This window comes from Schistocerca cancellata, chromosome 3, assembly GCF_023864275.1.
Source record: "Schistocerca cancellata isolate TAMUIC-IGC-003103 chromosome 3, iqSchCanc2.1, whole genome shotgun sequence".
Classification (NCBI taxonomy): Eukaryota; Metazoa; Arthropoda; class Insecta; order Orthoptera; family Acrididae; genus Schistocerca; species Schistocerca cancellata.
In genome coordinates, this window is record NC_064628.1 from 242,799,599 (window position 1) to 243,043,391 (window position 243,793).

At 42.3% G+C, this 243,793-nt stretch overlaps 1 protein-coding gene across 1 annotated transcript; it reads left to right on the plus strand.

The window, feature by feature from the left end:
• The first annotated feature begins 84,636 nt into the window (after positions 1-84,636).
• On the plus strand, positions 84,637-243,533 carry LOC126176244 (ATP-dependent translocase ABCB1-like). The gene is made up of 21 exons (XM_049923389.1): positions 84,637-84,722; positions 84,820-84,880; positions 101,392-101,694; positions 106,494-106,594; positions 109,447-109,743; positions 113,232-113,427; positions 115,441-115,665; positions 117,318-117,443; positions 122,294-122,497; positions 153,696-153,866; positions 172,726-172,918; positions 191,256-191,530; positions 203,954-204,058; positions 209,624-209,785; positions 221,646-221,849; positions 229,450-229,691; positions 231,122-231,281; positions 236,601-236,795; positions 239,919-240,125; positions 240,255-240,401; positions 242,796-243,533. The coding sequence occupies exons 1-21, from the start codon at positions 84,679-84,681 to the stop codon at positions 242,988-242,990; spliced, it is 3,813 nt and encodes a 1,270-aa protein (XP_049779346.1). The 5' UTR covers positions 84,637-84,678; the 3' UTR covers positions 242,991-243,533.
• Positions 243,534-243,793: the final 260 nt, after the last annotated feature.

Consider the following 243,793-nt stretch of genomic DNA (forward strand, 5'->3'; position numbering starts at 1 on the left):
CTATAGCTCCATCTTTCCCATTTCAATAATTGGGGTGATTTAGGGACGCGTGAGGTGGAGAAGTGGCGTCCAGTTTATTGAAAGACTTGCACTGTGACGTTGTGCTATCTTGTCGAACTTTCAAGTAATTTCATCGGGAGAAATAATTAATTCAGGGTTGTGCGGTAAGCGAAACGCATGTTGACACAATCCTGTCGTCACTTTTTGATATAAACGAGTTAGTCAGTTTCGAGATGTGTCATTCCACAAGAACTACGATCAGCCACGTAATACTACAATTGGCTAAATGAGAGGTTTAGTGGAACCAGAGAAATTCAGTTGTAGAAATGAGTGAAAACAGAGCAATGAATAAAATCTTCGTGTTCCAGAATCCAGGGTAAGACAAGCACGTCCTATGGTTGCTCAGGTAATAAAATGTATCTTTTGGAAACAGCAGTTCGACAACTGTATCCACAAATATACTTAATTGTTTTTTTTATTTCCTATTTACTTATAATTAACTTTTTCCAACTAGTTTTGGGGACACAGCTCCATTCTGAAACCTCCATTCTTGTTGAAAGCCGCTCAAATACCATTCAGCGACAGTGACTGGAAATATCTTGTTTCACAGTACCGTTTCTCGACGGCTGGAGAGCGGTTTGTCCTCGCACTAGGCTTGATGGCTGGCTTGGGTGCGGCCGCCGTGAAACGTATAGACAAACTGCTATTTGGGGACTTCACTAAGACAATGGTGGACTACGGTGGAGCCCTGGCGAATGCAACGGCGTCCGGAACAACAGTCTCCGACAAGGAGACGGCAGCTTTCCTAGATGGCGCCAAGAACTACGCCATGTTCAGACCGTTTCCAGCTTAACGCATTCGTCAGCGTGAAAGGCAGGTGGAAGGGATGAAACGGTACATGGTCAGCAGTGTTCGTGGCTTGGTTGTAGGGGTAATAATTGAATTGTGCAGTCCTGGTGCCAATGGAAGCCTGAAACTTGCCATGGACAGACAAGAAGCGACTATCATTTGCTTCTTAGATTTCAGCAAAGCATTTGATACTGTCGACTTCGACATCTCACTAGCCAAACTTAGCGGTCTAAATCTCTCACCAAGTGCTCTGCAATGGTTTCGCTCATACATGACGTCTCGTCAGCAACGGGTCCTGTCTGGAAATATAAAATCACAATGGCGGCAGGTAGTGTCAGGCGTTCCCCAAGGTTCAGTATTAGGTCCTATACTCTTCTCTCTGTATGTCAATGATGTGTCATCGGTTCTGACCTATTGCACATATCATATGTATGCTGATGACCTTCAGTTGTATCTAAGTGCGAAACCAAGCAATCTCAAGAAAGCTATTGAAAATTTCGATACTGACCTCGATGCACTGTCAAAATTGGCACAGGACATAGGTCTAAAACTAAACCCATCTAAAACCCAAGCGGTACTTGTTGGTCACTCTAAGCTCATTAGCCCAAAACATCGGGAATCCGTACCACCTCTTATCCTAAATGGAACAAATATTAACTTCTCTTCCTCAGCAAAGAGTTTGGGAGTAATACTAGATGAAAATCTAAATTGGACAGAGCACGTAACTGCAGTGTGCAAAAAAGCATCAGCATCCCTTCATGTCCTACAAAAATATAAAAAACTCTTCCCTTTCGATCTGAAAAAGAAATTAGTACAAACGCTTATACTCCCAATCATTGACTACAGCGATATTATCCTACAAGGCCTCTCTCAGGAAAATTCCCGACGTCTAGAACTGGTCATGAATGCTTGCGTCCGATATATCTGTAACGTTCGACTTTTTGATCACATTTCACCAGAATATGCAAAATTGTCCTGGCTGCGTGCAGACAGACGCAGAGATTTCCATACACTCTGTCTCATCTATTGCCTTATAAATGTACACTGTCCCTCATATCTCTCCTCGTCCCTAACGCTCATGTCGGAACAACATTGCAGAAATACACGTTCCCATTATAATAAAATCCTCTCCGTTCCACTGCATCGCTCAACACCTTCTCCAAGTCCTTTACAGTAGCGGGAACCCGACTCTGGAATAACCTCCCTCGTTATGTTAGAGAACTTAAAAACATGTCCGGCTTCAAAAGCAGTTAATGACGTATTTACTTAAGCAACAGTAACGCCTTCTTCTGTACATGAATGCACTTCACCTCATTACTTCCCTCTTTCCCCCTCCTTAAATCTCCCTTCCCCAAAAATCGCTATACTAGTAAACATCTACTTTACACACCAAGATATTAATGTACATCTACACAAACCTTCATTACTATTGCCAATCTTTCTCGTGTTTGTCATTATTATTTGATGTTTTTTACTGTTATTATTGTCGCTTTTATCATAATCTGTATGCATAGCACCTGTTGTAAAAATACTGCCAGCATTTACTTCATTAGGTCTTAGTCATTACTCTTTATTCATATTGTCACTAGAGTAAGCTAATTTTCTCATTTAAACTATGATCATGATGTAACTCTGATGTGTGAAATGCTGCATGTGTGTAACACTGGTCCGATGTAAGAGAGGGCCTGATGGCCCTAATCTGATCAAGTTAAATAAATGGGACAGTGCTCGCTCGCGGCGCTCTCGTGAATTTGCAGCTTGTTTGCTTCGGCTCTTCTTATGACGTTGCGGTTTGAATCACAACATTTAACTTATAACGGATACTCAGATGCAAATGAGACAGATGGTAAACAAAGTAAATAAACTGTTTATTATTTCAAAATTTTATTACGTTTGCCCCAGTGCGCCACAAGACGGTCAATGCGTTCACGGAAAAATACAGTATTTGCGGTTGACTACGGAGACGTTATTGTACCTAGGCGTGCACATCTTCGTCCGAATCAAATCGACGGCCACGAATGTACACTCCTGGAAATGAAAAAAAGAACACATTGACACCGGTGTGTCAGACCCACCATACTTGCTCCGGACACTGCGAGAGGGCTGTACAAGCAATGATCACACGCACGGCACAGCGGACACACCAGGAACCGCGGTGTTGGCCGTCGAATGGCGCTAGTTGCGCAGCATTTGTGCACCGCCGCCGTCAGTGTCAGCCAGTTTGCCGTGGCATACGGAGCTCCATCGCAGTCTTTAACACTGGTAGCATGCCGCGACAGCGTGGACGTGAACCGTATGTGCAGTTGACGGACTTTGAGCGAGGGCGTATAGTGGGCATGCGGGAGGCCGGGTGGACGTACCGCCGAATTGCTCAACACGTGGGGCGTGAGGTCTCCACAGTACATCGATGTCGTCGCCAGTGGTCGGCGGAAGGTGCACGTGCCCGTCGACCTGGGACCGGACCGCAGCGACGCACGGATGCACGCCAAGACCGTAGGATCCTACGCAGTGCCGTAGGGGACCGTACCGCCACTTCCCAGCAAATTAGGGACACTGTTGCTCCTGGGGTATCGGCGAGGACCATTCGCAACCGTCTCCATGAAGCTGGGCTACGGTCCCGCACACCGTTAGGCCGTCTTCCGCTCACGCCCCAACATCGTGCAGCACGCCTCCAGTGGTGTCGCGACAGGCGTGAATGGAGGGACGAATGGAGACGTGTCGTCTTCAGCGATGAGAGTCGCTTCTGCCTTGGTGCCAATGATGGTCGTATGCGTGTTTGGCGCCGTGCAGGTGAGCGCCACAATCAGGACTGCATACGACCGAGGCACACAGGGCCAACACCCGGCATCATGGTGTGGGGAGCGATCTCCTACACTGGCCGTACACCACTGGTGATCGTCGAGGGGACACTGAATAGTGCACGGTACATCCAAACCGTCATCGAACCCATCGTTCTACCATTCCTAGACCGGCAAGGGAACTTGCTGTTCCAACAGGACAATGCACGTCCGCATGTATCCCGTGCCACCCAACGTGCTCTAGAAGGTGTAAGTCAACTACCCTGGCCAGCAAGATCTCCGGATCTGTCCCCCATTGAGCATATTTGGGACTGGATGAAGCGTCGTCCCACGCGGTCTGCACGTCCAGCACGAACGCTGGTCCAGCTGAGGCGCCAGGTGGAAATGGCATGGCAAGCCGTTCCACAGGACTACAACCAGCATCTCTACGATCGTCTCCATGGGAGAATAGCAGCCTGCATTGCTGCGAAAGGTGGATATACACTGTACTAGTGCCGACATTGTGCATGCTCTGTTGCCTGTGTCTATGTGCCTGTGGTTCTGTCAGTGTGATCATGTGATGTATCTGACCCCAGGAATGTGTCAATAAAGTTTCCCCTTCCTGGGACAATGAATTCACGGTGTTCTTATTTCAATTTCCAGGAGTGTATTTCTTCAGGGCTCCAAAAATATGAAAAGCATATGGTGAGTGATCGGAACTGTATGGAGGATGTGTAAGGGATTCCCAGGGAGACTTGTGCAGCATAGTCGAAGCAACCTTGGCGACAACAGGCCAGCCGGCCGAAATGGCCGAGAGGTTCTAGGCGCTACAGTCTGGAACCGCACGACCGCTACGGTCGCAGGTTCGAATCCTGCCTCGGGCATGGATGTGTGTGATGTCCTTAGGTTAGTTAGGTGTAAGTAGTTCTAAGTTCTAGGGGACTGATGACCTCAGAAGTTCAGTCCCATAGTGCTCAGAGCCATTTCAACCATTTTGACAAGAGGCCGAAGGGTCCACATGGTGTCAATGTTGCTCGTGTACGCTGCAGACGTTCCACATCCTCCATAAAGTCTCGATTGCTCACCGTGTGCTTGTCATACTTTTGGAGCCATAAAAGAAAACATTTGTGACTGTCGATTTGCTTCTGATGAAGATTTGCACACCTGTGTACACCCATTGTTCCGTTGGCAATAGCAAACATGTTTCCTTGACGCCACTGACCGTATTGTATCACAGTAACAGCCATTACTTTTGAAATAATAAATAATTTACTTGTTTTCTTTCCGCCTATATAGTTTCCGTTTCATTGACCCATACAAAAACTGCTCAGATAACTTTTTGCACGGCCGCGCGGGATTAGCCGAGCGGTCAGGGTGCAGCAGTCACGGACTGTGCGGCTGGTCCCGGCGGAGGTTCGAGTCCTCCCGCGGGCATGGGTGTGTGTGTTCGTCCGTAGGATAATTTATTTCACACACATTTGAACATTTTTGAACTTTTTGCACTACCTTTATCACTTGCAGCACCTCTTTAAGACAGTATATCGCTACGTGTCTCCATCGTGAATGGCACAATGCGGCTTGCGCACGCTGTACGGTCTGTCGACATGTCTCGGTGTCATTTGAGGCTTGGATGACGTGCTCCACATAAGGTAAGAAAGACCGTCAGTTCGGGAAACTGTTCGCCGAAATGGAATACGGTGGCGGGCTGAAAAGTAATGCCTCCGAGTAATCTACTCCGTTGTCAGTATCGGTTGAGGTACCTATCATGTATCATGTGTATTAATCGGTCTAATTTCCCGCTTTGCTGACCCGAGTTGCAACTTTTTGCCGCGAGAGGGCTCCAAATCGTAGCAAGTGATACAAGACGGTGTGTAACGGAAGTATGTCCATACTTGACAGACACTCAGAAAATAGAAAGCACGAATTCGAAGAATTCTTTCACACATGTGGCACTCTCTCCTTCAGAATGACAGTGCCGGACCACACACGAACGCTGCAACATCAACAACAATCCACCGTCCATCGATCTTCCTCCATCAGTGCCGACTTGGCCATATCCGATTTCCATCAGTTTCCGAAACTTACAGAATACCTTCGAGGACTTCACTTTGATAGTGACGAAGCAGTGCAAGGAGACATTAAATGGTTGCTCCGTCCAAAAAGTCAAACGATCTACAGTGACGAATCAACAAACTGGTCTCTCCTTGGGAGAAACGTGTTTGTCAGCCGGGTGATTATGTTGAGAAATAAATATGTAGACATGAAGAATAAAGACATAGAATGTTTTTAAAAAATTTAAGAGTTTTCATGTAAAAAATTCTGAGGATTTACTTTTCAGCACGCCTTGCACGACAGTTCAGTTGCTATTGTAAAACGCAGATGATTGAAGATCTGCCTCGTAATGATCTCTTGCGGTCAACATACAGCTGAGGACCGCTCTGACCGTTGCCTATGAATTATGGCTCGTTTTCACACCTAGTAGAATGGAATGCAACCACTCGTCGCCTTCTTACAGATAAATCGGAAGGCAATATTCACACAGACAGCATGCATCCGTGTCCTCACCATCCCTTTGGCCTCTGGCTTCCATAGCAGAGAACAGAAAACTCTTATTTAACCGAGTGTAACGCCTTTTTCTCTCTGAAATCTAAGTTGATTCACGTTCCACAAACGCTTCACCTTCTGCAGTAAGGAATCTTCAGTGAACTTTCGGTTCAGTAACAACCGTTTTAGTCTTCAAAGCTCTACCTCCCGCTGTATTTGTTATCCTACTTCGTTGCCCGCTACATAGTGTCCAAATCCTTTCTTGTTATTAAATATTCGAGTGTCGTCGTTTGAAGCTAAAAGAATATCACTAAGGAAGAGTAACAAGGCGAGTTTTTTTCCGAAGTGTAACTGAGAGTTTATTAAAAATGCCTCAGTATGTTAACTGTCCTGATCTGCAATAATAATCAGACACAAATTTCACTCTTAAAAGAAAAGTAGAACAAACTAAATTAATTACAAAAAATTTGTAGTCTGGGCAACCAAAGCTACGATAAATCAAGTTGAGAAATACGCCTAAGAATAAAAGGATTTTACAGCTGAAGCTGTTTTATTTCTCAGCGTAAATTAACTGTAGTTAAATTAGTAATGGCTTATTAAAATTCAACTAAAGCAATGTATTAACTTTGTAGTTTTCGTTTTATATTGTTTGTCAAATTCTTCTTGTGTGTTGGCTTCCTTCGCATTTCAATTTTTCAATTCCGCTGAAGGTTAATTGTGACTTCAGCATCAATGAGGCTTCTAAATTAGTCGAGAGAGTAAATATGTATGCGATGAACTTGCAAATTCCGTACGTTTTGTGCATGCAAGCAAACGTTATTATGAGATCACATACATCTTGCTATAACTAAAGAAGCTTTCACTACTTAATCATTTCCAGTAATGAAAGACCGTTCCTCATTCCAATTTATAAATAAACGCAATGGGAATAATACCGCAAATTTTTCTTACGAGAACCATAAATATTTCTACCGTAACTCTATGTTCACTTAGTGTTTGTCTTGCACCAAGTGAACTCGTAGTTACGACAGTTCTCGTAACAAAACTTTTCAGTTAGTGTCAGATGAATCGTGCTGTTAACTGATCTGTGGCTATGGAAAAGCAGGTTTCGACCGGGAACAAGAATAACTATTAAATCCCCTGAGGATGTCGAATATAAAGGGCGTAACGCGTCTGTAACATGAATAAACTTGTGATTCTTGATATTTTCCAACCGTTAAGAGTATTTCATTAACTTTCTGGATTGCAGCCGGATGACATCGACCTCTTCTCACGATATTTCGACTAACACCATTCAGCAGTCTTCAGGTAAATGTTTTGCACCGGAGGTTGCTAGTTCTCATTGCTAACGTCATGCCAAAAATTGGCGCCAAGACGTGTGAGCAAAGGCAGCCGCCACATGACCGACCTCTGTCGAGTTTCGCGCCCTCTTAGAATACTGTTCCATGTATGGTGCGCAGACACACGCGTAGCTATGATACTACATGCGCGCTCTCTGTCGGAATGCGGGCTCGCAGAGCTAAAATTTAGATATCAAATGAATAAAAGTAACTTGCTACACGTCTCATGGACATAAAAGGCTTTTTTTCTGAAGATAATAAAAAAATTACGGTTTTCACGCCTTATCTAAATGAAATCAGCTATCACGATTAATTATAACTCTCTCCAAACGTATTTCTATCGATTCATTACTACACAAAACAAAAAAAAGTTTTGCATCACCCCGGTTCCCAGAACTGCTGCAGATAGACGTTGACTGTTCAGAGATGTCAATAAACCCGCCCAAAGATGTAAACAACCATGCATGAGCAGTGCCTATTAGGCGGAGGGGGTCCGACAGCAGATCAGTTCCAGTCATTCCACCAGGAAGGAGGTACACGGCTCGTGTTGTCTGTAGTTCAACTATGCCTAGACGGTCAGTACCGCTGTTCGATCGCATCCGCGTTGTTACTTTGTGCCAGGAAGGGCTCTCAACAAGGGAAGTGTCCAGGCGTCTCGGGGTGAAACACAGCGATGTTGTTCGGACATTGAGGAGATACAGGTCTGTCAATGGCAATGCCTCGCTCAGGCCACCCATGGGCTACTACTGCAGTGGATGACCGCTACCTACCATCTGTGGCTCGGAGGAACCCTGAAGCAATGCCACCATGTTGAATAACGTTTTTCGTGCAGCCACAGGACGTCGTGTTACGATTCAAACTGTGCGCAATAGGTTGCTTGATAGGCGACTTTACTCCCGACGTCCACGGCGACGTCCATCTTTGCTACCACGACACCATGCAGCGAGGTACAGATGGGCCCAACAACATGCCGAATGGACCGCACAGGATTGGCATCGCGTTCTCTTCACCGATGAGGGTCGCGTATGCCTTCAACCAGACAATCGTCGGAGACGTGTTTGGAGGCAACCCGGTCAGACTGAACGCCTTAGACTCACTATCCAGCGAGTGCATTAGGTGGAGGTTCCCTGCTGTTTTGGAGTGGCACTATGTGGGGCCGACGTACTCCGCTGGTGGTTACGGAAGGCGCCGTAACGTCTGTGCGATACGTGAATGCCAGTCTCCGACCGATAGTTCAACTATATCGGCAGCATATTGGCAACAATTCGCGACCCCATCGTGCACACCTTGTGAATGACTTCCTTCAGGATAACGACATCGCTCGATTAGAGTGGCCAGCATGTTCTCCAGACATGAACCCTATCGGGCAGACCTAGGATAGATTGAAAAGGGCTGTTTATGGACACCGTGACTCACCAAGCACCCCGAGGGATCTACGCCGAATCGCCGTTGAGGAGTGGGAAAATCTGGACCAACAGTGCCTTGACGAACTTGTGGATAGTATACCACGACGGGTAGAGGCATGCATCAATGCAAGAGGACGTGCTACTGGGTATTAGAGTACCATTGTGTACAGCAACCTAGACCACCACTTCTGAAGGTCTCGCCGTATGGTGGTACAACATGCACTGTGTGGTTTTCATTAGCAATAAAAAGGGCGGAAATGATGTTTCTGTTGATCTCTATTCTAATTTTCTGTACAGATATCGGAACGCTCGTAACCGAGGTGATGAAAAACATTTTTTGATGTGTGTAATTGAATCTCAGAAGGATCTCGTAGATGCCAAGATTTCTATGGCATAATATTCCATGGAACGTCGTGTGGAGAATAAGTGCTCGGCTATGGCTGAGAAAGGCGAGTGTGGTGATCTTGTTCAATGCTGCTCTCACGCACTGTGGCCCTTGTCTGACCAACACAGGCTTTGGCACTCTGGTAAGGTGTTCTGTAAATTCCAGCGCTCCGCTATCCTAGATCGTCCTTTGCTGGCAGAAAAGAACACAAGAAGAGGGCGTGCAACTCGACAGATGTCGCTCATGTAGCGGCTGCCTTTGCGCATGCGTCTCCTCGCGAACTTTTTGTTTCAAGTTAGCGATGTGAAATAGCAATTTCCAGTATAAAACACTAACCTGAAGGTGGTTGTCAGCCAAAATATCGCGGCAAGAGGTCAGTCTCATCCGGCTACAACTCCGAAACTTTGCGGAATAGAAATCTGACAGACATACTTCCCCGTGACGACGATGATGGAGGCAGTCATAGAAACTTTGGTATTTTATCCAAATCTGACGTGAGAAGTAAACCGACAACTTTATTTACAAGAACGAATCGCGAAAGACTCTGTAGCTGTGAATAAAACTGGATTATGGGTAGAAAAACGCGTTTCGGTGGATAAAACATATAATTATATGTAACATATGATCAAAAGTGTTCTCACACCCCTACGTAACGCGGAATTGACGACTATATGTCATGGAAGGAGGACCAGCTGTTATAAAAAGAGACAGGCAGTACCGTGTTACCGGTAGAGAAGCATAAACAGCGGAATGGGTCCTTCGGGAGAACGCAGTGACTTCCAACTTGAACTAGTCACTGGATGTCATGTGACTAACAAATCAGGGACATTTCAAATCTGCCGCGCGGAGTAGCCGTGCGGTCTGGGGCGCCCTGTCACGGTTCGCGTGGCTCTCACTGTCGGAGGTTCGAGTCCTCCCTCGGGCAATGGTGTTTGTCTTGTGCTTAGCGTAAGTTAGTTTAAGTTAGGTTAAGTAGTGTGTAAGTTTAGAGACCGATGACCTCAGCAGTTTGGTTCCATAGGACTTCACATACATTTGAACATTTTTGAACATATGAACATTACAAATCTTATAAAGCTACCCACATCGAATTGTTGCTGACGTGACTGATGGAAACTGATACACAATCGCAGATTATAAATGCTGCAAAACATTTTTCTGAGGAGTTATTTTATTATATAGATAACTAACTCTTTCAACTCGTCGTCATGCATGGCACAGTCCACAGAAACGAGTGCGTTCTTTTGTGGATTGTTACATTAACAATTTTTTTTTGGTAGTGGAGCAAAACAACAGTTCCACCCAGGTGGAGCGTAACAACAGTTCTACACCATGACCATTATCTTTTACTATGCCATACCAATGTCAAAATCTCATTGCCAAATTTTATCGAAAAAATCTGGAGTAGTTTACGAACATCTGATCAAGCCTCGCGTGTTCAATAGTACCACCGCAATTACCGGTCGTCTGGAACTTAGTTTATAATACCAGACTGACATAGCTCTTACTGAAAAACATGCTCCTCCCGGTCACGTTCCTAAGGTACATGCAAGCACACATTGGATGAGGATTCTCCCTTCATAAAAAAAATAATTCTTGACGCGTGGAAACGTTTTTGTTGTGTATAGTATCTTGTTTCCCCTTCGGACGCTCCGATTGCATAAGACAGATATCAGGCAGACAGCTTAAAGGTGGCGACAAAAGGAAGTGCTGCCACAGCTTCGCTGCACTGTTGCCAGTGGCGTGTGGCTGGCCCCTCCTATCAGCTGCAGGGTGGCACAAAGGGGCGCCCACAACAAGTTTATCCATTGTAGTCTTACCAGCTTTACTGGTTTATCGCTCTGACTTGGATTTATGAATGTATTGTGTTTCCGAATCTGCTTTGTTTCTTGTTGCTGAACATAGTGTTAAAAGATTAGAGGCATCTCTCTCCATGCTCGGAATGCTGATGACCCGGCGCTACGGTTCCGTCATTATTTGAATTGCATTGTTAACCTCGTATTTTAGTCTACGTCGGGAGTTCCTGTGCAGATTCTACTTCTGACTCAACCCGACTTCACGTTGGAAAACAATGGCATATCTGACAGGAAAAATATTAAATTATCAGAAAGATACTGACAAGCGTCACGAATATTGAAAGACGCGTGTTGTGAAACAAAAGCAAAGACAAATCCCATAAGTAGTGATAATCAGTGCCTGAAACTTTCCAGTTACGTAAAATATGTAATTCGCATGAGAAAGTAAAACAGATTCAGAACACTATCTGACCCCTAAACTTTAATTGAAACAGTTAAGCAAACACTACTTCCGTAAGCTATGAACAACAAAACTAAATTCACCTGCATAGCTAATACTTGTATATTGCACGTGAGAACTGTGTTATAAAGTCAGTAAACCAAGCTTAACACGTGTTGGCTTTCTGATTGTAGCATCCAACTGTGCAATGCGGATGTCTCCCAAATTTTACAATCATAGACTTGACACGAAAAATTAAATTGCCTGAATGATTATCTAAATCCCGATTATCATTTTCATGCATCATTCTAATTGTGGGCGAGATTACGTCGCTGAGTGCTGGACCTAATATCATACGAAAAAGTCGCTTATTATCAGTATCTCGTGGGATTATAATTCCGTGACTGATCTCCAAATCATCCTGGTTGGTTTTGGATCGTAAAACAGTGCCGCAAGGTTTAACAAAAAAGCGCCACGCTTTATTGAGCTAATAGAAATAACAATAAGGTATACGTTGAAATAACGTGAAAAGAAATGGATTGATAAGCAATTAATTGTAACTAAATGCAATAAAACGGTTTTACAGACTTGCATGGGAAGTCAAGCCTACAAGTTTCAGATTCATGACAAGCAATAGAAAAACCATATTCTCATCCCGCGTTTCTTGAATAAGTAAAAACTGTTTATACTTCAGACTGGGGTAATATCACTGAAACTCCAACACAACAAATTGAAAATATAATGTATCCAGCTACACTCAGCTAACTAAAAATAAGCAACATATGAGCTTCCGTTTTACTTCATGCTAGCACCTGACCCGGTTGCTACGGGTGGACAGATCGCAACCACGCTGTGGCGAACTAGCCTTGTCACAATAACAAAGCTTCACCACGGCAAGTGTATTCAAATCAGCTCACCCGGTTCTTCACAGAATCTGCACAACTGCGTGCATCTACATCATACAAAGGCAGTATTCTCTCCTACACAGTTCCATGGGCTAACATTCAACATAACCCAGAACAGTACATACACTCGAGTGTAAAGTAAGGAAGAAGAAGAATGGCAAACACTAGTTTAAAGAGAAAGGACCTCATGACCTACGAACGTTTTCCATTGGTTGGAAACGTACTGACTCCACAAGGACATAAAATTGCGACCAAACACAGGGCTGTTTGAACTGATTCAAACTATATTGGAAACATAGATATCCAAATCTGTTTTCAACCAAATATGGTTCAAATTGCTCTGAGCACTATGGAACTTAACATCTGAGGTCATCGGCCCCCTAGAACTTAGAATTAGTTAAACCTAACCTAAGGACATCAGACACATCCATGCCTGAGGCAGCATTCGTACCTGCGACCGTAGCGGTCGCGCGGTTCCTGACTGAAGCGCCTAGAACCGCTCGGCCACAGCGGCTGGTCTGCTTTCAACCCTCCTCTTTTTTTTAGCAAGACTGGTCACGGGACCTATTGTCGACAGATCGTCTGAACTCGGCGAGGTTGTTTGCGGAGATATCCACGTCCGTCTGTCTCGCTGTAGGTACCTAAATTATACTGACCTGCGTCTTGCAGATCGTGATGTCGCCTGTGCACAGTAGAAGCGCTTGTCGTGGATTCTCCGCACTCAGGATCTGGATGAATGACTGTAGCTGTGCACAAAGATGTGAAAAGTCTTTCAGGAGTTAATGGTCAAATAATAGCGGGCACGTTTTCTGAAGGGATGACATTTCTAATTCTTCTAATTTCCTTTCCATAACTTACAGAAACACCTTTACACAATCACTTATCATCCTGTAACCTCCCCTTCACTCATCGACTTTAATGACAGTGAAAAATTAAACCGCATGCACCTAATGGAAATTTGGGAAAAGCAATCGTCACCAAAGTTAATTTGTCGGTAAAGAGGGAGGAAAGGGTTACATCTAAATGAAAGGAAAAATGCAAATGAAATTGGTGGAAATTAATTTTGAGAAAAGTGTAAAATTAATAAAGAAAGTAAATGTGCGGTCGTTACGTTAACAATTAATTAGCGTTAATTAGATATTTGAGATTTGGGGAAAATTACGGTCGCCAGTCCTATGGACAACTACTATAATAACTGAAAATGCAAGATTAATGCACATATAATTAGCACTAAAAGCGTGGCAACTGAAGGTTGACACGTGTTGTGTGAAAACTGAATGTTTGTCAGAAGTAATAAGTTTCGCTACACTCTGACTTAATTTAGCAAAAGAATTAATAAATCCGGAAAATTTAAAGTTAAATTAGTGACTGAAATTAATAGTGAACTTGTTCCTGAACCACTACGAAATTCAATAAAATAAGGTTAGTCTTGGGCTACCTCAACAATCATTTCAAAAGCTACTTGAATCTATGCAATTTAGAAATAAGAGATTTAACTTTGAACTTGAATTAATTGATTCTGAACAACTAACAATAGTAAAATTTAGTACGTACCAAGCTGAGCTGCAGTCACATGTAAGCTAAAATAAGGTAACAAAACCCGCACTCTTAATTTGTGCTTGTGTAATCTAAATATTGTAGCCAGCTATGAATACTTTAACTGAACTTTGAAATTAAAGCAGTGAAATGGAATGATATTACTTTAATGCTGGCGTTTGAATTTCAATGACACTGGGGTTCATTCCAGAAAAGGAAGGGACCCTGCTTGGTAATGCAATTGGGACAATGAGCAACAAAGTTTCATGCTACGTTGCTGTAATTTTGTGAGAAAATTGAACAGTTTGAAAAGCTGAAGTCTGCCATACAGTTCTAAAACTTGTGCTTCCAGTCTTCCTTGTTGGTTGATTGAAGGTTTGAAGTCGTCGACCGAGGAGGTGGCGACAGTCACTCATTGTCGCGCCGTCGCTGTTGCAGAAGCTGGATGTTGGTGCGCCTTCTTCTCGACACGATCACCAGGCGAAACGGGCTCTTGATGTGCGCCAGCTAATGCTCCCCGTCCGCGACACCGTGTCAAAAACTATCATAGCACGTCGAGCCCAATTACAAGCTGCCAAACCCCAAAAGCGCGGCAACTCACGGGACAATCACACAACACACCTGCTCCACCGCCCTACTCCAGCCAGACTCTCGCTCTGCCCGCGCTCCATGAGGCAGAGTTAACACCCCCAAAGATCCCAAACACTTTGGTTCTCCACACGACCTATCGATGCAATCGTTCGATAGCATAGTTTTCACCAGGGCAGACCCAGCGTAAAAATACAAATAATATTTACAAAACAAACAAATTATACATCGACCTATATATATATATATATAGTAAAACAATTGCAATATATAAAGACACGGAAATGTCATATCTTCAGGTAACAAAATAAGGAAAATAATTTATAGTGCAATAGACAGAAATAGGAGGATATGCATTTCCGGCGTTACAATCCCTCTGCGCCATATGAAGATTACAACGGTCTTAACACTTGTGTAACGCGCAAAAACAATGATAGTTACATTTAACAAACTCTATCCGGTGCCACAATTTGATTCATAAGGCATATGCTACCGTAACCAGCGGGATCTATGCAACCACTCACCTCCGGCGGCCTTTCCCGATTGCCACTTTATTACGTTGACACAAGGTAGGAAAGTGTTTCCTTGTGTTTTGGCCCAATCAGAGCCCCCCCCCCCCCCCCCCCCGTTTTGTTACCTATATATGTATGTTGCCTGCTGGATTCGATCTTCTTGGGCGGCTTCTTACGTGGCTGATTGTAATGCCACTACACCACGGACGCTACACAGGACGCTCCCTTTCCGCCAGTTTATTTACCCTCCCTCTCTCATAATCCAGTGGCATCACACTGCCCAACACTGGGTAATCTTAGGCATCACTCATTGAGTACCCCCACCCTGTTAACACCATAATTATACACTACAAGCAAAATACAATATGCACATGTGAAAGTGTTGTGTGAACAGGAAACTCCCATCACCCCATCCAAGGTAAATTGGACAGATTTGGAAAGTGCCCTAGAGGAGATCACCAGAGGACATTACAAATTGTTAGATAACATTCTAATGAAAATGCGTAAAGATTTTTTTTAAATTCGAAATAAACTGAGTGATAGAGAAAGAATATTGTCGTGATGTACATTCCAATACAATAAATTGTGTGAAGTTTTGTACTGTAGTAAATTGAATTATATGAAAATAATATTGACATGACATACATCCTAATACGTAGAAATGTGTGGGTTGTACGAACACATTATGTAGGTCTTCGTATTTCTTCTTTGTTAGTTAATGTCTCGACTTTTTGGAATCTTCTCAGGGATATTTCCAGTGTCCCTGGTTAGTTAAACATACAGAATTGCTGAACTGTTGGTCCCTCGGAATGGTCTTCCCTACACAACATTCTGTTTAGCCTGTCACATGACAACGTACATCACTTTCCCGAGAGTCAGTGGGGAGTTCAGAGGCTTTCTCTACAGCTTTTACCTTCTACAGCTGCCTCAAGTATCATGGAACTTAACGTCTTGATATCATTGTCATCCGGCAACAGCAAATGGATATCTCAGAAACGGCGAAGCTGGTAGGCTGTTAGCGTGCTATTGTCATTAACGTCTATGGAAGTGTGTTGAAGGGCAGTGAAACCACGAGCAGCTGACAAGGTGCTGGTCGTCCACTAGGAGCCTACTTATCAGAGAGCGTGGAGGTCAGAGGTTTGCCCGCTCTGTAAAGCAGTATTGGCAGCTATCTGTGGCAGATCTGACGAAAAAGTACAATCACTGTGTAGACACGAGTATTTCGGAGCATATCATTCAGCGCGTATTGGTCGTTGGTTGACTGATTTGCGCAGGGGGCCAAGCAGCGAGGTCACCGGTACCATCGGATTAGGGAAGGAAGTCGGCCGTGCCCTTTCAAAGGAACCATTCTCAGCGTACATTGCTGAACACAGCAGGCCACCCACACGTGATTCCATGTTGACGCAATGACACCGTCGTTGTGTCCAGATACGCCGACAGCCAGCAAGCGGTTGCCAGAAATATGCATCCACCAAGGACGCAGACCGTTAGATGCATTGTTATCCAGTGAGGGGCATTCACGTAAGCGTCCATGGGATCTTTGGCAGCAATGGAGGGGATCATGATGTGACATTCAGCTTCCCTTCATGGCTGATGTCTTTCTCGATAACGATGGCGACTTCAAGCAGTATAAATGTCTGTGTCACAAGACCAGAATCGTGCAAGAGTGGTTTGAGGAGCATAATACTGAACTCCCATTGATGTCTTTGTCCCAAATTTCGGCTGATCTGAGGCTTGCTCCGTCCGAAGTTCGAGTCCTCCCTCGGGCATGGGTGTATGTGTCGTCCATAGAGTAAGTTAGTTTAAGTTAGATTACGTAGTGTGTAAGCTTATGGACCAGTGACCTAAGCAGTTTGGTCCCAGAAAATCTTACCATCACCCCACTCGGCTGATCTGAAACCGATAGGAAACATCTGAGAGGCTATCAGGTATCAGATTTAAGCCCAAAATCCGTTAAGATGTAGCGAACGGGAATTACGTGACATGTTCGTAGAGATATGGTCCACACATGTACTACGAACTTACTAAATCCATGCCACGCTGAATCGCTGCTGTATTGAGTTCCAGGGGTAGATCGCAACACTTTTAAGCAGGTTGTCGCAACGTTTAGGCTCATCATTGTAGTTGTATTCTTTTCCTGGTTTGACCGAAACTTACTGCGTGTTTTAACTGTACTGTTTTCTAGTATAGTTTGACGAAATAATGCACAATAAATAAAAAAAATTATATTGTGTTGTCCATGAAAATGAATTATTTTGGCTGTTCTCAGGTCCACCGCATTCGTGAACTGTACTTGAGGTCTGTGCTGCAGCAAGACATGGCGTGGTACGACATGCATCAGACGGGAGACTTCGCCACCCACATGTCATGGTGGGTGCACCATCACTGTTTCCACCCTAATAATCTACCCACTTCCTATACACCAAAGGCCTACAGCCGTTGTTGAATGAAACACAGGGTGTTAGTAAAAGTACAGACACTTCTATTGATGACTGAGCACAGTGTTATGAACAACTTTACATCAGTATTTACTTCTTTTGCAGACTAATAACTACAGCAGCTTCGAGTAGCACGTTGTTCGTTTGGTCAGTAGTCACAAAAGCAAGCTATTAGCGTTTTATTTTTCTCTGGGTGGTTGGTCAGGCACAGAAGTGTGGATGCGTGGACGCAAAATGGATTGTTTATGACAGGCGCAGTCCACTTTGTGCCGCAGTTAAGACTATGTAGAAAACAACAGCTAATAAATTATGTGATGTATTTGTGGAAAGACCGTTAGACACAGAAAAAACAACGAACGTGCTAAAGTGGGTACACATTAAGGTACCACCTATTCGTATGCTCATAGACACAGATCAATCGTGTGAAGAAACGACCTATTTCAAATAAAGCTGGATAATGGTTTCCATGTTTTTCACACTATGACTCACACATGTGGTAGTAGACAAAAGGATTTGGACCATACGTATCTTCTGTCCTCTCAAGGGGACGCTGCCTTAACGAAGCATTGACCCTGCAGATGGGGACGTTTGCATACCACAATGAGGCGGGGATTACATCAGTGGTAGCTTGGCCGCTGGCAGGGTCACACTTAGCGAAGGGTTCTGGTTGAGGAGCTAGAGTGTGTCTTGCAAAGATTTGTCATTCCATTTGCTATCCTTATCCGTAAGAGGTGATTGGTGTACTGTCTAACTCTTGTTCTCCTTATTTATTTATTTACCTTGTTCTTCATTGGAAAGCAGGAAGAACTATAAGGCCTAGTGAATACAATCTTCCTAGGGGAAAAAGCTTTGATCACAAATACTGGTCCTCCAGGTTGAGGTTTGTGGAACAGGGTAGCTCTCCATCCACAGATAAAGACAGCCAGCTGAAATTCCCAGTAACATGCCTCTACTTTTGGATGGTTTTAATGGAATTCCACAATGTAAACGAAAATGGATTTTGCATTTTGGTATCTCGGAATAATGAACACGAAGTTTCAATGGACATAAGACAGCAAAACAGTGATCTAAATGTGCTTTTTGAAACAAAACAGAAAGGTACTGCTTGTTAATACCTACTGGCATTTGCCATTGTTTTTAGTGTGGACAAATGTAGTAGAGAGAGAGCATTGGTATCCATGATTCTAAATAAACGGTGGTCAAAGGTGTAATCTCTTGAGAATCAGTTAATGAAAGGTCAATAAAGGTCCATCTGAATGTAATCATAGTGGGAGAGAATGCCCCTAAAGAAGATGCACCCTTGAACGTAAGTGAAGAGTTTGATCAGGTGCCCAAAAGAGGCTATGTAAGCTGTTACAGGCAGGAGATTTTAATAGCAGAGAAGGAAGAGAGAGAAATAGGTAAACGACTGGGATGAAAGGGGAAGATGTTAAGAACGCGAATGGTATAATATTGATGGATTTATTGGAGCAATATGAATTACAAGTGGAAAACATATTCTTCGCTCAGGAAGATATACATTAACTTCCTTGGCACAACCATACAAGAAGGCCGGAAACAATTATCTTTCAGGCAAAAGACCAATGCAAAAATACAGGACGTTACAGTTAAAAGAGGGTGAGATTTTGGAAGTGACCATCATCTGGCGAAACGTAAATTTATATGTCTGCTACATTTTCAGAAGTAGAGGATCCAACGTGCTGATCAGTTAGACATCGTAAGGAGTAACATGGAAAATCTGGAAGATAATAGTAAGTACTTGACTGCCAAAAAATTGGAGAGAGTATAGAGAACTTTTTTCCGCACTTGAATCTTCATTTTATTTCCGTCATTGCTTCGTCGGGGTATAAATTGAACGGCATGGGCGACAGGAACTACATCCCTCTCTTACATTACATTTAATCCGAGCACTTCGTTCCCGGCCTTCCATTCATATCGTTCGCTCCTGGTTTTTATTCTGTTACATAGAACCAGTCTTTTCCTAAAGGTTGCCCTTAATTTTCTCAGAATTTCAAACATCTTGCACCATTTTCTATTGTCGAAAAATTTGTCTAGGTTGACAAATGCTATGAATGTGTGTTAATTTTTGTTCAGTCTTGCTTCCTAAGGCCAAACTGATTGTCATCTAACATATCCTCAATTATCTTTCCTGTTCTTCTGCATGTTATTCTTGTCAGCAACGTGGGAGTATGACCTGTTACGTTGATTGCGCGATAATTCTCGTACTTATTGGCTCTTGCTATCTTCGTAAATGTGTGGATAATGTTTCTCCGAAAGTCTGACGGTATATCGTCAGTCTCATACATACCATACATGAACATGAACAGCCATTTTCTTGCCATTTCCCCCAACGATTTTAGAATTTCCGATGGAATGTTACCCATCCCTTCCGCCTTATTTGATATTGTGTCCTCAAAAACTCTTTTAAATTCTGATTCTAATAATGGATCCCCTAGCTCATCCCTATCGATTTCTGTCTCTCCTTCTATCACGTCGTCACAGAAGTCCTACCCTTACCCCCCCCCCACCCCATAAAGGCATTCAGTGTACTCTTTTGAGCTACCCGCTCTATCCTGTGCATTTGACAGTGAAATTCCCATTGCACCCTTAGTGTTACCATCCTTGCTTTTATTTCCATCGAAAGTTGTTTTCATTTTTCTATACTACGAGTCAGTCCTTCCGACAATCAACTCCTTTTCAATTTCTTTTTCCTGTTGCTATTTCACCTTCGCTTCCCTTTTTTTTTTTACTTCCTTCTTTGGTCGATTGCGAGAAGTACTTCTTGTGTTACCCATGGTTTCCTCTCATTTACCTTCCATGTACCTATGTTTTTTTTTACTATAGATACAGTGATTGCCCTTTTTAGACAAGTCCATTCCTCTTCAACTGATCTGCCCACTGAGCTACTCATTATCTTAGTATCTATAACCTCAGAGAGCTTCAAGCGTATCTCATCATTCCTTAGCATTTACGTATCACACTTCTTTGTACTCCGTTTCTTCCTGACTAGTCTCTTAAACTTCAGCCTGCTCTGCATCACTATTAAATTGTGCTCTGAGTCTCTATCTGCTACTCGGTACGATTTATAATTCAATATCTGATTTCGGAACCTCTGTCTGACCGTGACGGAATCTAACTGAAATCTTCCCGTATTTCCAGGCATTTTCCAAGTATACCTCCTCCTCTTGTGGTTCTTCAATAGAGTATTCGGTATTACTCGTACTAAAGGCCGGCCCATGTGGTCGAGCGTATCTAGGCGCTTCAGTCTGGAACCGCGCGACAGCTACGGTCGCAGGTTCGAATCCTGCCTCGGGCATGGATGTGTGTGATGTCCTTAGGTTAGTTAGGTTTAAATAGTTCTAAGTTCTAGGGGATGATGACCTCAGATGTTAAGTCCCATAGTGCTCAGAGCCATTTGAACTAAAAGCAATTTATTGCAGAACTTAATTAAGTGTCCTCCTTTCTCATTCCTAGCATCAAGCTTATATTCTCCCCTAACCCTTTCTCCTACTCCTTCCCTAAAACCGCATTCCAGTCTTCCATGACTATTACATTTTTATCTCCCTTTACATACTGAATTGCCGCGCGGGATTAGCCGAGCGGTCTATGGCGTTGCAGTCATGGACTGTGCGGCTGGTCCCGGTGGAAGTTCGAGTCCTCCCTCGGGCAGGGGGGGGGGGTTTGTTCTCAGGATAATTTTGGATAAGTAGCGTGTCAGTTTAGGGACTAATGGGCTTAGCAGTTAAGTCCCATAAGATGTCACACACCTTTGAACCTTTTTCTTACATACTGAATTGCCTGTTCAGTATCCTCATATACTTTATCTCTTCCCCTTCTGCTTGCGACATCGGCATGTATAACTGAACCCTTGTGGTCGGCGTTGGTTTGTTTTCGGGTTCTGATGAGAACAACGCCATCACTGCCCTCTTTACACTAACACACCCTCAGCACCACCTTCCTATTCATAACGAATCCTACTCCCGTAATAACATTTTCTGCCATTGTAGGTATTACGGAATTCTCATCTGATCAGAAATCCTTGTCTTTTTAATATTTCACTTCATTAACCCCCACTATATCTAGATTGAACCTTTGCATTTCCCTTTTCAGATTACCTAGCTTCTCTACCACGTTCAGATTTCTGATATTCCACGCCGCGACTTGTAGAACGTCATTATTTTGTTGGTTAGTCGATCTTTTTTTTTTTCATGTTCATCTCCCCCTTGGCAGTCCACTTCCAGAGACCTGAATCGGGAACTATTCCGGAATCTTTTGCCAATAGGGAGATCATGTAGATACGATCTCAAATACAGGGAATAATAGAGCAGGAATAGGAGGGTAAAAAGAAGTCCTTGGAGATTACGAAAAGAAGAAGAAACCTGCTTGGTTGGATGTAGAAATAGCAGAGACGATGGAAAGGTAAAAAGCTTATTTGAAGGTGAATGACAATCGAAGTAGAGATAGATATAGGAGCACAAAAAGAGAAGTGAAAAGAGAAGTGTAAAAAGGAAAAAATCAAAGAGTGGGAAGTAAGATGTGAATATGTGGAGAGGATAGAGAATAGGATAGTGAATGCGACTACCAGCTAGTGACAGGTTACGTCTTAATAATATCAGTCATTGTCAATGGACTAAGTATTTAAGGATTTACTCCTGGAAGTCGGTCTGAATTTTCACACAGACGTGAAGCGAGATTGCAATAGAAGCAGTTATGGACTTTAGACAAAAATTTCTTCAGCAGGCTGTGAGGAGCTTAAGCTGGAGAAGACACTAGGATATGGGTCAATACATCCAGAGTGGGTGAAGTTTGATTCACAGAAACTCTTGGAGATGCTAAGGATGCTACTTGAAAGACTACTAAGTGGAGAAAATGTTCAGTGGGAATGGATAACATCTTCCATAATACTGGTGCATAAGAAAGTGTTACATAACGACTTAAACAATTATAGGTGATGGGTAGTGATCCCTTTTGTTGGAAGACCGTACTCTAATGTACTTATAGATGAGATGGAAAAAGAAACAACCCACAAGCAGCTAGAGGAGCAACCAGGATTAAAAAGCAGGAAGATCGGTAATGAACATAATTTTCGCAATGAAACTAGTATGTGAACAACGCACAGAGACTGGATTGGAGACGCATGATACATTGACTGACCAACGTAGAAAAGGTATTTGGTAATGTACCCACCAACAAACTGTGGGATAGCTTGACAGTGATAGAGATGACCAAAGATTGCTAAAAGCTGTTGTGAAATTAAGTAAAAACAACACAGCGAACGTAAGAATTGGTCAGAAGAATTCGAGGTGAAGATATGGACTGTCAACGATCCTCTTTAAGCTGTATCTAGTAGCAATCCTGCAGACTTGACATAGAAGATGGGAGTGACATTAGAGGACAGCAAGATATTTATCCCGTATTTCGCAAATGATCAGATTGTGCTAGAAGAAGATGGGGATAGTCTGAGCTATATGATAATAAATCTTAAACAGATATACTATAAGGCTGACCTGAAGATGAGCAAGAAGAAATGAGAGTAGTTGGGCATTTGAACGGGAAAAGTAATTAATCTGGAGGTGCATGGAGAAGCAAATGTAGGTGAAGGTAAAATACCTTGTGGAATTATTTAATTAACAGGGCACAAATAATGATGAAGTCATTGGTAGGATTAATAAAGGGCGATGTGTAACAAGGCAATGAAATCTCTTCTGTGGCATAAAAAATAAGAGCAACAATGTAGAAGAAAATGATTAAGACTATAGTCCATATTATAGGTTTGTACGAAGCAGAAACCCAGAACGGTAGTAAAAAAAACGTTTTGCCACAGAAATAGATTGCTTAAGACGAGGCTCAAGCTGTACTATGATAGGAAAAAAAATTACCTAATCCGAAAAATGAATTAAGTTGGTAGGGATGTCTGTGGCGATATCCATAAAAACAACTGGGTCAGGTGTTAGCGAGAATCAGATGTACTGAATTCGAGCTTGAAGGCGAAGAGTAGATTTTTCATTGCTGTTCACAAGTACTGCGAGTGAATGGAGTAATGGATCAATATAGGGGGGGGGGGGGGGGGGTCGGGAGGGGGGGGTTTCGGAGGGGAGGGGGAATAAATCAAATTAAACGTAATTTCTCTGTATCGATCCATCTGAGATTATGAATCCCTCGCATGAAAATACTGAGAAAGTATTCCTGTACAACCTCGAAATTCTGTGGTAGTGTTTGAGTTCACCGCGTTCAGTAATGCATCTAACGTGAAGTCCAAAATGTGAATAAGATGTTTGGTTATAAGTTTAACTTTATAGCTGTATGTAATTATGTGTAGAATGTACTGAAAAAATGTCTCAGTTTCATACACTTACTTAACTCGCAACATGTTGCTCCTTTTTTGGAGGTGTAAAGTTGATGAAGTGCTTATTTTTTAATTATCTTCGCTGAAGACTGTTAAGCATTATCGTAATGATCGGTCGGCTTTATTAACGTACGCGACACAGTGAATTTATAAGACTTTTTTATATATTGAAAACAGTTAAAATTTATACATCACGTTGACACAGATTTCTCGTCAGAAAAATACACTCAAGACCGACATGACGTAGCGCCAACCATGCGCATTAAAAAGATTCACAATAACGTGTAATTTAGAAAATTACAATCAAAATTTTACTAATTTGACGATTTTAGAAATACAAAGTAGACTTCTGCTCTTGATAATAACGCCACAAATTCAGTGGTACTAGGATACGTAAATATACAATATACATTAAAATACGAATTACTGCAAGATTTAGGCAAGTTATAAGATCCCTACATGTTTTTCTCAACATTGTATGAAGTAATTTTCACTGTACTAAAAATTATTGTTTTGGGAATTCGTGAAATCTAAATGCTGGAAGTCTTTTTGGGATTGACATTGGTGACATGTTCTCAGATTGAATGATTACATAAATTTATTAATATTCCAATCGAAATCAGCTGAGTACCAGTTATTAAAAATGTAGATGTTAATACAGTAATAAATGCTTGATGCATAAGGCTAACAGTTGTCTGCACTGAACGGATACAGTACGTGATATGGTATCAAAAGTCTGATTGACCCCAAGTGATTGCGTTGCCGCTACACTCCGTGTGTGTAGTCCAGTGGTTCTCAGCCTCTTTTTGTTCACGGGACAGTTCAAATGGTTCAAATGGCTCTGAGCACTATGGGACTCAACTGCTGTGGTCATAAGTCCCCTAGAACTTAGAACTACTTAAATCTAACTAACCTAAGGACATCACACACATCCATGCCCGAGGCAGGATTCGAACCTGCGACCGTAGCGGTCGTGCGGTTCCAGACTGTAGTGCCTTTAACCGCTCGGCCACTCCGGCCAGCTCACGGAACAGTACTCAATATAGTAAGTTATTGTGGTACACTGACATATGGAGTTGGCAACAGCTCGAAGGGCCCCTTCACCAGTTAGTGATGTCCAGTTACTATGTTAATTTTCGGTATGGATAAGTTTCTGATCAAAAAGGAAAAAGTTCAAGATGACTCACTGACAGAAACAGTTATGAGTAGCATAAGTGAGAACGAACCAATTCCAAATCCGAGAAATCAAACAGCCTGCTGTAACATTTCGTAAGTACCGAGAGAGAATTAGTTAAACTTCGGATTTGCGTTCAGTGAACTCGAAAACTGCCCATTACCAGAATGCGTCGTGTGCAGATAAAAACTTAGCAATGGATCAATGGTCCATAGTAATTTGAAAAGTCATTTGAACAGCAGACGGTCACATATATGGGAAAGATGAGAACTACTTTACCCGATTGATATCGTCAGTATAAAAGCAAGCCAAAACCATGGTGCGGAGTGTACCTTATTTCTGAAAAAGTACAAGGGCCAGTAACAAAGTTTCCGCAATAGCAGCAAAAAATGGAGGAACCTCATAGTACTGCAGTAGCCGTAATTTTTCTTGCAAGTAAAGATGTAGGGACATCATTGTTAGGTGATGGCGCCGAAAAGAAAGTCTCTTTCGTTCCACTGTGAAACTATACTATTTCCCAGCGACCTGATGACGTGTCTTCAGATATCCATTGAAATTTCTATGGAAAGTTAAGCGGCTGTCGTGTATTTTCACTAAAGCTTGACGATTCAACAGATATAAATAGGAAATGTCGATTACTAAGCTATATATGATACGTTCATTGGGATTCGATTACTGAAGAATTTCTTTTGTGTACACGACAACTGCTTCAGAAGTGTATAATTATACATACAGACCTTGGAGCAACAAACGTTGTTGGTTGGTTGATTCGGCGGGAGGGGACCAAACAGCGAGGTCATCGGTCTCATCGGATTAGGGAAGGATGAGGAAGGGATGTGCCCATGCTCTTTTCAAAGGGACTATCCCGGCATTTGCCCGAAGTGATTTAGGGAAATCACGGAAAATCTAAATCAGGATGGCCGGATGCGGATTTGAAACGTCGTCCTCCCGTATGAGAGTCTAGTTTGCTGACCACTGCGCCACCTCGCTCGGTAAAACAAGTTGTCCTGCAAATTTTGTCGTCCTGTTTGCACAGACGGTGCACCAGAAATGAGTGGAAGACTCAGCGGAATCGTTGCAAGACTGAAACAAGATTTCCCGTCCGTAGGTACGGCACATCGCTTCATACATCGTGAAGCTCTGGTGGTGAATGCCAGGCCAACAGAAATTTAGAAAGTTTTAGATTAATTCATTCACATGATAAATTTTGTTAATTCTAGAGTTCTTATAACAAGCCTCCTTAAACAATTGTGCCAGGAAGCGTATCTCGACATGGCACTTTGGTTCTGATTACTGAGATCCGTTGGTTGTCAGAAGGTAGAGTTCTGGAAAGATTTTCTTTGGATTCAGGAAAGAGCTACTAAAAATGTTTAGCGTCGAAGAGCCAGACTTCGCAGTGCAGTTAAATAACGAGGAGTGGGGTGCCAAGGTGGCCTATTTGGTTAACATTAGCTGATCGAAAGAAGAAAATGTGCTAACTTATAGTGATAAACTCACCGGGTTGTTAAGAAAATAGAATTTGAAAATCGCACGTGGAAAAGAAAAATCTTGACTTTTCCTCTCATTTGCGAGGGAGACCCACAGGGTGACATAACCTACAAAACTCATTTTTAATCACTCATGGTTCTTGAGAATAACAAGGCAGAATATTATCCTTCCATCACTGTCGGAAGGTTTGACTGGATGCGAAATCCTTATGTTTGTCTCCAAAATTCTCCACCTACCTTTGTCTGAAGGAAAATGAGCCATAGGCAGAACTTCTGACACAATGAATACTTCAACTGAAATATTGTGAACTACAACGTATCAAGTTGTGGACGTTAACGAAGAAAGAGCAACCAGTAATAGCAGTGAAAGCAGTTAATGCCCTGTTGCGTTTTTCCACCACTTATTTACCCCGACTGGATTTTCGGCAGTTACCAGCATAAAAGGTAAGAAATGGGATGGACTTCTTCCAGTTGAACAGGAAACGCGTGTATGTTTGTCCACAATTCTACAGGCTCAAGCTTCTCATTGATAACTCAAACTTGTAAGGCGTAAACCAATGAATAACCTGTAAATAAGTCCAGATTCTAGAATAATATATACTCTGTTGTTCTTTTTAAAAATAAATATTCAGTGGTGTTATTTAGTTACCTTTATCAGAAATATAAACCCTCAGAAGTATAGTGGCACACCTAGCTAATGTCGTGGCACGGTGTTGTGTCGCGGCCTACCTGCTGAGAACAATAAGGAAAGATGGTGATGGTTCAAATGGCTCTGAGCACTATGGGACTCAACTTCTGAGGTCATTAATCCCCTAGAACTTAGAACTAGTTAAAACTAACTAACCTAAGGACATCACACACATCCATGCCCAAGGCAAAAGGATGGTGACATTCATCTCCGACACAGTGGTAACGTTGGCTGTGTGGAGATGGTGCTGTTGTTGTTTGGACTTAATACATCTGTTAGATAACTACAAGCACATTATAAAAGTTGACGATGTCCACAGGGACCTGTCGAAGCTGGAAGACGGGATCGGGGAGAAGGTGGTGATGTTCATCAGGGGCATAGTGGGCTACGTCGCCTGCGTGGTGATGGCCCTGGCGCGTGGCTGGGAGCTGGCCCTGGTCTGCCTGCTATCCCTGCCTCTGTGCGTGGTCTCGCTCATAGCCACCGACGTGTATTCCTCCCGGCTCGCGGACAAGGAAGCGGACGAAGAAGGCAAGGCGGGCGCCGTGGCTCGCGAGGTGTTCGCCGCCATCCGCACCGTAGTCGCCTTCGACGGACGGGACAAGGAAGTCGAGAGGTAAGCAGTGTGCAGAGGGCAGCGCAGTACTCGTGTTAGGGCAACAACGCACTGCCCTCCTACCGCCACAGTGCGCGCGGCACGTGGCTCTGCAATTTCTACGGGCTAAGGCTCACTGGCCCGCCGAAAGCCACAGCGTGTGAGCTAGGTCTGTCCGTCTGTTCTGCGGACCCCGTTGTAGTTCTTGCTCTCTCAGTCCTTTCGATCGGAATACGGCGGACGGACGGAATTGTTATCTTTTTTTTTTTCGTTAGAGTGCTTTAAAATAAAACCAAACGCGCCCAATGTAAATAAAACTTTTATTACAGTCGCGGAAGACTGTAATGTACTGTCGTATGTAATATTTCTCAATATTACATACGACACCTATGTGGTACTTAAATTAAATGAGATATTGTTATACAGTAAATATTATATGAAATTTAGGTATCTTGTCCACATTTCATTCTCAACATCGTGGCAACTAAAATCGACCATACGGAGAGTATAAGCTATGGGCTTTAACCTCTGCAAACTCTTCAAAATTTCGTGCTATGGTTTACTACATTTAATGCTGCACAATAACTGGGTTGAACATCGAAACAAAATTAAGTAATTTATGGGGGGAAGGTATCAGTCAAGAAGATGTGTAAAAATCTAATTTTTGGGCCAAATAGTTTTTGTGAAATCGAATGATAAGAGTGTCAAAGCAGCGGGAACACGATATGACTGCACAGGCGAGCAGTGCAGTGACGACAAAATCGCGCACAGCGCGGAATACGGGGAGCACGTGTCTGCGGCAGCGAAAGGGTTAATGAAGAGACAAAGCACTAGAAATTTCAAAAAAGTTGCATTCAAACGAATAAAATTCGTGAAGTAAGACACTTCGATATTGATTTTAAGGAAAGAAAGTATTACACACCGCAGAAGGTTTGAACACTTCACCTTCCGCTTACTAATCAAACGCCTTACCCGTCACGCTAAAGCAGCTCACTCTACAACGTTCCTCCATGAAGATTCTAACAGGTCACGCAAAATACTGGCAAACACTGTTGGTATGACTATGAATTACTCACACTTCGTCGAAGTGCAACAGGAAATAAACCGCTGTTCTTTATTGCGAAAAAGCGGTTCGTGAGATTGATACAAACACCTTTCCTTGCTATCGCCTGAATTAGGAGCCTTATTGCTTGTTTGGTTTAATTAACTAATAGAATATGAAGCAATTGGTATAAAGAATGCTTTTTCCAAACTTTCTATAAAAGAAAGTCTGCTATCAAGACATTGCTTTTGTTCTATTACTTTATTTATGACTGAACGTTTCTAAAACTGAAGACACTCTTCCGTGCTCTGCTCTGCAGTCGAGATCTGGCAACTTCGTTCTCTGTTCATTGGCTGAGTGTGTTTTGCGACGTCAGATGCGCACAACGAACCTAAACTCGGCCGCCAACATAAATGACGCGCACTTTAGTTGCATTACAGCAGCGTGTATTACTATCACAATAACAAACAACACAACTATAACAAGTATAAAACACCATATTACTGTTACTACCATTTCATTATTCTACAGCGTGTGCTATTACGGGTACTTGTTGTTGTTGTTGTTGTGGTCTTCAGTCCTGAAACTGGTTTGATGCAGCTCCCCATGCTACTCTATCCTGTGCAAGCCTCTTTATCTCCAAGTACCTACTGCGGCCTACATCCTTCTGAATCTGCTTAGTGTATTCATCTCTTGGTCTCCCTCTACGATTTTTACCCTCCACGTTGCCCTCCAGTACTAAATTGGTGATTCCTTGATGCCTCAGAACATGTCCTACCAACCGATCCCTTCTTCTAGTCAAGTTGTGCCACAAACTCCTCTTCTCCCCAATTCTATTCAATACCTCCTCATTAGTTATGTGATCTACCCATGTAATCTTCAGCATTCTTCTGTAGCACCACATTTCGAAAGCTTCTACTCTCTTCTTGTCTAAACTATTGATCGTCCATGTTTCACTTCCATACATATCTACACTCCATACAAATACTTTCAGAAACGACTTCCTGACACTTAATCAATATTCGATGTTAACAAATTTCTCTTCTTCAGAAACGCTTTCCTTGCCATTGCCAGTCTACATTTGATATCCTCTCTACTTCGACCATCATCAGTTATTTTGCTCCCCAAATAGCAAAACTCCTTTACTACCTTAAGTGTCTCATTTCCTAATCTAATTCCCGCAGCATCACCCGACTTAATTCGACTATCTTCCATTATCCTCGTTTTTCTTTTGTTGATGTTCATCTTATACCCTCCTTTCAAGACACTGTCCATTCCGTTCAACTGCTCTTCCAAGTCCTTTGCTGTCTCTGACAGAATTACAATGTCATCGGTGAACCTCAAAGTTTTTAATTCTTCTCCATGGATTTTAATACCTACTCCGAACTTTTCTTTAGTTTCCTTTACTGCTTGCTCAATATACAGATTGAGAAGCATTGGGGAAGAGCTACAACCCTGTCTCACTCCCTTCCCAACCACTCCTTCCCTTTCATGTCCCTCGACTCTTATAAGTATTCCAGTCAACATTGTCAAAAGCTTTCTCTCAGACTACCAATGCTATATACGTAGGTTTGCCTTTCCTTAATCTTTCTTCTAAAGTAAGTCGTAGGGTTAGTATTGCCTCACGTGTTCCAACATTTCTACGGAATCCAAACTGATCTTCCCCGATGTCGGCTTCTACCTGTTTTTCCATTCGTCTGAAAAGAATTCGCGTTGGTATTTTGCAGCTGTGACTTATTAAACTGATAGTTCGGTAATTTTCACATCTGTCAACACCTGCTTTCTTTGGGATTATTATATCCTACTTGAAGTCTGAGGCTATTTCGCCTGTCTCATACATCTTGCTCACCAGATGGTAGAGTTTTGTCAGGACTGGCTCTCCCAAGGCTGTCAGTAGTTCTAATGGAATGTTATCTACTCCCGGGGCCTTGTTTCGACTTAGGTCTTTCAGTGCTCTGTCAAACTTTTCACGCGGTATCATATCTCTCATTTCGTCTTCATCTACATCCTCTTCCATTTCCATAATATTGACCTCAAGTACATCGCCCTTGTACAGACCCTCCATATACTCCTTCCACCTTTCTGCTTTCCCTTCTATGCTTACAACTGGCTTTCCATCTGAGCTCTTGACATTCATACAAGTGGTTGTCTTTTCTTCAAAGGTCTCTTTAATTTTCCTGTAGGCAGTTTGTATCTTATCCCCCATGAGATAAGCCTTTACATTTTTACATTTGTCCTCTAGCCATCCCTGCTTAGCCATTTTGCACTTCCTGTCGATCTCATTATTGAGACGTTTGTATTCCTTTTTGCCTGCTTCACATGCTGCATTTTTGTATTTTCTCCTTTCATCAATTAAATTCAGTATCTCTTCTGTTATCCAAGGATTTCTACTAGCCCTCGTCTTTTTACCTACTTGATCCTCTGCTGCCTTCACTATTTCATTCCTGAAAGCTACCCACTCTTCTTCTACTATATTTCTTTCCCCCATTCCTATCAATTGTTCCCCTATGCTCTCCCTGAAACTCTGTACAACCTCTGGTTCTTTCAGTTTATCCAGGTCCCATCTCCTTAAATACCCACCTTTTTGTAGTTTCTTCAGTTTTAATCTACAGTTCATAAACAATGGATTGTGGTCAGAGTCCACGTCTGCCCCTGGAAATGTCTTACAATTTAAAATCTGGTTCCTAAATCTCTGTCTTACCATTATATAATCTATCTGAAACCTTTTAGTATCTCCAGGCTTCTTCCACGTATACAACCTTCTTTCATGATTCTTGAACCATGTGTTAGCTATGATTAAGTTATGCTCTGTGCAAAATTCTACCAGGCGGCTTCCTCTTTCATTTCTTAGCCCCCATTCATATTCACCTACTACGTTTCCTTCTCTTCCTTTTCCTATTGTCGAATTCCAGTCACCCATGACTATTAAATTTTCATCTCCCTTCACTACCTCAAAAATTTCTTTTATCTCATCATACATTTCATCAACTTCTTCACCATCTGCAGAGCTAGTTTTCATATAAACTTGTACTACTGTAGTAGGCGTGGGCTTCGTGTCTATCTTGGCCACAATAATGCGTTCACTATGCTGTTTGTAGTAGCTTATCCACACTCCTTTTATTCATTATTAAACCTACTCCTGCATTACCCCTATTTGATTTTGTATTTATAACCCTGTATTCACCTGATCAAAAGTCTTGTTCCTCCCACCACTGAACTTCACTATTTCCCTCTATATCTAACTTTAACCTTTCCATTTCCCTTTTTAAATTTTCTAACTTACCTACCCGATTATGGGATCTGACATTCCACGCTACGATCCGTAGAATACCAGTTTTCTTTCTCCTGATAACGACGTCCTCTGCAGTAGTCCCCACCAGGAGATCCGAATGGGGGACTATTTTAACTCCGGAATATTTTACCCAAGAGGACGCCATCATCATTTAATCACACTGTAAAGCTGCATGCCCTCGGGAAAAATTGCGGCTGTAGTTTCCCCTTGCTTTCAGCCTTTAGCAGTACCAAAACAGCAAGGCCGCTTTGGTTAGTGTTACAGGGACAGATCAGTCAGTCATCCAAACTGTTGCCCCTGCAACTACTGAAAAGGCTGCTGCCCCTCTTCAGGAACCACACGTTTGTCTGGCATCTCAACAGATACCCCTCCGTTGTTTTTGCACCTACGGTACGGCTGTCTGTATCGTTGAGACACGCAAGCCTCCCCACCAACGGCAAGGTCCATGGTTAAAGGGGGGGGGGGGGAGGGTACTTAAGCAACGACATTAATACTAATAGTTCTACTACGATTACTTATGTTAACTTCGGGTTTGCTGACCCTCAGAGAACAGTTAAGTAGTATATTGTCTTCTGTGGATTCTCTGTTTCTCTGCCCCGTAGTCCGTCAAGGACAGATACACGCTTTCCTATTATCCTATTGTGTCTAGTTTCCCTATACATTTAGTTCTCGTCAGTGGTTTTAATTACGATGTTGACAGTACTGACACAGTTAAGTTCCGGATGGACAGTATCAGCATGTATTCCACGTGCAGTTCAGCTCTTGTTGGACATATAGTTTATGATTGTTGCAGTTTTGGTTTACCAGTAGTGTAATTCAAAGTATTTTTTCCATCGTTGTTTGTGAAAATCAAGTAAATGAAGTTCAATGAAGCATAATGCTGTACTGAATTCGTGACCTCGAAATTCCTAATTTGATATCCTCATCTATTGTGCGAGTCCATAGAATTCAGTTTTAGTATTTTTCTACGCAATACTGCCAAGTAATATTTCAAGGCTGGAAAGTGATACGTTGACAGTCCGCCATGCATCCGTAGCCGCCTTGAGAACCATTGGTGTTTGAGGGATTTCTGGTCATTACCTGCGGTAAACTACCATTTTATTTGGCACCATGGTTTAGTTAAGGTTACGACACTCCACCTCCCCACGGCGTTAGCAACCAAGGAATAACCAGGAGCTAGGCTTGTAAACTCACAAAAATACGTCATAACACTGCAGCTTCAAGATGTGTTAAAGCGCAGTTGCTGTCAATCTTTGCAACAGTGGTCGGCAGGCAGTATTGTGTCATAGCATAATATACAAAGCTGTCATGGTCTCTGCCCTCTACCCTATCTGGTACAAATTCTTCATCTCTGTTTAGCTACTGCAACCCACATCCATTTCAACCACTTACTTTATTCACCTCTTGGTCTACCTCTACAATTTTTAGCGCCCACTTCAATAGCTTGATTAGCTTCTAATTGCTCATTCAACTTTGTTTGATTAGCTAGTAATTGCTCCTGGACTTTCACTTGTTTGGCTGCTAATTGTTCCATTTTTTACTTGATTGGCTGCCAATTGTTCATTCATTTCCCTTTTAGTCTCTATATGCGCTTTAGTTAAGTCTGTTACATTTTTGGCTAACAGTGTTAACTGCTGCATGATTACAGTCAATGAGTTTATTTCGTCCTGCTCAGATGACATCGTAACACTTAAGCTCTGTTGTGGGCCCTGATTAATGTTGCCGCTAGGCACTACTTCAGTTAAGCTAGCGTCTAATGTTTCACTAACCTCAGAAACAGCTGAGGGCTGTTGTGATTCGCTCTGCTGTCGCATTGCCATTTTATAAGCCGCCCTAGTAAGAACCATTAATACACAGAACTACAAATATATAAAGTCACTCGCATCTGAGTTAATAATGTCACTGACCTAAACTTTGCATAATACTCACTTATAATAAACACTTCCTATCTAAAGTTTAACCCAACAGTCACTCAATCAATCTGATTCAAGCCGATAGGCATTTAAATAGTTATTCTAAATTTCTATCTACAAAAATTTAATTGTATATTGTCTGACCTGAACGACGTTCTCGTAGGTTGTGGCGAAATTGTGACTTCTGGAACAGGCCTCGTCTTCTTTTCTTTCGTGCACATGCAACATAAAATTCACACAATGTTTAAGTAATGCTCAAAAATGTGTCCTGTCACAGTGAAGTCAAATTTAATATTTTTTTTTTGTGGGATCTAAACCTCTCTCACACCGGCCTGATTTAGCTTCACTGATCAGGTTAGTAAAAACATGCGTATGTTAAGGGAATTTTCATTCACAAAGCAGGCATATCACATTCACACAGTTCAATACTCTTCTATCCTGATTAAATTGAGCTTAACTTAAATTACATAAGGCAGTGAAGCAATTTCGAAGTCTCAGTCGATCTCCTGAAAACATTTGTAATAATTATTAACTTTCGGTGATCGCATGGGGAAGACCGGAGATCTGCTGGTAAGACCGTGTTAGCCTATTTATTTGAAGTAACTGGATATCTTGAGCATACAAAACGGCAGGTTCGTCCAGTGTAAATCAGACGTTCCCCACTGATCCCGTGCAACACAATGTCTGCTAGTAAGCAGACACTGTAAATAATAATCAGTTAAATAATACGCGAACACACTTACTTTAGTTTAGTTCATGTATTAAATTCCTCCTCATACAGAATCTCATCAAGATGGCGACTAGCCCAACAATACATACATATACATCCTCCTTCTTACACGGCTAATCGGCAAGATCTGAATCATTCTTTTCATAAGAGAAAACATAGATAGCAGAGAAGCTATTCCATGGAGTAAATGGACGCTCCAAGGAATAATAGGGCTTGGAAATACTTTGCATTGAGAATTATCGTATATTAAAGTTTAGTAATCGGTAAGATAACAAGAGATATTTCGAGATATGTACTGAGTTATACAATTTATAAAATTTCTGAAAATATCACGGAGAGACTGCTGCAAGAGACGTTACAACTGCTTGTATAACGTGTGGACGCTAAAGCCATCCTTCGCCGGTCGTACACTACCTTGCACGCTGAAACACAAGATGTTTTCCCATGGAATATGAGACATTTGCAAATTACTTGTGTTTCGTTTACGTCTTAATAGTTTTACTAGTCTTCAAAGAGAAAATTTGCGTTAGTTTTGAATAGTTTTAACTTCAAAATGTATTTAGCTTGTAAGGAGTTTTTGATAATACTGGACTGTACAGTAGCCATATCGAAGTCAAGCACATGCAATATCGGTAGCAACCACTCCGAAGGAACGTCTTTGTTCGGTTCCTGCGTAACAGGCGGTCTTGCTTCTGAAAGGGAGTAGCGATGTGGCTATGTGATGGCGTGCATGGCGTACGTTAAGATAGTTGACTTGCTGGAGGCACAGTGGGACGTTCGGGGATCGCTACTACTGCAGACGTTTATAGCTCCCCAGCGGCCTGATCACTGGGGCACAAGTGACAGCCTGGCTTGAGGACTGTTGGCAGTGCGACACCTATCTGAATTCGAACCACTAGACAGTCAACCATCTGAAGGACGGGAATTTCACATGGAATTTCTTCAACCCGTAAACTGTTGTAATCTTTAAAGTGAGTATCTACATCCGTCGCTGGGTGGTGTTTTCAACTTGTTCAAAAGCCGTCCTGAGCCCCCGTCATCCTCGTTGCGTCGTACCTTGCGAGTGTGTTTTCTGTGACTTGCGTACAACACGATGAGAGTGCGCTCGTGGTCAAAAAGAGACCGTGGGAGAGGGGAGGGGAGGGGGGAGGGGTCCGGAGGATTCTAAGCCACGCTGTTACCTAAATGAAAGTACGCACCACCTATTTACCATATAGTGCAACCGGAAAATATTTTGATTTTCATTCTTACAGCGCGAAAGTGGCCACGCACTGTTGATTGTCAACAAAGTCATTGGTAGATTAAAACTATCGATAGGCCGATAGCACTGTCGACTACCACCCATCCATACTTCAACCGAGACAAACTACTGTACATTGTTAGTCTTACTTGTGCTCAGTTGTTTTGTTAATCAGTTCAGTTCTCAGTAAGTGCAGCCGTTTATTGTTTTGTGCTGTGCGCTGTTGTGACAATTTCTAATTACGGATTAGTCTGTAACAAGAAAGAAGAGGAAAACCGATTTTGATTCGTCCACCAGTTACGCACTACTGTAATGGCCTAATCCCCTTTCTATAGCAGGTTAATGAAAACACTGGAGTCGTTATTTGGAGACGAGCAGAAACTTTAGGGTTGCAATACTTCAGTATTTCACAATGCAGACGAACGGTAAAAACCGTTAGAAATAATATCAAATTAAAACCAGAGCATAAAAAATACACTTGGATTTGCCTTTGTCACCCAAAAATCACAGTCATCAACAGAAATAGCACCCAAACAGCGATGGTTGCATTTTTATAAAAAATGGCTCAGAATTCTGTATGGCATAATACTGCCCAATCTAGTCACCCGGGTGGTACTGAATTCAGGAAACCAGATCCGAAACGGAACGGTCGGAAGGATTTCTGGAGAGCAGAAGGAGTATTTGGTGACAGCACATTATTTACTTCGTCCATTTATAAAAGACTTCTCCAGTGAGCTGCTTGAATTTGTCCGCGCCGACTGCGCCCCCCCCCCCCCCTCCCCCGCCCCGTTTCATGCAATATCTGTTTCCGCTAATATTATACTATAATTACTGAATCCAGGAATTCCATTCACAAATTATTAAATGTTAAACTATGCACGCATCCATGCACTATCAAATGACCAAACATAATTAACACAATTAAAAGAAAAACATTTAATATTAGAATTCAATATTTCGTTGTGATGCATTTTATTTTATATTAGAAAGAAGGTACAACGACCAGTGTTTCCAAATTCTCTACCGACTGTGGTAGCCCTGTGCGTTGAGGCGCTGAGCTAGCAATCCCTGGATTTAGAAGGCGAAGAGGTTTGAATCCACCCCCCGCCGATCTTGAAAATGTTTTCCTGTGGTTTCCCATTTCCAGTTTAGCCAAAAGCCAGGGTTTCTCCCTTACTGAAGGTCACATCCAACCCATGCCGAATTCCTGTCTCTCTTGACACATTGCGGTTTCCTTCAAGACACAGCTTATCTGCTTCGATAACAAGAGCTGCTTCGGAGGCGAGCCGAACTTCTCTTCGGAGACTCCCGATACTAAAAGCCATATTTACGTTGGAAGGTGACTACCGATCGTCAATTTGTCCTACGCTTCCGTTCATAAAAATTGCTCAATTTTGGAACGGCAATATACCATGTCTTCAAGTTTTACTACAGGAACGATATTCAACTGTGAAATATCTTATTTGTAATGTCCTCCGAACAGTGAGTCCAACTGTCCAACTCTAACATATTTTCAAGTAAACATCATATAAATGTCAATGTATAGTGTACATCGTAGAGGAGTTTATATCATCAAAGACTGTGTAACCATGTTGTCATAGATAAATACAAACACATTTACGAGGTCGCAAATATTAGAAGTCTATCTGAAATCGATGTGTGAATCAATATTAAGATACCAGAGTTGCAGTTCATAGTATATGTGCATTTCGTTGTGTTTAGTAAATAAATTTGGTTGCGAAGTTTCAAGTTGACCGATGAAATGATAATGTTTAAAAAGTTCTTTATCACTTACGAAAATTGAAGAATTTTTATGAAATGGAAGACACTTTAATAAAATTTTAGATTTAATTGAGGAACTTGGGATGCTTTGATGTGCTGGAGGATTTCTGGCTTGGTTTCAGATGAGTCATAAATTTAAATACAAGAGTGTAATAGGAGGAAGACCGTCATTGACAAAAGTGATATGAACCCGTTTAACTTTGAAAGTTTCTTGAGCCAACGTTAAGTTTCTCCTGATCTGAGATAGTAAACCTTGTATTAGAAGACTGAGCTGCGTCTTGTTAACAAAGGGGCAATACATCACACGAATTTTAATTCGTTTGGCGAGAGAGTCAGGTTATCATATTTCCAAATAAAGAAATATTTAACCCATCGAAGACCAAGCATTAAAATAATATTCATTTTTTTAAATAATGTTTATTTATCTAATTGTTTTATAATATAGACATAAATACATAAAAAGAAATATACAGATCCTAATTAAAGTTTGTCAAAGTGTTGCGTTTACGCAACTTTGGGACTACAAGGAGTCTTATTTCATTCTCTTATGAAATGTTTGAAAACAGTTTGAATGGAAAAGCACATTACATTTTTTTTTTTTGCATTAGTAAGTTGTTGTACTTTTACATGACCTACATCTTCTTCTTGCTCTGTTTTCCTCTTCTATGATTATGTGGCCCACATCATCATAGCGTATCTACATCTACATCTACATCCATACTCCGCAAGCCACCTGACGGTGTGTGGCGGAGGGTACAAGAGAGAGCATTTAGAGGGACGTCCGTAAGTGCATTTTCGGTTTCTCTCTTTCTTTCATTCTCGGCTGCAGTATCTTCTGATTTCATTAGGGTCATGCATAAGTATGATCGAAATTCATGTTGTGACATATTTTCTTCATTGGCAAGATTGTATATTTTCCATGAATTCACAATTACACTGTCTATCTAGTCGGTGCAGAGAGGCGACCACCATATCCTGCCTCTTATTCGAATTCTGTAATTGGCAGTAGCATTATCGTGTAAATCAACATCACCCATATGCTAACTGTACTGAGCTGTAACCCTGGGTTGGTGCAGAGAAATACTTTTTTTTCTTTTTGCATTCGCTAAAGGCTATATGATTCCGTTGTTGGTAACTAATGTCACAGTGGAATTGTCATTGCACTTTACCATCATGACTTCAGCTTTATGGTCAAAGAGAAAGTCAAACACACCCTTGCCTTTTTTATTCGTGGTTGAAGGGGATTCCAAAGGGCACTTTGCAGTGAGATTCTCCCGAAAAGTGCAAGTGGAAAAAATCTCTTTTGTTTCAAAATACAAAATAAAGTATAAGATGAAAAGAAATTATCAAAATATATACAATGACGAGACGGTTCTTCAACAATCAAAAGCAAATTCATTAGTACTTGTTCACCCCAAGAAAATTCAGATGTTTCACATCCTGCCGTCTTCCCATCACAAGGAATGAATTTGTACAAGTAGCCATTTGAACTGCATAAACACGACAATTTGAAACCAAATCTGACAGATTTTTCCTTTGATGAACATCTTGCAGGAATGACTCCCAAAATAAGCGACCATTTCCTCGTCAATAGACAAATTATATGAATATATTCCAAAGTGAAGATATTTTTCATTGATTACATCAAAGATTGGTCTCACTTTAGCAAAATTGTCATTTTTTTCCATTCTGTCATTATCAGACAGATGGATGTTTTGTTTGATTGACAATAATTTATTACGACTCATGCTACTATGCAACTTCTTACAATTGGTAATCCTTTGTCTTCATCTTTTGACCAGTACAGTTTTGTTGCAGGTAATCTGTGTGTACAGTTTCGTTCCAGGTAATGTGTCATGTCCTGAAACAATCATTATTCCTATAAATTGTTTCAGCAATGGAACAGTTATTTGAAATGAATGGCGATTGTTATCTTGTGCATATTTATTTGTGTATTCAGTAATTTTTGAAAATACTTCCGAGTCAAAGTAAAGTGAAGAAATTTCATGAGGTGAATGACCCTCTACTCTATTCTTCATGTCTTCTGTCTTGGTTAGCACCTCTGTTATTGGTGAAGAAGTGTAAGTTGGTTGAACATTCTTCCATTTCGGAACATCTTCATTTCTTTTCGTAACATTCACACCAATTCGTTTTCTTTTCTTAGCAGGTGCACTGGGTTCTGACCCCACAGTTGAATTCACTATGTTTAGCTCACTATATGCATGTATTTCAAATGTACCAGCGATATCAGTTGCTTCCTCTTCCTCAACAAGAAGATCTTCATCAATGTCTTCTTAATATGTAGTCTGATCAACATCTGTGTGGAACGTACGATCAATCGATGATGTCTGCAACCTCAGGTTCTTCATCTTTATTCAATATAGCCATAAGTTACACAGTAGATAGGGGTTTCGTGTAGCAATCAGACATTTCTAAACAAGCGGAAATCCCTGTCTGCATTCATTTACGGCAGTGTTGCTGTAAATTACGATTCAATTTGTATTACACAAAAGTAAATAAAATGCAAAACTTCAATAAAACTGACTTACCGGTAGCGAATATTTGATCAGAGTTATTGTAAACACACTGAAACTGCAACCAAACTGAATGAATATCTTCCGAACAAAAGCTGACACTAATAAACTGGAATACCGATATATTATTATGATAGAATGTAGCAGCCGTCTTTCACAAATATACTCGGCGGTCCCAAAGTTGCGTAAACGCAACATTATTGTAAATAGTAAAAACCAAAATAAATTGTTCGAATTCTAACTGACGTCTCTAAACAGTGATGTAGTGTGGTAACAGAAGTTCGAGAAAAGTTCACTGCATAAAACTGGTCTAAAATTCGTCACGTGCTAATTTGGGAAGAAAATGAAAACTTTCGAAATAAAATACACAAATTTATTTGGAAGTTTGAGAATTCACGGTGGTCAACATTACGGTCAGTAATCTAATTAAAATGCCTAAACAAGGTTTTTTCAGATGTTCTCTTAATGCAGTTATAAAAAAATTCGAAATTTGTACAGTTCATTTTATATAAAAAATTTGCGAATTAAATGTTGCGTTACTGCAACTTTGGGCCTTAATGGGTTAATTTTGAATTTGGGTACTTCTTATATATATACTGTTGAGAATATATGTTATACTTTTTAAGAAAAGCTTTTCACGCTTAATTTTATAAACCAGTACTATTTGTATGAAGGTCTCCCGAAAGCAAATTATGAAGATAAAATTGAAAACTAAATATATGTGTTTTCTGAATAAAATGAAAAACAGGAACCATTTTAAGGATCTCTTTAACAAAACAGAACCCCCCTTTGAAGAAATTCTGGCTACGTCCTTGGTCAATTGATTGTATCAGACTGTTTGTGGCGGTTTTGAGCACATATCAGACTGTTTATGACCGTTTTGAGCATTAATCGGAAATTGATGCACCAGAGGTGTTAGGTGGCCATCATACTTGAAAGTGCCTTGTTCGTTGGTGCTCAAGCAAGCTTCGTGTTTTATGTTGAAAAAGTCTTTTAGTGAGCTGCATTCTTAAGAGATCTGTTTTAAAACTGCTTTGCTGGTGTGTATTTTATGTTCTTGCATACCCTGTCAAGTGATTTATGCTTGTGTGCCTGTGTTAGTAGGAACTTTGGATCTGCAAAATGTGTTTTCACTAACTCGTGATGAAACTGGCATACGTGGAGTTTGGTTAAGTGCAGTATACACATAACTTTCGGATATTTGGGAATAACATCAAATGGAAAACACTGTTTGTTAAAATCAATGTTCATATTTTTTATATATTTTTGTCCTGATTCCTCAAAATTTTTTGAAGTTCCAGGTCCCTCACTAGGAGTAGGCTAATAATTTTTTATATCATAACTGGATCAGCAGCGATATTTTATTTTAATACAACAACAACAACAATCAGTTTATATATAAAATGATGTTTAATTTTCTGATAATTTGTTTCAGTCACACAAGACCATCTTCAGACCAATATGTAACACTGAAATTAACGAATTACATGGGGAATAATAAACTGCTGCTTACTTAATGCCATACATGGGGACAGCCGTATTGTTCCTAGGCTACTTTGTTAATTTCAGAGTTACATGCTGGACTGAAGAGGGTCTTATTACGACTGAAACCGGTTACCACAATAATAAACACAATTTGGGATCTAGACTGATTGTTTTCGTTACATTACGATAAAAGGTCGCTGTTTTTGAACCATAACATAGAAAATACAGCTGAGTATTTCTGAACTGAAGCAGGAAGTGCCGCTGGACCCCTGCAGCTGCCTTATCGGTCACGTGACTTCCGGTGATAACTTGATTTTCGAGAAACACGGGCTAAGTAATAATATATAGCGCTGTAGCAGCGACTCAGCCGCTAAGTCCACATCAAGTCAATACAGTGCGTATATGACACCCACCCACCTCCCCATGGGTCAGAACCCCTGCAACCCACTTAGAACATGTATTATTCACTGTGTCATATGTCACTCATTGAGCTTCCCAGAGTGACCCAGAGAGCATCCCAGAGTGACCCAGAGAGCATCCCAGGGTGCCCCAGAGAGCTACAACACTAAGAAGAAATCGCTTCTCGGCTTTTGGCAAGATCAATGTGTAGTCTTCTTCTTTAAGAACATCTTTAATTTGAATATATTTAACACATTGAGAAAGAAATAAAATATCACTAATTTAAATAGATAAAATTAACATTAATGAGAAGAAGCTATAATAATGAAAACTATTTTTAAATTCAAGGTTACTCGCTAACCGTAAGGTGGCTCGTGGAGTATAGATGTAGAACTGCATTTTGGAAATTGATGAATTGAGGTGTCTCACAACACCTTCTTCCCTCCAATTATAAACAATGGTTTTCTCTTCACCGCCACCATTTTGTTTCGGGAAGTACGTGGGTTCACTGTATAAAACTGCATTGTACTTAATGTCAGGATACCACAGATCGTTAATGATTTTGAGAATCTCCCTTTCCAGATAGACAGATATGCATTTAGGAAATGCATTGGGTCTTGGTAGCCTGAAGTAGAGTTATCAGTGCACGTACATGAGATATTGTCCTCATATACACCTCCAGCAAATGATTAATTTAAACCATTCCTCTTGCTAACCTGGTGCTGGCCTACTCTAGCATAACAGGCGAGATAACTGACTTATTTTGCCACAGCTAGACTGCCTGCAGATGGTTCCAACTGTCTTGTGGGAAAAAGAAGCAACGAGGTAAATAAGGACGTGTGTGATGGTTCCAAAACAAGAATTACATGCACATTTCTTAATTTGTTCTGGTACTTATAGAGGTGATACTCCATGTTGGTATAAGTCAGTCAGGGGTTCATCTCTCCATAATTAGGCAGCTGAATGTTTAATATATTATTAAACTTAGCATGGTAATCTATGTCCGCCATCTCTATGTCGGCAGCAAGCACTCCTACAAACAAGAAAAAATCTTGTAAGCATTGTATGCAAGTGTAAATTATTGTGGAAATCTGAACTGTCACTTACGTTTTCATTTCCTTATAAACGGAACCTAGTCGTTTCAGCTTATAGATGAGAATGGCGTCATAACATGCAGTGGTAAGCACTCATCGGCTTCGTGAGAACTGGGTACTTTATTATCAAAGACATGGCTCTCCCTGATATAACACTCCATGACAATTATGTCGACCATGTGTGAGGGTTATATTAAGGACTGGCTTCATATTTCTATGACTCACAACAAATGATAGCCAATATGTGTCATACATAAACAGTACTTACGTACGTCCTTAGCCACTGGACCGGTTTTGTCCGGGATTGGCATATTCAGATTCAGAGATGATCATCCATCCTCAAATAGGTGATATCATTCAAGAATCCTATGAGCAAACAACCTAATTCCAGACAATCAAAGCACAAAAATATTTCACCCACATGTATAAGATGTAAAGATGTGTACATACAATTGCAATCCTCGTTGGTCAGCGATGCTGGTTCAGTCATTCCAAACCAGCCACTCCCTCAGGGGCGCTTATTGTCTCCATTAGGTCTAGTGTGTCGCCACCCATCAGTAGTAATGGAATGCTGACATCTGCAACGCACGAAAAGAATCATTATATCGTCTCTGTACATGAACAAGTACACACACACACACACACACACACACACACACACACACACACACAACACGTAAGCCGGCCGCTGTGGTCGAGCGGTTCTAGGCGCTTCAGTCCGGACCTGCGCTACTGCTACGGTCGCCGGTTCGAATCCTGCCTCGGGCATGGATGTGTGTGATGTCCTTAGGTTAGTTAGGTTTAAGTAATTCTAAGTCTAGGGGACTGATGACCTCAGATGTCAAGTCCTATAGTGCTTAGAGCCATCTGACCCATTTGAACATACACATAAACACACAAACACATAAGGTATTTCAGGTACATACCTGCATTCCAATCCCCATAACTATTAGATTTTCATCTCCCTTTATGTACTGAACTACCCGTTATATATCCTCATCTTCTGCTTGCGACATCGGTTTGTATACATGAAGTATTATTGTCGGTTCTGGTTTAGTGTGCAATCTGATGAGAACAGCTCTGTCACTGAACTGCCCTACCTCCCTATTCATAATGACTCCTACTTCTGTTATACAATTTTCTAATCGTGTTTATGTTCCCCTATACTCAGATGAGCAGAAATAGTTATCTTCTTTCCATTTTTATTTCACTCAACCCCACAGTATTGAGGTTGTGCCTTTGTATTTCATCTTTCAGATTTCTTACTTCTCTAACACGTTAAAACTTCTGACGTTCCACGCCCTAGGTCGAAGAATGATATCGTATTGGTTATTCGATTTTTTTTCATGACCTACTCCCCCCCCCCCACGCCACCCCGACAATCACCTCCTGGTGATCTAAATCGGGGACTAGTCAGGAATCTTTTGCCAGTGCAGAGCTTCTTATGACACTGTTTCAGTTACAGGTCACATGCTCTGTGGATTTAGATTATGTGCATTAATGCAGTGGTTTGCTTTGCCTTATGCATCCTAATGCCGTTGATCAATGCTTATTCTTCCACTTTGTTGGGGCAGTTTCCCAGCCCAAGTTCAAGAGAGTGCCATGAACATCTGCTCACATCTCCACCCTCTTTGACAAGTCCGTTGGCAGAAAGAGGGTGATTTCTTACATAACAGGTCTTCGGTCGCCATTGCTGGTGATTTTTATTCAAAATGTAACCAGTGTCAGCGGTGGAACCTGTGATCAAAGTCGTTTTGATTAATAATCAAAGAAGTGCGGTACGGGGATACTAAGAACTGAAAAGGTTTCTTGAAGTTCTCTGAGGCTGTAGATACTGTGATAATAAATAGTGCATAAAGCAGTTAATCTGAAGAGAAATGGACGTCTCTAAAAAGAGCAGTCACAATGGTTGGAAGAAAAACATACGTACAAGGAAGGTAATTTCGAGGAAACTATGGCTAACAGAAGAAATACTTCAGCTAATCTACATAAGAAGGAGATGCAAGAAACGTTCAGGGAAATTCGGGAATACAGAAACACAAGTCACTTAGGAGTGAAATAAACAGAAAGTGCATGGAAACTAAGGCGAAATGGCTTCATGTACAATGTGCAGAAATCGAAAAGGAAATAATTGTCAGAATGCCTGCCTCAAAATATAGATAAGTGAAAATAACCTTCGGTGAAATTAAAAGCAAGAGAGAATTCCACTGTTAAATGAAGAGGAATAAGCGGATAAGTAAAAAGAGTAGATTGAAGACCTCTGTACGGGGAGACATGTCTAATGACACGATAGAAGAAGAGGAAATTGTAGTCTATAGCGAAGAGAGACTGGCGATATACCATTAGACTTTCAGGAAAACATCATACACACAATTCTGAAGATTTCAAGGGCCGACATGCGCGAGAATTATCGCAAATCAGGTTATTAACCATTCATCGAAGTTGCTGATAATAATAATAATAATATGCAGAAGACTGGAAAGGAAATTTGAGGAACTATCAGGAGACGGTCAGTTTGGCCTTAGGGAAGGTAAAGGCATTAGAAGGGCTGCTCTGATGTTGCTGTTGATAATGGAAGCAAGAGTGAAGCAAAATCAAAACACGTTCACAGGATTTGTCGACCTGTACAAAGCATTCGACAGTGTAAAATGGTGCAAGGTGTTCGAAATTCTGAGATAAATAGGGGTGAGCTATACAGGAAGATGAGTATTATACAATACGTACGAGCACAAGAACCAGAGGGGAGCAATGAAACTGGAATATCAAGAACGAAATGCTCAGGGGTGTAAGAGAGAGTTTTAGTATTTTGTCCCGGATGTTCGATCTATACATTGAAGAAGCAATGACTGAAATAAAATAAAGGTTTAAGAGTGAAATTAAAATTCGAGGTGAAAGGATATGAATGATAAGATTCGCTGATGATATTGCTGTCCTCAGTGAAAGCGGAGAAGAATTACAGAATTTGTTGAATGAAATTAGCAGTCTAATGAGTACAGAATATGGACTGTGAGTAAATCTAAGAAATCCGAAGGTACTGAGAAGTAGCAGAATAGAGAACAGCGAGAAACTTTTCAGCAGAATCGGTGATCACGAAATATATGAACTTAAGGAGCTCTACTATCTAGGCGGTAAAATAACCCATGATGAACGGAGCAAGGAGGACATAAAAAACGGACTAGTACTGGCAGCAAAGGCATTCATGGCCTAGTGAAGTCTGCTGGCATTAAACATAGGCTTTAATTTGCGGAAAAAATTTCTGAGAATGTACGTTCGTAGTACAGCATTTTTCAGAGAATGTGCGTTCGGAGTACAGCATTGTATGGTAGTGAAACTCAGGCTGTGGGAAAATCAGAACGGAAGAGAATCTCAGCATCTGAGATGTGGTACTACAGCAGAATGTTCAAAATTAGATGGACTGATAAGGTAAGAAATGAGGAGGTTCTCCGCAGAATTGGCGAGGAAACGAGTATATGGAAAATATTGAGAAGAAGAAGGGGCAGGTTGGTAAGACGTCTGGGAGTAACTTCCCTAGTACTAGGGGGAATTGTAGAGGATAATAACTGTAGAAGAAGACAGAGGTTGGAATAAATTCAGCAATTAATGGGAGACATGGATTTCAATTGCATCTAAGTTGCAATTATCACAGGCGAGGATCTCGTGCACATTATCAAACCAGTCAGAAGACTGATGACCGAAAAATAAAAATATACCTGCAATGTCACCACTTTTGAGACATTGACTCTTGCTCTTGTCATCACGGGATTTATGAATGCGTCATAGCTGCTGCGCTGATGTTGATGGGCACACTAATACTGAAGTGACTTCAGGAAATGGAGCATGCTCTACTAACACAATTTAATTTTGGGTGGTGGAGGGGAATGGGAAAAGATGCAGAGCAACGAGGCAGTTGGATAATTTCCCGTAATCTTTTCACCAACAGTAATAGAGAAAGACGCTAATGCAGCTTTCTTTTGAGATACTGATTTCGTGAAGGGGATAGGAAGCGTATACAACCAGCCAATTGGATGAGGGAGGCAGCTGATGTAACCATCATTAGATATACTGAATTGATCCACTGCGTGGATCCAATATTTAATCATGTACAGCAAACTTGTGTTTAAGGGTGCACTATAGTTCTGAATGTGCCATGCAGGGAGGTATATAATTTATACTGACCTCTCTGTCAGGGCATTCTGTGCATATAGAATGATGTCATTAGCTGGCACACACATGTCCTGCAGGAAGTTATAAATTAACTACTATGTTTCTGTCAGGGTGTTTTATGCATATGGAGCAAATCTAATGCCTGATGAATAAATTCCCCTAGCAGGATCCGTAAATTAGCTACAATGTGCTTGTGTGTATAGAGTGCCAGCATTATATATATCCCTTATTTTTACAGACGCACGTCACTTGTGGCACAGTGAACTGGCTGTAGGTGCTGCTGTGTTAGGAATAGACGTGCATGTATTATTTAAGAGCTTCATGAATGCTATAAAGCGGAGACACTTGAGTACACCACTTCAGAGAAAATGCATTCATTGTGGGTCAGTCACCTGTCTCCCTCATAACCGTAAAATACAGCAGTAGCAGTTAGAGATAAAAGAACCAGCCTGCTGTACAAAGGGATGCCTGTTTGCAGTTTGATGCCCTCTCTAATGTTGCAGGCCAGTATGTGTTGATAGAGGAGCATTCTCGTATAAACACAGGAGTAGCTGACTAATGCATGAGACAATTAGCCAGCCGTGTTGCTATGACTTGGGTTCGTCTGCATCCCTCATACGCATCCATAGTGAGCACATCAGTAGGTCTGGTGGCTATAGTCTTGCACGAGAAGTATTGCACACCCAGGAGGCGTCTCATGATGTGTTTCAAAGTTCATGTTCTATGAATTACTAGGTCTAATAAATGCAAGTCCATAGCTCTCCAATTCCAGTCATCAGTAAGCACAGTGCAGTGTATTTTAAAATACTGATATTGTGATAACAAGAGCCTTATATTTTGTAAAAAAGTCATAATACACTAATAGCACTGTGAAGGTGTGTTTTCTGGTAGAAGCATGCTATATCACTTGGACTGCTTAGATGAGTGGGGCGAGGGGGGAAACCTTAGACAGCCATATTGGACTATGAAGTTAAATTGGGTCAAAAACTATACTTAAGAAATGCTAAATTTATAATTGACCCACTGGTGGGTACATTAGGTAATAAATTATATAATTTGAGATAAAGCAGGCCATCGGTTAGATCTAAATAAATACTGGACAAGAGGACAAGAAGCTCATTTGCTTACATAAGGGCCACAAATTATAGGCATTAAGATAACTTGGTCATAAATTAGATCCTAAATATACGTGGGACATCTGGCAACCATGTTGACAGCATCAACTTCCCTGACCAATAGCATAATACTCCTTCAAAGTCTTCTACCTCATCCAGTTGGCCAAGAACGTTGAGGGAGGGAGGAGGGTAGGAGGGAGAGAGGGAGGTGGAAGGGAAAGGAGAAGGTGTTGACCTTGAATGTGACATGTGGTGTTTACATGAGGAGATCTGACAACGATGCAGAGTACACTAAAATACAGGCCGCCCCAATACTTACTGGTTTCCACACATTGATAACAACCTACACTAACTGAAAGGAGCAAAGCATTTCTCAACTGTGTAGGAACTCCTGTCAAATTGAAGTTGACTGACACAGAAAAGACTGCCTCCATAACAACTTATGTCCTACATGAATTTAAAATTACACCATTAGGTCTATGTAATGCTCCAGTCACCTTCAAATGTGTGATAGACAACAAGCATTGACACATTCAATGGACTATGTGTCTATATTATATTTATGTATGTTGATAATGTCGTTTATTGAAGATATTTGGTGAACATTTAAGTTGTCTAACAATTGTGTTGAAGTGTGTTTAGACTCCAGATCTCCACCTAAAACCAAAAACTTACCTGCTTGGCGACGAAGAAATTGAAATCTTGGGGCAGTTAGTTAATGGCGATGGTGTCTGCCTCGATCCTGAGATATTAAATAAATAAGGGAAATGATTCGGCATTGTGACAGACCACTATTCTTTGTGCTGGCTGATTAACCTAAAGAATTCATCAGGACAGCTGACGAGATGTGTACTTGAGGCTTTAAGAATATGACGCCAGAGCGGTACACGAAAACAGACGCAAACACATGGACAATGACTGCCTTTCAGAGAATACTTTTGGAGAACAGAGCAGCGTGGATGAAATCTCAGCCATCGTTGTATTAAATGACGTTTCTGGTAAACAAAAGGAAAAACCAACATTTCTGAAAACCATAGAAGCTAGAAGAATGAGGAACAGACCAAAGGAGAATTCCGATTAATAAACGGAACATTGTTTAAGAGCAATCATGTTCTGATGGAGTGAAAAGTAGCCTCCATCTACTGCCAGTTATCCTGAAGTTCTACGATTCTCCATCATCTGGTCATCTGAGACTCGTGACTATCCTAGACAGAATCAGGTGCTTGTATCACTGGTCAGGTCTCTACAGATCAGACGACTGTACTTCCGTGCCTATGTCTTTAGGTAAGTAACCTGTATCAGTATGTAGACGGCCAATGAAGGCGGCAAACTGTCATCTGTTATGTAAGGATTTCTAATGAATGCTAAATAATGGCCCTACAGACTTCAAAATGGTGGTGGAATAGTGGCACTGTAATTTTTTTGTGGGCAGGTGAGATACATATGTAATGAAAGTCAAAGTTACCGTAAATTCTGCTGTATATTATAGATCCTCACACAAAACGAGTGCAATAGTTAAGCTGAAGTATAACACGAACATGTTTAATAACATCATGTTCACTGACAAATTATCACAAGAATATGAAACAATTACAACTAACTTAGGTTGGCGGACGTGCAAGACAAGAAACTGATTGGTAAGTTACTTCACTAGTAGCACATTGAACCTTTACCGCGATCTGACGACCGTGACTACCAAAATTTGATTACGTAAAATTATGCGTGTGAGAAGAGCATCTTCTTCCTCACTCACTGACACTCTAAAGTTTACTGTGTACGTTACAACTTATACGCACCGAAGCTAATTGCAGATCTTAGCATTTTTGACAGCGTCTTTGTGTCGTCAGCCAGTGCTGCTGTTGTTGCCCACAGTGTTGGATACGATGCCTGTGAATATCCAAAAGCTACCTAACGCAAACTTTACATCATGCTCCTGTTTGTGCTGCAAACTGAAATGACTGCTTCTCATACCAAATTATGCGAGCAGCATTCGAAGTGTTTCTCTCACTCGCAACGGATGAAGTGTCTCCTTAGTTCCTCCTGTCTCCCCTCGTAAAATTCGCACCTTCTTTGAAAGTCAGACCTAGCCACTCACAAGCAATCATCCTATGACACGTGTCAGTTCTCGTGAAACGTCCTCCCACTTCTCAATAATTTTCCAAAACCATTACGTCAGACCGGACTTACCAATGAAATTCCCGCATTTTCGCATCCAGAGGCCTACAGCTAAAGAAACGAATTTGGTTTGGTTCTTCCCCTCTGTGCCTGGATGAGAAAGTTGCAGTCTCACACTTACAGAATCCTGCCGTGTTCTGCCGAGAGCATAGAGCCATAAAAACCTGCAGCTTTCACAGTGCCTGCATAGTGTTCACCGGTATATTGCTCTCCTGTCGGCAGGTCAGCGCCGTCTTCCCTGCGTTCTCCGCCCGAGGCTCATTGCTGTCCGCCTTCTGGGACCCTTACTGTACTTTTCAGGGCGCTCACAGCAGAAAAACGGCCTAGGAACTCGGGAGTTGTAGTCATCTGGTGCAGAATTCCAATGACTCCGTTGCGGCCGTCTGGAAGGTTGCGACGTTAAATGATGTCTGCATTGTGTCAGCTAGCGACGAGCGTTCCCTCACCCTGTCCTTCAGCGAACGCTGTCCTACTTAGCGTCGGCTTCACCTTTTACAACCTGCATTAAGATAATGGTGGCCTTGCGCCTACTTTGATCTTCTGTCTGCCTATGAAATTGCCAGCCCAGCAAAATGTAATTCAAATGGTTCAAATGGCACTGAGCACTATGTGACTTAACATCTGAGATCATCAGTCCCCTAGAACTTAGAACTACTTAAACCTAACTAACCTAAGGACATCACACACATCCATGCCAGAGGCAGGATTCGAACCTGCGACCCTAGCGGTCGCGCGCTTCCAGACTGAAGCGCCTAGAACCACTCGGCCACTGCGGCCGGCCAAATATAATTCTCAACAAATAAAACGCCTTCAAGTACTTCATGTGTAGTCAATCACTATCGGTTAACCTTTACTAAAAATAAAAGAATACACTAATTTCAGATCAAATTAATTCGGTTTACATGTCCTTCTGCGTAATTTGCATATCAAATATGTATAACGTGAAAGTCGACGAAACCGGCTGTTTCGCCGTCTTTTACTATGAGCCATTGTAAAGAATACCTTCAGCAGAAGCAAATTTCGCATTTACTTCCAGGACATCTGTGACCAGTTCAGCCTGCGGCAGCACAATTCTACAGAATTGCAATCGACCTTTCGAGGAGTTCCCAAAATCGACAAACTGGTAGTCGATGGATAATAGTCTACCTGAGAACCTCACCCGGCTATGCTGTCACCAAATTTGTACCAACTGCCAAAGCTCCAGAAAGTTCCTATCAGAACACATGAGACTAAAGCATGAATACCCTGTGTGATGATCTTTGATCCAATCGAGACTAGTATCAAAGACAATTACACACTGCCACATCACCCACATAAATCGCAGTACGCTTTAATAAGACGTTCGCACATACGTTTCCGATATATGTTGATGTCGAAAAGAGAGCTTGTGTACACTACTGCTCGTCATGAGATTCACATGTAACGTAGCGAAGTAAAGAGAGAAAAGGCTTCGCTCCATGCTTTCTGCTCCACAGTCACGAGGCCGAAACTACAATGGATACAATGTTCTTGTTTGATTCAGACGAGCAACTCATCAGCAGGACTGAGGAACAAAACAGTTAGCTCGGGTAAGGACACTGGACGCTTAGGAGACTGACAGAGAGTGCTGTAACCTCTTGCATCAACCAGTGAAATACAGTCCGGGAGATCCGTCGTGGATTTTTATACCTGTGTGGAAAATAAGACTGTCAGAGAGCTTCAAAAGTGCTATTTTGAGCTGTATTGTGTCCTTCTTCACTCGTCGGACGTTACATACGAAGTCGAGGAGTTTGATCATTCATTATGAAGAGGAAAACGCAGGAACGTCGTCCGTGTCGCTCGTGTCTTGTCCTACTACGTTTCTGAGGCACAGGTTCATGGTGGATGTTCCTCGTTTAAGGAAATTGAAGACCCTCTCGACGATGGAAAAGTTTAGACGGGAGGCCTATCTTTCTTGCTCATCTTAGTGAAGAGGCTGTGACAATATGACCAGAGCTTGAGGATCCGCAAGTACTGACATACAGAGAATATGGATCCAGGAGGGCGTAGCCGGCTGCAATGAGAACTTCCAAAGCAGCAGGACGGTGTTTCTCCAGGAGAGAACCATGTCGTGTGCCGTGTAGAGTAGCAGTCAACGTCGCTCTCTGGTGAGCTGCTGGTCGCCAGTTCAAACCTATCCAGGAATTCAGTTCTGTTCTGGATGTGCGATGGTGTTTGCAATAAATGTGCTCTTAATCCTAAGCATTGTACTTCATTGATGACCCTGCTTTCGGAGTTGAATTTCATTCTGGTTATAACGTGGCAATATGAAGAATGCTCTGGTTTACTTATACAATCACAGTACCTCGTGTTCAAGTCCCAAGCTTACTTCCATTCACAAATACAGTTGGGAGCTTGTCGTGATGTACTTGTTTATGACAGCTTGTACAAACATGATAACAAACATAAATTACACAAAACAGCCAGTGCAGTTATTTGTGCCTAGTTCCAGCTCATGAGCATCTTCTGGTTCTCAGAACACAGTGTGAAGTTTCGAGCGATGTGCCCACTATGCAATGAATTGTAAAACAGCAGGTTTGGTTGAGCGATATCTGGCCTAGTAGGTGAGAGGGCGTTGAGGAGCGTTCCCCGTCATTGCAGTGGGCCGTGAAAGGAGGATGGGTAGCTGTCTGGTGGGCGGCACTGTGCTAGGTACTTGGAAATCCCTTGGTAGTTGGGATAAACTGTGCTTACAGACGATAAGCAGATGTGGCTAGGTTCCGAACGTGCTAAAACTGAAACTTTGAATATTCATTAAAAACAGTTAAACCACTTCCAGATATGTTACGGAAAATTCAATGACATAACTGTAGTCACAATGTAAGAGCGAACTCACCACATTTTTGCCACTTGTATAAAATAAGTAGAAACGAATTTATTGAAATTTATATATATAAATATTTAAAAAATTACTAACGAAAGCTATAGAGGCGACACTTATGCGTACAACAAACAGTTGTGTAGATCTTGAAGGCAGCTATAAAGACACCACGTTTATAATATTGTTAAATCAAAAAAACAAACTGTTATATATATAAGTTAGTGAATTTTTCATAAAGCAGTATCAAAACAAAGAGTTCTCCATACATATAATAAACATTAGAGTTAGCCTGAATGATTTGTCCTTATTCTAATTCGTCTATGTCTTTAATAACAATTTAGGATGTTAACATTTTCAAGAGCCCGCATCTCGCGGTCGTGCGGTAGCGTTCTCGCTTCCCACGCCCGGGTTCCCGGGTTCGATTCCCGGCGGGGTCAGGGATTTTCTCTGCCTCGTGATGGCTGGGTGTTGTGTGCTGTCCTTAGGTTAGTTAGGTTTAAGTAGTTCTAAGTTCTAGGGGACTTATGACCACAGCAGTTGAGTCCCATAGTGCTCAGAGCCATTTGAACCATTTTCAAGATTCTTATTTAACCAACGTAGCACTGCAACGATAAAATGGGTAAAGAGATCAACTTTTTGCCGATACGTTTGTGATCGATATAGTTGAAATGAAAGCTTATGCTCAGCGATGTTAGGCATTTAAAAATCTTATATCAGACTGCAAATATTTGAAAGTATACGTAACTACTGACTCGCCCCTGTTTCGTACTTTTAGTACTTACTATATACGCCCTGACGACTTGTCAGCTGTAGCAGTAATTTCGTTTAAGGGGCAATGCGTGGAGTTACGATTCAAAAATCGTAACTGACAGGGCTGATTTAAGGACCAAGCGACAGAAACCGCTGCTTGGGGCACCAAGCTGAGAGGAGCGCTAGAGGCGCCATAGCTGTAACATTTCTTTACAGGACGAGCCACAGCTATTAGCGGTCGGTCGGGGTGTCAGTCGGAGAGTAGCGTCCAAGTGCAAGATTCGTATACGGTGCGTATCATTACAATTAGTAGTGAAAACTGAAACGGGTGAAACTATACCACGGGAGAAGAGGGAATAGGACGCCAAAACAAAAGTCGCTTATGGGGAAAAATGTTCTCGAATCGGTCCTGGTAGCTGACAATCCATGCTTTCTTATAAATTAAATACACCACTTGCTGGCGTAACGCAGCGCCTAGGGGCGTGGCTGGGAACTGACTGTCAGTGCGGGCCTTGCATTGATGGCTCCGCGGCCGCTCCTTTATCGATGTGGCGATCGTACCAGTGCTCCACGTATATCAAAATCTGTACGTTATTTCCCGAGAACAACCTTCGCATATAGACAGAAAAACGCGATGGGGGACTGTAATTCATCACAGTTCTGCAAATTTGTACCTAATACTTATAAATTATGTATACTAACCTTCCTCGTGAATCGATGTAAAGCTTGGTTGTAACTAAACTTTCACTACTTAGGGGAGCCCCCATCACTAACGAGTGATGGTATTACAGTGAAACTCTGGGGAAACATTTGTAACGACATGTGAAAGAGTAATAACAATTAACCATTGAAAGAAATACGTTTTAATTTCCACATTGGAGGGTCTTCATCTACATCTACATTTATACTCCGCAAGCCACCCAACGGTGTGTGGCGGAGGGCACTTTACGTGCCACTGTCATTACCTCCCTTTCCTGTTCCAGTCGCGTATGGTTCGCGGGAAGAACGACTGTCTGAAAGCCTCTGTGCGCGCTCTAATCTCTCTAATTTTACATTCGTGATCTCCTCGGGAGGTATAAGTAGGGGGAAGCAATATATTCGATACCTCATCCAGAAACACACCCTCTCGAAAACTGGCGAGCAAGCTACACCGCGATGCAGAGCGCCTCTCTTGCAGAGTCCGCCACTTGAGTTTGTTAAACATCTCCGTAACACTATCACGGTTACCAAATAACCCTGTGACGAAACGCGCCGCTCTTCTTTGAATCTTCTCTATCTCCTCCGTCAACCCGATCTGGTACGGATCCCACACTGATGAGCAATACTCAAGTATAGGTCGAACGAGTGTTTTGTAAGCCACCTCCTTTGTTGATGGACTACATTTTCTAAGGACTCTCCCAATGAATCTCAACCTGGTACCCGCCTTACCAACAATTAATTTTATATGATCATTCCACTTCAAATCGTTCCGCACGCATACTCCCAGATACACTCCTGGAAATGGAAAAAAGAACACATTGACACCGGTGTGTCAGACCCACCATACTTGCTCCGGACACTGCGAGAGGGCTGTACAAGCAATGATCACACGCACGGCACAGCGGACACACCAGGAACTGCGGTGTTGGCCGTCGAATGGCGCTAGCTGCGCAGCATTTGTGCACCGCCGCCGTCAGTGTCAGCCAGTTTGCCGTGGCATACGGAGCTCCATCGCAGTCTTTAACACTGGTAGCATGCCGCGACAGCGTGGACGTGAACCGTATGTGCAGTTGACAGACTTTGAGCGAGGGCGTATAGTGGGCATGCGGGAGGCCGGGTGGACGTACCGCCGAATTGCTCAACACGTTGGGCGTGAGGTCTCCACAGTACATCGATGTTGTCGCCAGTGGTCGGCGGAAGGTGCACGTGCCCGTCGACCTGGGACCGGACCGCAGCGACGCACGGATGCACGCCAAGACCGTAGGATCCTACGCAGTGCCGTAGGGGACCGCACCGCCACTTCCCAGCAAATTAGGGACACTGTTGCTCCTGGGGTATCGGCGAGGACCATTCGCAACCGTCTCCATGAAGCTGGGCTACGGTCCCGCACACCGTTAGGCCGTCTTCCGCTCACGCCCCAACATCGTGCAGCCCGCCTCCAGTGGTGTCGCGACAGGCGTGAATGGAGGGACGAATGGAGACGTGTCGTCTTCAGCGATGAGAGTCGCTTCTACCTTGGTGCCAATGATGGTCGTATGCGTGTTTGGCGCCGTGCAGGTGAGCGCCACAATCAGGACTGCATACGACCGAGGCACACAGGGCCAACACCCGGCATCATGGTGTGGGGAGCGATCTCCTACACTGGCCGTACACCACTGGTGATCGTCGAGGGGACACTGAATAGTGCACGGTACATCCAAACCGTCATCGAACCCATCGTTCTACCATTCCTAGACCGGCAAGGGAACTTGCTGTTCCAACAGGACAATGCACGTCCGCATGTATCCCGTGCCACCCAACGTGCTCTAGAAGGTGTAAGTCAACTACCCTGGCCAGCAAGATCTCCGGATCTGCCCCCATTGAGCATGTTTGGGACTGGATGAAGCGTCGTCTCACGCGGTCTGCACGTCCAGCACGAACGCTGGTCCAACTGAGGCGCCAGGTGGAAATGGCATGGCAAGCCGTTCCACAGGACTACATCCAGCATCTCTACGATCGTCTCCATGGGAGAATAGCAGCCTGCATTGCTGCGAAAGGTGGATATACACTGTACTAGTGCCGACATTGTGCATGCTGTGTTGCCTGTGTCTATGTGCCTGTGGTTCTGTCAGTGTGATCATGTGATGTACCTGACCCCAGGAATGTGTCAATAAAGTTTCCCCTTCCTGGGACAATGAATTCACGGTGTTCTTATTTCAATTTCCAGGAGTGTATTTTACAGAAGTAACTGCTACCAGTGTTTGTTCCGCTATCATATAATCATACAATAAAGGATCCTTCTTTCTATGTATTCGCAATACATTACATTTGTCTATATTAAGGGTCAGTTGCCACTCCCTGCACCAAGTGCCTATCCGCTGCAGATCTTCCTGCACTTCGCTACAATTTTCTAATGCTGCAACTTCTCTGTATACTACAGCATCATCCGCGAAAAGCCGCATGGAACTTCCGACACTATCTACTTGGTCATTTATATATATTGTGAAAAGCAATGGTCCCATAACACTCCCCTGTGGCACGCCAGAGGTTACTTTAACCTCTGTAGACGTCTCTCCGTTGATAACAACATGCTGTGTTCTGTTTGCTAAAAACTCTTCAGCCACACAGCTGGTCTGATATTCCGTAGGCTCTTACTTTGTTTATCAGGCGACAGTGCGGAACTGTATCGAACGCCTTCCGGAAGTCAAGAAAAATAGCATCTACCTGGGAGCCTGTATCTAATATTTTCTGGGTCTCATGAACAAATAAAGCGAGTTGGGTCTCACACGATCGCTGTTTCCGGAATCCATGTTGATTCCTACATAGTAGATTATGAGTTTCCAAAAACGACATGATATTCGAGCAAAAAACATGTTCTAAAATTCTACAACAGATCGACGTCAGAGATATAGGTCTATAGTTTTGCGCATCTGCTCGACGACCCTTCTTGAAGACTGGGACTACCTGTGCTCTTTTCCAATCATTTGGAACCTTCCGTTCCTCTAGAGACTTGCGGTACACGGCTGTTAGAAGGGGGGCAAGTTCTTTCGCGTACTCTGTGTAGAATCGAATTGGTATCCCGTCAGGTCCAGTGGACTTTCCTCTGTTGAGTGATTCCAGTTGCTTTTCTATTCCTTGGACACTTATTTCGATGTCAGCCATTTTTTCGTTTGTGCGAGGATTTAGAGAAGGAACTGCAGTGCGGTCTTCCTCTGTGAAACAGCTTTGGAAAAAGGTGTTTAGTATTTCAGCTTTACGCTTGTCATCCTCTGTTTCAATGCCATCATCATCCCGGAGTGTCTGGATATGCTGTTTCGAGCCACTTGCTGATTTAACGTAAGACCAGAACTTCCTAGGATTTTCTGTCAAGTCGGTACATAGAATTTTACTTTCGAATTCACTGAACGCTTCACGCATAGCCCTCCTTACGCTAACTTTGACATCGTTTAGCTTCTGTTTGAGAGGTTTTGGCTGCGTTTAAACTTGCAGTGAAGCTCTCTTTGCTTTCGCAGTAGTTTCCTAACTTTGTTGTTGTACCACGGTGGGTTTTTCCCGTCCCTCACAGTTTTACTCGGCACGTACCTGTCTAAAACGCATTTTACGATTGCCTTGAACTTTTTCCATAAACACTCAACATTGTCAGTGTCGGAACAGAAATTTTCGTTTTGATCTGTTAGGTAGTCTGAAATCTGCCTTCTATTACTCTTGCTAAACCGATAAACCTTCCGCCCTTTTTTTATATTCCTATTAACTTCCAAATTCAGGGATGCTGCAACGGCCTTATGATCACTGATTCCCTGTTCTGCACTTACAGAGTCGAAAAGTTCGGGTCTGTTTGTTACCAGTAGGTCCAAGATGTTATCTCCACGAGTCGGTTCTCTGTTTAATTGCTCGAGGTAATTTTCGGATAATTCACTCAGTATAATGTCACTCGATGCTCTGTCCCTACCACCCGTCCTAAACATCTGAGTGTCCCAGTCTATATCTGGTAAATTGAAATCTCCACCTAAGACTATAACATGCTGAGAAAATTTATGTGAAATGTATTCCAAATTTTCTCTCAGTTGTTCTGCCACTAATGCTGCTGAGTCGGGGGGTCGGTAAAAGGAGCCAATTATTAACCTAGCTCGGTTGTTGAGTGTAACCTCCACCCATAATAATTCACAGGAACTATCCACTTCTACTTCACTACAGGATAAACTACTACTAACAGCGACGAACACTCCACCACCGGTTGCATGCAATCTATCCTTTCTAAACACCGTCTGTACCTTTGTAAAAATTTCGGCAGAATTTATCTCTGGCTTCAGCCAGCTTTCTGTACCTATAACGATTTCAGCTTCAGTGCTTTCTATCAGCGCTTGAAGTTCCGGTACTTTACCAACGCAGCTTCGACAGTTTACAATTACAATACCGATTGCTGCTTGGTCCCCGCATGTTCTGACTTTGCCCCGCACCCGTTGAGGCTGTTGCCCTTTCTGTACTTGCCCGAGGCCATCTAACCTAAAAAACCGCCCAGCCCACGCCACACAACCCCTGCTACCCGTGTAGCCGCTTGTTGCGTGTAGTGGACTCCTGACCTATCCAGCGGAACCCGAAACCCCACCACCCTATGGCGCAAGTCGAGGAATCTGCAGCCCACAAGGTCGCAGAACCGTCTCAGCCTCTGATTCAGACCCTCCACTCGGCTCTGTACCAAAGGTCCGCAGTCAGTCCTGTCGACGATGCTGCAGATGGTGAGCTCTGCTTTCATCCCGCTAGCGATACTGGCAGTCTTCACCAAATCAGATAGCCGCCGGAAGCCAGAGAGGATTTCCTCCGATCCATAGCGACACACATCATTGGTGCCGACATGAGCGACCACCTGCAGATGGGTGCACCCTGTACCCTTCATGGCATCCGGAAGGACCCTTTCCACATCTGGAATGACTCCCCCCGGTATGCACACGGAGTGCACATTGGTTTTCTTCCCCTCTCTTGCTGCCATATCCCTAAGGGGCCCCATTACGCGCCTGACGTTGGAGCTCCCAACTACCAGTAAGCCCACCCTCTGCGACCGCCCGGATCTTGCAGACTGAGGGGCAACCTCTGGAACAGGACAGGCAGCCATGTCAGGCCGAAGATCAGTATCAGCCTGAGACAGAGCCTGAAACCGGTTCGTCAGACAAACTGGAGAGGCCTTCCGTTCAGCCCTCCGGAATGTCTTTCGCCCCCTGCCACACCTTGAGACGACCTCCCACTCTACCACAGGTGAGGGATCAGCCTCAATGCGGGCAGTATCCCGGGCAACCACAGTTGTAGCCCGATCGGGGGATGCGTGGGACGAGCTGGCCGTCCCCGACAAACCCCCATCCGGACCCTCACAGTGATGCCCATTGGCAACAGCCTCAAGCTGTGTGACCGAAGCCAACACTGCCTGAAGCTGGGAGCGAAGGGATGCCAACTCAGCCTGCATCCGAACACAGCAGTTGCAGTCCCTATCCATGCTAAAAACTGTTGTGCAAAGAACGTCTGAACTAATCTACAGAGAGCGCAAACAAATCAACACAAAATTTAAACGGTTATTAAAATACGAGATTGCCTAGTAAATGCAGTAATGCTGCCACTTGTGCACTGCTGACACACTGCTCGGCGGCGGAAGGAAACTACGCGAATTTACACTATTCAGGTACTAAAACGCGATGCTACAACTCTCAAATACTATAATACGCCCGAAATTTATGAATTAAACAATGCAAGTAACAAAAACACGCAAAGAAATTAAGAATTAAACTATGTAACAAATGAGTGAGCTAGGAGTATACGACTTGCTGCTGCAGCTGCTTATCCAACGGCGGCAGGGAGCACACTGACTGTGACCAACCGACACTGGCCGTTCAAAACAAAAACAGAAGACAGACGACTACGCGAATTTACACTATTCAGGTACTAAAACGCGATGCTACAACTCTCAAATACTATAATATGCCCGAAATTTATGAATTAAACAATGCAAGTAACAGAAACACGCAAAGAAATTAAGAATTAAACTATGTAACAAATGAGTGAGCTAGGAGTATACGACTTGCTGCTGCAGCTGCTTATCCAACGGCGGCAGGGAGCATTAACAGTTGTTAATTACATACCAATGTTTACCTTTCGGGTTACAAAAGTGGCTCAGTGTGACGAACATCTGCATCCGTGATAGACAGAAACCGCACTAGAGATTGCTCTACTGCTGCCCAAAACAACGGTCGACCGTGGAATGTTTAGCTACCATGATACAGCTCGTGCGCTGCTTGAAGATCGCACACTGCGTCCAGAATTCTCAGCCATGGCAACAGCAGGTACATCAACAATTTGTAGTCCAGTTGGCCGACGGCCTCTCCCAGAAGCGATTCCCAAGTCACCATTTAATTCTAACTCACCAATCATGTTCTTTAACGCCGGGTTGGAAAGAGTAGCTCTTCGTACTCCTTTAAGTTACAGCCACGGTAGATGTCGAGGATTAGTGCTAGGTACAGCAGAACTGTGAAAGTAAATAGTCCTTCATTTGTTTTATTATTTAGAAACACTGATCGACAAGGGCTGAAGATACATCAGTCGTTCATTGATAAATTTACGCAGCACTGGTAGTAAATTAATCATCGAGTATCGCAGTAATTTGACTATCAGCTATTTGTTAGTTTTGCTAGGGGTTTCGAGAGAACTGTTATATTGAAGATTATTGTTGAAGCGTTTCCTTTCTCGTTGACGCACTTACTTAACTTGTAGCAGCATAAATGGAGAAGAAGTCAGTCAATTTTTTTGCTTCAGTAACCTCCTCTATCATTAACAGCGCAGTCCGCCCCTGGTAGCTGAGTGGTCAGCAGGACGGAATGTCATACCCACCGGCCCGGGTTCGATTCCCGCCTGACTCGGAGATTTTCTCCGCTTAATGACTGGCTGTTGTGTTGTCCTTATCATCATCATTTCGTTCCCATCGACATGCAAGTTGCCGAAGTGGCGTCAACTCGGAAGACTTGCACCAGGCGAACGGTCTACCCAATGGGAGGCCCTAGCCACACGGCATTTCCATTTTATTAACAGCGTAAGCCTCAACAACGACCCCTCGCAATGCTTCCGAATATTTTACGGGGGCAGTTATTTGCTGGGATGTTCTGTATGATCAGTATCCCATGTACCCAGCACCACCTAAACTGCAGCCAATCTGAAGATGTCTGTATCAGGCGAAACGCGTCATTGGTAAATAAACAAAAACCATATCGCTACTACGAAGATTGTTTCTTCATGGAAAAGAACATTACAGGAATGTCACACAGCTCCTGATTTCTAATAAATTTCAGAAACTTCATGACGTTCTCTTCAGTAAATGACTGAAAAGTTGTAAAATACTTAATGATAAAGTGGCACGCAAATCTCTTTTGCTAATTGGTCTGCAATTTGGCCGACACAATGACTGAGTGTTTTCTAGCTAGAAAACTGTAAACAACAGTAAGAGTGTCACTGACAGGAAATACTAACTTTCAGAAGACGCACAGCAACGACCTCTGGCATAAGTGTACTTAAACTATAGATACAAAAAGAGGAACCGAGAGAGCTCCCCCAGTGCTGACAGAATTGACTCGCATTCGGGAGGACTATGATTTATATCTCCACCCGGCCATACACATTTAGACTTTCAGTGTTTCTCTTAAACACTTTCTGGCGAAAGCTGCAACGACTATTTAGAGAATGAATGGTCTATTTCCTTCTCTTCATTTCTACAGTCATAACTTTTTGCTTCATCTCTAATGATCAAGTTCCTTTCTTTCCTGATAATATGTGATACTTTTTAACAGTGAATTTGATGGCAGTTCGGCACGCTTATAAAACAAAAGCTACTTATGGCTCTCCCAACACCGATTGCAACACATGTCTACACTACATCTCCATTCAGTCGAAAAGCGGCACGAAGCGTGTAACGTTGCACAACGCTGGTCACAGCTGTTCCCGTATAGCCGTGAAATAACTGGACCGACGTCACGCTATGAGTCACTGGCTTGGAGATTGCACATGAGCAAGAAACAGGCTGCCGGCGAGAGAGGGGACGTCAGAGGGCGGGGAAGCGGGGGGAGGGGGGGATTCCATTGATCTGCTTACCGGCAAGTGGCAACAAAAGCTGTTGGACTTACGTTCCGTCGTGACAGATAGCAGTTTAGTGGCCACACGAGCATAGGTCGGTAGTCTGTTATTACGTCTTACAAGGTACGTGGTTCGCTACGCATTCTTCTCGTGCTCATGTTGTCTCTGCCTTGTGTGCTTTGTACAGTGTCGCAATATTTCAACTAGTTGTATTAGTCGACCACAATATTATTTTCATTGGGAGATAGGGTGCTTCGGTCTGCTTATCACGAATTTTTATTGTGATATTTCACAAGGACATGGCTCCACAAGGACGTGCTGAGCCACTTGATAATACACGTACAACTGTCTTGAAGTCATCCACAACGCGACGCGTTTAATCAGCACTGAACTTGTCTACTGTAATGTCACCTCGTGTTGCCGATAACGGCCACGGGATGCCAAGTGTAATGATATCGTGGTCGGGTGATCTTGCCGCTCCTTCTAATCTTCTGAACCGATAATACACTACTGGAAATTGAAATAAGAACACCGTGAATTCATTGTCCCAGGAAGGGGAAACTTTATTGACACATTCCTGGGGTCAGATACATCACATGATCAGACTGCAGAACCACAGGACATAGACACAGGCAACAGAGCATGCACAATGTCGGCACTAGTACAGTGTATGTCCACCTTTCGCAGCAATGCAGGCTGCTATTCTCCCATGGAGACGATCGTAGAGATGCTGGATGTAGTCCTGTGGAACGGCTTGCCATGCCATTTCCACCTGGCGCCTCAGTTGGACCAGCGTTCGTGCTGGACGTGCAAACCGCGTGAGGCGACGCTTCATCCAGTCCCAAACATGCTCAATGGGGGACAGATCCGGAGATCTTGCTGGCCAGGGTAGTTGACTTACACCTTCTAGAGCACGTTGGGTGGCACGGGATACATGCGGACGTGCATTGTCCTTTTGTAACAGCAAGTTCCCTTGCCGGTCTAGTAATGGTAGAACGATGGGTTCGATGACGGTTTGGATGTACCGTGCACTATTCAGTGTCTCCTCGACGATCACCAGTGGTGTACGGCCAGTGTAGGAGATCGCTCCCCACACCATGATGCCGGGTGTTGGCCCTGTGTGCCTCGGTCGTATGCAGTCCTGATTGTGGCGCTCACCTGCACGGCGCCAAACACGCATACGACCATCATTGGCACCAAGGCAGAAGCGACTCTCATCGCTGAAGACGACACGTCTCCATTCGTCCCTCCATTCACGCCTGTCGCGACACCACTGGAGGCGGGCTGCACGATGTTGGGGCGTGAGCGGAAGACGGCCTAACGGTGTGCGGGACCGTAGCCCAGCTTCATGGAGACGGTTGCGAATGGTCCTCGTCGATACCCCAGGAGCAACAGTGTCCTAATTTGCTGGGAAGTGGCGGTGCGGTCCCCTACGGCACTGCGTAGGATCCTACGGTCTTGGCGTGCATCCGTGCGTCGCTGCGGTCCGGTCCCAGGTCTACGGGCACGTGCACCTTTCGCCGACCACTGGCGACAACATCGATGTACTGTGGAGACCTCACACCCCACGTGTTGAGCAATTCGGCGGTACGTCCACCCGGCCTCCCGCATGCCCACTATACGCCCTCGCTCAAAGTCCGTCAACTGCACATACGGTTCACGTCCACGCTCTCGCGGCATGCTACCAGTGTTAAAGACTGCGATGGAGCTCCGTATGCCACGGCAAACTGGCTGACACTGACGGCGGCGGTGCACAAATGCTGCGCAGCTAGCGCCATTCGACGGCCAACACCGCGGTCCCTGGTGTGTCCGCTGTGCCGTGCGTGTGATCATTGCTTGTACAGCCCTCTCGCAGTGTCCGGAGCAAGTATGGTGGGTCTGACACACCGGTGTCAATGTGTTCTTTTTTCCATTTCCAGGAGTGTATTTGTCTGTATTTCGCGTGAAGCGTTTCACACTGTTCGCCCATCATCTGGCACGCTTCCAAAATACAGCATAGGATATATGTTGGATGCAGATATGTTAAAATTATTTTTAATGACATTTAGCAGCCATATTGCTTTTGTAGCTTCTTCAGTGGTGCACATCTCATCATTAAGTAAAAACTATTATTTGTCTCCTGTTCCGGGTTTAGCTGTATTACCGGCACATTTTTCATCTCATTCTTGTAGTCTTTGGTGTAAATGAGGAGTGAATGTTGCAATTGTTCCACAACTACAATTGTTCTGAGACTAGAAGTTAGTTTCTTCGTTGCACCTTTCTATTAATTCCATATTTTATTCATTCTTAGTAGAGTGTATAAAGAAACCACTTTCTGTCAACTCTCATCTATGTGTTCAATGTCCGCCTGCTTAGCTGGGTGGTAGCGTGCTCGCCTCCCATGCAAGAGGGCCCGGGTTCGATTCCCCGCCTGGTTTGAGATTTTCTCCGCTCGGGGACTGGGCGTTGTGTTGTCTTCATCATCATTTCATCCTCATCACTGGCGCGCAGGTCCCCCAATGTGGAGTCGAATGAAATAAGACTTGCACTTGGCGGCCGAACTTCCCCGAATAGGGCCTCCCGGCCAACGATGCCATACGTTCATTTCCATTTTATGTGTTCAATGACTATTTTGGTTACTGTTATGTATCTGGACCTGTGAAACATTTTTGCAGTTGACTGTAGCGTCGTTACGTGTAGACAAGTTTCGCAAATCCGTAGATTTGAGTTTCTCTGCAGTCGGTCCTGAATTATTTTTCTATGACTTAGCCCGTCTTTCATCTGTCTAAATGTTTTAACCATGTCATAAATGCGAAGTTTCACTGGTTCAGAGGTCATGCTAATCTGAAAGTGTCCCGATAACTGACTAGACACGAGAGAAGTACGGTTGAAGAAAAAAAGTGTATAGCACCCCCTATAGGAACGTGCCTAATAACTCACTGTCGTGGTCAGACCGAGCTTCAGGCTGTGGTCAGTTTTGTAAACATCGCATTTTACAATATGTGACCTTGCTACAAAGCCTGCCGATGCAGCATAGGAAACAGCGAACGATCGAGGTGGACTGTATGATCGCAATCGTGACAGCCAACGGAAACATGTCGGAGATAAGAGTCGTAACAGGACACAGTTAGCCTGAATTTGTTTCTAACAAATACCAAGTATATAGACGTAAAGAAAATAATGACAATAATAAAATAATTAAGTTGATCATTCCTATTGATTGCCATTGAAAATGCCTAAAGCAACAGTAAAAAGTTCTGTCCATCTATTTAAACAACAAAAAAGTTCGGGTTCGAAAGACAAATAACAGACATTAATATATATATATATATAGCAAGTCTGTTGTCCATTAGCAATGAGAGTGTGGAGGACCAAGCGATAGAGGTCCCGGAGCGGGGAGAGGGGGGAGAGGGCGTGAAAGACGATTGTTAAGCATATATTTTACGTTGCGTCTGTCGAAGTCGAAACTATACCTTGGAAAGTCATTGTTACTATTCGTTATACGCAACACAACGAAAAATAAAAGAATAAATTGCTTGTCTGTTTACACTACCATTTCAATAGGAGTAACAAGGGATGACACCTATTCAAAATTTTACTGTACGATTAAACATCGTGTGTAAATGTAGACAGCAGCATGAGAGAGCTGTTAGGTAGTGTGTTAATAACTCGGTCCTTGATGATAGTGACAAGACATCGCGAAGTTCTGCTCTGTAACAGCTAAGTTTGCATTTCCACGTTTTATGACATCATAATAAACATTGCAAAATGCCATGTGGCTATAACCTACCAGTGCCTAAGTCGTTCAGGTTGTCAGAACTGCCGTACTGGAGCCTAGACAAAACGTGAGAGACGTAGACAGCAACAATGTGCGCTTCAGTATTCTCGCATAAACGTGTGCCTACTATCAAACACTGACAGGCACACGTATTAGACAGAATTCCCTACGCACTGTTACAAAGTTGTTGTTAGGTGTTGGGTGCACATACCGTGTAAATAAAAATGCATGAATGCTGGTGTACCGAGTGTTGGCCATCACCATTCAGTTTGCGTAGGGGTCTGAAGATGACTAATTTAAAGTCGAAACGCCGGCCGCCGTGGCCAAGCGGTTCTAGGCGCTTCAGTCCGGAACCGCACTGCTGCTACGGTCGCAGGTTCGAATCCTGCCTCGGGCATGGTTGTGTGTGATGTCCTTAGGTTAGTTAGGTTTAATTAGTTCTAAGTCTAGGGGACTGATTACCTCACATGTTAAGTTCCATAGTGCGTACAGTCGTTTGAACTATTTTTTAATGTCGAAACTGGTCCCGTAAATAGTATACACTAATCATGAAGGGATGTAAGTGGTCTGCAACCAGTGTACGATACTGGTTGGCCATCATGGTGCCTTGCACGTACGTGAATGTTCCCCAGAGCACAATGGAGCCGCCGCGAGCTTGTCTCCGTCTTGCTTTACAGGTTTCGAGGAGCTGTTCCCCCTGCAAGATTTCGGATTCGCGTCCTCTCACCGACATCATGGAGAGGGCATTGGGATTCATCAGACCATGCAACGCTCTGCCACAGCGCCAACCTCTAGTACCGATTGAAGATGGTATCTATATCGGACATTCTCATATAGATAAGGCTTACCGGCCAATGATCTTCCTCAGTGCAGATGCACTCACATTGCCCGAACTCTTACGGGAATCGGTAGACTGACTGCCGCGAATAATGATTATAGTGAGTAGGGGCACTAGAAATGTAGTGTGTGGACAGTAAGTTGAGAATCTGGGTCTCACGGGGAGAGTGCCAGAGATAAGTCCCTGCAGTGACACTATCCTCTGTGTCCTCGATGGCTCAGACGGATAGAGTGTCTGCCATGCAAGCTGGAGATCACGGATTGGACTCCCGGTCGGAGCACACATTTTCAGCTGCCCTCATCGGTATTTATGAACGTTTGTAAGCAGCTAAAGGTCTGAATTTCATTGTAATTTCGTTCTAGTGCCGATGGTCACGTGCCCATTTCAGCCATAGTTGCCGATGTCGTATTAACATTTGCAAATGGAAGGGTCGTTGGCTGCGGAAGCCCATCGTTGGGAGTGCACTGTGCACTGCGTGTTCAGACACACTTTCACTCTGCCAGCGTTAGTTCCGTCACAGTCCGCCTCCTATCCCGTTCTACCAGTCTGCCCAGCCTCCGACGTCCAACATCTGTAATGAGGGGTGGCCGGCCAACTTCACGACGTCTGAACGTGGTTTCACCGTTGTTTCGCCACGTGTTGAAGACACTCACCACAACACTCATCGAACATCCGACAAGTCGTCCAGTTTCCGAAATGCTCGTGCCGAGCCTCCGAGCCATGACAATCTGTCCTCGGTGGAACTCAGATAGACGGTGAGCCTTCCCCAGTCCACACACTGACAGCACGCTCATTGACCCTACGTACACCGTGCATGAGTCTGACTAGTAGTGATTCGTCGCCAGCTGACGCTTGTTATCGCCTAGACGCGTTTATATCGATAGTAGGTCGGTGGTCATAATGTTCTGACTGATCAGTGTACTTTATAAAAAGCAGGGTTGTTGGTATTCCTTATTTCCATAAGTTCATGACCAGCCAAACCCCACGTCCACTTCAATGATGGGTCATGTAAATCTGTACAAATCGTCAACGGAATACTTCTTGCAATAATGTTCCTTATTCCTGTATCCCAAAGTTTCAGTTTAAGAAGTCATAGTTGCAATGTACTAACACGAGTTCTTTACAGACGAATAAAAAAACTGGTAGAAGCCGACCTCGGAGAAGATCATTTTGGGTTCCCTAGAAATAATGGAAACACGTGAGGCAATAGCGACCCTACGACTTATCTCATAAGATACATTAAGGAAAGGCAAAACTTCGTTTCTAGCATTTGTAGACTTAGAAAAAGCATTTGACAATGTTGACTGGAACACTCTGAAGCGTCCCCTTTGAAAAATTATACAAGACTGTGCTTAAACTGACACACAATATTTTTAGCGCAACGCAATCTGACTTTCAAAATTCCCTACAAAATAATGGCCCTGACTAACATTAATCTATACCTTTCACAAATCACTTACCTCACAAAAATCTTCATTACTCGAACTACTGCAATACAGCGGGCGCCACTACTGCCAGCTAAATAAAAGATTCAAACTACGGAAGGCACTAACTACTGATAGGGATAGTTAGCAAATGAAAGATTTTAATAGAGAACAAACAATGTATTTACCTTAATAGTCATAATATATGATATCCAGTATTACAAACTTCGAAACTCCGCCATCTCTCTCCCCACATCCACCACTGCTGGCGGCTCACCTCCAACTGCACAACGCTATGTGCTGTTAACATCCAGCTGCCCAACACTACAATGGCTGACAACAATGCAAACTGGCCACAGACTGCACACAGCACAGCCAGCGATTTTCATACAGAGAGCACTACGTGGTGGCGGCGTTACCAATATAAGAACCTAAACAGCCTACTTACAACTCTTTCTCAAATTCTGACGGTGGCAGGCGTAAAATACAGGGAGCGAAAGGCTATTTACAATTTGTACAGAAACCAGATGGCAGTATTAAGAGTCGAGGGGCATGAAAGGGAAGCAGTGGTTGGGAAGGGAGCGAGGCAGGGTTGTAGCCTGTCCCTGATGTTAATCTATCTGTATATTGAGCAATCAGTGAAGGAAACAAAAGAAAATTCTGGAGTAGGAATTCAAATCCATGGAGAAGAAATGAAAACTTTGAGGTTTGCCGATGACATTGTAACTCTGTCAGAGACAGCAAAGGACCTGAAAGAGCAGCTGAACGGAATGGACAGGTCTTAAAAAGAGGATAGAAGATGAACATCAACAAAAGCAAAACGAGGATAATGGAATGTAGCCGAATTAAATCAGGTGATGCTGAGGGAATTAGATTAGGAAATGAGACACTTAAAGTAGTAAATGAGTTTTACTATTTGGGGAGAAAAATAACTGATGATGGTCGAAGTAGAGAGGATACAAAATGTAGACTGGCAATGGCAAGGAAAACATTTCTGAAGAGGAGAAATTTGTTAACATGTAGTATAGATTTAAGTGTCAGGAAGTCTCTTCTCAAAGTATCTGTATGGAGTGTAGCCATGTATGGAAGTGAAACACGGACGATAAACAGTGTAGACAAGAAGAGAATAGAAGCTTTCGAAATGTGATGCTACAGAAGAATGCTGAAGATTAGATGCGTAAATCACGTAACTAATGAGGAGATACTGAATAGAATTGGGGAGAGCAGAAATTTGTGGCATAACTAGAAGAAGGGATCGGTTGGTAGGACACGTTCTGAGGCATCAAGGGATCACCATTTTAGTATTGGAGAGAAGCCTTCAGGGTAAAACTCGTAGATGAATACACTAAGGAGATTCAGAAGGAATAGGTTGCAATAGATATTCGGAGATGAAGAGGGTTCAACAGGATAGAGTAGCATGGAGAGCTGCGTCAAACCAGTTTCTGGACTGAAGACCACCACAGCAACAGGACTTTTGACGAGCAGGTGCCTTATCCAATGATTTTTATTCTTATTTTATGCCCTCTTGTGACAATTGACGAACGAAGTTTCTTCGGTTATGTTTTTCCATAACGTGATGATGCCTCACAAAGGCGAGAGGCGTAATTGGTATTAATGAAAAACATTTTTTCAATCGAAACTGCCTTTATTGCTGCACCTGAGAGCCAATGATGGAATGAAACCAATATTGTCCACGAAAAATGCTTCATTTGCATGATGCATTCTTAATTTGAAAACATTATTGAGATAGTGAACGTTACAACTGAAAGAATTATACAGCTATGGTATCAAATTAATTAGCCAGTATTTTGTACTTAGCTCGAAGCTGTATTGTCTAAACTGAATACGGAGGGATTTGCAGCGCAGGAACTGCAAACTTTTTGTGGCTATTTCGATATTTCTTCCAAGGCGCTGATCCTACGAAGTATCAAGCGAGTATCTTCTTTATTTTTTATTGTTTGATAAAATGAATTTAATTTGTAGATCCACTTCAGTCCATTTTTGACTCATTATATTGAAGACAGACATGTATTTCTCGGTGAATTCTTGTGCTATGGGTATAAAAGTGATATATTAATGCTCTGTATTCATTTTCATATTATATACGAAGACTGAAGTGTTACTGACAGTGTTACACCAATTAGCAGTTTTTGGTTAGGGGAAACGCTATGACCGAAAATTCCATTTAGCGCACGTATCTATTGAAGGAATGACGCATAAATGATTCTTAGACGGGATACTCGATTACTGCTATTAATGATAAATGCTTTCTCTCTTTTCAGCCATTGTCCCAGTGTTAGGGGAGGCTTGGTCATCAGCTTCTACATCTACAGAAATAAGTTGCGGATCTGGTCAAGTCATGAGGTTTGAAACGCAGAAGATTCCTCCTGAAGCAAATGTGTAAGTTATGGAATATTATGCAGTGTGGAAATAGAAAATATTCCAAGTGTCATTTTTTTTTTCAAAAGAGTTTTCAGTCCTGTTCTCGGTATTCTGTTGCATGTCCAACACTTGATGCAGGTTCCAAACTATGGATAAAACCTTTCAAATATGTGTTAGCAGATGACGCATGGTTTTTGTGCCAAGCTGTGGCTCCGTCTACAGTTCGAAAACTCAAACGACACAAAAAGTACTTTTGTGGACTATAGCTCCACAAGTTACAAACGTAATGCTTTATTTGCGTTCATGTATTCCTAACAATATAATGTAGTGATTCAATTCTGTTGGCACTTGGAACATACACTTTCTCCCAGCTATTTTGTCGAAATCTGATATTTTCGAGACTGCGATTGTGCACAAAATACAAATTGATTCTTGCAGAGAAGAAAACAGCAACCAGCCACTGTTGATAATGGTTTTTATTTACAGGAAAAGCGCCGATACCGGTTTCGGACCGACAGGTTCGTCTTCAGACGGCTGTTCAGTTTTACATCATTTTAGTTATTTTTACATTAGTTATGGAAGGAAAACGACTGACAACTAATGTAAACGACAGCAGATGTAGTGCAAACGTGAACAGTAATCTGAAGATAAACCAACCAGTTCAAAACTCTTAACGGCCCTATTAGTGTAAATAAACAGCATTGTTAACAATGTCTGGCTGCTGTTTTTCTGCTTTATAAGAATCATATCAGAAAACTGACTTACTGACACATAGAACCAGTCAGTTATCTGGTATGGTAATTAGAACGATGTCGATAAAGTAATTTATTTTCTAATTTGCCTCATTATTTTTTGCGACGGCGTAGTGAGCAGCATAATTGTTTGGCTTCACAATTCTTTCTCAATTTTTTGGATGCTTATCAGTTATGTACAAAGAGAGATACTTGTGTTTTTCATTCTCCTGACATGTGAGAGATTTGATATTTGGAACTTTTTCACTTTCCACTCGTCATGTGGAGAGGAAATTTTGTTTGTTATTAGTGAGATACTGAAGTCGGTTTTTAAAGTTAAAAAGAAATAAGAACGTTTAATGCGTGCGTTTGCTATGTACTTGTATTGGGGAGCTTAATAACTGAATGGTTCAAATGGCTCTAAGCACTATGGGACTTAACATCTGAGGTCATCAGTCCCCTAGACTTAGAACAACTTAAACCTAACTAACCTAAGAACATCACACACTCCATGTCCGAGGCAGGATTCGAACCTGCGACCGTAGCAGCACTGCGGTTCTGGACTGAAGCGCCTAGAACCGCTCGGTCACATTGGCCGGCTACTTAATAACTATGTTCTATCGGACCTACCAATTACTTGTAGTCAAATTCTGATAAGCTGTTATGGAATATTATTAGGTGGAATGAGCTACATTCAGTATCCCGTGAAGCTGATATACAGACAGCTCAAAACCATACCAACTGCACATTTCAGAATTTTTATGGGTTTAGATGAAAGAGGAGTAAGGTCTGAAAGGATAAGCCTCATAAACCACTATAATTAAAACAATAACCAAAATAAGAGAATTTCTTGCGAAAATGTACGTCTTTGCACGTATGTTACATCAAAATCTGCTTCCGATTACCGCTAATTATTGTGTTGTGCTAACCTGTGCATTGTAACATGCCCTGATTCTTCCTAGTCCAAAGCGTGAGCGGGACGTGCCTCAAGCCTGCCCACCACCTCCATGGCATCCCTCCTGACGTCATCCAGTGTGTGATGGGAGCTGCTATGACGACGCACTACAAGCTTCAGCTGGATCCAAGTGTGGACTTGTTCGTCGTCTTGAAACATGATCCCATCTCCAAAATGTCGTCTGTAGGGCTAGACAGTTGGATAGGGGTTCCTGCTCTGATACTACACAGGTCTGCATCAAACTTCGATTGCATTGAGACTTGACCGACCTCCGTATATGGTCCGTAACAAAATGGTTCAAATGGCTCTGAGCACTATGGGACTTAACTACTGTGGTAATCAGTCCGCTAGAACTTAGAACTACTTAAACCTAACTAACCTAGGGACATCACACACACCCATGCCCGAGGCAGGATTCGAACCTGCGACCGTAGCGGTCGCGCGGTTCCAGATTGTAGCGCCTAGAACCGCTCGGCCACTCCGGCCGGCTGGTCCGTAACATTAGTGCCCAACCTGCCCGGTGAATGCATTGATACCTTGGCATCTCCACACTCTTCTACTAAATTTATTTGGCGTCAGGCAAATTCTGCACTCGTCCGCGAAGAACAGCTTTCTAAGTGGCTCCATGTTCCATTTCAAGCGTTCCTTGTTCACTTTCTTTCTTCACCTCGGTGCTGTGGGGTTTGTGCTGTTATTTGTTAGCGTACTACAACGCCTACATAAGCCAAGAAGTGTCTAGCGCAGTTGTTGGATCGGTTACTGCTGCTACAGTGGCAGCTTATCAAGATGTAAATGAGTATGAACGTAGTGTTATAGTCAGCGCACGAGCGATGGGACACAACATCTCTCACGTATTAATGAAGTGAGGAATTTCCCTTACGAGCATTTCACGAATGTACCGTGAATATCGGAATCCGGTAAATCATCAAATCTCCGACATCGCTGCGGCCGGAAAAATATACTGCAAGAACGCAACCAACAACCAAAGAGGATAGTTCAACGTGACAGAGGTGCAACTCTTCAGCAAATTGCCGCAGACTTCAGTGCCGGGCCATCAACAAGTGTCAGCGTGCGAACCAGTCAACGAAACGTCATCGATATGGGCTTTTCTAGCCGAAAGCCCACTCGTGTATCCTTGATGACTACACGACACAAAGCCTTACGCCTCGACTGGCCTCGTCAACACCGACATTGGACTGTTGATGACTGGAAACATGCCTGATCGGACGAGTCACGTTTCAAATTACATCGAGCGGATGGACGTTTACGGGTATGAAGAAAACCTCCCGCATCCATGGACCCTGCATGTCAGCATGGGACTGTTCGAGCTGGTGGAGGCTCTGTAATGGTGTGGGGCGTGTGCAGCTGGAGTGATATGTGACCCCTGATACGTCTAAATACGACTCTGACAGGTGACCGTCTCTAATGACCTCGTTGTCGACGGGACGTTAAACACTAATCTCCTCTTCATCCTCTGACAGGTGACACGTACATAAGCATCCTGTCTGGTCACCTGCATGCATTCTTGTCCATTGTGCATTCCGACGCAAATGGACAATCCAGCAGGACAATGCAATACCCCAAATGTCCAAAATTGCCACAAAGTGTCTCCAGGAACTCGTTTCTGAGTTTAAACAGTTCCGCTGAGTACCAAACTCCCCAGACATGAACATTATTGAGCATACATGGGATGCGTTGCAACGTGCTGTTCAGAAGAGATTTCCACCCCCTCGTACTGTTCCGGATTTATGGACAACCCTGCGGGATTCATTGAGTCAGTTCCTTCCAGCACTACTTTAGACGTTAGTGGAGTCCATGCCACGACGTGTCGCGCACTTCTGCTTGCCTGCGAGTGCCTTACACGATACGAGGCAGGTGTACCAGTTTCTTTGGCTCTTCAGTGTATCTGGGACGACGCAGCCCAACCAGCTGCCTTCAAAAAGCATTTCTGTGTTCTAATGCATTTGTGTGTTACGATGGTGGTAGAATATAAGAACTGTAACTTCCTATACTCACATCGCCTCTTCTCATAAATCTTTAAAGGCCCTTCAAGTCACGTTGACACACTCATCAACACAGTACACAAGCCACATAGTCACCTGTACACTTGTCGACACAGCAGTATCGGTCCAATGGACTGAGGCAAAGTTGAGTGTACCTGTACGTTGCCCCCGGCCGGAGGTTCGAGTCCTCCCTATGGCATGGGTGTGTGTGTTGTCCTTAGCGTAAGTTAGTTTAATTTAGATTAAGTAGTGTGTAAGACTAGGGGGGGATAACCTCAACTGTTGGTCCCATAGCACCTTACCACAAATTTACTAAATTTACCTGTACGTTGTCCTGTAGTCAAAAGAGTGTTGAGAAAGAGGTTTATGATCAACAAAACGTAAACAATGAAAGCCATGAGGGTTGTGGAAAACTATTTTTTAGCAGATTACTTATGTGGACCGCTGTGAGGTTAGTCTAGGCACATAAATAAAGTCTGCTACTTTTAAACCTAGAAAAGGAATAACACTTACACCTATGGGAACCGTGAAGTACAGTCACGCAGGTAGAGTCACTTGTGTCACGAAAAGCTTGGGTTTGCAGAAAGAATGTTTTGGGATATAAGGGAACCGACGTCCGCGGGGCCGGCCGCGGTGGTCTCGCGATTCAGTCCGGAACCGCACGACTGCTGCGGTTGCAGGTTCGAATCCTGCCTCGGCATGGATGTATGTGATGTCCTTAGGTTAGTTAGGTTTAAGTAGTTCTAAGTTCTAGGGGACTGATGACCACAGATGTTGAGTCCCATAGTGCTCAGAGCCATTTTTGACGTGCGCGGGCGCACGCGCTTTTGTGTGTGTGTGTGTGTGTGTGTGTGTGTGTGTGTGTGAGCGAGAGAGAGAGAGAGAGAGAGAGAGAGATGCAAATACCACACCACACCTCGAATATAATCTGGAACAAATTTCATGTGTGGTGACCTGCAGTATACCGCCTACAGAAACTCTTCCTTAATTTTGTATCTGTTGCATGTTGGTGGTTATAGCGCAACGGCAGTCAGCTGACTCAAAGAACTTGAATATGCTGTGGTAAATGAAAATTTCTTCCAGATCATAGACGAAACCGGATCTTCTACATATCGCAGGCAGCTGACTGAACGATTTAGGCCACCCTAGTACGTCTTCGAGACCGACAAGAAACATCCTGCCTTGCCGAACAATCAGCCAGGATAGCGGGTGTACCGCACCAGTAGGCCTCGATATCGTTAGAAGGATGGCTTACCGTGTGTACATCAGTTGAATTAATTTCACTGAAATGGCGTACACGCAATTAATAAGGATGAAATCGATGACATTCTCTGATATGGATGGTATTTGTTAAATCCGTTTCAAAATGCTGAACCTGCAATGTACTGAGTATTCCGAGGAATGTGCTCAGAAAGTATCAGTCTTTTGTGTAATGAAAATAAATGAACATTTATGCTAGACTGTTTTTTCGCAGCGAATAGCACCACGAAAGCAGCGGGTAAATCCCTAATATTGGGATTTACATCAGTTCAATGAAATGAGCAAACTCAATGGAGATGAAATGCAATTCACTCATATGGGAGAACCTCTGATTACTTAATCTGAAAATTTTAGAGAAAAATATGAGTGGTATTGACTATCTGGGTCAGATCTGGAGATGTCGGGTATGCTAAAAGGTGGTCGCTCCGAATAAGAAGTAGATTTGAGTTCGAATTTCTACCTCAGAAAAAATTTTCATTTGTAAATATGGAGACTATTCATTATATTCAATGTTGAGAATTTCTGAACGGTCTCCACCACTATTACTTGATGTCGTTGCAATTAACGGACAGCATTCTCACTTATTCTACCCATTTCGTTTTATTTATTTAATTTAAATGAACTTTAAGAATGCCTTAGCAGTGTTGGAAAGAACAAACAAAAGTTCCAACACTGATACCAGGAGTTACTGTCAGCTCAAGAACAGCTGTTTATATTCTTGTACCATTGCTTCACAATCATCAGATTTCGTATTTTAACTAAGTTTATCGCTTTAACTTAACCAAGAGGGAGCTCAGACTGCATTACGGCAGAAGCAAAGTAATCTGCAAATGCAGCAATATAAGAATTGTATAATACCCGCTGAGACGAACCGTATGGCAGCGATTAAAAATTCGGGGACATTTTGAAATAACACGCAGTGGAAGAAAGGTAAGTAGAAAGCAAACTTCAAGAGATTCAGTACGTAATGTAACACGTATTATTATCAAGTATACTAAAATATCCCGGTTTCATGATTTTTCTCTACCAGCCATGGTAGTTAATAACTTCAGGAACTGTATCAGAAAATTATGGTCCCATTCCACGGATATGAATACAAATTACAGCATCTGCTTCCACTTTTTTGGGAGTTGTGTTTGCTGCATCCTTCGCTTCGTGTGTTTTGTGTGTGTGTGTGTGTGTGTGTGTGTGTGTGTGTGTGTGTCTGTGTGTGTGTGTGTGTGTGTGAGAGAGAGAGAGAGAGAGAGAGAGAGAGAGAGAGAGAGAGAGAGACATAGAGAGAGAGAGAGTGAAAGAAACAGAGAGAGAGAACGAACTTTATCCTCCTTGGAGTGATTTTTAATGTCAGATAAGTTGGATTAATCTTATCAGTTAATATGGCAGTTGGTACTATGAAATACAAAGACTTCTCAGACAAATGGGAGGAAACACATCTCTACACTCAAATAATGAGAAATAACCATTTTTTGCTCTTAATGAAATATTATTTTTACTTCTACTTCACAAAAGTTGCAAAAACACAGATCCTCTAACATCTCACTTTTATACACATTGCAGTAAACATCAATAATGAATACTGACTAAAGATAGAAAAGTAAGACAGAACTCCAAGAAATTAAACCCAGCGTCGACTAGCCACAAGGGTAAGAGAACATTTGCTTTTGCCTGATGCCTGTGCAGACGGAATTACCAGGCAAAGGCAACTGACAACCGAGATCATACTCCCTTACGAAGGATCGGACGTGGCGGCCAAACATTGGCGCGCGCTGTCTGAAGCACCGTCCAACGGAGTACGAGCTTGGTGAATCTGAAATTATTCCGATTTAGTGCTTACGGTCGTTTTTTTTTTTTTTTTGCAACTAAAGCAATTTGTGTGTATATACACTACATTGTACACTCTCAATTGTTATGAACATTCTGCGAACTATAATTACGGAAACTACACAGTATTACATAAATTGTTAGACAAATTCGCAAACACGTTTACATCCGATTTTTCAATGTTGAAAGAATTACCTTAAGATACCAAAATGCAAATGACCAGCTTGACGAATTTAACTCTTGTGTTTTACTTTTTATTTTTTATTCGCACTCCCTTGGCGATTTAATATAGCTTACAAATGGCACTGTCATACATAATCGTTTAAAAAATATCCAATAGTTAACCGTAGGCAGTCATTAAGTGGAATAGTTACGTGAGTAAAGGGTAATACGTTGTCACCTTCATACTACAGTAGTTGTAGCTTGTGGAAGATTTATGACTGTGGCACATTTGCATAGCTTTGATAATAATTTATATTGCCAAGTCTAAAATACAAATTCAAAATACATAATTAATTAATTAATTAATAATACATAATTAATAAATAAAATACATAATTAAAAGTAGTTACAAAATCCTCAATAGTTACGGTCAGAACATGCTTAAAGCTGCAAGAAGCACGTCTCACTTTTCATGGTGTATTTGGTTTTATTGTGTCATGTTCGTAAGATCTGTAACACAGTTTCTCTGAAAATGGAATGTGCGTCTCATACACTGATGATGCATCCAGAAGACACGTCGGATGTCAATGTCACTTCGTACAGCCAGACACCATAGGCGGTAATGTATGTGTTTAGAGATGCAGCTCCCTGGGACGGGTAGAACGGTCAGTAAACATTAGTGAGGTATGTATTGTTACCAGGCCTGGTACGGAATATAAGTTGGGTGAACAGCATCAGGTGTTGGCTGGTCACATGAACGACACAGAGGGCCGCCTACTCCTGTGAAATAGGGTTTTCAGCATCTGACAGAGTTTTAAAGTGGCCCCACTGGGCCCTCTATTTGAGCAGCTGGTCGAATCATGCACTATCCAGATTGCTGATGTATTCGCTATGGCAGTGGTCGATGTTGGACTCCATGGGAACGTGGGGGTAGGCACATTCGTTGTCAACGTTTCGATTGACCACTGCTAAACACATAAGGTAGAATCGCCGTATTTTGCGCCAAGAATATCGTAACTGCTTCACATCTGCGTATGGTATCCGAGAACATGTATTGGATTTCTTGCACTAACTATATCATCAGCACAACTTGTCGAGAAAGCGCAACAGCTAGATTAATAAATTATTCTTCGAATTACATTTCCGCCATTTGACTGCGTAGCCTCCCCCTTCCTAATTGGCCTACTGGACTGTGACATAACTGACCGTGATTACGTATTCCTAGTGAAATTTACAATGAGTAAGGGTATCCTTACCGAAGGAAAATAATACCGGTTAGTAGGAGGAAACTGTACAACAGATCGTTCTGAAGGAAGACTATATTCTAAATCTAATCTAAATACAGATGATAATTTTGAAATTCGTGGAAAATAGTGCAAACTACACAGCTGGAAGAGGGGTACCTCGTAATAATTTAATACAAAAAATACAGATAAAACAAAAAATACTGATTAGCCAAAAAAGGAACATGAAACGGTCAGCAGGCTACTGCGGCAATGAATATCCAAAATTCTAGGAAAGGCAATTGTAAAGAGAATTAAGCAAATAATCACTGGCGTGGCAACAGGAGTGTGTCAGGCGTTTCTACAACACATAAGATCACGAAGAAATAAATGAATCAGGAAGCACTCAATTTGCAGTTACTTAATCTGAAATACTAAATTTTGAAAGTAAAGGTAAATGAAGTTGCTGGTTAAAAGAATGACAGACTGTAACAGAAATTTTGTTTCGTGGAAAATAACTTTCAGTAACTCCACCGTAACGTGATGCAAAATTTAGAAAAAGGCAAGCAATTTACTTTTGATTATTGAAAGACTGAACTGAATTTAGTTCAAGCAAATGATCAACTGATTTTCTTGTGACATAGCAATAAGGTACATACCAAGCGAGCAGAAGTCAGTCGCTAAACTAAATACGGAATAAATGAAATTGCGCACTCTTAATTTGTGCTATATCTTAATTATTAGTTTTTCCAGCGAAATTTTACGTTAGTTTAAGTGACTGAAGTTAATACTCAAAATTGGAGATAAGTTAAGCCTCTGTTGTGCAATACAAGAATTAACTGAGGCAGCGAAATTTAGCCTGAATCTGGTCATGAGCAAACAGCCAAAACTGGCAGTAAATAGTTAATCAGTTTTCATAGTTTTAACGCACTCGGTGATTACATGGAAATGAAAGCGACTCTGCTTGGTAGTAATGTCTGAAGAGAATAACAAAATACGTGCCCTAAAAGTTTTAACTAATGCGTGTTATTATTGAAGAAAATTATTAAATTTTGTGAAAGGAACGCCACTGAGTAATGCCTGTACAATAATAGTTAACAGCCTTACGATGTTGTAGCTGTGCGGACGACGAAGAATGCAGACGGCGACAATGCTGAGCTGCTACTGTTTCTGCTGCTGATTGAGAACTGCCAGTCGTCTCCAGAGAAACGGGTAAATATGGGGCAGGCAACAGTTGGAACTGCAGCTTCCTCCGCCTGTACACTCCTACCGCGCTCTCAATACCGGCGGGTTAACGAATTAGGTGCGCCTACAAGGAGCTGAACATCGCATCTGCCGGAGCGCCCAACATTCACTTCCGCACTCTTTCATGAGTCAAGCTGCTCTGCTTCCCCTCTGCTCCCAGCGCGACAGAGACTCTCCATACGCTAAGATAAACAACGGCACAGCTACTGCCATTTCGTGGTTGCTGTCGCACAATTAAAAAAAGTTCCCTTGGCTATTATCTAGAAATTCATAATATTTACATTATAATTAGAAACAATAATATATATTTACATATAAATACGGTATTACATATTAAATATAGCTTCTGTAATAAAACTTACCGATTCATAAAATTAATTGTTGGTAAGGCGGGTACCAGGTTGAGATTCATTGGGAGAGTCCTTAGAAAATGTAGTCCATCAACAAAGGAGGTGGCTTACAAAACACTCGTTCGACCTATACTTGAGTATTGCTCATCAGTGTGGGATCCGTACCATATCGGGTTGACGGAGGACATAGAGAAGATCCAAAGAAGAGCGGCGCGTTTCGTCACAGGGTTATTTGGTAACCGTGATAGCGTTACGGAGATGTTTAGCAAACTCAAGTGGCAGACTCTGCAAGAGAGGCGCTCTGAATCGCGGTGTAGCTTGCTCGCCAGGTTTCGAGAGTGTGCATTTCTGGATGAGGTATCGAATATATTGCTTCCCCCTGCTTATACCTCCCGAGGAGATCACGAATGTAAAATTAGAGAGATTCGAGCGCGCACGGAGGCTTTCAGACAGTCGTTCTTCCCGCGAAACATACGCGACTGGAACAGAAAAGGGAGGTAATGACAGTGGCACGTAAAGTGCCCTCCGCCGCACACCGTTGGGTGGCTTGCGGAGTATAAATGTAGATGTGGATGTAGATAACTACACCCAAGAGCCAAAGAAACTGGTCACCTGCCTAATATCGTGTAGGGCCCCCGCGAGCACGCAGAAGTGCCGCAACACAACGTGGAATGGACTCGACTAATGTGTGAAGTAGTGCTGGAGGGAACTGACACTATGAACCCTGCAGGGATGCCTATAATCCGTAAGAGGACGATTGGTGGAAATCTCTCCTAAACATCATGTTGCAAGGCATCCCAAATATGCCCAACAGTGTTCATGTCTACAGAGTTTGGTGGCCAGCGGAAGTTTCAAACTCAGAAGAGTGTTCCTGGAGCCACTATGTGGCAATTCTCGACGTGTGGGGTGTCGCTTTGTCCTGCTGGTATTTCCCAAGTCCGTCGGAATGCACAATGGACATGAATGTTTCAGGGGTTCCATATCACTTTAACCGCACACGCTCCACACCATTATAGAGCCTCCACCAACTTGGACAGTCTCCTGTTGACATGCAGGGAGCATGGATCCATGAGGTTGTCTCCATACCCGTACATGACCATCCATCCGACACAATTTAAAACGATACTTCTCCGACCAGGCAATATGTTTCCAGTCATCAACAGTTGAATGTCGGTGTTGACGGGCTCAGGCGAGGTGTAAAGCTTTGTGTCGTGCAGTCATCAAGGGTACACGAGTGGGCCTTCGGCTCCGAAAGCCCATATCGATGATATTTTATTGAACGGTCCGTAAGCTGACACTTGCTGATGGGCCAAAATTAAAATCTGCAGCAATTTGCGGAAGGGTTAGATTTCTGTCACGTCGAACGATTCTCTTCAGTTGTCGTTGGTCCCATTCTTGCAATTTTTTTTTCGGTCGCAGCGATGTCGGAGATTTGATGTTTTACCGGTTTCCAGATATTCACGGTACACTCGTGAAGTGGTCGTAAGGGAACTTCCCCACTTCATCGCTACGTCGGAGATGATGTGTCCCATCGCTCGTGTGCCGATTATAACACCACGTTCAAACTCACTTAAATCTTGATAAGCTGCCACTGTAGCAGCAGTAACCGATCCAACAACTGCGCTAGACACTTCCTGGCTTACATAGGCGTTGTCGATCGCAGCGCCGTTCTCTGCCTGTTTACGTATCTCTGTATTTGAGTAAGCATGCCTGTATCAGTTTCTTTGGCGCTTCAGTGTCGAAGCAGATTACAAGTTATCAACGGATATTAAACGGCGAAAAATTTTGGATGTGGCAGAAGGTACATTATCTGCATTTTTCGTGTTACAACTGTACAAACTTCTTCACTTAAGAAAGAATAATTATACTCAACAGTGTTGTACCTGATAATGCCATAAGGCTGAAATCATGATAGTAATACAAAATAAATGGGTGTTTTAAAATCAATTGGCGAAAAGATCACTAAAAGATTACTACATGAGTGTGGCGCAAAAATATGAAACTATTAATGAATTATTGTCTCATGCGTAGGCTGCTGTTAACACCGTAACACTAACGGCTGTGTCTGGACTGATCTTGTGACTGGAAAGCGTGCACTATCAATGTATAGCGTCGTATTGTGTTGAGCGATGCGTCGCGGTTCCGTTCTGCCCTGGGTGGCCATCGTCTGCGAATATGACGCCGACTTAGGGCCGCGTTAATCCTGGCGTCATGGTGTGGGTAGCCGTCGGGCATGACTTCAGGCCACTACTCGTGGTGACTGAAGTTGGTTGATTCGGGAGAGGGGACCAAACAGGGGGATCATCGGTCCCATCGGATTAGGAATGTATGGAGAAGGAAGTCGGCCGTGCCCTTTCAAAGGGCATTCTCCTGAAGCGATTTAGGGAAATCACGAAAGACCTAAGTCAGGATGGCCGGACGCGAGTTTGAACCGTCGTCCTACCGAATATGAGTCCAGTGTGTTAACCACTGCATCACTTCACTAACTGACTGAGGGAACCCTGATGGCATAACGGTACTTCACGGGCATTCTGTGTCCTCACGTATTTCATCTCATGCGAAAGTATCGTGGTGTCATATATTCGTCAGGGCAATGTTTGTTCACACATGCCACATGTCTGTGAACAGTCTGTGTGATGCTGGGGTATCCCCGTGGCTACTGAGATCCCCAGATTTGTCCCTGATCGAAAATGTGTGGGACCGGCTCGGACGTCAATTCCGTCTCAGTGGAATTATCCAGGATATCAACGTCGAGTCGGTTTGAGGGTCAGCTTTCCTCAGGAGAGGATGCAAAGCCCGTGTGATACACTTCGCAACGGTATCAGTGCTTACATTCGAGTCAGAGTGTGTGCAGCGGCATACAAATAAATGGGCTCATTCTGACAATTTCATTTTAAATTTGATTTGACTCTGTAATCGCCGAAATAGCATCGCATGCTCTCTAAGCTCGTAAAATTTCATTTCGTTTCCCCCTTTCCTTCCCGCCGTTTCGCATTCTTTTGTCAGACAGTGTATTTTCTCACTGTAGTTGCCATTAAGTCTTCTGCAAAAGCTCGAGCCTCCCGGCGCGAGATAGTTCTCCAGTACCTCAGAAGCATGCTGACATGGCTAACCGATGTATCAGTCCTTGCCACGAGGTTAGCCTGACAGTTCACATGAATTTTTGATTAAATTTTAACCCTCATGACGGCGCTTCCGCCTTCATTCTTCAGTTGCTTCTTACAACTCTTAATTTCCATTTATGTTTCATTATCTACATCTCCCAGAATGTGTACAAGCAATGGGAAGCTTAGACCTCACCTCAGATATTTCGTCTCCAGGTCTGAGCTCGCTGAGCCCCTGATTTCGTCTTACGACACTGAAGACCACTCTATAGATGAAATTTCAATGGAAGGTTCATCCACGGGGAACAAATCCACACCAGTACAACGGTAAGTCTCCAACTACAATGTCATTACGTGAAAACAGTTTATAAATGAATGAAAACAAAAGTAATTTTTCATCTTAAAAGTACGTTTTGAATTTCAGGAATTGTACTGAGGACTTGAAAGATGAAGAGTCACCGGCTCCTGTGCCTTTCTTAAAGTTGGTAAGGCAACTACCTAATACAAATTTCAATTGGCATAACAATCCTTTGTACACGTATTTTTTAAACATTGTTCTAATGTTTATAGAATTAAATTATGTTCGGTTGCGAAGGATCTCCTTACACGCCTAGTACACATCAAAATTTATTTATTTGTTCAGGTTGTCAAACAATAACGCACATAAGAACGAAGATTCATTTGATCAAATGACACGTCCAGAGCAGTGTAGCATTATATCGCAAAGATCAAATCATATCAGAGGAAATAGATCAGTGGTGTGCTTCAGATATAGATTGCCATCAACTTCTTCCTCCACTCTGTCCGACAGAAATGTTTGATAATGACGGTTTTCTGTTCTGGTAGTTTTCTTCGCCTGCGCTGATGAACTTCTGACAGTTTGGATACGTAGGTCATCCCGTGTAATTTCGCCTCCAAAGTGAAAGAATTTTCTCGCTTTGCTATTGTTTCCGAGTTCTGATGGTTATCAGTTCTCTACCTTCCATATTTTGATTAACCTTTGTGAATAAATTCTCTAGGTCTCCTAGCGTTACTAAATTCGCCCTGTTTACGTTATTCTTACTTGAAGAACTAAGCGCTATGTTAGCGTTTTTGACCTCGAATCTTTGTCTTTTCTGAACGAACTGAACTTCGTGCAGTCTTTCATACTCTGATTTCAAATTTACGTGTTTTCCTAGTCAGGAATAAACAAGCACAAGCTGTTGATGCAGTTAATTACCATATTTATCTGCTTGTACCTTGTCTGTTAGTGCAATGTTAACGTTTTTATGGAAATTCGATAATAATTCTGCTACCTTTTAGATTTCTAAAACAGAATGTGTAACCTTCCAGTTTCCATACGTTCCGTCGTTTTGAATCACTCTGAATGTATGTAACACGCATCTGCCAACTTTTTACGCTTCAGTTATTCTTTGATGTAACAAAATGACCACCAGACGACTTGTTTCTGCTACACCGTTCCCTTCTTCCTCTCGCTGCTACACTGATTTGTTGGTGTGAGTAATAACTGGGAAGATAAAGAGCTGAATGATTAAAGTTAAATTTTCGTTCTCGAGCGGATTGTGCGATCATTCAAAAATTTCTGGCAGGTTAAAACTGTGTGCTGGACCGACACTCGAACTCGGGCCTTTGCTTTGCAAGTGCTCTACCGTCTAAGTTACCCTAACAAGGTTTGCAACCCGTCCTCAAAGGAATCTGTTTTACCGATGAAGTGTGGTGTCAACCCAAAATAAATTTATTATCAGTTTTCTTTTCCTGTTTATTGTTTCCTTGTGTTTCTTTTGCCAGTTTAATTTCCTTACTTCTTATCGAGGATACTTAATAGATTCAGGCTACCGGCCAAGAGGTTACCCCAGCTTTCGCGCCTTTCTAACGTCCTCCGATAGTCTAGTGCTCATCGTAGTGACTTGCCACACTGCTCATGAAGCATGAGAAATTCCTCTTAGAATGAGAATTCGGATCGAATCACCTCTACTCTGAGAGTCCTTCGTCACAGACTTGGAAAAGTTGCATTACAACTTCAGTTTGTCCTTCTCTCTCTCTTACCAGTTGCCAGTTTACCCACAGCTTTCCGATTCCTAACATTCTACACATTAATTCACAGAACTTAATTCTTATCAACCATTCTAGTGATAGTTTCTTCCTTTGGAATGCTCTCGGATATAGACTGTAAGACAAAAAAAAGTACTTATACAGACAAAAAAATTATTACATTTTCAGAAAAAACTGTATGATGTACTGAAGAGCCTTCACAAATTGAGAAAGTCAGTAACGTGTTGAAGCGTCTCTGGCCCTTATGTAAGCGATTATTCGGCTTGTCACTGATTGATAGAATTGTTTGATGTCCCTATAACGGATATCGTGCCAAATTCTGTTCAACTGGTATGTTAAACCGTCAAAATCTCGAACTGGTTGGAGGGTTCTGCCCATAACGCTCCAAACGTTCTCAATTGGGGAGAGATCTGGGGACAAAGTACGGTTCGGAAAGCATGAAGACAAGCAGCAGAAACTCTTTCTGGGCATTATCTTGCTGAAATGTAAGCCCAGTACAGATTGCCGTTAAGGGTAACACAACAGGCCGTAGTATATAGTCGACATACCAATGCGCTGTAAAGGTGTCATCGATGACAACCAAAGGGGTCCAAGTATGAAATGAAATTGACCCAGACCATCCCTTCTGGTTGTCGGGTCGCATGTAGGGCTACAATTAGGTCGTTGGGGCACCGCTGTCTGGGTCGTATACAGAAACTTCTTCGACCTGAGATTTGTTTCATTGGAGCAGAGTTGCCCTGAGCGATTAGTCCTGCTTCGAAGTGAGCCCCTTGACGAGCGAATATGCTGTGGGATACCAGCCTGTCGCCCGCCATATGGCCCGACAACCACGAGAGATTGTGCGGCGTGCCTTTTCATTTGATAGCAGGGCCACTTTGGTTGTCACGAGTGGCACCACTGCATCACAGCGGTACGTCGATGATATTCTGCGCCCCGTTTTGTTGCCCTTCATGGCAAGCCGTCCTGGGCTTACGTTTCAGCAAGAAAATGCCCGGCCAGTACCCTCCAACATCTGGCGACCGAACGCACCAGTTGGACAGAATTTGGCTCGGTATCCCTCAGGAGGACATCCAACAACTCTGTCAATCAATGTCAAGCCGAATAACTGCTTGCATAAAGGTCAAAGGTGGACCAGCTTGCTTAATTGGTGAAGCTCTTTCTCCTGAATAAATCGTCCAATTTTCTAAAATTGTAGTTATTTGTTTGTCGGTACATTTACAAGACGTCTACCGATTCCCCTCCCTTTTGGATAATTCCTTCGTGGTGCATCGTTATTTTTTTCTTTTTTGTTCCTTTTTTGGGTGTATAAAGGAAAAAGGGCTCAATTTTACATTCGTTCATATTTCTCTTCTTCATAATCTTTTTTACAAGGAAGTGATGATAAGACCATGTGTGAAAGGTACAGGTACTATGGATATTTAGTTCAGTGGATTCCGTTAACTACTGCATCGCCAGTTAATTGAACGTTTATCATACTTTATCCTTTACTGCTCCATAGGATATACAGACCAGGCGGGAACATTGTCATTGGACTCTATTGTGGCTGCATTACGTGTTCCTTTAAGTTACCACATGTTTCATTCAAAAATCTATGCATTGATTGGGGTTCTTTAGACTGGTGCTGAGAGATGATATCCGCTATACCACGATGAAACTACCCTCCTTATCGCGTAACTTCGTACTTGCACTCCGTCTATTTATTTACTTAAATCAGTGATTTGGACCTAGTAGTCAAATGGTAAAGGTCGCAGAGTAAAATCTTGATCGAATCACGGAATTTTTCAGTCTGCTTTTAACTTAGTAGTCACCTCTCAGTAACGTAAAGATTCGCCTTAAACGAGGCGTTCTTCGGATTCCATGTTAAACTACAGGTCTCCTTTCTCCTGTTGTAGGTGGTAGGACAAGGGCACACAAGCCCCCAAAAAGGTGTGCAATTGTAGGATTTGATCCAGGCCATAGCCCCTTGGGAGACTATTAATTTTACTTAACAAATGGCTATCTTTCCGAGCTTTCAAGTTACTCCCTTGGGGCGAAGAATTAGTTCAGAGTTGTGAAGTAAGCGAAATGCACTTTGTTACATTCCTGTCGTCATTTAAGGCGCTGTTACAAACCGCCATGATAGCTCATGACCTACTCCATTGTTTTCGAGGATGATTTTATTTTTGGGTCCGCAGAAATTTATCCAAGGGAAGAGGGGGTGGCAAGACTGAAAAATCGCCATTTTTGATACACTGTACACGATTTGGTCAGTTTCGAGACGTGTCATGCCATAAGAAAAGCTGTCAGCCACATAACCCTGTATTTCTCTAAACAAGAGGGCTGATGTAATCACTGGAAGTCACTTCTAGAAGGTTATGATAATTCTGTAACAAATAAAAACTGGGATCCCTGGAGCAGACCGCAAACGCTTGATTATTGAGCTCGTGAAGATAAGAAGTTAATTCTGTAATGACTGTCCATTAAGTCAATATTACGCCGTAAGGAAGTTAATTAGAGCCCATTTCATATTGTTTATTGAAAGTTTCATGTGTTATAACAGATTTCTCGAAAAAAAACCTCCTACGGGCCGATTTCCGCGTACTTTAGACGCAGATTTCCACACAAGTTTAAGACTTTTTCTTAAGTTTTATGTGAAGAATTTAGCTTTTTCTTGTTACACATATCTACTCAGGAAATTAAAAGGTTTAACGTATATCTTTTATTTCTTTTCAAAATGCGTAAAGTCCATGTCGCTCATACACGATCTTAGGCCTAATTTTTCAGGTATACAAGTTTTAAATTTAACCATATTTTAAGGAGATTACGTTACTATATTAATAGTACGCACATGTATTAGCGTTCCACGTAACTTTATTGACTCTTGTGATTTATAGGTAGTAGAACGTTACTGTTATTGTCTAGATAATTTTTTGTAAAATTATTATAAACAACCATGATCCCAAAGTGTTTGAGCTGCCGTAGGAAAGTTAATTCTGGGGTTCTACGCAGCTGTTGTGACAGACAGTTACACAGGGGGAATGTAATGGCATGGGAATTGTGGAAGTAAATTGTTCTCTTCCATAGTACTGCAAGGTATGTTCAAGGGAAAGGAAAATATCTGAACAGGAAGGGAAGATTAGATCCTTAAGAATGATCTGGATACTGCTAGGAAGGAACTGATGAGGTTATGAGAAGAGAATGGTGAAGATACGTGGGAAGCGGGAGCAAGGAACAGGGGCCACGGAAAGGTAGCAGTATCTGATAGCTTCATCATTCGTACAAACAACAGATTTGACTTGCCGCCTCAGTTAACTGAAGAAGAGGCTCAAGTAGACGTAAGTGTAGCTAATAATCAACAGACTTCCACCAGGGAAACAACTGTTTCGAAGAAAATAGAGAGTAGAAGGAAAGTTCTGTCGTTAGGTAGTAGCCATGGAAGAGGCGTGAGCCAGATCTTGCAGGAAAAATTAGGTGAAAGGTGCCACATCACAAGTTTTTCAAACCCAGTGCATGTCTTAACTAAGTGATAGACTATGTAAGATCATTGTGCAAGGGTTTCAAAAATCAGGATTATGTTGTGATAGTGGGTGGAGCAGGAAACAGTACTGATAGGGATCAAAGCTACAATATAGAGTGTGACCTGGTAAAAATTACATCTGCAATCTGCAAAGAACCATACAAATGTTGGCTTGGTTCCTGCTTTCATGTGATATGATCGGCACCAACTGAACAGCTCCGTCAGGAGGGTCAATATGGAGTTAGATCAGCTGCTTCAGACAGCTGCTTTGCCAGGCATTGGATTGGTTCCTGTTGATACTATTGGTATTTGGAACTGCACAGGTGGGTCCTGCATCTCAGTAATAAAGGGAAGAGTAAACTGGCCAGGATGATATCAAAATACTTAAGGGGCATGGGGGGCACCGAAACTCATGGGAGTAACTCTATTTTAAGCTAATAGCAGTGTCTGATGAATGAACATGAATGAAATTTAGCTTACTGAGAACCTCTGACACGCATGTACTAAGGATGTTAAAATATCACAAGATTGTCATAAAAATATGATGAAAAATAATATAAGCATATTTCATTGGAAAATCAGGTGATTGAAACACAAAGTAGATGAGCTTCTTTTTTAATTGCAAGATTTAGAAACTAAGAGTGGAGTAGATGTACTGCACCTGGGTGAAGATAACAGTCACAGATATGGAAAAGGTAAATCCGTGTGGATATAAGCTTTCACAACATGTATGTAGACACAGTATGGACAGAGTAAGAGTTTCCATATATGTCAAAATTTATCACATCGTGAAAAATTGAAAAACAACAAAATTTTGTGTGAAGCAACTTATAGAAGCGTGTCCCTGAGCTTAAACTAAATAATGGTACTTTTATAACTGTAGCTATGTACAGGTCTCCATTGGGAAATTTTCAACTCTTTCTGAAAAACTTGGAGTCTTTGTTGTGCAATCTGTCAGACAGAGGAGAGAAAATTACTGTTTGTAGGGATTTCAGTGTATATTTTCCGAAAGAGTCTGATAGAAGAATTAACTTGGAGTATTACATGGTTCTTTCCAAACGTCATCACTTATAAATTTTCCTACTCAGGTAGTTCAGAAATGCAGCACACTAACAGATAATGGTTTTATAGAGCAATATAAACTTAAACAAATAAAACTTTTCTTGTTAAAAATAGTCTTTCAGATCAAGATGCACAGTTAGTTACAGTATATGACATAGTAATGCAATACAGTTCTCCAAAATAGTGTGTTCGATTAATGATTTAACAGCTGCAATTTTTAGGGAAGGTTTGCAACAGATACATTGGGTGAGGTGTACAGGGAACCTGATTCTAATTTAAAATTTAACATATTTCATGACATCTTTGTAAGTACATTTGAAGACAGTTTCTGTAAGAAAACAGTGAAACATAATTGTAGGAAACCATCTAAAAAGACATCCTATACAAAAAGGATAAAAATATCTTGCAAAAAGAAAACGAAAGTGTATCTTATAATTAGAAGGAGTAATTATCCAGAAACAGTCAAACTTTATAAAAACTACAGCACTGTATTAAAAAAAGTTATTAAAATGTCCAGATGCATGTGCACTATATCTAAGACTAGCACATTTGATAATAAAATTAAAAGAATTTGGAATATTGTTAAAAGAGATACAAGGCAACAGCACAGGAAAATTGTATTTCTATGAAACTCAAAGAAAAGTCAGAAGTAGAAAATTTTTTAGTAGAAAAGTATCCACTACCAACCACAAAAAAGGTTATTTATTTGTCACACGACCGGTTTCGGACTTGCACCCATCCTCAGCTGTTTATACATTCATGTACATGTTTATACTGTTGGAGATCACTGTATAAATACAAAAAATTATTAGCTATGACTACATAGATACAAGTGGGACAATTGTAAGTGGTATGTCAGCATTTGACGAATATATATCTGTACTTACATGAAGATGGAGTACCATTATTATAGTTATGCTGTGGTGATAGTTTTGCCACTTAGATATACACTTATTGTCATTTCACGTCCATATTTCAGTTTTACCAAGTATAGCTTCATATTTCACTATTATGATGTGCACTCATGAATTACACTATTTTTACATACAGACATGTGGGCTGTGGTCAAAGAACTTAGATGTAGCAGATGTAAAGATCTTGCTCACACAGAAACTTGTAGGTTATGGTCAAAGAACTTAGCCACAGGAAGTGCAAGGGTGTTGCATATACAGATATTTAAAACGATATTATAGACTGCGACGTTTCTTGATACACATTATGAAATTTTTTGATTCACATTTTCGTCGGAGAACTTAGATCTGGGAAGTACAATGATGTTATATTTATGAAATTACTCAAAGCTATTACAAATTAAAAAATGACAGCTAGAACAGTTTTTAGCCACACTGTTGTCAGAGAACTTAGATCTAGGAGGTACAATAAAGTTGCACACATGAAATTTTGAAAGCTATTACACATTATACAATGACAGATGCAGCTTGTGTTTACAATATGACTATTACAAATTACGATACTGACACTTGGACTGTTGTGTTACTACTACATCTAATTTCCATAGAATATTACTTTGGTATTATATCAGAGGATAATTAGTTTCTGTTTTTGAATGTTTTATGATATATATGAAGATAGGATTTGTTCGCAAACTCCACTTGTTCGTTGAGAACAAGGTCTGGTGAGTCAGAGCTGTGGATATAAATTTCTAGCTCTTCAAGAAGATTCATTTTCTTTCCTCTGTTCACAGTGTGTAGTATTTGTAGGTTTTCTCTAATGGCTGTGGCTGAGTGACCATGGTCTTTTAGGTGCATTGCAAATGTGTATTTAACAAAATTATTTAGCTGGAAGGCATCCATATGCTCATGGTATCTTATAGTGAAACTCCTTCCAGTTTGGCCTATGTAGGATTGTGGGCAATTGTCACATTAAAGTTTGTAAATACCTGATTTGTGGTGGCATTAGTTTTTTTTTTTTGTTACAGTTGTTAGAGCTGGAAGAAATTTGAGTACCAGTTTTCCGAAAGAGGTTGGCAATTTGGTATAAAATTTTACCTATAAATGGTATGCAGGTGAATGTGTTTCTTCCTTCTTGTGAATCTGATTTAGTAGGTGTGCATCGTTTTTTTTTTTTTTTTTTTTTTGTTGTTAAGCTTATTAATTAGATCTGGGTTCTATCAATTTCTCTGTGCAATTTCTTTTATAATGTCAATTTCTTTTTGTTCATCATGGGGGCTGAGTGGGATTTTATGCATACGACTAAGTGTGAATCTGAAGAATGTTATTTTGTGTTGTGCTGGATGACATGAGTGTTTGTTACTGACAATGTCACTGGTGGTAGATTTTCTGTCAATCTGGAATGCATGTTTGTTGTTTACATTATGTATTGTAAGGTCAAGAAAATTGATGCCTTTATCTACTTGATGTTCTACAGTGAATTTAATGTTGTTGTGCATGCTGCTGAGGCCTTTAGCAAGTATCTCAGTCTCCTCAATCGTACCATTGTACAAGATAATAGTATCATCCACATACTTTATGCAGTATATTATTTTATTTTCAAGTGAATTATCATCATCATCATCATCATCATTTAAGACTGATTATGCCTTTCAGCGTTCAGTCTGGAGCATAGCCCCCCTTATACAGTTCCTCCATGATCTCCTATTCAGTGCTAACATTGATACCTCTTCTGATGTTAAACCTATTACTTCAAAATCATTAAAATCATTCTTAACCGAATCCAGGTACCTTCTCCTCGGTCTGCCCCGACTCCTCCTACCCTCTACTGCTGAATCCATGAGTCTCTTGGGTAACCTTGCTTCTCCCATGCGTGTAACATGACCCCACCATCTAAGCCTGTTCGCCCTGACTGCTACATCTATAAAGTTCATTCCCAATTATTCTTTGATTTCCTCATTGTGGACACCCTCCTGCCATTGTTCCCATCTACTAGTACCTGCAATCACCCTAGCTACTTTCACATCCGTAATCTCAACCTTGTTGATAAGGTAACCTGAATCCACCCAGCTTTCGCTCCCATACAACAAAGTTGGTCGGAAGATTGAACGGTGCACAGATAACTTAGTCTTGGTACTGACTTCCTTCTTGCAGAAGAGAGTAGATCGTAGCTGAGCGCTCACTGCATTAGCTTTGCTACACCTCGCTTCCAGTTCTTTCACTATGTTGCCATCCTGTGAGAATATGCATCCTAAGTACTTGAAACCGTCCACCTGTTCTAACTTTGTTCCTCCTATTTGGCACTCAATCCGTTTATATTTCTTTCACACTGACATTACTTTCGTTTTGGAGATGCTAATCTTCATACCATAGTCCTTACATTTCTGATCTAGCTCTGAAATATTACTTTGCAAACTTTCAATCGAATCTGCCATCACAACTAAGTCATCCGCATATGCAAGACTGCTTATTTTATGTTCGCATATCTTAATCTCACCCAGCCAGTCTATTGTTTTCAACATATGATCCATAAATAATATGAACAACAGTAGAGACTGGCTGCAGCCTTGTCTTACCCCTGAAACTACTCTGAACCATGAACTCAATTAACCATCAACTCTAACTGCTGCCTGACTATCCATGTAAAGACCTTTAATTGCTTGCAAAAGTTTGCCTCCTATTCCATAATCTTGTAGAACAGACAATAACTTCCTCCTAGGAACCCGGTCATATGCCTTTTCTAGATCTATAAAGCATAGATACAATTCCCTGTTCCACTCGTAACACTTCTCCATTATTTGCAGTAAGCTAAAGATCTGGTCCTATACTCGCACTTTCGTTTCAACAATACCTGAGAAGATTTTACCCACAACGCTGATTAAAGAGATACCTCTGTAGTTGTTACAATCATTTCTGTTTCCATGTTTAAAGATTGGTGTGATTACTGCTTTTGTCCAGTCTGATGGAACCTGTCCCAACTCCCAGGCCATTTCAGTTATCCTGTGTAGCCATTTAAGACCTGACATTCCACTGTATTTGATGAGTTCCGACTTAATTTCATCCACCCCAGCCACTTTATTGCACTGCAATCTATTGACCATTTTTTCCACTTCCTCAAATGTGATCCTATTTCCATCATCATTCCTATCCCATTCTACCTCGAAATCTGAAACATTACTGATCGTATTTTCACCTACATTGAGCAACTCTTCAAAATATTCCCTCCATCTGCCCAAGGCATCCACAGGATTCACCAGCAGTTTTCCCGACCTGTCCAAAATACTTGTCATTTCCTCCTTACCTCCCTTTCGAAGACTGCTAATTACACTCCAGAATGGTTTTCCAGCAGCTTGACCCATAGTCTCCAACCTGTTTCCAAAGTCTTCCGATGATTTCTTCTTGGATGCTGCAATTATCTGTTTGGGTTTGTTTCTTTCTTCAACATAACTTTCTCTGTCTACCTGGGTTCTGGTATGTAGCCATTTTTGATACGCCTTCTTTTTCCTATCACAGCCTGCCTTGACTGTGTCATTCCAGCAAGCTGTTTGCTTCATCCTACTTTTACACACTACTGTTCCAAGACATTCTTTAGCCACTTCTAGTACTGTGTCCCTGTACCTTGTCCATTCATTTTCCAGTGACTGTAGCTGACTACTTTCAACTAACTGGTACCTTTCTGAGACCGCTGTTATGTACTTGTGCCTGATTTCCTTATCCTGAAGTTTCTCCACTCTTATCCTCCTACATATGGACCTGGCCTCCTGCACTTTCGGCCTCACAATCCCAGTTTCACTGCAGGTTAAATAATGATCAGTGTCATCAAAGAATCCCCTGAATACACGTGTGTCCCTCACAACCTTCCTGAATTCCTGACCTGTTATTATATAGTCAATGACAGATCTGGTTCCCCTGCCTTCCCAAGTATACCTGTGAATGTTCTTATGTTTAAAAAAGGAGTTTGTGATTACTAAGCCCATACTGGCACAGAAATCTAAGAGTTGTTTCCCGTTCTTGTTGGCCTCCATATCCTCTCCAAATTTACCCATAACCTTTTCATACCCTTCTCTTCGATTTCCAATCCTGGCGTTAAAATCACCCATGAGCAGAACACTGTCCTTGTCCTTTACTCTAACAACTACATCACTGAGTGCCTCATAAAAACTATCCATCTTATCTTGATCTGTCCCTTCACAATGCGAATATACTGACAATCCTAATTTTCTTGCTAGACACTGTCAAATCTATCCACATCAGTCGTTCGTTTACATACCTTATTGCAACTACGCTGGGTTCCATTTCTTTCTTGACGTAATGCCCTATACGCCATTGTGCTATTCCTGCCTTGACTCCTGACAGGTAGACCTTGTATTCTCCCACTTCCTCTTCTTTCTCACCCCTTACCCAAATGTCACTAACAGCTAAAACGTCCAGCCCCATCTTACTTGCCGCCTCTGCCAGCTCTAACTTCTTCCCAGAGTAGCCCCCATTGATATTAATAGCTCCCCATCTCATTACCATTTGTGTGCCAAGTCGTATCTTAGGAGTCGCTGGTTTGTCAGTTAGAGGTGGGACTCCGTCACCTCCAAAGGTCTGAGGCATTTTGCTCTGATTGTTGCCAGCATCATATTTAAAGTACCAGGGAAGCAGGTTGCTAGCCTTACTTGCCCCAAGTCCCATGGGGTTTTACCCCTAACGGCTGAGGGACTAACCGGTGGATTTGGTAGTCTTTGCCGTATGAGCACAAAGGTGACCACGACTCAGAATATGTCCGAGATGTCCAGCCTTATTCCAAAGTAACTGGTATCCCGACTGTCGCGACCACTTACTTGGCCACTCATACGTTGCCCTTGGTTCATGAACTAGGACATGACTACAGGAACCCACACCATGAACCACACTGAATTATCTGATCCGAAAAAATTATTTTTCTATGTGGTTAATGTAAATATCTTCAAGTATTGCTGCCAAACTACTGCCCATTGGAAGACCATCTTCCTGTTTATAAATATTGTTATTAAAAGTAAAATAATTGTGTGATAGTACCAGTTCATATATCTCATCCTTGGATAGTTTTTGTGTTTCAATAGGTTGTTTCTAATTATCTGAATAGTGTCATGTACAGGAATGTTGGTGTAAAGGTTTGCTATGTCCATTTAACCAAATTTAGCACCCTCTGGTATTGGTAAATCTTTGATGTGCTCAATAAGTTAATAGCTATTCTTAACTGAAAAATTGTTTTCATTGGTATAAAAGTTACTTAGATTGTCTTTAAGTTTCTTGGTTATAAAATATGCTGGACTGTTTCTTGAGTTGACTATGGGGTGTAGAGCGCCACTTTCCTTGTGAATCTTTGGTTGCGAGGATAGATGTGGTGCAGATGGGTTCATGACAAGACATTTTAGAACATCAGAGTCATATAAAAGGAAGTCAGCAGATTTAAGTAGTTTCTTAAACTACTGGCCCTGAAATTTGGGTCTGGGACCATTGTGTATTTCATGTATGTTATTATTCTGGAAAACAGTTCTAGCTGACATTCTTTAATCTGTAATAGCTTTGAGTAATTTCATAAATATAACATCATTGTACTTCCTAGTTCTAAGTTCTCCGACAAAAATGTGAATCAAAAAATTTCATAATGTGTATCAAGAAACGTCGCAGTCTATAATATCGTTTTAAATATTTGTATATGCAACACCCTTGCACTTCCTGTGGCTAAGTTCTTTGACCATAACCTACAACTTTCTGTATGAGCAACATCCTTACATCTGCTACATCTAAGTTCTTTGACCACAGCCCACATGTGTGTATGTAAATATAGTGCATTTCACGAGTGCACATCATAATAGTGAAATATAAAGGTATACTTGGTAAAACTGAAATATGGACGTGAAAATGACAGTAAGTGTATATCTAAGTGGCAAAACTATCACCAAAGCATAACTGTAATAATGGTGCTCCATCTTCATGTAAGTACAGATATATATTCGTCAAATGCTGACATACCACTTACAATTGTCCCACTTGTATCTATGTAGTCACAGCAAATAACTTTTTGTATTTATACAGTGATCTCCAACAGTATAAACATGTACATGAATGTATAAACAGCTGAGGATGGGTTCAAGTCCGAAACCGGTCGTGTGACAAATAAATAACCTTTTTCGTGGTTGGTAGTGGATACTTTTCTACTAAAAAATTTTCTACTTCTGACTTTTCTTTGAGTTTCATAGAAATACAATTTTCCTGTGCTGTTGCCTTGTATCTCTTTTAACAATATTCCAAATTCTTTTAATTTTATTATCAAATGTGCTAGTCTTAGATATAGTGCACATGCATCTGGACATTTTAATAACTTTTCTTAATACAGTGCTGTAGTTTTTATGAAGTTTGACTGTTTCTGGATAATTACTACTTCTAATTATAAGATACACTTTCGTTTTCTTTTTGCAAGATATTTTTATCCTTTTGGTATAGGATATCTTTTTAGATGGTTTCCTACAATTATGTTTCACTGTTTTCTTACAGAAACTGTCTTCAAATGTACTTACAAAGATGTCATGAAATATGTTAAATTTTAAATTAGAATCAGGTTCCCTGTACACCTCACCCAATGTATCTGTTGCAAACCTTCCCTAAAAATTGCAACTGTTAAATCATTAATCGAACACACTATTTTGGAGAACTGTTTGCATTACTATGTCATATACTGTAACTAACTGCTCATCTTGATCTGAAAGACTATTTTTAACAAGAAAAGTTTTATTTGTTTAAGTTTATATTGCTCTATAAAACCATTAACTGTTAGTGTGCTGCATTTCTGAACTACCTGAGTAGGAAAATTTATAACTGATGACGTTTGGAAAGAACCATGTAATACTCCAAATTAATTCTTCTATCAGACTCTTTCGGAAAATATACACTGAAATCCCTACAAACAGTAATTTTCTCTCCTCTGTCTGACAGATTGCACAACAAAGATCCAAGTTTTTCAGAAAGAGTTGAAAATTTCCCAATGGAGACCTGTACATAACTACAGTTATAAAAGTACCATTATTTAGTTTAAGCTCAGGGACACGCTTCTATAAGTTGCTTCACACAAAATTTTGTTGTTTTTCAATTTTTCACGATATGATAAATTTTGACATATATGGAAACTCTTACTCTGTCCATACTGTGTCTACATACATGTTGTGAAAGCTTATATCCACACGGATTTACCTTTTCCATATCTGTGACTGTTATCTTCACCCAGGTGCAGTACATCTACTCCACTCTTAGTTTCTAAATCTTGCAATTAAAAAAGAAGCTCATCTACTTTGTGTTTCAATCACCTGATTTGCTGACATACCACTTACAATTGTCCCACTTGTATCTGTGTAGTCACCAGCAAATAAATTTTTTGTATTTATACAGTGATCTCCAACAGTATAAACGTGTACATGAATGTATAAACGCCTGAGGATGGGCAAAAACTCGAAACCGGTCGTGTGACAAATAAATAAACTTTTTTGTGACTGGTAGCAGGTTCTTTTCTACACCCTATAAAGGAACAGTCACGGAGTTCGACAGCATCCACTATGGTTAAAATTCATTTTAGTAGTCATTTTTATATGTTGTAAAGAAGACAGTATCAAGCTGTTCATTGTAAAATGCAAGCTGTGTGTAGAAGAAGCAATGACCATGCAATTTGATAACATTGAAATTCAACCCACCTCTCCTAATGAAATTCGGAAAATAATTAATCCACTCAAAAGTAAAAGCTCTCATGGAATGGGTGGCATCTCCACCAGAGTACTAAAAGCTTGTTCCAAACGGAGAAGTAGGATTATCAGCCACATATGGAGTAGCTCACTGGATAGGCTGTATAGGCTATTGTTAAACAACTGGGATTTTTGGTGTCTCTCAAAGACTTTTGTCCGTGTGAATCATGAAATTCTTCAAGTTAAGTTTACGGATTAAGGTATGCCTGAGACATTTCGTAATTGGTGTAATTCATATTTAATAGGAATAATGCAGAAGGCTGAAATTAACGGTACAGATAGTGTGCAAAAATCAACAGATTCCTCTAATTAGGGAGGTATGAAGAACAGTGTACCACATGATACAGACTTGTGTCCCTTACTTTTCTTAATACATATTAATGATTTGCCACTCTATATTCATGAAGAAACATAGCTCGTTTGTTTTTTTTTACCGATGAAACAAGTATGGTAACTTAGCTGAGGAAATTGTAAATAATGTCTTTCAGAAAATTATTGAGTGGTTCGCTGCAAATGGACTCTCACTAAACTTTGAGAAAACACCATAAATACAGTTCCGTACAGTACATGGCATAACAGCATTGATAGATACAGAGTTTGAACAATAATCTGTTACTAAGGCAGAACAATCAAAATTCTGAGTGTGTGTATTGACGAGAAATTGAGTTGGAAGAAAAACATTGGTGATCTGCTGAATCATTTCACGACAAAAATATCAGTAAATTAACCTAGTATGCTTACTTTCATTCACTTGTTTCATGTGCCTTGATATTTTGGAGTAGTTCGTCATCAAGGGAAGAAGTTTTCATTGCACAAAAGCGTGTAAGCAAAAGTTCCAATATCACTTTACAGATATTTATTTAAGGAACTAGGGATATTCACCTTCATAATACATACATTCACTTATGAAATTTATTATTAATAACCCAACCCAATTAAAAAAATAGTAGCAAAGTGCATAACTACAGCACAAGAAAAAAGAATGATCTTCTCTATTCTGCGTTAAGTCTGACTTTGGCACAGAAATGGGTGAATTATGCTACCACAAATGTCGTTTGTCATTTACGGAACAGCATTAAATGTCTGACAGAGAGCCAACAGGCATTTAAAAACAAACTAAAACAATTTCTGACTGACAACCCTTTCTACTCCATAGATGAATTTTTAAATATGAAGTAGTAATGGTAAAAAAATAAAATAAAAGTAGAAAATGAAAACAAAAATAAAATAAAAAATTTGAATTATATCATGTAAGTAAACCTTACGGTAACTGACTCGTTTCACATCGTTTCGAAATGTCGTATTCACTATCTGTGCAACAAGTAGTAACGTCATATAATGTAAATGTTCTCTAGATCACAGGATGGGACAAGCATTTCTCTGCCCACCACCCGTTTCAGATGCCTGATGAAATATTTTCCTGTAAATTACAGTTCTGCAACTATACTTGATTATAAATTTATTTAACTGTACTTTATTATTTTTATTCTATTTATTTAAATTTTATCTTAGTGTCTAGTTTTGGGGTCGCAGCCCCATTTTGAAACGCTCGTTCTCGTCGTCAACTAAATTGTCGAGCTGGAACCTCGAATTGTCACGGGTCACAGTAAGTGTGCGACCCTGAAGGTGTCATTTTAATTAAAATATGAGTCGTCGTGATCCCTGTCACACAAGTAAGATTCAGCTACAGTGAATGGAAATGACTTGTTTCGCAGTACCGTTTCTCGACAATCGGGGAGCGGCTTGCTCTCGCGCTAGGCCAGATGGCTGGCCTGGGCGAGGCTGCCACAGAGCCGATCAACAACCTGCTGTTCGGGGGCTTCATTAAGACTATGGTGGACTTCGGCTCAGCCGTGGCCAATGCAACTGCCTCTGGGACAACAGTCTCCGACGACGACGCGACAATTTTTCTGGATGGTGCCAAGAAATACGCCATGTACTGGTGCATCATGGGCGCCGTCAACTGTCTCCTTACCTACATCTCCACCTTTACTTTCAACTGTGTCGCACACAGACAGGTAAGTGACTCAGAAAATTTAGAAATATCCGTCACACTGCAGAGAGAAATCACTGTAATTAAATTTCTTTTGCTACGTAGATACCTTTTACGGAGACATTGGACATCTCAGGGTCTTTAAATTTAACTGCAACAAAAATAATTTAATTTATATATAGAAGCATTTACATGCTTATAAACTAGTATGACAAGGATGTGACAGGTAGTCCACAGTGGGACTATAGGCGGAGCTATCCCAGCATCTGCCTGTATCAGTTTTGGGAAACAACAGAAAGCGGATGGCTGCATGAACGTTCAAGTCTCCACTCCCCCGAACACAAGGTTATTATGCTTAAAACGGGTCAGTGGAAGCGCATCACTGACGCCTCCAACAGAGACGTTTGCTAAAAGTGCCTGCCTGGCCATCAAAGTGTTCGACGGACCGTCTGCAGTGTCTGCAAGTGTCTCAACGTTAAGGTTTATTCTGCAATAGATGTGACTATAGTGAACTTCTAAGACTGTTACGGTGTCCGCCTGTGAGACCAACCGTCGGCCGGTAAGCAGATTTAAAGAACAAATCAGCACTTGTCGACAGCGTCTGAGAACTGTGACGAGATGACTTCTCCGTTGATGCTGTCTTGGCACCGCTTCCACATACAATATGAAATTCAACAAATCGTTTTGGGCATTGGGCTGCGTCATTTTGAAACTAATACCGCTATTAAAACAGACGGTTGTCACATGGCTGCCTATGTCACCCAACTCGAACATGTCATTAGACAGTCAAAATGCCTATGGACTGGTGACTGTGAGGATGGCTATTGCCAATGTCACCCAATCAGACGATTAGCAGGCAACAGTGAATCGACAGTGTGTACACAGAGGCACGGTTTTCCTGACACACTGCAGTTCTCTTATGGCCGTTCGTGAACCCAGGACTTGAGGAGCTGCTGGTTGACGATCACATGCAGCTCATAGTTGTAATGCCCTCGACTGCAAGCTTCAATACCTTTAAACCGGTAATAAAAAAATTGCTACACAAACCCTCATGTATTGGATACCACGCGAGGGAGCAATAATACATGCAGTGACAGTGAACAGAATAACTCATAGATTTCTTTACACGATAAACTATCAACTTAACGACCACCTATACCTTGTTTGTTAACTATCCAATAGTGTAAATAATTGTACCCCACCTGCAACTATTACTTTTATTTGTTGTATTGCTTAACAGTTTCAGTCTTCGGCCATTTTCAAGTATGTCGACATTTGTAGATGCTGCATTGTTCCAAAATCAGCGACGGTAAATGACTCATGAGAATGGCCTGAAGCCGCAATTGTTCTATACAACAATAAATAAAATAAAACTGAAAATTGCAGGCGGAACGTAATCATTTAACCAAACTATGTTTGCTTTACATTTTTCAAGTGCGAAGGCGATCTAGAGCAATGTGGAATTTAGAAGTAAAAACTTCAACAACCAAGACCGCACATTATAATTTTATAAATACGTCATCTTATTAATTAACTGTTTGAGAAAAGCTGCTTTGGGTTCAAATGGTTCAAATGGCTCTGAGCACTATGGGACTCAACTGCTGAGGTCATTAGTCCCCTAGAACTTAGAACTACTTAAACCTAACTAACCTAAGGACTTCACAAACATCCATGCCCGAGGCAGGATTCGAACCTGCGACCGTAGCGGTCTTGCGGCTCCAGACTGCAGCGCCTTTAACCGCACGGCCACTTCGGCCGGCAGCTGCTTTGGGGTAGTATTTTATTTCACCTACCTAGTTTCGGGCGTTGCTAATCATCAGTGGTATCTGTATTACAGAAAAGACACATATTTTCTGTAATAAGTTACTTACAGTGTATATTGCAGTGTTTTATCAATATGAGATTTTTAAATTCATTGTAATTCGATTTGCTTTATACGTCATGTTCTCTAGACCGTCCCGATGACAATATTTCTTAATGTTTGTGTAATAATCCTATTACATGATTTGCACTGTATATACATACATGCAATCAGAATAAGAGATTTTTTACGAAATATATCTTATCGTTCTGACCAATTACTGTACATATTATGGAAATGTACTGAGAGGTATCTGCGTAAGATCCGATGACGAAAACTTGCGTTTACCGTAACCCCCCATCAAAAAGTTGTAATTAGCGATCTTGGCTGTTGAAGTGTTTACTTTTGTATTTCACATTTTAAAAAACTGTAGCAATTATAGGGCAAACTTAAATCAAAGCAGTCTATCGAATATTCCTCGAACGGTCAGTTTGCACGCCATTTTTACTACACAAATGATGTTTTGACGACCGTTGAGTGGCACAACGCTATGGTAGGATAGAATGTTGACAACAAACTGGAGAAACTAGATCTGTAAAACCATTTCTTCTGCAAGCAGTGCATCACCAGGAATGTAGCTGACTGCCCGTTGTGCGATTATAGGCGTTAGAAACAAGTTCTCACTGCTGAGCATGCGCCAAAGTCTCTTTCCTCCAAGATAGATACGTTATTTGAATTACTCACTGATTTAATAACGTGAAGATAATCGAAAACATGTTTTGTTGATGATATCATAAAGTCAGAAAGAGATTGAAATTTCTCGGCGTAAAGGAGGAAGTTCCAGGAGTTAATCCAGCTTCCTTTGACAACACTGGTGGAAGATCTTAACTCTTTAAGATAAACTTTACAATTTTGGTGGAAATATATCCGTACTCCAAGATACGTAACAACCGTCCCGAGTCATTTGAGATATTAATAACGTAATTAAGTACAGCAGTCGAGAAAATAGTTCCATATCACACAGTCTTTGATGAGCGTATCTGAAAAACGAAGTGAAAGTCAATACCTTCCCATGATCAATGCGTTCTGTTGTTTACATACACTGACAGAACAAAAAGTTGCAAAACCAAGAAGGAGTTGTGCGACATATACGAAATTTTTTAGGCGTGTTTCTACATCAAAAACATTAGAGTGCAACTTAGGCTTATTTTAAATATACGCTGTCAGCGTTCGTGACCGTTGGTTACCCTTGGGATTTGACGTAGTGAGTTGATGTTAGTCAAGACTGCTTTTAACGCGACAAAGACGCCGTTGTCAACACGTCAGTGGGTTCGAAAGAAGTCGTGCAAAAGGGTTACGAGTAGCTGCGATATTACAGGAAGACTTGGCAGGAATGTAGTCTGTACGTGACTGCTAGCAGCGGTAGCGATGAGAATGTATGGCTGCAAGAAGACCGGGCTCCGGACGGCCACGTGGCACTGTTGAGAGGGAAGACCCTCGCGCTCGGCGTATGGCTTTGGCTCATCGTACTGCATCTGCAGTGATAATCTGAACAACAGTTGGGACCACAGTGACACAACGACCTGTTAAAAATCGGTTACTTCACGAACAGGTCCGAGCTAGACACTCCGTATCGTGCATTCCACCTACCCCAAACCACCGCTATTTTCGACTTCAGTAATGTCAAGCGAGAACTCATTGGAGGGCAGGGTGGAGATGGGTTGTGTTTTCTGGTGAAAGCTGGTTCTGCATCGGTGCCACTGATGGCCCTATGTTGATTAGAAGCAGGCCATTTAAGGACCTGCAGTCAACCTGCCTGAGATCTAGACACACTGTATGCACATCTGGAGTTACTGTCTGGGAAGCGATTTCGAATGACAACAGGAGAACACTCATGGTTATTCCACGCACCCTGATTGCAAATTTGTACGTCAGTCTGGAGTTATGACCTCTTGTGCTGCCATTCATGAATAGTGTTCCATAGGCTGTGTTGCAACAGGATAACACTTGTCCACATACCGCCGTTGTAACCCAGCATGATCTACAGATCTGTCTCCAGTGGAGCACATATGGGACATTACCGGATGGTAACTCCAGCGTCATCCACAATCAGCTTTAATCCTCCCTGTATTGGCCGACCAAGTGCAACAGGCATGGAACTCCAAACCACCAACTAACATCCGACACCTATACTACACAATTCATTCAGTTTTGCACGATTGCATTCAACATTCAGGTGATTACAGTGGTTATGACTGTACCAGCATTTCACATTTGCAGTGGATTATCTCGCACTTACATTAGCCTGTTATCTTGCACTGTAAATCACTTAAATACGTTACCTAGACAAATGAATTAAAGAAATTTCATCGCTCTACATTAATTATTTTTTGGTGATGTGATTTTTTGTTTCGTCAGTGTATTATGAATTAATAAGGGATTCGTATGACTCAAACGTACTCAGTGGAATGTAGTAACCCTTTCTTACACTTGTTACAAACAATTTTAGTTTTTACTGTTCCCATTTCAAGTTGCTGTTTTCAAGGATTATCTGATATATAATAGTGAGAATAATAAGCTTTATAGTTGGGTATCATAATAATATTAGTTTACATTTTCTTAGCTACCCTGAAATTACTAACACGAGAGCTTTTGTTGTTTTTCGAAAATTAGGTAGAATTGTAGCATAAATTCGCTACCTGATATTAGCCGGCCGCGGTGGTCTAGCGGTTCAGGCGCTCAGTCCGGAACCGCGCGACTACTACGGTCGCAGGTTCGAATCCTGCCTCGGGCATGGATGTGTGTGATGTCCTTAGGTTAGTTAGGTTTAAGTAGTTCTAAGTTCTAGGGGGACTGATGACCACAGATGTTAAGTCCCGTAGTGCTCAGAGCCATTCGCTACCTGATATGACCGAGGCTTACTGCTGTTTCCTAGAACAGTTTGGCGAAATATTTCACAAGGAATTTAAACATGTCTTTAAATTGTGATGTCTATAAGAATGAATTATTTTGTCTGTCTACAGATCCACAGAATCCGCGACCTGTACTTGAGGTCTGCGCTACGGCAGGACATGGCGTGGTACGATGAGCATCAGGCGGGAGACTTCGCCAGCCGAATGTCAGGGTGAGCACAATGTCATTGCTTCTGACCCCAACATTCCACAAACTTCCTACACACCACGGTCTATAACCATCGTGAATTTACTGAATCAAATAAATACTCCACGAGTTTGCAGATACAGGTCGATCGTGTGGCGTAAGTGTCTAATTTATTTAAGTAAAGTATCGACATATGCAGGGTCAAATTCGTTCAAACACTTTCTACATATCCCATGCTGTTCAGGCTGTGCCTCACACAAGCGCTTATAAGTATAAGGAGTTGGCCGATACGCCACTGAATAAAATTGAAGAGAAGTGCAATATCTCGATGCTGTTGTTATCCATGTGGTGATGTCAACCAGTTTAAAAGACTTTTGCATCTGTAATCTCTGCAGATCTTCAGCAGTGAACCTATCCATGCTGTTGTGTATCACTCTCAACTCTATAATTTAAGTGCAGCTACTCGCGCAGGTCCAGCGTGGGCTGCAATCATCGCGTTTCAGCGTAGATATGCTAATGCGTTTATGAAAAAATTTAGAAATTTAGATGTGCGCCAGGTAGTGTTAGTCGTCGTGCAGTGTTGTGAGTATTGTCCGACCTATGATACACAATACGGAAAGTTTTGTGGTCTATTTTAGATTGGTACCCGTACAAGATCCAAGAGGTGCAGCATCTGAAACCCCAAGATCCGCAGCAACGTTCTGAATTTGCTCTTGAATTTCTGGCAGAGATCGAAGTTGATGACATGTGGCTGGGCGACGTTCTGTGGAGTGACGAGATACAGGGTGCAATGAACTCACAAAACTACCGAAATTGGGGTAGTGTTAAACCGCGTGTTGTGCAGGAAGAGCCACTGCACTCGCCGTATGTGACTGTGTAGTTTGGATCCACAAGCACCTTTATTCTCGGTCCGTTCTTCTTTCAGGAAAATACACCCAGAAGAACTGTCAGGTGTACTGAGACGTCCACACGTTATCGAGACCTCCTTGTACAGAACGTGCTCTCTGCTTTGGAAATCGCTGCTGCGTGGAAATCAGCATTTTCATACAAGATGGTGAAACATCTCATGTCGCTCGCCCAGTGAAAGATCTGCTTAATGCAACCTTCGACGAACGTGTTATCTCCAGACGTTTTTCAGAGCAAGATCACCTGATCTGAATCCATGTCTCTTTCTCTGGGGATATCTGAAAGATCGCGTTTCCCAGTGACACGTTCAGTCTCTACCTGATCTGAAGGCCAGTTCAAAGGAAAACATTGTTCGTACTCCATTGCAACTACTGTGAGCAACTTCTGACAACATCGTTTTACGGATGAAGCATCTTGCCGCCGTCACTAGTGCTCATATTGAACAAATTGTGTAAGCAGCGGTTAATAACAAAATCAACATTGTGCCTTTCTCATTCGTTTGACCTTTTCTCCCCACGTCCCATTCCTAATTCATTACATTTGGAAACATTTCTACAGTGTTTTCTTGCATTCATAGCATCTCCAGATTTGCACCTGGTGGCCAAAATTACAATTAATTTTTTCCAACTTTAATCGATTCCGCAATAATGTACTGGAACATCTACAAAGTTTCGCTGCCAGTGATTGGAATAAGTTTGTTTACAAACAAAACTCACAATGCATACTGTCGACATTTGCATTGTTGTGCAGATATTTTCGTTGCAATACAGATACAAAGATGAAAGGGTGTAATGAAGCAAACGAAACGTAATTTCTCTGTGCCAAGTCAACTGAGACCGTGGCTTTCTTATATCAAAATACTCCGAAAGGGTCCCTGAAGAAACACCGAAATTTTGTGGGTGGCGTTGGGGTTCACCGAGTACCGTAATGACAATTCGGCTCGCTTCCCAACCATGTGATTCGCTCGAACATGATGAGTATATAAGTGAAATATATGCCACTTTCGGCTTGTAACAAGATACAGTCAGCTCCCTAGAAGTATAACATATAGTGGTAGGAACAGTTTTGATAGGTTACAGATGCTGGCGATGACTACAGGGACCTGTCGCAGCAGGATGATGGGATCATGGTGTGGATGGTGATGTTCACCCCCAAGTGGCTACGTTATCACTGTGGTGATGGTCAGTCCTATTAGGGTTCAAGACATGTTTTCATTAAATTTAACTACGTTATATATAATAAATTTCGTTTACTTCACGTCTATGGTCACAAATTTTTTGACATCAGACTACCGGTTTCGGTCTATAATGACAGTCATCAGATCCATATTATAAAAACACGTCCCAATAATTTTATAAAACAGGTCTGATGATGGTCATTATAGACCGAAACCGGTAGTCTGATGACAAAAAAATTTGTGACCATAGACATGAAGTAAAGGAAATTTATTGTTTATTCAGGTCACTGTTCGTGACCATGTCGCAGCTTGTGAAGCACGTTATACATGTTGGCGATGTCGAATGTGGAAGGTGGATTAGGGAAGGGACAGAGATGTCCACAAGCAAGATGGCTGGGTATATCAGATGCGTGGTACTGCCCTGGTATATATAGAGCTCGAGACATCTTTCAGTTAAACGTACGTCATACGTGTAGGAAGTCCACAGGAAGCCGTCGAAACTGGAAAATGAGGACAAGATGGTGATGTTCAGCAGCAATGTGACGGGTCGTTAGCTACATGATGATGGCCCTGCTGCTTCGAGTCGCTGTTAGATAAAATATACACTATACAGTACATTTTGGCGATGTGAACACTAACCTGTCGAAGCTGAAAGAGGGAATCTGGAAGGTGTTCTGATGTTCACCAGCAAGATGGTGTGCCTAAATCGACTGTTTGGTGTTGGTTTCAATATGCATGGAACTCGAGACATCTTTCAATTAAACACACATTATAGCTGTTGTCCATGTCCACAGGAACCTGTCAAAGTTGGAAGACGGGATCGGGGAGAAGGTAGTGGTCTTTGCCACCAACATGGTGGGCTGCGTCGGCTGCGTGGTGATGGCCCTGGTGCGTGGCTGGGAGCTGGCCCTCGTCTGCCTGCTATCCCTGCCTGTGTGCGTGGGCTCGCTCATAGCCACCGACGTATACTCGTCTCGCCTCGCGGACCAGGAGGCGGATGAAGAAGGCAAGGCGGGCGCCATAGCTGAGGAGGTGTTCGCCGCCATCCGCACCGTAGTCGCTTTCGAAGGACAGGACAAGGAAGTCGAGAGGTAAATAGTATGGAAAGTACTACGCAGTTCTATGATGGAGAGCTTCCAATCAGTCAAAGGATCGATAATGAAGAAGAAGAAGGGAACGAAGAAATCCTTTAAATGGTACGGAGTCAGTGGTCTTCAAATTTTACTTCTTTGAAAACGATATTACTTCTACAAATATTTTCAATGCCTTAATTTATCTATCATTTTTACGCGCCTACGAAATGGTAGCACGTTCCCTTTAAAAGAGGTACTTAAACCACGCAGTCGTAAAACACTGTAGCGCTTCTTACGTCACAACATTGCCTGGCCCTCTGTCAGCCAGTTCCAATCCTGCCGGCTGGGATCGTCGCCAGCCATATTCATGACGTCACAGAGTGAATCCTCAATAATTTCTGCTGCCACTCGCCTTGGACTGTGCCCAATTTGATCTCCATGTCGAATCCATAGATGTAGATATTTGTTAACTAGGTTAATGCCAGTTGTACAAAATGCCAAACTCACTGTGCCCATGAGCTGAAGCTAGTATCTCGTGGCACGGAACTGTTATATCGAAAAACAAATTATTTCATAATTTTCGAGTCGTTGAAATGAATGAACACTGTCACAAAAGCGTACAGGGAACTGGTATACGTCTGAAAGTTGTTATTGTGGTATTCTCGGGGAGGCTGATGATCACTATGTTCAAGCTATTCAACAGAACTGAAAATATTTCTACGATGGCCAACAACTTTTGTAAGTTGCTGTTGGTGATTATGTCACTTGTGCTGCATTCGTAAATTCCAAAATGTCTTTCGTTTATTGTCAGCATTACCCACTTTTTCCACATGAGTTCGTCTCCCAGTGAGCTGATGACTGGATACGTTCACGGTACCTAGTGTAGGCATTTACTTTGGGCAGTGTGCAAAACTGGCCTTGAGAGGCCGTTTCCGTCATTATGCATGACTGTTTCCACAGCTGAATATTCCATCTCTTATAAATATGGCCTTGTATGCATAAAGTACATACGTAGGAAAAGGATGATTTGCTGCACGTCAGTGCAGCAACTAATATTCAACCTTCTCGCACCATCTGAAGTCTTCTCGCTGCAAAGAATACGCGTTTTTGTGGATGATTGGGATGACGACTGTTCAGGTCTTCGTCTAACTATTCATATTTAGGTGTTTGTTGTCCCCATCTAAATCACGTCATCCAAATGTCGCGGCGGCTCCTTTGAAAAGAGAACTGCCGTTTTCCTTCCCCATCCTTTAGTAAACCGAGCTTTTGCTCCGTCTCTAATGTCATCACCCTCGACTGGAAGTTAAAAGCCAATCTTCCTTCTTTTCCTATTTGTCGAAACTATGTACTAATACTGGAATCGAATAGTGGTACGAACTCAATCAATGTAACTTTGGACATCTACTATAAACTGACTCCCTAATTTCTGTATCACAGCATGACTGGAGTCTCTAGCATAATGAATAAGCACGTTTTAAGAATACCAGTCTCCGTCATCCTCGGGTTACCTTTCCTTGAAGCTTTCCTTATAGGACATTTATTTATAAGGAACTAGTTCCGTTACATTAGGTGGCCCGTCCATTCCTGCTGTCTGCGCTCTATTGTTTTCCTAAATTACCACTCTTCACCAAATCTTTGCTAAACTCCATGGTTGGTGGTTTTACTGTCCACTACATCTTTAACAGGAGCCCACCGCTGCAGGAGATTTCATTTTTCCCTATAGCCCATGTTTCGCATTCTTAAAATAGGCTCGAAATCCAGTTGTTAACCATCTTTGTTTATGTTGTGTGAACAAAGCACTTTTCATTCTGGAAACATCCCCCAGGCTGTGGCTAAGCCATGTCTCCACAATATCCTTTCTTTCAGGAGTGCTAGTTCTGCATGGTTCGCACGAGAGCTTCTGTTAAGTTTGGAAGGTAGGAGACGAGGTACTGGCAGAAGTAATGCTGTGAGGACGGGGCATGAGTCGTAGCTCAGTTGGTAGAGCACTTGCCCGCGAAAGGCAAAGGTCCCGAGTTGGAGTCTCGGGCCGGCACCCAGTTTTAATCTGCCAGGAGGTTTCACTTTTCTTTAATTCGTGACCACTGCTGTTTCCTCTCCAATTATTTGTTATATGCCTTCTTTGTTTCTTCCGTTACAATTATCTGACTTAAGAAATATTTGTATAAAGTTGTTTGTTCTATTTTATTTCCTCTAACATTAACTTTTATTTCTTCTGAATACTTGCAGTTCACGAGTATTCCTGTCTTTCATGGGTTAATTTGCATTTTGTACTTAACCCTTAGCACTAAACACATACCTGTTAAGATTGTTTAGAGATTTATTTCATGTGAAGCAATCACAGCTATGTCATCCGCGAACCTAAGCACCTATATACCTTTTTTTCATTTATTGTGGTACCTGTGAAATATTCTTTGCTCTCATGTGCTCCACACTGAATGTACGTGTTGAATAGGGATAGGGACAGACTGCATCCTTGTCTAACACTTTTTAGAATTCTAGTTTCTTCTTGTGCATTTATTGCCTTTATTACCGCAGCTTGTTCTTTGCAAGGTTCTTTAAGGCAAACTGATCTACAGCTGAATTAGCTTCAATTTAGTTCGTAATGCGTCTGTATATCATTTTTGTTAATATTTTCGAAATGTGAGTTGGAGGGCTCAGAGTCCTGTGATCATCACAAGCAGCCGCTGTGTTCTTCTCTGGAACCATCATCATGTCACTCTTCTTAAGGTCTTTATGGGTATTACCAGTTTTATACAAATCACTGGCTTGTTTTAGAGTCTAATATCTGAAGCATTTCACATGGGATGTTAACAATGCCATTACTTCTATTTTCTTTCAGGTCATTTACAGATTTATCGAAATTTTTTTTCAGTTTGAGGCACCACTTCAATGTGTTCTAGTTTTTCCTAACAAATACTCTTAATAAGACCCGTGGACGTATATACCCTTTTTACAATTCTCCATAAAATTGTTTAAAAAGTTCAAATATGTATTCTCCGAGTTAAACTTCACAAAGTTGGAAAACTTTAGTAGACCAGTGCGATGTACATATTCCTTCTGAAAGACAGCAATTTGTTTGTTTATTTATCATAACTGTGATTTGTGATTATACGTAATGTGGAGCCTAACTGAATTTTATGATTTTCCTATCGACCTACGTAATATTCTCCCTGTCCTTCTTTGCTTCTCATTTTAGACAGTAAGTTACCTAGGATAGGAAGTGAGTATTTACTCATAAAATCTCCGTGATAAGAGTACGGTGGAGGAACTGTGTGTACCAAGAAGATAACAAGAAAGAAGCTTATGTCTCAGAAACGAAAATAAAAGAGCTGTACCTTGATACGTTTGCAGTAATATTTGAAAAAATAGAGCGTTATATTCTTGTTTCTGTGTGTTCAAAAACATTAAATATATCCACAACGGAATTTGTTAACATCGCGCCTTGTGTCATTTGTTACAGTCCGAAAATTTTGAACTGAGGCAAACCAAATATGTTGTTACAGGTACAGCGAAAAATTGCAACGTGCCGTTAATATCAGCAAGAGAAAGCACTTCGTAAATGGAATAAACGACGCAATCACGTGGATCTCAATGTTCGGCGGGTACGCTCTGGCGTTCTGGTATGGCGTGGAGCTCATCATCAGAGACAAAGACTATCCTGAGAGTCAAAGAACTTACGACGCTGGTACTATGATTGCTGTAAGTATGAGGCACAGCGTGCAACATAGTAAAAAAAATTAACAAATGTGTATCCACACAAGAGAATGGGTACGATTAACATGGAAGTCAATCATGTTTCGGCCATCTATCAAAACTGCATATAAGTTTCCATTCTGTGTGAAGAATGAGAGGCGCGAGAGCCAAAACTGTGACAACGCCAGTAAATATTCACTACATTGATAATGATAAAAGCAAATGGGACAAGCAGGCTATTGAAGGTATTACGTCAACTGAAATTTCCTGTACCTGATACCAGTATGAAATGATATTCTTTTTTGTATTCGTATCCGTTAACTTCTTCTTTCTCTTCTTTCTTCCAGAGTTAGGCATTTGTCTGTTATGTACTCTTATTCTGTGCCTTGTTGTCTGTAGTTAGTTGCTATTTGTTCTTTCCGCTTCTTTCTTAGTACAGTCGTTGATCTTTCCCTCTTGATATTCATTATTGTTTTAGGTCTGCTATGTTCATTCGTTCTTGTGACATACTTTATACAATTTAATCTGTTCATTTATGCTTTTTAGTTTAATTCTTGTGTGATTGTTGTACTCGATATCATATGAGAAGCCTATTACATAATTTAAATGTCAGCCTGATACGATAAACGTTATTAATTTCGCGTTTATGAGAATGATGCCAAAAATACTTGAGTAAAAATCACGAATATATAACTAAAGCTGTCTGGTGAGTTCCAGGAATGCACTAAATGTTCAGTGACGTTCACAATTTAGTAAGTTATTTATCAAATAGTATAAACAGCACTCTCATATTTCTCGAGGACGACGCTCTTATGCTCGTGGAAGTACTGTCGGTGTACGGTGATAATGAGTTAAGAAACAACTGAAACAGGACTGTGACCTGGCATAGTGAAAGTCTGCTGTGGAAAATATTGACTATAAAAAAGAGAAAAAATTGATAGTATTTGATTACAAGCTCACCAAGTCGCATTCGGGAGGACGACGGTTCAAATCCCCGCCCAGTCATCCAGATTTTGGTTTCCCGTGATTTTCATAAATCATTCAGGCAAATGCTGGGATGGTTCCCCCTTGCTGAGGACACGACCGATTTCCTTCCCCTCCTTTCGTAATTCGATGATGTGCTCCGTCTCTAATGACACAGCTGTTGACAGAACGTCAGTGTCTAATCTTGCTTCCTTCCTTCCTGCTGCTTCCCAGGAAACATAACATATGAAGGAGGAAGCAGACCACCACAGGCAAATAAGGCAAGCCTTGCTAAAGGAAGTCTGCTTGTATTAAACACTAGCAAAATTTTGAGCTAACAATTTCTGAGGATGTGCATCCGTAGCATAAAATTCGTGGATTGCTGGAAAAAATGAAGAAAATAGAAGTGAAGCGTTTAACATGTGGTGTTATAAACAGAAGCAGAGAATTAAGTAACGCGATAGGATTTTAAAAAATCACGAAATTCGGCAGGATCGGCAAGTAAGTTCAGTATGCGGACAAGTCTGGCTAGAGGAAGCGCCATAATGATACGACGAATGTTGAAACACTTCCATGATGCTAAAGGACAAGAACTGTAGAGGAAAACAGAAATTGGTGTTTATCCAACAAATAATCGAGTATGTTACGTATAAGTTCTACTCTGAGACAGAGAGATTGGCATAGGAAAGGAAGTTGTGGTGGGTAGCTTAAAACTTGTCTGAAGTCTGCTTACGATAAAGCAGCTTTGAGAGTAGACACGTAAGGAATTCACAAAACTGCCGTAGTAGCTTAATAGGTCGGTACAGCGCATACTAAATCGTAACAGAGAGGCTAATGTCGATTAAACGGAATATTTGGAAGCAAGGAGATGTTGTTATTGCGAAATTCTATTGGATACATTTAGAAAACCAGCGCTGGAGGGGTTAGTTATCAAGCATGCTATCTTTCACTTCAGTTCTTATACTACATTGATCGAATTAAGTATTGGTGTGGGATTTGAGGAGCTGGGAAAAGGACGTATTAGGATATCGGGCTGGTTTTTATTGTTCCTTGCAGATTTTCTATTCGGTGATGGACACGTCGTGGGTGTTCTCTATGGCGACTGGTCACTTCGAAGCTTTCTCCACCGCTAGAGGCGCCGCCGCCAAGATATTTGCCGTCATAGACCGCGAGTCGCCCATCAACAGCTTGTCTGACGAAGGAGAAAGGCCACACTACGCCCGGGGGGACATCGCCTTCAACAACGTCCACTTTGAATATCCGTCACGTCGAGGTGTCAAGGTAACGCAAATAATAATCCCTCTGGGCGATTTCTCTCTTTACTTACGTTGACAGCGTCGTATAGCTTCACTGTCAACTCCCCTGGTAAATGTAGTGTCTGAAAAAATACTGAACTCATTTTCCGAGGAACGCACTCTAATCTTCATCGTCAGTTCCGCATCAGGAACCCCTTCCTTGGCCGCATCGGGTTGTGGGACTGTCCTTTACCCTCTTTCTGATACTTCCTTGTCTGATACGTAAGGCAGTGAATATCATAACTTCCTTTTGTATACGTCCAGTTTTAAACAGACTTTCTGTTGTAAGCAATGAATAGTAGAAGCTCTGCATCTGCGCTTCTGCCATATACGCAATAAAACACCTGCCGGAAAACCTTAAGAGTCACTAATAAACGCTATGCTTAATTTCAAGTTATTATTATTGAGAGAAGCAAATCACAGTGAAAAGAAAAACAGAGCGCTCTTTCAAAGACATCATAGTCGCCTTTCCATTACTATCACACTTTTGGCCATTTAGCCATTTTCAGCTGCAGTAAATTGTCTGACATGTACATATACGGTGTACCAGCGGGAATGGTCAACATTCAGGGATATGACAAGAACGACCATTCTAAGCAAAATGGTCTAGTAAACATGGGCTCTAAAATTTCATGCCTTAAGAGCTACAAGCACTTTTCATCTTCCATACTGTGCAAAAATCTATTCTGCTGCAAGTTCTTTGCTTCCCATTTTTTGAGAATTACCAGTGTGGACCAAAACAAGAAAAATGTTCAGTAAATCTGTACTCCAAAATGCATACCTTAAGGGCACTCGTTCATCTTCGCTACCGTGAAACACATGTGTTGTGCTGAACAAGTGCCCATAACTCTTAAAGTGTGCATTTTAGAGTCCATGTTTACTAAATACTTGTTTCTTATTTCGGTCCGTGCTACTTCCTCGAAAAATATGGAAAGCAAAGAGCTTGCAGCAGAAGACATTTGTTTCACAGTATCGAAGTAGTACTAATAAATGATAAAAAATGTCGTGTGACTAGGGCCTCCCGTCGGGTAGACCATTCGCCGGCTGCAAGTCTTTCGATTTGACGCCACTTCGGCGACTTGCGCGTCGATGGGGATGAAATGATGATTAGGACAACACAACACCCAGTCCCTGAGCGGAAAAAATCTGCGACCTAGCGGGCAATCGAACCCGGGCCCTCAGGATTGACATTCTGTCGCGCTGACCTCTCAGCTACCGGGGGCGGACGAAGAAGTACTGATAGCTCGTAAGTTATGTACTTTGCAGCTCTTGTTCAATAGACTTCTTTGCTTCGAAGTCCGTTCCTATTATATCTATGGAATACTGAACGTACCTTCAGGGTCACCTTTACAAGCGTCGGATATACTGACACAAATTTAAACTAAGCTTTACAACATTTCAAAATGTAGTAGGGTGTTTTTCGAACAAATAATTTCAACAGGCTAAGGTACCGATGACATTTTTCAATAAGTTTTATATCCGTAACAACTCCAGAGAAGAAAAATCAAGAATTAACTAGTGAAACTCCCTTTCTGTAAATTCTGCAGTGGTTTATACTGGAAAAAATAACACAGAAGTCAATTATTTATCGTTTACAATGCTGCTCAGCATTCTGTTGAAGTATGTTCCTACTTGTAGGTCCTTCAAGGCCTCAACCTGAAGATCAAAGCTGGCCAGACGGTGGCGCTTGTCGGAAGTTCCGGCTGTGGGAAGTCCACGTGCATCCAACTCATCCAAAGATTCTACGACCCTCATCTCGGTTCGGTAGGTATTTCATAGGACAGGTAGTTAGTCTCTACTTTAGTCAGTGACTTTCCTTAAATGGCTGATAGTAATGTGAATTACCAGAATACGTTTCATACTAAGACGCTGCGGATACAAGATGCCTATAGTGTCACCTGATTATGGGGTTCATTTCTCTGGGTGCACTTGGCCACAAATTTACCTCTTGTGAAGAGATTTTAAAGTGAGTGCAAGAAAGATTAGAAAAAACTAAGGGCAACGTCATGGGAAGGACCCGGCTAACAGTATGAGTGTTGACATATCTGAGGAGTCTGTTAAGAAGAGGAGCGTACTGAACACGGCGGCACGTCGTGAATTAACCAAGTTTGAGTCTGGTATGATAACCGATGGCAGTTTACACAAAAATACCGGTTTCTGTGTAAACAGTGTCCAGGGTGGGTGTTCAGTATCTCTGAGACATTGTTTCCGCATGCATAAACAGCCACTCGGGACCATCACAGATGTCTGACGAACAGATTTCACTTCGTCTCAGCAGAGCTGTAGAGGCGTCAGGGAGCCGTTCCTACTACAATTGTACAGACAAATCTACTATATCATCTTCATCAGCCTGCGATCGACGAGTGTTTCAGCGCCTTCCAGTGACTTTTGGCCACTCAGCGCAGATCTGCTCCACCACCTGATACTTTCATCCATTATTCTTTATTTTTATTGAACCTTGTATGTGTGACATTGCCACCCGTTTTTATTAACAACGTGATATAATACACTGCTGGAAAAAAAATTAGTATGCCCTTTTCGAGGATTGCAATTCATCCAAGATTTATTGTTGTAACAGTGCATATAGAGTACATGGTTATATTTACAGATCATTAGCACAAGCGGTTCTGAGTTACTATGTATATACCCATGTTAAAACACCCATATTTGCACGTGATATAGCCTCCACGGACTTCAATGTAGGCGCACGCTGGCATCCAGGCGATCGTACAGATGGCGAATATTGTCCTGGTATACGTTATGCGACGTCTGCCCGATCTGTTTATGTAGTTCTGTAAGAGTTTTAGTTGACAAGCTGCACGAGTCACTTCTCGTCCCGTCATATTCCACACGTACCCGATTGTAGACAAGCCTGGAGATCGTCCTGGTCAGGGAAGTTGCAGAGCACGTTGAGTTTCACAGGCAGTGTATGGACGAGCATTATCCTGTTAGAACAACACAAAGCCTTTTTTTGCGAAAACGGCAAAAGAAAGGGTCTAACAACATACTGGAGATACCGAGCACTGGTTAGCGTCCCCTACAGAAAAACCAAAGGTAAAATAGAGTTCTAGATTTTCGCACCCGTGACCATAAGGCCTGGGAAGGGGTCAGTGCGTCTTGGGCTAATGCACTCTACGAGACAGCGCTCACCAGGCCTACGCCGTACGCGCAAACGACTATCACTGGGGTCTAGGCAGAACCTACTTTCATCGCTGAAGACTTCGGCGCGCTATCTTCCAAGTGATCCTCTGACGGCACCAGTCGAGCCATTCACGTCGATGCTAAGGCGTGAGTGGAAGACGAGCTAGAGGTGTGCGTTCCTGTAGTCCCACTGCTAGCAACCGGCTCGCAACAGCTCGTGTTGACACTTCCGGGCTCACAAGCCCACTTACCTGCGCTGTGGAAGCTGTACGATTTACCACTGCTGCCCTTACAAAACGACGATCCTGGTGAGCGGCTGTGCAACGTCGTCATCCAGAACCTCGTCTACGCGACCATGATACCAGCATCATTTACACATTGCACGACAGATGCAGCTCGTCCAACTTGTGTGGCTGTTCTCCGAACTCCCCCTTCCTCCCCCCCCCCCCCCCACCACCACCACACTGGCAACGACACTATTTGGGATGTTTCCGACTCGCTCAGTTGGCTGTAGGTAGCACGAGTGCGTCTTCGCGGCATGCTTGCTTCGCACGTTTGCAACACAGTAAGCCTTCTGGTTGTGAGGACTCCCTATTAAAAGATTGACATAGATGGTGCTCCGATAGCTGTGTCAATACACTGCCTGCTGGCGGACGAAGTTGAAGGCCTTATTGGCATATCCGCTATTCCCTAGGTGGTATATGCCGTCAACGGACCAAAATCGACGTCGTCTGTCCAGGAGTAATACTTTTTTTCTGACAGTGTATCTCAACATTCCGGTGCAACATGTAACAAGAGCGTGGGAAAGCGCTTAAGACCCACTCACAGCGTAGCCGATTTAACAGACCAACGACCGTTAAATCAGCCATTGGGTTTTGATCCGCGTCTGAAACGCTGCAGTGCCACACAAGGTAGTGTGTGTGTGAAATCGTATCGGACTTAACTGCTAAGGTCATCAGTCCCTAAGCTTACACACTACTTAATCTAAATTATCCTAAGGACAAACACAGACACCTATGCCCGAGGGAGGACTCTACCCTCAGCCGGGATCAGCCGCACAGTCCATGACTGAAGCGCCTTCGACCGCTCGGCTAATCCTGGCACACAAGGTAGTGCGCGGCGGCGTTGAGCTGCACGAGCAGCTGACAGTGTGCAGCGCAGTCAGTCTTTCGTGGCAGCACATCTGAATAAAATCTTGTCGGTTTTCCAGCGGCGTCAATTCGAATAAATTTCTCGAGCTTTCGATGGCCATCTCTGCCATCATCGTCAGGAGTGAAACTACTGACTACCTGCCCTGTCACAGTTTTCCCCTTATATAGACACGAATGCGGCAACTGGCACTAACGAGAGAGGGTCTAAACGACACGTGCGCGGAAGCTGACTGGGCAGCTCACTGCAGCTCCGACTAACTGCCGAACCGAGTGGCGTGAGGTGGCGGGAGGGGCTGGGGCCCCGCTATAAGCGCCAAGAATTCGTCTTGCTTCTTTTCGACATACATAGCCCGCCCGCAGGAAGCAATGACGAATGCTTGACACTTGTAGCGGGGCGGGAGTGGCAGTTTCAGATGTGGCACGGACTCCTCCGTTCACCTGACGTCACTAGTCCCGCGGCCGAGGCTTACGAGAAAGACAGGCCGCGGCGCGTACGTCACGGCGGTAGACCTGAACTAGCCCGCTCGCTCAGCATAGTAGACAAAATGCCTTCCCAAACCTGTTAACTCGCAGCTGAGTGTGTACAAACTAACGAGTTTTGGATCTTGTACTGCAATCTGCTATTATGTGGTCTAACTGATTAACAATACTACAACAAAATTCAATTTAAGGTCAATACTCGTAACTGCTGTAATGGCTTGTTAACAGCCTTTAGTCTCTTCTGCTTAAGAGTTCTCATTTCATACAAGAAGTGCTGCCTTCTGCATCTGATAACAATTTTGGCTTGATTTTAATTTCATTGTACCTCACTACAGCCGTAACCAAATTTTAGTAGGCCTGTGGACTTCCGATCATTGTAGGATTAATAACAGTAAGACTCCATAATAGCGGATTCCAGCAGAGGATGCAATTCTCGTTCGTATGTACACACGTAGTTACGAGTTAATAGGTGCCGAAACGCAGTTGAGGCAGCGAGCGATCTCAGGAGTACCTTCGTGACTTATGCGCCGCGGCCTGTCTTTGTCGTAGGCTATATGAGGGGAAAACCATGACAGCCCATTTTGATACCTCTGACTAATAAGTAAAGTATTTAGGACTAATTCAAAACATAGAACTAGCATGGAACACACATCTCCTTACCATCCTACACAAAGCCCAATGCCGACTAAAACTACTAAAATTACTAACAGGCCGTACATGGGGTCCACATTCTTCTACCATTATCCTCACCTATAGGCCTAAATCACTCATCCCCCCTCCCCCATCCTATCCTACGCTAAAGTTGTCTTCATCTCCGCCTCCCCTAAATTCTATGTCTCTTGAAAGACATGCGCTCCGCCTCGCTTTCCTCATCCGCCTACCTTCCCCAACTCTCATTCTGTACCAAATCATCCATTTTCCACATCTACTTCTCTTCTTAGAGCGTCTTCGAATCCGATACATAAATCGCAAAACAGAGTCCCAGAACCCAATTTGCCACCCACTAATCACCAATTCAGGTACCATGCTGCATCACTATGTCCATATTCAACTCGCCATGCATCTCCAGCCCTTATCCATCCTCTCCCGCCGGAATTTTAACCAACTGCTACTCCCCAACGATGAATTCCGTCCCGGGATAAACCCCTCTTTCCAACCATAATCACAAAGCTCCACCTCACACCTTCACCCTTCATCCACCTTGCTGACTAGTCGCTACCTGCGGTTCGACATGGCTTCATAGTCATACTCATCATAGCACCTTAATCATGATAATTTTTTGTGTGTGTCACCTCGCGTCACCATTATACCACGGAATCATTTTCGTTCAAGAGAGACTGTATTTTAACCGTAATATAAAATCACCAAACGAGTTTTAAAAACCGTCGATATTTTCATCGTTTTACAAATTCTCGTTTATTCCCACTTGCTTTTATGAAAAAAATCGTCACTATCGTTCACCTACGTATTTTTTTACAAACTGATCTCCTATTGTAACCTTTGATATGTTTTAACCAGTTTTAAACACAGTTTTTGTAGCCGTTGGCTGAAGAGCGGTTTTTTATCTGTTGCCATCCCGCCTCCCATTGTGGGGAACTGAAATCACAATAAAGAAAAGAGGGAAAAAAACCATCCCAGCATTCGCTGGTTTTGCGCCTGACGACAAGATTTTATTCACTGTCACAGTCCTTTCACGTCAGTATTAATCTATTCCTGTGCTTGGTTTCTAAATCTCGATTGGACGAAACCTGAAACTCTAACTTTCTTACCAATCCGAAGAAAAATCTGAGACAATATGCACAATTATGTATACATTACTAACAGTGTCCTCTTCGCTGTCAGGTGGAACTGGACGGCCGCGACTTGAGGACGCTGAACGTGGGCTGGCTGCGCTCGCAGATCGGCGTGGTGGGCCAGGAGCCGGTGCTCTTCCAGACGACCATCGCGGAGAACATCCGCTACGGGCGAGAGGACTGCACCATGGAGGACATTTTGCAGGCTGCCAAGATAGCTAATGCTCACGGATTCATCTCTAAGCTACCGCAGGTAAGGCTCGGTACTCCGTTTTCTCCACTCACGCTCCAAGAAAGCGACGTCCGATTTGCTCTGAAACTTATTAACAAGGAGAGGCCACGACGTTCGGCTCACCGATTTACTTCAAGTTTTTGCTCTTTTAGCAGACAATTACGACAACATAATGTGCAAGTAGTAAGGCGTGCTACTTAGGCGATGTCGAAAAAATCGCAAGGGATGTTTTATGCGTCAGTGAAGTACCCGTGCGTTGCGACACTGAGCACGAACTCTCGATTATCATGTGGTTGACGCTGAAGCTCCGTAATCGGTGAATCGCAGGATCGAGTCTCGCTCACGTTTTTTTATTCACAGTTTTTGCAACACTAGTTATGTTATTTTACACACATTATATTTGAAAGGTAATATGAAGATAATACAAGTTTATTTGCTTGATCTTTTATTGAATTTTCTATGTTATTTGGTTGTTTGCCAACATTGTCAGAACAAATGTTATAATTATAGTTTCGACAAGTAAACAACCAAACGTGTAAAGGTTTTCTGAAAACGTATGCTTCTCGTGATTTCCGAAAAACGTTCTACCTGTAGTCGGGCAAGCTACTGAGAACTGCTTTGCATATGGACGTTTCGATCTGCAGACAAAGGCTTGGTAGTCCCAAGTCAAAATCGGTAAATAAATGTGTAAATACCTTTATTCAATAATGTAATGAGTTACAATGTTTCCGAACTTCCAGCATGCTGGAATAGCTGTGGTTCAGCAATTTCTGTTGATTAGTACAACGAAAAACCAGTCCAAAGCTGCAAATTTTTTGTTATTCGCTCGATGACTAGTTTGCAGCCGAGACCCATTTTCATGTCACCATAACATAGTCATAATTGGTACTTCCGAAGATGTGAAAACCATGTCAAAAATGTGCAACGAAAAGCTACAGCGCACACAGATAAAGTGAATTCTCATTTGCGCACAGCGGGATACAAATATCTGTACAGTCAGACTAATTTAGGTTTATACTGGTCCTCCTTCGATTCTTAAGGCAAATGCCAGGTTGAGTCCTTTGAAAAAGTACAACCGATTTCTTATTCAAGCTACATCTGCAATGACTTCGTCAACGACAGACATTAAAACTTGGCCAGCACGTTTTCCAGATCTATCCTACATTGAAAACAAATGGTCAAGGGTTTCAGAGAAACTAGCCAATCACCAAACACCAGCCACTGTCACTGATAAACTCTGGCATATGTTTGAAGCCGTATGTGTCATCTGGGATAATTTCTATTCGTTGCCTAGACAGTTTAGGGCCACTTTACTGCTACAGAAAGCAACTTTGAGTACTACATTTCACGTTCTCTATACCACAAAATCAACCATCAGTTTAATGATGTATTGTTCCTACTATGCTAAAATTTCGTTATTTGCTGTCTTTCTTGGTGTTGGGCATTTTATGGCTAGCGGAGTATATAAGAGTGTTCAAATATCTGTGACGCTTTCAGTTTTGTAGGGCTTAAATTAAAAACGTCCTTAGGCGTTCCACTTCCAGGATATTATGCAGAAACTGAATGCTGTTAATTCGCATTGCATAATCTGTTCAATTTTCTGTGAATTGGACTACTCTCATAGCACGAAATTTGTGGCTTAAATCATGCAGTCATTCAAAAGAAATTTTACGTGACAGCCAATGAACATTACACAGAAAACACCCCAGTAGTAACTGCTCAGTATCTTGTGCGTTGTAAGGCAGTCAGAGTCTGTTTGCAACATGCTTTCAAGAAAGATGTAAAAAAGTGGACGATGAACCTAAAAATTTTGAACCTGAATTGAAAAGCTTTTCATTTTATAAAGATAAGTGATCCTTTAGATTTTCAAACCGTGAACAACACATACGACTCATTTCGTGACCAAGTAACTGTTGCTCAAGTGCTATATATAAATCTGAGGAACGAAATAATAAATTCCCGGACAACAAATTAGCCACCCATAGAGAAACCATTACAAGCATCATTTACGAGGCGTATTCGGAAAGTAAGGTCCGCAGAATGGGAACCACTGTGAAAATCAGATGGACCTTTGCACATACGTGTTGGGCAGTGTCTTTAGTATGCCTGTCGATCGTATGAAGTCGCTGTTTTCAGTTCAGAGAGGAAATCGATCACATAGAAATGCCTAAAACAACAGTGTCTCCCTCCAAGTATTTGGATCTGGTGAGAGATTTCACATGAAGTTATGCAGCCCACATAACATAAGTGTCATGCGTTTCTTTCTTCAAGACAATTTTCAGCCGCATTCTGCAGGGCAATGAAGACGCCCCTGTAGCGTTTCCAATGAGAAGTATTTGACCACCCACAACACAGTCCTTAATTGGCTCCCTCCGTTATTCATCTCTGCTCACATGAACCGCTAGCTACGAAGGCAATATTTTGGCACAAACAACGAAAAGCAGACCAGCGTAGAGAGTTTGCGGAAAGCACAGGCGACTGTTTTCTGTTATAAGGGTACTGGAAAGTTTGTACAACGTCACGACAAATGTCTAAGTCGGAGCGGCGACTAGTTAGAGAGGCGACTGGAAGGTGTTCCTAACTGTTGTGAATAAAATATTTTTGATTTTCACTGTGGTTTTCACTTCGCGATAGATCGGACCTTACGTCCCGAACAGCCCTGGTAATACCTTGCATTTTCGCCGTTGAAATTGATAACAGACTGGATTCGGTTAGGAAGTGAGTCAACAAGGTTGTACAGGTACGTTGCATCCAAGTTAAGACACTCGCTGAGAATTCGATAGGACAGTTGCACCCAATTGCGGGGATGCTGATGACGTCGTTTTACCCGCTGTTCTTACATGTCCCACAAATTTTCTGTGGGGTTAGTCAGGTGATCCGGTGAGAAAAGGCCTCTTGCAGGGTGACCGACAACAAATGTTCAATGCATGCGGTTCCCATCATAATGTTTTCTCCCTAACGGGTGGGGATGGACCTTCGTTCATTGGAGGCACAAATTCCTGTCGGCTTTGGAAGCGATTTTGATTCACAAATCCCTAAAGGCGTCTCCGTTTCCTCTCAGTCAGGATCTTTTACCGATCACAATTCAGACGGCGTGTTGCTTGGCCATGTGTGTTATACCACTGATTGTAGACAAGTTGAACAGTCAGCAGCGAAACACCAACAAATCCTGCGACTTCACGCACCGTTTGGGCACGGCCACGGCGAAACACGACGGCCCCTTTTTGCCACTCTGTCACTTCCTTACTTTTACCAACGTTTACGTACATTGTGGACATGGAACATAAATGTCTCACTCACCGCTACTGCCTTATGTTGACGTAGTCAGTGCGCGCGCGGTTGAGCTCGTCACTCGATTGTTACTACATTTGTAAATGCTGAACGATTCATCTATGCGTGCGCTCTGAGTGACTGTTTTTTTGTCCGGTGAGCGTAAGAAGAACTAAGAAATTCCAGCATATAAAGAAAGAGTTGTGGTAAAATGAAACCCTCTGGATAATTACTGTTAGTGTGACATTACGGTTGTGTTTCACGCTACATAATTTCTATCTGAGATTGGAACCTCCTGTCAATGAGATATGTTTCTGTTGAGAAAGACAAGTTTGCTTGATATTACAAGTGTAACATGAGTGTACAATATCATCATCATCATTATCATCACATAGCTGTCAAATTCAGGGCAGGCCATATGACAATGCGTAACAGCGTTCTGTATCATGGTACTTGTCACATGACCTTGAGGAAAGCACGTTGTTGTTGTTGTTGTTGTTGTTGTAGCTTTATTCATCTGTAGATCTCTTTTTACAAAGATATAGGACATGTCAAAGTATTTATAAATTTAAAATAAACTAATTCATACACACATCTATTTACAGACTTCTAGTTAGAGACAATCATTAGATTTACTCCTGGTGTACAACACTTTTTTTTTTACAAATAACTTATTAAATAATGTAATGCCACATTGTTCTCTCATATTTCACTATCAGTCACTGCACACACTATGCACACATTGTTTCATATCACTTCACACACACACACACACACACACACACACACACACACACACACACACACACACACACACTGGTGATCTCTGGGCCATTTTCTGTACCGCAACTTCCCATCTGCTATCCTGAAAAATGAGTTAGCATCCCTCCATAATGAGTGAGATGTTGAGCTCAGAAAGAGGAAGAGGTGTTATTATTGTGCTATCCATAGCTTGGGGTAACGATTTCTATTATCTGCCTTTTTTAATAAGTGTATTTTGGCAATTTCTTTAACCTCTTTTGGTAATTTATTGTGTAGTTTTATTCCTTGATAGAAAATGCTGTTTTGAGTTTTATGTTTATTTTTTCTTGGTAAGTTGAGTCTATCTCTTGTTGCGTGGTCATGGACAAAGCGGTTTGTGCATTAATTAGCAATGTTATTTTTTATGTGTACAATTGACTGGTAAATGTATTTACATGGAGCAGTTAAAATCCCCAGTGTTCTGAACAGATCTTTACAATGAGCTCGACTAGTATTTTTGGTTATTATTCTTATTGCTCTTTTCTGGAGTTTGAAAATTGTATTCATATTTTGTGCATTTGTTCCCCAAAAAATAATTCCATAGCTAAGAACTGAGTGTACATACGAATAATATGTAACTAAAAGACACTGCATGTTACACGCTGATGATATGATTCTAAGGGCATAACATGCTGATGACATTCTGTTTGCAAGTACCTTTGTATGCCCACACCACTTCAATTGAAAATCAATATTCATTCCTAGACATTTTGCATTTGTTACACAGTCTATAGACGTGCCATCTACATTTAATTTAACATTGTCATTTTTCCTCTTCAAACTGAAATTCATGGAATTAGTTTTCTTTATGTTCAGTGTCACTTTGTTACTTATTGGCCAATCATAAACTTTCTTAGGAGTTTCATTTGCTTTATCGGCAAGAAGTTCTCTTGTTTTCTCAGTGACTATAATATTGCTGTCATCAGCAAAGAGGATTTTTTCATCATGAATAACACTACTGGGAAAGTGATTGATGTATATCAGGAACAGTATTGGTCCTAATATGTACCTGGCGGAACCCTTATATTAATGTATTTTGTATCTGATAAGTATTTTACTAAATGTTTACACCTATTTGAAGTATGTGTTATCTCTACTCTTTGTACCATATCTGTTACGTATGATCGAAACCAATCGTTAGCTACCCCTCCTATTCCTAATGATTCTCATTTATTTAATAGAATCTTGTGGTCGACTGTATCAAACGCCTTAGAAAGATCCAAAAATATGCCTGTGATACACTCATCTTTATCAAGAGCATCAAGTACAACTTTTGTGAATTCTGCTATGGCTGACTCGGAATTTTTGCCACTTCGGAAACCAAACTGTGATTCGCTTAAAAGACTGTATTTATTCAGGTAATTCATTAACCTGTCTTTCAAAACTGCTTCTATTACTTTGGAGAATGCTGACAGCAGGGAAATGGGCCGGTAATTTTCTATGTCTTCTGCATTACCTTTCTTAAGCAAAGGTACAACTCTTGCCTGTTTTAACTGCTCTGGAAATGTCCGTGATGTGAAGGATTCATTTACTATATTTGTTAAGGGAGCTTGTATAATCCCTATGCATTGTTTCAGTACACACACTGGTACTTCATCTAAGACTACTGACTATTTATTTTTTTAGTTTTTGAGTCGTTTTACTGACTTCATTCTCTGTGGTTGGAAGTAACATCATTGTATTTAGTACAACATTATTTACAGGTGTTACATTTGTTTGAAGGAATTTTTGCTGTAGCTTGTGTGCAATACTTGAAAAATGCTCGTTTACGTAGTTTGCTAAGTGCTGTGGATCATTTATTACTTTATCCCTCTCCCTTAGCAGTGTGTTATTCTGCGTTTGTTTGCCTCTCCCCGTTTCCTTTTTTATAACATCCCAGACTGCTTTGCTTTTATTCTCTGCATTATATATTATTTTGTCATTAATGACGTTATTGCATCAATCAGCACCTTCCTATAGATCTTTTTAGCTAACAACAAAAGTGAAAGACGCGGAGGCAAGGTGGGATGATAATGAAACTTCGTACTAATAGATACCATCGACGAATATGTAAATGATTAGATCTGAAATTCTCTGTGACCAGTAGAACGGTCACCAGTGTCTATTTGTGTTGTTGCTATTTAGTGCTGTTATCAGGCCTGGTGGAGCATGTAACGGATATGAGCAGCATCAAACGTCAAGTAACCTCTGAGAAGGACACAGATGATGCGTACTCGTTACCAGTAAGACAGTCTTAAAGGGGCCTCAGTGTGGTTTTCCATTTGGCCGGCTGGTAGAATCGCGCAATATTCATATTAGTAGGGCATTCAGATGTGACAGTGGCCCAATGTTGGACTATGTGGGAACATGAAGGCGAGTAGCCCCGATTTCGGTCGACCACATCTGACCAACACAAGGGAATATCGCCGTATTCTGCACCGTCACATCGTAACCCCTTCAAATATGCGCCTGACATCTAAGAACAAGTAACACCTGCCTGAAACGTTTTGTGTCTTCCCGCACCATTGGACGGAGACTAGAGCAACTGTTAACACCACAACACGAACGACTGTGTTTGGAGTAGTGGCGTGACCGGGCAGCATAAGCTGCTGATTAATGGCACTGCATTGTGTTCAGCCATAAATCACGTTTCGGATGACCAACTTCGTCGAGCATGGCGGCGACCAGGCGAGAGGTTCCATTTTTGCAATGTTATGGAGAGGCACGGCCGTGTTACACATGTTATGGCGTGGAAATCCATCGGATATGACATCAGTACACGGCTGTTAGCGACTGAGGGAACCCTGAAGGCACAGTGATACGTCTAAACGTCATGCGGTGTCATGTGTTACCTCTCATTGCCGTGCCGTTTTTCAGCTGGACATTGTTCGCCTACACATGGCGTACATCTCAATTAACTGTCTGTGTGATAACGAGGAACTCAAGTGAGCAGCAAGGTCACCAGACCTTGTCCCAATACAATATGTGTGAGATCAGCTCAGACATCAATTCCACTCCAGTGCCAGTATGCAGGACATCAAGGACCAGCTGAAACTGTTGTCGGACAGATTACCTCCGGAGAGGGGACAACTCCCTTGTGACACCCTTCCCGAGCAAACTACTGCACACAACCGAGCCAGAGAGCGCGCAACGTCACACTGATGAATGAGCTCACACTGCCAAGTTGTTTGTAAATTTGATGCGATTTGTAATGAATGAAATAACAGCACGTAACCTATAAATCTGTACTTTTTCTTCAGATAGTGTATCTCTCAATCGGTTTCCTCGCCCAAACACGTCCTTCAGAATGTTATTGCCTGTCAAGACGTATGCTTGTCAACAGACTTACGATGTTATTGATTGGCGACTCCATGTTGTCTTGTGCACTACGACCAGGTAACAGGTATACTTGAAAAAAGAGACAGCATTGGTCGTATATTTTTTTTCTATTGCAAAATCGATTTTCTGTCACTGAGTGACCATCTTCAGTGCTATATTGTATAACAAATTGGGATGCACTGTTGTCACTAAGCTTACGGCAATCACATAGACTGAGCTCAGTCTATGTGATTGCCGTAAGCTTAGTGACAACAGTGCATCCCAATTTGTTATACAATATAGCACTGAAGATGGTCACTCAGTGACAGAAAATCGATTTTGCAATAGAAAAAAATATACGACCAATGCTGTCTCTTTTTTCAAGACTTACGATGCCTGTGCGCTGGTAAATTTCATGCAGTTCACGTTTGTACCGCATTCACCACTGTCCAGTATTCATGACTTGCACTGTCCCAAAGATATTTCTTAAGGCTTTCGGTTCAAGAATGAGGAATCCCGTTGGGCACACCACGTATGACTTCCACACAATATCACAAGTTGACTGAACATCGTGTAGGTTATTGAGAGTCTATGTGGCTCAGGAATATGACAGAGACTGTAAGACAGATTCTCCGGGTGGATATTCGCATTGACCTCTGTGTGGAATGATAGTACATGAACAAGGCCAAGGTATTTCACTGACACAACGTCTCCTCTCTGTCACAGCCCACAGTGAAACACTTGCTCCAATAGTACATCTTATAAAGAGAATATTCAGTTTTAGAGTCATTTTTGAAAGATTAGGCCTATGCGCTGCAATCTCTGTTACGGTGCTCCTTCATATTAGTTCTTTCCTGTGCCTAAGCCATATGGCTACATTATCAGTACATGCCATGAAGGTGATGTTTGTATGTACAACGTGAATTCCGTGCAATTTCTTGCTGAATATTACAGTAAAAATTATCTCTAGAGCAAGGTGTAACCACACTTGGGTGAACTATTGTCTCCTTACCTCAGCCTCCTATGTCAAGGGTCGTAATTTTATTCTTGAGGTTTACTTTTTTAGAACGGACAAGCATGCCTAATCCATGACGGTAGAAGAAGAAGTTTCATTTTCTCATTTGTGTCGAAGAAGTTTCATTTTGTCATTTGCGTCACTTAACTATACTGCACTTAACTGGGCACTTCACTAAGTTTTACTAGTGAATAAATTCAAATGCCTTTCTGAAACCTACCAAAAGCACGTGTCTCCACATTTTTCTATGATTTGTCAGACCACAAACATATTATTGACTATGGATCCACTCTTACGGGACTACTTTGGTAGTCGGCAGTCTTCTCTTCCGCTATGCCCTCGGTGCAGTCCAGTCTATACTTGCACAGTATCAAATGACACATATTTCGGAGAGCAATTCCACAACAGTTAGTGCACTTCATTTTATCATGCTTCTTGCAAATGAGGAAGATGATGGCTACTTTCCTGTATGCTGGAATATGCACTACTGTCCATACCTTGCCGATTAGATGGTGAGGACTCGTTTGGAACTTCCGTCAATCCTCTTGAATTGCATCCACTCGGATCCCTCATTCACCTCCGCTTTTTCTCTTCATATTTCTTATTTTAAACTGTATACCCTCCACTGATGAGGAAAGACAGTTTGTTCCGGATAGTGGAATTCATGCGAATGGTTTGGTTCATCACAGCTAGGAAGACTGTTGAAATATTGTTTCCACATCGCGACGATTCTTTCAGTATTATCCGTGACGAAGTTCTGTCGATCTGGGACGTGTTTTTAAACATATTATATCTGGTTATGTCTTTTCCCTCTCTTCTTCAACAACAACAACAGCTAAGAAGAAAACGATTTATTGACACAAAGTCAGCATGGATTCAGTAAACATCGTTCGTGTGAAACACAACTAGCTCTTTATACTCATGAAGTAATGAGTGCTATCGACAGGGGATGTCAAACTTATTCCATATTTTTACATTTCCAGAAGTCTTTCGACACCGTTCCTCACAAGCGTCTTCTAACCAAACTGGGTGCCTATGGATTATCGCCTCAGTTGTGCGAGTGGATTCGTGATTTCCTGTTACAAAGGTCACAGTTCGTAGTAATAGACGGAAAATCATTGAGTATAACAGAAGTAATATCCGGCGTTCCCAAAGGAAGTGTTATAGGCCCTCTATTGTTCCTGATCTATATTAACAGACACAGGAGACAATCTAAGCAGCCCTCTTAGATTATTTGCATTTGATGCTGTCATTTACCACCTTGTAAAGTCATCAGATGACCAAAACGAATTGCAAAATGATTTAGATAACATATCTGTATGGTGCGGAAAGTGGTAATTGAGCGTGAATAAAGAAAAGTGTGAAGTTATTCACATGAGTACTAAAAGAATTCCTCTAAATTTCGATTACGCGATAAATCACACAAATGTGAAGGCTGTAAATTCAACTAAATACTTAGAGATTACAGTTACAAGTAACCTAAATTTGAATGATCACATAAATAATGTTGTGGGTAGAGCAAATCAAAGACTGCGACTCATTGGCAGAATATTTAGAAGGTACAATAGATCTGCTAAAGAGGCTGCTTACACCACGCTTTTCCACCTTATTCTGGAGTATTGCTGTGTGGTGTGAGATCCGCATCAGGTGGGACTGACGGATGACATCGAAAAAGTTCAAAGAAGGGCAGTTTGTTTTGTATTATCGCGAAATAGGGGAGATAGTGCCACAGGCATGATACGTGAACTGGAGTGGCAATCATTAAAACAAAGGCGTTTTTCGTTGCGACAGGATCTTCTCATGAAATTTTAATCACCAGTTTTCTCCTCCAATTGCGAAAACCTTCTCCTGGCACCTACCTACATATGGAGAAATGATCATCACGATAAAATAAGAGAAATCAGGGCTCGCACAGAAAAATTTAAGTCCTCGTTTTTCCCACGCGCCTTTCGAGAGTGGAACGGTAGAGACAGCTTGAAGGTGGTTCATTGAACCCTCTGCCAGACACTTAATTGTAAATAGCATAGTAATCACGTAGATGAACGCTCTGGAATCCTTCCTGTAGCTCTTCTGAAGTTCGCTAGACTAGGTCTGCTTACTCCATCGAATAGTGTTTCGGGAAAATTCTATCGCATCAGATTTCCTTGGCCCTTACCATCTTTGTTAATACCTGACGCACTTTTTCTTATCTATACTCCGTCTTTTAATGGCTTTATTCCAGTATCCCTAAGAATGTTCTAAACGAATATAATTTATCGATGCATCACAGCTTCTGGACCAGCTGTTAGAAACTCCTGGAGGATTTAAAATTCCATACATACACTTCTATCACAAGTGTGTGCTGATGGCCTAACTTGTGAAACTGTTCTTCTGTTTTACTAGCTTATCACGCAAGTCAACGTGATAAGATACGAAATCGGTACGATAACTAGACCATTCAATCCATATTCGTCCACGTATTAGGCCTTCTGATATCAACTCTTGTTTCATAAAAAGTAAGAAGCAGCTGTCACCTAAATCTATAGCAATATATTCTTTTTTTTGAAATCGTTTTACTTATACATCCTGCTAATTGAGGCAGGACACAATTTCCGATTGTACGATTCGAGCTGACAGTGAAAAATGAATGGTAACCGTAATTTGCGTGCCACGCCATTGGTCAAAGTCCGTAAATGTAAACGAAATTAATGTACCTCGTTTTGAAGAGAGATTTACTATTTCAAAATTTATCTGCATTCAATACAGCTTAATGACATTCCATGTAGTGTCAATATTTCCATATCCCGATAGGTGTTACAGTTTATATCCTCAGTTTCCGCTGGCATTTAAATCTATATTTGTCGTCTCCTAAGATTCTTCAATTTACTTTTGGTAATTCACGGGAGTAGAATACGCAACCGAATGTCACTTACTCTAGATCGTGTTTTTTATGATCACGACATTTAATATACAAGGTGTCTCAAGAGAAATGTCAATATTCAGAGAGATGATAGGATAGATCATTCGATGGGAGATATGAGCACTTCCCCATTTTCGATACAGTGAAACAAATCCTTCTACTGCAAGATTTTTGCTTTCAATATTTTGAGATGTATTGACAAGGACCAAAACAAGAAAAACAGTGCTGTGTGAACATAGGCTCCGCAGTGCATACTTTAAGAGCTACAATCCGTTGTTCGTATTGGCTACAGTGAAACACATTTCTACTGAGAAAATGCTCGTAGCTCTTAAGGTATGCGTTTCAAAGCCCTTTTTTACTAGACTTGGTTGCATCGAATAATCCTTCCCACCATATCCCTGATTATAGATCATTCCTTCTGGGGCACCCTGTATGTCCTTACGACAGCATATATGTCCTTACTCTATTGTTTTCGGTCAGACGATTGTTCACATCTACGAAGTGCTACCCCACAGATGTTTCTAGGATTTGAAAAATGGCTCTGAGCACTAAGGGACTTAATTTCTGAGGTCATCAGTCCCCTAGAACTTAGAACTACTTAAACCTAACTAACCTAAGGACATCACACACATCCATGCCCGAGGCAGAATTCGAACCTGCAACCGTAGCGGTCGCGCGGTTCCAGACTGTAGCGCCTAGAACAGTTCTAGGATTTAATACTAGGTTCTTCTCACTGTATAATAATAAACAGGTTTATTTTCAGATATACTTCTTGCTTACCACACCAACTTTTCATCATTCCTTTAGTTGCACAAAGTATATTTCCATTACTCCTCCTGTATCTTCGGTCATATTCATGCTAGTAAGGTATTAATTGCTTTGATTGCTAATCTTCATTTGTTTTGAAACTTCCTGGCAGATTAAAACTGTGTGCCCGACCGAGACTCGAACTCGGGACCTTTGCCTTTCGCGGGCAAGTGCTCTACCAGAGCCCGCGAAAGGCAAAGGTCCCGAGTTCGAGTCTCGGTCGGGCACACAGTTTTAATCTGCCAGGAAGTTTCATATCAGCGCACACTCCGCTGCAGAGTGAAAATCTCATTCATTTGTTTTGTTAATATATACCTTATTTTAAACTCTACCTCTGTGAAGATTAATCCAATGAATACTCTAACAATAAATAAAAATTAACTTCCCGTAGCAATAGTCAAATAAAAATAGAGTTATTTCTATTTTAGGTCTTTAAGGCCTTTCTCCTGACAACAGGGCTGATTGTTGTAGAGCATATCTAATATAATTTTGTACTCCAAGGATAACATCTGGATGTTTGAGATCCAGCAAATTAAAGAGTCGCGGTTATTTTCAGAGAAAAGTCGCTGCAGGCAAAAAAGCGGCAGAGGGAATCCCATCTGGAACTATCTGGGTTGTGACTTCGGGCATTTTCCTGATAACCAAGGCAAACATTTCGAAACCGGCGGACTGTGACTATTTTAGTATATTTCTGGGACAATATGTGTGAGTCCGCTTTGATGCAAAATATTTTCCGTTTCTAATTCCAGAAACTACTTCCGTTGGAATCAGTGACTTTCTTTGTTCTACGAGTGGCGTTCAGTAAGTAACGCAACATAATTTTTTCTGAAAGCAGGTTGGTTTTATTCATGATCCAGTGCACATCTTTTGGCTAGAAAATCCTACTTTTCAATATAATATCCGTTCAATGCGACAGCATTACGCCATTTACTGGAAGAGCTATATGCCCGCATGGTACCACTCTACTGGTCGACGAAGGAACCAAGGCGTGCTCGATCAGTAACCTCCCCACCATCCACGTACTGCTTCCCCTGGAGAGCATCCTTCATTGGGCCAGATGGAAGTTTTCTGTTAGGCGTCGAGGAACCCAGCAGTCACACGCATTTGAGTACCCCAACTGATGGGCAGGTGTGTCGGCACTACCAAACAGACATCAAACTGAGCTGCGAGGTGTTTGATTGTGATCCGTCGATCACCTCGGCTGAGAGTGTCCGCACGTTCCAACATTGCAGGAGTCGCAGCTGTGTGCATCCGACCAGCGTGCACGACATCGGACAGGTCTGGGCGACCTTATTGCGATGTTGACAGATGCCTCGCCCAGCTATTCACCGTGCTTTTATTCACTGCCAAGTCTCCTTAGACATTCCACAAGCGCCTATGTATATCTCCGATGCTCCTGTTTTCCGCCTTAAGAAACTCTGCTAGGAATGCATATCCCTTACACACGCCATTTCGACGGCTACGTATAGCCGGCCACCTATCGGAACTTCATGAAACTATAGGTGCTGAAGTGAGGTTGTTCTACGATATACCACAACCAATCCCACATTTGTTCAACCGAAAAATGTGCGTTGCATTGCTTTTTGAACGTCCCTCTTAAAATATTAAAATAACATCAATCAAGTTAAATTTATACCGACTTGGAAAAATAAAAGAAGAAGTCCAGTAACAATTATTCTGGAACAATGTTATGTATTGCCTCAGACAAAAAAAAAAAACTAAAAAAGCCGGCCCCTGTGTCCGAGCGGTTCTAGGCGCTTCAGTCCGGAACCTCGCTGCTGCTACGCTTGCAGGTTCGGATCCTGCCTAGGGCATGGATGTGTGTGATGTATTTAGGTTAGTTAGGTTTAAGTAGTTCTAAGTCTAGGGGACTGATGACCTCAGATGTTAAGTCCCATAGTGCTTAGAGCTATTTTTAAAAATTAAAATTTTGTGTGTGTGTGTGTGTGTGTGTGTGTGTGTGTGTGTGTGTGCGTGCGTGCGAAGTCAGATAGTTTGTGCGCTGTGTGTATTCATAATCATAGCACCATGCAGCTGCGAACAGATATTCCCGTAGAACTATTTCAGTATCTTGTTTAGTCCACTATTCATGCAACGCAGTAAAGCAGCTGATTATAGGATGGGCCGTCGCCAAAATGGTGAATATTTTGGGGGATAGTACTCCACACTACTTTCACTATTTGCAGCGGTTGATTCGTGGATGCCACTGATAAGGTAGCTCAGACCAAATGCTGCCCATTACGGCCGTAAAAGCTCTCTGTACGGCTAATGCGAGAAGTGTGTATACGGGATCGCCCTGCCGCAATACCATTATCTGTCTAACATCGGAACAGCAACGGAATGAGAAAACTGCCTTCCTGGGTGTTGTTGAGGGTTTCGCATCGAAAAAGCGATTTATTTCATCTCCCCTTCTTTCATCGTCACTTACAACCCGACATCACACACATAAATTATGACGCAGCTTGATAAATTTCTCTCTAATCTGAACGTGGGGTAAATACGTAAATCGTTGCCGCATTGTCTTGGTGTGTCAAGACACGCGGTGGTAGGATTATCTCTGTTGGGGTCCTTCAACCGTAACTTCTAAAATATACACTTGATGGGTCGGGTATCCGTTTCCAGGGGTCGGCAGCGTCAACATCACGCACTATGCCAGTCGTTGGGCAGATATAGTGCAGAGAGCTAATGAATGTATTCTTACCTTCTGTTGTTTGCACTTGTTTTTATCGCGTTTTGTTCTCCAGTTAAAATTTTGAGAAACTGTTCAATCGAATGACCAAGTATTTTACGTTGATCAACTTGTGAGTGATCAGGTCACATCGTGTAACAGAGGAAAAATCGCTGTGCACCTCCACTTTATATGTCACTAGCTTAGCACTGCAGAGGTTTTTTTTTTATTTAATCGAATTTTTATATCGTTCACAAATTGCAACACTGTCTAAGCTTTCAACCAAATAAAGGCCATGTAAGAACTTTCGAATGTACTTCTGACCAAAAGGTGATTCTGGTAGCTGGAGCCCGAAGTCTTTGTTAATAATGCCATTGCGTTCTAGTAGAGTTATTCCCATAGCAACTTTTATCCCCTAACAAACATTATTTATATCTAACTGAGAAGTGAAATACCAATTTTCGTAAATTTAGCTTTAAATTTTTTTAATATAACGAAATATTTTATTAAAAATTTTAATTCCTTATTGCACTCCATTAAGGGTTGAATTTTCAGAAAAACTACAACACGTATTTCTTTAATTTCTTACCGGAAAGTCAGAAACCAATTGCCATAAATATAGACTCAAAAATAATGTAATAGTTCTTTAGTAATTATTTATTTTCAAAAAACTATCACCACAAAAAGCTTTACCTCCTTAGAGATTGAATTTACAAAATATTTTTTATTTTTCACTGAAAAACCAAGTACAAGTGTTCGTAATTCTAGCTTCAAAATTCCCTTAATAGCGACATACTTTCAAAAAGCCTTTCATCCCCTTTTTCACCCCCTTAGGACTGGAATTTTGGACAGTCCTTATGAAACGATGCCACAATATAAGATCCACACCCTCTCCAAACTTCAAGCTTCTAAGCTCATCGGTTTGTGCTAGGCGATGATGAGTCAGTGAATCAGTCTGACCCTATTTCACCCCCTTACGTGTTGTATTTCCAAAAACAATGAAACAGGTATTTTTTCATCTATAAGAGAGAAACCATACACTTTTTTTCAAAGATTTAGCTTTAAAAATGCTTTCGCAGTGAAATATTTTCATAAAAGTTTCACCCTCCATTGCACCCTCTTAGAGACTGAATTTTCTAAAACACTGAAACATGTATTTTTTGTTTCTAACTATTCCAATTTAAATTTTCATAGACTTGGCTTTAAAAATGCTTTCATAATAAAATATTTTCATAAAAATTCTCGTCCCCTATTTCACTCCCTTAGGCGTTCAATGTCCAGAAACAATGAAATTCGTATTCTTTTTATTTATAACCGAGAATTCAGCTACCAGATGTAGCTTTACAAATACTTTAATAGTTCGTCAATAATGATATATTTTCAAAAAAGGCTTTCACCCGGTATTGCACCGCCATAGGGTTGGAATTTCGAAAGATTCCTTCTTAAAAGACGCCTGTAGTATAGGCTCCACACCTCCAAATTTCAAATTTCTACCCTTAGCGGTTTGGCTTAAGCGATGGTGAGTCAGTCTGTCAGTCAGCCAGTCAGGAAAATGCCTTTTATGTATAGAGATGACGTATCTCATTCTTCTACCTCCAAATTATGGACATAATATCTTTCAGCCTTCACTTGTGCAAGGCTTACTTTCCTCTGGTATACATTATCTACTGCACTTGATTGAACACATGACCTGCATTTCTCTGGCGCGGACTGGCTACAGCTCTATATTTCCAGTTGATGAGTGTGATACCGTTTTTGTTTTTAATGATGCTTCAATACGTATAAATTAGCACCAGTAAATTTCTTGTGTCACCAAAGTAAACAGCTTAAATAACAATAATAAATGCGTACGTTGAGTAGCAATGTATACTATCCTTTAATCACTTTATATCGTCCATTTTAAGCAATGATTTGCTAAATGCAACTGTTCATGACATAAAAGATGAATTAAAAGATTATCTGCGTCAGTTACATTTACGTTCTCTCATGAAACGTTTCGAGTGGCATACACCCATACCTTCACATTTAATTACATATATGATTTATTTTACAATTTAGTTTGCCAGGTGACGTCAGGCGTCATTCTCGAACTTCCTTTCCGAACATGTTCCAACTGAAAGTAAAAAATGGTTCAAATGGCTCTGAGCACTATGCGACTTAACTTCTGAGGTCATCAGTCGCCTAGAACTTAGAACTAATTAAACCTAACTAACCTAATAACATCACACACATCCATGCCCGAGGCAGGATTCGAACCTGCGACCGTAGCGGTCGCTCGACTCCAAACTGTAGCGCCTAGAACCGCACGGCCACTCCGGCCGGCGAACTGAAAGTAAGTTTCTGTTTGCGGAATAACCTACAAAAGGTTGATGAATGGTGCACTGTCTCGGCTGGAACGTAAATGAATTTAACATGTTGCTCATAGATAGGACAACAAATCCACTGCTGTAGAAGGGCACTATCAGTGATAAATTGATCAAAACAGTATCTACCGAAACTATGCAGTGAGACCTTAAGTGGAATGACCATATAAAACAAATAGTAGAAAAATCGTATGCCAGACGGAGGTTCGTAGCAAGACTCTTAAAGAAATGTAACTCATACACGGAGGAAGTGGCTTACAAGGCGCTTGTTCGACCGGTTCTTAAGTATTGTTCATCAGTCTGGGGTCCTGGCTAAAAGGGACTGATGGAAGAGATAGGGAAGATCCCACGAAAAGTGACGCGTTTCGTCACAAGAGCGTTTAGTCGCGCGAGACTGTTACACAGCTGCTCAACGAACTCCAATGTCAAACGCTAGAAGAGGGGCCTTCTGCATCACAGAGAGGTCCAGTGTTGAAATTTCGGGACAGCCCTTTCTGGGAAGAGTCGGACAACATGTTGCGTCCTCCCGCATACACTGTCCAGTCTCATTAATGTGAACACCTCTGGAAAGCCTGAATTCCCACCTTTTGCAATGCAGACCTATGCCAGACGTGCCAGAAAGGAGTGAATGAGGTTCTGGAAAGTATCGACAGGAATGTGGAGACGTGTCGCCTCCAGTACCGTGGCCATCTGCGGTAGGTTTCCAGGTTCAGGATCCACGGCGCGAGCAGCCCGATCGCGGTGATCACACACATTTTCGGGTGGGTTTAAATACGGCGAGTCTGGTGGCCACGGGAGTACGGTAAACTCGTCCTGGTGCTCTTCGAACTACGCACCTTACATTGTCCTGCTGGTAGATGTCATCGCGCCGAAAGGAAAAGAACTGCTTGTAGGGGTGGACATGGTCCCCATGGATAGATGTAAACTACTGTTGATCCACTGCGCCATCCAGAATGATGAGCCCGCCGTGAATGTCACGAAAACATTATCCCTACTCCAGCCTGGGCCCTTCCGACGATGGTTGCAGGGTATTTGCGTTGACACGCAAGCAGCCATCTGATCTGACGAATAAAACGCTATTCATTTGAGGAAGACACCTGTCGCCACTCAGTGGAAGTCCAGTTGCAGTATTGGCGTGCAAATTCCAGCCTTTGGCGCCGACAACCGCAATCGGCAGTGGGCCACGGAAACGAGTCAAAGGAGAAAATTTGAGTGTCTGAAACAGAATAGCGTTTAAATTCATGTTTTACTCCTTTAGTGTCCCTCACTGTCCACGATTTACACTGGCAGAAAAAAATGTCAGCACCAAGAAGGAATTGTGGGACATAAACGAAACATTATGTTTATTCAAAATTCGCGCCAGTCGCGTAGGAGGGGCACTAGTGGCGCCACTATGTGGATGTGAATCAGGTTTACTTTAAATACCCGCTGTACGTCGTGAGCGTTAGCTAACTTTGGAATTGGACGTGATAAGTTGATGTAGTTAAGAATAGCTTTAAGGCGATAAAGACGCCGTTCTCAGCACCTCACTGAGTTTGAACGAAGTCGTGTGATAGGACTACGAGAAACCAGATGTTCCTTCTACGATACTGCAGAAAGGCTTGACAGGAAGATAGCCATTCTACATCATCGTTGGCAGCGGTGATCACGGGAATGCACTATCCCAAGAAGAGTAGGTTCCATAGGGTCATGTGGACTATCGAGAGGAAAGACCATCGTGTTCGGCGTATGGCTCAGGCGCATCGTTCTGCATCTGCAGTAGCAATTTGAACAGCAGTTGGCACCACAGTGACACAACTTCAAGGACAGCTCCGAGCCAGACGCCCTATTGCATCCATTCCTCTGACCCCAAACCACAGCCGTTTGCAACTTCAATGATTTCAAGCGAGAGCTCATTGGAGGGCGGTGTGGGGGTCTCTTGCGTTCTAAGATGAAAGCTGGTCCGGCCTCGGTGCCAATGATGGTGGTGTGTTGGTTAGAAACGGGCCAGTTGAGTGCCTACAACCAGTCTGCGAGTTAGACACATTGAACCTATACCTGGCCTTGTGGTCCGGGGTGCGATTTCAGAATTGTACGTAAATCCGGTGGTTCGACCTGTTGTGCTGCCTCTCACGAACAGCATTCCAGATGGTGTTTTCCAACAGGATAAAGCTCGCCCACACGCCGTTGTTGTAACCCAACATGCTCTACAGAGTGTGCACATGTTGCCTTAGCCTGCTCGATGACCAGATCCGTCTTCAATCGAGCACATATGGGGCATCGGATTCCAGCTCCAGAATCATCCACAAGAAACATTAACCGTCGCTGTATTGCAACTGACATCCGGCCCCTGTTCGACACAATGCAAGCAAGCTTGCATGCTTGAATTCGACATTCTGGAGGCTACAACTGTTATTAATGAACCAGCATTTCACATTTGCAATAGTTTGCTCGCACATACATTAAACTGTGATGTTGCAATGTTAATCACTAACATACACTTCCAAAACAAATATATTTCCGAAATTTCATTACTCTGCATGAATTATTTTTTGATGTTGCGACTTTTTTCATCAGTCCATATTTTCTTTACGTAATACACAACCCCCTCCCCCTCACCAGCCACTTCTTCGCCTTTCCACAGCACAGACAACAGTTCCACGTGAAAAGTAATTAACTATAAATTTACGAGTTTTACCCCGGTACTTTTGAAGAGACGTAGTTCCCCACAGCTCGAATCGTGAAGTGGTCGTCCATGAGAGTGCACAGCTCACTTATATAGTGGCCTTTTCCCAAGCTGTCATCATATTCGCAAACGATCAGCATCATATCAAAGCAGAATTTTTTTGTGATTAATAAGTCCGCGTCGTCAGTTTCCTCAGTTGCATCTCTCATTGCACCATCGATGGCGGGTTTCATAATCTGGAAGGAGAAATAGCAAGAGACAACGACACGAGTCACGACTTACACCTCATGTACTATTCTTGGTCAACACTTCGAAAGGACCATCCAGTAGATCCAAACAACACAACCTGAGAGAAAAAGAAAGTGAAGCACCCAAAAGACATGTTCGGGTGTCATCGCACACGTACACACCATCGGAGGGAATGTAAATTATTAGAGTTGCAAAATTCCTTGACAACTACAGCGGACAGCAGGGCGCATTAGTGTTGTTCCTGTTTAGTGTTGTTACCAGGCCTGGTAAGGCATATAACGGATGTGAACAGTGTAAATGTTAGGTGATTACTGTGTAGGCCACAAAGCTGCCACGTAGTCGTGTAAGATTTATCAGGAAAGACATTTAGTGTCATCAAACCGGTAGTGATCTAAAACCAAAGGCCTAAATACAGCTGAAGCGTTTTATTAATACGCAAGTACTTTTATCAACACCTGACAGAGTTTGAAAGGAGCCTCCGTGCGGGTCTCCATTTGGCCGACTGATCAAATCGTGCAATTTACAGATATGTGGGGCTTTCAGATGTGACAGCCGCGCGATCTAAGATTGCATGGAAACGTAACGACAAATATACTGATCGCCCAGACCTAAGTCGTCCACGTGTGTCCCCCACACTGGAGAATTGAAGTATTGTGCACCAAGCAATCGTAACTTGGTCACACCTGTGCCTGCCATCTGAGAACAAGTAATGAAGCCCCTGCAACACCCAATGCTCTCCCGCATCATTGGTCGGACACTAGCAGCATGCGAAATAGGAAATTATCATCCAATGCGCAGACCACCGTTTACACCGATACACGAACGGCTGCGTCTGGAATGGTGACCTTACCAGGAAGCACGAAATGCTGATGAGTGGCGTCGCATTGTGTTCAACGATGAATCATGGTTCCGTGTTACCAAAGATGTCATCGAGCATGGCGTTGACCTGGGGAGAGGTCCGATTCTTCTAGTGTTTCGGACAGGCAAGGAGAGCCACCAGTTGTGACTACACGTCACTGCCAATAGTGATTAAGGGAACTCAGAGAGCACAATGATACTTCACAGAGATCATGCGGTTTCATTATTATCTCTCGTGCTACATTATTGTGGTGCTATTTTTCAACAGGGCAACGCCCGTACACATGTCTGTATTATCTGTCTACCCGATGTTGATGTACTCCAGTATACAGCAATGTTCTTAGATCTTTCTCCAATAGAACGCGTGTGGGAGTTCCTAGGACGTGATTTTCGTAACAGATACCAGCTACAATGGTTGTGGGCCAGTTTGTCTAAGGAGGGGATTCATCGACTTTATGGGATGCTTCCTAATCTAATTATGCATCCAGGCAGAGGTGGTACAACTTCATGCTAGCAGGTCCTTTGTCAATGAGACTTGATTTTGTAATTACGTGCTCTCAAAACTCAAGAACTTTCTTTTCGTTTCCTCGCCGTTTCCTCATTTGTCAGGTATTGTACAACACTAAGCTAATCACAGGAAAAATCGCGTCCTAAATATTTCCTTCCGCAGCATGATATTTGAAAAAACTACGTAACTTTTCTAACAATTTTTCACGCTCAGCACATCTACATCTACGCAGATACTACGCAAGCCACCGTACGGTGTGTTGTGGAGGGTACCCTGTACCACTATTAGTCGTTTCCTTCCCTGTTCCACTCGCATATAGAGCGAGGGAGTATACCTCCGTATGAGCCCTAATTTCTCGTATCTTATCTTCGTGGTCCTTGATCGTAATGTATGTTGGCGGTAGTAGAATCGTTAAGCATGCCGCATCAAATGCCGGTTCTCACATTTTTTCAGTAATATTTCTCCAAAAGGATGTCGCCTACCTTCAGGGATTCCCATTTCAGTTCCCGAAGCATCTCCGTAACACTGACGAGTTGTTTGAGCCTAGCGGTAACAAATCTAGCAGCCCACCTCTGAATTGTTTCGATGTCTTTCTTCAATCCGATCTGGCAAGGGTCTAAAGTACTCGAGCAGTACTGAAGAATAGGTCGCACCAGCGTCCTATGTGCGATCTCCTTTACGGTTGAACCACTCTTTCCTAAAATTCTCCCAATAAACCGTAGTCGACCTTTCGCCTTCCTTACCACAGTTACCACATGCTCGTTCCACCTCATATTGCTTTGCAGCGTTATGCCTAGATATTTAAACGACTTGACTGTGTCAATCAGAACACTAGTAATACTGTATCCGAACATTAGAGGTTTGATCTTCCTACTCATCTGCATTAACTTACATTTTTCCACATTCAACACACCAACTGGAAATTTTGTCTAAGTCGTCTTGTGTCGTCCTACTGACACTCAACTTCGACACCGTACCGTGCACCTAGGCATTAGAGGCAAACAACCGCATACGGTGATTCTACGTCCTTTGTTTAGGCGTGTAAATTTTGTTTTTCCTGTATTGTAACTAGCCAAATCCGTATACATATTTACACCTAAAGGGAATGTCTTCTGGTACCTTAATCAGTGGTCACTTACGTGCAAAGAAAATTGGATGCAACGCTAACAGTTGTCACCACACACTAAGCAATTAGCCATTTATCTTCAAACGACGCTGAGATCGCTGGTAAAGATTACTTTACGTTATTTTGCAGGCATGTTAACAGCAGTTCACATATTAGAAGCTCAAAAAACAAACTTTGTTCTGTGAAACGTCACTACGAGCTCGCTCAGGGGTAATTCGTGTTTCTGCTCTGGGAATAAGCATTTGCCATTATTTTTCTTCCAAATGGACCTACCTACTTTGAATTACGCTTGATCTCTTCCTAGTACAATTGTATCTAAGTCCTGGGGAATCTTTTCGTTCTCTTTACTAGCACAATATTTTCACCTTGTTTGTGGAAGCCAGCTGCTCACTTTATGTCTGTTCTGCTTGTGTTACTTGAGCCGTTCTCTGCTTCTATTGACATTATTCTTCTGGTAGGGTTGCTTGCCGCTTCATTTCGCAGAGAATCTGGATCAAATGGTTCAAATGGCTCTGAGTACTGTGGGAATTAACATCTGACGTCATCAGTCCCCTAGAACTTAGAACTACTTAAACCTAACTAACCTAAGGACATCACACACATCCATGCCCGAGGCAGGATTCGAACCTGTTACCGTAGGGGTCGCGCGGTTCCAAACTGAAGCGCCTAGAACCACTCGGCCACTCCGGTCGGCGAGAATCTGGGACGGTTCGTCAGACATATACTCGCCTTTCATCTTCTGGGAAGTAGAAATTACGAAAATTACGAAAATTCCCCGATTCATTGCGATTGGACGTGGTGACAGAAACCAATAATATTTTATAGCAGTTATTTTTTTTCTTTCGCAAGAACTTAAATATGAGGTTGGTCTATTCCTTCGAAAAAATGACAGAACAATATCGTCACAGGAATTTCTGGTCTTGCCTTGAGATCACAAGTTTTTCATGACAACAGCGAATTTTTTCAAGACTTTAGAGGGTACGTAGTCGCGCTAAGAAAAGTCAGTGAGAGAAGTTTACTTGGGGGAAGGTGAGCCAACCCTGCTCAGATTGTTCACTCCAGAACAACGACTTAGATTAGCTCAAACGTTGAACACTGAAGAATTTTTAGGAGATTCTTTGGACAAGAGAAACCAAAGAGATGGATGTCGAACTTTATGTTGCGAATTTGAGATGGTTCAAATGGCTCTGAGCACTACGGAGCTTAACATCTTAGGTCATCAGTCCCCTAGAACGCAGAACTACTAAAACCTAACTAGCCTAAGGACGTCACACACATCCATGCCCGAGGCAGGATTCGAACCTGCGACCGTAGCGGTCGCTCTGTTCCAGACTGAGGCGTCTAGAACCACTCGGCCACGCCGGCCGGCTGTGAAATTGAGATTTTTGGTTGAGGAACGCACATTACTTCTACAATTTTCGTGATGTGATTCATTGTATTGAGATAAGTGGAGATATTATCCAAGCGTGTAGAAGTAGTGGGAAGTCAGGGGCGGGATTTCTTTAGAATGGCTGATGAAAAATCACTAGAAGGCTGTAGTTGAGTTTTGGCCAACATGTACATTAATGCTTGGTGGAAGGCTTGTGTTGCATCGTAGATTTAATAGCAACATAGTTTATGTTTTGAGCAAAGGTTCAGAGTGTGACACTATAACATGTTTTTTCTACGCAGACTCATTTGCTCAAATTTGTTTGAATTTGGCCTCGACTGCTGTTAGCTATTAGTACTGATTTGGTTTTCTAGAGATTCAGGGACCTGAGAACAGGGAATGTTAACTGTGGACAGAAAATAGCATATAACTTATGTTCAGGTACCGGGAGCAGGGTCCAGTCAGGTAGAAACTTGGTTCAGATAAGTAGTACAGGAGTAAAGCCTGATTTACTATGTCTTGCATTTTCTTACAGGAGATTGCTCTTTGCCTGTCAATTTATTGTTTTTAGAGACGACTGTGGGATAAGGTTGTGTAGCAGAGTCATCTGTTATCCGCTAAGACTCTATACTGAGGTAACTCCGGGCTGCCACGAGGAATAATCTTAGCCCAGAAAGGGGCAGTTAGACAGCCATGCGATGTCAGTTCACGAACTTCGCTAAGGTTGTTGACGTCCTGGCGTCTCGGGATTGTAGCTCTGCCATTCCTATACATATACTCCACGAGATTTGTTATAAATAATATCGAATCATTCATAAGAAACTTCGACATTCATTCGGTGAACAGTAGACAGGAAAACGCTTTGTACATGGATAACACTTTACGCCACATCCTCACTACTCTGTACGTATGGTCTATTATTTTACTACATTTTGAGCGTTATAGTTTTACTAATGGTTTGTTTAGGCAGTCGGACACAAAGTTTTAATTTACCTCCGAATTATATCACAACTATTATAGAAAAGAATGCCGATTGTGGAACTATTCTGGTAGCTCACACGTAAATAGTAAGAAAGTATGCATAAAACGAAAAACTTTGTAAACAAAAATCTGAAAATTGTGAATGATATTGTGCTACTAAGCGGCACCTCTGCGGTTCGTTCGTCCTTGCCGCGAAGGAGCGCCAGCATTGTGTGTACGTGGCTGCGGAGTGCGGGGCCCGGAGCGGGCGAGGCAGTGAGTCGCTGCGCGCTCGTGAAAGAACTCACCCGAGGACGCGGTTACCGTTGGCTGTGGTTGACTAGTTGGTCCAACATACATGCGCAGCAGTGGATTCTGAGCCTGAAACGAACTCTGCTCAGCGTTCCGTTTCACGGTGACATTCCAATTTGAATTAACGCCCAGCTTGAATGGGTTGTATGTGTTGGCGACAAGTGTAAATCGAGTCTGAATGCTCCTTTGCTAGAAGGCAAATAATTTTGCATACTTAAACGATACTCCATCCTAGATTATGTCATTTCTGCTAACTTAAGTATTTCGGATAAAACCAGAGTGGCTGTTCAGTGCTGTGCTTCGTAAGACAGAAGTCTTACGTCAGTTCTTGTTGCTATGTCCGAACGCTTGTGGCCTCGTCAACTAGAATCGTTCTAGTGCTAAGTTTACTAGAGAGAAATTCAGTTGATTCTGTAGCGCGTGCCACAGTGGCTGTATTTGGTAATAAGGTGCCTCTCATGTGTGTATACGTGGCACCGCTACATTAGAAAGCTTACCGTCCATTGCATTTACTGTTTGAATATTCTGGCCTGTACTTGTGTTCAGGAACAGTGCTGCAGCATATGTTGGCCTTAGGTCACAGATTGTACTATACTTTTAATATATATCTATCTTTTGTAATATTTAGTAGGTTCGCCGGATGCCTTACATGCATCTCAGTTACCTTATGGGAATACTTCTTACCGTTATTAACACAAGTAATTGTTTTATATGTTTAAATTAACAGATTTTAAGGTAAGCACTGAGTTCTATACTGAGTTTTGATATAAGGTGTATGCGCCACTGTGTAAAGAAGACATTGCGTAATCAGGTTGTCATTTATTTAAGACTGTTGGGTAGTTAACATTCATCTTAAGATAAAAGTCCCGCTGCGGGTGCCCATATGGTAAGGAAGTGCTCATTCGAGCTAACTGATCCGATTCTGTGTAATTTGTTGTACCACCAAAGGCAAATATTGTTCTCTTTTCAGATAAGCAAAATCTATTGGTATATAACTTGTATTTAGTGGCCCCATCTGAAACTAAAGCGATATCCTGTGGCTGCAACGGCCTCGCTCCACATCACTATTAGTGTACTGAGCGGCCTATTGGAAATTGTCTGTGACGTCTCGTCAGCAGGCCAGCCGGTCACGTAATGAAAACTAAATTTCCTTTAAATGCATAATTGTCTAATGTAACTTATTAATTGACTGCTTGCATGAAAACATTAGTTCACTGCTTTACCTGTTTAATCTGTTTTATGAATTTAGGTAATAAAGCCTCCACTCATTTAACGCAGAACCCGCTCCAAACCGTACTGTGGTACACCGTGAAGAGCCCGTGTCACCACTTCCTTAAGTACTGTTCACAAAGGTGTGCACTATAGCAGGTTTCATCTTGAACAGACTTCCAGAAAAACCGAAAAAAGTTCAGTGGTGAGTCTCAAGTCTTGAACTTTAAATAGAAAGATTTCCTTGCCGCAAACTCCCATACAGGAGTTCCACACGATAATTCCTGCTGTAGTCAGAATAAAATTTTCATTTTGCAGCAGAGTGTGTGCTGAAATAAAGCTTTGATTAATAAGGCCATATTTTGGCGATAAATGTCTGTAAGAGAAAGTCCTCCACCTTCTGATATGCCTTTTCCAGATGCATCTACATATGTGACTCACGATGTTTTTTGCTATTGCCTTGGGAATCGACAGGACTTGTCCTACGTTCACTGCTTTGGACAGAATAGCACAATTGATTAATGTTTTCCATAATATTCAGATTCGTAATTTAACCTAACATTTAAGCCTCTCGAATACAGTTTGCCATTTTCCTCCACGTAAAAGTTGTCGTTTGAAATGAAAGTCACTCCTATTGCTGTATGATGGTCAACCAACTTTATCCTTTACAACCGTATGCTGTTAAAAAAGTTGAGGCTGAAGCATGAACTCTTCTTGTCATTTATTTTAGCACCTGTCGCGCTGCAATAAAGGAGTACAGTTTCTGTGAGACGTTTAACGTCTTCCCTACTTCGTATGACAACTCCTACGTCATCAGCGTACGCACTAGCGGCTCTACTCGTCACTAATATTTGAATGCCCTCTTAGTTACCAAGAATCTGCAACAGCGGTTCTAATGCACATATATAAAGTAACATTGATAATGGTAACGCCACTGATAATTCTAACTGGTTTGATATGGTGTTCATTTATTCAGATTTTCGTTTTGATACCTTTCACGATGTTGCTCAAAATGCCCACGTAATTTTCATTAAAACCCATATGCCTTATCAAAGTAAATAAATACTGGTGATTGACCCTGTTGAAAGCTTTGACAAAATCTATAAAAAGGAGTCCTGCTTTTGCTATGATCTTGGAAAATATTGTTGTAGTATCGCGATGCGCACTTAGTGTCTTGAAAATACTTCGAGCAGGAAGGCGTGTCTGATGACTTATCTTCTGCAAGGCTAGTCTTAGTCATTCTTTCCCCGCCCGCGCAACGATTTTATAATCGGCATTCATAAGACATATGGGTCTCCTTTTGGAAAGGTCTTTGACTTCAGTAGTTCTTCCTTTATCAAGCAAGACAGTTACACCTTCTTTGAATTCTGGAGGAACAGTTTCTCCCTTCAGGACGTCATTCACTACTTGCATAAAGGTGTTGCCTATAATGTGACAAAGCTGCATAAAACTCTGAGGGCAATCCGCCGGGACCTGGTGACTTCTTTACGGGCACACTTTTAATGATGTCCGAAACGTCATCGCACAACATTTCTGTTGTTAGCTCCTATTTTCTTCTTCGTTTATTATATTCTGTAGACCACTTTTCATCAGCAGTTTTCTTACAATGCGTGGTTCAAACTGACTTTTACCATATAAAACCTTCCAAAACCTACAGGCCTCCGTTAAAATATCTTTGTGTTGCGTCAGATCTCCTTTGTCTTCTGTTCTCAGACTCTTGATGAAATTCCTTCTCCTGTTCTTTTCATGTTGTATCAAATGGAAGAGTGACGTGTTTTATTCCTGCACAACTGACGTAACATGCGATTTAATCTCCAGGCCCTCCAGCTGCGTTTAAGACTTACTGGTTTAGCCTTAACCTTCCGTATATTTATTAAAACATCTTGGCTCTTCGTAAAGCTCCCACAGACATGTTTAATAAAATTCAATTGTATCTTTCAACCACCTTGCTCTTTCTCTTCCATAACCTTTCAAGGCAGATCGTAGCTTCCTTTTTGTATATAATGTCCACCAGGTTACAGCATTCGGTAACTTGTAACGCAATCGGAGACAAGCTTGCAAGCACAGGATATTCGCTCATCTAGATCATTGTCATGCAGCATGTTAATGTTCAGTTTCCATGTGGGACAACCCCAGTATATTTTTTGTTTAACTAATCTGATGCTACACTTCACTGGTCGGGAAAGGCTGCAGGTATCGTTTCGACTGCACTAAGTTTGTGTGCTAAGTTTCTGCTAACATATATTATACCGATCCTGCTTTGCGGCTGTGCAGCGAAATACGTATATTTCACTGTCTTCGTTTCTTATTTTTGGAGATTTCTTGGGAGATGGCGAAGTCCTTCCTGCGTGACGTGACGTCATCATCTCGTGTCACTTCTCCCCGTGCAGACAAGTCCATAATCTGCACATTTGCTGTATTCATTTCCTCGCCATGGTTCGAGTCATGTCACTTCTTATCCCCCTCTTTTCCCTTTCCTTTGTTTCGCAACATATCGTTCGGAATCACATAATTCCTGTCCTGTTCTTCCTTCGCTGTGTACTACCGGCATGACTGGTTCGGTTACATTTCCGGAGATACTCTCCTCATGGGATAGTCCGTCTGTGGTTTCCTGTTATTGCGACGATTGCTCGCTCCGATGTTAACCAGATAGCGACACAGTAGAGTCAACATCGGTAACGCACGAGGCGCTGCTCACATGAAGTTCAATTGGTCACTACCTGCTTTTCCTGCACGAAAGCACGTTCTTCATTCTCATTCAAGTCCTCTTGCGTGTCCGCAGCTCGTGGTCGTGCGGTAGCGTTCTCGCTTCCCACGCCCGGGTTCCCGGGTTCGATTCCCGGCGGGGTCAGGGATTTTCTCTGCCTCATGGTGACTGGGTGTTGTGTGATGTCCTTAGGTTAGTTAGGTTTAAGTAGTTCTAAGTTATAGGGGACTGATGACCATAGATGTTAAGTCCCATAGTGCTCAGAGCCATTTGAACCATTATTTCCTCTTGCGTCTCGTATTCTGCCGCCTGTGCGGACAGTTCCTGTTCACCAAGATTGCGAGCGGCTGTGGCATCAGCGTCTGACAGTTTCATGCAGGTCGTAGGCCTTAGACTTGGAGCCTCACCGGTACGAATCTGTCACACGCGCCTCCTGTTATCTTCAGCTCGAATATGTTCAGCAGAGTTGCACAAAGCGCATGTCCGACCTTGTCCATCATAAATTGCAAGACCACGATACCCGTTTCTAAGTTCGATTTTTACTTGTCGAACTCCGTTAAGGATAGGGAACATATGCAACTACATTTCTGCAATACTCGATATGACACTAGCATGGACTTTCAGGGCGTAATTTATTTTCTCAGCAGGGATCTTAAACAGAAGTTCTAAAACCCTAACTGTACGATTACCCAAGCCAGAAAAGGCAGAGTAAATCACTGCCTGTTCTATCAGAATGATGAACTTTGCCGGCCGGGGTGGCCGAGCGGTTCTAGGCGCTACAGTCTGGAACCGCGCGACCGCTACGGTCGCAGGTTCGAATCCTGCCTCGGGCATGGGTGTTTGTGATGTCCTTAGGTTGGTTAGATTACGCAGTTCTAAGTTCTAGGGGACTGATGACCTCAGAAGTTAAGTCCCATAGTGCTGAGAGCCATTTGAACCATTTTTGATTGAACTTTACGACGCAGCCACACCTCTTTACAATAGAACAACACATTTCTGCAGTTTTCATCATCAGAAGTACAGCATTTTTAAGAAAAAACAAGTGAATGTCCACAATACCATCTAGAAATTTTCGTATTTTTCCCTTTAGCCACATGTTGATTTCAGTCGCCTTTGGTCTTGCAAAATTACAGTCAAATCCAAATTAAACTTATATTACTTTTGATAATTTGAAATTCTGATTATATTTATTCCAAAACAATATGATGAAGCCCACAGGCAGCTAGCAACTCAGGCCAATACAGCCGTTGTTTACATCGGAAGAACGTCCAGGGAGGAGGGTTGGGTTGGGTTGTTTTGGGGAAGGAGACCAGACAGCGAGGTCATCGGTCTCATCGGATTAGGGAAGGATGGGGAAGGAAGACGGCCGTGCCCTTTCAGAGGAACCATCCCGGCATTTGCCTGGAGTGATTTAGGGAAATCACGGAAACCCTAAATCAGGATGGCCGGACGCGGGATTGAACCGTCGTCCTCCCGAATGCGAGTCCAGTGTCTAACCACTGCGCCACCTCGCTCGGTCAGGGAGGAGGAGTGGAATATACTGGTCATTCCTTCTAGTAGTAATCCTTATCATATTTCAAGGAATGTAGCAACAATTGACAGACCACTTTTTCTTTTATTTGACTACTATAATTAATAGTTTTAGTTAGCATGTCTTGAAATTTACTACGCAGTTTTTGTTCGATGTCTCTGTTACAGCTATAATAACAAAAAAATGCCGAAAATTGGTTATTTCAGAAACTGGTTATTGTGAGTGACTTTATCAGTCAGGTTAAACTGGAGTTGATATGAACCGGTGTAACCGAAAATAGGTTGTTTGAGCGATAATCGCCGTCCCTCACTTACGTAGCCACAGTGAGGAGTTTTGCGCTCGTGGCCCTTAGCAAGACTGCACTTGCCTGAAGCGGAAAAACGTAATATTCGACACTGCTGCGTTTCTCCACTGCCCAAAACAGCAGATACTGTCCCCAGTATACACATACCAAGCGTGGTGACGCAGTGGTTATCACACTGAATTAGCATTCGGTAAGACGACAGTTCAAATCCCCGTTCGGTTATCCACACGTAAGTTTTCCGAGATTGCTGTTAATGGGACGTTAAACTCTTAATCTTCCCGCAGTCCTTTGCTGTGTGCAGGGCTACGACACGCTGGTGGGCGAGCGCGGCGCCCAGCTGTCGGGCGGCCAGAAGCAGCGCATCGCCATCGCCAGGGCGCTGGTGCGCCGCCCCAAGATCCTGCTGCTGGACGAGGCCACCTCTGCCCTGGACACCGGCAGCGAGGCCAAGGTGCAGGCCGCGCTGGACAGGGTGAGCGGCGAGCAACTCACGTCCACATCTAATACGGTTGCCACGTTACCTCCACATACTTTGCTTCAATGCTCACACATACACAGTCGTCACATGGTGGAACAGACTCTTTTACCATGAGACAAGGTGTATATTCCACTGACTTTTTATGCCATTACACGAAGTTCACAATGCATGCAGATTAAATAAAAACTTAACAGGTTTCCGGATTGAATGACTCATGCACCACTCATACGAAGTTCTTAGTTTCTCAAGTGATATACCCATTGCACCAGCGATGTTCCCACTGTTCTGTTCGTATCTGCAAAATGTTGTGCAGCTAAACATGAACTGGAACACCGTGCAGTATTTTGGATCAATTATCAGCAACGGAGAGTCATCCAAAGTTGATGGAGTCTTACAAGTAGAGAGCTAATTCATTTTTAACAAAAATCGTTAAAACCTTGAATGTGGCTGGAGACATCAGCTGTAGAATGCAGTCTTCGTGAGGACACGGTGAAAATCAGCCACAGCAGTTGCAATATTAAAAAAGTGTATGAAAACTCTTTCACTTAGGTTTCGATATCTTTAAAAACGTCTGCTTAAGGAGGATCAATGATTGACACTGGTTACATAATGTTGCGGAGGTACGCTAAAGATGTCCTCACGAACACTTAAAAATGGGTAGGTACACTGCGGCTTGACTGTTCTGGTCTTGAAGATAAGTCACACGAAAGACGTTAAAACCGCTACAGCAGATGAAAATCAAGAAAGTATACGAAGTTTAGAAGACAGGAGACGACATACTGGCGGAAGTAAGGCTGTGAGGACGGGGCGTGAGTCGTGGTTCGGTAGCTCAGTTGATAGAGCACTTGCCCGCGAAGGGAAAAGGTGCCGAGTTCGAGTCTCGGTCCGGCACACAGTTTTAATCTACCAGTAAGTTTCGAAGTATATGATATTGTTCTAGACGACGCTCGATCGTACATTTCCGAATTTCGTAAGCGTTCAATAAATGTAGATCCAAATTACAAAGTGATATCCAATGGTTAATTCCTTGTGTAGAATATTCAGTAATTTTTCTGACATACTTGTAACTATTCTGTCACTTATTTTAGACACATTTAATCTAAGATCGTCCTACACTCTCTTGTACACTTTTTCGATGTTTCATCTTTTGTATTATTTTACCTTATAGTATTCTGTTGTAGTTTCATTTTTCGCGTCGATCACCTTTAGGATATGTACGACCTTGTTCCAATTTAATATTGCACTTCTTAATTTTAAAAAAGAAGCAGTAGTTTGTTTGCAAACTTTCGTTAGCATCGCATGAACTTCCATTGGTGATAAGCTTTCAAAAATATGCCGTTTTTTATCGCAATGGTATTGTAGTTGACGCTTATGAATGGAACGCCTAAAACTGTACTTGGGAGAAACCGCACAGGCGTAATTATTTCGTAAATCTAGTTGCTACTTGTCTTGTGGTACTACACGTTACAGTATCAACTTTTCATTGAAACGCGACACAATATTTGACGCAGGCTGAGAAACTTTCGATTTGCCCTAGTAATGTAGCTTAACGACGAATGTGTTCAGTGTTGGCTTTGTGGCAACATATTGTTAAGTATTTTTGGAATAGAATAACCAAAACTCAATAAATAAAAAATAATAAAGAGTGGCTGGAGTTAGCACTACAAAAAGGCTTGTGTGAGTTATTGAAGTGTTGATACATTGTCAACTGGAATACAGCGACTGTGAAAATATTAAGATAATAAAACTTTGAACATAGCTGCTAAGGTTCAGTGACCGTATCAGAATTATATTAGAACAAATAAACCCTCGGTCACAAATACTAAGTCAAAATTGACCAGGTTTCGACGCTACTGTGACCGTCGTCTTCAGAATTAAACTGACTGTTCTAAAACATAATAGGTATATAAGACATTAATACACTAAAGTGTGTACTGACTGGAAAGAGATGCAGTACTTACAAGTCACATTCTAAAACAAAATCTAAGCCGGAAAGGCGACGTCATGAAAAGTTGTAAATAAGATAAGATGGCGAGCCGCTAAGGGTTGCTCGTACATGAGTACCTGAGTACGAGCAGCCCTTAGTGGCTCGCCATCTTATCTTATTTACAACTTTCCGGCTTAGATTTTGTTTTAGAATGTGACTTGTAAGTACTGCATCTCTTTCCAGTCAGTACACACTTTAGTTTATTAATATCTCATATACCTATTATGTTTTAGAACAGTTAGTTTAATTCTGAAGACGACGCTCACAGTAGCCGGCCGAAGTGGCCGTGGGGTTAAAGGCGCTGCAGTCTGGAACCGCACGACCGCTACGGTCGCAGGTTCGAATCCTGCCTCGGGCATGGATGTTTGTGATGTCCTTAGGTTAGTTAGGTTTAACTAGTTCTAAGTTCTAGGGGACTAATGACCTCAGCAGTTGAGTCCCATAGTGCTCAGAGCCATTTGACGCTCACAGTAGCATCAAAACCTGGTCACTGGTGACTTAATATTTCTGATCGAGGGCTTATTTGTGCTAAAATAATTAAGATAATAATTGCTTATGTCAGGATAGCTTGATTACTACAACATTCGTATTATCGGTTTGAGTAACTTATTGACGTCTTGCTTAGTTCCTGTCGTTCCCTCTGGAACATAGGGCCATGACGAAATTCCTCCACCGTGTACGATTTCTATCAAGACTCTTCACTTCACTCCAGGTTTTCCCATTCTCTGCAGCTTCTCTCTCGATCGTCCTTTTCCACGTCTGTTCGGAACGACCACGTTTTGAACCCTCTGAGGGTTCCAATCCAGTGCCATCCTTTCGACAGCTCCATCTGGTTTCCTCAAAGTATGCCCAATACAGTTCCATTTTCTTTCTTTGATTTGTATATTGATTGGTTGCTGATTTGTCTCCCTCCAAAGGGCTTCATTTGTCATTGTATCTGGCCATCTCACATTTAAAATACGCCGGAGACAGCGGTTGATAAAAACTTGGAGCTGATTTTTGATGTGGTTAGTCACCTTCCAAGTTTCGCAACCATGCAACAGAACAGATTTCACATTGCTATTGCCAAGCTGGTACAGTTGTACAAATGCACCATTTGCCTTGCAGATGCGACTATGGACATCCTCCTCAGCGCCTCCTGTAGTCGTGACTATACTTCCGAGATAGGCGAAAGATTGGATTTGTTCTAAGTCCTCTCCATTACTGGCCAGCCTATTCGTGATGGTCGAATTTATCTTCATTTCTTTGGTTTTGCGAACATTTATCTTGAGGCCTGCAACTTCCGCCTGTCTCTGTAACCTGGCCAGTTTCTCTTCAATGTCTCGATATCGTTGTACCATTAAGCAAATGTCATATTCGTAGTGTAATGGGATGACCGGAGCGGGTGATGTGGTCGGTGTTGTAAGGCGTGGCTGGGTAGAAGAAGGTGGCTGTTTTTAGCAATCTTCCACTTTATTGTTGGCTCTTCCAATACATTTTCCAGTAGCTCAGCCCCACCGTTCGTGTCGTGGTGGACACGAGCTGATGCACGCAGTCCGGCGAACGCGACGCCGCGCTCGGTCAGCGGCTGTGCAGCCGGTAGGATGTTAGCGGCACGAGGCGCGGCCCAGCTCGCAGACGCGGCGGCTCGTGACGACGCCGGGAGTCGCCGATGTGCAGGCCGCTGCTGAATCCGCCGGTTACGCGGCGGCGTGTTTATTAGAAGGTTCTCGATGAGTTGGCTAACGCAACCGCGCAACATGCGGCCCGCGCCTGCGTAGTTCTGCTAATGCTGCGTTCTGATGGCTGCCGCGCACGTACACACATACCGACGCTCGTTGCAAAACTGTGTCACCTGCATAACGCGCCGGCCAGCCTTCGTCCGCCGTTTGCCATGAGGCTGGTGCATCACTCACTGAAACACACTAAATCACAATTTCGCACCGTATTTCCTAAAAATAACCCCTTGTCCTCTACAATTCCTCCCTCGTACGAAAAGAATTCGTCCCCGAATTCAACCAAAAAGTCAAAACAACTACAGTTCACTTCACAAACACAACAAAATGCGATTGATTCACTATTAACACTGTGTTCAGTCACTTCTATCCTCAGTCTAATCTTTGTCCATAAACATTACTCAGTATTCTGCTGCAGTGCCTCACAACTGTTCAACGATTTTGTCTGGACCCTTAGGTTAAAGTTTAGAAGGGTCGGGATTTGGGCTACCTTCCTCTTGAGCTGATAGTACACTAATCCTATGACAACGATGAAAATACAGGTGGCGGAGGTTGATTATCCAATAACTAGTAAGCATTGCTTATGCTCATCTCGGTACTCATGCACTCGTTGAAAAAGATGTTCCATAGTTATACGTCCATCCTAAGGTGCTAGCATCCGGTCCAAAGAGGCGAGCAAAGTCGGGTCTAATGTGCTATCCAAAAGAGTGAGATTTTCTTTCGTGACGAATTGCACCGGTTGGTCGGGTACGTGTTATGTTCATGATTGTAGCTCCAGTAATCACGGCTGGTAAACGGAAAGCTGGCCCAAAATGTCACACTGTGTGCCGTTAATTAACAGTCCGCGCCCCTGCAATTCTATTCTTTACGTATTGCCTTGCTTACCCTGCTCGTAACAAACGCAAATAACGACTGTGTTTTCCATTACTGAAAATACCCAATGTGGACCCACTTGCTGAAAGAACTGCACCGTGCCTGCTATAATTTCCTTAGGGCACTTCGCGACTGGTTCTTGAGAGCGGAATAGAGAATACTCACCAGATTTAGGAACAGTGTGTAACTATTTCGCAGGGCAGATGGTAACTGGACCTGTTTGACAACGCAGCCAGACTTGTTCAGTGAGGAACGCATGAGCTTGTAAGTGTGCAAAAGCTGATCGTTGTAGCTGATATTCCCCCTGTGTGTCATTAAACCTTGACTGATTACCCAGCATGGAATGAAGTTCATTGAATATATCCTCTAATTTACAGATTTCGTCGTCTGGACATAATTACGTCTGCTTATCGCGAGAACAAAATACCACTTGATATAGGACTTACCTTCAAGGATTAAGCTAAGTTGCAGCAGCAAAACAGAATAACTATGCTGAGAGATAGTGCACACCTTCCGTCTTCCCTCCTCAGCGCAACCCATGACGCTGTAACTGCTGTTTTTACCAGAACGTCACGCCACCTGAGAAACAAAAGAAAAACAACTCATACTAGCTCTTCCTTTTTACGCATGGCCTAAGAGCATAATAGCATTTCTCATCGCTTCCACAATTAACTTGGTTCTCTTGTGTATGTACTCCTTTCTTATTCTTTTTCTTACAGGGTGTTTCAAAAATGACCGGTATATTTGAAACGGCAATAAAAACTAAACGAGCAGCGATAGAAATACACCGTTTGTTGCAATATGCTTGGGACAACAGTACATTTTCAGGCAGACAAACTTTCGAAATTACAGTAGTTACAATTTTCAACAACAGATGGCGCTGCGGTCTGGGAAACTCCATAGTACGATATTTTCCACATATCCACCATGCGTAGCAATAATATGGCGTAGTCTCTGAATAAAATTACCCGAAACCTTTGACAACGTGTCTGGCGGAATGGCTTCACATGCAGATGAGATGTACTGCTTCAGCTGTTCAATTGTTTCTGGATTCTGGCGGTACACCTGGTCTTTCAAGTGTCCCCACAGAAAGAAGTCACAGGGGTTCATGTCTGGCGAATAGGGAGGCCAATCCACGCCGCCTCCTGTATGTTTCGGATAGCCCAAAGCAATCACACGATCATCGAAATATTCATTCAGGAAATTAAAGACGTCGGCCGTGCGATGTAGCCGGGCACCATCTTGCATAAACCACGAGGTGTTCGCAGTGTCGTCTAAGACAGTTTGTACCGCCACAAATTCACGAAGAATGTCCAGATAGCGTGATGCAGTAATCGTTTCGGATCTGAAAAATGGGCCAATGATTCCTTTGGAAGAAATGGCGGCCCAGACCAGTACTTTTTGAGGATGCAGGGACGATGGGACTGCAACATGGGGCTTTTCGGTTCCCCATATGCGCCAGTTCTGTTTATTGACGAAGCCGTCCAGGTAAAAATAAGCTTCGTCAGTAAACCAAATGCTGCCCACATGCATATCGCCGTCATCAATCCTGTGCACTATATCGTTAGCGAATGTCTCTCGTGCAGCAATGGTAGCGGCGCTGAGGGGTTGCCACGTTTGAATTTTGTATGGATAGAGGTGTAAACTCTGGCGCATGAGACGATACGTGGACGTTGGCGTCATTTGGACCGCAGCTGCAACACGGCGAACGGAAACCCGAGGCCGCTGTTGGATCACCTGCTGCACTAGCTGCGTGTTGCCCTCTGTGGATGCCGTACGCGGTCGCCCTACCTTTCCAGCACGTTCATACGTCACGTTCCCAGTCCGTTGAAATTTTTCACACAGATCCTTTATTGTATCGCTTTTCGGTCCTTTGGTTACATTAAAACTCCGTTTAAAACTTCGTCTTGTTGCAACAACACTGTGTTCTAGGCGGTGGAATTCCAACACCAGAAAAATCCTCTGTTCTAAGGAATAAACCATGTTGTCCACAGCACACTTGCACGTTGTGAACAGCACACGCTTACAGCAGAAAGACGACGTACAGAATGGCGCACCCACAGACTGCGTTGTCTTCTATATCTTTCACATCACTTGCAGCGCCATCTGTTGTTGAAAATTGTAACTACTGTAATTTCGAAAGTTTGTCCGCCTGAAAATGTACTGTTGTCCCAAGCATATTGCAACAAACGGTGTATTTCTATCGCTGCTCGTTTAGTTTTTATTGCCGTTTCAAATATAGCGGTCATTTTTGAAACACCCTGTAGATTCATCTCTCTCTCCACTAGAAGTTACTACAGACAATGAAGGAAGTTCCTCAAAATTCCCCTTGAAAGGCCTAATTCGGCTCACATACACAATAGTAGGGCGAGTTGGAAGCTGTAATTTGACATTCACCGGCGCTGTCATTTCGATCACCAGGAAACGTCCTTGGTAATGGGATACAAATTTTTTCGTTTTGCCTTTTGGCACATAAGCATTAGTCATCATACCCATTGTCCCACATGATATTTGGGTAAAGCCGCCTTTCTATTGTGAACTTCGTCGTGTCTCTCTAACGCTTTAGTGTTCATTTTTTTCACCTGCAGCCACATTGTTTTCAACTTTGTGGATAAATCCTTAACAGCTGAAATATCGGTTCCTGGTGGAGTCTTGAGTAATTCAAACAGAGATGGCATCTTCCGACCGAACAGTACTTCATACGGAGACAATCCTGTACTTTCATGCACTTTTGAGTCATGCGCCGCAGTTACAAACGCCAATAGGGTATCCCAATTGTTGTGTTGAGAATTTACATAATAACTTAACATCTTAGCTATTGTACGATGAACTCTCTCGGTGCGACCATTAGCCTGTGGGTGTAACGTGCTCGTTCTCAATTTCTTTACATGCAACAACTTGCATAACTGTTTCATAAAATCAGACATAAAGTTTGACCCTTGACCTGTAATTATAGTTTCAGGTGTTCCGAATTTCAATATCCATTGATGCACCATGGAGTGAGCCACTGTTCCGGGTCGCTAGTCCGGAATAGCTGTTATAGACACATACCGTGAAAAATGATCTATTATTGTTAAAACATAGCGATTACCCGCTGGTGATTGCACAAACGGTCCTAAGACGTCTACGCCAAGTAATTGGATATGTCTATCTGTTTCCGGTAGTCGTTGCAAAACAATTTTCTGATGACTCATTTCCGCCAATTGAGCACACGGAATGCAATTCTTTACGTACTGATCGACATCTTGCCTGCGCGTTGACCACCAATAACTCTGTGCTACCCTCCTTTCCGTTGCTCTTCGAACCGAATGACCAGAAAACATTGAATCTTGTGCTCGCCTTAAAATTTCGCTTCGCAGTTTTTCTGGTACGACTATGCGTGGACCATTCCTAGTTTTACGGTACAATATCCCGTCTTCCATGACGAACTGTCGCTCCGAGGTATATCGTTGACAATCTGTGTAGGCGGTTTGTGGCTCCACCCATTCGTTCTCATTTATTCCTGTGCATTCCATGGCGCATGCTTTACGACTCAGAACATCCGCGTTTCTGTGCGATTTGCCCAGTCGATGAATCACTTCAAAATCGTACTCACTAAGACGCAAAGCCCACTTAGTTAATCTACTCGTTGGGTCTTTAAGCCCTAACAACCACTTAAGTGCTGCACGGTCAGTAATCACCTTGAAACGTCGTCCATACAAATAACACCAGAAATAGGTTATTCCGAAAATTAATGCCAATAGCTCCTTCTGGGTTGTTGAGTAATTTTTTTTCTGCATTGTTTAGCTGTCTGGAAGCATATGCTATCGGGTGTTCCTGCAGATCTATTACCTGAGATAAAACAATACCCAAAGCAAAATTGCTAGAGTCACAAGATAATATAAACTGTTTACTAAAATCTGGAAAAGCCAAAACCGGACTAGATGTTAACAATTTTTTTAACTTTTGAAAAGCCTCTTCGCATTCTGCTGACCAGTGAAATTTTGCTCCCTTCTTCAACAATTGCGAGAGGGGCCTTGCTATTTCCGCAAATTTTGGAATATACCTCCTGCAAAAATTGGCGAGGATTGGAACTCTTTTACTTTTGTAGGTGTTCGAAAATTCATTACCGCCTCTACAAGTTTTAGATCCGTGTGGACACCCTCCTGTCCTATAATATGACCTAAATAACGGACTTCTTGCAACAAAAAATGACATTTTTTCACATGAAGAGTTAACCGCGCTGCTTTCAGACGATCGAAAACTTCGCGCAAACTGCGCACGTGTTCTTGCACGTCCTTTGAGGAAACAATTATGTAGTCCAAACATACCATACACTAATTAGGTTTCAGCCCTCGTAACACGCTATCTAGTAACAGTTCGAAAGTTGCCGGAGCGCTTTTGAGTCCGAAAGGCATTCGCTGATACTGAAAATGACATGTAGGTGTTGAAAAAGCTGTCTTCGGTCGGTCTTCAGGGGCGACCTCCAACTGATGGTACCCGCTTCGAAGATCCAAGGTCGTGAAGTACCGACACTGGCCCTAATTATCCAGAGTTTCAGTGATATTAGGCATCAGGTATGCATCCGATACAGGTTTTTGATTCAGGAAACGATAATCACAACAAAAATGATATGCCTTGCCCCCATCTGGTGAATTTTTACCCACTATTACGACAGGAGCGGACCAGGGACTACTACTGGTTTCTATTATCCCATCCCTAAGCTGTTGAATAATAAATTCTTCCACGACAGGCTGTAAACTTTTTGGAACACGATATGGACGTTTATACACCGGTACTTCATTCCCAGTGGGAATGTAATGCTGAACTAACAGTGTGGCGGGCAATGGGCCATGAGAATTAAATAACTCTTTATATTCCGTCAAAAGGTTCTCCATGACTTCTCTGTCTTGCCCTTCTAAATGTACTACTGTACCCCTCAGTACGGACCAGCTGACAGACTCTCACGGCATTGTGTAATCTGCTGCGAAATCCTTATCCAGTTCATCTTCCCCTATTATCTCCATAGCATTCGGGAGGACGACGGTTCAATCCCGCGTCCGGCCATCCTGATTTAGGTTTTCCGTGATTTCCCTAAATCACTCCTGGCAAATGCCGGGATGGTTCCTCTGAACGGGCACGGCCGACTTCCTTCCCTAATCCGATGAGACCGATGACCACGCTGTCTGGTCTCCTTCCCCAAACCAACCAACCAACCAACTATTATCTCCAGATTCGCTATTACAGTACCCCGTGCTAACTGCTCCTCTTCAAGGCCAAAACTATCAATACTGACAGTCACAACCCTTTTTCCTTCTATCTCCCGCACTTAGGACACACTACGGCGCGTAAAACACTTCATTTTATCCAGCGGCTAATTCTCAAACAAAGGTTCAACGACACGCAACGAATTTACCAGCACGTTAGCTCCAACATCTGCCCAGATTATTTTCCTTGTGCCCTTTGGTATAGTATCCTGCGAGTTAACCCTAAGGGACCTTGTAGGCAGTTTAGCTGGCCCACCCGACGTCTGGGCGGTTCCATGCGACGGTAATAGTATTTCGGCCGCAGAACCTAGGCGAAATTGTATTCCGTCCAGTTCTACTGTACGCCGTTCCCGGTTAACTTTTGTGTGATGCGCAACCAGGAAATCCAATCCGAGTATGACATCATAGCTGCTGCCAACAACTGGAAGAACTTCTACCTTCACCTGGAAGTTCCTCATTTCCACTCAGAAGTTCAACACCGCTGATCTCAGTGACTTCACCTGTCCCCCACCCAAGCCACTTAACGCCCAGCGTGGTGGTTTTAATTCTACTCTACCGAGTACACTTCTACTCGCCACGGATACCTGAGACCCGGTATCCAATAAAAATTTGCACGGTTTGCCCCTCACCAAGCCGGTCAAAAAAAGTCTGCCATTGATTCTGCACTAGCATTAATCCTTACCAGGGGTGTTGCACAGTGGACACACCACCTCCTGCCCCGTTTAACTGAGGGGGGTGAGGCCCACCTTGCGGTTTCCTATCATGATTCTGCCAAGACCCATTGCAATTACGCTCCCAGTGACCCCAACGTCTGCATTTCCTACACTGCACTTCCTTGCAATCGCGTCTAATGTGTCCCATGCAACATTTTATTTCTGCATTAAATACTGCTTTCCTGTCCTGCGTCTTTGTTACTGCTTTAACTTCCTCTAACGCTACAGCGATTCCGACTGCCTCATTGAGAGTCTTAGGGAATTCCATCCTAATCTTGCAGGAGGTTTCAGGTTGTATTCCCCGCAAAAATGCGTCTAGTGCCCTCTGCTCCGCTTCCTGCAGAATGGTTTCATTGACCCTATCGGAATCCGTTAGCTCAAAGGTGTTAACATTAATTTTTCGAATTCGATCTACAAAAACTTCTATTGATTCCCCATTCCTTTGATACAATCTATTCAATTGTTCCCGATAATACTTAGACGTATTTCCCTCCGACATCTTTCCAGCAACCATTTTTTGAATACTTCAAATGTACGAGCATCTATTAATTCTTCATGGATGTAACGTAGCTCTGGTATCCCCAGCTACTTTCAACTTAGCCACATGCAAAAGTGATACTGCACCCCAATTTCCCAATTTAGCAGCCGTACTAAGGTTCTCAAAAAAAAAAATCATAACATCCTCCCCAGCTTTTTCCGAGAAAGGGGTCACCAAAGACGCAGCGTTAGTGTCAAGAATTACTGCATTAACAGCAAACCGTTCCTTGCTCGCTTCTTTAGACCGCGCAAGCCCTATCTCTAATTCCGACACTCACTCAAGTAGCTGCTGAATAGCCACCTCGGCTGACACAGACTGCTCCATCACTACCAGCTATCGAATCAAGACTACAGTAAGCCCAGAAAGAAGAACAGGAAGGGAAGATGTACTATGCTACAGGTTCGGACAAACCACCAAACGAAAAATTGGCACTTACTTGTCATGTTGCAGGAGTTGCTGATCCATTGTTGCCCTTCTCATGTGCCACATATCCTCGTCGATTACCAGCCACAATTTCTTCCAAATCCAGAGAGAAGACCACATACTATCACCAATTGTAACAGGAGTGTGTGATGCGCAGGTTGCCCGAATGACACCACTTGTAATGGGATGACCGGAGCGGGTGACGTGGTTGGGTTTGTAAGGCGTGGCTGGGTAGAAGAAGGTCGCTGTTTTTAGCAATCTTCCTCTTTATTGTTGGTTCTCCCAATACAGTTTCCGGTAGCTCATCCCCACCGCGGTGGACACGAGCTGATGCATGCTGTCCGGGGAACGCGACGCCGCGCTCAGTCAGCGGCTGTGCAGTCGGTAGGAGGTTAGCGGCATGAGGCGTGGCCTAGCTCGTAGACGCGGCGGCGGCTCGTGACGACAACGGCAATCGCCGATTCAGCAGCGGGCAACGCCCCCCGCTGACCGGTCCTCGGAGACAGCGTCACTGATGACGACGTGACAGCGACCTAACGTCCAGTCGGTCGAACCGAATGCCGACGCCCACCTCTGATGCCCTTAAATAGTGCAGGCCGCTGCTGAATCCGCCGGTTACGCGGCGGCGTGTTTATTAGAAGGTTCTCGATGAGTTGGCTAACGCAACCGCGCCACACGCGGCCCGCGCCTGCGTAATTCTGCTAATGCTGCGTTCTGATGGCTGCCGCGCATGTACACACATACCGACGCTCGTTGCAAAACTGTGTCACCTGCATAACGCGCCGGCCAGCCTTCGTTCGTCGTTTGCCATGAGGCTGGTGCATCGCCCACTGAAACACACTAAATCACAATTTCGCACCGTATTTCCTAAATATAACCCCTTGTCTTCTACAGTAGATAAAAATTAATCGAAAACAGTTTCGTCATGACATATAAAGTTAAGCGGCATTTAAGAAAGCAGAGTCTTGGAGCGATAACACTGAATAGACGCTGTGGCCCAGACGTCCATTTCATTTCGTTGAGGACGTCAAGGAAGGATAATGCTTTATGTTTTCCTACCTCCATGATGAACTGGATGCTGAAGTTAATGCCTCTGAGGTATTCCAAGAACTCATCACGTTTCTCATGTCCGCGGGGCCAAATCACGAGTCGGCCGGAGTGGCCGAGCGGTTCGAATCCTGCCTCGGGCATGGATGTGTGTGATGTCCTTAGGTTAGTTAGGTTTAAGTAGTTCTAAGTTTTAGGGGACTAATGACCTCAGAAGTTAACTCCCATAGTGCTCAGAGCCATTTGAACCATTTGAACCAAATCACGAAAGTGTCGTCAAAGTATCGCAGGAAACTGCTAGGCTTTAATGGCGTCGTATCTAAGGCAGTATCCTCAAAATTCTCGATGAAGAGATTTGTAGCAGCTGGAAATAACGCTGATGCCCTGCCACCTACGCAAGGTTTACAGGAACAACGGCTTTAAGTTCATCAAAGGAATGAAGTGATTTGAAACAAGAATCACAGTAACACTAACGACGAGGCGCCGGAAAAGAAACTTTCCTCCTTGTCTTTCCGTGGCTTCGTGTCGGACAATACGAACCGGATGGAAAAAAAAAAAAAAAAAAAAAAATCAAATCGATCTTCAGGCCTCCTACAAAAATCCATGAGTTACTGAAACGAGTTAAAGTTGTAGCAGGTGTCAGAACACCAGGAGTCTACAAGATAGCTTGCGAGTGTGGCCAGTCTTACGTCGGACAAACAATAAGCACATTGGAACAATGAAGGAAGCACCATGGGAGGTTTTATCGCCTCCGCTAACCCGAGAAATCCGCTTTAGCTGAGTGTGCTTTAGAAAACGGTCACCGGATAAAATTCGGCGAAACCTCTTGTAGTGGGTCGCACTAATGGTTTCTGGGAATGTATAATTAAAGAGCTATTGAAATAAAAACCACAGATAACGCCCTAAATAGAGACGGCAGCCTGCAGCTCAGCGCAGCGTGGGCTCCAGCGATCGCACATTTGAAACGGGTACATTGAACGCTGAGTCAAAACATTTCCATATGTGGTGATGCTGCGAGCACCAGTGACCTCACAGCCGGCAGATAGGGTGTATAAGGGATGTGCGGCAGGGCATTGGCAGTCATACCATTTGACAATGACCAAGGAATGCTTGGGAGAAAGATAGCGTAATTTTAATCACTTGACGTTGCTGTATATCCGTTTTATACATCGTTTTATTCAGTATTAGCGCTGGAGACTTTGCATTCTTACATCTTACGTTTATACATCGTGACGAAACTGTTTTTCGATTAATTTTCATAATAAATATTTTCAAGATCTCCCTATTCCATTTGACAACGTATCAACTCTTAAATAACTGTAAGCCTAACTCCGGCCATTTTTTAAATTTTTTTTATTAAATTTGTTGGCTTCTGATTATTCAAGTCCAACACTCCTCAGCAATAAGTTGCCACAAAATCATCAATGAACACGTGCATCGTACGTTACATTACTAGGACAAACTGATAATTTCTCGGCTTGCCGCAAAGATTGTCCCCCAACTGAATGAAAAATTGCTATTGCAATGTGTAGCACCGCAAGCAAGGTGGCAACCAGGTCTACAAAATAATTTCATGTATACTGTTTCAAATACTGTTTCAGGCGTTTCATTCACAACCCTCAGCTATAACACCATGTTGTTATAACATAGTTTTGTGGGTGGTTTATCACGAACGGAAATTCAACCTACGTTAATGAAAGTTTGCTTTATTTGTAACGCAAAAAAATCATACACAAAACACACACACACACACTTACATACACACGACTTCGGAATTATCCGAACAGGACTGAAATTGATTGAGGTGCTGTATATTTACAGGTTAAAAAATGATAACAATACTTTTTAATGGATGGTTTATTCAGAACAAAGCGCTTCAAAAATTGAGCACGTCAATAACTCGTTGGTCCACCTCGGGCCCTTATGTAAGCAGTTATTCGTCTTAACATTGATTTATAGAGATGTTAGATGCCTCCCTGAGGGATGTCAGGCTAAATTTTGTCCAATTGGCGCTGTCCGAATCCCCAGCTGGTTGAAGAGCCTTGCCCATAGTGCTCAACTGGGGGAGATCCGACTACCGTGCTGGCCAAGGTGGGGTTGGCAAGCGGTAGAAATTCTCGTCGTGTGCGGGAGGGTATTACCTTGCATAATGGGCTGCCTTGAAGGGGAACAAAACAGGGCGTAGAATATCATCGACGTACCTCTGTGCTGTAAGGGTGCCGCAGATGACAACCAAAGGGGACCTACCATGAAAATAAATGGCGTCCGAGATCATTACTCCTGGTTGTTGTGCCTTATGGCAGGCGACAGTCAGTTCGGTACCCCACCGCTGTTCGGCTCATCTCCAGACACGTCTTCTCCCGTCACGGAGGCTCTGTGCGAAATGGGACTCACCACTGAAGACAATCCTACTCCAGTCAATGAGATTCAATGCCGAAGATACGCACACAACACATAGCACATCGCCGGTGCAATGAGTATATTACGTAAGCAACGTGTGGTAATCGCATGAGTCATTCGTTTCGAACACATGAATGTAATTTGCGTAACAACAAGGAAAGTTTCCAGATTGAAATTTTCACTCTGCATCGGAGGTGTGATAATATTAAACTTCCTGGGAGATTAAAGCTGTGTGGTGGACCGAGATTCGAACTTTGCCTTTCGTGGGAAAGTATCGTCTGAGATACCCAAGCACGACGAGTTCGAGTCTGGGTCCGGCACATAGTTTTAATTTGCCACGATGTTTCGTATCAGCGCACACTCCGCTGCAGAGTGAAAATTTGATTCTGGAAACATACCCCAGGTTGTGGCTAAGCCATGTCACCGCAATATGCTTGCTTCCAGAAGTGCTAGTCTTGCAAGGTACGCAGGAGAGCTTCTGTAAATTTTGAAAGGTAGGAGACGAGGTACTGGCGGAAGTAATGCTGTGACGATGGATCGTGAGTGGTGTTTGGGTAGCTCAGTTGGTGCACAAGGAGGAGGGACGTTACGTTAATGGAACTTTTCACCTCCCAGGAGATCAGGGGTGCGTTTTGTGGTCTCATGTCTGCATGATGGACGGACATGTATAATAAACTGATAACGTCTGCAGCTGCGATTCCGCCATTATTTGTGGAGGGCATTATTGTTCCCATTCACAAACCGACGCCTGGAATTATTACGGTCCACTACCGCCCTGTCACCTTATTAAATAATAATGACAAGATATTTTCGTTATTGACGGCGCACTGCAGACCTCTCTTTTCCTTGTGCCACCCTCCCTCTCCCCGCCAGTCCTGATCGGCAGCATCAGGCCCGCGTTCGCACGCCTCGTGGCCTTTATTGTGGAATTCAATTATGCTCGCGCCAAACACGAACGCGTCTGCCACGAGCGAAGGATTTCTATGTCCATTTCCTGCGGGGTGACATCTGTATCGTCGTGCAACGCAAGTTCCCATTGTTGCGGCGGACTGTGATTTCTGACGCATTTCACATCGACTTGGTATTATGCGACCTGTAGGAAGTATGCATCTAATCAGAGGCTCTATGCCATGGGACTGACGGACTCCCCCCCTCTGCGCCGTCTGTCGTTGTGTCAACTATGGTCATCACCGATTCAACTGTGTAACCGTTGCGGATGTCTGGTTGCTGGGGCGACAAATGGTCGTCTGGTTTCTACATGTACCTCCGCATGTTACTGACACCGCTACCTTTCTTTACCCAGCGGTGGAATATTTTCCTGCACCAAAGTCTCGGGCGGTTCTCTGGATAAAGGGCTGGACCTTGGCATATCTATATGGAGATGGTCATCACTCGCTCCTTGATTTTTGGCAATACTTGCAGACTGCACACGCGGAGGTTGCGCGCAGTTCCCGTTATCGCACGTAATGTGCCAGTTATCTCAACAGCGTTTTTACCACGCCTCCACTAAGTTGGCGTGTTCCCGGGGTGGCGTTTCCTCACCCAATTCGGAATGAAATATGATTACTTCTATACCTTGGATTCGGCCCGTCTGCCATTCTTTATCACCTTGCGGGATTTTCGGAGTTTCGGACAAGTGGACTTGTAGACACTTGCACAAAAAAATGAAGTAAATACGTAAATAAATAAAATTAATATGAGCAAAGTGAGGATGCTGGATGGGGGAGGGCCTCGGGATTCGACCCCTTCCAACCTCGTCTGCTCCAACTTGTAACAGACTGTGGCGCTAACAAACCGAAAAAACAAAAATAAATTAATTAAAAAAGTTAAAAACGAACCATTAATTAAAATAAAGATGTTTTCCTTATTCAAAAATAAATAGATATCGTAAAAAAATCAAATATGATGGAGCAAAAGAGGGGGAGTTACATCTCTATAAAAGAAAGGGTCGGTAGAGCACTTGCTCGCGAAAGGCGAAAGTCCTGAGACTTAGTGCGATACATAGTTTCAGTCTGCCATGATGTTTCACAAGAGAAGTGTGTATAATAATTTATAACGTCACAATTTCCTGGATGTATGAAGTAGCTGAGGGAAGAAACAATCGCAACATCTAAAGGTAATTAACGCAGAGTAATGGAATTTCGTGAATGCATTTGTCTAGGCAACATATTTAAGTGATTAACATTGCAAAATCACAGGTTAATCAGTGAGCACTAGCTTGACACCACTGAAATCACAAATGGTGATGGTTTGGGGTTAATAGAATACAAACTACAGGCCGTCTGGCTCGGAGCTGCCCTTGAAGTAACCAGTCATTAACGGTTTGTTTGTCACTGTGGTGCCAACTGCTACTACTTAGTTTGCTACTGCAAATGCAGTACGATACGCCGGGGCCATATGCGGAACACTATGGTCTTCCCTCTCAGTGTTGACAAGTGGCAGTCCGGAGCTTGGTCTTCTTGCGACCGTACGTTCTCAGCAATCATGTAAAGTGCCTACATTCCTGACAAGACTTTTACAATATCACAGAATGAATATCCAGCTTCTCTTAGCCCTATTACAAGACCTCGTTCAAACTCAGTGACGTCTTTGTCGCCTTAAAGACATTAGCATCAACTCACCACGTTCGATCTGAAAGGTACCTAACGCTCACGATCGTTACAGCATATATTTAAATCAAACCTTATTTTTATCCTCGTAGTGGCTCTACTAGCTTCTCTCTTATGCGACTGTCCTGAATTTGAATCTTTCAGATGTAGAAGCACGTCAGCCAAATGGTTCAAATGGCTCTGAGCACTATGGGACTCAACTGCTGAGGTCATTAGTCCCCTAGAACTTAGAACTAGTTAAACCTAACTAACCTAAGGACATCACAAACATCCATGCCCAAGGCAGGATTCGAACCTGCGACCGTAGCGGTCTTGCGGTTCCAGACTGCAGCGCCTTTAACCGCACGGCCACTTCGGCCGGCCACACGTCAGCCAACTTTCTCTTATGTCGTACAACTCCTTGGAATTGGGATTTTTTTTTACGTCGGTGTATATTCGCATTACTAGTTTCGGCAGGTAGTTGCCATCTTCAGAAGCGCTTAATCCACTAAATAGCTTCGTACAGATGTATAAGGAAATATCGTTTCAGCTCTTTGAAAATAATGCAATCCAAATATTTCATTGAATGTAAATCATATAGTCACATAATAAAAGACTCACATGATAGTCTTTTTATCAAGTGCAGATGGAAACAAGTCAAATGACTTCATCATATTAAAAATGTTTAACTATATTTCTTTATATCTTGGTGTACTAAGTTTCTTTCGGGTTAAGCACATATGAGGATGGTGGCAATTTCCCAAAACTGCTCATGCGATTATACTTCATATATCCAAGCGACTGTGATGTAATAAATAATTATACAAACAGTTACAATAGTCGCTTATTTCTATCTGGGAGTATATCAGATTTTTAGAAACGAAAGAAAGTGTATTTGTTCATTATTGTTTTCCCATCTCTTTTAGGAAGATGGATGACACATCCATTGGAGACATAAAATGCCTGGAACATTAAATTTGCCTATTCCTTTGATGCTATCAGAGAGAAATGGGAAATGTGGTGGCACTGTGTTTCACTCTTTTACTACAGAAGGAAACAACTGTTTTTGTATCAGAGTCTACTCCTACGTGCTTAGCAGAAATAAGAACACATTAAGCAGCACAGTACTTGTAAATTAGAATAGAAAACTGTTGGCCAGCCTAGCCTCGACGAATGAGACGCGTATACGATCTGGAAGGGCCAGCAAAATTATACAGTAGCAACTTGCTTTCTTCTATTCCTCTTTTGCGTCATAAATCTTCCGTCTGGTTAGATACAGTCCATTAATACTCTACATTTAAAGGTACCAAAATTGCATTTCAGGCCATCGAAGGACGTACAACGGTCATTGTAGCACATCGGCTGTCGACAATACGCAATGCGGACAGAATCTACGTACTGTCTGGAGGGGTCGTGGTCGAGGAGGGCAGCCACGACCAGCTGATGGCACTCAGGAGTCATTACCATGCTCTCGTCACTACTCAAGTGAAGACAACTGAAACCGGCGAACGCATAGGTAAGTGCACTGAATTATCGTACAATATACTGTTAACAACATTTTGCGAAGTATGTTTGACACGACAAATTTACAACTGCTCATTGCTGCTTACGATGTTCTCGTGTTTTATTGCGGCGACACTAGAACCCTAAGGCAGTACTACGGTGACCATCTAGCGGACAAAAATTCTTCACTCGTGTTTGATGATGCGTACGTAATGGAAGAGCAGCGAATTCTAATAATGTGACTATACATAATTACACTATGTGATCAAAAGTATCCGGACACCTGGCTAAAAATGACTTACAGGTTCGTGGCGCCCTCCATGGTAATGCTGGAATTCAGTAGGATGTTGGCCCATACTTAGCCTTCATGACAGCTTCCACTCTTGCAGGCATACGTTCAACCAAGTGCTGGAAGGTTTCTCGGGGAATGGCAGCCCATTCTTCACGGAGTGCTGCACTGAGGACAGGTATCGATGTCGGTCGGTGAGACCTGGCGCGAAGTGTTCTATAGGATTCCGGTCAGGACTCTGTGCAGGCCAGTCCATTACAGGAATGTTATTGTTGTGTAACCACTCCACCACAGGCCGAGCATTATGAACAGGTGCTCGATCGTATTGAAAGATGCAATCGCAATCCCCAAACTGCTCTTCAACTGTGAGAAGCAAGAAGGTGCTTAAAACATCAACGTAGGCCTGTGCTGCGATAGCGCCAAGCAAAACAACAAGGGGTGCAAGCCCCCTCCATGAGAAACATGACCACATCATAACACCGCAGCCTCCGAATTTTACTGTTGGCACTAAATGCGCTGCAGATGACTTTCAGAGTGTATTCGCCATACCCACATCCTGCCATCGGATCGCCACATTGTGTATCGTGATTCGTCACTCCACACAACTTTTTCCACTGTAAATCGTCCACTGTTTACGCTCCTTACACCAAGCGAGTCGTTGTTTGGCATGCACCGGCGTGATGTGTGGCTTATGAGCAGCCGCTCGACCATGAAATCCAAGTTTACTCACCTCCCACCTAACTGTCATAGTACTTGCAGTGGATCCTGATGCAGTTTGGAATTCCTGTGTGATGGTCTGGATAGATGTCTGCCTATTACACATTACGACCCTCTTCAACTGTCGCACGATTTTGTGCTGTACGTGTCCCTTCACTTTTCCACTTCACTGTCACACAGGAAAAAGTGGGCCTAGGGATGTTTAAGAGCGTGGAAATCTCGCGTACAGACGTATGACGCAAGTGACATCCAATCACCTTAGCACGTTCGAAGTCCGTGAGATCCGCGGAATGCCCATTCTGCTCTCTCACGATGTCTAATAGAGTACTGAGGTCGCTGATATAGAGTACCTGGCATTAGGTGGCAGCACAATGCACCTAGGGGTGTCCAGATACTTTTGATCACATAGTATTCCTTAGTTTCAGTTATCGACCTCTTTACAGGACAAGTTACAAACACAATCGATAGCGTCGCAGCCATGGAATGGAACGTTAAATGTGGGAATTCACTCATTTTTTATGCGGCCTGTCACGAATTCTTCTCCTGTGCAGACTGTTCATCTCACAGTAGCACTTGCAATCTACATGCTCAGCTATTAGCTGGATGCATTGAAATCTCTGTCTGCCTATATAGTTTTTAACCTCTAAGACGCCCTCTAATACCCGATGTCTCAACAGATATCCTACCATCCTGTCCCTTCTTCTTGTCACTGTTTTCCGTATATTCTTTTTCTTGCCAATTCATTTCTTACCTTATCAGTATACCTAATTTTCAGCATTGTTCTGTAGATTCATTTCTCAAATGCTTTGATTCTCTTCTATTCCCGTTCTGTCACAGTTCATGTTTCACTACGTATTATACTGTGCTCCAAACGTACAGTTTCACAAATTTCTTCTTCAAATTAAGACTTATGTTTGATATCAGTAGACTTCTCTTGGACAAGAATGCCCTCTATGCATATGCTAGTCTGCTTTGTATGTCCTCCTTGCTTCGTCCATCATCGGATATTTTGCTGCCTAAGTAGCAGAATTCGTTAGCTTCATCTACTTGGTCATCACCAGTTCTGATGTTAGTGTTACTCGCTTTTCTCACTTCTGCTACTTCCCATTACTTTCTACTTTCTTCATGTACTTTTAATGTATGTTCCGTATTGATTAATCTCTTCATTCCACACAGTAGATCCTGTAATTCTGTTTCACTTTTTATTTCCATCACTGCTTCTTCGAAGTATAGATTGATCAGCAGAGATGGAAGACTACATCCCTGTCTTACACCCTTTTTAATCCTGGTAGTTCATTCTTGGCCTTCCACTCTTATTATTCCCTTTTTGGGCGTGTACGTGTTGTACACTACCTACCTCTCCCTGTAGCTTATCCTTATTTTCCTCAGAATTTCGAAAACCTTGCATTATTCGACAGTGTGGAAAGCTTTTTCCAGGTCGACAAGTCCTACGAAAGTGCCTTGATTTTTCCTTAGTCCTATTTCCATAATCGACCGCAACATAAGAGCGGCCTCTCTGATGCATTTAGCTTTCCTCAAGCCAATCTGATCATCATCTAACACATCATCAATTTTCTTTTCCATGCGTCTGTATATTATTCTTGTCAGCAGTTTGGATGCATAAGCTGTTAAGCTGATTGTAAAATAATTCTCGCACTTGTCAGCTCTTGCAGTCTTCGGAATTGTGTGGATGATATTTTTCCGAAAGTCTTAAGGTATGTCGCTAGATTATTACATTCTACACACAAACGTGGAACAGTCGTTTTGTTGACACTTCCCCCCACCGATATTAGAAATTCTGATGGAATGTTATCTTTTCCTTCTGCTTTATTTATCTTAAGTCTTCCAAAGATCTTTAAAATTCTGATTATAATACTGGATCCGCTCTTCTATATCGACTCCCCTTTCTTGTTCTATCATAGCCTCACAGAGGCTTTCAGTTTACTCTTTCCACCTATCCGCTCTCTCCTCTGCATTTAACAGAGGATTTCCCATTGCCTTCTTAGTGTTACCACCCTTGATTTTAATTTCGCCGAAGGTCGACTTGACTTTTCTCTATACTGAGTCATTATTTCCTACAATCATTTCTTTTTAGGTTTCTTCACATCTTCATGCAGCCATTTCGCCTCAGCCTCCGCGTACTTCCTATTTATTCCATTCCAAAGTGAGATGTAGTTCTGTATGCCTGAATTTCCCTGAACATTTCTGTACTTCCTTCTTTTCTCGATCAGCTGAAGTATTTATTCCGTTAGCCATGGTTTCTTCGCAGTTACCTTCTTTGTACCTACGTTTTTCTTTCCAAGTTTTGTCATTCCCTCTCTTCAACTGAACTGTCTACTAAGCTATTCCTTATCGCATTATCTATAGCCTCAGAGAACTTCAAGCGTATCTCTTCACTCCTTAATACTTCCATATCCCACACTGTGCGAACTGATTCTTTCTGACTAGTCTCTTAAACTTCAGCCTGCTCTTCATCATTGCTCAATTGGATCTGAGTCCATATTTGCTCTCGGATGCGCTTTAAAATCCAATATTTTATTTCAGAATCTGTGCCTGACCATAATGTGATCTCTTTTCTCTCGGCCTTTTCCAAATACGCCTCCTCCTCTTATGATGCTTGAACAGAGTAATCGCTATTAATCGCTGAAATTTATTGCAGAAATCAATTAGTCATTCTCCTCTCTTATTCCTAGTAGCAAGCCCATATTCTCCCGTAACCTTTTCTTTTACTCCTTCCCCCAACACTATTAGATTTTCACCTCCCTTTAGGTATTGAAATACCCTTTCAGTATCCTCATATATTACTAGATGCTATCAGAGAGGAAAAGGCTATGTGGAGACATTAGAATACACTTTAAATTTCTCCTATCGTCAATACACACTCTACAGTGAACAGTTACGTTTATGCACAATTTTATTAGTTAGGGTAAACTAACCTTTTCCTGTCATAACAGTCACTTATCACTCTACTATTTACTTTGTGCCGAACACTTTGATTACTACAAATAATCGACCTTCCTTCGTTTTGGGTGCATAAACGAACTCGCGCACTGACGATTCAAAACTTTATTACCATATACATTATAGGGCGTTGGTTCGTCTCTGTAATTTAATATGATAGCGACTCGACGTGGCGTGGATTCGATAAGTCCTTGGAAGATTTTGGGAGACATGTGACGCCAGACAGCTATGAACAGTTCATACAATTCCTGTAAATTGCGAACCGGTGATATGTGGACGCGGATCTTACGCCTAGCGGCGTCCCAGATGCGTTCCCTAGCGTTCAGAGCAGGCGAATTTAGTGGCAAAGACAACAAAATTGGTTCACTGTCATGTTCCACAAACTACAGTAGCACGATTCCAGCCTTATTCTGATGGAAGAAGCTTTCGCTGTCGGGGAAGACATCGGGCATGAAGACATGCAGGTGGTAAGCATAATATTCACGTAGTGCACAGCTGTCACGATGCCTCAGATTGCTACCACAAGTAGCATCGATGCCCAGATGAACGTCCCAGGTGGTTTACTTCTGTCACCGCCTGCCCGCTTCCATGCTGTGGTGCATGTTTAGAGCAGCCGTTCGCTAAACGATGGCGCATCAGTACACGAACATCGAGCTGATGCAACGAGAAATGTGTTCACGATAGTAACCATGAATATTGGACCACCTTCACCGTTTCTGAAACGCTGATTATCAGACATAAGGCTGTAACAATTTCTCCTTGAGAAAGTCATTTACGTTAGTAGAGTTCTTCATTTCCGACCCATACCGTCACTAGAATGATATCCCATTTTCGGATGCACTCGAAATGACAAGCCCACTTGACTGTGTGCAGGCCAAACAGTCTCTTCTTTGGACTCTCGCATCAGACGGTGCTGATTTATTCTTCAGTTGTTGAATTGTGACGTGGGCTGGATGCATCTGCTCTAGTTCATCTGACGCTGTGATGGTGAATTACTCTCGTACCATGTCCGGCGTACTGCCCCAAGTGTCGGACGAGTAGGTTTGCCGACTGTTGTGCCTTCTAATAGAAAAGGGGCGCACTCTACCGAAATCTGTCTCACAAGACTGTTGGCTGACAGTGTCTTCATGTTGTTGCCTCGTTGTGTATCCCCAAGGACCGTATGAAGAGAACATCAGGGCTCGATTATACACTCTGGAGCTGTGCTATGGGCGTGGCAGCAGCATGTCTCCATTATACAGCTTTTTACTCCATCCGTGGTCTGAGCAGGGCTGGGTAGATTCTGATACCAAGGTGTGGTGTCAGATTCGACATCGATTTGGTGAAAAGGTAGAGCGCCCCTCTCTTAGTGCCCTGGATGTGCGGTGGTGACTACAGATGTCTATCAAGAGTCATCCCCATCCTGTCCTGCACCTTGGGGTGGGACCATCTGGGATAACGACAGTTGGTAAAGTAGAAGGCAGCACAATACTTTAAACACCATTTTACGAACCAGTAGCCAAGGCAACAGCAGCCAAACTAGAGACGGCAATCAAGCATATTGGTGTTCATACTGTGGATGAACTGCGCAGACGTGCACAAACTGTATGTGTGCCACCGTGGGAGTACAGGACTTGCACAGGGAGTACAGCAGAGAGCCGACCAAAGGCTCCTGCAGCACCGATGAACGTATCAGCTACTTTGTAGATTTCCAGTCGTTGGTCCAAATGTGGATTATTCTTCCGGAGAGGTGGGCGAGAAGCATGTGACGTCGGTACCATGTGCACAGAAATCTTGTACATTAGACCGTCATACCACACGGAATCGAAGAATCTGTAAACGTCAAGGAGCATGGCTCAAGGTATTAGCAACGCCCCATGTTTCTCTGTGCTTGCTTTGTCAGATGCAGTACATGTTATGTCCTGGAATGGCCCCTCCAGAAGACAAACTGTTCATCTGGTATGAGGCCTTCTTCAGCAACGTCTGGTAGGAGAAGCCTGGCGTACAACTTCTCGGAAATTTCCATGAAGGGAAGTAGGCTGACTGGCCAAAAATCCTTCATCAGCCATTGGTCCTTGCTGGTCTTCAGGATAGCTAGCATTTTCGCATATTCCCACATCGAAGGGTAATAAACGAACCACAAGAAGCTGTTAAAGTTGTTTGCCAGTGTCCAATGAGCTTCAGAAGGGAGTTGCATCAGTAGAACGCTGTCAAGCCCGTCATTGTGTCCTGATTTCTTCGTACTGGGACGCTAGAAATGTCGTCCCACCTCCTCCTCCGAGAGTGGCGCGATCTCATCATTCCTCAGTCCCGGCCATGAAACTCCTCCACCTGACGAATATCTCGTTGTCGATTCGATCGGCCACAGATGTGAAATTGGCCTTAAACGTGTGAGCTAGCCTTCGCATCCGCCTCGCAGGCTACATCTAGCCCAAATTGCAGAGGCCGGATCCTCATTCGCCATTCGCGAGATGTTGCTATCCTCGGTGCTGATTACAGGAGCCATGACAACCCGTCCACAGTTATGGCGTTCCTAGAAGGCTGGCTGATCATCGTATGTCGCCTGAATAACATATCCATCAGGAGCATTTTAATACTTCTAAAACTTTTCAAGTCGGCTGTTGATGACGTTTATGTGAATTTGAAAAGCAAAGGAACAACCACAGCTAAAACAACACTTCATTGAAAGCTTACCCAGCAGAGCTGAAACCGTCATAAGGGTTAGGGTGGACACATACGTCATTAATGTCCTGTAACATGTGGTCTGATACATTTTATCAGATAGCGTGATATTTCCGATATTCGCTACGCACATGCTTTGATCGGCAAGCAACGATGCGAAACTGTATAGTCCTTCCTGAAGTTGAGAAGTCTCGGAGCCATGTGAATGTAAAGAGAAACAATAATAAATTTTTTTTAAATCTGTAACAAGAATATTTAGCCGATATTTTGTGAAAAATTTGTGTAATCAGTTACAAAAAATACTATAATAACTGTGTATTTTGGCCATCACGATACAGACACATTCTGCACTGTTCATTATTGCATTTCTTTGTGATGGTTGTCGACAGTCTTCCGTGTGAGATCATCTCGTTGGTTTTTGCCGGTATGAACAGCGTACTAAAGTCATAAATAAAGTTTCACCCTAGCTTGTATTCGAGTACGTATGTGTGTGATGATGTGATGCATTGAAAATGCTCCTAACGATTTATTGAAGCAATTAAACTTCTGATTTCTAAGGATGCGTAACTGAAATGTCTTGTGCCTCTACTTTTACACTGATAAAACTTAATCTCGTAAGAAAAAGAAATTATTCTCTTTAATTATCCGAAGTCAGAACTAATTTACAAAGGCCTAATGATTCCGTATTATTGTATATCGTCAAAGTCTCGCAAAACACAAGCGGTAATCTTTATGTCTTCGTCGAAACTGTGTGGTATAATGTACTCGGATAAAAAGATGACCTGCCAATAATAATAAAAGTGCAGTTATATAGGCTGATTTTTTCCACCGTTTACAAACTCTAGGGAATGATCGATGAGGGGATACGGAACAAAAAGGTTTAATGAACTTCTGTCTGGAAATGCATGGTTTCCATGCTAGAGACCTTTTATTCAATCATACATTATTGCAGAGACTGCGGTCTAATACGCTCTGTACCTTGCAGCCACAGATACGGTATGCGTCGTTTCCTCCTGGAGGGTGGTTCTGTTCCTCATGTCTTAGCGCCCTCTCCGACCATAGTTATTGGTGATGTTGTATCGAGTTCACTTCTCTTGCTGAATCACTTTGTAGTGGATGGGATAGGGCGTTGTACGCAATGGTTTCGCATTCGAACCGAGAGCTTGCCGACATGGTGTTTACTTACGGAAAGGCAAATGGCAACGGGCGGCGGTCAGCGAGGTTGTATGAGGAGACCTACCCCCGCCGACAACAACCACAGCATTCAATGTTTTCAAGAGTGTTTCGCCGTTTGTCTGAGACAGGAAGCAGGAAATCATGAAGGATGTACCCCAAATACTCGGACACCACACGTAGTGGGAAATGTGATTATGATCGTGCTCCAGCCAACTTTGCCTTTAAGGTTCGGACGCATCTCAATCGTGTCTTCTCTGTTCGATGGATCGGACACGAGGGTCCAGTTGCATGGCCTGCTCGTTCACCGGATCTCATCCCTTGCGATTTCTGGTTATGGGGCCCTCTCAGAAAGTATCATGTATGCAGACCCCATTTCAGATGTGGAGACACTGGAACGGCATACCCATGTTGCCTTTGATACTGCTCGGATGCAGCCTGGCCTATGTGAACGTATGAGACAGAACATGCTACGGCTCATACACGCACGCGTTGAGGCGCATGGAAACTATTTTTAAAAAAAATTGGTTCAAATAGCTCTGAGCACTATGTAACTTAAAATCTGAGGTCATCAGTCCCCTAGAACTTAGAACTACTTAAACCTAACTAACCTAAGCACATCACACACATCCATGCGCGAGGCAGGATTCGAGCCTGCGACCGTAGTGGTCGCGGGGTTCCAGACTGAAGCGCCTAGAACCGCTCGGGCACACCGGCCGGCTGAAACTATATTCAACACATACTGTAACTGTAGATGCATGGTACAGCGCGTATTAGACCACAGGCTCTGTAACAATGTGTGATTAAATAAAGGTCTCTAGCGTGGAAACCATTCATTTCCGGGCATAAGTTGATTAGACCTTTTTTGTTCCGTATCCTCTCATCGAAAAATCCCTAGAGTTTGTACTCGGTGGAAAAAATCCCCCTGTACAAACTCGCCGATCTCGTAGAGCAGAAGCATCCGCCGATGATCTCCGGTCGTGTATGAATTTACTGGTCATAAATAGAAACTTAACATAGAATCCTCGAAATTTGATTCGGTGCTATCCAGTTCGCATTGGTTGTATGACGTGCAGTTGTAAAACAGATTTCTCTTAATTGCAGGAAAACACTTCTCTAATTTCCTTGACTATGCTTGCAAATTTACCAGGAAAGAGCCACTAACCAAATGTACCAAGTTCTGCATAGAAGCCTACACAAATTCACTTTCCACGGGTGAACCTTTTGAAAATAATTGATACTGGTAGAACTACCTTTTAATATGTCAATATACTCTCGCTAAAACTTACACCAGTGGCTTCTTTACCTCTTTCTATACTCGTCAAATAGTTAGTTCCCATCTGTTTTACAAATAACCTGTAACACTAGACAGTTATTGTCTTCAGAATCGTAAACATATTCACGCTAGCGTCTCTCGTAACAGAGTACCCGCTGATCGCTAATTTATCACGTAAGCGATCCGCTCACCTCGGAGCAACTGTATGTCACAGAATAAACGCATTTTCCAGCAGACATAAGGCACTAACTCCTGCATTTTATAAATTTTCATCAAGGCTTGAGGTGAACCAAACAGTACATTTTGGTAAATTGCATACGCCCAGGAATCACCAAAATTTCGGGAACCTGCACAAATTTGGCCTCCACCTGCAGCAACGCCAGTGGCTTTAACCCTTCTGGGCATCGCGCTGAACTGAGTTTGGATGACAGATATGGCTTCGTTATTCTATGCTGCCTGAAATACATGCCAGAGTTCATTGGTCGTTTTGATTGGCTGTTGGTGAAGTTCCTGTGTCTTTGCAACCCATGACCATATGCTTTCAGTAATGGCATATGCTTTCAGTCAATAAGAGATCTGGAGAACGTGATGGCAATGGCGACAGCCGAACAAACCCTGTATCGAGTGGGCAAGTAGAACACAGGCAACATAAGGCTTTGCGTTCTCTTGGGCCGGCCGTTGTGGCCGTGCGGTTCTAGGCGCTTCAGTCTGGAACCGCGTGACCGCTACGGTCGCAGGTTCGAATCCTGCCTCGGGCATGGATGTGTGTGATGTCCTTAGGTTAGTTAGGTTTAAGTAGTTCTAAGTTCTAGGGGACTGATGACCGCAGATGTTAAGTCCCGTAGTGCTCAGAGCCATTTTTCGTTCTCTTGTTGAATGATAATTCACGAAAACATCAAAGGTAGGGAACAACGACCCTCCCCCACTGATACGTTAGAAATGTTACAGCTGCACTCTAAATGACCAGTTAAGAGATCAAGAGATGATTGTGATCATACTGTGCTCTAAATGGTAGACCATGCCGTCACACCAGGGCTTAATTTCCGCCAGAGCGTGTCCCGGTGCCTCCCGGGGATTTTTTTTTTAATCACTGTGACAAGCCGACACAGGAGATTTAAAATAGTACACGTGTATTAAATTGCAACGGAATTATAATGTATCTCCGTGCCGGCATAAATAAACGTGACCGAGGGTAATCAATGTGATGCGGACAGAGGTGTGGGGTGACGTTGTAGTTGTGCTCGTACCTGTGAATGTGCAAGTGCGTTTGCATGTGCGTGTACGTGCAGTATGCCCAAGATAAGTCGAGCTTCATTCTAAAGTAGTGAGCGGTTGACATCGGTAACCTTCGTGTCCTTTGTCGTTTGTTAACGACTGCCAACAATACATACATTTATTCATTTTTTTGTATAACTACGTATTTTATGAAAACATGTATCTTCGAGGGCAACGTAGAGTGTAAACTTTGGAGGCCAAACAAAACAAACAAAATCTACAGTCTGCTCCCATAGCACTGACACACGAGGTGAAGATGAGAGGAGGAAGATCAAGCCAGCCGGGATGTGAAGCGCTACTCACTGAACAACTGCTATGGCATTTCGTGAAGACGTATTACAGGGACTTACCTGTTCAAATGTGTTGAATATCTGTAGAAATGAAACGGGATATAATATAACTCAATGATCAGAAGACAAATGGCATTTAAAGCTCATAACTCCGCGTCTCTTATCACATGGAGTTTCCTCACTCTTCGTGAAGTCTGAATTGTACGTGATCCCGAAGGGTCAGGAATATATTTATCGTCATTCTTCACTAAATAGTTTAGAAGTTAATACTGGATACACATTCATGAGCAGCTACAATGCAACTGTCTGAACGTTGCGGTTGGCAGCAGTTGAAATCTTGACGTCATAGTGGCGAAGAACACTGACTTGTGCCGATGTGTATCGAGCAGAACTAGGGATCAAAGTGACACTGCTACAGGGGCAGACGGTCATCTAAAATCTTGTGGTTTTATTGTTTCGATTATAAGAAATTATTTTTTAGAAAACCTGAATTTCAGAACGTACTTTGTTAAAAACATGATTTCTCAATGTAATTTTTATCACGCCACGAGATTGTTATTATTATGGCTCGGGTGGGGGAAGGGAGTTGCGTGGTTCAGGAGGTGTGTTTCGGCACGTAAGATATTAGAAATTAAGCACTGTATCGTCCCACATGCTGCGTCCATACGACGATGACAAATACGACGTGGCAATGTATTTTCTCAGAAACTCCGCATACAGAATCGCCCAACTGTGATTCAGTTCACAGGACCGCGACTCATCTGGAAAGAGAGCATAGTGCCATTCCTTATCGTTTAGCGCACTTTTTTTGTTGCGCCTCTCAGTTGCCGCGTCAGGCGGACCCACAACAGCGGTTATACAGGGTTATTACAAATGATTGAAGCGATTTCACAGCTCTACAATAACTTTATTATTTGAGATATTTTCACAATGCTTTGTACACACATAAAAAAACTAAAAAAGTTTTTTTAGGCATTCACAAATGTTCGATATGTGCCCCTTTAGTGATTCGGCAGACATCAAGCCGATAATCAAGTTCCTCCCACACTCGGCGCAGCATGTCCCCATCAATGAGTTCGAAAGCATTGTTGATGCGAGCTCGCAGTTCTGGCACGTTTCTTGGTAGAGGAGGTTTAAACACTGAATCTTTCACATCACTATGCGTGAAACTTGCCCACACGCGTTCAACCGTTTCTTCGCTCACTGCAGGCCGACCCGTTGATTTCCCCTTACAGAGGCATCCAGTAGCTTTAAACTGCGCATACCATCGCCGAATGGAGTTAGCAATTGGTGGATCTTTGTTGAACTTCGTCCTGAAGTGTCGTTGCACTGTTATGACTGACTGATGTGAGTGCATTTCAATCACGACATACGCTTTCTCGGCTCCCGTCGCCATTTTGTCTCACTGCGCTCTCGAGCGCTCTGGCGGCAGAAACCTGAAGTGCGGCTTCAGTCGAACAAAACTTTATGAGTTTTTCTACGTATCTGCAGTGTGTCGTGACCATATGTCAATGAATGGAGCTACAGTGAATTTATGAAATCGCTTCAATCATTTGTAATAGCCCTGTATACTGTGAATCTTCAGATGTCTTCGCTTTGGCTGTATACGTGATATTTGTTTTGCTCCAAGCACATTTCCTGACTCAAGCTACGTGACGCAGTGTAGTCTTTCCTACTGCGTAATCTTTCCTTGTATTCAGCATGTAGAAAGTGTTACTGCTACCGACATTTTACAGTTGTCTTGAAATCTTAAATAATTGCATAATTGGAGCATGTAGCACATTAATGCCTGTTTTACCTCTGTTGTTCGCTCTCTTCAAGGTTTGCAGTTTTAACGCCAGCTCTACATCAGAGTAATTCGATACAGCAAAAGTGCAAATAGTACTCTAATAGCCATATTCTTCGTTCGTCTATCGAACTGGTTGTGCTTATTATTTGCAGTGATGTAGTCTCAATTAAATAGTGGTTTTTACTCCCGAGAAGATTTGTTTTGCAGAGTTTGAGGCCACATGAAGGACTACTATATCTATATTAATTTTGGACAAGTGCCAAGGGAAGAACGAACTAAAATAAAGCTGGGCTGTCGCTGAGAGGCTTAGTGCATATACTACCTCAGCAAAGACTAAGTACATTTGCTCCTGTTCCCTTTGTAACAGCCAGAAAACTTTGCACCTTTTGATGGCCACGTCATAGCAACGCTGAATAGCATACTGCCTTGGTTAATCGTGTGTTCAAATGGTAGCCTGTTCTATATCTGTTGTGTAACGTTAATCCGATTTCGACGATTAGGGTTTTCTGACGTGTGACACTGCAGAAGACTGCAGAACATTATAGGTGTATATGGTTCAAATGGCTCTGAGCGCTATTGGACTTAACTTCTGAGGTCATCAGTCCCCTAGAACTTAGAACTATTTAAACCTAACTGACCTCAGGACATCACACACATCCATGCCCGAAGGCAGGATTCGAACCTGCGACCGTAGCGGTCGCGCGGTTCCAGACTATAGCGCCTAGAACCGCTCGTCCACTCCTACCGGCAATGTATTCAAGATAGTTAGATACCACATGCCCCTATTTATCCGTGCTACTGAGGATTAATGGGGACAACCAGCTGAATGGGGATACTGTTACAATATCGTTTCTTATTTTAAGCGTCGTAGACTCCACATTTTTATTAAGGAGGTACACTGAGTGTTTCAGGACAACTTTCGCACTTCTGAATGTCATTTCTTAAAATCACGTCTGCCACTAACTTTTTCCTTCCCTCAGCCCCTATGTAATTCTCATGTACCACTCCTTTTTCCCTTCCTTGGTTCTGTACCCAGCCTTCCAGCTTTAATGGTAAGGTGACACCATATTTCACACAATAAAATCCACACATTGTATCTTGTTCCTCTGATTTTGAGGATGATTATTCTGGAAGTATTCTCCCCCTCCTTTTCTAGTCCACTTACCGTTCCTGATTTTTAATTTTTCTCCTCTTACCGCAGCAATGTCTTCAGGAGACGTTAAGAGAACTGCTTGTTGCATTCTTGTCGAGGGACGGTGGTCCATTTGTTTCTTAGGAGGTGGAAGAAGATCGCTGAAAGATACCGAAGGTGATTTGGATTCCATCTGGTTCTTGGTGCCGGCTTCTTGACATGCAACCAGGACGAAATCATGTGCTGAGAGAACATTTGCATTTAATGGATAAACCTTTGTTGTTCTGAATCCACTCTCAGCAATAAGCTACTGCACGTCCGCCATAAAATCTGGGCACAGGAACTCTTACAATCAGCCCCAGTGGCATAGAGGCGGCTTCAACAACCATTCGTCGCGTTTTACTCCAAAAACGGCGACGATATTCGCCTCTTCGCTATTGCACAATCACTTTTGCGTGAGCACAGTTACGCACGTCCGATCACGTCAACACTCCCCAGGCCATTCCATTGTTCAGTCCCTGTGTCTCCAGCTACCCCTAGCTACGCTCGTATCACCAAGAGTGGGGGCGTTCTCCTACCACCTTTTTACCGAAATCATTTAGTATTTAAGAATATTTATATTTACTACCCTGGAGTCCATACCAGTCATAATAATTTACTACTAGTGCTTTACAACATTAAATTATACAGTAATAACTTATAATTACCAAGAAAAAGAATATATTTGACTCCGAGAGCTTAGTGCATTGTCTGACAGGCAGCGCTAATTCCCAGTTTCGCCAATAGATGGCATCAGGGTGCACTCCCTGGCAGTCTCACACAAGCGCGCCCGTTTCCGACGCGCGGGCTCCAAATTACTGTCAGCCCACCATCATTTCAGTTCCGTTACAGGCTACAACCCTGTCTCACTCCCTTCCCAACCGCTGCTTCCCTTTCATGTCCCTCGACTCTTATAACTGTCACCTGGCTTCTGTACAAATTGTAAATAGCCTTTCGCTCCCTGCATTTTTCCCCTGCCACCGTCAGAATTTGAAAGAGAGTATTCCAGTCAACATTGTCAAAAGCTTTCTGTAAGTCTACAAATGCTAGAAACGTAGGTTTGCGTTTCCTTAATCTTTCCTCTAAGATAAGTCGTAAGGTCAGTATTGCCTCACGTGTTCCAATATTTCTACGGAATCCAAACTGATCTTCCCTAAGGTTGGCTTCTACTAGTTTTTCCATTCGTCTGTAAAGAATTCGCGTTAGTATTTTGCAGCTGTGGCTTATTAAACTGATAGCTCGGTAATTTTCACATCTGTCAACACCTTCTTTCTTTGGGATTGGAATTATTATATTCTTCTTGAAGTCTGAGGGTATTTCGCCTGTCTCATACATCCTGCTCACCAGATGGTAGAGTTTTGTCAGGACTGGCTCTCCCAAGGCCATCAGTAGTTCTAATGGAATGTTGTCTACTCCCAGGGCCTTGTTTCGACTCAGGTCTTTCAGTGCTCTGTCAAACTCTTCACGCAGTATTGTATCTCCCATTTCGTCTTCATCTACATTCTCTTCCATTTCCAGAATATTGTCCTCAAGTACCTCGCCCCCTATATACTCCTTCCACCTTTCTGCATTCCCTTCTTTGCTTAGAACTGGGTTCCCATCTGAGCTCTTGATATTCATATGAGTGGTTCTCTTTTCTCCAAAGGTCTCTTTAATTTTCCTGTAGGCAGTATCTATCTTACCCCTAATGAGATAAGCCTCTACATCCTTACATTTGTCCTCTAGCCATCCCTGCTTAGCCATTTTGCACTTCCTGTCGATCTCATTTTTGAGACGTTTGTATTCCTTTTTGCCTGCTTCGTTTACCGCATTTTTATATTTTCTCCTTTCAGCAATTAAATTCAATATTTCTTCTGTTCCCAAGGATTTCTACTAGCCCTCGACTTTTTACCTACTTGATCCTCTACTGCCTTCACTACTTCATCCCTCAGAGCTACCTATTCTTCTTCTACTGTATTTCTTTCCCACATTTGTGACAATTGTTCCCTTATGCTCTACCTGAAACTTTGTACAACCTCTGGTTTAATCAGTTTGTCCAGATTCCATCTCCTTAAATTCCCACCTTTTTGCAGTTTCTTCAGTTTTAATCTACAGATCATAACCAATAGATTGTGGTCAGAGTCCACATCTGCCCCTGGAAATGTCTTACAATTTAATACCTGGTTCCTAAATCTCTGTCTTCCCATTGTATAATCTGATACCTTCTAGTATTTCCAGGATTCTTCCATGTGTACAACCTTCTTTTATGATTCTTGAACCAAGTGTTAGCTATGATTAAGTTATGCTCTGTGCAAAATTCTACCAGACGACTTCCTCTTTCATTTCTTTCCCCCAATCCATATTCTGCTACTATGTTTCCTTCTCTCCCTTTTCCTACTCTCTAATTCCAGTCACCCATGACTATTAAATTTTCGTCTCCCTTCACTACCCGAATAATTTCTTTTATCTCATCATACATTTCATCAATTTCTTCATCAATTGCAGAGCTAGTTGGCATATCAACTTGTAGTAGTGTAGTAGACGTGGGTTTCGTGTCTATCTTGGACACAACAATGCGTTCACTATGCTGTTCGTAGTAGCTTACCCGCACTCCTATTTTTTTATTCATTATTAAACCTACTCCTGCATTACCCCTATTTGATTTTGTATTTATAACCCTGTATTCACCTGACCAAAAGTCTTGTTCCTCCTGCCACCGAACTTCACTAATTCCCACTATATCTAACTTTAACCTATCCATTTCCCTTTTTAAGTTTTCTAACCTACCTGCCCGATTAAGGGATTTGACATTCCACGCTCCGATCCGCAGAACGCCAGTTTTCATTCTCCTGATAACGACGTCCTCTTGAGTAGTCCCCGCCCGGAGATCCGAATGTGGGACTATTTTACCTCCGGAATATTTTACCCAAGAGGACTCCATCATCATTTAACCAAACAGTAAAGCTGCATGCCCTCGCGAAAAATTACGGCTGTAGTTTCCCCTTGCTTTCAGCCGTTCGCAGTACCAGCACAGCAAGGCCGTTTTGGTTAGGGTTACAAGGCCGGATCAGTCTATCATCCAGATTGTTGCCCCTGCAACTACTGAAAAGGCTGCTGCCCCTCTTCAGGAACCACAGGTTTGTCTGGCCTCTCAACAGATACCCCTCTGTTGTGGTTGCATCTACGGTACGGCCATCTGTTTTGCTTAGGCACGCAAGCCTCCCCACCAACGGCAAGGTCCATGGTTCATGGGGGGTGGGGGATTAAATTCTTGCAATTATTTATTTTATTTAATAAAGTAAGACATTCCTCAATGTCACGCTTATTAAGGGCCTTGCAACGATCTGAGGAGAGCCCTTCAACCTTCCTGTATGTTATTTCAGGATTGCGCTTACGAAAACCAAATAGCCAATTAATTGCTGCCATTTGATGTTGCCCCGAAAACTTACTTTCGATTCCATTTTGCTCTCCGATGAAAAAAGCAGCTTTTCTTACAACGTCTGAATCAAATCCGAACCCATAAGCCGACAACCTAAGCTTTTTCTTGTTCGACGGTGAACGTAGTTTGTCGACCTTTCTTCTTCAGCTGACCTTCATTACTACTTTGTAGACGACGGTGAAGACGTAAACGATGCTCCCCAAATAGTTCTGTAGGATGCCGTGTGCTCAACCCTTGACGGAATGCAGCAATAGCTTTGTGCACATGAACCTCCAAAAATGGTTAAAATGGCTCTGAGCACTACGGAACTTAAGATCTGAGGTCATCAGTCCCCTAGAACTTAGAACTACGTAAACCTAACTAACCTAGGGACACCACACACATCCATGCCCGAGGCAGGATTCGAACCTGCTACCGTAGCGGTCGCGCGGTTCCAGACTGAAGAGCCTACAACCGCTCGGCCACTCCGGCCGGCTCATCATCTTCAGTCCGACTATCTTTATCATGACCCACCTGCGAGAAAATAGTCTAAAATAAATCAGCAAAATATGTTGTCTCTATTCAGTTTTTATTTACTGCCCCTATTCACCCAGAAAGTATTGTTTTTAGTCTACAGAGGTTGGTAGCACCAAAACCATTTTCCTCGAACAGGAGAGGCAACATAATCTCATTTCATATCTACGATTTAAAATCCACCACAAACGAACACATAATCGCAGCAACGGTTAGCTAATTAAACTAAATTTAAAGAAACAAAATATTAGAAAGCAAAAGTGTCTGTTTCGCTTACCTTCAACTAGTATTTGTTATGAGGAATTTATAACACGACAGTAGACTGGCAGTCTGATAGGTGTTCGTATAATGCATCAAGTACAGACGATTGGTATCTGGAGATGGCAGCACCTTGCTGTATGCAGTTCACTTCTACTGGAGAATCGATTTTCTAAAATTGTGCGTATTCAGTCACTGCCCCGCAAGCTTAACCTTTTCCTTATTCGAATGTTCAATAAATTATTATTCCCTGTTTTAGTTGCGATGTTTAATATATTTCGTGAAGGTGGCCCCCACATCTCGTCAGTGTTTAGAAATATGTTCAGTTCCCCAACCAGAGCTACTACTAAGTTTTTTATTACAACTCGTTTCAGCCCCTACGACTAGGTACTGTAAATTGATTTAAAGCGGGTTATGTGGAAATATTAGCCCTATGGCATCAAGTAGCATAAAATATATTTATGTCATTGCTTTCAAGTAGTAAACTATGTTAAGTTGTCAATAATAAAGCATACCAAAAGCTGGTAATATTCGTTCTGTATGAGAGTGACAATTGTAGGAGATGATCGTCCGGTCCTGGAGCGGCTGCAGAGTGAGCAATGCGACGCCTCCTCGGTGGTGGGCCGCAGGGGGTCGGCAGCTGACGTGTCGGAAAATACGGAAGAGGATGAAGTGGATGGGGCGGAGGGGGTAGGGGTGCGTCGCGTGGGCGTGCTGTCGGTGCTGCGCCTCAGCGCCCCGGAGTGGCCCCTGCTGGCCGCGGGGACGCTCAGCGCGTTCGTCGTGGGCGTCGGCTTCCCCGTCTTCAGCATCTTCTACGGAGACGTCATTGGGGTCAGTACCAAACCTTAAACCTGTACGGCTTTCATGTGACTCTGGAGTCAGTTTAGAGTGGGGCTTTACGGACTAGATCTCTAATATTTTTTTCCTCATGGCATTTGCAGGTCAGTGGCCACGCAACAGTTTCCCAATTATAAAAACAAAAAAATTCGAATTCGTTCACATAGCTGCCAGTAGCTGAGTGTGTAGCGTACAATTTTTACAATCGAGAAGTTGTTGCTTCCGCTAGCAACATTTTCAAATTTTATTTCAATCTTACATTAATTTTCAAATGGAAACATTAATTTTAAAACTGATTCATAATTTTAATAAAAATAATTTCTTTTTACTTTTAATTATTAGCTATATGAGAATAAACTGAAATCGGACACTGACATGAAACGCCACATTTTAAATGAAAAAATATATTCTGCACATCAGTACCTCTCAAAATAACAATACATTTAATTTTATATTTGATTCTCCGCGTTTTTTATCTAATTTTAATGCTTTGAGGATGAAATCATGGTCCAAGGAGGCTGTGTTCTGTTTATTAGTCGTGCAGTTGGGCAGTTTTAACCGAGTGTCGTTTACAAGCAACAGTAAACCGTTCCAAAATGTTGACAGTGGTTTGTACATCAATTATCACAGCTCTACAAAATAAAATATTTTTTCGTTGCCAGGGAAGTTTGAACGAAAATGGGATATTGTTATGATACTCATTCCGAGTATATTTGTACTTTTTCCAAATTGGCTCTGGTTTTTGAGATATAGGTTATTTGTGGAAATGAGAGTTTCATGTGGATAATATCGACTGCAGGGTCCATATATGGTGTAATGTATTTGCTACCTGTTTTTTAATTAGTGATATTGTACTATCTTTATTAAACAATTGTGTTCAGGGAGTGCATCTGTGTGGTTGAGGATTACATCATGCAAACATCACACTGTCAGCATGTGTTCAGTCCTGTTGTGCGGTGCGTGTGTTGAAGATATTGAGGGTTGTGCAGATTTGAATTCGGCGGTACTCGACATTCATTTGTTGGCCGAGGTAATCCCCGCAACAGCCGATAGGTAGCGTTCAGCGTAAACAAGAAAAATGGCGATGGTCGAAAGTCACACACATGTGCAGTGCAGCTTCAAGGAGATAGAACCTTTTCATCGTGACGTAGCAAATAAGAAGTGAGTATTCATTTCACACAAAACAATTAATGATGTTTGTTGGATGTGATTCACATGCAAATACAAGAAAGTTCTGCATAATATGTAGTATTTGTGCAATTTTGTTTTAGGAAAACATGAGTTCTTCACGCCGTCTTTGCGTGAACCATCCAGATGAGTTCTGCTACATTTGTGGTGAATACGTTCTTCAAAAGAACAGGAAGAATATCACTCCTTTTGTGAAGGAAGCGTATCTGGCATATTTTGGAATTAAACTTGGAGATCAAGACAAGGCGTGGGCACCCCATAAAGTTTGTAAATGCTGTGTGGAGTGCTTACGGCAGTGGACAAAACGAAAAAGGAAAAGCTTAAACTTCGGAGTGCCTATGGTATGGCGAGAGCAGAAGAACCATACAGATGATTGCTATTTTTGCATTGTTAATGTGAAAGGTTTTAATAGGTACAAAAAACGAAAGTGGGTATATCCCGATTTGGAGTCAGCAAGAAGACCGGTGGTGCACAGCAACGATGTTCCTGTACCAACCTTCACAACATTACCCACGCTAACATCATCAGATGACGAGGTGCACGGCGAGGAATGTACAAGTAGTGGTTCGGAATACGAAGGACGTGAGACACAACCCCAGCAGTTCGACCAGAAGGAGCTCAGTGACTTGATACGAGAACTCAATCTTTCAAAGCAAGCATCAGAACTCTTAGCATCCAGGCTTAAGGAAAAGAACTGTCTTCATCCAAGTGTTAAAATAACAGATTACCGGACGAGAGAAGAAAACCTTCTTCCATACTTCAACCAAGAAGAGGTTATAGTGTATTGCAGCAATATACCTGGACTTTTACTTGAATTGGGGCTGCCGGAATATAGACCAGAGAACTGGCGTCTCTTCATAGACAGTTCCACTAGAAGTTTAAAATGTGTTCTCCTACACAATGGCAATCGTTGCGCATCTATTCCAATTGCCCACTCAACAAAACTTTGTGAAGCATATGCTAACATCAAGATGGTTCTGCAGAAAATTCAGTATATGCAGCACCAGTGGTTGATTTGTGTTGATTTGAAAATGGTGGACTTCTTGCTTGGACAACAGAGTGGATAAACAAAGCACCCATATTTTATCTGCATGTGGGATAGTAGGGCAAAGCACGAACATTGGAAGCAGAAAACATGGCCTCCAAGGGAACATATGGCTGTTGGTGAAGCAAACATCATTAATGAACCTCTGGTTAGTAGGGACAAGATTGTTCTTCCACCATTACATATTAAGTTAGGACTAATGAAGCAATTCACCAAAGCTTTAGACAGAAATGGTAATTGCTTCACATACATCTGCAATACGTTCCCTGGACTCAGTAGTGAAAAACTTAAGGCAGGAATATTTGATGGTCCTCAAATTCGCAGGCTCATCAACGATACCAATTTTACAAGTGTCATGACTTTCACTGAAGCATCGGTCTGGAACAGTTTTGTCGCTGTTGTAAAATGTTTTTTGGGCAATCATAAAGCTCCTAAATTACGAGGAACTGGTCAAAAACATGCTCACTAACTTTCAAAACTTAGGAGCTAACATGAGCATAAAATTGCACTTCCTTCACAGCCACTTGGATCGATTTCCTCGTAATCTAGGTGATTTCAGTGAGGAACAAGGAGAGCGGTTCCATCAAGATATGAAAGGAATAGAGGAAAGATATAAAGGAAGATGGGACAGGCATATGATGGCAGATTATTGCTGGAATCTGCAACGTGACTGTTCTGAAGAGACCTATAAAAGGAAAGCGTGCAGGAAGCGGTTCGTCATGGACGGAAAATGATATACTTATAGAGAAACTTTTCAATTATGTTTTATACGTGGACAAATGCCTATCAGGTTTTCATAGAAGCTATTTATAAAGATTATTTTCTTTTTTCATTGTAGTTTGTAGCGCTCGAGTTCAGTATTAGCATTTTTTTCTAATTTTTTGAATAAATCATGCATTATCTCAAAAACTAGAGCCAAACTGCATAAATGGTTGCTGTATTCGTCCTCAGCACCACTAACCCATCCTAAAGCCACTCAAATATCCTTGGAAAGAAAATGAGTGCTGACCAGTGATTATCTACAAGCTCTCGTATGTCTTGGGATGACCGCAGCTTGTAGACATTTTTTGTTGAATCGGATACATTCGTTCAACTTTACCATGTTGCGAACATCTGCTGATAGCATATAATTTAACCCCGTTCTATATCTGCGAAAGATTTTTAAAAAATTATTTTTCTGGTGGTCTTGCGGCTTACATGAACCATGTTTACATTCTGAAATCGCATTGACCCTGTGGATCCCCACAAAAAAATTTAGAAACTTTGCCAAATATGGACTGGGGTAAAATTACTTACTGTTAATGGATGTTTACAAAAATGGCAAAATTGAGCGAGTGATTCCAGTTCAACATTAAATGTCTACAAGCTGCGATCATCTGAAGATATGCAAGACCTTTGTAGACAATTGATACACAAACTAATGTTTCAAGGTGCCTGAAAATTACTCACAGTTGAAGTTAGCCAATTCCACGGATAGTAAACAAAATACAGCCTCCTTGGACTATATTTTCTTTCTCATAACACATTGAGACTGTGAACCTCCATAAGAATAGAATTAAAAAGTGAATTAGTATATTGCAAATATTGGTATTCGTATTTCGTGTGGTTACTAATTAAAAATAAGTAGGTGCTAGTTTTATTAAAAACTTGAGATTCAATACGTGTTGAGATTTCCATTTCTTAATAAATAAGATTCAAACCGAGGACTGTACGATTAACTCACTTGTATATTACATACCCAGCTACTTCTTTTAAGCTAAATCTTTTACTAAACTGAAATACAAGAATAGCAACGTTCTTACAAATGTTGATGCACATCATCAGCTTATCCTTCATATTATTTACATCAAACAATAAATTAATGATAATAGTAGTATCTTAAGCAGGCCAACTGTACCACTGAATATTCTGTACCCATAGAAACCTGTTTTTTAGACAACATAAAATGGTTTTAGTCCACCTTTCAGAAGATTGTCTTTATGTAGTGTTATATATTGTTTGAAGTGCTTTAAAACGTAAATCAGAGAAATTAAACAGCAGAATTGCAACAACTGCTACAGGATTTATGTTTCTTCCTAAAAAAAAAAAGAATTTCGTGTGTGTTACAAGAAGATGAACATGTGATAGTCACGGTAACAATGCGTATGATTTGTTCAAACCTTTTATAAAAGAAATAGATCTGCCCAATTTTCGTTAGCTAAACTGTGCACTTATGCAATTGACATGAGAGTCAAGAACATATTTCCTTCTCTGACAATAATAAAAATAGTAACAATAATATGAAACGAAAGCAGATTGTTACACCACACGATGATTTGTATGTGTTGCATTCCCAGATGCGGTCTCAAAGAGTCTGCATTTTAAATGTATTTCTTTGAAGCTTGACATTAGTTGACCAACTGTCTTGTTGCATCAGCTGATGTTACTGACTAAGGTGAAGACTCCGTGGTCATTTTCCCCTCTTAAGCAGTCTCGAGAACCTCACCCAGAAAACTGTGCCCTGCCTGTTCATATCCGTTTCCCAGATGAAATTAAAGCTTTCGATGCTGTAATGACAGATAGTTGATACGTTCCTACATATCAGTGCCCTTGAGTTTGGCGAGGAAAAATTCAAGTTTTCAACATGCGAGGCGTGAACACTGTGTTTATCGGCAAGGTAAAATTTCTAATCTGGTGGCAAAATTTGTTCGACATTTAACGTATTTACGTTGGTTTCGGTAACGATAGAGAACTTTTTCTCATCCGATTCCGAATGGTAATAGTTTCCTTGCATAGATTTATGTGTTACATGTTCGCTTCAGAACGATAAACTTCCCCAAGACTAAGGGTGTCAATCTGATTTTATATTTCTTAGCAAGAGTTGGGAAGGTTTCGATAGAGACGTCGAGCTACTGTGCTCCAATACTAGTGAACAGTTCGTGTGAAGAAATATCATTGTCACAGAGTGCTTAGGAGCGCATCAGATTAATTGTTGGCATATTCTTTCAGACGACTGCATCATTGTGGCCTCTCCCAAGTAGCCTATTTCTGTGCAGTAGACTACTCTCTAAAAGCTACCAGCAACTATCTACGAATGTTTTGTGTTTTAGAGCGCTCAGAAGTCGTCTAATATTGAAAAAAAAATTTTCGTGTATTTTCGATAATTTCATAGTACTGATTTTGGAAATAGATCCCCGGACACTAATTATCGAGTCTTATAAAGTGTGGAGGAAGTTGAAGACGCCGGTTCGTAGAGTCGCCTTGTTAGAGAAACCATGACCGAACAGGAGCAGGTTTGATTTGGACACTGAAGCAGCGCTCAGGTGCGAATCTAAACGGAAAGAGGGGGAGGATGCAAGGTCATGGAGGTCGTATAAGGAAGGAAGGAAGACTGGGTTTAAAGTCCCGTCGACACTGAGGTCATCAGAGATGGAGTACATGCTCGTATGGTGTCAAAGATGGGGAAGGAAATCGGCCGAGTCCTTTTGCCTGGAGCGATTTATGGAAATCACGGAAAACCTAAGTCTGGACTGCCGGACACCGGTCTGAACCGTCGTTCTCCAGAATGCTCGTCCAATGTGGTAACCACTGCGCCACCTCGTGGTCGTCATCTCCCACAGAAGGCCATTTCAGTAGAAGCTGTTATACATATTACAAAAATCTCTGTACGTATGAAAGTGTGTTTGTTGAACTTCCCCTCCTAAACCACGGACCGATTTCAACCAAACTTCGTACATGCATCACTTTCTATCTGGAAAGAATCGCTGAGAGGGTAAGAATCACCTACCCACCAGAGGGATGGGGAGAGCCCACGGCCCGCGGATATCGAGACTTCCTTCACCCAGTAGCTGAGGATGAGAGCACTTGTAACAAACTTTATACATAATTTCCAACCTTTACCGAACTTTCAATGCCTGACAGCCTCGACAAAATGATGAAACGAAACAAGTTTATGGCTTACTACATTTTCGCTGTTCATGCGGTAAAAGTACCGCATAAGGCATGACCTTTTAATCTACAGATTCTAACTGTAGTCGCGAGACACTTCGTAGACGGTATTCACGCATTCCGCCTAATGTATTTCCAAACTAATGTCATTGTACGACACAAAGTTCAGGAAATATGACCATCGTAAACACTGATATGCTTGAAAGCGAAACTGCCGGGCAAAATTCAGTAGTGATACTGGTGAACTATGTGCGAAATACAATGAGGTGCCAAAAGTCCTCTGCTACCTCCCAATATCGCGTGGGGCCCCCTTTTGCCCAGGGTTGTGCAGCAACTCGACGTGGCATGGGCTCAACAAGTCGTCGGAAGTCCCATGCAGAAATACTGAGCCATACTGCTTATATACCCGGCCATAATTGCGAAAGTTCTGCCGGCGCAGGATTTTGTGCACGAACTGACCTGTCGATGATGTCCTAAGAATGTTCGATGTTATTCATCTGGGTGGCCAAGTCATTCGCTCGAATTTTCCAGGATGTTCTTCAAACACGTAGCGAACAACTGTACCACCACGAAAATCCCATCGTTGTTTAAATGAAAGTCCGTGAATGGCTGCAAGTCCTACGTCCCACAGTGTCGCTTGTCTGTTACCACTGACAAGTCTACGTAAACGCCGCTGCTCCCGGTCGTTAAGTGAAGGCCTTCGGCCACTGAATTGTCCTTAGTGAGAAGTAATGCCTGAAATTTTGTCTCGACACCTTATTAACACCGTGGATCTAGGAATACTGAATTCCTTAACGATTTCCGAAAGTGAATGTCTCATGCATCTAGCTCCAGCTACCATTCCGCGTTCAGAGTCTGTTAATTTCCGTCATTGCGGTCATAATCAGTCAGACAGCTATTCACATTAATCACCTGACTTCATATGACAGCTCCGACAATGCAATCCCCTCTTATGCCTTGTGTACGTGACACTGCCGCCGTTTTGATATGTGCGTGTTCCGATCCCATACGTTTGTCACCTCATTGTACTACAATGTTCCGGCTATTGTCGTCATCAGATTTGTACTACAGCGTGCTGAAAAGTAATGCCTCTGATTTTTTTATAAGCTCTCAATGCTTTTTAAATAAAACAAACAGTATTAACATTCTACAACTTTATGCTTCATGTCTACCTATTTGCAGCCGCCTGCCACTAGAGAGCTCCTATACGTAGCGCGTAACGTGGCAGTGTCTGACGTAACTACGCCGGTAAGTGAGAAACACCGTTCTGCAATCGGGTTTGGAATTGGAACAGTTCGTCCACACATGGAACAACCCCTCCTTCAGCGTGACAATTCCAGGCCACACACATATTCTACAACATCTGCAACAATCTGACGCCTAGCGTTCACTGTCGGGATCATTCTCCAACTTGGCCTCATCCGAATTTCATCTGTTTCCAAAACTTAAAGAACACCTTCGAGGACTCCACTTTGATATTGAAGATGGAGTGCAAACAGAGTTGAGGTCGTGTTTCTGTCAACAAAGTCAAACATTTTCCTCTTATGGCATCAACAAACTTGTTTCTCGTTGGGAGTAATGGTCCGTCACCAGGGTGCCTATGTTGAGAAACAAGTACGTAGACGTCAAGAACAAAAAGATAGGGTGTTAATAACGTTTATTTTATTCAAAAAAATTTAAGATTATTCACATAAAAATTTGGAGGTGTTGCTTTTCAGTTACATTAATACAAAAAGAAGAGTTTGTAAGTGTACATTACCAGATAAAAAAAACTAAAAACTTCTCCCATAAAAACTTAGCACTCGTAAACAAACATCAGTGTAGTTACAATAAAATCTCTTCCTAAGCGAGATATAAACTCCGAACACTTCTCGGAAGTTTACAGAAATAAAAGTGTTAGCTGAGAGGACGTGCCTGGAGCGTTTATTTTTCAGTTTATACACCGGTAGGAGCTTGTCCTTGTGAGTTTTCGCGTTATCTGTAATCATATCACAGTCTACAAGAAATCGTATTCCAGTATTCTTTTGAATTAAGAATCGTTCAAGCATTTCTTCAGCTTACAATATCATAGACAAGAGAAGAACTGCCTCTAGTGATGAGTCCGGTTTCGTCGTATTGGGCCCCGACACCAGTGAAGACGTGTCTGGAGACAGATTTAGTCGCCAGGCTTTTGACTAGTTTGCTGCGCCTCACCACGGGTTCCTCTTCTGCACCAACCTCTTCATCTCAGAGTAGCACTTGCAACCTACGTCCTCAATTATTTGCTGCGTGTATTCCACTCCGGAGCGGTTCTAGGCGCTACAGTCTGGAACCGCGCGACCGCTACGGTCGCAGGTTCGAATCCTGCCTTGGGCATGGATGTGTGTGGTGTCCTTAGGTTAGTTAGGTTTAAGTAGTTCTAAGTTCTAGGGGACTCATGACCTCAGAAGTTAAGTCCCATAGTGCTCAGAGCCATTTGAACCATTTTTTTGTATTCCAATCTCTGTCCTCCTCTACAAACTTCATCTTCTACAGCTCCCTCTAGTACCATGGAAGTTATTCTTTGACGTCGTAAGAGACGTCCTACCATCCCTTCTTTTTGTCAATGTTTCCATATATTTCATTCCTTGCCGATTCTGCGGGAAGTCCAGCTAATTTTCGACATTCTCCTGGAGCATCACATCTTAAATGCTTCGATTCTCTTCTGTTTCCTTACCACACAATGTTGTGCTCCAAACTTACTTTCTCAGAAATTTCTTCTCAAATTAAGTCCTGTGTTTCATACGAGTAGATTTCTGTTGGTCAGAATGCCCTCTTTGCTAGTGCAAGTCTGCTTTTGATTTCATACTTGCTCCGTTCGCAATGGGTTATTTTGCTGCCTAGGTAGCAGAATTCCTTGGCTTCATCCGTTTCGTGATCACCATTCCTAATGTTAAGTTTCTCATTTCTGCTATTTGTGATTACTTTCGTCTTTCTTCTGTTTACTCTCAATTCACATTCTGTACTTATTTAGACTGTTCATTCCATTCAGCAGGTCCTGTAATACTTTTCACTTTCACTGAGGATAGCAATGTCATTAGCGAATCTTGTCATTGATGTCTTTTCATCCATAATTTTAATTCCACTCTTGAACCCTAGTTTTATTTCCGTCATTGCTTCTTCAGTGTATAGACTGAATAGAAGAGACAAAAGACTACATCCGTGTCTTACAAACTTTTTTAAGGCGAGCACTTTGTTCTTGGTCTTCCACTCTCATTGTTCCCTCTCGTCTCTTGTAATTAGTTTGTATTACCCTTCTTTTCCAATAGTGTACCCATATTTTTCTCAGAATTTCGAAAATCTTGCACCATTTTACATTTTCGAATGCTTTCTCCAGGTAGACAAATCGTATTAAAGTGTCTTGATTTATGTTTAGTCTTACTTCCATTATCAGCCGCACCTTCGTAATTGCCTCTCTGGTGTCCTTATCTTTCCTGAAGCCACACTGATCGTCCTCTAACGCATTCTCAAATTTCTTTTCCATTCTTCTGTTTGTTGTTTTTGTCAGCAACTTGGTTGCATGGGCTGTTAAGCTGACTGTGCGACATTTATCGCACTTGTCAGCTCTTTCAGTCTTCAGAATTGTGGTATGTCGCCAGTCTCATACATTCTACACACCAACGTAAGTAGTTGTTTTGTTACCTCTTCCTCAATAATTTCATAAATTCTTATGTAATGCTATCCATCCCTTCTGTCTTGTTTGATCTTAAGTTCTCCAAAGATTTTTTAAAGTCTGATTCTAATACTGGATTCTATATCTCTCCTATATCGGCTACTGCCTCTTCTTGTATCACGACCTCAAATAAGTCTTCAGCCATATAGAGTCCTTCAACGCACTCTTTCCACCCATCAGCTCTTTCCTCTGAATGTAACAGTAGAACTACCATTGCACTCTTAATATTACCACCCTTGCTTTTAATTTCACCGAAAGTTCTTTTAACTTTTCTATATGCTGAATCAGTCCTGGAGACTTTTTTTTTATTATTACTTCACATATTTCACGCAGCCATTTCGCCTTAGCTCCCTGACAGTTCCTATTTATTTCATACCAAAGTGACTTACATTTCTGTGTTCCTGAATTTCACCAAAAATTTTTGTACTTCCTTCTTTCATCGATAAACTCTAGTATTTCTCCTGTTACCCACGTTTTCATCGCAGTTACCTTATTTGTACCTATGTTTTTCATTCCAGCTTCTGTGATTATCCTTTTCAGAGAGGTCCACTCCTCTTCAACTGAACTACGTGCTGAGGTATTCCTTGTCTCTCTGTAGCCTAGAAGATCTTCGCTCGTATCTCTCCATCCTTAGTACTTCTTGGCGCATTGATTCTTCCTGACATGTCTCTTAAACTTCAGCCTACTCGTTATCACTACTAAACTGTGATCTGAGTCTATATCTCCTCCTGGTTACATCTTACAATCTAGTATCTGATTTCGGAATCTCTACCTGACGATGATGTTATCTGAAATCTTCCCGTATCTCCCGGCCTTTTCCAACTATACCTCCTCCTCTTATCATTCTTGAACAGAGTATTCGCTATAATTAGCTGGAATTTTTGCGGAACTCAATTAGTCTTTTTGCTCTCTCACTCCTTGTACCAAGACCATATTGTCCAGTAACCCTTTCTTCGTCTCCTTCCTCTACAGCTGCATTCATGTCCCCCATGGCTATTTGATTTTCATCTCCCTTAACGTACTGAAATACCCATTCAGTATCCTCATACATTTTCTGTATCTCTTCATCTACCGCTTGCGACTTCGGCATGTATACCTCAACTATCGTCGTCGGTGTTGGCTTGCTGTCGATTCTGACGAGGACTACCTTAACACTGAATTCTTCGCAGTGCCTCATTCTGTGCCTTACATTCCTGTTCATAACGAATCCTTCTCCTGTTATACTATTTTCTGCTGCTGTTCATGTTACCCTATACTTATCCGACCAGAAATCTTCATCATCTTTGCACTTCGCTTCGCTGATCCCACTGTATCTAGACTGAGCCTTAGCAGATTTTCTGGCTTCCCTGCGGCTCAGCCGCAATACGGCCTGACAACCAGGAGTGAGAGTCTGGAGTGCCGTTTCACTTCACAGCATGATCCATTTGGCTGTCTTCCGCGTTATCCTTACAGCACAGCGGTACGTCGACGGTATTCTTCGCCCCCTTTTGTTGCCCTTATTGGTAAACCATGCTGGGGTTACATTTCAGCAAGGTATTACCCGCCCGCAGACGACGAGAGTTTCTACAGCTTGTCTTCGTACTTGCCAAACCCTACCTTGGCGAGCAAGGTCGTCGGGTCTCTCCCCAGTTGAGAACGTTTGAAGCATTATGGACAAGGTTTGAGGATCATCTCGGTATTCGGACGATCTAAAGCGCCAGCTGGACAGAATTTGGCACGATATCCTCCAGGACGACATCCAAGAATTCTGCCAGTCAATGCCAAGCCGAATAACAGCTTGCATAAGGGCCAGAGGTGGAACAACGCGTCATTGACTTGCCCTCTTGATGAAGCTCTTACTCTCGAATAAATCATCAATTTCTTTTTTTGAAATTGTAATCATTGTTTGTCTGTACATGTATGTCACATCCACCGATCCCCGTCCCATTCGGATAATTCCTTCTTGGTGTGTCATTGTTTTTTATATCATAAAGATATACCATATTTTGGACATTAAGCTTGTACGGCCTTGATTCTTATCACTTATAGCAAATCCTACACGTTGGAGAACGAGATAAAGATAGTGCAATTCATAGCACACGAAATCCGCGCTTAGTGTGTCTTTACACCTCGCCAGCGCTTAATAACTCGCGTTAAGGTAATTGATTTGAAAGCCATTTTCTAATGAACAGCTTTCAAGTTCTCTTCACCGTTATTGGGCATCTAAACTTCCATCAACATTGACGTGCCTCCCGCCTGTTCACAAGTCTTTTAACAGATAACATTAGTTTCATTTGTAATGTCTTTTAAATAATGGTAAAGAGGACTTCATCTTTTAAATATTGTTTGTAATCATATCGAACTAACGCAAAGCAGGATTAGTGTAGAACTAAAGCCGTATGCACGTGTATATTACTTACCATAGGACTGTCAAACAAAATGTAGGAGATACTAAGAGATTTTAATGTGTCTTTTTACTTTTCTGAATACTAATTATGTCGGCATAAAGTAAATTAGTGTTTCAAGAAGAGAAGATTAGCGGTAAATTTTCTTCAGTGACCCCTACAAACCGTTTCCCTTCTTTCAGGTCCTTTCTCACCCGGACCCTGCTGTTGTCCGCAGACAGACATACTGGTACTGCGCCGTGTTCATCGTGACAGCGGTCATCATGGGCGTAAGCTCTTTCCTGCAGGTATGTTCCAAATCTATGCTCCGATACTCCGCAAGTGGCGAAATCATATAAGTAACTAGAAGAAGCGTAGGAACAGAGTGGCCACTGATAAACTTGTTTTTATGTAAAATACCTCTCTGTCTGTAAACAGGTATTTTGAACGATAACGAGTGTGTGTCGAAATAGGAGTCGCTTTCAGTTTCGTGTCTTCCCTTAAAATAGTTTCCCATTTGTGGGATAACCTTCTGCGTAATTGTTTCTGGTTGTGTGACTTCATTTTCTGATTATATCCACTTACCTAACATTATCATAGTCTCGTTGTCTGAACTGCAAACTTATCAAGTAAAACTACATACTTTTTTCTTTCTTGTTTCCTAAGCCAGCAGCCTTCGTCCAGTTGGTAAATTTTCCTGTGTTATCGAACATGTTTTAAAAGCGACGCTGCCCTCCCTGCCCAGTTTTCTTTTGACAAAGCACATATGTTTTCTCATGGTTGAAGCGGAATCAACAAGAATACAACTATTTTATTTGCAACTGACGAAATCTGTACGTCTTTTCGTCTGAAGCTTGGACTGTATGGTGGAACTAGTTCCAGGTATCATTACTCCTCAAATGGAACACGTTTGCAGTCGTGTACTTTGCATCAATTAATTTTTGTCTTAGGTCCTCCGCTGTCTCACGAAACAAAGATTCCCTACAGTCGGTCATTTCGCCTGGTCAGTGCTACTTCACAGCAACAAGATCGTGTACTCATCTTCCGTACTAACAATAAGTCACTACTAGCCTTACACTCCTGCATGCTTCAGTAAGAGGGGTGAGATCGTTAGTATGAAGCGACGCAGTGCCACTGTTGTCAGACTTGTTATACTCGCGGAACTACAGCGGGAACGAAGAAAGCCCGTTACTACTGATGCAGCAGAGGCGCCTTGATTTGTGAAGTATGCACCCGGAACGTAAGAGTCGTTCCCGCTCCGGTTCTGATCTCTAGTACCTCTCATTATGCGCGTCGTTATGGATGCTTCCCATTCGATTCTCCCATAGAGCGCGGGAACAATGATAATTTAAATGCCTCTGTGAGCATTGAAGTTAGTTTAAACTTGTCTTCGCTATCCCTACTGGAGCGATAAATAAGCAGGTTGTAATATTCTCGTAGATTCCTCACTTGAAGATGGTTCTCGATAGTTTGTAAGTAGGCTTTCACGGGAAAGTTTGCGCTTAGAGTCTGCAGTACAGTTTTTTTTTAACCACTCTCATGGGTGAAACAAACGAGTGACCATTCGCACTGCCCTTCATTGTTTATGTTAATATCTCCTATCAGTCGTATTTGGTGCGGTACCCACATGCTAGAGCAATATTTCAGTATGGGTCGCACAATCATCTTGTAAACAAACTCTTTTGTAAATTGACTGCATTTCCCTAGTATTCTACCAATTAAATGGAGTCTACGACCTGCTTTTTCTACGAATGAGCGTATCTCACCATCCTTTCTCCGCAAACGTTACATCCGGGTATTTGTATGACTTGAGATATATCAGTCGTGACTCGTTGGTATTTTGGTTAGTGAAGAGAACACTTTTAATTTCTTAACATTTAAAGAAAATTGCCAATCCTTGCAATGCCTTGAAACCAAATGACAATAGTGATGAATGTTTTTGCAGATTTTCCTACAAAGTATTCTGTGAATGCCTGTACTTGAAAACTACCCACCGACACACAAGCAGCTGTTCGTATGTAACCCAGACAAATGCTCACAGAAGACGTGCAAATGCACGCTGATAAATTCAAAGTTGAATATCACAAATTCCGCCACCGACTTCAAGGGGCATTTGAATCCTCTTGAAAACACCGCGTGTAACTCTTCTGAGGTCGTGTGTTCGTTATTTTATGGGGAAACATTATTTACAATCCGATTAATTCGTTTCTTGTGCTTACCTTCTCTTTTATGAACTTCGTCCTGCATACATACTTACGTGTCTACAGCCTACCTTGGTGCTGAAGAAACATGAGCACTTCTGCAGGGGATGTCAGAGTTAGAAAATGTTTCTCCTGACGAGTAGAACTTGCAGTGGCCCCATAGTACTGGAAAAAAACAGCCTTTCTTGTAGCCAAAGGAACCTCGTTTAATAAAATGTCAAAATAATGAGGCTATGTAAGACGATGCGGTAACACAACAGGCCCGGTTAAGTGATTGTCTATCATACCACACGACATATATACGGAGACGTGATCTTAAAAATGTGCATCCACAAAGGCAAGTCTGTTACCGTCGGACCACCAACGTGAGTTACGAGTGATCATGCAACGAGTGAAAGCAGCTTCATCATTAAACAGTCTTAACTGGATTAGTCGCTGATTTGCAATTAATCAACTACATAATTCCCATCGTCTACCTTTATCTCGTTCTCCAACGTGCAGGATTTGCTATAAGTGATAAGGATCAAGGCCGTACAAGCTTAATGTCCACAGTAATCTTGTAGGTTGAACACTGATATCTGCAAAAATCCTATGCTGTTTCGTCGGAAGGCTACGTTCTCTCAACTGAATAACACTCCGTTCATTTTCACGATCCGATGAAATATGTATTTTCGGCACTGCATGGTCTCCAGAAAATTATTCATAAAACTGTATCACATATTCTCTACAAAACCCAGATAACAAGAAATGCTCATCACGTCTTTCATGCGTCGATGGAAACAGTCGGTTTGTTTCTCGTTGCAAACAAAATGATTTTTGAAAGTGAAATTGTCCGTTCCCAAGTTAGTCTAATGCGATATTCGATTTATCGATATGTGTTCAGGAACAGTAAGACACAAAGAATACCCAGTACTGTAGCAGCGACAGCACCGCCGCGGCCCGCGGTGGCTGTTGCCACCATGCAGCAGTGCTGTTCCTAGTCTCTCACTGTTCCTGTTAACACACATCTATAAAACGAATATCGCACTAAGCTAGGACGTCGTATGTGATATATGACGAGCGTAGCTTGTTTCGGCTGACTCCAGCTACACATTGCGAAAACGAAACTGCAAATATCTGCCGAATAACAAGAGAAAATGTGCCTAACAGCCTCTATGAGACACCCGATGCATACTCACACACACACACACACACACACACACACACACACACACACACACTATATACACACATAAAAAAGAAAAACTGCGTCACCACAGTTCCCAGAACTCCTGAAGATAGACGTTGACTGTGGATATTGTATCACAGACACATTCCCTTTGACTGTTCAGAGATGTCACTAAACACGACCAAAGATGTAAACAACCATGCATGAGTTGCGCCTATTAGACAGCCGACCAGTTCCAATCATTCCACGAGGTTCAAATGGTTCAAATGGCTCTGAGCACTATGAGACTTAACTTCTGAGGTCATCAGTCCCCTAGAACTTAGAACTACTTCAACCTAACTAACCTAAGGACATCACACACATCCATGCCCGAGGCAGGATTCGAACCTGCGACCGTAGCGGTCGCGCGGTTCCAGACTGTAGCGCCTAGAACCGCTCGGCCACCCCGGCCGGCATTCCAAAACGAAGGAAGTACACGGCTCTTGTTGTCTGTAGTTCAACCATGCCGAAACGGTCAATACCGCGGTTCGATCGCGTCCGCATTGTTACTTTGTGCCAGGAAGAGCTCTCAACAGGGGAAGTGTCCATGCGTCTCGGAGATGGAGGAGATACAGAGAGACAGGAACTGTAGATGACAAGCCTCGCTCAGGCCGTCCAAGGGCTACTACTGCAGTGCATGACCGCTGACTACGGATTATGGTTCGGGGGAATCCTGACAGCAACGTCACCATGTTGAATAATGCTTTTCGTGCAGCCACAGAATGCCGTTATACGACTCAAACTGCACTCCATAGGCTGCATGATGCGCAAATACACTCCCGATGTCCATGGCGAGATACATCTTTTGCAACCACGACACTATGCAGCGCGGTAGATATGGACCCAACAACATGCCAAATGGACCGCTCAGGATTGGCTCACGTTCTCTTCACCGATGAGTGTCGCATATGCCTTCAACGAGACAATCGTCGGAGACGTGTTTGGAGGCAACCCGTTCAGGCTGAACGCCTTAGACACACTTTCCAGCAAGTGCTGCAAGGTGGAGGTTCCCTGCTGTTTCGGGTTGGCATTATGTGGGGCCGACGTACGTCGCTAGTGATCATGGAAGGCGCCGTAATGGCTGTACGACAAGTGAATGCCATTCACCGACCGATAGTGCAATGATATCGACATCATATTGGCGAGGCATTCGTGTTCATGGACGACAATTCGCGGCCCCATCGTGCACATCTTGTGAGTGACTTCCTCCAGGATAACGACATCAAATGTTCAAATGTGTGTGAATTCTTAAGGGACCAAACTGCTGAGGTCATCGGTCCCTAGACTTACACACTACTTAAACTAACTTATGCTAATAACAACACAAACACCCATGCCAGAGGGATGACTCGAATCTCCGACAGGGAGAGCCGCGGATAACGACATCTCTCGACTAGAGTGGCCAGCATATTCTTCAGACTCGAATCCTATCGACTATGCCTGGGATTGATTGAAAAGGGCTGTTTATGGACGACATGACCCAACAACTAGTCTGAGGGATCTACGCCGAATCGCCGTTGAGAAGTCGGACAATCTGGACCAACAGTGCCTTGATGAACTTGTGGATAGTATGCCACGACGAATACAGGCATGCATCAGTGCAAGAGGAGATGCTGCTGGGTATCAGAGGTACCGGTGTGTACAGCGATCTGGACCACCACCTCTGAAGGCATCGCTGTATGGTGTTGAACATGCAATGTGTGGTTTCATGAGCAATAAAAAGGGCGGAAGTGATGTTTATGTTGATCTCAATTCCAATTTTCTGTATAGGTTCCGGAACTCTCGGAACCGAGTTGACGCAAAACTTTTTTTTTTCTCTGCGTCTAAGAGACTTCCATCAAACACGTCACATAGTTTACTACCTGATGTTCTCTGCACGGTCGTAACTGCAGCACTAAGACAGTGGAATACACCTGTCAGTATCGACTATCCGTTTGGCATTAACATACCCACTCTTCAACGGCTGACCTAACGGCTTTCGAACCTATAATCATACTATTCTTAATAGCTATAATTATTAGTTTGCAAATGCAGTAAATACTGATGTAAAGCTGTTCAGCAGTACACTGCCCTCAGTCACTAATTAAAATATCTGCTGTTGTACCCCTAACACTGAGATAGAGGTTGTTGTAGTCCTTCGCTACTAACTAGGAACAATACTCGTCTTACTCAATTAATTCATTTCGTTTCTAGAAGAATAATGGATGAACGCAATTCGTGGTGAGTTACCATTTGAAATGGTACACTCCCTGAAATCGCGATTGTGAGACATTTAAGTGGAGAAACAGTGCAGGAGGTAAAAGTTGATACTCTTTTTGGTGTATCGTAAAAGTTGTGTTCCCATGTGAAGCCTCCATCACAAGACAAGAACCATATTGAGGCCCGTAGACTTAACTGATTGCACCGTTACACTCATTTGGAGGATATAAAAGGCTGTGATTTCAAACATGTTGTACTTGCTGTAGATGTACACCTTCGACGTCGCCGGGGACAGGCTGACGATGCGACTGCGCAAACTCACTTTTTCGGCGATGCTGCGGCAGGAGGTGGCCTGGTTCGACGACAAGAACAACAGCACCGGAGCGCTCTGCGCCAGGCTGTCCACGGATGCTTCTGACGTGCAAGGGGTGAGCTACTGTTACTGAAATCATAACTCAGTATTCATTATGCAACTTCAAACAGCACACAAAAAGAAACGTTGTACGTAAGGAAAAGTGATACTGTGTGTAATAATCCATATGCAGGGTGTTTCCGTAAGAGTGAGCAAGAATATAACAAGACGTACGGAATGCTCTACTGAACAATTTGAGGTAGGTGTCGGGGTCGGAGGAGCCAGCTTAAGGAGATATGGAAGTAAACTTGTGTACTGCTTTGTCTAGGATTACTGTTTTCCAGCTTAATCTCAACTAACATGCGTACATGTTTAAACGAACTGTACTGTTGATTTACGTATACATTCTTTATTTCGTGAAAGGGAACAAGGAGGACGAGCCTGATTATCAGGAAGTCATGATGCAGGTTTTGTTTACTTTCTTGTTCATAAGGTTGCTCTGTTGTATCGTGTTTACATTGTCCCATGACAGAACGTGCTATGAATCAACGACAGACCCATTCATTACTCACTCCTGTGCAGAGACGTACAGTACAATATGATGGAGCAATGTCGGTACAGTATTTCCTGGTCGCTGGTCTGGATGGGGAGGTCCTATTCCATGGCCTGCGAGGTCGCCTGATCTGAATCCCCTTGATGATTTCCTACGGGGACATCTAAAGTCACTTGTGTATGAGACCCTAGTGGATACGGAGATGGAATTAGTTGCCAGAATTGTAGCTGCCTCCTGTCATATGATGTGATTCGAAACACATTATTTGCCAGGGTGCGTCAGAATCTGTTTCGCCGATGTCATGCTTGCATTGAGACTGATGGCCGTCAATTTCAGCACATTTTGTAAGATACAGTACAAATGGTACGTTCATTGTGTCAATGATAGTATTTGCAGTTAACTACTGTAAATAAAAAAGACCACAGTAACGTGATTTTATTCCTATTGTCATCTTAAGCAGGCTTCTCCGACCCCAGGTTCAGTGGAGCATCCTCTATGTTCTGTTAAATTTTTGCTCGCTTTTACGGAAACATCTTGTTCAGCCGCAACTAGCAGTGTTGATGCTGTATATTTCTTCCAGAGAAATACAAGACCCCTTCTTCCTTTCCTTTCTTTAGAGTTACCCCCTGTTCTTTCGTAAAATAAAGCTATCGACACTCGCTCGTTATGGATTCAGCAATAAATTACGAGGGCACGGGCAAAAACTGGCGACCAGATCAAGCGAAAGCGTTGTATCAAGAACATTTTGTTTGCGTTTCTAAAGAGGAGACGTCCTCGCTACAGGTGCATCTCCTACTCGTCCTAAGGTCTGCTTTCCCAAACTGCGCCCCTTTTCTGCCTAAGGAAGGAACTAATAGTTCCGAAACCTAGAAAAGTTTCGTTTACTTTCGTATGCACCTTTCAGTTGATCTAATAATTTCGTCTCCTGAAAGTATGTAGTGGCCTGTACTCTGTCTCAAAGTATTTGTTTCTTGTGTTGTTACATGTCACACTACAATGTAAGTAAAGTGTCAACTTGACATGTCGTGACCAGACGAAACTACTTTCGTCCGGCCATAACTGTAGGTTCTTTGATTGCTCGGGGAGAAGGCAAATCAAACAAGAACACATGAATTATTACCTAAAAGAATAAAAGATTTACTTAAGTTTGACATACTTCTTTGTCACCAGAGTACTTGATAATTTACAACTGCTATTGACCATGAAAGCATCACTTGATGCTCTAATTAACAAACTGCTCTCTTGAGGTACGATGTTCAACATATACTGAAGTACAAGTTCATTAGAACCCTTAACAGCTCGTTAGTCCTACACTGTGATGCTGACTCCTTCAGATGAGTTCATGGACTGAGCTGTGCACTTCTTTCTTGGCTCCATATTGACCTCCAGTGCGAGGGCACTGCTGTGTGAGAGGTAGGCGTGGTCAACAGAATCACCTCCGATACGTCACCGCGGATTGCAGCGAGCCCTCGCTAATGTCTGTTCTGTCGATATACGTTGCCGACCCTGCTGTAGCACTGTAATCTCCGTACAATATGTGCAATGGTTTTGTTTACACAAATTTTAAAGTAGTTAATTTGTGTGTGTTTGGTTCAAATGGCTCTGAGCACTATGAGACTTAACATCTGAGGGCATAGTCCCCTAGAACTTATAACTACTTAAACCTAACTAACCTAAGGACACCACACACATACCCGAGGCAGGATTCGAACCTGCGACCGTGGCGGTCGCGCGGTTCCAGACTGAAGCGCCTAGAACCGCTCGGCCACACCGGCCAGCTCTGTGTGTTTCGTCCTAAGGCATTCTAATATCACACTGTCAGTCCAAAAAGTTTAGACACTGGATTAACAAAAAAGCTAGAGAAAAGTTAAGATGGGAGTTTTAATGCTTTAGGTGTTCTATACAGTTTCCTCCCACTTCACTGTATAGCACAGAACATTCATACAAGCATCTGAATCTGACAGAAAAGACTTTCTTTTCGGATGCTGTTCAATTCTTGCATATATTGGCTTGAATGTAGGATATGTTAACGAAGTGTTGACTCTTCATATTAACTGGCACACTTTTTCATTTTGGGGTATTGATAACACAAAGTCTCGTTACCCCTTGATGATGTTTTCCAGAAAAGAATTGTTCCTGTTCGGCGTTTCCATCAAGTCACAGCAGGAGTCTAGACGTTATTGCTTTTTTTGGGATTCGAGGCGTGCAGGGCAATCATTGCGCACATTTTTCTCTTCTTCAAAGCATTCTGGAGAATGTTTTGAACACTTGATTTAGGGATGTTCAGTTCGTTGCTCCATTGCTATTTGTGACACAGCAACGACACATTACAGACGCACGTCCACTACTTCACACTGCGTACTCGCAACTGACTGGCCAAGTTCACACCTGTTATTTACAGATACTAGGACCCGAATTAATATGTATACACATACTTTCGTTTTAAGCAATTTCCATTCTTTTTGTAGTTTTCTACGTAATTCATGACATTCGTAATCCGAAAAAATAGCTTTCATTTTCAATATTTTTCCATATTTCAATGTTTAGTCCATATTTTTATATCTGAATTGCATAAATCCATATTTTCAACGCTGTCATAGAATCTGATCTTTCTAAAGAGTAACAGGATTAAAAAATTCATTAAATGACGCTTCAAAGTGCGATTCCTGGCCTCGGAATGGACGAGCCGGAATCACAAATCGCACCATCTGAAGCAGCCTAGTCTTTCAGATAGCCAGCAAGCCTTTTAGTGTTGCTTCCCATGGATTATGGAAAGAGGGAAAGAAGCAAAATCTCTTCCTTGAGAGTGAAGCACTGAAACGATGTTTCCGGAGTGGCGGGAAGGAGAGAGCAGTTTTTGACATTTTGTTCACTGCTGTCAATATACCCTTCCCCATCAATCATTTCCTGTAGTGAAAATGCCTCACCAAAGTTACTTACTTTCGTGACGGCATATTTATTAACACGCTATTATCAAATGTCGTACCTGTTTGTAGTAATAAACATGAGTATTAAAATAAGGCAGCTAAAACACAATTTCTTTCGCTGGCAAAGGTTTCCGGTACCCTCGACGTCCGTGAAATCTACCAGTCGAAATTAGGTTGCAAGGGCTCGCTGAGAAGTTTACAGACGGCACCTTATATACCGTCTTCGTCGTAGATATGTTACAGTTTTTCTATTCCTTCAATTTTCTGTTTCGCCAACCTATTGTCATTCTCATTGAATGCAAAACAATTAGGCCTTATAATGAAGCCGACTAGTTCTTGCCAGTGATACGAAGAATACGACTGCAGCATTAACTGTTTCCTCATTGTTCTACTCTTGTATTCCGTTCAACGGGCAACGTCTGACACGCACCTCCACAAGTAGTGCGCTATTTTTAATACATGCCTAAAAATTCCGAAGGATAAGCAACCGTTGTATTTCAAATTGCAAAGATGTATTGAAGATTTCCGAAACCAGTCTGTGAGTACAGACGGTAAAGTACTGTTTTGTAGTGTTTGTGAAAAATCCGTGTCGACTGAGCAACGGTTTCTAACTTCACAGCACATCTACCAAAAAGTATAAGGTAAATATTGTAACGAAGAATGAATTTCTGATGTAGCTGCCAGTGGTTCCCAAAGTTCTACGTTCTCGAAAGATTTGTGTTATGTCATGATATGTGCAGATATACCTTTATAGATACACTCCTGGAAAATGAAATAAGAACACCGTGAATTCATTGTCCCAGGAAGGGGAAACTTTATTGACACATTCCTGGGGTCAGATACATCACACGATCACACTGACAGAACCACAGGCACATAGACACAGGCAACAGAGCATGCACAATGTCGGCACTAGTACAGTGTATATCCACCTTTCGCAGCAGTGCAGGCTGCTATTCGCCCATGGAGACGATCGTAGAGATGCTGGATGTAGTCCTGCGGAACGGCTTGCCATGCCATTTCCACCTGGCGCCTCAGTTGGACCAGCGTTCATGCTGGACGTGCAGACCGCGTGAGACGACGCTTCATCCAGTCCCAAACATGCTCAATGGGGGACAGATCCGGAGATCTTGCTGGCCAGGGTAGTTGACTTACACCTTCTAGAGCACGTTGGGTGGCACGGGATACATGCGGACGTGCATTGTCCTGTTGGAACAGCAAGTTCCCTTGCCGGTCTAGGAATGGTAGACCGATGGGTTCGATGACGGTTTGGATGTACCGTGCACTATTCAGTGTCCCCTCGACGATCACCAGTTGTGTACGGCCAGTGTAGGAGATCGCTCCCCACACCATGATGCCGGGTGTTGGCCCTGTGTGCCTCTGTCGTATGCAGTCCTGATTGTGGCGCTCACCTGCACGGCGCCAAACACGCATACGACCGTCATTGGCACCAAGGCAGAAGCGACTCTCATCGCTGAAGACGACACGTCTCCATTCGTCCCTCCATTCACGCCTGTCGCGACACCACTGGAGGCGGGCTGCACGATGTTGGGGCGTGAGCGGAAGACGGCCTAACGGTGTGCGGGACCGTAGCCCAGCTTCATGGAGACGGTTGCGAATGGTCCTCGCCGATACCCCAGGAGCAACAGTGTCCCTAATTTGCTGGGAAGTGGCGGTGCGGTCCCCTACGGCACTGCGTAGGATCCTACGGTCTTGGCGTGCATCCGTGCGTCGCTGCGGTCCGGTCCCAGGTCGACGGGCACGTGCACCTTCCGCCGACCACTGGCGACAACATCGATGTACTGTGGAGACGTCACGCCCCACGTGTTGAGCAATTCGGCGGTACGTCCACCCGGCCTCCCGCATGCCCACTATACGCCCTCGCTCAAAGTCCGTCAACTGCACATACGGTTCACGTCCACGCTGTCGAGGCATGCTACCAGTGTTAAAGACTGCGATGGAGCTCCGTATGCCACGGCAAACTGGCTGACACTGACGGCGGCGGTGCACAAATGCTGCGCAGCTAGCGCCATTCGACGGCCAACACCGCGGTTCCTGGTGTGTCCGCTGTGCCGTGCGTGTGATCATTGCTTGTACAGCCCTCTCGCAGTGTCCGGAGCAAGTATGGTGGGTCTGACACACCGGTGTCAATGTGTTCTTTTTTCCATTTCCAGGAGTGTATTACACACTGAAGCGCCAGTATAAGACCTACATAAGGCAAAGAGAGTCTGGCGCAGTTATTAGATCGGTTACTACTGTTGCAATGCCAGGCTATCAAGATTTTGACTGATTTTGAACGTGGTGTTATAGTCGGCACACGAGCAATGAAACACAGTAACTCCGAGGTAGCGAGGAAGTGAAATTCACCCGTAAGACTATTTAACGAGCGTACCGTGGAAAACATCAGACTCTGATATCGCTGCGGCTGGAAAAAGATCCTGCGAGAATGGGACCAACGCTGACTGAAGAGAACCGTTAAACGTAACAGAAATGCAACCCTTCCGAAAATTGCTGCGGATTTCAAAGCTGGGCCATCAACGAAACATCATCGATATGGGCTTTCGGAGCCCAGAGCCCACTCCTGTACCCTTGATGACTTCACGACACAAAGCTTTACGCCTGGGCCCATCATCACCAACATTGGAATGTTGATGACTGGAAACATATTGCCTGGTCGAACAAGTGTCGTTTCAAATAGTATCGATCGAATGGACGTGTATGGGTATGGAGACAAGTTTATGAATCTATGGACGCTGCCTGTCATCAGGGGACAGTTCAAGCTGGTGGAGGCTCTGTAATGGTGTGGGACGTGTGCAGTTGGAATGATATGGGACCCCTGATACGTCTAGATACGAGTCTGACGGGACACGTACGTAAGCATCCTGTCTGATCACCTGCACCCATTCGTGTCCATTCTGCATTCCGACGGACTTGGGCAATTCCTGTAGGACAATGCGGCACCCCACACGTCCAGATTTGCTACAAAGTGGCTCTACGAACATTCTTCTGAGGTTAACTGGTCACCAAAATCCCCAGACATGAACATTATTGAGCATATCTAGGATGCCTTGCAACGTGGTGTTCAGAAGAGATCTCCACCGCCTCGTTCTCATAATGGATTTATGGACAGCCCTGTAAGTTTCTTGCCGTCAATTCCCTCCAAGACGACTTCACACATTAGTCGAGTCCATGCCACGTCGTGTTGCGGCAGTTCTGCGTGCTCGTGGAGGCCATACACGTTATTAATCAGGTTCAAATGGTTCAAATGGCTCTGAGCAACATGGTACTTAACTTCTGGGGTCATCAGTCCCCTAGAACGTAGAACTACTTAAATATAACTAACCTAAGGACATCACACACATCCATGCCCGAGGCAGGATTCGAACCTGCGACCGTAGCGATCGTGCGGTTCCAGACTGTAGCACCTAGAACCGTTTGGCCTCCACGGCCGGCTATTAAGCAGGCTTTTCTGTGGATAGCCCAGTGTTTAAAAGCTTATTAGAGAAGTATTCAGGCAAACGTATTCCTGATGAATACACTTAGAAAAAACTATTCCAGTAGCATTTAAAAGGCTTGTCTTTCGTCGATTAGAGATGTAATTCTGGTTGGTCCTGTATGAATCACAATCTACCAGACTACGAAGGGCGGTGTATTGACAATGTAGGAATAGGACCACTATTTGAAGAGAAATCGAGCAAATCCTTTCTGTTGGCGTGAGAGGAACGTCCTAAATGTAACCACCAAACAAACAAAAAATGTTCAAATGTGTGTGAAATCTTATGGGACTTAACTGCTAAGGTCATCAGTCCCTAAGCTTACACACTACTTCACCTAAATTATCCTAAGGACAAACACACACACCCATGCCCGAGGGAGGACTCGAACCTCCGCCAGGACCAGCCGCACAGTCCATGACTGCAGCGCCTTACACCACTCGGCTAATCCTGCGCGGCAACCACTAAACATTAGAAAAGCTTTTTACTGGTGGTGAGTGTTTTGTGGCCTAATAGCGTTTTATTGTTAGTTACCGACGCTGCTCCTTATACGGTTAAAGCTGTAGATGACCTGAATATTTTATATCCTAAAGTGATCCACGTAACGTGCTTGGCACACGGAATAAATCGATTAACTGAATGGAGAAGGATAAATTACATAAATATTCATAGTGTAATATCAAACGTGAAAAAATATTTTTGAAAGCTCCCAGTAGGATTCCAAATTTAAAGAGATGTATCTCGATCTTATTTTGCAACCAGAACCAGTTCTGGCACCTTGACGTACTAGTCTAGAAGCAACTGAATACTACGCTGAGCATTTCAGTGACATTAAAACAATTGTTTTTCAATTTGAAGATGAGTCTGATTGTATTTAAAACGCAAAAGAACTTTTTGAAAATGTTACTCTACTGAGTTACGTTGCTGAATTTTTAAAGCAAAAATTGAACTATGCACTTGGGAAAAATAAAATTTTTAATCTGCTGACAAAAATTAACAGTATGCTATACGAAAGAACAGATGACAAACTTGACGTCCCATACTCACTTCCACAATTGTGTAAATTTAAATCAGCTCCGATCACATCTCGCGATGTTGAAAGATCTTTCAGCCAGTGTTGTTCCATTCACACAGAAATAGTTTTAATTTTGGAAATTAAAAAGAAATATGACTGTGTATTGTAACAAGACAAATGCCAGTAAGACCGAAGAACCATAAAATTATTTGTTTTTGGTATAATAAAGTGTGGTTTATTTGAAAATAGTGGATTTTGTCTTCATATTTTTCCATATTTTAAATTTTTATGCACTATTATATTTAGTATTCTGTCATTTTAAATACCTATATATCCGAACCCTACAGATGATGGTTCCAGCTGCCGCTGTAGTCGATTGTACCTCAGGAACAAAAGCAGTCTCGGAACATCTTGGACAGTCCGTGTAAACTGTATTTGATTCTTTGCATGAGTCTAATACGATATTATCAGTGGCAGTCAGTGCAGTCAGTTTGGGTTCAGTTACCCGCTTTCGTTCTCTGTCTAGTTCGTCTTGTTTCAGTTTTATTGGGATTTATTAGGATTTATCTTAAAGTCGTAAACAGGCAACTAGCAGTACCAAATTCTGTTTAATCAAACGCTTTCATTTTATTTTCTAAAGTTAACTGTTGGTATTTTTACCTAACACTCTTCTTGGTCACTGTGTCAAATGGTTCAAATGGCTCTGAGCACTATGGGACTCAACTGCTGAGGTCATTAGGCCCCTAGAACTTAGAACTAGTTAAACCTAACCAACCTAAGTACATCACAAACATCCATGCCCGAGGCAGGATTCGAACCTGCGACCGTAGCGGTCTTGCGGTTCCAGACTGCAGCGACTTTAACCACACGGCCACTTCGGCCGGCCGTCACTGTGTCGTACTGTACCAGTAAGACCACTGTACCACTAAGCAATTACAAATATAAGATACATCATAACTCGTCATGTGGGCTTCAGTAAGCGAACTGAGCAGACTTTGACATTGTTGCGTGGTCTCGGAGTTAACGTCGCTTCTATTACATCATGGAGTCCAGTGTTCGATTCCTAGTCGGATCGGGGATTTTCTTCCCGCTGGAACTGGGTGTTTGGGTTGTCCTTATCATTTCATCTTATTTTCATCGACACGCAAATGAGCGCGTAGCGGCGCCAAATGGAAAGAGGCCGAACAGCCACAAACGGGGTCTCGCGGCCAATAATGCCATCCGTTCATTTCGTTTCATCGATCCCCGTGAAGTGTATGGGAAGGGAGAGAGCACGTTCGACGTTTTGCAGTAAATCATGTTGGCACGAATGATCTTCAACAGAGGGCAGTAGCATCGAGCACTTTTCGAACTTTCGCCTGTAGCAAGCAATGTAAGAGAAGTTTAATATTGTTTCTTATTCCACCTTGAAATGATAACATTCAGTATAATGGCTGCACAGTTTTTCCCTAAACTCACATAAATTACTCTGGGAAAGTAAGGTTTCTTTAAGTATGATAAACGGTTTCAAGACACAACATGATTGCGTACCTAGGAATAAATGTTATACTCCAATCGAGAAAACCCCTTTCAGTACTGCATTTAACAGCCTATGTGTTACACTGTTATTCTTCTAAGCACCAAAAATTATTAAGTAATATCTTATTAAGGAGAAGTATTACCGAAAACCAGTTACAAGCAAAAAAACATATGAAATATAAGGTATTGGCGGTCAACACAAATTCGGTTTTCTAGACTGGGAAAGACTAAAGAAACTCAGTTCAGTTGCAGGTATCTGGTGTTTCACGGTAGAACACCTTCTTCCATTTCAAGGTACAATATGGTGCATGACTTATGCAATATGGCTTAACCGTCCACACGCTACTTAACTAGTTTTAAAAAATTATAAATTTTACTAATCATAACACTCTGTGATCGAAGAACTAACAGTGTACGCCAAGTAGCTTTAATATACTATACAGTACTTAAATATGTAGAGCTCGTAGTATCTACAAACGCTGCACAAACACGACCTTGAGTCTCAGAACAAAAATAATATAAATTGCCAGAAACTGAATTTGAAGCTTTCTAGTACGCATTCCTTCATACAGTTTGTAATGATTATTTATATACGTGACCATTACGGCACACCAACTCCAGTTCTCGATACCATTAATATCGTACTACTTTTCTGCGAAGTCATATTTTTGTGACAATATTCACATTTGGTTTCATTAATGTATGGGTACTCCGATGTATCGATATATTACAGTGATATGGTTCTTGTGTGTATTCATTTCTGTGAGACTGTCATAATCTTTGACTTACTTGTAACCGTTTTGGCACAAATGAACACAGAACAGTCTTTGTTTCACTTTGCAGAAGTTAAGTTGTTATTTCGCTCTCTAAGAGAACAATCAAGTCTTGCGTTTGGTTAAAGTGGAAATTAAATATATGAAGACTGATACAAAACTGTTTTCTTGATGATGTGACAATTAAGAAGAAGTATATCGGAATTTACAAGAAGTTTAATAAAAATGTGGATCGTGAACACCAAGTCAAAAACTATTTCTACCATACCATTGTTCTGATCTGGGATTGTTTGATCATTAAGAATTTCCTGAAAAACTCATTTGTTAGGTCTTCAAATATTGCTAAAATACAGATCTGGACGTTCTAGCAGTCAAAGTGGAATCACCCTAGAATCAACAAGATGAGCCATAACAACTTCGACGAAATCTACGTGGGAATCCATTCAAGATAAGTGCCAAAATTAATGACTTTTTTACAGTGACTTCATTATTTCCATTCTGACGATACCATCCACAGTCACTAACTTTGTTGTTGCCCGATAAAGCGAACATATGGTGCGTGAGCAACATTATCAATCTGATTTCTAACCTACTTTGCAAGTGATGGTATTAGAAGTTCCAAAAAAAAAACACCGACCATGAAACATCATGTATTCGTAAGCACACTGTTCTCCAGGTACAATACTCTCCTCCAATAAAAGATACCATATCAGATCGCGATAAAAACAGTATAATTTTCGCTAATTTCAATTTAGTGAAGCCTTAATTAATGACTGTTTACTGTACTACAATTTCAGCCAACTGAACCACTTTATCGTTAATCATTTGATATACTCGCCTTCACACAATCAGCCCAACACAAATATTATGTCTAAAAATGCTACAGACAGTAAGATTCTTCTGGGTATGTGACCGCATTGTCAATGTGTAAAATTCTCCGAGATTTCGGCTACTATAGCAAATGGCATTCCTCGAGGTATTTTTTCTAACTCCACTTAGCATAAACAACGTGAGGAAGGCCTTTTGCAACAGTGGCCGAAGCGTTGGAGAATTTTACAAATTGACAGTGCGATGGTAAACTCAGGAGAATTTAATATGACAATGGCCACGGATGCCTCCGTGTACAAAAATGCTACAGAATTTAAGGAAAATATGAGAGATACTTACTTTGAGTTGTTAGGTCCTGGCAGATTGTAGACCAAAGAATGTCCAGAATAATCTGGGATAAAAAGCTATGATACCTGTAGTCCTTGAAAAGTCACGATCTGGTAAACATCCAAGTTCGTTGTATTGATTGCGCATTCTCATCAACGAATTTGTGATCACTTTTCACTTACTACTGCTAGATTTTCTCACATTGACTGACTATTTCCTGGTAGCGTTAGCATGCAGCAAAGTATTCGTTGCCCAAAAAGGACGAAGTGAGAGGGCGCTATGTCAGTGACTCCATACGTGATTGTACTTATTTCTCTGTAACATTGAATGAGTGTGCACATTTGCTGAGCTGACTCTTCCTCATAATGCAATTGTCAAAATCGAGGCAGCTACGGAGTCATAAGCAACATCAATATTTTCATGTTTTATTGCATGCTGAATAATAAATGAATGATTGCTTTTGTCCAGTCGAACAAGTAATTAATTTAATGTTTTGTGCAGGCTACAGGCCAGCCTATCAGCTCCGTGGTGCAGGCGCTGGCGACGCTGGTGCTCTCTGTCGGAGTGTGCCTGTACTACGAGTGGCGGCTGGGGCTGATGGCGCTCGCCTTCATGCCCGTCCTCATGGCGTCCGACCACTACGATGCCCGCGTAGAGGAGGCCGGGGACGAGCGCATTCGGAAATCCGTGGAGAAAGCCACCAAGGTGCCTGTCCCATCCTGTCGAGCCGCATCTGATTTCACTTCTGTGACAGAATCGTCTGTCTAACTTACACTACTACAGCATAAGCATACAGGAAATGTTTACTGTCAAAAACAATCTTGCTCACAATTTATTTATTACGGTGACCAAGGAGTAAGAACCTCTTTATGCTGGAGAATCTGTGAGTAGTGGTCGAAACCGGTCACCGTAATAAATACATTGTGATCAAGACTGTTTTTGAAAGTAAATATTTGTAACACATTGATCACTGTTCACTCCCATAATGTATTCAAAAGTAATACAGGAAAAGTGTTTATCTGATAAAGAACTTCTTGTTGTACAGCATGAGCAGTATTTCAGAGATTTTAGCTGTCATACCAGTATTCAAGAATATAATCCATCGTCAGTGGAATCTGATGCACAGGATAAACAAAAAAAGTATGTACGCAATGTCAATAACATAGAATATTTTGTACACACTAAAATAGAAAGATAACATTCCTTATATACTGCACACTTCTGCATCAAATGACATGTCTGCCGATAGCAAAATCCTCCTGCTGGTTAACAGCAATTTGAAACTAGTAAACATGGAACCCCACCGTTATCTAAATTCAAAATATAACCCTGTACATAACCATAACCATGTGACCACAATACAGTGATCAGCCAGAACATTATGACCAGCAACCTACTATCGATATAAACCTGTCCAGGTGATAGCAGCGTCATCTGGTAGGGAATGAGTGGTAGTCATACACCCAGATGGTGCATGTAGTATCTGTGAGTGTGTTGTCTGTGTGTGGGACGTGGAAGGTGTGCAGTCTATCCGAGTTTGATCGAAGGCAGGTTCTGATGGCCCAGGAGCTTGGCACGATCATTTCGGAAGCTGCACAACTTGTCGGATATTCGAGGAGTGCTGTGGTGAGTGTTTTTAACATGTGGCGAAACCATGTCCAAATGTCGTGGGATTGGGTAGGTACCCCTCATTACAGATTTTGAACGTTGGAGGCTGAACAGACTGGTAAAACAGGACATGTGGCGAACTGTGGTGGAACTAAGATCGGAGTTTAATGTCGGCAGAGGAAAAGCGTGTGTGAACACAAAGTGCACCGAACACCACTAACAATGGGACTCCGCAGCCGACGACCCATGCATTTACCGTTAACTCTATAGCATTGGCTACTACAACTGAAATAGGCACATGACCACTGGCATTGGGCGTTGAAGCAGTGGCTGAGTGTGGCATTGTCTGATGAATCCTGATACCTTCTTCATTATGTCGGTGAGAGGGCGCGAATCGTCGTCTTCCAGGTGAACAGCTCCTTGACACCTTTACTGCAGGGTGGAGACAATCTGGCAGCGGCTCCATTATGCGATGGGTAACATTCGACTGGGCATCCATGGGTCCAGCGGAGCTCGTAAAAGCCACCATGGCAGCCAAGGAGTATCGTACATTAGTTGCAGACCATGTACACCCATTCATGACGATCATGTTTCCCGACGGCAGGTCACAAGACCAGAAGTGTGAAGTTGTTGCAGGAGCACAGAGGTGAGTTTAAATTGGTGTGCTGGACCGACAGCTTGCCAAATCTTAACCCGATAGAACACATCTGAGATGTGATTGAACGTGACGTCAGAGCTCATCGGCTCCCTCCCTGTAATTTACGGGAATTAGGCGACTTGTGTGTGCAGATGTGGTGTGTTAGCTCCCTCCAGCGACTTACGAAGCCCTCGTTGCTTCCATGCCACGCACGATGCGTTGCCGCTGTTATCTGTGCCAACGGTGGACATACTGGATATTAGGACGCGGTCATAACGTTCTGGCTGATCAGTGTAGTATACTTTATATGTCTGCAACTCTAAGGCAGGCCTGTGCAAACAGTGCTCCGTGATTACGAGCGCTCCAGCAGCGCTTCTGCATATAGGTTATCGGGTATGACAGTGTCGGTTTAGAGATTTGCGCATGGAACCAATACCATGTTTGCTGGTGCCATCACAGCAATCATTACGTGCTCAACAAGAAACAAACTGTTGATGGGGTCATCACTCTTGCTTCACCCATGGCTTGTGGACTTGTCGAGCAGATCTAAGACTCACGTAAATTTTCCCAATATTCATGGCTTGTATTTCGCTTTGTTTTTCTATCTTATTTATCTCATTGATGGATGCTTCCTTTTTGGGTGTGTACTAGCAAAGAATAAGTAAAACTGGGGTTAATATGGACCGATCTACTAGATAGTTATTACTCATTAATAATTTTGATTCTGCAAGAAACGACATCCAGAACCCACTTACAATGGCCTTTCTTTCCTCATTACGTGATCTATTACCTGAGGAATTCAGTTACATATCTCAGTTCATGGGGAAGTGATCTAGGTCGCTCCTGCAGAAAGACATAATAAAAATGACCGAAAGGCTGATTAGCTCAAGTCTCCGTGCTGCACAGAGGTTGTTAACTACGTGCAAAGCAAGTTTGCTTGCCCTACTGCTGACGTAGTGCCTGGTGGTGGAAATGTAAGGGACACGAAATTGGTAAACATGGTAGTTGGTTCTAAACGACAATCAATGATGCAGGCTATACCAGAAAATGGGTTCGAATGTAGTTATATAATTGATGAAGTAGGGTAAAGCAATACACTTGGACGATGAGGCTACATGATTTGCCTAGTTTCTAGGAAATCACCTGGGAAAAAAAGAAAGAATGATAGACCAAGAAGGAGAGGGAATTATACAGGGCTATTACAAATGATTGAAGCGATTTCATAAATTCACTGTAGCTCCATTCATTGACATATGGTCACGACACACTACAGATACGTAGAAAAACTCATAAAGTTTTGTTCGGCTGAAGCCGCACTTCAGGTTTCTGTCGCCAGAGCGCTCGAGGGCGCAGTGAGACAAAATGGCGACAGAAGCCGAGAAAGCATATGTCGTGCTTGAAATGCACTCACATCAGTCAGTCATAACAGTGCAACGACACTTCAGGACGAAGTTCAACAAAGATCCACCAACTGCTAGCTCCACTCGGCGATGGTATGCGCAGTTTAAAGCTTCTGGATGCCTCTGTAAGGGGAAATCAACAGGTCGGCCTGCAGTGAGCGAAGAAACGGTTAAACGCGTGCGGGCAAGTTTCACGCGTAGTCCGCGGAAGTCGATGAATAAAGCAAGCAGGGAGCTAAACGTACCACAGCCGACGGTTTGGAAAATCTTATGGAAAAGGCTAATGCAGAAGCCTTACCGTTTACAATTGCTACAAGCCCTTACACCCGATGACAAAGCCAAACGCTTTGAATTTTCGGCGTGGTTGCAACAGCTCATGGAAGAGGATGCGTTCAGTGCGAAACTTGTTTTCAGTGATGAAGCAACATTTATTCTTAATGGTGACGTGAACAGACACAATGTGCGAATCTGGGGGTAGAGAATCCTCACGCATTCGTGCAGCAAATTCGCAATTCACCAAAAGTTAACGTGTTTTGTGCAATCTCACGGTTTAAAGTTTACGGCCCCTTTTTCTTCTGCGAAAAAAACGTTACAGGACACGTGTATCTGGACATGCTGGAAAATTGGCTCATGCCACAACTGGAGACCGACAGCGCCGACTTCATCTTTCAACAGGATGGTGCTCCACCGCACTTCCATCATGATGTTCGGCATTTCTTAAACAGGAGATTGGAAAACCGATGGATCGGTCGTGATGGAGATCATGATCAGCAATTCATGTCATGGCCTCCACGCTCTCCCGACTTAACCCCATGCGATTTCTTCCTGTGGGGTTATGTGAAAGATTCAGTGTTTAAACCTCCTCTACCAAGAAACGTGCCAGAACTGCGAGCTCGCATCAACGATACTTTCGAACTCATTGATGGGGACATGCTGCGCCGAGTGTGGGAGGAACTTAATTATCGGCTTGATGTCTGCCAAATCACTAAAGGGGCACATATCGAACATTTTTGAATGCCTAAAAATACTTTTTGAGTTTTTGTATGCGTGTGCAAAGCATTGTGAAAATATCTCAAATAATAAAGTTATTGTAGAGCTGTGAAATCGCTTCAATCATTTGTAATAACCCTGTAGTAGAGAAATTTTTTTAGTTTTCTTATTTTTTCTTATTTATTTATTTATTTTTTGGAGGGGGAAGAGATGTCATAAAACTGAAGATAAGGGTAACAATCCTGACAACGGGCTGATGAATATGGAGGGGTGTAGTGGATAGAAGAGAACAGAATAACGGTTTGGAGCCATAATACGTCTTTAAAAGTGGAATAAAGAAAACGATTGTCCTCTCACTTCTGAGTTCGTACTAAATAAGTGCATGTGGCTTGTATAAGATCTATTGTAATTTATGTAAAGCAAGTAAAAAGCAGATACCATTTAATGGAGTCTAAAACAAGAAATCCACTGCACTAACTAAGCAACGTATTAACACAGTACCGAATGAAGATAACTGTCGAACATGTCAATACAGTGAGGCCAAATCGCGTTCCTTCGACGTCAATTTTCTACTGAAAATGTGCATGGATTGAAAATCTGTTACAGACACTTTTGTGTTGTTAGTATGGAAGGAATCGGGGTGTGGGGTCCACGTATTTGAGTCACGCTGTATAAAGAGATAAAAATTTATGCCAGATGGTATGAACAACACACGATGTAACATGGCCATACTAAACCATGGGCTATATGCCGCATTACCAGTGTGGCAAAGAAATACTTCTGAATTGGAGCTCATAGTGTACATCAAGATGTCATTTAGTGAATACATACAAGCTGCAGAGCACGCAACATACAAGATTCTTACAAAATATTCGTCATAACGGACATGGCTACATAAGGCTGTATGCCGACATATGTCTTGCACATGTTTCTGGGTCGCATGATCGGTAAAATATAAACTGCACTCGTACAGCATGTGCCTTCCACCAAACATTATTGTTAGCTTGCTCAGGACTTACCTGTATACGTAAATGTAAACCTTGGACAATTTTAATTTTGTATAGGGTTCCAATCTGATGTAAGCGTTTGATGAAGTTCGAATACTTTCTTTGAAATTCTGAAGACACCAAGAGTAAAATACAGAAAGTAGAGTGTTATCTATGGATTGTACAGAGACCAGACTACAGTTACAAGAGCCAGAGGATGAAAGCAGTAGTTGGGAAGACTCAGTCCGTATTTTTAGCAATCCGTAAAGGAAATTAATGAGAAACCTGGAAATGGAACAAGTTCAGGCGGATTAAATAAAAAAAATTGTAAGTTTGCCGATGACATATTAATTCTGTCAGAAGGGCTAGTTTCTTGAAGAGAGAGTATAAGATAAACATCAACAACCGTAAAACAAGGGTACTCAAATGTATGTGAATTAAACCAGGCGATGCAGAGGGCAGCAGATTAGGAAATGAAACATAAAAGTAGTTTAGATGTTTTGATATTTCGGTACAAAGTAACCTACTTTCACCGAAGCAGACAGGTTATACAACGTAGACTAGCAACGGAAGAGAAGCACTTCTGAACGGAAAATTTCTTAACATCAAAAGCAAATATAAGTATTAGTTAGTCTTTTGTGAAGGTATCTGTTTGAAGTGAGCCTTGCTCGGAAGTGAAACGCGGAAGATAAACAGCTCAGACAACAACAGAATAGAAACTTTAGATGTTTTGTGCTACAGAAAAACATTGAAAATTAGATGGTTAGGTTATGTTAACCAATGAGGAGACAGCGAACAGAACTGATGAGGAAAGAAAATTGTAGCACAACTTGCCCTAAGACGGGGTCAGTTGACAGGAGGAAACTGAAGCGTCAAGAAATAGTTAATTTGGTAATGGAACAAAACGTGTACGTGTGGGTGGGGATGGAGAGTACAAGTTATAAAAGGAGATAAAGTTTTAATAACAGTAAATGGTATCAAATGGATGTTGGCTGCAATTGTTGCCCAGAGTTGAAGAGACCTGCACAGGATTAGAAATGATAAGTGCATGAAGAAAGTCTTAGCACTGAAGACCAGAACAATACACATCAATAAAAGCTAGAAAAAGAAAAATGTTCAAATTGAATTGGATATGGATGTATTTCATTCGAATAGTATTTACTTCGTAGACTGCACATAGACAGGGTCATATAGTGTAACGAAAAACAAGTCTTAGAAAACTTCATACCCTTTGTAGCGTCCTCCTTCCTACAACGGAGCGGACTTCAACTGTCAGCATAAGAGAGAGTGTTCAGTGCCACTTGATCCGCTGTCCTTTTATTTCCGGGTCATGATGTGGGTCGTAGTATCTTACCCTTTCGTTGGTTATTTAACCTCTTCCTCATGGTCCCTCTTGTCAGTCCTCTCCCAGAGATAGGAATGGGGGTATAATCCGGAATCTCTTTCGAATGGTGAGATCACATGACACTTCTTCATTATGCACGCCACATGTCCTGTGGATACACATTGTGTGTTTTTAATTGAATTTTCTCATTTTGCGATGACCGAAGGAGCGATCTGTTTTACTTGCTAAAACATTCAACGGCCAGGATAGCATAAGTATTTCTTGATTTAAAACTATTGGTTTCTATAAACTTTGCTGTCATCTTCAGGTCTTAAAAAATCGTTTTCTTATGAAACGTGTTCATTTTACGTTTGACCTCACGTCAGTATGTCATGTGGAATAAAATCAGCACATTATAAAAGGTCTGTCACAACTAAAATATTTAAAAAAGTAAAGTACCTTGTACAAATAGCCAGAAAGATATATTTATGTGATCTTGGGCGCTGAGTGTTTTTAGCGTGTGTGTTTTTAATGCTTTAGTTTCCATTGCCTTTTGTATCCTCATACCGTTGATGATTGCCAAAAGTCTCGCCTTTTAGGGGCAGTTTCCGAGCACAAGAGCAGCAAATAGTACTCCTTCGCCATCTTTGACAAGGCGATAGACATAACAAGGCTGTCTCCTTACAAGCATTCAGCCCAAATTGTAAAAGATCTTTAATTATAATTTAACCACAAACTGGATTCTAACCTGGGACCCAGGACTTTTTGATTACTAGTCGAAGATACTACCCTTAAACCAAGGGTCTAAGTAAAATAGTGCATAAGCAAAGAAAAAATGACAGCTGTGAATGGTATGGAATCATTGAAAGGAGTTATTGTTGTGATCTTCAAGTCGAAGAATGGTCTGATGCAGCTCTCCAAGCATATAGTAGAGATGCACATCTTCAACTCAGCTAAGATGTAGCAACCATTGTACCGCTTTTCAGCAGAAGTAGAATGATCACGGCGTTTTCATGCTCAGTCTACTATTCAAACTATGCCCAGAGCACAGAGCTTTAAATCGTTGCCTTTATTGTCTCTGCCAGATATACACGCCTTCGTAGTGCTCATTTCTCATTCAGCGTTAGCGTACATCTGAAGGGCAGCTACCGTCACGCAGAGTGACAGCAGTGACTGTTGTAAACAGCAATGGAACCGATAAATATCAGTCAGTCCAACCGCAAGACATTGAAACATTTATTTCCCAAAAAGGAAAGAAACCAACTTGAAATATCTTAAATGATTATTATTGAGAATTTCTTGATCATATGAAGAGAGAGGACGATGCGTGGTAGAAACTGAGCGTATCCTACTTTTACAGGTGGCTGTGGAGGCTGTTGGTAACATCCGCACGGTGGCGGGTCTCTGCCGCGAGCGTCAGTTCCACGCCCAGTACCTGTCCGAGTTGCGGCCAGCGCTGCAAGTCGCAGAGCGCCACACGCACCTGCGTGCCGCTGTCTACAGCCTCTCTCGGAACATCGGCACATTCACCTACGCCGCATGCATGTACTATGGAGCAACACTCGTCCATGCAGACGGCGTCCCCTACCAAGACGTCTACAAGTGAGTAACTGCTTCTTCTTTGCGCCATCTCTGTCTCCACTGATACACCGCGATAACCTTCATTTGCATGCTTCCTCGCGTACCCTGCTACAACCACGGCCATTCTGTCACCTATAGCACACATTATTCTATTCTTTCCAAACACGTATAGCATACAACCAGCTTAACACATTTTGAAGCTTCTCTTCTTCTTGGAGAGTTTAATATCTAATTTATTCTTTTTAATGCCCGTTCCACACATCCCATATTATAACTTCTGACATATCTACATTTCCATATCAGAGTATTTACAAGTCATATCGATTGCTACGTCTAAAAAAATCCTTTTGCTACCTTCATCGGATCGTTAGCATACTCTGTTATCCAATTTTTTTTCAGTTTTTAACAGTAACACACTTCCATGCCGATCTTGCTATCCCACTCCGGTGAATCGTGAATCTTTGGCATCAGCTATACAAGAGTAAATTGTGTGGTACTGAATAGATAGCTGTCGCCCTGCAAACATCCAAACTCCCTCCTCCAGAGCGTACGCTAATTTCAGCCACAGCGGTCTAAAAGCAGAATTTCTTGTACATTATTGTACAGGTCGATCTAAAAAGCGAAAAAGTTGTCGAAAATTTTGCTGGTATTCTTAAATGACAACAAGTTTATTTGTTCCGCTAACAAAATTAGTACAAAATAAAAGTAGCATTCCATTACGTACATTTCATAGTGTGTATCAAAAATAATCTTTGCCTGTACAGCAATCGCTAGTGACAACTACGTACATTTTCGAGAAAAAGTCCTTGTGCTGATTATATGGAAGGAAACTCACATTACAATGAATTGAAAACTCACATATGCGTAACACTAATAGATACATTGCAAGTACATATTATAAGAAATATGTGTCTTTTCTGTCATACAGCTACAGCTCATGATGGGCAACGCCTAAAACTAGTGCGGTAAGACAAACTACTAGGAACAAGCAGCTTCTGTCTAACAGTTAATTATTACGGATTAAAAAACAGTCTGATTATTGCCTGATAGCAGTCTCAATACTCTGCCACACGCGATTGCAATGTAACATACATGTAATACAGTTCAGAACTCAGAGTTACTTACGCATTAGTCCTTAATATTCTCGTTTAAACTTCGAAAACATACAGAATACTTCGAAAATTACGTTTTATCCTAACGTCAGTTTAATCTTAGTTCCCAACTAGGAGCGCTGCTGGAAGGAAGCCCGAGAAAACTGTTGTGCCACATGGCACTCGAGATTGGTGTTTGTAGCGTACGCAGTGAGAGCTATGCGTAAGCCAAGCTCTAACTCTTCTGTATCAAGAAATGAAAAAAAAAAATGTTTATCATATTCAGCTGGACTTCTAGACAGTCTGGCCATAACGTCGCACAGGCTGAACCTATCTTCTTATATTCTCTTGTTTTTACAGAGTGGCAGAAGCTTTGATGTTGGGAACCGGCACCATCTCAAGTGTGTTCTCCTGCACCGCGAGCCTCAGGAAAGGTCTAAGATCCGCTTCAAGAATCTTCACTTTATTGGAGCGTCGACCTTTGGTAACGGATCCGCACGAGCTTACAGATGATAAGTGGGTAAGTTGTAGCATTGAATAACGTATCTGTATATAAAATTATCACATATAAAATGTTTGTAACAGTCCGGATAGGCCGTAAAGTAGGGGAGAGAGTTGGCTTTAGACTCTCGTCTCTCACTGGCTCTGTAATAGAAGTTTGATCTGTTTTGATATTCTGTTTTGAAATAATAACTTTCACGTTAGGTGTGCTGCAGTCTTTTTCTGAAATTGCAAAAATTGAGCTGCAAGAGTAAGGCTTCTCCAATTGTGGAAAACTGTTCCAAGGTACAACATGGTCATGTGTCTAGAAACAAATGTTCGACTGAAATTTAAAAGCTCTGCAATCGAGAAAATACTGTCAGTACTGTATGTAACAGTCTATCTGGTAAATTTTTATTCTAAATAAATGTAAATGTCGTGTGACTAGGGCCTCCCGCCGGGTAGACCGTTCGCCAGTGTTGTCTTTCGATCTGACGCCACTTCGGCGACTTGCCTGTCGATAGGGATGAGATGATGATGATGATGATCAGGACAACACAACACTCAGTTCCTGAGTGGAGAAAATCTCCGACCCATCCGGGAATCGAACCCGGACCCATAGGATTGACATTCTGTCGCGCTGACCACTCAGCTACTGGGAGCGGACATTACTGATCTACTACATACCAATAATGGTAATTGAAATCAAATTAAACAGAAGTGTTATCAAAAACCAGTTACAAGTTTAACACATTTTGAAATAGAAGCTATAGAAAACAAACACTAATTTTCGTTTTCAAGGCAGGGAAAAATTTAAGGCATTAAACAAATTCATTTCAGTTGCAAGTATCACATTTTCCATGGTAAGAATTTCTTCTGTTTCAAAGTAGTAGTAATAGTAGATAGTAGCTTTATTCATCCGTAGATCTCTTTTTACAAGGATATTGGCCATGTCAAAGTATTTACAAATTTAGATCAATTTAAAATAAGCTAATTCGTATTCACATATATTTACAGACTTCTAGTTAGAGGCAATCAATAAATTTACTCCTGGTATACAATACTTTTTTACAAATAACTTATTAAATAAAGTAATGCTACATTGTTCACTCATATCTCACTATCAGTCACTGCACACACTATGCACATATTGTTTCATAACACTTCACTCACTACACACACACACACACACACACACACACACACACACACACACACACATTCTGGTGATCTCTGGGCCATTTTCTGTACCGCAACTTCCCATATGTTATCCTGAATAATTCAGTCGGCATCCCTCCATAATTAGTGAGATGTTGAGCTCAGAAAGAGGAAGAGGTGTTAGTACTGTGCCATTCATAGCTTGGGGTATGTACTTTTAGAAAGGAAAAAAAGGAAAAAAAACATAAAGTGAAGGTGTTATGTGGAATGTTGGATATTTTATAATCATTATTATTATTATTTATTTGTATAACATTTTTTATCAAACCCCTACTCTGTTTCAGCTAAGTAATCCTTCAATGTATAAAATGTATTGCATAACAGGTACATTTTAGCTGCCGTTTTAAATAAGTGTGTTTTGGCAATTTCTTTAATCTCTTTTGGTAATTTATTGCACAGTTTTATTCCTTGGTAGAAAATGGTGTTTTGAGTTTTATGTTTATTTTTTCTAGGTAAAAGTAAGTTGACTCAATCTCTTGTTGCATGGTCATGGACAGAGCTGTTTGTGCAGTAATTACCAATGTTATTTTTGATGTGTACAGCTGACTGGTAAATGCATTCACATGGAGCAGTTAAAATCCCCAGTGTTTTGAACAGATCTTTACAATGAGCTCCACTGGTATTTTTGGTTATTATTCTTATGGCTCCTTTCTGGAGTTTGAAAATTGTGTTCATATTTTGAGCATTTGTTCCCCAAAAAAGAATTCCATAGCTCAGAATTGAGTGTACAGGCATATTTTTGGATTTTTCTAAGGCGTTTGATACAGTCGACCACAAGATTCTATTAAATAAATTACAAGCATTAGGAATCACAGGGGTAGCCTGTTTTAACTACTCTGGAAATGTCCCTGATATGAAAGAACATGATGGACGACCGACGAATTAAAGCTTAACTGCCCATATGTTTCATAAATAGCTCTAAAATGTATAGCATTTTATTCATTATTCTCTACCTGAATAATTTACAATATATTCCAAGTAACGGTCATACATTATAAAGAAATTAAATGTGTAGAATCCAAAATATTTACAAATGCCGGACTAAACACAACCTAATGTCTAACAATAACCAAAACTGCAGAAAATGACGGAAACGGTTTATGGTGGTCTCCAGCGCGGATTCCTTCAAGCGACTCTAAAATCAGAACCGACCAAAAAACATCGTGTGCTCCTTGCAACACTATCCATCAGGTACAACTGTCTCCCCTACTCTGTAGCAAAAGGGCGCTGTATTTTAAACACTTCCTTAAGACCAATGGTGTTCGGGATCTCACAAAAGATAACGCGACAAATAAGATGACCTGTTATTCATTTTCAACTTCTCGCCTGTTATTTTTCCGTACAGAATACGGAAAAGACAAACCATTAATCATTGTAAGAGATTTAATTACCAGGCTCAAGTAGAGTGAAATCGTTACTGTAACGCAAGATGCAAAAGTGAACATATAGCAGAAAAATGCGTTGCACTGAATAAGGAACGAAAAGACTCCCCTAAAATGTGGTCCCGAAATATTTTCTCTTCAATATCAGCCAGAAAAATACTATTTTAAATAGCTAGCTTATACTTTTCTGACTCTTCTTCTAGTTTCTTCATTTGGTTCTATTTGTAATACTATAGGTATGTATTGTGTGTGTGTGTGTGTGTGTGTGTGTGTGTGTGTGTGTGTGTGTGGGTGGGTGGGTGGGTGTTTTGTATGATGCTGATGACGTGAGAGAGGGAGACAGAAACCGTGTGCCGTCACACAGCCTACTCCTCGCGAACAGCATCGAGGGGTCGCCAAGCTTAATGTCTCCACCCGACGGACAGATCACCATCAGCAGCGCCACACGCCCTCGCTTCATGGGACACTGCGGAGAGGTTTGGTATTTAAACCAGGACATTGGCGCAAAGTCTGGTGATCTGGAACTTCACGTCACCACCTCTCTTGCCGGCCAAACACTGGCAATGAAAAGTTTTTCCACCAACACGATTCGAACCGGCTTAACCCCGGTTCGAGCGCCGCTCCACAAACGTGTGTCAGCTACCCCAGCAACGAAGAAGTGTTATTTCGTTGCTGTTATGGGAATTCTTGTCCAGTATCATCTGATCAATACGTTTCGGCTAAGTTTATCCCATAGAGTAATTAAGATGAAGACAACGGTAACGATGACAAATGAGGAATCCGGTATGTGTGTCAGGAGAAATCGTGAACTGTGTAATGTTATTAAATAGAAAACAGCATGTATTTGGGATTTTCGTTAGAACGATAAAAGCTAGGTCTCTCTGTTGGCACTTCAAGGCTTCAATGTAACTAGATGAAAGCGCACATCTTGCCTGCTAAGCGTTAGGCAATGGGCATCTTTCTCACCCTCATCGTCATTATTCGTGGACAAGTCATTGGATGTCACCCGAGAAACAAATCCATTGAGTGTTGGCCGTGTGATTGTGAAGTGGAAAGGTGAAGGAAAACCCACATCTAAATCAAGACCAAACAGATCTGTACTAATGGACAGGGGCTGTCGAGCATTTCGGCCACTGACTGTAAAAAAATCGCATGAAATCAGCGGAAGGAATCACTCCTGCTGCTACCGGCAGTGCAGGTAGTACGATGATTGTGCGTAGAGACGCAGGAAGACTGGGGGTGAAATAGTCTAGCATCTCCGCGTAAGCCACACATTTCTATGGTCAATGCTAAGCGACGCTTGAGGAGGTGTCAAGAGCGATGCCAGTGAACAGTGAATGACCGGAAACGAATCATCTGGAGTGATGATTCACGCTGTACCCTGTAGCAATCCGATGGCAGTGTTTGCGTTTGGCGAATGCCTAGAGAACGTTACCTGGTATCATGTGTATTTGTCAACAGTGGAGTACGTCGTAGGGGGCGTTCCGGTATAAGTGTGATTCTCTTTCTTAGAATATTGTCCATTTGTTACGGGTAAGGAAACACTAAACGCGGAAGGATATGAACTTATTTTAACGCATTGTGTACTACGTACAGCCGGCCGAAGTGGCCGTGCGGTTAAAGGCGCTGCAGTCTGGAACCGCAAGACCGCTACGGTCGCAAGTTCGAATCCTGCCTCGGGCGTGGATGTTTGTGATGTCCTTAGGTTAGTTCGGTTTAACTAGTTCTAAGTTCTAGGGGACTAATGACCTCAGCAGTTGAGTCCCATAGTGCTCAGAGCCATTTGAATCATTTTACTACGTACAACAGAGGAACAGTTCGCCAATGCACCCTGTCATAAAGCATCATCCGTGAGGCAAGCCCACTGGAACACCATTAGGAACAGTTGGAACGTCGACTCCGCTCTAGACACCAGGTTTCAACGTCTCAATCCTTTCTGGTTTTCTCTCTTGAGGAAGATTGTGCTGCTGTACCTTCATTGAAAGTTTTCCCAACAGAGTTCAAGCCGTCATATTTTCCTAAGGAGGGCAAACCCCATTTTAATATACACTAATAGGCATCCGCATACTTTTGATCAGGTATGTATTTATACCTCACGAGGTGTGTCGCAGCTGTTTATTTTCCGGACCGGTATTTGGGCATAGAGTCTTTCATCAGTGGCATCCGTTACGGACGTTGGACGACAAACGCATCCACTCTTACTTCGATTACATAAGAACACTTTGTTTACGCTAAATTAAAAAAATAAGATCACTTAGGCCTACGTACAGTGTACGCCTACTTCAGACATGCCTGTCAGGAGTAATGCGTTCATAACAATTATCAATGATGTCGAACTGGAAACACAAGAAACCCTTGAATACATAAAAATTAAATTACTACCCTTTACATAACCATGTGTACATTACCACAGAAGGATCGATTTCTCAATTACACTGTGAACATAGATCGACTCGTACACATGTTATAAAACTGTGAAAACGTAAACAGAATCAGAATGACTGTCTCTTTGAAGTACTTGTGAACTGGATCACGAGACAGTTTTTTCTATCAGTTGTGTGTGAAATTCAACATGACTTGTCTCAGCCACTCTTCCGGGTCGTATCGTATGCTACAGTCACAGTAACAAAACATTCTACAAATAAATACTTCTGAAATGCAGCTCTTGATGTGCAAGAAGAACTCCTTTATCAAATACGTGCAAGCTTTAGAGGACCAGCAAACAAGATTTTAACAGCACTGTGCTACATTCTTTGTAGACGGTGGAAGGGAAGGTGCGCTACTCGGACGTGGAGTTCAGCTACCCGACGAGGCCCGATTCTCTCGTCCTGAGGGGCCTGGACCTGCTTGTGAAGCCTGGTCAGACCGTGGCGCTGGTGGGTCTCTCAGGCTGCGGCAAGTCCACCTGCGTACAACTGCTGGAGAGGTTCTACGACGTCACCTCCGGTACTGTGGTGAGTACTAAACGGTAAAAGATATAAAAACATAGGAGAACTGCGTTGTCACATTGATACTACGGAACACAGAATTATCTCGTGTTATTCCTAACTGTTCAAGAAGAAGAAAAATGATGGTGTGATGGTGTAAGACTGGAGTTTAGAGCCGATAAAGAGGTAATTAGAAATGCAGCAAAAAGTCTGATTAGGACAGGATCAGGAGTAAAATTTTTCAGACGTATTACCCGGTTTAGGGAAATCACAGAAAAATCAGAAAAGGTGAGTCCTTTGACTTAACATTGTGCAATCTCTCTCGGCAGTTCAACATAGGACTCGTCCAAGACAGTATGTTGGCGATATGTGAGAATGCTGGGAAAAGAAGTAACTTCGGTCTAATGAATCAAGTCTCGTGGACTGCTCGATGAACATTACACTTTTAATTACATAAACAAGTCAATAAATGGCACTTCGTGCAGCACAAATAGAAAATTAACGGATTTGATTAATTATGTAAAAATTGTACAACGCGTTTTACAGAAATAGAGAGAATATTATAATGGAGACTTTTTATGGTTAATCAATCAAAGGAGCAATAACATCTAAGATTAAATCGAATTAAAGTGTTTTTTGGTGGAGTCGACGATACCTGTAAAGCCATCCATTGCCAAAGACTGATTTTTGTATCTGGTGCTACCATTGGTTTCCCCATTATATACTGAACTGGTTGTGCGGTGACACCTGTAGCGTTTGTCTAGATATAAGTGTTTTGAAGTTTTTGCCCTCAGTTACATGGTGGTCACTTGGATATCTTCTGTCTCTTTCTCATCAATGTACTTTTCAAGGGAAGCAGTTCGAGGATATACTGTACTATTCTCGAGCTTTTAAAAATATTATCTAAAATTCATCTTAGAATGTTCTAGAATACTGTCGAATATTCTATAATACGACTTCGACACGGCACAGTCTGAAAATTTTTCTTAATGTATAAGTTCAGTTGTACAACGTAGTAAAGACAGAGGAACACGTCGTCAAAAACCTGCATCCAGTTACAGACATGAACTACACAAATAAATAATGGTTCTCTGAGCGAACAGCTATAGGAACAAAAATGACATAGTTCAATAAACAACTCAGCGAATACAAAATATGATATCAGAGGGAAAAAAATTTTCAGTCCGTTCACACAGTGCTGAACCACCACGAAAGCATAAACTTCCCATCAGAATTTCAAAATTCGCTCAATGTTTCTGATATCCCCACGCAAAAACGTCCTAAACAACATTATACGAGAGGAAATATTAACTGGATAAAAAATCATGTGCATAACTTATGTCAACTATCTTAGGTTTCAGTTTTTTATGGCTCCAATTTGAGATAACATTAGTGTACTATATAACTATCAAGAAAGCACAAGGCGAACATTCCCAGAATAACGTTTCCTGTCAATACAAGAGCACATAACACGTGAAACCTCCCCTTTGTATGTAAAGAATGACAGTGCTGGATAAACTCTTACGTTATTTGAGTTTCAAACAAAACTCAACGTACTCAGACAGTTTTCTCTTTACTTATTCTGATCATCACTAAACTGACACACAATATTTTTTCAGCGCATCGCAATCTGACTGTCAATAATCCCTACAAAAGAATGGCTGACTAACAATTTTACCTGTCATGAGTCACTTACCTCACAAAAATGTTCGTTACCCGAACTACTGCAATACCGCAAATGCCAATACTGCCAGTTTCCGTTTTCTGACGGACACACCTCGAGATCGTCCACTCTCCAAACTGTGGCATCTCTGGCAACATCCACCACTTGTGGTGGCTCACCTCCAACTGCACAACGCTACGCGCTGTTCACATCCAACTGCCCAACACTACACTAGCAAATATTCCAACAATGAGTCCAACCAGCCACAGACTGCACACAGCGCAGTCAGCGATTTTCACACAGCACTACGTGACGTTACCTACATAAAAACCTAAACAGCCTACTTACACATGCTGGCCTGTTGGTCAGTCACAAAAATTATTCATTTTTGCACCAAAAAGCGAAACATGAAGTTCAGTTTACGAGAATATATTTTGAATATGTTAGATGCTGCACAAGTGAGATGATTACTTACACATTTCTTTCTAATTCATAACACAGATGGAGAAAAAGATCGGTCCTTTCTAGGTAGCACACACATAAAAATTAATAATGACCACCAGAGTGTCATACTGTAAATACTTCGGTTTTAATTTGAGCCTGTTAAAGCAGTTTTTAACTGTGCAATTACAGACAACGTTAATAACTATATTCGTCTTGTCTCTGTACTTTTTTATGTGCGCCATTTCTTCATATCGATTAATGACTTTCTGAAATTCTAATAAATAAGAGGTTTCCTTCACTATAGACGTAACGTTCATCGCAAATTTTGTTTTTCAATGTCTCTGCCTTGACAGCCATCATCCAGTTCTTCTTCCTAAGAAAGAATGTTAACATTACTCTCTACATTACTAATACATAAAGACTGCATAATTAGTTTCTCTTCGTGCTAAAGAGACATTATCTCGCTCGTAACACATGTTGCATGTTTCATTACACCTCACGCCTTGTGATGGTTATTTATCTCTGCTTGGAAGAAGTCTCTGCATTGTCACCGGGGTCTAAAAAAAAAGAATGATGCCTATTTTTGCGTTTTAATTAAGTGACACACTCTCTCTCCTAGCGTTTATACTGTACATGGAATCAGCAGTTTTCATAATTTCAAAAAGTTAACAGATGTTGCGGCCGGATGCCCTTTGTGTCACTACAGTCGATATTTTAACCAAAGAGGTGGTAAGCATGTGTGCCACCTATCTCCGAATCGTGTACACTTTGCCCCGTGTGTTATCGAATTTTATAGTTTGTGTATAGTATTTTCGGAAGCGGATACTGTGAATGAACCCAGGATTTCCAAATCGAGAGTGGAAAACCGCCTAAAGTACTCAGACTGGTCTGTGTACTAGAGTGACAGTTATCTGTTAACACGCCGCGATAATTTGATCAGGGTGTAATGGCGTCGCTTACATACCCGTCACGCAACCTACCGCGTTACGTATTCCGATTTGTCCGCAGGTTTTTAATTAACTGTCATGATTCTATACCTACAGGTTCTCGATGACCGTGAGGTGTCCAAAGTCAAAATGTCGGCCCTGCGATCGCAGCTGGGGCTGGTGCAGCAAGAGCCTGTCCTTTTTGACAGGACGATCGGCGAGAACATAGCTTATGGTGACAACAGCCGCGACGTACCCATGGATCACATCATTGAAACTGCTAAGATAGCGAACATCCACAATTTTATAGAAACATTACCTGAGGTATTGAAATTGATCAATACTTATCTGGCTATATAATATAAAATGTAAAGAAGATATTTACAATCAAAAAGTTGCACTTTTGTTGTAAGGCGTAACATTTCTTAAAATAAGTGGAATTCACAATTACAGGGTTACAAAACACTTGTGGGAGACAAAGGTGCTCAACTGAGTGGGGGCCAGAAACAGCGAGTGGCAATTGCAAGAGCCTTGCTTCGCAATCCTAGTGTCCTTATATTGGATGAAGCAACGTCGGCACTGGACTCTGATAGTGAAAAGGTAACTGATTACTGAATGTTAAGAGCTGAAAAATTATATGTGTCTGAAAAGAGTTGGCATGCTTCCATTAACAATGAGTTTACGTATTCCTCTATAAAGAAGCCATATTCCGTTCATTTGAACTGATTACGTAAACTGTATAACAGTTGAATGAAAGTGTGGAAACCTACAATGAAAGTAGACCTAGTATTGCAATATCGTTTGCAGAAAAACATGTAAGTTGTAACGAATTTCCATGCTTCTCCATAATTTGTTTTTGAGTGTCTCTGTCATATAATGTAACTTTAATTATTTCACACTAAGAACCGTTAGTAATGTAATCAGGTAATCCTTTGTCATATCTGCAATCCTAGCCTGTAATGACAGCGGGACGTTAAACCGTAATATCCATTTTCTTTCGTGGTATTTTTTTTTACAAATAACAGCAAAGAATATGCACTTATATCGTTCTTTTAGTGACTATTCTTCTAATATGGTATGCTACTAGTTATCACCATTACACAGATCCGTCACTGATTCAGACAAAAAGCAACAGGCAGTGTTAAGAGTGTCGCTCGATTAAGTTACTGATGCGGTGTCTTTGTTAACACAGCACTATATCCCAGGAATGTATTACTTTGCATCACAGTTTGCTAGGGATTAATATTTGTAATGTATTATGAATTTCTCATACTCACATGGGTAAGTTCATTTCATACGCAAGACAATCATAAACAATAGTACAGATATGACTGTCAGGAATTAAAATGCGTCCGCCTACAAATATACATACTGCCGGAAAAAGATGGACTCCTCAAGGACAGTGTTCAGTGGCACTGCGTTATCATACGTGCGTACTAAGAGGCTCTAATGTTACTACTGATCCACTTGTCACGGTCATAGGTGATCCAGTGGCGCTCAGGAGGCCTGTCTCTGCACCCTCTATTTTGACTCTGCAGGCAGCAACGCGATGAGTTCAGAAGTGAATAGCGTTTGCAACACTCATTCTAGGGTACAACAATGCCCCACCGATGAGTACGTACTTTTGTTGAAACTGCTTCAACCATTTGAACGAGGTCACATTCTGGGTCTCCGGGAAGCTGGTTGGAACTATCGACAAATTTCTGCACACGTTAGACACCATGTGTCAGTGGTGTGTCGGTGCTTTCATGATTGGTCTGTGGGACATTATCACAGCTGTAGACCAGGTTCTGGACGAACGAGTAGTACTCAAGATCGACGCGTTGTGCGACCAGCAGAGGTCGTCAAAACATCATCCACGGACAAAATATGGACACATGTTGCACATACTGTGTCGTCAGAGACCATTCGGAACCGCCAGCTTACTGCAGGATCAATATCACATATGCCTCTGACACCACGACTCCGCCAAGCAAGGTTACTCTGATGTCTTGGAGAGCTGACTGGAGAGCGGAATGGCACTCAGTGATGAGGTTCTCTCCATATGCGACTGATGGGTGTACATGCATGCGGCGTAGTCCTGTTGAGCTGCCTATTTCAGAGTGCATTCGTCTACGACACGCAGGTCCCATCCGAGGCTCCATTTTGTGGAGGGTCATCAGTTACAACTCGCCGTCACGTTTGGTGATTCTATAGGGCAGAGTAACCAGTGATCGCAACACTGCATGGCTGTCATCCCCGTACTACTACCATTTTTTCGATAGGAATGTAATTTGCTTCTTCAACAGGACAATGCAGTCACGTCTCGTTGCTGCGATGCAACGTGCTCTTTGTAATGTACGACAACTGCTGTGGCCAGCAAGATCACTAGATCTCTCGCAAACTGAACATGTATAGGACATGTATGGGACATGATGAAGCGGGAACTGACTGGTCCTCCAAGGCCTGCAAGAACCATTGACGAACTGCAGCAAAAGCTGCAAAATGCTTCGGACAGTCTACTGCAGGATGCCATTCGGTACCTTTATGATGGTTAGCATGTGAGAATACGCGCCTGCGTTGCTGCCAGAGTGAGTCAGACTGTGTATTGATGCGAGTTAGTTACGTCCCACATATCATTTCAACGATTCTTTTAACGAAACAATGTGGAACGAGTCATCATAAAAGGCATGTACAGATAATTAGTGTTAAGATTAACGAATACATTATTTTTAGTTCTACTCATGCAACTACATTTAATTTTATTTTACATTATTCATTTTCTTTAAATTTACTTTTGGCTTTCTTTACTGTGACATGTGTGTTTCATTTGGTCTGAGTTTATCATATACTCTTCCAAGAGTGTGCCACCTGTCACCTCACTTGTCGAATATGTTGCGTTTTATTCGGCAGTGTATTGTAGAGGAAAAAGTACTCCAATTAAAACATTTTAACATGGATCTGAAACATAAGAACCATGTCTTTAAATCAGAAACATTTTCGTTTTCCATACAGGTTGTGCAAGAGGCACTCAATAAGGCGAAAGAAGGGCGAACTTGCATCACAATCGCACACAGGTTGTCAACAGTTCAAGATGCAGATACTATATGTGTCATCAATAACGGAAAAGTTGCTGAGATGGGAAGTCACGCAGATCTGCTAGCAAAGCGTGGCATCTACTACAAACTTCAGTGTCTTCTGCCTACTTAACAACCTTTGGAAAGAACTTCATTGATTGGTAAATGAATGTCTCACAATGCAGCGTTACAAGTTTGATCTTTCTGTGAGTGCCAAAGTCAGGGTCGTTGATGAATTATTGTATGTGATGGAGTATGTCATCTCATTAAGATATATCCAAGAGTAATTTTCATGTGCAACGTGGACTAAATCATATTCAGTTGTTATTGTGTTGTGGAATCTATTCTTCGTTAACAAAATTACATGTAATATTTGTTCATTACATTTTAAGGTTGCTGTATGTTTATTGACTGTCATCTTTAACACATTGTTATCCATCTGCTACATGTTCAAATTATTTTTTGTTGTGAACTATACCTGAAAAGCATAATAGGATTCCCATCTAAATTACCCGAGTCTAGTAATTTTGAGTCACACTGGATGTAACTTCATATACAGACATGCAGGATAGGCACAAATTTTACAGCCCAGCGGAGACAGCTATCATTTTCTTTTGATCCATTATTAGATGTTTCATAAAACTGAAAGTCAACTTTCAACTTGATATATTTTGTATTAAAGCACATATGTGGTGTATGTTGGAAGAAAACAAAAATATTATAGAAGCGTGTCACAATTTGAATTTAGTTGAGTCTTATTTGTTTCCTAAACAAGTGATACTTTTTTATCTGATATTTTACACAGCTTTCGTAAGTAACCTCTAGTGTTTCTAAGCAATCAACGTTTTTCTAAGTATGAACATTGTTATAAGGATTGTGATTTGAATGCATACATCAAATTGGTGGACCTCCTTCTATTAAACTGAGCTCTGAGCG

Coding starts and splice junctions, on each gene's coding strand:
- LOC126176244 (XM_049923389.1), top strand. CDS start 84,679: ATGGAAGGTTCATCCACGGGGAACAAATCCACACCAGTACAACG. Junction 229,692..231,121: donor CCCTACCAAGACGTCTACAA/GTGAGTAACTGC, acceptor TTGTTTTTACAG/AGTGGCAGAAGCTTTGATGT. Junction 231,282..236,600: donor AGCTTACAGATGATAAGTGG/GTAAGTTGTAGC, acceptor CATTCTTTGTAG/ACGGTGGAAGGGAAGGTGCG.